The sequence below is a fragment of the Solea senegalensis genome, linkage group LG18, assembly GCF_019176455.1.
Source record: "Solea senegalensis isolate Sse05_10M linkage group LG18, IFAPA_SoseM_1, whole genome shotgun sequence".
In the NCBI taxonomy this organism is placed as follows: domain Eukaryota; kingdom Metazoa; phylum Chordata; class Actinopteri; order Pleuronectiformes; family Soleidae; genus Solea; species Solea senegalensis.
In genome coordinates, this window is record NC_058041.1 from 12,063,340 (window position 1) to 12,351,697 (window position 288,358).

The 288,358-nt window shown below is 41.3% G+C and overlaps 6 protein-coding genes and 1 long non-coding RNA gene across 37 annotated transcripts; 5 read left to right on the forward strand and 2 right to left on the reverse strand.

The window, feature by feature from the left end:
• Window positions 1–894: 894 nt before the first annotated feature.
• LOC122759041 (zinc finger MIZ domain-containing protein 1-like) lies at window positions 895–113,532 on the forward strand. Of its 4 annotated transcripts, XM_044013513.1 has the most exons (23): window positions 895–1,027; window positions 34,674–34,773; window positions 75,181–75,300; window positions 81,872–81,985; window positions 84,700–84,805; window positions 102,568–102,703; window positions 103,586–103,700; window positions 104,767–104,984; window positions 105,077–105,278; window positions 105,670–105,945; window positions 106,038–106,220; window positions 106,766–106,843; window positions 106,937–107,105; window positions 107,194–107,335; window positions 107,785–107,995; window positions 108,144–108,249; window positions 108,345–108,505; window positions 108,601–108,668; window positions 108,772–108,840; window positions 108,927–109,159; window positions 109,269–109,426; window positions 110,102–110,359; window positions 110,455–113,532. In XM_044013513.1, the coding sequence occupies exons 3-23, from the start codon at window positions 75,232–75,234 to the stop codon at window positions 110,560–110,562; spliced, it is 3,180 nt and encodes a 1,059-aa protein (XP_043869448.1). In that variant the 5' UTR covers window positions 895–1,027; window positions 34,674–34,773; window positions 75,181–75,231; the 3' UTR covers window positions 110,563–113,532. The 4 variants fall into 4 exon arrangements, with proteins under 4 accessions (XP_043869448.1, XP_043869449.1, XP_043869450.1 ...); XM_044013514.1 differs by lacking the exons at window positions 895–1,027; window positions 34,674–34,773; window positions 75,181–75,300; window positions 81,872–81,985; window positions 84,700–84,805 and adding an exon at window positions 89,682–89,760; XM_044013515.1 differs by lacking the exons at window positions 895–1,027; window positions 34,674–34,773; window positions 75,181–75,300; window positions 81,872–81,985; window positions 84,700–84,805 and adding an exon at window positions 92,399–92,425.
• Window positions 113,533–114,859: 1,327 nt separating this feature from the next.
• Window positions 114,860–118,835, forward strand: LOC122759368 (peptidyl-prolyl cis-trans isomerase A-like). Its single transcript, XM_044014196.1, has 6 exons — window positions 114,860–115,075; window positions 115,262–115,292; window positions 116,579–116,667; window positions 116,736–116,832; window positions 117,538–117,613; window positions 118,609–118,835. The coding sequence occupies exons 1-6, from the start codon at window positions 114,923–114,925 to the stop codon at window positions 118,742–118,744; spliced, it is 582 nt and encodes a 193-aa protein (XP_043870131.1). The 5' UTR covers window positions 114,860–114,922; the 3' UTR covers window positions 118,745–118,835.
• Window positions 118,836–119,593: 758 nt separating this feature from the next.
• Window positions 119,594–132,994, reverse strand: LOC122759367 (zinc finger CCHC domain-containing protein 24-like). The gene is made up of 4 exons (XM_044014195.1): window positions 132,501–132,994; window positions 130,416–130,616; window positions 121,806–121,970; window positions 119,594–120,739 (listed from the first exon to the last, which is right to left on the reverse strand). The coding sequence occupies exons 1-4, from the start codon at window positions 132,711–132,713 to the stop codon at window positions 120,626–120,628; spliced, it is 693 nt and encodes a 230-aa protein (XP_043870130.1). The 5' UTR covers window positions 132,714–132,994; the 3' UTR covers window positions 119,594–120,625.
• A 1,836-nt stretch (window positions 132,995–134,830) lies between these two features.
• anxa11b (annexin A11b) lies at window positions 134,831–143,007 on the forward strand. 2 transcript variants are annotated; one of them, XM_044014095.1, is made up of 15 exons: window positions 134,831–135,098; window positions 136,882–137,239; window positions 137,377–137,414; window positions 137,552–137,695; window positions 137,827–137,914; window positions 138,039–138,133; window positions 138,237–138,350; window positions 138,525–138,615; window positions 139,647–139,726; window positions 139,846–139,902; window positions 139,993–140,086; window positions 140,188–140,283; window positions 141,242–141,300; window positions 141,433–141,555; window positions 141,645–143,007. In XM_044014095.1, exons 2-15 carry the CDS (start codon window positions 136,891–136,893, stop codon window positions 141,702–141,704), a joined length of 1,488 nt encoding a protein of 495 aa, XP_043870030.1. In that variant the 5' UTR covers window positions 134,831–135,098; window positions 136,882–136,890; the 3' UTR covers window positions 141,705–143,007. The 2 variants fall into 2 exon arrangements, with proteins under 2 accessions (XP_043870030.1, XP_043870029.1); XM_044014094.1 differs by having other exon boundaries at window positions 134,832–135,098; window positions 136,882–137,266.
• Window positions 143,008–146,785: 3,778 nt separating this feature from the next.
• LOC122759181 (disks large homolog 5-like) lies at window positions 146,786–172,870 on the forward strand. Of its 2 annotated transcripts, none has more exons than XM_044013825.1 (33): window positions 146,786–147,654; window positions 153,017–153,085; window positions 153,637–153,805; window positions 154,028–154,171; window positions 155,389–155,572; window positions 156,917–157,173; window positions 157,485–157,797; window positions 158,520–158,750; window positions 159,713–159,897; window positions 160,016–160,141; window positions 160,396–160,528; window positions 160,623–160,747; window positions 160,950–161,125; window positions 161,235–161,338; window positions 162,164–162,256; window positions 162,336–163,283; window positions 163,452–163,575; window positions 163,685–163,829; window positions 164,045–164,166; window positions 164,765–164,848; window positions 164,923–165,082; window positions 165,848–166,010; window positions 166,100–166,233; window positions 166,514–166,678; window positions 166,834–167,017; window positions 167,269–167,417; window positions 167,661–167,831; window positions 167,925–168,121; window positions 168,558–168,701; window positions 168,801–168,928; window positions 169,049–169,158; window positions 170,560–170,669; window positions 171,843–172,870. In XM_044013825.1, exons 1-33 carry the CDS (start codon window positions 147,357–147,359, stop codon window positions 171,944–171,946), a joined length of 5,949 nt encoding a protein of 1,982 aa, XP_043869760.1. In that variant the 5' UTR covers window positions 146,786–147,356; the 3' UTR covers window positions 171,947–172,870. The 2 variants fall into 2 exon arrangements, with proteins under 2 accessions (XP_043869760.1, XP_043869761.1); XM_044013826.1 differs by having other exon boundaries at window positions 153,652–153,805.
• A 1,449-nt stretch (window positions 172,871–174,319) lies between these two features.
• LOC122759084 (calcium-activated potassium channel subunit alpha-1) lies at window positions 174,320–262,942 on the forward strand. 25 transcript variants are annotated; one of them, XM_044013605.1, is made up of 32 exons: window positions 174,320–174,753; window positions 192,347–192,490; window positions 217,208–217,269; window positions 221,716–221,809; window positions 221,890–222,001; window positions 226,282–226,357; window positions 227,072–227,147; window positions 227,272–227,442; window positions 228,634–228,725; window positions 231,569–231,679; window positions 231,814–231,919; window positions 232,019–232,101; window positions 232,789–232,858; window positions 233,076–233,231; window positions 233,454–233,563; window positions 234,197–234,265; window positions 234,735–234,821; window positions 235,601–235,677; window positions 237,052–237,216; window positions 239,645–239,677; window positions 243,039–243,132; window positions 248,553–248,676; window positions 249,036–249,260; window positions 250,231–250,423; window positions 251,268–251,381; window positions 251,615–251,707; window positions 252,677–252,807; window positions 253,630–253,824; window positions 256,006–256,124; window positions 256,248–256,469; window positions 257,247–257,248; window positions 260,085–262,414. In XM_044013605.1, exons 1-32 carry the CDS (start codon window positions 174,520–174,522, stop codon window positions 260,234–260,236), a joined length of 3,792 nt encoding a protein of 1,263 aa, XP_043869540.1. In that variant the 5' UTR covers window positions 174,320–174,519; the 3' UTR covers window positions 260,237–262,414. The 25 variants fall into 25 exon arrangements, with proteins under 25 accessions (XP_043869540.1, XP_043869562.1, XP_043869541.1 ...); XM_044013627.1 differs by lacking the exon at window positions 257,247–257,248 and adding an exon at window positions 259,020–259,048; XM_044013606.1 differs by lacking the exon at window positions 228,634–228,725 and adding an exon at window positions 228,811–228,902.
• On the reverse strand, window positions 179,850–187,442 carry LOC122759087. 2 transcript variants are annotated; one of them, XR_006358229.1, is made up of 11 exons: window positions 187,322–187,442; window positions 181,880–185,990; window positions 181,727–181,799; window positions 181,583–181,649; window positions 181,458–181,508; window positions 181,314–181,383; window positions 181,183–181,241; window positions 181,039–181,108; window positions 180,902–180,966; window positions 180,763–180,821; window positions 179,850–180,680 (listed from the first exon to the last, which is right to left on the reverse strand). It is a non-coding gene; the product is annotated as an uncharacterized LOC122759087 (long non-coding RNA). The 2 variants fall into 2 exon arrangements; XR_006358230.1 differs by lacking the exon at window positions 181,458–181,508.
• Window positions 262,943–288,358: the final 25,416 nt, after the last annotated feature.

Here is a 288,358-nt window from a genome sequence, read left to right on the forward strand (position 1 = left end):
ACAAATGGCACGTGTGCGTCAGTAAGCACGCGATTGTGCGTGCGTGTGTTGCTCTTTAGGTATTTTAAGCAGCTTGTTGTGTTTTATGATAATACATTGACATGTTGCACACATTTAGACTGATGTAAATGTTTTGAATCAGGATTCATGATGACTGAATCATGAATTTATGATTAGTATGTACTATATGAAACCTATATCAAGACATCCATATCAAAATTACTTTGTTTTATGCAATTATAATGTAATTACCAATATATACATTAATGTGTTACAAAAATAAAATAATCATAATTTATATTTAAAAATTGTAGTGATGTATTAATACTACTGTTATTGTTGTTTTTTATTGTTGTTTACCACATGTACCCTACAGCTATGATATCATTATAACAGTGTGGTCATATAAATATTATGTTGTTCATGCTATTATGGTGGAATTATTTTTGAATTCATTATTTTTTAATGTATATATCATTTATTATGATTGTTATTTGATAGTGTTGTTGTTTGTGCCAGTGCCAAGCCTATTAATTAGTAATACATTTCGTTTTAAATGCCAATAAACAAGATAAGCAAGCATGGTTATTATGTTAATTAGTCCAAATCAATATTAGTTATATATGAAGGTAAGTACCCAGCATGCTCAGCTTCAATTGTAGCGTGTAAAACTACTCGTCAATGATGTTAACTCCCCCGAATAAACCAGGATTATGCCACAGCAGACCCAGTGGAGCAGATGGCCGCGGAGCTGAGCTCCTGCTCTGCCCCCCCCTCCCCACCCCCCTCGCTGCTTCTCCTGTGCGTAAAATCCGCGACGCGTTTTGTGAGCAGCCACCGTTCATGGGTCCCTTTGGTAATAGAATAGCCAATGTAATTTGACACTTCAACTTACTGCGCTCTCTCCGAGTCTATTCAGTTACTCACCCACTGACGTTGAGCCTGTTCTCAGTGGCTCAACGAGGAGGTAGATATTTAAAAAACAAGAGGCGAAAATTACCGAGGACTTTCTCTGCTTCAGAACCCGGTGAGTGGCTGCAAACTTAAACACGCTGCTTGTTTCCCCAGTGTGGCGCTGCGAGCCTCTTGTTTGGGGTGAAACGCTTTTTTTTGTTTCCACTTTGGCTCAGATTGTTTCTCAACAATAGAGTGAGCACTTGGAGTGGCACCGGGGCGCACGGCGGAGGCATGTAATAAACAAACAAACACACGGCGGCGGTGGTTTATTTACGAGCACGCTGTCGTGCGCTGTCGGGATCGAACCGGCGGACTGTTAAGCAGGTTGTGCATTTCGTTAGTAACAGATGCCGCGTTGATCTCCACAGCGCTGGAGCTGGGATGCCTCGCTGGAGCAGCCTGTGCGCGTTTTGCTGTGCAGAATGAATCGCGCCGCTGCGCGTGTCTCCTCTATGTGCGTCTGTGTGTGTGCGCGTGTGTGCTGTTGCTTTATACCTTTGGCTTGGGATGTGCACATGGTGCTGTCCAGTGTGGATGGAAGGCTGCAGAGGAGCTGCACAACTACTGTGAACAAGGCATAGACAGCAGCCACTGCAGCGCGCCGTTTACTCACGAATGTCGTGTTAAATGTTTATTACGGAACTTGACGAACAGAAGCACATGTGCAGGTTCATGTGGCATTAAATATGAATGCGTAAGCGACACAGTCTGGAGTGATAATGTGTGCTCTGCTGTTGTAGGTCATTACTGCTTTGGTTTAAGGTTGAACAAGTTGACTCCCCCAGATTCCTGCTGTCTGAATATGGAACCAGTTGGGACCGAAAGGGCGCTCTAATATTGAACTGGGCTCCTTTTTTTCTTGCTGTACATCTGTTCCAGGAAGCAGGAATTGTGGCCAAGTGGAAAAAGTAAGCTCTACTGCCTGATCTGCTTCCTAACCATTGTCACGGAAAAGAGACATGAGAGAGAACAGGGGGAGTGTGTTTTCTCCGATGTGCACAAAAATCCCTGTTAGCATGTAGCAGGGCAAACAATGTGCAGATGTCTCTTGTCTGTTTCTGGTGAGATGTCCAGGAGAGCTCTTCCTGTTTTTGTTATGTTGCTGAAAAAAAGTTAATTCTCCGCATGTCTGCTTTTTGACACGGCAGCATCTGAATGTGTCCCGCACAGCTGCGGTGACTGTTTGGACCCAGCCGCTGAGGGTGATACACATTTGTGTGATGATAGAAGTTACTGAGCAGGTCCGGATGCTTGTTTACGTTTCGATAATCCACAGGTTCTCCTCACCCTGAACCGAAAGGGCTCTCAAACCTCCGGATGCCACCTTTAATCACATCGGGTGGAATTCTCAGATCCCTGCATGGGAACTGTTTGGATCACAAGTGCTTGATTGCATGTGTGATTAAAAGCCGATTTAGGTCAATTTGTGTGAGGAAACGTGGAAACCCTCCAGTGTCTTCACAGATGAGGGTGGTGTCAGACAGAGGAGGAGGTTTTTCTGTCCACCATCCCCTTCCTCCCTCCCTCCTGGTCACCCCATCTCTAAAGGGGCCCCAGGTTGGGCTCCTGAATAACCATGGGGCAGACCCCACCAGGCTGACCTTCCTCTATTCAAGCTGAGGATGTTGAAACACCAGCCGTCAAACAAAAGACACATTGAAACAGAGATCTGCAACCCAGCACGTGTGTCTGGGCGCTGAAGTAGATCATTTATTAACTCTCAGTTTCCTACTGACCAGTGAAAAGAATCAGCACATAGTGAGGCAGAATAAAACTGCAAAAGGACATTCAGCTGCTTCTGCCTCAGATTAGGGAGCAAAACCTCAAAATAAACACAGCAATTAAAGGCAGAAATTACAAAAAGAAATGTAATTACATGTCTTTTAGATGGGCTTTTCTTGGCTGGACTGCAGGCAGCCTCAGGTCTGTGTGGAAGCACTGTGGATTGACAATGGCAACATGTTTTTAATGCAGGGTGGGAGTTTGTTTTTTGCTCTCCACCCACCTGACGAGGTACGGGTAACGGCAGAAGCTGGAAATGGCTGTGCCACATGGGAAATTATTCAGCTCTCAGATCAGAGAGGACACACAAGAGGCCTCATTACCTCCAGCAGCACTGTCGGCCAGTCTGAGAGGAGACCCAGAGCTGCTGTGTCTCAGCCGGCCACACCGGACTGAACTCCAACACACGCCGCATCTCATCCTCCTTTTGTCTGGGAATATTCCGGAGACACTCTCAAATTGAGCGTCAATCATAGCTTGACTGTGCTGTTTAATAGGACTAATACACTTGTCCCATTAAAAAAAGCATTAAGCATGTAGTGAGTCCACCTCTGCTATGCTAGCTTGTTAGAATAAGCCATTTTTTTGGTTTATGTCACAGGGACATCCCAAGTCCTCCAACCATCTCCATGAATTTTAAAACTCCAGTGTGTAATTTTGTCGCCAAAACACCAGACACAGCCCTCATCTCAGGTGAGTCTTCAGAGCTCTGTGAAAAGAACGGCTCCTTGCCCCCAGACTCCGACCATTGTCTTCCACTGTTTCCCCGCCGCTACACTCTCCTAGCGTATCTGTCACGCTTCACCTTTCCTCAATTAGTCATGAAACGTGGCAATCTGTGTCGCCACAGACACAGAAAACACAACATAGCGGTACACCGAGAAACACAGAGCCGGTCGTGTGGAGCTGATAGGAACGTGACACTGGTTTGAATGGAACAGACGTTTGTTTCTATTGAAAAGTTCAAAGTATGGAGTCCTTTGAGCTCAGTCTCTTCTTCGGTCCAAAAATGTACCCGGCTGGTCTTTGCCATGTTGTCTTTTCCAGTGTTCTGGCTTCTTATTATTTCTGGGTTAAAGCCCAAGGGTGGGAACTGTGGAACATACACAGCCTAGGCCAGTTTAGTCAGATTTGAACATCTTCATGCAACGGCTTTATGTGGGTGTGTTAGTCCTAAGTAGAGGAATTCACTTCAGTAAAAATTTCAGTCTAATGATTTTTTGTTCTGACGTCATGTGAACCTCCTGACAAGAGGAACGTGAATTGTCCTTTAACACCCTATATTAAGAGATAAATACCGGTTCACTATCCCATTCTCAAAGGACTGTGGCCTGCTCCTCCTTTTATCAGTGAAGTGTGCTTAAGTAGCTGGCAAACAGGGCCGTACCGTGGTGTCTAAAATGTCATAATGTCATTGATTCGACATGGGAATTCCAGTTGCTGCGGCGGGCACCTCCCACGTACCGCGCGCGCACTCTCTCTCAGGCTCCCTAACAGGAAAAGGTGAGCGAGTGAGCGACCAACTGCTCTTCCTCCGTGGTCAGAGCCTGTGGGAGGTTTGTAGGTTTCACTCAAGGTCCTCTCTGTGTTGTCTTTGCTTGACAGATAAACTGCTGGGATGAATCACCACACTGGTATGGCTATTTTCAGTGGGGAAGGGGAGCGCGGGGCAGGCACTGAAGCCATAGTGTATCGCTGTCGTCGTGGCAGCTTAATTGTGTTGCCAACCAGGACTTCATTTTTCATTAATCCAACTATTGTGACACTCGAACAAATAGCACATTGTGCGTGTTTATTTTGATTCTGCTGCACCTCTGGCAGTGAGACTGTCTGTGGAGAAGAAGTTGTGCTTAAATGAAACCTAACAGCATTTACTGAGGCAGTTTACGCAATTTTTCACTCCACCCAGGGCTTAGTGATAAAACAGAAACACTCACAATATTTTCCTTCAACAGCAATAAAAGTTCATATTGTAATATCATCATGATCTCATGTGCACACTTTGTGACAAAACACACGTAATTGCTTTGAATGTTTCACTAATATTTGTTGTGGTTTCAAACCACAGTTAACTGGTGAAAAAAGAAAAATCTATTTTAGTTATCTGACATTTATTTCGATAGTTTTTATTGATTGATTCTAAAATGAGATTTTTGACGAGTTTGACCAGATCACACAGCTTACTTCTCTCCACCACGTTAAAGGAGTTTCTTTAATGCCATTGTTGTAGATACAGATTTAACATTATGTGAGTGATCTGACAATTGCATTGTTACAAGATAAACCACTCTTGTCTTGTGATCCCCACAACAGAACCAGAAAATCATTTATTCATCACTTGTGCTGTCTCCAATTGTTCAGTCGTACCTCAATTGACAGATTTTATGAAAATAAATTCAACAATTGAGTTTATGTGATCATCCTAGTTTCAGAGGTTTGGTTCTTTCACAGTTTCAGACACAGTCCACTTGGCTCAGGTGGGAGGATGTTAGTCATTATTAAGCAATAACTCTGAAATAATTTTGTAGTTTCATGGAAATCAAATCATCTGATTATACTGAAAATACTTGTGGATTAAATTAATAGTCTACTACTGCCCAAAATATAAAGATTAGTTTTGTCAATCAATCAATAATTCCTCTCATACTTCACCACTTTTCTGATAACACACCTGTATTAAACCTTAAATGTCACATTTTTATATTGTGGTATTTGTAAAGTTTTCAGTACTAGATCCAAATACTCCCCTCTGCAGTTATCACAACAAAATACGCGTGCATGTGTTATTCCACATTCCTCATGTGTGTGTTTGTGGGGATTTGTGACGCTCCACCTCGGTGACACAGAGCTGCAGTAACGTGGCCCGGCTCTGGCCCACGGAGAAGGTTTTCTGGAGAAAAGTGTTCAGACTGTACCTATCCGCTTGACTGTTGACTGTTAATATGAAACTTCTATTTTCAAAACACAGCTAAGGGAAAGGGAATCTCTGTGTGTGTGTGTGTGTGTGTGTGAGTGTGTTTGAGTGTGAGTGAGTTTGCTTTTGTGCAGGAGGGAGATACAGAGCACAGTGAGGGATGGGAGAGGTGCTGGGAGGAACGCCAGACCACACATCATTTAATCATTTTAGAGGGTGCAACCACTTTGTGCATTTTATTTTTTTGGTTGCTTGGTGCTAAAAGGAGTTGTTGGTGTAGAAGCTGTGCTGTAGAGAGAGTTTGACAAGAGGGAAGACGGGGCTGACAGTTTGATGGAGAAAAGAGAAATTGCCCTTATTTTGGGGTTTTAAATTTGTCAAATTGTAGATAAATTTCAGTTTAATGACCAGAATGTGATAATAAAAGTCAGATCTCTGTTGGGGCCGTGCAGCTTGCGAAATGTGTTGAGAAATCTGAAGCAATAACATTTTCAGACCACTTAAAAGTTGAGTGCGTGTGGAAGGAAGGCCATTGTGCATATTAGCATTGGATTTGAACGTGTCCTTTTGGCTTAATCCCACTGTTGACTCGCCTGCTAAGTACTGAGTGTGTTATTTTTGCTCTTTTTAGGGAGCCCCTCTCTGCATAATCTCACTTAATCTAATCCATCCCCCTTTATAATAGACTGGGAATGGTGTGACTTTATAGGAAAAGCTTTAGAAGGAGATCCATACTAAACAGAGCGGTGTGCTGTTTGCTTCCACCAGCCCCTCTGGCGAAGCTCTTGTGAAAATGCAAGTGACCTCTGCGCCCCTTGTTAGTCTGAACAATAGGCTCGGCCTCCTGTTACAGCTGCAGCCGCACTGGAGGGGAAGTTAGGCGGAACACAAAATACACATTTTGTGTTTAATAGGCCTAAATACTATACGTCTGGATTATTCCCATGGCTGCTTGGCACACACATGGAGTTTGCGCTTAAGTAAGATTTAAGTGATTAACTGAATCACAAAACATCTGCCCCTTCATTTTTCCTTGATTGATTATAAATTGACTAATGGTTGCAGCCTTGCTGCATGTGCTCAAAGTGACCTGAGAATACATAGATTTCATGTATAAGAAAAACAAATGCCACTTCCAGTTTCTGCATTTTATTTCTTATAATTTTATTATATTGCCTGGTGAATGACCTTCGATCACACGGCATTGTTATGGACTGGACAATTAGTAAATAATGAAGATACCAGTTATTTGCAGCTGTGATTTGTTAAAGTTTAATCTTCCAAAACTTTAAAAGTTAAAGATGCAAATTACTGTCCTATATGATGGATATCATTAGAGCTTCTTCAGCTCCCAGCAATCGCAGGCTCATGCATGTTGAATGTTACATGCTGTGAAAAACATATGCAGATGATGTCACAGCACCGCACTGCAGTGTTAAGTGTAAATGAAAGGCTCTGGATCATGAATAACATCTGGCTCCTCCAAAGTCGTGGCGTCGATAAATTAAACCACCAGGTCCGACCCAGGAATCCTGAAGTGTTGTCAAATTGGGCCCGCGCGAGCCCGGCGCCGCATGGCATGACAGATTTCTCTCTTAAATTTCAGCGTAGACAACATAAGCTCGCAGCTGCTCTCAAAAAAAATTGGAAAGCGTCTCAAGAGGTGTCAATGTCACCATCAAACAAGAAAGGGCACTGAAAAGACTGCGGAGCGGCTCTGCCGGAGTGTCACATTATCTAATGTGTATGTGTACATATATAAATATGCACATCTGGTGAGCAATGAGCAAGGGGTGGAGTTACCTTCAACCATTGGGGGTCTGTGTCTCATTGTTCTCTGACAGGGAAAATGAACTGGGATTTACTAATACAGAGGGAACATCCTCTTGCTCTCACTGAAAAGGTCTGAGGGTAATCTCTCTCTTTCCCTTCATAGACTTGCCTCTTCACCCTCACTCTCCCCTCCCCCTCGGTAACATAATAAATGTCTGACGTTGCTATCAAACATCTCCAACACGTTTCATTTGTTTTCACGTTCCTCCCGTGTTGAGTTTTCACGCGTGAGAAGCAGTTCAAAATGTGTAAAATACAAAAGCGATTGCAAGACAACAGCGGAGGGTCTCTCCATCGCTCCATCAGCCGGACTCTTTGAAACCACTTTCTGCAAATCATTACTCGCCGTGTTTATGGCTGTGTTGGAGTGAAACTTTGTGAACTCGTAATTACCACATGGGAAGTCGTGAAAAGGACGTTTTTAACTCGCCGCTTGTTGGAAACTTAACAGGTTAACAGGTTGTGAATGTCGTGGGGGAGTGTTTTCGTTCGGGCGGGGCGATACGGCCAAAAACTTGGTCACTGCATAAAATGTTTTGAAACTAGTCGTTGTCGATAATTATCATGATACAAAAACCACCCGTTGCAAAATCTTGAGGAAAAACATTTGTCCCCTTTAAGACGGATTGGTACATTTTGGAACTTAAAACACTGTTAGATATTGTTTTGCATCGTCTTTTTGGCAAAGACCACAGTGTCCCAGAGAACACTCACTGTTGGGAGTTTATCCTCATGGGCTTTGATGTGAGCAATGGTTGCTCTGATTTAAAATAGCTTTTCATTCATGGCATCCATACATAGTATTTGGAAAGTTGGGGAAACACCAATAACACTAATAAAAATCTGCTTTGTCAGGGCTCTGTGTATAGTTTGGTCACATCAGCATCAGCAGAAAAAAAAAAAACCCTTTCATCACACTGTGGTTCTGTTTTCTTGCTGGTTTGAGTCACTACAGGGAGAGAACCTGCTGCTTTTCTCTGTTTTATGTCACTGATGATTCAATAGCTCTGACTTTTAGTCCATTTATTCCATAAACAAATACATAAGCCTCTTGAAGATGTTACTCTGGGTCTCTGAACCAATTAGTGGAGTCCAGATATCACTGTATAATGACTCGTGCATGGAAGCACCTGGTAATACTTTGAAGCAGTGGGCGGAGTTCAAACTTTGTTGTCAGTAAATGACTAGAGAAGAACAACTACATTGATTCATCCCAGAGGAACCTGTAGGATGACTACAAATGGTTACTCACACTTTAAAGCAGTACTTCTCCAATAATGCTGTATTGACTCATTTCTCAGTGACGTTTAAACAGTTTATAGATTACTTCACACACTTTTTTTTTTTTTTTATCTCTTTTTGGATCAAATAACGTTTCTTTTTTTTCTTTGAGCAGGATGCCTGTTGTAACCGATGATGACTCGCAGACAGCAGTGACACCACGCCCACTGCCTGCGTGTCAGCTTACACTGTTCCCTCACTCTAACACGGTGTCTGTGTGCGGGCGGTTACCCAGGTGCAAGGCATGCATCATAGACCCGAGCTGATACACTGATGTGACAGCTGTGGGAAGTGCAAGGGGAGCGCGAGAGGCGTCTCGGCGCTGAACGTGGTGGAATACATTAACCCTCAAATCCTTGCGTCAGTCCACTCACTCACTGTAACTTTAAATGTCTTTGTTTATTTACGGCGACGTCTGACCCATTCACTCGCTCCAATTTAGCAGCAAAGTCCAAACAAGGACCGAGCACAAATATTAGTCACAACAAAAACAAATGGATAAATGTATGAATAAATTAAATCAAACGTACAGGTTAATTAAAATAAATAAAAGCTATCAGAGGTCTTTTCAGGGAATAATGTATTCACATTTGTTACAAACACTCAAGGCTTGTTTTTGTTTTGTTGCACTTGAGCAATTTATTATCATTTTCATGCAAACATGACTGACTTACGGATACAATATTTCTTTTTTTCTTAATCCTTCATAAAAACTTGAAAAGTAAGTGTTTATCACAATATATTAATAAGGTGGGATCACTGTAACTCCCTTTGGATAAATAAATTAAACCCAGGTTTTACCTTATGATGCTCACATTTAGTCACTTCAGTGTCAGGATTATAAGTGAAGCCTGTAGTTGTAACTGCGTGAAGCTAACGTGCAGATTTGCCACAAAGTAGTGGACACATTTTCCCGACTGAAATATAAATGTGCAGCTCACAGGTGGAGCTCACTGCTGACTGTGCATTTCTGTCGTCAGCACACTGAAGTACTTCCTGTTTACCCAAAAGCAAGATGAGAAGAATAATTGAGCGTATGCATTACAAATGGAAATAGGAGACACAGAATCAAAAGACACGAAAAGGATCCAATAAAAATCACAATGCACTGTGTACGTCTGAAGCAAATTTACAATTCCGTACAAGTATTGTGTCAGATTATCCCCTGGAACATGTGTAATGTAATCCACCTGTCAAATAAGGTCAGTTCTGAGGAGCTCTGAACATAATCACACTGTCTCTGACGTTCTGGAGGCAAAGAGAGTAAAGTGTAATAGTATAACACGGCCAAGTGTTAAGGGGATTAATAGGTTGGCAGTGGCGACTGTTCATCAGAGTGACTTGAGGAATCAGGACATGAAATGGGTGTTTGTGTATCCACACAGCATGTAAGTGACCAAAAATATGGCCTGTAGCCACGTGTGCCGCTGTCCCAGCGCTGACTTTAAATAACTCCTCTGTAAACACATCCTGTTTCCTTAGTTCCCCCATTTTTCAAATTGGCGGCTTTGAAAAATGGAACCGTTACCTTTGCAGCGAGAAAGAATCCTTTCACACGCTCACGGCAATCAAAGATATCCGAACAAATACCGCCGCTGATGACGCTTATTAATTAGGCAGCGTTGTCTGGATGTAAACACAGAGAGAAAGGGAGAGAAAGAGAGGGAGAGACGCATGTACAGACACACTTCACACTCCTATTTATAGATGCATCTTACATAAGCTCTTTTCAGACAACAGGGTGTGCTCATTTTGTCAGTATCAAACAGAGGAAAACCGTAAATGAGCAGATTATTTTAATACACACACGCACGCACACTGTATATCGCACCCCTACTCCGTCTTGGCACGCTGCGGCCCAACAGCTCAGAAAAACGTCGACATGGCGGACGCTATTTTTGACCATCTGCTCTAAAAAGCAGGGCATGTTTGAGTCACGGACGCTGTGATGTGAGGCTGTGCCCGCGATGTGCCTGGCGTGTGGAGAGGGAACGAAGGGGGGCGAAATGGCTCACCCGAGGGCCTAGCATCCTTCGTGTCACTGAGGACGTGCACAGTGTGCGGCTGGTTTCACTAATGTGTGTTACATTAGCGTGATGGCTGATGGGGGGGGGGGATAGGTGGGGGTTGGTCCTCCATGTCTTGGACGGAGAACAAGAGCGAAGATATCCTTGTGCTTGACTCATCGTGTAAACATCATCGTCAGAGATGAAATAGTCCGAAATGTCTCAACAAACATCTCCATCCACCTCCGTGTCCTCTTTCTCCCTCAAGTGTGTGCGTGTGCGCACGCATGTGTGTGTGTGTGCGTGTTATTTGTGAGGTAGGAATGTGAAATCTAATCTGAGCTGGCTGGAGGGAGGTGACGGGGGAGCACAGTGAGTTTTCTTAAGAAGAATTTCCCCTATGATGCCACTTCTCGCAGTTTATGACTCTGTTTGGGACGGAGGGAGCTTCTCGCCACAACTCAACTTCATTAAACTAAATCGCTCATGTTTCCACAACCTTTCTGTTGAGAAAATCTACCGGGGCTTGATCACCTCATTTTGACCCAATTCTGATAAGACTTGTTTTTAAGTATTATCTTACATCCATGTTAGAGTGAAATTTTACAACATTTCAGCCTTTTGTCAACAGTTTCACAATCATTTTAAAATTCACATAATCTGCCATTATTCTCTTAATCAAGCGATTAATCATCCATCCATTATGTACCACTTGCGCCTGGCGCCAAATCCAGCTGACATAGGGCGACAGGTGGGGGACAGGTCGCCGGAACAATTGATCATTTAATCCATAAATCGTCAGTATATAGTACAAGTTCCATAGTTTGGTTGTTTTATTTCTGTTTCTGGGTCACATTTGAGTTTATTTATCTCACTGAGGTCAAGAAAAACATAATTTTTTCTCTCTATTTGTCTCACGTTTTGCATCCATTCATCCAAGCTCTTGTTTTATTGGACCAGCCGAGAGGCCAGTAACACATTTGCTCTGTGAATTTTCCATATTTTTTCTACTTTTTTGGACACTTTTCACTCTTTCTGAACTGTTGAAGCAATGATTAAAACGATGCTGATTATTTTGGCCCTTAAAGCAGAGCATCCTCAAGATACGACCGTCAGCTACGGCTGTTATCCTAGAGAATCACCCTGTTGTTTCACTTAACCTGCATTTGTAGAGGTCAAACAACATTTCTCCTTTCGGAAACCATGTCATGCTTCACTGCAAGTGAAATCGAGGATCGTGTTTTGTGGCTTTTTTTGAAAAAGAAAAATAAAAGAAATAAATCAGCTGATTTTGAGGAGCAAATTAAAAAGCAAATGACACAAGGCTGCGTTTAGTGCATTGTCTGTGTGTCACCGACAGACACTTCCTTTAGGGGAGGGGAGGTGGAGAGGATCATGTGAGCCGTAATTATATTTATGTAGGGTCCCATTCAATCTGTCACAGTAAATTTTGCCTGACTTGTCATACTGCAAATCTTTATCGCGGATTAAATGCTGGTTATGAACTCAAATGGCCGGGGAAGGACTCCTTTCATGTCCTCGTGAACACAGCATTTGTTTGTTTCCTGACAAGCAGGTTGTGATGATATTAGCCTTACAGTGTTATCCTGGATGTTTTCAATACATTTTAATTGGGATGCGAATGGGTAAATGTCACCGGCATTTGCTTTGAAGAAAACCCTTTTTCAAAAGAGCGGGCAGCCTTCCAAGAGTGGAAGAATGCCCGTGAAAGCCTTCATGTTTCAACAGCCACGCTCCCCCTTTTGTTTTCTTGCTCGCCCGGGATCAAAGATGGTGATGAGCGGCAATGGAAAGTTTGACTGTTCATAGCAAGTGGCTTCTTTCAAACTGGTGCAGCTGGAGAGGGAAGAATAACAATCCTTTTGATTCATCTCAATCAGCTGCTCAGTGCTGAAACAGGAGAGACTTGTGGTGATGAAAGCGTAATCGATTGCTTCTCATACACTTGTCTTCCCAAGCTCACATGGTGACTGACTGCACACTTGCTCGTCGCACTGCTCGGCTGCTGACACAATGTTGCCCACAAAATGTTCTAATTATTCGCTCCGTCCCTGATTTGTTAGTGAGCAGCACAGATTCTCGCTCCCGAATCTGAAAACATTAGTTCAGAGTGAATGAACTAATGGCTCTTCCACTGCTCTGTGACAACAATCCCCATTGTTTGACTTCATTTTACTCTCCCCTCATGAATGTTCTGCTGCTAAATCAACATAATGCAGTGAGTTGTCATGCACGCGTTCCACCACCTCGAGCACAAAGACTGCAGTGCACAGCAACGCTCAGGTCTGAGCAGTTGCTTCATTTGTTTACAGAATCACTTGTTTGGAGAAGCCCTGAATGTTGCATCCCAGAATTTGTGTGCGAATCACATCCAGCCAAACAAAGCCTCAAACATTTCCCTAATGTTTACTGCAGCAAAATCACATTTCAGCCTCATTTATGCTCCTGTCTATACCTGCAGACATAATTCCACCCTTAATCTTTTATAGACGCCATAACTTGCTATATATCTTATGGATTACAGCTTGCCATGAGCTCTAAGAGGGGAAAGTGTGAGTTATATTGTCTCCCTGCTTTTGCAGCTCATGACGTCAGGTGACTCAGTTTGTTTACGCCGTCATGGTGGCATATATGAACAAGCCCAGTGCTCTTTAAATCCACAGAGATTGAGCAATATATCGCGGAACCTGAAAGACTGAACATGTCTGACCCTTATAATTCCCCAGAGGGGTTTTCGTTATTATGGAAAAAGCCAGAGTGGACAATATTCCAGACGGTATTTAGACATCTTCAGCTTTCTAATAAACTTTTCCGACAAGGGAAACATGCTCATAGTGCTCGGCTGCTTTGGAATCCTGGGGCACAACAGCTATCCACCATCTTGAATTTTTATGACAAGTTGCATGTCTTTGGCAGCTACCAAAGCTCTATAGGAAGTGTTTTGCATAATAAATAGCAAAGACAAGTGAAAAATGAAGTGAGCAAAAACACTCACACATAAATGGCCAGTGTATGTCATGTTAATATACTTAACTCACTCACTGTGGGTCTGGAGTTCTAGGAATAAATGAGGATAAAAGCCAAGGAGACAAAGCTCGTGTTGGTGCAGTAAGATATCGTAGAAAAGTAGTCTACACTTTGTTGAACTCCCAAAGCCTCTTTCTTTCTTTTTCTTTTTTTTTTTTCTGTCAGTTAAAATTAAAAAAAAAAGTTTCTCACTTTCTCTGACGCTCAGAGAAGGCGTGAGAGAAAAAAAAAAAGGAAACTGCTTCACGGGTGAAAGCCCTCAAACATGAATATTTAATGGTTGCATTTTAACCAGAGTCATAAAATCCAAGAGGATATGAGTGAAAAGGGAGCAGTGAGGAGTGTGCAAAGTAGGCTACATTGTTTCTTCAGAGTCTGAGCCCGTTTCCTAAAAGTCGTGTAACTCTTCTTCCGGCTACACAATGAATCAAATATGCTTATTGTGTGTGTGGATCATTTAATGCCCGGGCCAATGTTTGGCAACGTGTTGCAGCCTGTTTTTTTTTTTTGCAGACTAAGCAGCTTGTTCTACAGCGAGATGAAGAAATCTGGGACCTTACGGGGATAAATTGAAAATGTTTCAAGTTGACACTTCCTCAATGTTTTCAGGACAGGAATTTGATTCATTTAATCCGTTTGGCCAGTTGACCAGTTTCAGTGACTACATCTATTCAATACACATACATTTGCAGCTTAACAGAATTTGAGGAGAGGAAAAAAACAAAACAATATCTGGATATTTGATATGCAACCTCCTCTACTTCTTTTTCTAGCCCTGTCCTGCATTTTTAAAATTCTGTTCAGCCCTCCGCAGACTTGCAGACAGACAGTGAGGTGATTGTTAAGTTTGATGAAGCTGTGTGTTTGTGCGTGGCCGAGTTATTTTCCTGTATGTAAGCATTACTTTGCCATGGTAATCGTTTGTCATCCAATATTGAATCAAGTTAAATGGACTCATAAATTGCAATCACTTAACTCAGCCCAACTGTTATACTTAATGCTGCTTTGTGGAAAAGGTCAGCTGGCAGTGGATCAGATTCCAGCTGCACAGATGATTCTGACACGAGTGTTTTTTAAAAGCAAAAACTAAACTAAGCCTGCGCAGCGGCTTCTGTTTATGTTTTCCTACCTTAGATATGCCTAATGCTGTGTTTAAAGTGTGTGCGGTTTGCAGGTCGCAGATAAACCACAGTGGATGCCCTTAAGGGAAACACAATAAAAGGCTCTCCCCACTGAAAGGTCCAAAGTGCAGTTGTCCACTCTGCGCAGCAACAATGGAGCGGTTGTGCAAACGGAGTCATCCGCGGCGCTGGCACGACTGGCACACCAGCTTATCAGGAGTCAGGGTGCACTGAGCAGGGGGAGGCGGAGGCAGGGGAGGTGTACGAGGAGGTCAGTGTGTGTTTGTGTTTGGTAGAACATAACCTCTCAGTTCATTTGTGAGTTAGGCTGCACACACACACACACACACACACAGAGAGCTGGGTCGTTATAAAATCAATGATCCCATATTTATTTACAACACTATCCATACTGTGTTAATATAAAAATAAAGTGTGAAGGCACAAAACAAAAGAGAATAAGGGGGGAAAAAAAACATAACAATATTCATCTGTTTACTACATGATAACAGTCTTCTTTGTGTCTCTCTTTGAACTCATTTACACGTTCGGCTTTGCTTTGACTTGTCACCCAGGCCCATTCCATATGGTTTCACACTGCATGCTGAAATACAGTTTCCCATGCAGCGCGAACACACTGTCTTTTAAAGACCACATTTCAATTCAATTGAATTGTAACCACATCAAACCCAGTCAAAGCAAGACACCAAAAAAAAAACAACTTTCCTTCAAACACTCTTTGACGACTGGAGCTCAGCCAAAATCAATACTGCAATAATGAAGCGTTAACTTCATTAACTTGTATTGCACCATGACATCACAACACAATCCTATTGAATGCTAGTAAAAAAGCTGCAGCTAACACATTTGCATTATTGATTAATATTCTGATTATGTAATCAATCAGTTTGTCTGCAAAACACAACACAGGACAGTGAATAAATGCCCATCACCATTATTCAGGAAACAGATGAAAACAGAATCCATTTAACGCGTTAGTATCATGAGACACTTGGACCCAAATGCACGAGACAGGACGAATGGTTCAAGAGACTTTATTTTCCTCTTGAGAAGGCAGGCAAAAACAACATCACTGCTTTACAGAAGGAAAAACTAAACTAAGATAGGAGAAAACAAAATCACTTCTTTACAGAAGGACAACGCTAAAGTAGACTATGCTAGGAGAAAACAAAATCACTTCTTTACAGAAGGACAACGCTAAACTAGACTATGCTAGATGAAAATAAAATCACTTCTTTACAGAAGGACAACTCTAAACTAGACTATGCTCGATGAAAATAAAATCACTTCTTTACAGAAGGACAACGCTAAACTAGACTATGCTAGGAGAAAACAAAATCACTTCTTTACAGAAGGACAAAAGACTACGATGAAAATAAAAACAGGACAGCTAAACTAGACTATGCTAGATGAAAATAAAATCACTTCTTTACAGAAGGACAAGCTAAACTAGACTATAGATGAAAATAAAATCCTTCTTTACAGAAGGACAGCTAAACTAGACTATGCTAGGAGAAAACAAAATCACTTCTTTACAGAAGGACAGCTAAAGTAGACTATGCTAGGAGAAAATCACTTCTTTACAGAAGGACAACTAAACTAAACTATGCTAGATGAAAACAAAATCACTTCTTTACAGAAGGACAACGCTAAACTAGACTATGCTAGGAGAAAACAAAATCACTTCTTTACAGAAGGACAACGCTAAACTAGACTATGCTAGGAGAAAACAAAATCACTTAACTAAACTAGACTATGGAGAAAACAAAATCACTTCTTTACAGAAGGACAGCACTAAACTAAACTATGCAAGGAGAAAACAAAATCACTTCTTTACAGAAGGACAGCACTAAACTAAACTATGCTAGGAGAAAACAAAATCACTTCTTTACAGAAGGACAGCGCTAAACTAAACTATGCTAAGAGAAAACAAAATAAAAAACAAACAAGACTTGACGCTTGCGCTAAGGTGAAACCAACTTGGCACCTAGAAGTATAAACGACGCTCTTGCACATGACAAAGAAACTGGGGACTCTACATAGGGAAGAGGGAATCAAGGGCAGGTGCGAGTGATTACTAAAGGATCACCAGGTGAGGTGCATGAGGGAATTAGGGGAGATGTGTCAAAACAACTGAGGAAACTACACGACAGGAAGACACAACATTTACCAAAATAAAAGGGGAAGTGAAAATCAAACCCACAACAAAAGTGACATGAACTTAACGTGACTTTAAACCTAAACTAACAAAACAACTGAACTAAACGAGACAAAAAAACACTAATAGAGCTGACGCTTCTTGACAGACACTTTTTAAGTTGGATGTGATCAAGAAGCAATAAAAGATCAGCTGGATTAATCTTCCATGAACATTTACTGTACATGATGTTAAATCTTAGTTCAACAGTTATTGTTGAACTACGAGCGCTCAACACATTATGAAGAGTTTGGTACATCGGTAGAATAATACTGAGGAGTAGAGGTGATGTGATTAGTTGATGAATTGACAGAAAAAAGATCAGTGTGTACTTTTGTAATCGATTTATCGCGAAAGCGCAAACTAAAGAGACCAAATGTTGTTTAAGCTTTTCATCTAAGAGGATTATCCGCTCTCTTTTTTTTTTAGTCTCATAGGGGAGTAAATTGAATCTCTTTGGATTTTGGAAGTATTGCACTTTGAAAATGTCTCACTGGGATAAAGGAACTGTGACAGTCTCATTTTGTACATTCAATACTATCAATACAAAGTGGTTGTTAGTCGGAGCAGGAACTGAACAATGAACGCTTTTCAGATCTAAATCGTAATTTCAGACAATACAAACAGCTGATCGCAGAGGCTGATTGCAGAGGCTGCAGTTAAACCATTCTGTTTTTGATTGTTCTGTGTTATGTGCCACGTAGTTAATACTGTATGTATCGCATGTCTTCATGTATAACTTGAATAATATTAAGATGAAGCTCAACTTAAAAAGTCATTACACCATTTTAATCACACGATATGTCCACAAATAATTGTATTGAGTCATTTTACCAATATGGTTCAGCCCTAGTTCTTGTTAAGTGTCATGTTATAAAGTCTCTGCTTCACATTTGCATGAATGGACAATGGATAAATCAGCCAAGTACATGGTCTGTGCTCTGCTACATCGTCCAGAAGTGTCAACTTGACAGGTCCCAGCCATGAAGTGACACTCACAATGTATTTTTTTTTTCTCACCTCACCTGGAATAGTACTGAGCAGATGTGATACGGCTTTAACTGGTGGTTAAGCATGAAGTGTCAATATTTACATTACTTTTGCCTATCAGAGTAATACATTTACTCCTCTCCGCTGTTTTGGTGTGAAAACGGAGACTGTGAAAACTAAGCGCGTGTCTCTTTCTTGGTCGTGACTCTGATTTTAAGCAGCACAGTTTGTCAGTGGCAGATATATATGTGTGTGTGTGCATTTTATCCCTCAGATGTGTTGCAGGAATGCGTTGTGTGCTCAGAGAGTTTAAGCACTTGCAAGCTAGTGTGTAGTGCTTTCACAACATTTCCTTTGGGACACAACACTCGGGGGTGTGTGTGTGTGTGTATGTGTGTGTGTGTGGGGGAAGGGGAAGTCTCAAGGTGCCTGTGTTAGGCTTTAGATGTGACTCAGGGTTGGTAAATATTTAGAGAGCAAACATTTTGATACCAGCAGGGATTATAGATGAGGGAAACATGTTTTTCTAAGAATGTAAATGTCAGCATATTGCAAGGCGTAATGCTGCAATTTTTACTTTATCCCCAGTCTCCAAAAATACTACGCCAGTTTAGCAACAAATCCCACGGAGGAAATTACATTGTTTTTCCGAGTCCGGCTAATTTTTAATACAGCTCGCCCCCCCCAAAAACTCATTCTCTTTGTTGCAAAGCTGTCCAATTCATCAGAGGGGATGGTTGCCGCCCACAAACAACCAACATATTTGTTCTGCTGCTTCACCTTGTTGGCTTTGTAGAGGGAAGGTGCCAAAGGTGGATGTTGAACACGTCGAGTGCTATCTGCCTCATTTACTTGGTCACTGAATATTCATGTGCCTTGATACTGTGTCAGCCTTCAGTGAGCCGTGCAGAGAACGAAAACCGGCAACAGCAGCAGCCTCTGGAGTCGCCAAACAAGCTTGACCCCGTCCACGTGGAGCTGCTTCCGTTCCCTGCGTTTTTCCCAGAGATCCTCTTTCATGTCACATTTACATCACTTTTCAAATGAAGTTGTGTTTTGTTTTTTTTTCAGTTGTTTCCGGGTTCCAATTTTTGTTGCTTTGCTCTCTCAAGTGCTCTATGGATGAGTCAGTGGGAGCCACCTGAGAAGAAGAGAAGGGAGGATGAGCAGGAGGAGGAGGGAGAGAAGTGGGTATAACCCCTTGTACTGCAGTCATGCCCATTTACTCCCCCTGACACCTCCAGGGATGCGCTCTGACCTTTGTGGGGATCTCGCTCCCTCTTTACTCGCACTCATGCGTTTCCTCTCTCCTCAGAGGTAAAAAAAAAGCACATTCCTTGTGCTGTGCAGAAGCTTTCGGGAGGCCCCCCATCCCAGCTCTGGCCTTGTCTAGACTGTGGCTGTTTGGCAGCGCCGCTACATTGTGGTGTGGGGTCAGATTCACTTAGCATGGCAGCAGAGATTGCAGTGGTTGTCTCATTAAATATATGTTTCCTGTGTTAACATGAAGAGCTTGTGCTCTCTGTTGTTCGGTGCCTCAGATGAAAGGCCTCCCTCTGCAGGCTGTGCTCTCTCTCAGAGCTTGAAACTGTCAACATGGTTAATGCTGGAGATGAATAATTTGCAGGCTGTTGAAACGAGATTTGAGCAGTCGCGGAGGAGGAAGAAGATTTCGGATCCTTCAAGCAAAGCACACAAAACCACAATGTGTAAATAACCCAATACAAGGCCTGTATTGGAATATGGAACGTTACGTGGTTACAGTTGTGAAATGTAACCCATTTCATCAAGTACAACTTGAAGGTCCTTGTATTTATTTTACTGGAGTAGTATTTATTTTTGCCTATACCTACAAAAGATAAGGTATTCTGAAGCTGAGTAGCACTTTTGTCCAAGAACATTTTACAAAACTATACTTGATTTGATTCAGAGTAAGGGGTGCATATAGTATATGCACTAACCCTTATATATGTATATATATATATATATATATATATATATATATATATATATATATATATATATATGTATATATGTATACATATATATATATATATATATATATATATATATATATATAACAAGTCGCTTAATCAATCATTTTATGGACAAGAAAGGTAAAATAGTTCCAGGTTGGCAACTATGAGGACTTGTTGCATTTCCTTTGCAATTATCTAAACTATTGTTTCTCAGTCCTGATCCTTTCCAGTTTATTAGAATCAGGAAACATCTAAACCATGCAGGGCTGTGGGTCCCCAGGACCAGGATTGAGAAACCCTAATCTAAACAATTCAAATTGAAAGTTTCCTCAATAGTTGGGTGAAACAGTCACTGTAAAGGTGCCGTCGTGTAATTTCATGTTAATTAGTTGCAAACTACAACCGCAGCAGTAAAATGCTGTGTGCACACAGATGAATGAGTAATGATATCATTTCATTTCTGCATTTACTTTTGGAAATGTAGGTCAAATGCAGTTGCGGGGGTTGGCCAAAAAATCTTTTTATTATGATCACAATTTTCAGGTCCGCGGATATCAAGGAATATCAATCTAGTCTATTTGTTGACATGCTGATGAATGGAAATGCACTCTTTTTGTCTCCACCTCATCAGCCAGCCACCAACTTTCCAGGAAGTTGTCCTGATGATGAATTACTGATCTGTGATGCATTAAACAAATGCTCTGTAAGCCTGTAAGATGGCCCTATAGAGAATTAGATTGTTTTCACTAAGTAGAGTAAGTTTATGACTATATTTATACTCACTTGCTTTTAATCTTTGGCTTTGCGAGAGAAAGAGCGGAAAGAGGAAATCGGGAGTGCAGCCTCTAAATCCTGATACATGAGACCTTGGCTGCAACAGAGGGAATTTCATCTCCTGTCATCTCGCTGTTGATTAGTATTGATTGGTCGGGCTGAATTGGCCTCTTGAATGGAAGTTACATCAAATAATCCCTCATTCTCGTTTCCTGAACCCATCGCGAGGTGAGGAGAACGACTGCATCAGTGGCTGTCTGCGAGCCGAAACATTTCCTGTGGGTGCCAGAAAAAAGAGGTTTTTAGCCTCAGTGCGTTACCTCTTAATGAGACTGGGAGAAAGTTGACCTACTGAATAATTGTGACAAACATAGCCGAGGGGGCGCTGAGTGTTGCCCTGCCCCCTTCTCTCTGTGGTGGTTCGAAAAGACACTCTCTGCACCTGTGGTTTGTATCCAGTCTTTTCACAGACAAACACGGTGACACGGTCTGCTGTCGATGCTGGCTGGCTCTCGATGGGGACAGCTTCAGTGTAATGGAAAAGTTCCATTGCAGTGAACACTTGCACGCACAAAGTAATTGGAGATTGCTGGCAAAGAACTCTGCACGATATGCTTTGAATTTGAAGGCAGACCAGAAAGTTTGATTATGTTTGCTGTTAACCAAGTGCCTATCGCACTCAAGCAAGACGGGATCCTGCTCATGCAGGGCGCGAGGTGGGAAAGTCTGTTTTAATCTGTTTTACTGAAACGATTGCTTGGAAAATATTTGAATCAGATCCCATCTTTCGTTTCCTCTGTTGAGGTGTTTTCATAATACAAGGACACGCACAGGAGTCTGCACAAATAGGCTCTGGCATGCTATTATTGATTTATGAGACCTGAGTGTGGTGTGTACAATGATTGACAGGTCGCGGATTGCTCGGGATCCTGCACGTTAGCGCAGCATTGCTGCTCATTTTGAGAGCAGGTGTTGGGGGCTCATGTTCGCCTCATTTGATAAAGGAAAGACTTAAGATCGCCGCCTCTTCAGCCACTTCTTGTCTGATTTGACACCGGAGGATCGGAGCATGTTCAGTGGAAAGCTGATAAATGATTGATAAGGGAAGCAAAGCTGCTTCAAGTCCTGCTCAGAGGACATGAATAATGAAGGACACTTTGAGCTCTTCAGTGACATATGGAAGACAAGAGATTTCAACACATCCTGGATTTAGCACTTTCGTTTTGCTGTTTTCTTGTATTTTGCTTTCCTACTTTTTCTACGACTTGTATTTTTTAATCACTCGCAAGACTATATTTTTTCTTTTTTATAAACAGCTATGTTTAAAAGTTAGTGTACTAAATCGACTTAATGGATGGTTTCAAGAGTTCATCCCAATACTCTGGTTAATTGGCCAGAACTGGCAGATTTATAACATTCCCAAATGTTTCAAAAAATGTGTTGCTTTTCATTAAATATGTGATTTATATTGGGTCAAGTTAGCTTCAGATGTGGCTGACACAGCCTGGCCATCTTGATTACTGTTGGAGAGAGTCAAACTACGTAGCTGCCTCCCTCTGTTTGCATGTCTTTGTGCTTCACTAAGCTAACTGGCTTTTTGCAGTCCCTCCATATTTTATAGAAAGAGTGTGCTATTACTTGAATTTATATGTGCACTCTGACAAATCAGTGTATTTTCCACAAGGCTAAATAACTGCTGTAAATCTGCTGAGGAAATTATGCTTTTATTTTCTCAAACATCTTTTTTTTTTATACTGAGAACCATCAATGAAAGTCACATGTCGTACTAAATACTATAATTTGAGCTTGAAACACTAAAACGACATCAGTAACCCATTTAAGAGCGGCTCATATCTCGCGTTTTCAGCAGTATCTCACAAAGCTGTGCCTGTGGTGATGCTCAGAGTTCTCCTGTTCACTTCAGAGTTATGAGTGCTAGAGGTGCCATGACACATAAAAGATGCTGGGAGAGGGAAAAGGAAGACGAGGAGATGCTTTTTGGCAGCGCTGTTGCTCTGTGAAGCTGCTGCTCCTGTCTGCAGCGTAGATCCTGCCGCTCTGTGTGTGTCTGTCAGGCTCCATGTCATCCTGCCATTGTTCAGGCTAGAAATCAGCACAGTCTCCCATTGTTCTACGCTCAGATCTGCAGCTGCAGCCTGTTCTGCCCAGTATCTCTGCACTTTGTCATGTCCGTAAAACAGTGTCATCGCTCAGCGAAGATAAGGGGCCGCTGCCACGAGTTCCAGTTTCTTCTTCTACTGTGTCTTTGTGGCTTGGAAGCTGCATCAACATCAAATCCTTCACACTTGCCATAATTATTGAACACTTTTCATCTTTATATTCTTGAAGTGCCTCTGTGGCATGAAGATTTTCCAGAGCTGGGTTCACGAGTGTCTTCCCTTTCCACCGTAAGCCCTAACCGGCTCTTGACAGTAAAGGAAGACATGCCTCAAAGTGGATCAAAGTAATTCCTCCCTCCCCCAGGTCTAAATGGAGGAACATGTTGACATGGTCTCAGTCATTTTGTGGGGGAGTGCAGTGGCTGAGGATTCCTCTGGATCACGGGAAAGCATTGTGGCTGAAATGGCTTCCTTTTTACACCGCTTTCATGTCGCTTTGTGTGAAGGTTCACTGAGGATCTGTGCTGTGGTGGTGTTCATGTAGCCCTACCTCTCACACTCTCACTTTCCCGCTCCGTCTCTTAAGCCCAGCAAGGTTGCGCGTCCCATTCTGAGACAGGCTGTGCACAATGTAACGTTTAGTTCGGCGAGAGAAATCATTTTTCCTCACCTTCAGCATTCATGCGAAACACCGCACACTTTCTTGACCGTGGCGGCATTCACTGAAGCCATGAAACTCACATTTGTTGTTTAAAAGCACACTAGACACATTAGGCGTTCAAGGCTGTGGAGGAAAGTGTGAGTTTCTCCACATACAGTGTTATGTGACCGACAGCCAGAGCGAGAAAATGAAACCCATAAGATTCCTTGTAGAAGCCTTGGCGATTTACAGCTTGTTAGAACATCTTGTCTTGATAGGAGGTCAAACAGACAGGCCGGCGAACAGTATTGAACTGGGAAGACACATCACTGATAACTCTCACGGAACGTTTCACGTTAAGAAACACAGAGCTCAAAGTTCCACTGTGTGACTGCGTGAGGCGAGCTGCGTGCTTTCTCCCTTGGAAAATGAAACTCATATTCTGCGCTTTAGTCCAGCAAATCGTTGATTTATCAGCCGTTCATTGTTTACATTTTGTGTCGCTGTTTTCAGACATGCAATGAATTCCAGACATTTTCCAGAAATCGTAACAAGGGGGCTGTATGAGAGAGAGAGCGAATGTCTGCAAATGCTGCTCCGGAACTTTTCCTGCCAGCCCCCCAGTCAAATTTCCGGAAAAGGTGGGAACGAGCACCATGTGATTAAACAGGAGAAACATCTGCTGTCCTGCTGTTGGGAGAATGACCCAATCTTCTGCTGCAGTCTTGATGTATGATTTGGGAAAATGTCTGGATTTTCTGGGCTTCACTTGTAGGATCATTAATGAGAATAACATGTTGTCTAGTGTGTAATATTTGCCTTGTGTGTTTATTTTGGGCCTTTGCATGCTTACAAGGCGCGATCAAGTGAAGGAGCATTTAGATCTTCACTTGACTGAACTGTTAATTTGCCCCTGATTGACGCTGAGTGTGAGAACATAAGGCTCTATAATGGGCTGGCCGTCAGACATTTTTTTTTTCTTCATCCAGCGTTGCCTTCACGATGACACATGAATAGACTGCAGAGGAGAATCACCTGCCTGTGGTGAGACCTGGGAAGCAGAGCCCATCTTCTCTCAAGGCAAGGTTGTCACCGGAGCTATTAAGACTAATAGCAGTCACCCGTGATAAGCGCTGTTAGCTGAATTCATGACCCGCGTGGCCACAGCGGCAAGATCATTTCCACTTGTGTGTTTTTCTGCTGATACGTTTAATTTTTTATCCTGTCTGGTGCTTCGACACAAGAGGGAACCCAAAAGAGTGCCAGAATAGAGAGCAGGAGACAGAAAGGGAGTGATGGAGCTAGGGGTGAAATATTGATTGGGACGATTCTGTGTGAAAGCTCTGCAACCACTGAGGTACATTTATATTCTCTCTTATGACAGGAATATAAAGTTGATTGCACAAGGCTCGGATCCATCCTCTCACGTCGCTGATGCTGTTTATCAAGGCCAGGTTTTTGGCTTTATTTGTCTTGTCTTGTTGATATTTCTTTTAGAGCTCCAGTGCAATGGAGTGTCGAGTTGGTGAGAGCACAAAGTGTCATCCAGTGCAAAGATGTTTCCATGCACGGTGAAGCTGAACTAAAGTTGTAGTTGGACGACATTATTAAATCCTCATACTGTCCATTAAATGACTTGCTTCTTCCATTGTTTTCTGGTCGAGTGGGAACCGTGGAGCCTGCGCTGAATGCCCGAAGGCTAGTTGTGTACAATTCAATGTACAGTATAGGCCAGTGGTTCACAAATGTTTTGTACCAAGTACCACCTGAGAAAACATTGAGCTCTTGAAGTATCACCATTATCACCAACGCTAAAATGCTGTGGTGTAAATGGGCCGAGCAAAGTCAGCCACAGACTTTTTACAGGAGGCAGATTTATTCCCAAATAAGATCATTTGCTCTCTCAGACACTCGTATAGCAGAATTAGATTAAGATGAAGCCAGAGATATAAGGTGACTTGTCTCCATAAGGTGTATTTCTGAATTTTCCTCCATGTACCACTAAAGGAAGCTGGCGTACCACCAATGGTACACATGCAATAGTCATTTGACTTCCAGCCGCATTATTATGCTGTGTTAGTCTTACTTCAAGAAATTAGATTGATAATTTCAGTTGGAATAATATGTATACATGTGTTGTAAAGTCGGATTTTTTTCAGACTAACACAACAATGTACTTTTTCCAAGTTAACATACTGAGTGTCTAACAGGACTGGAACTACTTTGAACTATAGAAATATACCATATAGTTTTCCCCTTTTTACCTTTAGGGTCTATTTAATACGTCTGGGAGCCACTTGAACTAAATCAATCACAACAAATGTCACCAGCCATTACAGAGAGTGACACGCACCTTCTGGGCCTCAGTTAAACGCTAAGTGCTAAAGTAACAACAACAGACTCTTAAGAATTCACTTCTACTGTCAGTGAGGTGCGCGCCACCTCTCCGCTGCTTTTCAAGTTCCCCGTTTGTGACCGCAGAGCTAATTAAGCCCTGTGTTTGAAAACTCCGAGCAGAGCAGCGACACCAGGGAAAGCTGAGAGGATTCGGAATGAGCAAGCGTGCGCGCGGGATCTGAAGCCGATCGTGAAGGACTTTGCAGCGCACCAGTCTCACAGAGTGGCACTCAGACAGGTGCGTGCAACAAATGACTGATTGTTGCAGCTCGCTGTACAGCAGGGACCATCAACAATGTCGGCTGCAGACACTGTTTGGGTTTACGGCTATTCTGTTGCTTTATTTTACCGTGAAGTCTATGGCATCTGTTTGATTTATGCTGCTTAATACTGCCACATAAAGTCTATATACACCCACTCTGGTGTAATTATCAATTAATGCAAATTGCCTTACTGGATTTGACAGTATTATTAGATTCTGGTGTCATTCTTTCCATGACACATATGCATTAAATCACCAATGCAAATAGGCCTAGTAACCTCATAACGTACTTAAATTGAACAGTCATTATTGTCAGTAAAAAGGCAGGGTAATGTTTAACATTTTGATTGATTCATTTTGTAGTGAAACTGAATGTCGCTCCACTGAAATATTCAAGGCATGACATGGCACAACAATAGTAGCTGAGGCAAAAATTCGGAACATTTCACCAAGCACTAAACCATAAATAAAAGGTTGTTTCAGGAAATACAGTTCCACTGAAACAGAAGAGAGACAGCAGTAGTTTAGTTTTATTTATTTGTGTTGTCTACTTGTGTATGTTTCTGTCTCTTCTGAGGCAGGTGGCCTCAGAGGGTTATGGAACCTTCATTGAACACAACCTTGACGGGGTGTTAATAAGAAATCAGCCTCTACTCTCCAACCATACCTTCGAGTAGAAACCGGCCAGATATTCTTTGAGCATGAGCACTCCTTGCTCCCTCCTGTCGGCCACCACATGGCCGGCGTTGGCCGATTTCCTGGAGATCACTAGAGGATGCCGTCGGTGCACTTGTGCTCCACTTTCTGCCTCTCACTCTCTGTGCGGTGAGTGGCCCGTTTAATGCATTGTAATGGTTGACCATTATTTACGCTGGGGATAAACAAAGAGAAGCGAGGAATTGATGGAGTAATCCACTCTCGCAGTCATTAGGCATTGAGATGGAGGAGCTGCTTTGGTGCAGCCTCCTCCTTGTGCCTCTCGAGTCGAGCAGCTAATGGAAATGGGACTCATTAAGACACCTTATACTCTGGTGCACCCAAGATCATGAGCAATTGCTAATTGATTGTCGTTAGCACTCTTGCAATGAGACGCTCTGCCTATTTTCTCATTTGTTATGAACGCCTTTGTTTTCTCTCCTCTCCGCATCTCCTTCACTTCATTATTGATGTTACTGTTCTTCTTTCTCTTCTGCTTCAAGAGTCTTTTTTCCAACCGAGTCAGTCTAGCGCTTTTATACGCGGTTACCTGCAGCAGCCACGATCCTGCGGAATCCCACACGGGTGTCAGATTTCTAGTGGTTCCTATTACTGCGAGGAAACAAACAATGTCTTCATAGAAAAAAAAAAAAAATGTGATTTCATAATGATTGCATGTGCACGGAGCACACATGCCATAGGCTAGTGCAAAAGGGCGGATGTAGGAAATGTGCTTCAGCCAGCATGGTCATGGTTGAATAGCAGGCAGAGGCAGGTCTCCCTGTGATGCTTGGCTTATTGGCTCTGGAAATTCCTTCCTCTTTCCTTTGGAACCAGCAGATTGTGTTCATCTCAGCCTTTAATCATTTCCCCCCCACCTCCCAGTAGTACTGTGCTTTCTTTCCCCTCCTTGGATTCCTCTGTGTATTTGTCCGCTCCCCCTCTTTCTTCCCTCTCATTGCTTCTTTTTTTCATTATTACGAGGAAAGGAGGAGAAAAAAAGATGAGGGAGGGAGATGAAGAAAGGGGATGAAAATGCAAATACGGGTCTGTAGTTCTTTCTCGTGACAGATCAAGCCTCATTACACCCCCACATCTTCTCTGCAATTGGCTGGAAGGTCTGCCCTCTGTTTCTCTGTCTTTCTTGTCTCTCTATGAAGTCCTTCACCTTCAGTAAACCCTCCTCTGTTCCCCAGGCCGGTGTAATGGTGAGAAGAGCCAGGTGACCAGAGAGGAATCTGTAGCTGTGGGGCAGGTGATTTGCTTTGCAGATGAAGCCGCACATAGTACAGGAGCATCATTTTTATGTCTCTGGTCAGATGGTGCAGCATGTCTTTGCTTTTTTTGCTCTGCCGGCAGCTTGCACCTCAGTCTCTCTCTCTCTCTCCCTCTCTCCATCTCTCTCTACCACCCGCTTGCTCTGATAGGGAAAGACTAGAAACAAAGGAAGAAAAATACAGCCGCCCTCCTGGGCTGCGCTCACTTTTGAAATGAGATATGCTGTAAAGAAAATGAGAGTGGGAGAACAAATAATATTGAAGCCATTAATTCATGTAAGACACACAGAAGCACCAGTTCATTGTTTTCAACTACAGAAGACGATGAAATCCAGCTTCATTCAATATTCACAGTTTTGGCCATCACGCCCGTCTAATAGTGCTAATAATGAGCAAACTCTCTCACTCGTTAGCGTTTCAATATTGGGGCGATGGAACAATCATTTGAGCAAATTCCATCAGGAGCATTCTTGACTGAGTCACATCAGCCTCCTCCTGAAAGCATATTAGCTCACCAGTTAGCTCATCGCGCCTCCAGCACTGCATACTTTGTGAGGTCTTCATTTTGCAATCATTTTTTAAGACTGAAGAGTTTTTCACTGCCAAGACTACTAAACCAAAGCCTATGTCATGAAAGACCTTTAAATCAACCCTTTGAACTGTTTGAGTTTTTTTTTTGGGGGGGATCACTGTATTCTCTTGTCCCACTTGTTTAGGCTACTCCACAACACAAACAACCGATGCTACAGGGCAAACATGGTTGGGAAGTAATGCTCAGCAGGAAGTAAATTACCTGCATTTGCATAAATAAGACACATAATTGGTGGTTGCTGTGATGCAGATCTGGTGGCGCACAGTTGCTACACTGTTTTGCACCAATGTGCATTAGCCTGTGTGTGTGTCTGTGATGCTCCATATAATTACAGCAGTGGTGTTATTTAACTAGGCACCAGCAGTTGGGTTAATCAGTATAGAGTGAAGATTAGGGAGCTAACACAAATGGTGTCTCATGCTCCCTCTTATGTATCATGCGAAAATCCATTATCTCTAAAAACCTGTAATCATCACTACAGCATTTTATTCACCACTCCATGTTTATGGCTTTGGTCCACAACATGAGTCCAGCCCATGTAATCACTCCACATGGAAGTCCTGTGGGACCAGTTGCCTGTATGCTGGGAGGAAGCTCAGTCCCTTCTCTGTTAACCTGGATCTGAGTGTCAGTGAGCGCAGGTATATATTCAAACATATACACAGGTATAATAACCTTACTGTTGTATAAATGTAGATTAGTGTAATATTAGCTCTGTATTGCTCTGTCAAAACATTTGATTTTAGTTGGGTTACATTAAAAATTAGAGCTGCAACACACAATTTGGATTATTCTGTCACTAATCAACTGATTAGTTAATGACCCAATTAATTGAAATCCTGATCAGTCTGATTTGTCAACAAACCGAAGATATTCAGTTGACTTTTCATGAGGAGTAAAAATATGAAGCTGGAATCAGAGAATGAAAAACACACACAAACTGAATAATCGATTAGAAAAATAATTGTTGACTGATTAAGTAGTTGATTACTAATCAATCACTAGATGTATTGCTGTAGCCCTGATTAAAATGCAGACAATGAGTTACACTAAACTACTATTTCAGCATAATTCCAATGACACATTTACATCATCTTTACGCTGACATTTACAGTCACTGAATCATAGAATAAACTATTGTGAACTTAAGCAAACTATTCCACGCCCAAAACATGCCATTGTAAGACTGATGAGTTATCAACCTTTTAAAATTGTCATTTAATTATCACAAAATAACCCAATTAAAGTCAGTGAACGTTGCAGAAAGTTTATCCCCTCAATTAATTTAGCGTACAATGACATTAATAGTGTTTATTGTAACGCAGACGCAGTGGATGAATGTGGCGTGTTTCTCTCTGAGATGAAAACCTTCCGCTGAAAATCATCACCACGTCCTTCATCCTCTATTCCAGCGTTCCTCCTTTGACATCAAGTGTCTTTGTCGGGGCGTCTTTTGAAAAGCAGAGATGTGGATCTTGTATGTCTTGAGCATATCAACAACAGGAAGCAGCCTGGAGGAGGAGTTGTGATTTCTGTGCCAAGGTAACGCCAAGTGGAAGTGGAGCACTACCGAGGGAGGTGAATGGGAGGTCAAAAGTTTCTGCGCTGGTATTTACCAAGAACATAATGGTGTGATTAAAACTTTCTTTTCACACAGTTCTCTGTATTGCCCTGTGATGATCAAAAAAGTTGTGCGGTGAGAAGAAAGAGAAAGCTCTCAAAGATGTTTTTTGGAGGTCACTTGAAGTATCATCTTGTTATCAGAGATTTCGCTCGGCATTACATGTTTACTTTCCCGAGTTATTCATATATCACCTCCTTTTTCTCACGGTGGCAAAAAAAAAAAAAAGATTCCTCTGTAGTTCCTTTCCGGTTCCATTTGTACACATGATTCACGCTCATGTGCTTTCTATATTTACCAGTTAAAATGCAAATGTGGCCCACTGGGAATAATAGCCACTCAGTGCTGGCTGGGTGCATGAACAGCCTGTGGTTCTCAAGAGCTTTTCCTAACAGCATTGAGAGCAGAGCGAGATTTCTCCCCAGGTGCCTCTCTACCGACATTGTCCAGGCTTGGCAGGTGGCATCCACCTCTCATTACCCATATGGCTGCAGCCATGGAGGCAGTAAAGGCCAATACTGAGTGGAGGAATGACTCTGACCAGCTCGAGTGACAGTGGAGATTTTAAGCTGCTTTCACCATGCATGGCATCCAGGAATCAGGACATAATATGTGAAAGCTAATGGTAAAGATCTTTGTTTTCTAGCCAGTGAATGACTTGAGAAGGTGGTGTCCAGACATTCCATGGTGAGGAGCATCGTGGAACATAGCTCCCATCCCTTGTTCTGTCAGTATGAGCCTTTGAGTTGGGGAAGGTGCTACAGAGTTCCCTTGGCAACCAAAAATGTACCCCAAAAAAATCATTAAGTCCAAGTGCAAAGTGACCACCAAGCTTTTAATCCACAGCTGCAGTCATTTTGAATGTAATTGATTGTCTTTTACAGTTCTCTCTTATTTTAAAATATTCTTTTATGATTTTATGCTAAAATGATGCTCTATTCTATTCTAACCCCAAACGCAAATATCACTTCAAAAAGCAGCAACAGCATTTTAACTGAACCCTGTTGTGCAGTGGATGTTTCCTCTTTATGAGAGCAGGATATTTTGCTCCACATTTGGAGCATGATGTTTTTGAAATGGCTGTTTATGGTCAGGTGGTAAATGTTTTATTAACAGCTTAGCGGTTTAAAAGATACAAAGAAAGGAGAGTGTACCGGGCTGATATAAACAGCTATCGTGTTGTACATGAAAAAAGTAGTGCCGCTGTGCTACTTGCCCCCTGTGCTGCATGTGTGAAGGGGCATCTCCTGAATGAACTCCAGACAATGTCCACACCTGATTCTGTGGACAGCGTCCAGAGTTCTTATGTGAGAACAGCTCACGAGGATCCAATTAAACCTGAAAGTGGCTCTTTGAAGGAACAATAACAATGATAAATGCACCTCTATGGTCCGGTTACAAAAAAAAAAAAAAGCAGCGAGAAATGTTTTATTGTGTTGGCCTGTTTTGACACAACCGACGCCATGATCCCGTTTCTTGCAGCATCAAGAGGTTTAAGATCTCACCTTGTGCTTTTTATTTATTTACTTTGCCTTTGAGAAGCCTGGTGTCATCTTGAAAATATTCTGATGACTTGGCTCCATGCAACATCAAACACACTCTGCATGAGCTCTGAGCTGGCTTTAGATGTAGTGACGCGCTGCCAAAAGCACAAATAGTGTGTGTGTGTGAGTTGCACACATGATTAGAGCAGATGTGCGATATAGTGTCGTATTTATAGTGTATAATTTGTGGATAGTTGATCAGATTTGCCAAATGGTTTACACGATTAAGCTACTCAATTGAAAATGTGTCTGTAAATTGATTAATAATAATAATAACAACAACAATAATAATAAAGATATATCATTAAATGAACTTGTTCATGTGGCCACAAATGTCACAATGAAGATTTTCAAACCAGTCACTGTCGATAATAATCCCGTTAAATGTCACAAACGGACTTATTTTTGCTGCCGATTGAAGAAACTAACTGCGCTTTCAAAGACAACGAACACCTGTTAAACAGAGAAACATTTCACAAACCTGAGTGATAATATGTGCTATGTCAACATCATGTCAATCTATATTGAACCTTTGCCACACTGCTCTTGAAGATAATTACATTTTGACAGTTTTAGTTATTTATTTCCAAATGTTGCTGAAATGTTTAGTGGTTTCTTTAAATGTGATTGTCTTAGAGGCGATTGTGCGGTAACATGAAACACTGCAATTGTGTCTTGTTCGTCTGTCAGGTGGTAATTCAGAGGAAAAAAAAAACACTCATTAAATTTGATAAAAGAAGTCTGTATTTCTGATTTGCCCTTTTCCAGCAGTTTATCAATTACTGCTCGTGGTCTCATGCTGCCAGTCAGTCTTAGTGTGGATGCTTGAGCCTCCTACTCACCGCACTGCAGAGCCGTGTTATTGTACTTAAACAAATCAATTCTGTTGCAGTTGAGCTTTTTTTCCCCCTCCATCCCCCGTCATTATGAACTGTTTGCAGTGCAGAGCACATTGATTTTTCACAGCCCTGGAAAAGCTGTTGATGAATAGGACAGAGGTATCTGGGGAGAATCTGGCTTTACAAAAAAAGGAGGCACCCAGCGTCAACCCCTCCTCCTCCTCCTCCACCTCCTTGTTCTCCTCCTCCTCTCTACCAACTCATTGAGCCCCCAGCTCTCCTTCACTTTCTCTTTTCAGCGAGCGGCACTTCCAAGAGGGGAGAAACGCGGCCTGAAAAATCTTCCAGTGATAAAAAAAAAAGGAGGATTAAATAAAAGTGCAAGGCACAAGGGACTGCTTTCTCCTGCTGAATGTGAAAATTCACCTTGTGGTGATACTGTTTTCTACACGTGAAGCGTTAGACTTAAAAAGATGGGCTCAGGAGTGATGGAAGGAGAAGAGGAATTGCTATAATCATGCTGTGTCACTGAGCAGATGCCTGACACTTTCAGATATTGACTTAAACGTAGCCGAGATGAGGGAGGAGAGGTTATTTCATATTTACACCTACAACACATACATCACCCCGAGGACATTTTTATTCGGTCCTTTTCTTCTAGCATCACGTTCAAGCTCCTTGAAATGACATAATTAATTATTTGAGGACGCGGGGGAAAAGAGAGATTGCCGCTTGCTTTCTGTTTGGCTCTGTGGAAATGTAGTGTCACACCCTTTGAACAAAAGAGACCGTAAAAGGCAAAATGTGTTCCAAAAAATGGGATCAAACATTAAAGGTCAGCAGTTTGTTTACGTGTCTTTACCTACTACATAATTAATGATAATTATACATAATACTTAAATGATTACCTTAACCTAAACCCTTGCCACTTCTAAATGTGACTTTCCTTTGATTATGTCATTCACTGTTGTAAATGTACATATTCAAAGGCTTTTTTCTTGTTTGTTAGTTAACCTGCCCTTGCTTTAGTTAGCTGGGGCAAATGTTATTCATGGAAAGGATAACACACATGGCAGATTCCACTCTTATGTTCTTAAGCTCGTAATTATGCTCATAATTACAATGATTGATTAATAAAGGGGAACATTAGAGTCTTGCAAACTTAGATAAGACCCGAGTTTGAACTGGGAGATAAATCACATTCCTCTTTATTTCCAATCGTGATGTGTACACGTCCTTGCTGTATTCTCGGCAGGATTATTGGTCTCACCTGGCTTGTTTTACGTAACACTGACTCTCACCTCCTGAACCGCGGTGGACATTTTATCAGGGTTTGAATGTAAGTGGACAGATGCACAAGCCCTGGCAGCCTGGCTAAGTGCTAAACTACAGTGAAGGCCTCTCTTAATAGGCTTATCTGTCAATCGGGAGTGAATTGTGAACGCGCCATGACAGTGAACTTTCTCTGTGGGGGATGTTTACGATGCCGTTCCGATCATGTGAAGTATTGGCTGCTCTTTTGATTCGTCCTTCATGGGCCAGAGAGCGTGAAGGAGCTTATCCGTGAAGAGAAAGAGTGTTTCACAGATACAGCAAGGCGCAGATGGAAGCCACACAGTGCCCAAAGCAACGTTATTGAGTGGGGCCATCGTTTTTTTTTTCCTTAGCGGGGGGGTGGGTTTGGGTTGGCGTTATGCAAAGGTAATAATTTCATGTGTGGAGATTGGTTGAAAATGCAGCAGTGATTGATGTGCTTTCTTTTTCTCCCCTGATTTTCCTCAGGGACTGAAGACGTGAGGCGCTGGGGTGTTTCTCCTCCTGGTGTATGAATGGGTGGGGGGGGTCTTTCGTGGTGAAGAATCACGGATCACAGTCAACAAAGGTGAGTTCATTTTTTTCCCTTTTAAATAAATAAATATATATATATATATATATATATATATATATATATATATATATATATATATATACATATTACATATATATATACATATATATCTGTATGGTGAAACCTACAGAGCTCAGCAGATATTGGTGGCAAATGTGTTTTTTTTTATACAATTTTGAGGATGCCCTCAAGTGGATATTATTGCTGCAGTTGGAACTTGCAAGTCTGATGTGCTCACTCAGCAGCCAGAATATGAGTGGCAGGCTAGCAGCTAGAAGTCATTGTGGTGTTAGTGAATTTAGCGAATGGCATTGATTACATTTGTCCCAATCAACCTTTTCATAAAGTCGTGACGCTCCCTTTTGGCCGCTCGCAGATGTACAGACATGGTTAAACAGTTATTTGCGACCTAACTGGGATTTGAGGGAGTGGCCAGAGTGGAGAACAGGATCAGCCCATTTGGAGCTCCAGAAGTAAATCCCCCCCCATTCATTTTCTCCTTTAAGAAAAAGAGATTTAAGCCTGAAACCAGGACGACCAGCTACAAGATTAATCATGATCATGACACAATTACACATCCCATAAACCATTGTGACTGATCCTTTAATTCCAACTCAACTGCACTTAAATATCCCAGCAGTCACACTCGTGGCCTACAGTGGTCCATGTCGCTGTGCCTTGGTCGTCTGTGTGAGAAAGAGAAATCAAAGCTGCCGAGTAGCAGAGACGTTGCAAAGTTTTTTTCACGTTTAAATCAGAGTTAATATTATAAAACATGTGCCTTCCAGAGGAGCATATTGTTTTATTTGTGGCGAGTAAACCTTTGATGATTACCATATTAGAGACGATAATTAAGATCTTGTTGCAGGAAGGAATTCTGGGATTCTTACTACACTGTTGAGCCCTGCAAATGTTCTGTCTGTGTTGTGACAACACGCTGATGGAAACAATATTGTTTAGCTTGTTGTGTAAATCTGAGATCAGGAATGACTAATTTGTGTGCAAATTGTAAATAATGGGAGACGACAAATTAACTCTGTGCACATATTCCTTTTTTATTTTTTAATGCCACAGACTTTGCAGCAGGGTACGTAGCTTTGTGGAGTATGAAGGGACTAATTAGCTGAGCTGTTGGTTTGCCTGAAACATCTCTGGATGTTATGATACAGCTGGAATCAAATAAGGCTGTGTTATTGGATACAGCCTCCCCTCGCCACTACAGTGATTTAAACACCACGACTTTGTTTGCACGGACATGCTCCGCACTCCACTGTGCTCAAGTGTCTTTGGTAAACATGTGATGGCAGCAGTTTGTGTGCAGCCGGGGTCGTCTCACCTCGTAGAGCATGTTGATTTCATCAGGAGCTCCCTGTGGGGGCCCTGAGTAACTAATTGCTGAGATGTTGTGTCTGTAAATTCTTCTTTTCATGTCCATATGCAGTGAGGCACATGTGTACAGAAGGCCAGGGCTATTGTCAATGCAATATGTAGCTCAGTGTATGTTCTACGACAAAAGAGAATGATGTTGTCCACTGTATTATACAATACGGCCATGGCTTCATGGATTAGGAATTGGGACAGCCAGCATCCCCCCCCCACACACACACACGCACTGAATAGATAAGAGTGGTTAATCTTGATTAGAGCAGTGTGAATGCTGAGGAATACAGCGCCCTGACAAACATCTGCCTGCCGCACAGCTGAGTGGGATAAACCAAAGTGATTATTGTGGAAATGTCATGCGAGGTAGACAGCGAGAGTGAGCGAAAGGAAGGGGATACGACATGAACGGGGACATGACACGAGAGCTTCACAGTCAGTTCTCCCCCTCTCCCGCTGTCGACGACAGATCTTTTCCCTCTCGCTGTCGATGTAAGGTTGTCTTTGTGGAGGAGAAATAAAGCTGGGGCGTGATGGAAAGGCTGCAGTCAAAGGAAATCGCAGAGAACCGTTGCCGCTGAGGCTGATAGCCACATATGTCACAGAATGAAATGTTCATGGGGCTGCAGCTATTTTCTCGCTGTATTGATTAGGCCTGGTTTCATCTGTACAATGTCAGAAAATATTAAAGAAAAACTGCCCACCATTGATTTGTACAATAAGGGGGAAGATGAGCCCAGTGAGATATAACTTCAACAATCCAAACTGTTGTCTGGGTTTGTTTGTCAGTTAAGTGATGAATTCATTGACGAGTGCTGTTTATTTCTTCGGATTTGTGTGTGAAAGTTGGGGTTCCGTGTGATGTGTTAAGACATTTTCATAAAATAAAATAAAAAAAGGGAGGTGGAAAAACTGGCACATTGAAAAGGCAAAATGAGGACAATAGAAACAGACACGGCAAATAAAGAGGGAGTTAAAAAACAAATCATGTGACGTCCCCTCTCCTTCTGCATTTCTCTACATTGGAAAAATATCAAAAACAGCCAGGAAGAGGAGGAATATGTGGACTGATGAAGAAACCACAACAGTCGTCCATCGCCATGATAATGAAGTGAAGCAACAGCAAAATACAACCGTATATCAACAGCTTTTGGCGCTCAGTATTAAAGTTATTCCTTCTGTGGAGACACAGACTGTAATGCTGCCCACTGCTTGTTGCTTATCTTGGTAACTAACCCCCAATATTAGTTTTACAGCATTTGATGGACACAGATAAATGTTTTACTGCATCTTGAACCATTTGGTTAAAATTTGCAATACATTTTAAAGCTAAAGCTTTCATGAATAATTGCTTTCCTCTGTGAAATGTGAAGGCTGCAGACATTCTGTTAACCTTGCTAAAGAAAAAGGGGAGGTGGGGGGGGGGAGGGGTTGTGCAGGGAAAAAAAAAATCCCCTTCCTGTCAGTGGTCTCTCTTTCTCTCTGTTCTTGTGAGATCTGGAACTGATAAGTGTGAGGCCTCTGGTAACTGAACAGGAAGGATAGAGGGCCTGGCTCGGCACACATGTCCACCTCCCCTGTGCAGGCAAACAAAGAGAGCGGCGCCTGCCACTTAACTCCAGGTTTCGCAGCATTCAATCCTATCAGAGGGATTATTATTATTAATTACAAGAGTGAACTCTTATCTACATGAAGGTATTTCTGTCGGAAAATAATTACGGGGCCGTTTTCATGAAACGGATCGCCGCTAAATTCTGTTCGCAGCCTCACACCCGAGCACAATCACAACACACTCGTTCAACCCGCCAGTGAAGAGTCAAGTGGAAGTGCTTTATTGAACAAGTACATGGCAGCGCAGTGACAGTTTATCATTCAACCCAAACACCTAGAGGTCTGAATGACAAGGTGTTCAACTGATAAGTATGATTAGTGTCTGTCCATGAGTGTTTCCTCAAGCAGGTGCTCATAGGAAAAACACAACAAGCAAATAGGCTGAAAGAGCTGTGTGTATATAAGAAGTGAGTTGAGCTAATCATACCATTGTAACAATAAGTTGTCAGGAACTATTGAGCTTGCAAACCTTACATACTGAGTGCAGGACTTTAAATAGAAATCAGACTTTTTTTAGTCACTAAAGTTAGGGGAAGATAAAAAAGCCTGGAAAGGAAAACATCTTTAATCTTTTTTAATGTTAACCTTTTAGGGGACAAACACCATGTTTTGTTTGGAATGAAGACTGTAAGTGCAGGAGAAAATAGGAAAACAACTCTGTGCACTCGCAAACCCATCCATCAATGGATGGACGAAGCCAAAAAAATATATGCTGTATATACTTAAAATGTGCTTTCCTCAGAGAATGCCTTACATTAGTTCACGTAATTTATGTTTCATTTTTGGCATTTGCATTCGTGATTTTATTGTCACGGCTGCGCTCGGGTCACCTCGTGCAGATGCTTAACCTTGCGTTTCGTTGCCATTTTATAATTTGCCACGGCGTTTTATTCCTTTACATAACTGGCCAAATTTACGTCATGTGAATTACAACATGATATCAGGATGTGTCCAGTGTCATGGGGTCGTTCTTTATGTTATCCACAGTCTTTTGTTGCAGTTATAGTACGAGTTATCTTGAAAATTCTCACTTCATCTGACCCGGTCAACTTCAGTCCCTGGGAGTGTGCAATAACATTCTTTGAAATACAAGAATTCACTTAACTGGATAACAATTACACAACCCTCTGGAATGAATAGAACAACACATATTGATGGTATCTCAGTGAGGGAGAAGTTTGAAGCTTTTGTGTCAGCATGACTATTGGCTCAAAGGTCCACCAGTGATGTGCATCAGATGAGTTTAAAGATGATTTTTCTTGTAACCTACTTGGTGAGTAACTGGGCATGACATGAAAAAACTTGACCCAGGGTTGCCTACTCAAAACCTCCCCATCTATGATCTTATCTTCTCCCCAGCGGGGAACACTTATGAGGATTTTTCCATCTGATCCCAAGTTGTTTTTGTCACCATATCTTTAACTCTGAACCAGCTTTGGGAATCTCTACCAAATCTCATCCAGAGCTGAGCCTGTGGTGGAGATTTTCGGAGGTGGTATTCTTCCCTTGAAAAAGTGCAAGATAACGTTCCAGGGTAACAGCTGAATTATCAGTCCATTAGTCACCGAAGAGAGAAAGAGGTGCATGACCATTGCATCCATCAAGAAAATACCTCTTTTTTTTTGCTGATAGCTTTCTTTAACTGATGCTTTGGAATCTTGTAAGTCTCTCCCACTGATGTAGGAGGTGCAGGGTTGGGGTCAGGGAGCTCTCTGCTGCTGCTGATGATCCAGTCGCCTGTCCCAGGAACAGAGCAGCACAACAAAGAGGCAGAACTCAGTGTACTGGACTAAAAATAGACATGGCGTCATCCTCACCTTCCCGTAGACAGATACAAATGGAGATGCACGCGCTCGCGCTTGTGCGCACACCCCAAGTCAGTGCAGGCGCACGTCTTCCGGAGCAATCACAACCGCTGGTCATAGTTGGCAACACGCCACAACTTGTTTGATTGACAGGGTGACTGCGGTGGTACAAAGTGTCCGCGTGTTCAGGACAGATGTTCTCCACAGCCCACTCTGAGGGTCTGTGTTGACATACAGCAGTGATTAAGCGTCAAGATTAACTTCTCCCCACTGTCCTGTGACCCTGGTGAATCCCCACTGCCCCACTCGCTGGAGTAAAGGCCCCAGTGTGTTTAAAAACTCAGATGAATTATTTTCACTTGGCAGAAAGTGTACAATCGCTTTATTGTTTTCTTAGTAGTTTTTTTTCACCCCAGAATGTTACTTATATCATGTGCTGGGTCAGCTTTATTGAGGCTGCTATTTTGGACCACTATGTTTTCACAAAATCCCACAATAGATAACCAAATATCTTTTGATTTTTGATGCTAACAGAAGGCATAGTAGGTTCCACAAGATCACAACGTTGATTTTCACAGAGTACAGTACCTTTAAATCCATTTTTGACCTCCGTCAATGTGTTTAATCTGCAATTCACATGGGTTTTTTACTGGCTTTGGCTCCAATAGGCAATAGTGCGTTCATCTTTGGCCGTTAGCTTAGCCATTAGCCATTAATGGGAACCCTACTTTTTACCATTTGGGACGGCTCTGACTCTGATTCAATTTTATGTCACTTTAATAACACTTTTAAATAGTTCATTCAACACTGACTTTGAATGAAGGGGTAAAAGTTACCAATGACATACATATCAGTGACAATAACATGGTTCCGATCTATTTGCGATGTTTCAATACAAGCATGTGCAGAAGAACGTTTTTATATCTTGTTTTGTTGGCACTCTTCTTCTCAAATAGAGACACTGTCAGGAAAATGAAGAGAATAAATGGAGGAGTATTTGCGTTCTTTGTTTCCTTTAGAAAAAGTTAAGCTGATATCCATTTGTCATTCCATCCGCGTGTAACTTGTCAATTTCCTGTTCATGATGAATAGGCTGAATAAGCTACGCTTCACAAGCCCACATATTAATTAATGGCGTGGAGTAATATGTCTTAAGAAGACTTGGCAGGAAGATGCTGTTGGCTTTTGAATTGTTTATACCTCAATGCTGCTTCGTAAGGTTTGCTCACATCTTTTTACTGCATTTGTCTTTGACAGTGAAAGCACACACTGTGGTCTCATTTAGTTTCTACATTGTTGCTGTAAAAGATAACGAAAACCGAGCGTGCTTGACTCGTCCCCCCGCGCAGCCTCGGCTTAACGTTCTATTTGTAATATGTCTTTATATTAAGCTAATGAAATGACAATTGTGGCGCGGTGCTGCAGGGCATTGAATTAGCACATCAGCTGATCTGACTGCCATTCAAGTAGCACAGTATGAAGATATATTTACAGCTGGAGATGAACATGAGCCCAGAAACTACACCCTGTAGATCATCAAGCTTCAGCTTCCTGTTGAACACTTGAACGAAATTAGTTCTTTGGAAGGAAACAAGTTGGTGTATTCCCCAATATCTGAAAATACTCTTTTTAAAATAAGCTCCATGTGAACAGTTTTAAGTACATTTTACACAATTAAGTAAAGAAGGTATTTCAGTATTTACTGCACTTTGTCACAGTGACAAACTGTGAAATGGATAATTAGTTCCTATAGTTGTTTGAAAGGGTTGGATATAAAATTCAGAGAATAGTACAAATCCACCTCCTCGAGCTGTGTTGCGTGAGTGAAAGGTATAGACTGAAGCCAGATTTCGCAGAAGGCCCAGGAATTTGTGGCCGACAGGCTGATAGTCATCAATTTCAGACTTGTTTGGCAATTTTGGGGATCAAAGGCGATGATTAGGATGGTGATACTGATGCTAATCCCACCGAAGGGGATGATTGAGTCATCAGGGCAAAACAGCTGTCTTATGTGCAGCCCCCCCTCCCCACACACACACACCACCACACCCCCCCACACTAATGGCTGATGATGACGGTAGCAGAGTGTAAGTGAGTGCAATTGACAGCGGAGTTTGTGCTTCCTAGGGGAGGAGGGAGAAAGGATGAATCCAAGCGGAGGGAAACAGGCAGCAGGGTGGCCATGAAACATTCATGCACCTGGGGACTCTTAGCATAAGGAGAGCAAGCTGAGCCAGTAATGAAGTAAAGAGCAGAGGACTTTTAATGGCCGTGTTTGTCCTTTTATGAGATTAACTTTAGTCTGGCTTCTTATATAAATTGCCTTAAAAGCCTAATTGCACACAGTGATTTAGTGATAAATTGTACTCACAAAAAGGGCACTGCCTGCTGCAGAGCCTTGTGCAAAATATTATTTACATTTGGAATACTGTAATTGTGGTTAGCTACACGATAATTGGTACCACAGCTGTGCTTCTGGTTATAGCTCGGAGCAGGGGCAGAAGAAGATGAGTTATTCCCAGCCCTCTGCCACTCGGCCTCGGACAACGGTGCGCCAAATGTGGACATCCCATCCCCGTCGAACAGTTGCTCCTCTCTAAACTCACCCAGCTCATGCCGCTCCAAACTCACGTAACGACGGAAAAAGGCGAGAAGGGAGCAGTGGAATGGCAAGACGAAGAGGAGAAGTTGGGAGACGTAATATTTAGACAGCTGCACGTGTAATGTTGTGTATCTCTGTCAGTGGAAGGGGGGCGAGTAGACGTGTGGCGTTATTTCGGTGCCCTCAGCTAGGCCTCAGACAAACTCCTGCTGCAGTATTGATGTCATTGCACCCTCCTGACAGCAGGCTGTAAATCACGCAGCACAGTCATCTATAGATTCACAAACACCTGCCACCTCTGCTCCTCACTATACCGTCGTAGTATTTTATCTGTCTGAGCTAAATAAACTGAAGGGAACTTGTTTAAACATGTTTAGAAGTTAATCTGCCCTGAGTGTCTGTGTCATGGTGAGACGCACTACAGTAAAGGCGGTTGTGTGAGACAGCTGGTCACATGTCTGTGCTCCCCGTGCCTTGAGGTGGTGGATGGCAGCTGACTGCACTGATTCACTGGGAATATGAGTTGTGTGCTGTATGCCTCACAATGGTTTGACTCATAGGGAGCAGACATCAAGCTTGCTCAGTGTCCATCTCTCAGCCCTTTTACTGGAACCTTGACTCTTCTTTCATTGCCTCTGTGTTCTGAATCAGCCAGTGTGCTTTTCTTATGACCATGTATGTTTCTGCATTGTTCCGTTCTTTTAGTTCACAGGGAATGGTCACTTTCTTTCTACTGCTAACTCACACTGCTGTCACAGGATGAATGTGGGCTGTGAGTCACTCTCTTGCAGTGACTTTTCACCTGACATGTACCCACATCATCATTCCTTATTGTTTCCTACCTCACGAGTCTTCTGATCATCCCTCTCTGGCTTGTAGAACTACAACTATGTCACTGAGACCAGTCTATGGTTTTAGAGCAATGAGTCCTGGTCCATGAAAATCCATGCCTGAATGTTTTTAACAGATTTCCTCCACGATAAAAAAAAAAAACAATGGAAAGTTGATAGCAACACAGTTCACCATTGCCATGGTTGTGTGACTCTGTACTTTACAGCTCCTGAGGTTTTTTCTTTTAAAAAAAAAAAAAAGAAGAAAAAAGCTCACAGAAATGCTGATGCGTCGCAGCCTCCAGCACAGTCTGAGAATCGAATCTGAGCAATGCAACTAAAATTAGACCTAACGCCGAAGATGATGACACGTACGGGCCACGAAAATATTCCCTACGATGGGGTGCCGTGGGTTAAGAGAATCCGGGAGCGACAGCTGTGCAGTCGGCGTCCAAATTTAGCGCCTGCCGTTTGCCAAATGTGGGTAAAAATATGTTGGCAAATAAAATAAATGAGGTCAATTGCCATTGGTGGATCCTACAATGCTAGAAACTCTCATCACTCCAGGGCATACCAGAGCACTCCTTTAACCCCCCCATACACACACACACACACACATGCAGTCACATTGGCCCGAAGGCAAGTGTCATGATCTATAGGCAGCACCAATATCACCAGTTAAAATGCATTTGCCCTTTTTTGTACATAATGGGTTTTTTGGCCAAAATGTGAAAGGTCTGTAAAAAGGATTTAAAGCTCCATATCAGAAATGTCCACTTTAGACGATGTTACACTGAACTGCAAGAAGATCAAACCAGATATAATACATGGCTGTTTGTTCTTACCCTGCATCCTACCGCAACTGTTTAGCCATTTAACCATGAGTCTATTTATCACCAGTGAGTTACCGCTTGTCTTGTGCTCCAATAAACCGTTTTTCCTTGGCAGCCGCATGCAGAGGCAGGGCATTAAATCTCTACCTGCGGTCACTCTTGCTCCCCGTCACATAATAACATGTGCAACACCCGCACAGTAGCCACTAATTGCCGCTGGATATTAGAGCAAGGTCTCTCAAGACGCTGACCTTGCTTCAGCCAATCATAACAGAGCATGTTACCGGGTTGCGCTCCGATCAGAAGAGTCCCTGCAGCACCAATAGGAGGAATTAATTATTCAGACCGGCTGCTCCTACCGTTTGCAGGACACCATATAATGGCAGTTATAATGCACAAAGGTCCAGCCACACAGGCTGCTGCCTGCCAGGTACCAACACAAAGAGACAGAAGGGTGTGACAGCATCCTTTGTTTCCAGATTCCTTAACACATCCTTGCGCCGACCTTGTTTCCCATTCTGTGCAAACCGGATCATTTTGTTTCAAAGGGACTGCGCATAAAGCCGCAGTAATGACATTTGATTAAATATTTATTTCATGAGGAAGCGGAGAGGTAAGAGATTAGAGCTTTCGCTCAAAATATTTACGTGTGCGCCACAACTGTTTAGCTTCTACAGTTGAGGGAAAAGGCCAGGTTTTATAGTGATCAGTGTTTGGGGGGGTTTTCCACTGACCTTTTACGAGACGGGAGAGCACTCCTGTGAATTGTAAATGTTTTTATGCAAGTTTAAAAAATGGGAAAGTGTACTAGATTTTTTTCTTTCTCCGGTGTCCTCGTCATCCTTCATGTTTGTCATGGATGAGAGCTGTAACGCAATCGTCATTCAGCCAACATAAAAGTAAAGTTGATGTTGATGTTTGATGCCATTCAGGCCCACTCTCACTGCAGTGCATTAGTCGAGTTAAAAATATGGTTGTTGGATCTAAGCTAAAAAAAAATGGTGTCACTTTAAAGGTCAATTTTTGGTAAATATGTTTCAAACTAAAGTATTTGCTCATAACGAACAGCGTAAATATAGATTGTACAAATAGTATATGCCATAAAAAGAAAACTTGGTGCACTGATGAAATGATATAAAAGGAGTGTAGCAAGGTTGCTGTGCAGCCCTCACAGCTTTTGTGTGTATTTCTGCTCTAAATAGTGCTGAGCAACAGCAAGGTTACTGACTACCGTTGCATCTGCATTATGCTAATGTAATGAGAGCAGGAAGTCAGCGGAGGAGCGTCGCACTCGATGGCTACGGGGACACAAACACAAGAGTCATCATGCAAATAAGCAGACTGGCTGATAACTCAAAAGTTTAACAAGAGATAAGCAGCCAAACTGGACCACACCTCCAGTGGCAGGCCACGTTCAGATGTCCACTCCTGCTTTGATATTTCGCTCTAACCAAATGCTCTTATCGCGGCCCCCAAGCAAACATGCAAACAATCTGGCCTGTGTGTTTCCAGTCACATGGGTCCGATGTGCTGGAGAGTCAGCGTGTCTGTCCTGGTATTTCCTGAGGCTTCGTAAACATACTGTACATATACACTCTCTCTCTCTCTCTCTCTCTCTCTCTCGCCGGAGCACACACACATGCACACACTGGAGGTTTGATCAAGGTTTTCTAATTAAGCGGTAAATGTTATGTGAAATAATTCATCTCTTTCTCTTTTGACTTGTTTTTCATAATAAGACTAACTGCATTCTGACTGAAAGAAGTGTGACGTTATTTCTCCTATTGCTTTTTTTTATTCTTCTCATACTGTATTTACAACCAACTGTAGTCTTCTTATGCATTTAGATCACAGAAAATTCTATTTTTTGCAACTACCGTCTCAGTCACTGAGGCCATCAATGCATGTTTTTGGGGATTGAATATTGTTATTGTGGTTATTGTGCTGGACGACTACTACTGTGCTTTCAATCACCTTCTAATTTTAACAGTTGGAGTGTGTGTGTGTGTGTGTGTGTGTGTGTTTGTCCTGGTGGGGGCTATCTAATGCTGAGTGTGGAATGTGGGAATGAATGATTTAATGTGTCTTTTTTTCACCTCACGTGGCTTTAAGTGAATTCTTCTGCTTGTTGTAGCTTGCTGTTGTCGTCTAAAGAGGGTGTTACTAGTGTATATATACGCATGCAGTGGATGTAAATTATTTGGATCTCAAGCTGTCACGTCGGAAGAAAATAAAGTGATGAGCTGTCAGCCCACATTTCAACCTCCAGATGAGTTAAGTGCTGTCAGCATCTCTTGCCACTAATCTCCCCTTTTACCCATTTAGTTGCCATCAAACTCAATTTCATGGTGTTGATACAGAATCTGAAAATTCAATAGCTGAACATGTATGCTGGGATTATAATTTTGAGTCTCTGTGGGAGATGTAGGTCAGCCAAAAGACTCCATTTCCTCAAATATTGTAATCCCCATTTGTTCTGCTTTTTCACCAGAAACACAGCTTTGAGGTCTTTGTCGGGCTACAAAGCCCAGAGCAGGACAGTCGCTCTTCATGCTGTTGTCTTGCTTCCAGATGATTCCTGGAACACTTAGGTTGTTTATATATAAATATATATATATATATATATATACATATAATTTAAAGGCGCAATTTGTAAGAAATGTATGACATTGAGATCAGGATATGTTGTTATCAGAGATTAAGAAAACAGATTAAATTGAATGATACCAAACCTAAAAAGTCTCACTACCCCTCTGAAGAATGTCTTGACCAGTGGAGATGTGTTGAAATGAAGTTGAAGAAGTTGTCAGTGCGCCTACTTTTCTTTCCGGAAGCCAAACAAATGCTGTCTCTCCTGCACTTTGTTGGTTAATGTTTTCACGGTCTGTTATTGTTGCCTCATCCTCTCCTCTCATTATGTGATAATGATTTGCCGCTGCTTTAAAAGCAGACACAGTTTCACTTTCAATCGCTGCCTGTTGCTGACACACTGCATTTTTCTAATTAAAATGATTTCATAAAAGAAAAAAGAAAAAAGTACAGGGAAACACGCACTCAGCATCTCGCGGTACTTCCTCTCCCAACTTGAACTTTCGTTTTGACCACTCTGCTCCACTGCGTGCAGTGAATGAACCAAAGCAGGTCATGTTTATGGTTGAACTGTGGAACGGGGTCAGCAGGATGTGCCGGTTTAACCTTGCTGGAGACCTACGAAGCCCAGAGAAAGGAAGTCATTCATTTGGTCTGCAGTGATAAAGCCAGGCCAGGCTGAATAGTCAACACTGTTTGCCATGTCGTTGGCAAAACACTGATATCACCATCACTTTTTCCACACATTCAGGGTATTAGCAGTTTTTTTATGGACTGGAGGAACCATTTGTGAAGCCATGCATGAACGTGAAAAATGGATTTAGTTTATAAACCATATCACTCTAATGACTTTTTTGCCCTGATTCAGTGACAAAACCTGTTGTCTGTAGCCAAAAGGGAAAAGGATGAGGATTAATCTGCGAGCTGCGTGTTCATATGCTTTCACTGTCTGGGCCAAACCTGATTTTAAATGACACAAGACAAGGTTGTCCATTGTGAAAAACAACATTTTCCCCTAAAAGCCATACTGCCGAATCAATGCTCCCCACCGAAACAGAGATGGATGATAGCAGGACTGCTTCAAAATATGTAGCAGCCCCAGGCTTCTTCTTGATGCCTCAGCAGTCCAAGGTGCATGCCAATTATAAGGATGTTTTTTATTCCGCTCACATAATTCATCCGTTGTCTGTCATATCATTGCGATAAGTGACATGAAATTTTTAAGTTTTTAATGGTCTGGGTCATGCACTTACACATATTTTCACGCTTAAGCTCTGGTAGATATTCAGATATAGCTTTGGTTTCATTTGCCCGCATTTGGGAGATACGCGGTCTGCCTCCCAACTCAGTTTAACGTGGAGGTGACTCAACAGCAAGACATCTTTCCAGAAACAATGTCAGGGTTACTCAGGATCATTTGCAGACCTCACTGTCAACACCTATCAGGACTGTTTCTTCTGTACAAAGAAGATCCAATGAAAACAGTTTAGAGTGAGGTTTGTGGCTGCAGAACTTTCCAAACATTTATCAAAGCCAGGGAAAAAAGAACCAACATTTCTGCATGGCTGTTAAAGGATAAATTTCCATTATTTCTAGAGCCTGTCAGAAAACAATATCCACATGGCAATTTGAATATTTTTTCTATTCAAAAACAAAATAGCCTTAAAAAGCTATTCCAGCCCTTTAAAGCTACATTAAATGTAATTTTGTTAAACATGGATCTATAATTATAATAATAATAAACGTTATTTAAATGTTACAATAGAACAGTCCAATCAAGCCGAATCAGATATCTCACCAGGGTCACAGTGGCATTGTGGGTAATGATGGCACCAGGTAGTAAGTGGACGGAGAAAGAAAAAATGGAGTAAAAACCACAATCCTTCTTATTTCAAACAGCCCTTTGTGAGTCAAACAATATGGTTGAAATACTAAATGGATGGAGTGCGCTCTTTTAAGTTCAGCCCAATGTAACGCGAGGCTTCAGTAATCTGAGCAAAAACAAGACGCGGTGTCTTCCAGCGTTGCAGTGCAGTTTTTAGTGTCGTACAAAATTCACTCTTTGTTTTACTGTTCTTCTGTTGTTGCTCAGCACCAGAGTTTCCCCTGAGGAAACACACAGGGAGGGACACTCTATAAAGAGATGGTAATTTTGGAAGATGTTTGATTCATCAACTGTGGTGAAGCCTCACATCAGCTTGGAGACAAAAAAGGATTGCAAACGCTTTCCCCCAATGAATATATAGTTATTTATATCCATCAAAAACAATATATTCACCGGAAACAATTAATAATCAGTAATGAATGAAAACAAAAGTCTAAGAAAATATATGATATGTCTGCAAACATTGAGACTAATGTTATATATTTTGTGGACTAGCGTACAGAGAATACAGAGAAATATGTTTGTATTCACGGTTCGAGACCATTTCATTTCTGTCGCTTTGTAATGAGATCACTCCATACACCGTCGCTGCTATAACACACTGGGGAATTGTCAAACTGTGGACGGAATTGTATATTACTAGTTTGCTTTTGATTTCAACTACTCTGCCATTGGCTGTGCATTCGTTCTCAAAGCTCTCCTGTGCAAATGCTTCCTATGTTACTAGTGCTACTTCCTGACATTGTCAATTTTGGTCTTTATTTTTGTCATTAAGCCATTAAGGTGTTTTTGACTGGCGTAGTGGTTTGCATGTTCTCCCTCTGTGTGCATGGGTTTTCTCCCAGTTCTCCCCCACTTCCTCCCACTGTCCAAAAACATGCAATATGGGGATTAGGTAAATTGGACACTCTAAATTGACCATAGGTGTGAGTGGTTGTTTTTCTCTATGTGGCCCTGTGATGGACTGGCGATCTGTCCAGGGTGTGACCCCGACTATCGCCCTATTTCAAATGAATGGATTTTTGTCATTCAAAGTCATACTGTGTGTTTAAATATACAGTATATACATTTTTTGTCATTAATGAGGAGATGAGGGCACATGTACTCCTGTACATGGCCTCTATCCATTAAATCATGTCCACAGGTCCATCTGTGTCATCAGTCATGACACAGCACATTTAGCCTCCGTGTCCTCTCTGTCTCATCTGTATCGTTTGTTCTCAGGAGTCACAAAACATCTCATTTAGAAAAATCACAGTCAGAGGATTGAGCTGGGATGAAGTCGAGGAGTCTCCCTCCATCTGTATGAATGACTGCATGGCACATGGAGCCACTCGAGGGGGTAGTAGAGGCGAGTTGGTAGGGGAGCAGGAGAGGTGGCGGTGGGTTGTTTCTGTAAATAGCCCACCCTGCATTAAGGAGCGGCACGCCGGGCTGCTCTCTGTGCAGGCCTGACCTCACTAACCAAGCTGCCGCTCACATTTCCTCACAGCGAGGGAGGCTGTGGAAGCTGGTGCCGACTGTTTCTCCACTTTATCCAGGTCAGATCTGATCCACTCTGCCTAGTAAAGCACTGCCGTTTGTGACCCTGGTGCCCCCTCGCTGCCAGCCAGTGTCAAAATAACACAAGCAGCTCCATGGAGGGCCTCCGCTGCTCTGCCTGCTGTTAGGAAATCCTGCTGCCCTCATTTGGGTTTCTAAGTATCTACACTCGGTTGAATTTTCAGATCAAAACAAAGTCTCCATTTTTCTTCCTCCACATTAAGCTGTTAAATGAGAGTTTGCCTCGCAGCCTATGTGCAGTAGATACTCTATATGTGTGTGTGCTTGAAAGTAGGTCATTGATTTGGAACTTGGACACTGATTATGTGCTGGCCTAGAAATGGGCTATAATCGGTGTCTCTCATACCAAAACAGCTTTTCATAAGTGGCAGTCATTTCAAGGTCATGACAACAGTTGTGTCTCATTGCTACACATATACACAGACTGTATTCTTAGTCTCTTAGTTCTTAGTTTCAACAGATTGCTGTCTCCAGAATCTGTTCAATCTTGTGAGATTGCTCATATCAAGATACATTACCCCCAGAAAGAAAGGGAAACAACAAGGCCCTGAATATCATGTTCATCGCTCTTTATAGGCACTAGAATGTGCCAAATCTGCAGGCATGCCCTGTTCTGTCCCTGATGAGGGTTTGATGATGTGCTCATCTGATGCCATTTCAACCAATAATGTAAATATTCCTGCTCTTTGAACAAGCCAAGACGTGAATTAATCTGTCTCTGACATAAGGTATCCAGCTCCTGGAACAGATTTACAAAGGAAAAGAATTTTTCTTCATGACCACGTTGGAGGGAATGTTGCACACGAAGCTGGGATTTAACTGTCAACTAGCATCATCACAACTCCCTCACCCTGTTTCTCCTCATAGCTTGAAGCGAGCACTGTATTAGTTTCTGCAGTGGATTTTCCTGAAACACCCTCAGGATGAAGCTTTGATATTGTTTTTTAAATCATAGCTGGCTAAAGGTTCAGCTCTGCTTACAGTTTGAGCTGATATTCAGTTTAAAGAACCTGATGTGTTCGCTGAATGCTGTTTGTGGTGGGTCAAGAGAACATGTTTGTGTACTTCCTGTCCTCTTCCTTAATCTCGGTGAGTCAAGAATAAACACTGGATGCATGTTGGCACACGGCAGATCTTGTTCTTGTGTTGTTGCCCAGTTAAGTCAGCGTTTTAATAACATGCACTTTTGCACATTGTCTCCAGTTTGCGTTAGAGCAACGTTGCAAATGCGCATCCTCGCCCTCCATGCGTCGCACTCGAAACGTCCTCATGTTCGCTGCCTGTTAAATGAGCCCTCGCCATGTTTGCGTTTCTTTAGAGGCAGCGACCAACAAGCAGGCACAGACACAGTCCTACCCAAAAATGACATCAGCCACAACAGCTGCAGGCTGTGGCACTGGGGAAGAGAAGAGGGAGAGAAAGAGGAGGAAAAAAGAGAAAAGGAGAGAGAGCGAGAGAGAGAGAGAGAGAGAGAGGGAGGAGAACAATTGACCAGAAGCGACACTGGAAAGAGAGGTGACCTGATTGCTCAGCTGGCCAAGAGCACGGGAAGGAAGCAGCAGGAAAGGCTGGTTCCCTCAGTCTGGCCCAGCTAGCTGCTGCTCCTGGTGGGTCCCACTGTGGCCTTCCTCTTCCCCTCTTCGCCCTCCTCCCCCCATGCCCTCATACCGCCCTCCTTCCCGCACTGCTGCTTGTCACGGCTCACTACATCGGAACAAAATGATCAGCTCTCACCTCCTCATGAACACGGGTCATCATGGTAGTCATGCAAGGCCCGGGCCTTTTGTATTAGATAGGGATCACTGATATGTGGGAGGAGCTGCTGCTGCAGGAAGCTGGAGAAGTCAATATTGTTTTGCTTGATATGGAAGATACATGTAAATTTGTATTACCTAATCTATCATCGATAATCAATTTTCGCGGCACTATTCATTTCGCCCCACTGCTTTCGAGGAATTATTAGTTGCATCTGTTTTTGAATGATTCCTCTCCTCACAAGGAAGTGCGTCAAGTACCTCTTTCGCTGTTCCTGCAGCTCATAGTGTAATTAATTCTAATCGCAATCATCGTAATAGCTTTTCAGATCAAATACCCAGGAGCAGTCCTAACAAAATAATCCATTCCTCTGAAAAACAAACACCCAATCTCTCTCTCTCTCTCTCCCTCCCTCTCTCTCCCTCCCTCTCTCTCTCTCCCTCCTTCTGTATTTGGCTTTGGCTTGGAGAGAAGAGCAGTCAGTTGGATAGAGAAGAGGGAGGGGACATCAGAAAACAGAAGGACCTGCACATTTGCATACCTTTTTAGCATGTGGCTGGGGGAGCCTTTATTAAATCCACTCCCCCCCTCCGCCCTGTGGGCTGAGCCCAACCATGTGGGAGGAGGGGCACGAGGGAGGGAGGGAGAGAGAGAAGACGTGGTCTCATCTTGAAAACGGGAGACACTATCTGAACCAGAAGACAAACAATGTCTCCAGACCTGAGAACAAGGTGGCCGTAACGCCAGAGTGGGTTTTTTGGTCGTTTATTCTTTGTAGCACATCCAGGAACAAATATTAATCTGACAAACAAAGTCTGTAATTAATGATCAATTAAGAAGTAAGTCTCCTTGTGAAAATCCTCAGAATTTGCCTATTGGTTCTTCTTAAATCTTAGTTAATTGAATGTTTTTGTGTTTAAGTGAAGGCACCTCTTACCTCTATTACTCTTATCCTATTACACCTGCAGTGTTTATAATGAATTCAGCAGTTTACTGATGTGAAAGAAATATCCCTCTCATGTTCATGCCCCGAAATTGGCTTTGTTTCCTTCTTTAAAAAAAAAAAAAAGATTTCTAGGTAACAAAACACTGTGTGTCTGTGTGTGCGTGCGTACCTACTCACGTATCTCAGGTGAAGGGGTCCAAAAAAGCTGTACGTATCGGTTGGAGCAAGCTGAGGCAGCTTGTGGTCATGCTGAACTTGGGCGGAGGCTGAGATAATGAACCAGTGCGGTGAAATGAAACGTCTCTCTGCCAGAGATTGATGAGTTAGCCACTTAGCTCGCTAAAGGAGTCGTTCTGCTGTATAAACAAGCCAGCAACACCAAGGGAACAAAATTACAGGTTTTTCATAAGCAATCATTACTAATAGCTGTCTGCCTCTTGCCTTTTGATTTGTGATGTGCACAGAAAAACAGGTATATTAACCTCTGGCAGGTGTAGATAGATGTAGTGATTACATGCACTTGGAGTTATTGGACACTATTTTGTGTCCAGTAAGATACAATCATTGAATTCCTATCGATAATTACATAATTCCGACAACTTCACTGTCCAAATGACATTTACAATCTAGCTGTAACCACACATCCATCTTAAAAACACAATGCTCCAACTCTTTGAACCTTTGTTGAGTCAAGCACTTATGCCATATTGATTGGTTAGAGATCACATCTGATTTCACCTTTATCTAATGTCTGATACAGTACTGGCTCATCCCTAAGAGCCATGAGTACCAGTGAAATTTGGTGTGGTTAGACTTAAATATCTTTCACTGCTGTCCCCCTTATCAACTCAGTGGAGACATAATAATGTTAGGTCACTGCTTGAACGACGCAACTCATAACTTAGCACTTTCATTTAAAACCGGGAGTGAAAGCGGGTCAGTGGAAAAGGGGGCTTTATTTCCATAGTTTTATGGGCATGAAGCAGAGACTATGTAGAAAGCAGTAGCAAACTATGTTATGGCATTTCAAGACATGGTCTTGGTCCAAACCACAATTATCTAATAAACATTGGTAAAAACAATACTGCTCAATGACTGCTGTTCCGTGATTTGTTCTCCAAGACAAGTTTGATGTCATTGAGGGGACACATGAGCATCGGTGGAAGAAGCATGCAGCACAACACTTGTGGTAACTCCAAAAAAAAAAAAAGAAATACCCTCACTCTGCTGTTTTTGTAAGCCCCACCTTAGCATTTGGCACACCCAAGGCAAGGGGGATGGGAGAAGGAGTATGAAGTGAAAAAATATCACAGATGTTAGTCTGCATGAACTCTTTCCCCTTTGCAGCCTTCCTGCTCAATTTGGCCCCTTTAGCCTCCATTTTTTTCCCCTTGCTTTCGCCCCATAAAAGACAAATAACTTCTTCCAGCTTAATTTCAGTGGCAGCATGCAGGGGTCTGCCAGTCCACAGAATCTAAGTAGAAAGTGTGCAGATTCTGGAACCCACTCTGCTCAGTGTGTCCTAATTTTAAGAGGATTTTCTAATGTTAACTTGCTTAATGTTTGCGTGTGCTTGAGAAAGCCTTTTGTACCACACGCTGCAGGGTCCGTTGTCTGCTAAACGAGTGCAATGGAAACAACGGGGTCACAGTTACAACATATACGGCCACAGTCTACAGTGTGGGTTGTGACTGCGGCAGGGGTCACAGTTGTGTGACATGCCAAAACCAGTCTGGTGGTGGTGGCGGCGGCGGTGTTGCCGTCACTCATCCGACCACTCAGGAGGTCAACTCGTGAGTGCCTTCCACAGGATAATCTTCCTCATGTTTGATTTCGGTGAAAACGAGGAAAGCCATCTTAACCTCATCATATAGTATAGTCCAGAACGCGGCTTGTTGCGGCGCTCTGGACCGATAAAAGGGCAGGAAGTGGCAGCGTGTCGTTGATTATTTGGCCTTTTCTCTATTTCCCTGGGGACATGTTGCTGCTTCAAGCCTGACAGAGCCTCGGCCATAAACAGGAGGTGCTTTTGATTTATTCCTGATGTGTGGACAGCAGCCATGTCTCGGGGGTCCACAGCAATTTATCCAGAGGATATTAAATGACCTAATGACCATATTATTTGCACAGAACTAACCTGAAGAAATCCATGTTTAAAAGGTGATAAGATGCATCAGTCTGTGTTTGCTTGTTTGAAATGCTCAAAGGCAGTTTAAGTTGCTCTATCTATCTATATACACGTTTATTGTAAAGACAGTAGGCGGTCTTATGATCACAGACAAGCTATTAGGCTGTTTGATTTCACCTTCAGGATGTAATAGAGGTCTAAGGAGCATCATAGTAAAAAACTGAGCTGCATTGATGCTGGCCTCTCTCGGCTTCTTCCCCCAACAGGAACTGGCTAATTTCCTGAACTTGATATACCATTTGGTCGACACAGAGGGAAACATCTGAGAGAGAGGATCTCAGAGAATTCTCCACTTTAAAACGCTTAATGAGTGTTCAAATCTTTGGGTCAACGCTTTTTAACATTTTACAGGTGGCGCGGGGTTTTTTTTCTCGTTGACTTTGGAGGCACCTTAAAGGGAAAAGTGAGCAGTCAGGAAATGAAATTTTTGTAAGGCAAAAGAGGAGTTGTTTTTTCTTCATTTTCTCAGATTCCCCACATGCTCGGTTGTTGCTATTCACAGATTTCCTCTGTCTGCTCTCACAGATCCAGAACTCTAGATCAATTGTGCAGCCGTCCATGTGTAGTTTTCAGTGAGTGCCCAAAGAAATATCATGTTTATCCTGACTTGGTTTTGACCTGATAGAAAGTGACTATATCTGGTTCTCCAGCAAAGGTCTGTGTCAAAGGTCACAACCTCAGCCCGAGGTCATCTTTTTGGTTGACAGTCTGATCTACTTTTTTTCCTCCTCCTCTCGGATGATCCTGCAAATTGGCTAACACATATAGCTTCCTCCATTGATTTAGACAAACCATTGACCACAGTGTGATCTGCCCGCACAGATCCCTCCAACAACCACGCGGCTTTCATCATCCATGTCTGCGATGCCGTTTCTTTAAACAGATCTCGACGCTTTTGTTTTGCTTTCAAACAGCCAGCAGTGCTGGTGCAATAAAAAAAAGGGAATAATTTCCAGACAAAGCACTTGTCTGCCTCTGCACAGCTCAAGCATTAAACTTGTGCAGAGTATTACTTGAGCCTATTGATCGCAGTCCTCTGCCATCGAGAGGGCAGCGTGCAAAATCAATGCGTTATTTTCTCCTAGGCTAGCTTCCTTTATGCTTGTTTTTTAAGCCAGTGAAAATGAGAGGAAAACAAGTGAAAAACCATTTACTCCTACCATATTGCATCTTTGCCATCGACTTTAGAGACCCTTTTTGGGAAATTCCTCTGTTTTGAACTCCTGATTGTCATCACATTCTCCGGCATGAATCCACCTCTTTATTGTGGCAGGGGTTTGATGTCATGCTGCTTTATGAAGTGGCTGTAAACTGTGAGGTCACTTTATCATTCCAGTGAATACGCACTCTTATTTCTCCTAAATGTATTTATTCATGACACTAAATCATACTTTCTCACCACAGTTCCTCAAATATGGATACAAACACCAACTTATTTTGACATACGGTGCAACATATTGACCTTCCCTGTGTACACATAAGTGCAGACCGCGTTGGACGCGAAGTCCAAGAGAGGACAGAGAAATACAAAAAAAGGGGTCAGGGAACAGGAACATGGCTGGTGACAGGCTGCCTGCATGTGGGGTGGTTTCACTAACGAGGAGCCATTGTGCCCTCGGTGAAGGTTAACTCTCTGATTCAGGGAGGCAGGAAGTGTTAGCTGCCTCCCTTGCACTTTTCCCATCCGTGGCCTCTGCCAAGCCTCAGCAGAACAATCCAGGCCCTGTGACTGAGAGGGAGGGAGGGACCAGAGGGAGAGTCAAAGATGGGGGGGGTTAAAAAAGATTAGAGAGGTCCAATTCTGGAGGGTAACATCAGGCTCCTACGTTATGCAAGTGTTCCTTTTTTGTTTGCCTCACCGGGGCTTTGATACAGATTGCATGGAGCATGATGGCAATGCAAAACACTCACTCTGTCCCCTCTTCACCAAAGCAGCCTCCATTTAAGGTAACTCAGACATATTTTCCTGCAATTGAAGCTGAAAAGTGGCCAGCTGTAGCCAGGTTCTGGCAAGTTTAAGCTCTGCACTCACACTCACACACACACACACGCACACACGATGAAATGGATATCACAAAATGCACTTAGAGACAAACTCCCACACAGAAAATAGATATCTCAAAATGCACACACACACACACACATCTAAACACACACTGAGAAAATAGATAGCTCAGATTATTTGTGCACACACACACACACACACACACACACACACACACAAGTCACAGCACCTCATATGGAATCAACATTTGCATCTTTGTTAAATTATCCAGGAAACTGTTTGTGGTGCTTTGATAACACAGGTGTTTATATGGTAATGGCTTCTGGAGGCTGGATAAGAATGAAACAATAAAGCCATTAGGGTGTTACAAGAAGAAATGAAACCAGGCTCCTTCACACACCGCGCGACTCATCACACACGCACGCACCCACACACACTGGCTGAAACCCTACACACAAATTCATTAAAAAAAGCCTTTGTCAGCTGTGTTAATGACCCTTGATGTGTGTGAACCTGTGCCAAGCTGTCCATGGAAGGGCAATTTATCTCCACTAGTGTTGTGGCTTTATAGAGGATTAAAGGTTTGAATGGAAGAGAAAAAAAATAGCAAATTCATATGAAGGTGGCCTGTTTGTGTCTTTGAAACTCTTAAAATTGTTTTTCCTTTTGATATTATGCTTTGTTTTTATTTCCTCTGTCAGCATTTCATATCCTCTTGAACTGTCAGGCTCTCACTCTGCTCTAAAGTCCTACAAGATGCCATTTATGCGCTGCTAAGTAGTTTCCAACACATTAGCTGATGAACAAACAGCTAATAAGCATGTTTGTTTTCTTCCTCCAGGAGTTAACGGAGAGCAAAGATGAGCTAAAAGAGAGAAAGACAGAGAGAGAATACTTCATATAAATGCAAATGTCGCTCCATCGATTTATGAATTACCAAGGTTTGTCAAGTCAGACATCAAACACATCACAGTGGTTGTGTCAGTGTTTATTTTCTTCTAGAAAGGACGACCTGTTTCATGGTTTGATGTTCCTACATTCAGAACTTTATACGGCCCTTCCTGCCCAAAGACCTTTGCGTGTCCGGCAGGTCGCGAAAGACAACAAACTAACGTTGGCCGAGGCGCTCGGTCGGGTCACAGCAGGTCAAATCTCCTGATGTGACACAGTGACCATCTGGGAAGACCTACATGTTGTGTATCCTGATCCCAGCTTTACTGCGAGTCTTAAGTACTCATTATAAACTCTGATATCTTTTGCACGAAACCGCGCGAAGACGACACACGCCGCTGTCCGTCACTGGTCGCTCTGGACAAAATGGACATCAGGTTTCCCTTCATTTCAAATGGAAGAAAAAGATGTATTTTGTGTGAGTGAGGAACAGTAAAGGGTTGCAGACCTGCAGGGTGTGAACAAAGATGTCTGTCCACAAATGTGCCCTCTCTCATCTGATCCCAACACATCTCTCCTACAAAGGAAGGGCTGTGCACAGCGTGCAGATGCTGCTAGGCTGCCTGTGTTGGTAAATAATGAATAGGTCACACCTGGTGGTCTCTTAGAGGCTCGCTGCAGCCACCATCCCTCTCCGGTGGTGGGGGTTTGTGAATACAGTAAAGTATGTGTGCGGTGCAACATGAAATGAAAATTCTCCTGCAGTCTTCGTTTTTGTTGTTTTCTTAAACCTTGAGCTGCAGTGTCCTCGTGTGTCTCCATTTCCAATAAGAAGCATTAGCTGAGCATCTGTGTTGGATGTGAAGACGCCTCGATCGGCGCCTCCACAGGGCGACAAATGGCTGATTGACTTGTCAGTAAATGTGTCCAACAAGCCAGTGTCCGTCATGAGGATGGATGATTCCTTGTTTTTTGTTTGTTTTGTTTTTTTTTAAAGCCAATTGAACATTGTTATTTGTGATCGTTTTAAAGGATCATAAGACTCGCACAAGATTCTCTCAAACGATGCAATGCATCATGAGTTGTGCCAGCAGCTGCCTCCCTCATGTCATGAGCACTTTTCTCATTAAAAATACATGACGCTCATTGAGATAAAGTGTAGCAGTCGTATGAGTTTTCCGTGCAAACTTGTCGCACTGCTTCACAGTCGGCAGGAAATGTGCTTCGGTCTGTTTTCTACATCACACTCTGCATTTCAGGAGAGCCTGTGGTTACACCTGAGGATTCATTCCAGCATAAATCTGTCCGTTACAATTCATTGATTTAGATTTAGTCTTTAAGGAGAATCAACGTGAGCGGCACTCAAATATTTTGATTTTCCTCACTTTTAAGCAGACGTGAATGGTCAAAAATGGACGCCGTTAAAATGGGTTTGCGGTAACGCCGTTAATAACTTAACGTTCAACTGACAGCACTAGTTTAAAAGTTTAAAACGGAATTTTGATGGTGTATTGTAATTAAATAAATAATTAAAACCATTCAAATATTCAGTATTGCTCCCATTGTCTGCCACGAGTGCTTTCTCCAAAGAAGGAGAAGATTTTAAAGCGATAAATGAAACTTTCAAAAGCATTTGACATTTTCACCAATGAAACAAATGAAAAAAATGGTCTAAATCTGATTCACTGTCAAGTATCCTTCCCGCTGACACCGCTGCCTCTGAAATCCACAAAGCACAAACCTTGATTTCGTTCCTTTTTTTTGAAGAGGTAGTTTATTTATTCAGAAGGAAAATCTTCCAGAGGTGCCAGATATGACTGGTTCAGCCCTGCTTATCAGCGGCGCGGGCCGTGTGTGGCGGAGATAGCGTGCGGCGAGTGCGTCACAGAGAGCCGGTGATTGGAGCCGGATTCAGGAGTCAAACAGTGTTTTATCTCTTGTATATCAATCATGGTGCACTGCGGCCCTCATGCACACAAGAACCAGAACTCTCCATGTTGTTTGTTGTGGCAACAAAACCTGTTCTGAGGTTACCGTCGCGTTGTCAAGGAAAGTGGTAGAACACAGTCCCCAGACTGTAGATGTGCAAAGCTGCACAACGATTCTACAATAAGAATCACAGGAATTCTATTGACAGCAGCTTCTCCAGTCAATATTCTTTACAGGGCTTTGTATGAACACGGACAGCGCGCGTGGCAACAAGCAGCACTCCATGAAATGCACTTCACTCTGCAAGATAAACTCTTGTCATCAAGGAATTAGAGTAACTATCTGCTTTATGTGCTGTCCTTGCAAGTGGGCAGCACCGCAAATCAAAAGAATGTTTACTGGGCTGCAGGAGGAAAGAATTGCAAGTGAAGAACAACACCATGATTTGTAAAAGTCTTGAATTAATTTTGGCCTGGAAAGCGAGTTTACCCTATAAACAGTGGAAAGGAGACTCTGAGTGTGTGTTTGTGTGGGGTGGGCATCGCTCCTCTGATCACCATTCAGTGCATAATACACGGTTGATTTGATTTAGTACGACTCAAAAGCATTTCGGAGACATCCATTTTCTCGATTCGTAATGCCATAAGTGCTTCAGACAAATAACTTGGACTTACAGGAAACAGTCAGTCAGATGCAAGTCTCCTGACCACAGGGAGTGAGTCTCAGTTAAAAATCCATGTTTTATGGCATATTTAGACTGATGCGGGGGTTTTGCATGTCACTGAATTTATATCTTGTACTTTATAACCGATTAGTGATTTGTGTCAGTTAACTTTAACAGCTGTGGCGTGCGGCGTGCACACGCCGGCACACACACACACACACGCTCACAGATTTACAAACCTACGCTGCCGTTGAGATATTTATGAATATGAAGAGAATATTTCACAGTTTATCACAACTTTATTGTGCTGTGCAACAGCGAGATGAAGTACCCAAACGTACTCCTATGATATTGCCTTTGCTAAATGGATAAATGCCGGTTTTCCCTCTTGCTCCCACTGTCTGCCATGTTTTCACAAAGAGGGCAAAGTGCTGGCTGCACACACACACACACAGAGTGACGTCAGTGTGTCAGTGCCTAATCCAACCTAAACCCTGAACTATCACGTCACTATGAAATATGCCATGGTTACAGAGCGGTGTGATGGTCAAAATAATACAAAATAAGATTCAAGATATTTGAGGTAAAAAGGTCCAAAACACCCATAGGCCAAATAAAATCAATCAAGTATTTTTTGTTTTTTTTATTGGCCTGACTATTACTTTCTGTTTTGCTTTGTGTGATCTTGATTCTAAATTCTTTGCCTGAGGCATTTCTTTATTTTTTTCTGATGTCTCTCCCTCCAGCACGCAGGCCCACTGAGGCCGGGAAGAAAAAGAACTTTCCCAACTTTAGTTGTTGAACAAAATATTGAATCGCGAACGTCGATATTGACTGATGTCCCACCAGACCAATTGAATCTGTGATTCAGCTCATACAGTGCATCCAGCAGCTGGAATCATGTCATTAAGCTCCCTTAATGAAACAGTCAGGATGGACTCTCCGTATCTTCTTGCACTAAAGAAAAGCTCATCTAAATGGAAAACACATTGTCTTCATTATTTGCAAGCGTTGAATGAAGGCAGTTGTCATGGTTACAGCCATCGGAGGCTGAAGGCTGGGTTGAGGCCAGAGGGGCTACAGGAACAAAGTGGCTTCTAATGGTGAGATTGTACAAACGGCTCACTGAGAAAGTTATACAGTAGATCACTGGCATTTCCATGTTGGCTAACAGTGTCGCAGTGCAACAAATGATCACATCATACCCACTTGTCAGCGCTGACGCTGCTTAATGAAACAAGATAAATCTCAGCAAATTATGTGCTGTTCCTAGAACACAGTCTGAATATCATGCTGAATATCCCTAGAAATGCATCTCTTAACGGCGACACCGTGTTGTTTTTCAATGCATCGGCTTCTAAAGAGCCAAGCGGAAACTTCCAGTGTACTCCAATCAAAATGCAGATTGTCTACACAGCATGGCGTCCACCCAGGAGGATTACAGCTGAATACTAAGCAGGAGAACGCTCGGCGTTTTCTGACTGCTGTTTATGCTTTGGAGACAGAAAGACAGTTGCAAAATGGGGGAGCGAGTGAGGAAAGGCAGCGCTTAATTCATTTTCCTGTCTGAATGTAGGTTAAATTACCTTTAAATCCCACACAGGATTGCACATTGCAGGTAAATGAGTCACTTGGCAGCTGATAAGTGGCAGCAAACACACGCTGTGAATCAGGGACAAGGTGCTTTTTTTTTTTCTTTCGCAGAGAGAAAGAAACGCGCCGCTAATAACAGGAAGTGGCTGTGTGGGACCTCTCTGCTCCCCGATTCATGTCAGATAATAATTGGTTTACCCAATACAACGCTCTGTGTTTGGACGGTGATGGAGCTGCGGTCAAACAAATTACCAGAGAGCTGACCTTTGGTAGCAGAGTGTTGACCCCAGCCAGGGAGGCTGCCTGACAGCAACACCAACACCCCTCAGTACCACAAAGAGCTGTTATTGCCAGAGGATCTGATACAAGCACATATAGATGTAGAGGTTTGGTTAATACCTATAATATGTTCGTAAAATACACATTTTTTATGACATCATGGTGTCACACTTTCCAAAATAATTGAAGTCACTTTCGTGTAATTAGAAATGATATGGAAATGACTTTATAAAGACCTGCAATTTACTGCCCTTTTAAAGGTGTGTCCAGTGTGTAACATTTATGGATAAACTGCCCACAAGTATGTTAGGGTGAGTGTATAAAGAGAAACAAATGCATCATTTTTAATAATTGGATGATTAATAAGTAATAATTGGCAAATGCTGATTAAAATGGAAAATATCAGCTCGACTTTGTAGTTATTATTTTTTACATGATTCAATGTTCAAACATTTCATAAACACACATGTCCATCACCTGGATTTTAAGGCTTTTTTTGCCCCTTTAAATATATCCAGATATTCATGCTGAGTAATTTGTAGCCTGTCAGACCAAACCCAGGGAAATGAAATTCACATAAGTCTTGGTAACAAAGTTAATTAACATGTGAACTCTGCCACTGTGACGTCTGGTTTATGACAGCAGGACACAAGATGCTGCTCATTGAGATTTAGTGAGGAAATAAAAAAGTGGACATCACAAAGTCAAAGGTTCTGTTTCGATGGTGCCTTCAAACTCACTTCTGAAAATACATCAAGGCTCTGCAGGCTAGTGAGCAACTCACGACGTCTTTCTTTTTGTGCGAGGTTTGATCAATTCTTTACTCGCAGGTTGTTCAACCTTTTGAAAAAGGCTGTTTTTGTTGCCGTCTGCCTTAAAGTCCCCATTTCACGTCTCTCTATATGAGAAGAGACGGGTTTGTCCTTCCTGGGCTCAGACATTTGTTCATTCACATGTTGAAGGAGACCCCGGGCTTTTGAGGGCCCACTTTGACATCTTCAATATCTATTTTTCTGCAGATCAAGACTAGATATGCGACTAATTTGAATGTAAATCCGAGGGAACTGTCCGCAGACACTATTCAATATTATAACACAATTTGTATGTTAAAAAGGCGGCCCCTGTTGTTTGGACGGTGTCTCAGAGTGCGAGTGTTAGTTTGTGTCTGTGTGCGTATTGACCAGTGGAGGATGTGTCGCTGACGAGGCAGCCTCTCCGCCATTGTGTCGGGGAGGGGAGCCTGCTTGCTTTCAATCCATTATTGACTAATCTCATTAGCCGAGGATCCTAACGCTGAATGAGCCACAGAAACTGACTTTTTTTTTTCCCCCCGCCGTTCAATGAGATGCACCAATCACGTGCACGCACATAAACACATTCACATGCAAATGCACATATTGAAGCTCTTTGCCACACAGAGTCACTTGTAATTATAGACAGCAGTTTTCAAAGTTGTTCTTTTTTTCTTTTTTTTTATTGGCCTTAATGAATCATTTTAATTAAGTGACTGCCTGTCTGCGCTTCCCACAGATGACGATTAGCTGATTACATGTGCAGCACTTTCTCCTCTTGTCCTGGGCACTTGTGCATGTGCAAACACACGCATGTATACGGTATATACACACAGCTTTTGTCCGATGGCGGCGTGCATTGGGCCACGGTCTTTGACAGCGTGTTTGATCTGCCGCTTGTGCATCGTGTTCACCTGTGCGTCTACGAAAACAACTGCTTTGCATATCAGCTCCCCTCCTAACAGCGTGACGTTTGCAGTCATGGAAAAGGAGATGCAAAGTGTCAATTTGATTTGCATGGAAACCTCAGTAATAGTCGGCAGGGGTCAGACGGGAGTGCAGCTCGGACTTCTACACAGTTTTTTGTGTGCGTGTGTGTGCGTGTGTGTGTATGTGCATTTGTTGGTGGCCAGGTGACTGAAGCTGCACACCTCTGCAGTATCACCGAGCAGAGAGTGAGCAAACCACTGCAGAGAGAGATTCATGACCCAGCCAGCCTGTAATTGCTGATGGTTCAGCACTTTTCCGGTGCTGAAATGGGAGGATACAGAATTTTCCCGCTTTTTTTCACTTCTTGCAGATACACATAGCCTCCTTCTTTGTGATCCAGTGTCTCCCTCTCTCCCCAGTTTCTTGCTGCCTATCACACCTCACTCTCTATATACTGTATTTTTGTCTCCTGCTGTGTGTGTGTGTGTGTGTGTGTGTGTTTTTTTGGGGGGCATACACTTCTTGAAATGCTCCTGCAGGCACCATTGTTTATGTTTACCTGTCAAGCTACCTCACCTTCCCTGATGGATGATGTGGAGCTGTGTTGTTTGCCGACAGCTAGAAGTGGTTCGTAGCTAAATTTCATCCATGAACATACAAGATAAGAATATTTTACTCTGGCACTGAAGTGATGAATCAACAGAGTGACTCGTCTTCTGTGGTTTGGAGTTTAGCTCAAAAGTATACAGTGTATACGGTGCACGGTATACTTGAAAATAACCACTTATTTTGTAAAACAAATGATTTTATACAACGTATTCACAAAATAGTGGGGCTGATATTTGCACAATAAGTTGATTGGTAAGTTACTGCTTCTGTCCCAGGACTCAGTATAATTTTCACGCTATTTTTTAGCCCTCGTTCACGTCACATAAAATCCCATTTACTGCTCTAAAAACGCGACTTTCATCAGTCTGTGTATACGTTTCCATACACAGTCGCTATGCCATTCAATTGGACTACAGCGCTTGTCCTTGTATGCAAGCACAAGTGGGGAGTTGATTTATTGAATGCAGTGTGTCCACCTCTGCTACGCTTGGTGGCGATACGCCTCCTTTCAGCTTGTTAGTTTTAGTTGGTTTCGGGTTTAGCAGGCAGCTAGTTGTTTGGAGTTCTCTTTCCACCTTGAACTTTGAATTATTCAATTCTTGAAGCTGACAGAGCATGAAATCAGTCTCCCTGTCAGTCCAAAACATTTGTCGGCCTAAATTTCACCATGTTTTCGTCACTATTGTCGTATTCCTTTGTGTACCGCCTTCTTCTGTTAATATTAACTCGTTTATTTGTTTGTCCAACTTTGACAAATTGTTCCTTTCCGCTTTTAGTCGGACTAACAGAATAAGTTGGTTCTTTCTAATACCATGCAAACACACTGACTGAGACTAACTCCCCGCTCTTTGCTTTGCTTTTATTAATTCACTTTCTCTTGTGCCAAAGCGAGTTCACAGGAGGGTCACACACACACACACACACACACACACACAAACACAAGGATGGGTGAAAATAGCAGCGTGTATCTCTGTGAGAAATGATTCAGGAGACCTCCGCAATGCGAGGGAAAGATGTGCACAAAAAAATATTGACTAAACGCCGTCCGCGTTTGATTGAGGACTCTGCTAAGTCGTCTCCCCCGGAGAATCTCCTCTTCCTCCCCAGACGCGTTGGCATTTTTCACAGCCACACATGAGATGAGAGCCTTCCCGATCCATTTACACAAAGGCAATCAAAACATGGCAGCCTACAATCTCTGGCAAATTAGAGTGCAAGTGGCGTGCTGTGGAGCTGAGCAGTGGCTGAGGAGGGGAGGTGGAGGTCTGTCTGTTGCATGGGATTCATCACATGCCTGTGTGTCTCCCCCCCTTCACATTGTGTGGAAGATTTGTGACACAGATTTACGGCAGCCTGTGCTGCCTAACCTCTAAATCAGCCCCCTCCCTCCCACATTACAGACCCCCGCCCCTCCTCTACATGCAGACACACTTCGACACAGTGCACTGTGCCTGGTCATTGAGGGGGTTTTAAGGATGGCGGCGGTGGCATATGGGAAGAAGGGGGGAGGGCAAAAAGGCAGAAGCGCTGCAGTCAAAAGCCGCCTCTCTGCAGATCAAGCGTCCGCGTGTCTGGTAATGTGTTGTCATTGACCAATTAGGAAATCCAGATCAAACAGGCACAAGGCAGTGGCCCCGCGCTGCCCCTTACTGCCCCTCTCTGAACACTCCGCTCTTTTTAATTGAGCACATTTGTGGAGCAAGAGGCTTCTCCCTGGAGGGACTGATGGCTGCAGATACGAGCAAGCTGTTAACACAGGATCAGTCCACTCAGTAAGGTTATCAGAAGAAGAATCTGCTGATATGAAGAAAGTATATCTTTAGGAGTCACCCCAGTGAAAGGATCGCAGTGCAGGTCTGTCGCAAAGTTGCTATGTCCAGAGTTAAAAAATAAATGTCCATCATTCATCATGATCAATAGAAATATAGTTAAAGGGACGTCAGACAGCTAAATCAAGTTTAATATTAGCTAATACACAACATATGTTGGTAATATCAGATCAAACCATTGTGAATTTAAGATTGGCTTATTTATGATTTATGAATTATTCTTTATTTGTAATAGAACCGCTGCCTTTTATTGACTTACATAAAACTTACATACTCTTGAATTATTATATTAAATTCACGTAGGAAGCATTTCATACAGACTTTACTGTAGTGCCGTACATCATTATGAAGCACTATACAAACATAATCAAACAAAAAATGTCAGTATTCAGAAAATAAGCAAAATATAAATTTAATGTTAACTAGTTCCACTTTATTTTCAGTAATCAGTGAATTAATTAATATATACTGATGAAAAGATATTGACCACAATGATAAGTTACAGCTCAGACAGTGGAGAAGTGTTGCTGGGGTCATCGTGAGGTCTGGCAGTTTGATGGTGTTACTTCACCGGGCGTCTTTGGTGAAACAGAGAAAGCTCATGTTGCTGCTGTCCATCAGTGTCTGGGCAGGTTGAGCTCATGCACTATTTAAAGTCCATCGCCCTCACTCTCTCCACCCATTCACTCAAAGTCACAAAAAAGTCAAAGGTCACTGGCACAATGGAGACGAGTAGGACATTCATCCCCCCCACGCCAAACACACACACACACACACACACAAGTCAAGAAACACACACAACCACCCCAAACGTATCACCACCGCCCGCACACTGAACACACTCACAGGCCAACAAACACACAAACATGCACACCCTCATGTTCTGCTCTTGGCCTTCTTTGAATTCCTTTCCATGTATCTTGCAGCTCGCCTGTCACTCCTCCCCTCAGTGCTATCAGTCTCTCTCTCTCACTCTCTCTCTCCCTCTCCCAGACCTCATAATGGCTCCTCCTGGGTAGCTGCTGCTGCTGCGTCTGCGGCTCCTGCTATTTCAAAGTTTTAGCTGGCCGGATTAAGCGCGGTATGTGGAAAATGAACAGCCACTCAGAGGAGGGACACATGAGCTGAATGCATAATAAACCTGGAGACTGGCACTGGGGGTGGGTGCAAAAAAGGGAAACGGGGGGAAGGAAAAAACCCTCACTCACAAGTTGTCTAAAGCTCTTTCGGCACCTACACGGCAACAATATCACTCACCCAAATGGAAATAAAATGCTTCTTCAACTTTTGAACTTTTTTCTCTGTGCAAACAATCAAAGGCACTTCTCAGGTCCAGTGTTTCAGAGGGCGGGGGGTGGCGGTGGCGGCTTTCTTTGTCAGATATTCACTCCATATTGCAACAGTAGCTGCAGGTTTACACTCCAGATAGATGGTTTCATCATTATCATCATCATCATCACCTGAAATCCTGAGAGGGGAATGGGGAGCTTGGCAGTGAGCGACGAGACTGATGGAGCACCATAGGCAGGCAGACAGTGCAGGGCTCACTGTGACTGAGGACCCTCCATGCATAGTCTACTGTCCTTGTCCCAGTATACAATTACTGAGAGGCAGTCACTTTATTGAAAGAAGTGTCTCCACCACACTAGGTGGCGATAAATGCCCTTTCGGCTTGTTATGAACAGGCGTTTTTCCCAGTTGATGTCAGAGACAACAACAACAACTTCAGTTCTTAGCACGTCAAGCATCTTTCTGTGTCTTTCTACCATTTATTAACATCAAAATATTGACTTTATTATAAGCAGACAAAGCATAAACTTAGACTATCATGTTTACATGCATTTCAAAAGTCTTATGTTAGTAGGAATAAAAGCACAATTCACTTTTTTCGCCCATGTCATGTTAAGGCACTGACTGTAGCTCCATGCAGCGCTGCGTTCGCTCGGGCTCCTCGTGTGGCTCATCTGTGCTGCCTCCAGCACCTCTCGGGAATTGACCACCCCCAACGCAGACCCTTCACCCCCTCCTCTCCTGCTGTTCGTGTAAAGAGTGGAAGGAAATTAAAAGAGTGGAGCTGTTTGGAGGAGATGGTAGAGGGCAAACAAGAGAAGGAGAAACCACTGTGATGCTCCTTGTGATTGTGTGTGGCATGGACCATCTCCTCTCCCTCTCTCTCTCTCTCTCTGCTTGCCCCAGGAGCCAGGCAAGTTGGAGGGTGTGTGGGGGGCTTTGCACTGAAGAGAGACTGGCCCCAATCTCCCTTTGTCCTTCTTTTTTGTGTTGCAGTCGGCAATCGGCCCCTGAGACTTGGTGAAACGTTACACTTGGTTAGAGAGGAGATATTGCTTAGGCCCCTCTATGATCCTAGACCCTCTGTTTTCTTCTTTTTACTGTTGGGGTGGGGGGGGTGTATACAGCAGCCTCTGCCACCACCACCACCACCACCAGCATGCTCCCTTTGCTTTTCTAATCACGCTGCAGATGTGCCTGATGGCTGAACAATCTCTGTGTACTGAACGTGGGGCTCCCGTAGGAATCCAGGAGGCTTGCTTATGTGAGCTGTCATGAAAAAAAAAGTGAGAGGGCAGAAAGGGAAGGGAAGGAGAGAGAGGGAGGGAGGGAGGGCGAGAATATGTGTCTGTGTGTGTGTGTGAGAGAGAGGAGGGAGTTGGAGGGAGAATGGGAGATGGAGAAAGACAGAGGGGAACAGGGAGAGATCAGTGAACAGCGACCAACACAGCAGGGCTCCGTGGATTGAGAGTGTGTGTGTGTGTCTGTGTGCGTGTCTGTGTGCGTGTCTGTGTGCGTGTATGTCACCACTGCAAGCCCGCCCTCTCTCACGGTTGCTGCTGGAGCTGCAGACCTAACCACTTTAAATAAAAGAAATCCATTCCCAAGCTTGTTAAGGAGCCATGTGGGGAGGTGTGAGTGTGTATGTGTGTGTGTGTGTGTGTGTGTGTTTGTGTGCGCACTTGAGTGGCAGTGTGTCCATATGTGTGTGCAGCAGAGAAATGGGGGGAAGGGAGGAGGAGGAAGAGGAGGAGGGCTGAGGGGAGGGGAGGTAGAGCAGGGAGGTGGGACAGGCAGGAGGCAGCTCATATTATCCTCTGTGCCAGCTCTGGATGGAGCCTGCCGGGGATTACGGCACATTCTGTAAAGCAACAATGGAAGCGGTGCTGAATCGTACACATTTCCATCCTCTCGGCTTTCTCCTCTGTCGAACAAACACAGCTTTGTCCTCGCTGCCTGTCTGGCCACTTACCAGGCAGAGAACCAGGCAGACACCTGGAGTCCTAGAGCTGCCCTCTCCAAACTAAATACCCCTCCCCTCTGCGCGAGAAAACGGCATCTCCACAATGCTGAGATAATTAAAAGGGAGCTTTCACGCCGGCCTCGGCCGACAGTCGGAAGAAAACAAGACATACACTATCTTGGAATCAAAGCTCATTAAAATCATGAGGGTAAAGAGATGCTTCCTCCCCTCTCCTCCTCCTCCTCCCCCCTCCCCCCTCCCTGCCTCCCTCATCTTTATCGCCCCTAAGCAAGTGCTGCAAACAGCCGAGGCCTAGTCAATAATGGCTACAGATTAGTCTTTTATTGCCTAATTCACCTACAATAGATGACACGTGGGGACACGATCACCTTGAGCAGCACGTCTTGATGCGTCCGCACGAGGTGTGAGAGAGAGCGCGCGATGCTGATTTTTCTGCTCGAGCCACCTTGTTCCATTTTAATAGTGTCAGCAATACTTACAGCTTTCGATTAGTGAGGCGTGTGTGCGTGTTTGTGTGTGTGTGTGTGTGTTTCACACAGCTCTGTAGAGGTGTAGCACACTGCCTGTAGTGTTGTTGTAAAGCACATTACGAGTGACTGAGGGTGTTTGTTATGGTATCATGACGGCGGGCCAGCACTCAAGGGAAGGTGAGAAGATCTGTGTGTACATATGTGTGTGTGTGTGTGTGGTCCACACGGTAGCCAGCACAGCTTGCTGTCTTTCACTTCCTGCAGCGTCCAACTTTCCCCTGCTTGTGTGCATCGATGAATACTTCCCAAAGAGTCCGTCTCGAGGCGAAAATCCTTATTCGGTGTTACATTCATGCAGATGTTTGATTTACGCTTCAATTATTCAAACTGCCTTTGACTCATTGGTGTTTAATCTTCACTGAGTTTGACACATTTATCTGCTACTGTGGAAAGTTTATTTCCTAGAATCGTATTTCAACACGAGCGTGATTTCCATGAATTGACATGGAGGGGGGAAAAAATTGTTGATATTTAATAAGAAAGTTGTAATTGACCTTTTTGCTAAGTTAGGTGTCAGGATGTGATGTTTTACATTTGCAGATAACACCATCATCATCATCATCATCACACCTTTCAATAAGAATAAACACTGTATTCTCTGAACATGGCAAGACAGAGGAGCCAGATTTTTCACATAACTTCACTTTAGCCAAATGTGCAAACTGTGCTGCACCCCAGAGTAGCCTGACTGTTTTGGTTCACAAGCCATTTATATGAATAAATTAAATCTGTTTACCTCTTCCCTGCACCTTGACAGCTCAGCTGAGAGACTGTGTAAAGAGGCGAGGGTTCATGATCCATTTGCTCTGCTGTGATGGTGGGATAAAGCTAATCATTGTCTACTCTTCTCCCCCTCTGACGTTTTTTATCCTGCCGTGCAGAGGCAGACAACTCGTCTACATTACATTAGTGGGCTGGAAGCTCTCTTTGAAGATGCTGGGCTGGCTTTTGGGTGTCTGAAATAATGTTTCTACTCCAAACTGTGCAACTGTGACAGTTCAAGAAGCAGCCCCTCTCACTTATTGGAGATAATGTTCTTTACTCGACATTATTTAGCATCACCATCTTCCCCTCCCAGCGGTGGCACGGTTTTGTCATCTAATTAAGTCTTCAGCCCTTTTCCAAGGTACACTTACGTAACATGAACACGTAATGAGACAAACATGGACCCTGCCTGTAGGGAGATGGTCCTCTCCTCTGCGGGGTGCCACGTGGAAACAAAGCCTTTAAAGTGGCGGTACAAGGAGGAAGAAAAACATTGTTTTACCCTAGAGGTGGGCTGATAGCACTGTGAAAAGCCCATTTGAGGAGGTAGGCCTCATCTGTCACTGGGCAATGGAGGAGGCAGCCATGCAGAAGCCCCCTGATTATAAAGAGATAATTTCATCCAATCCTCCGGTGGTGCTCCATCGCCTTGCCGCCATACTCCACTGCCTTTCATATTTGTTCCCAGCCTGCATCTCCTCACCCGTTTCGTTTTATTACAGCTCCCACTCAATACATATATTTTAGCTCCCCCTTGAATAGGGAAGGAAAGCAGGTCTCCCTCCTCCTCCTCTCCCACCTCCAACCCCCCCCCATGTGTCTTTTGTTGTGCTGGAATCCACAGCTCTCAACTTGTTGTGTAACGCCTGCCATGCAATTTGCAGCAAATTAAGCTCAAGCAACACGTGTATCGACACAGATTTACACACACACACACACACACACTTAGAGGCAGGATTTTGGGGCTATCTAATCAAAGCAGATAAGTTCACATAAGGTAATGGTGCAGAGAAAACAATAAATGATAACATCTATATGATTATTTAAGAAAAAAAGAAAAGAGCAAGCAAATAGAGGCAGCCTCATGATTGCATCTGTTGTCATATCTCCACAGCATTGTGGGTTTAATCTTTCATTTGGCTCGTGTTAGTCATTAAAGCTATAACAAAGGACGAGTGTTTAATTCGAACAAGTGAATATCAAGTAAAATTAAATTACTCCCCAGCTCTGTCATGTCATACTTAAAATCATCTTTTTATGGTGTAGACATGTGGAGGTCAGACATATTGCTGTTAACAGGGAGAAGCAGAGGAGGTGAATGGCAGCAAAGCCTCCTTCTTCTCCCCCCCTTATTTTAACTCACTGCTGGAGGTAAGAGAAATGACACGGAGAGAGAAAACTGGAGGGGTGAGAGAGAGCAGAGAGCAGAGGGAAGGGCAGGAGGGAGGAGAGACGGAGAGAGCAGGTCGACTCGCTCATCAATAACCACAAGGTCAGACAGGCAGTGCCGGGCTGAGTGGGCCCTGTTAGGAAGCAGCAGCTGAGGATTTGTAGAGCTTGTAAAGGCTTAAAGCAACACCGCTCCGCCTCCTTTATGCCACTAGCCAGAGCTTTGAAGGGCCAGGGAGACACCTGCTGGTGACTGAGGAGCACAATGGTACAGGGCCACCCACTATAATGGATCTGCTCAGTCTCAGCTGGTCCAGAGAGGAGTATTACAGCAGCAACCTTCAGAGGGACATATGAAAAGTCAATGACATGATCAATATGGGATATTAATGTGTTGCATAAGGCCTTTTCTGTTTTTGATTAATGCTACTAATATTTAGAAGGGTGTATATAACTTCAGTGGACTACTTATATGGGTAAGTTTATTTTGTTGCGTTTCTGTAGCCTTTTATTTGTACTCCAGACCAAGACAAGGGCCTTGAAATACAGTCCACCTTGTGCCGCCATGTTTCTGCGACAGCACACGCGTCGCATTTTGAAGCAGAAGCCGCGTACGAACAAAGAGCAGCGGCGTTCTGCAGTTTCCCCCGATGCACTTTGGGGTGAAAACAACGGGTGTGTGAGACAATAAGCGGTCTCATCAATAGATGCCAATTAATATTACACACTGGACCTTTAAATGAGAAATTGTAATAAAAAAAATGATTTTTAAGTGTGCAACTAATTTGTCTTAACATTGTGACTTATCAACACAAATCAATATGTTTTGTGCGCTAAAAGAATTAAAAACAGGATCCTTCAACGTCTTCCTTTTTTAATGAGCTTTCTAATTTATGGAGAGGAATGCACTAGTGTGCCCTTCTCTCCTCTTGAGCAACGGCATGAGCAGCTCCAATAGGTAGCATAAAAGCTCTTTAGCTGTCTAGTGGAGTAGATTACTTGCCCTGCCGTTAAATCCAGCTAGAGACCCCTAAGTGAGTATTATCAGTGTGGTACAGCATGCTGCTTCCTCTCCCTCTCCCTCTCTCTCTCGCTCTCATGTTCTTCTTCTCCTCCTTCTCTCCCGTCTCTCACCGGTACTTTGTGCAGTGAAATTTCTCAATGTGCAAAAGATGGCGTGGGGTTGGGAGGGTTCCAAGTGATGGAAGGTGGTAGTGGGGGGGGGGCGGTGTGTGTTTGAGAATGAGAGAGGATACGCTGCAGGAAGAAATGCCCCTGCAGTAGCGCAAAGGAAAGATTGAGACAGGATGAGGTAGAGAGGGAGCGTGGCGGGGAGGAGGAGGAGGCGGCGGGTTGCAGATGGAGGGGTGCGTTTCAAACCGCTGCTCATATATATGCCTATTAATTCACTCACCCCTCCATTTGAAGCGGCAGGTCACCGTGAGTTATAGCCAACTGATATTTATTCGACGTTGAACGCAACATTAAATCAGACCCTGGCGGGCAGAATTAATAACCTTTAATGTAGCTTGTAATACTTTTTAACTTGCGATGATGTTATGTAGCATGTCACACCACAGCCCCATTGTTTGGCTTTCCGTGAAAAATTATTCCTCTGGAAAAAACCAAGAGAGAAAGAGGTTTTCCATGAGCTGCGGCTCCAAAATCAATAGTGCGCTGTAAGGGGTTTTGTTCGAGGAACTCTCATGTAGCTGGAGAGCGGTGGGGGTGGGGAGGTGGTGGTGGTGGTGGGGGTAAAATGTAGAGCATGTCTGGGCCCAGGGTACAGATAATTGTTAACCAAAGATTACATAACGGCCAAGTAATGTAAACAGCAAATCACATGCCAAGTTAATGTTCTCACAGGCCGGGATGGGAATTTTCATGTAGTTTTCCGAGGTAAAGCAGAAGACGCACTGAGTCACTGCGTTTCCACTCACAGTCAGTGAGTGGAGCTACATTTGCAGCTACAGTTGCAGCTCGACTACACCGTTTAATTAGACCACCGTCTTTGTCTCAGTGTACAAACATTAGCGGGGAATCGATTGATTGAATTAAGTGTGTCTGCCTCCAATAGGCTTCTTCCACCTTGTTAGTATAAAGTGTTTACTGGTTGACCTGTTAGGTCAGCATGACAACAACTTTAGCTGTCAGCACCATCGTGTGCCTTCCTATTGTACATTAACTCTGAAACATTGAATACTTTGAGCCGACAGAGCCTAAAGTCAGTCTTCTGTGTGAATAGTCTGTATTTCTATACCGCTTTTCCTGTTCTGATGTTCAATTTTGCCATTTTGCAGGAACATGCAGCACACTTTCTATCACACACCTTTTATACCCATTCACACGCTGTCAGCACAGCTGTCAGGGTTAAGTGTCTCACCCAAGGCCACATGTAGACTAGCCGAGCTGGGAATCAAACCCACAACCTTCCAGTTAAAAGACTACACTGAGCCACCATCGCAACCGCACTGACTTCATCTACTATTTCCAGGTCAAAGAGCGCCTCGCTCAGCTCGTGTCCGTCTCAACATAAACATGCAGTAGTAATTCAACGTTCAATCGCTTCTGGATGTGTCGTTTTTTTGTGTTATTTGTGTGTCTGTGTGTCCATCTCTGGTCATTTATACCTTAAGGTGTTTTCAACGTGGTCAGCCATCTCCTCTGAGCTGTCCAGTGTGAAGGAGTGGAGTGCGGCAGTGTTCAGGGCTTGTTAAGAGTGTCACACGAGCTGAGAGAAATGTCACCCTTCGAGCTCTCTGAGGTGCTTGTCACCTGGCAAATCAATATCTCCCTGCTCAGCTCACAGCACTGCACTACACACACACACACACACACACACATGTAGTAGACAATACCCTGGTGATGATGGCAGTGGCAGCTTCCCTGGGATGACAAGCGGCGAGCATTAACACGTGTCTGTGTTTCTGTTGCAGAGCGCTCCAGTTTAATGGCTGGCAGGTAGAGGCCAAAGAGGGACAATCATCATGAACTCGATTCCGTCGATGGACAGACACATACAGCAGACCAATGACCGTCTGCTGTGTATCAAACAGGTGAGAGCTCTCAATGATGCCTTATATGTGTCACACAGTATAGGAGATACGGTGTCTAGAGAAGGAAAGAGTACATATATGCAAGGGTCGTTAAAATGCGAGTACGTAATGTGACTTTCAAATATAATCAAATGTATGCATCTTTAAACATTGTTAAATTAGATTTTCATAGCAACATTGTGACTGAAAACACAAAAAAGACCCCATGAAAAATGTCAGAAGTGAATTCTGCCACACAAAAAAACGGCCCCCGCACTGCTGCTGTATACACACAAACGCTCCCTCATGCAGGTCTAACAGTGTTGCTGGACAGCAGCATCCACTATACAAATACTGCTGCATCGTTTGTGTTCACAAAGACCAAACAGAGGCCGAATGATAGCATCAATAACAAAAGTAACACCAAAATTACTCTCTGCAGCTTTAAGTACACATTTTCCACTCACATGTCTTAGGGGGAAATTGTTCTCTATTACACAGACCTGATGTCTGTTGTTTAACGACCTCGTAAATAAGATAAATGGAAATCTAAATATGTAAAATGCAACTTCTCTGGATCTCTAATACTGTCGCTAGAGAGTAACTGCATGATGCAAGGTCGTGGTTTTTACTGCAAAAGCAGGATGATGCATTAGGTCGACTAACCCGCAGCAACAACACACTATTAAGTTACATTTTTGTGTTTCATGTTTATGGTGTTTGTTTATTTACATTATTTTATAGTTACTGCCCTCATTTGAACGTGATCTAAATGTTTTTTTTTTATATAAACATCCTATGATTTTTTAAAAACTTATTTTTAAATTTCACAGAGTACAATTTGATGTTGGAATGTCATTTATCTGCCTTTTATGAGAGTTTATTCAATATTGCATGTTAGCTTGATGTGATTATTTATTGACACTGGCTTAATGTCTGTTTAAGTACAGACCCAGCGCTGCTTGATGTGTTCTTGTTTTCTTATTTTTGGTTTGGTTTGGATGGGTTTTCCTGATTTTTCTGTTCATGATTTCACTCTGTATTTCCTAAAAGTAGTATATGAATAAACAAACTATAGTATCACTAAAAGCAAGTTAAAAAGATGTTCAGTCAACCATGGGATGCATTGTTAGGTAAGAATAGTTTACTGTACAATGTTGATGCTTGGTGTCAAATGCATAAATAACAAGAGAGATGGAGAACGTACAAGTGGATGCTGAGGTGGAGGTGAAGCCTTTGAAATGCTGCATGTGCAGCTGTCAGGTGATCATTTTAGCAGCAGGCCTGATTGCAAAGGTGTGTGTGTGTGAACAGAGGCGAGCACAGGCAGAGTAAACTGCCATGGTGCATTGTCACAAGTATCCATTTGACTGCAGCTTTACTGCTTTAATCCATGTTATTTCATGGAGACTTCTTCTCAATAGACTGTATATATACCCATGACTGTGCACATTGGATGATTCTGTGTGTCAGACACACTGGTGTCTCTGCATATGTGCCACACAGAAGCTTTTATTTTCCTCTGACTGGGAGTATAATTTACAAAATTGACATTACGTGCCAGTTAGGAAGAACCTGGGGAAACAGTTTCCTGACATTATAAATCAAGTGAGAAGTGGGAGCTCATTTTACCACAGACTTCCATTCAAACTTTTCAACCTGTGGCTAACTGTTACTTATTTAAAAAAAATAGTACAACTATGCAGTTTATGCATTTTCCCCCTCTGAAGGTTTGTTTTGTATTTTTAAAATTTTAATCAATCAGTAATTGGCATAATAGATGTGACATTTTCACTTATGTAATTAGAATAATTAGTTTTCTTCTTTTTTTAAAGAAAGGTGAAAGAGAGTAACACTGTTTCCCCTGCATTGTACACACACATGTACACACACGCACAATCACGGCCTGAATGCGTCCGTGTCTTCCTGTTTGACTAATCTGTTGGGTGCTATTATCAGGTCTATGGTGTGACTCAGGTTTCTGACTGGGGTCAAAGAGCGGAGGCTCCCCCTCCCCTCCCCGTTCATTCATCACCCTTCTTTCTCCCACCACCACCACCGCTGACTCCCACTGAGTCCTTTTGTTCTCCCCTCGCCACCATTTACTGCAGGACCAATCTCTGGCGGAATTAAACAGACATAGTTGCGTAACCCCGGGCTACAGGGCTCGCTGCCTTTGATCTCCCCTTTTAACTGACGGCCCTTTTTGTTTCTGGGCGCCGCGCTGTGGACACCTTCTAAAAAAGTACATCTCATGGCCTTAGGGAAAGTGTATGAGGCTTGCACTCCACACACACACAAGTGTGGACATGGCAAATTGTTTTACCTTGGGCCGGGAGTTCCCAGCTATTACTGAAAGGAGGAGACAAGGTGAAGCACACAGAGAGAGGACGAGTGTTTAGGGAGCAAACAGAGTGTGAAGAGACGTACTCTGATATTCTTAATGATGTAATATGGAGCAAGGTAAACACTCACTGTCTTTACTCCTTCATGGATATTAAATATTCAATATCACCTCCTTCAATTACATGGGAGTTGAAGGAGATTAAATGATCACACTCTGTGAACAGAAACGCTGTATCATGATTTGTATGCTTCGTTTTTGGGCCGTGTCAAGCAAAACAGACTTCACAGAGGGAGCGTTGTGCGCATACACCAGCAGCGCAGATGTGGGCGGAGATAAGACGTGTTTATTCTACCACATGATTGGGTTTTCGAGGGGGAGAACTCAATTATGAAGCTTTTGTTGCTGTCCGCTATGCTCCTTAGTCAGCATCGTATGACGTTCAGGAAGGGGAACACAAAAGTTTAAACAATCCAAATGTCGCAGGGTTAAATGAATTAACCCCACAAGGCAAAAAATTTAAACAAACACATTTCAGTGTTAGCAGCCGGGGCAGCAGCACATGGGTAAACATGGCAATTAGAGGGATCCATGGCATACAAGGAGGCCTCCAGTCCATCTAATAAATAGTTAAGCACCGGGTCATTTCAAACCAACCAGTAAGAGCCAGCACCCTGCTAATAGAGGCAGCTTTGTGCCACAGACAATCGGGGTTTGGAAGACCCGCATAATAAATACCATTTATGTCCTGCCAATTAGACGAGCAGTGAGCCCTTTCAGCTGGCCGTCTATTCTCCTCCCCACACACAAAGATGATCATCAGGGGAGATCAGAACAATTAACTCACTATCTCCTTCCCCCTGCTCCCCATTGTCCAATATCCAAGCCATTAAAATAATTAAGAAAATATTGTAAACCAATCCAGCTGTTTGCTTTAATTGAAAATGTGCACATGCTGAAATTTGGCATCTCAAAGGCAGCGCAGACATGGAGCGGGAATATAAATGAAGGCTCCTCCATTGTGTTGTTGTTTTCCAGGAGATGTGACATGTCTCTCTGAACACTCTCAGTCAGTGCAGCGGACAGGGGAACAAATTGATTTTGTTGCTCAAATGATAAATTGCTGCTTAGCATGATGATAAAGCGGAGGAAATTGGAATCCCTCGCCTTGATTGAATCACAGGTTGAAAGTTTGAATCAGAAATCATTACGGTGTCATTTTTAAATCACCCTATTGTTGTAAAATCGCAGTGGCCTGATTTGGAAACATTAAGTTCCAAGAATGTCCTCATGAGACATTAAAAGACTGTCATTTACACTATAAAGCACTGATTTTGGTGCGGTAGACATATGACATAAGATCTAAGACTGACTTATTATTTCTTTTAGATGCAGCTTATGAAATAATTGAAGTCTTTGTGCTGAAGTAGTTAGCTGATTAGTCAATTATCGTCAGTCAAAATGCTCTCAAAGACCGTTTGGATAATGTATTAATCATTTTAGTCGTTTCTGAGGAAAATGTCAAACAAAAGTGTCTGAAATGTGAGGATTTGTTGCTCTTTGTAAATTGAATATCATGAGTTTTAACCCTTACATGACACTCCTTTTACAGTATATCAATATGTGAAGGACAGTTCATCTGTTGATCGGCAATAGAATCTTTCTCTATTCATACATACTGCTGGTGCTTGTTTTACTTCCATCCAACGTGTGAAAGTGCTGCTAAATACCTTCAGGAAAGAGATACTGCATCTGTAACTTAAAAAAGAAAAGAAAGTCAAACTGCAAAATAAATATGTTCACTTGTTTAACCTCCAAACAAACGAATATGTTTAGAAAGTGATACAAAAAGACAGAGTTATCTGATTTCACCCCAGCACATAGTTCCTCAGTGGCAGTTTGTTTTCCTCTCTCATCTCAGAATTGCACCGTAGTGAACACTTTGGGGAAGATGGGTTTTGTGATACTGCTGGTGTCTGTTTCAGAGACAGTATTTTTATTTTTTTTACTCTCAGTGTGTGGGGAAGCCACGCCGCTGTCAGACTCTCCACACACACAGTGATACATACAGGGCTGTGGTGGAAACGATGGAAAACTTCCTCAATGTCTGATTGTCAATTCTCCCAAATAAGGCACCCCACTCTGTACTGCTGCACCGGCTGTGCAGCTGTTTTTGTCTTCCTCTGTGCTCTTTCCTGGGTTAATTGTCTCCATTAATATGTTTTCATTGCTCTGGGGCGTCAGTGAATGTAGAACAAAAACAGCAGCAAAACCAAGCGCCGGGTCTCTGAATGCGAAGCGAGTCTCTGCCAGATTGTGCAGCACACTGTCACGTTCGCTTTAGCTGCAGATGTGCAGATCAAGTTGTTTCCAGACACGGCAACAGAAGAAGGTTGTATCTGATGAAAGCCGCATTCTCAGGACACTGAAACTCTTGTGTGTCTTTGTTTCTGCTGAACTGGGCTGAGTTTTAACTGGGGTGTAAATGTTGGATGATCGTCCTCACCCATGGGATGAGAGTAAAGGGGGAGTGAGCAGTGAGGGTTCTTTTGGCCATTAGTTTAGGTTTGATTGGTGGGTTTTGGCCAGAGAGGGGGGGGTAACATCTGTGGTATGACAGTGCCAAGCTCTCCCTGTCACAGCCACACTGGTGGGACCAATTGTTCTGAGTGCAAAGAACAGTAATCACTTCAAGCACAAGTGGTGGTGGTGTTTTTCCCCCCCTCCGCTCTTAATATTCTCCCTCATTCCCCTCGTTTTCCTCCCTCGTTCCATTCTTGGTGCGCTGACGCTGTGTGTTGTCTTGCTTCCAGACTCGTCTAAGTTTAGCATCTGTGGATGTGTGCGCTTCTTTTACGCCAGTAGACGTGACACCCTCAGAAGCCTCACCACGTCTGATCCAAGTCTCCTCTAACAAAGACATGATGAGCAAGTGGGGAACAGTCTCGGACAGAGCATAAAACAAACAAGACTGGTTTCATCCGGCCCTTGTCAAACACCAGCTTTGGAAATTGATATGAAGGCAGCCTCACCAAATCCTGACCTCTGCTGCCCCCTAAAGTGCAAACAAGAAATTGGCACTGATGTCGTCTCCTCTTCTCCTTTTTTTTTCAGTCCCTCACACTGAAATCAAAGCGCACACATGTTAAGATGGCAGCCGTTCACTTTAAACTGACAAACCTCTCTATTTACCTATGATGTCGTGGAGTGGGAGGCCATTTGTGTCTGGTTTATACAAGTGCACTACAAAAAGGCTTGTGTGCATAATCTCTCTGAAGGCAAACAGATTACAGCCGAGTGGAGGTGCTGCGTGTGCTCCTGCATGAATGCGAGTCACATCAGGGTTTGAAAGCTTTTAGAGAAGATCGGTGACCAGCAGCGAGTCCGATGTTTGCGACGCAGAGAGCTCGATTTTTCCAGTTTCCTGTGCGGCTCCACAAGTAAGGTGGACAAAAGGGTTAGTGAGTGGGCTGCTGGCTGCAGTTTGGGAGTGAATGCCATAAAGGGGTGCCTGTAGGTCAAGGAGTCTGTTGTCAGATAAAGTCACAGCACAGCTCTGGGCCGGCTGGTGCAATAAGGGCTTCCTCTGCTATTCATGCAGCCACAGAAGGAGATTTATTTCACTCGGTGGCAAACCTGGGGAGAGTGAGCTGGAGGCATGTGTCTAATGGGGACATACTCCTTCAGCCCAGAGCAATAATACTTATGAATCTAGAGCAAAAGTAATTTAAACTGTGATAAGGCAAATTTGCACAAATGTAGTCCGTCTTAAACCTGCTGCACATGCTGTACTCCTCTTTAAATATTCATCATTTCCTTTTGGTACCAATTAATTTCCATCCCTATCAACTTGTTCCACTTTTTATCTGGAGAAAAAAAAAGCAAAAGAGAGAGAGGCTGCAAAACTAAGCTGGCAGTCAAACCTCAGCCATCACAGAGTTTGGCCCAACATCATTTGAATGTACTTCATCAAGTTTTAATATTCAGAAGGTTAAGGCCAGTTCTCATTCAACAAAGGAAATAAATGTTTCAGGAGGTTTTATGCTATAGACAGTATATATTCCAATATACGGTAGAGCATTGGTTTGGTTGAATATCTGGCCACTGTCTTATCATTCTGTGTTACTTTTACCCCAAATAAATAAATAAATGGTTAACTTTCTATATGTATCCCAAAAATATCGCTGCTCTGTTTTCTTGTGACCTCCGAATGTTCTTGGACTCATGTTCCTTTTGTTTCCCTTCCAGCACTTACAAAATCCAGCAAATTTTCAAACGGCAGCGACCGAGCTGCTGGACTGGTGCGGCGACCCCCGAGCCTTCCAGCGTCCCTTTGAGCAAAGCCTGATGGGATGCCTAACGGTAAGTTGCCTCGCTGCAGACTCGCGCTCAAAGGTTCAAGGACAAGGAGAGGGCCGCTGAAACAACAACAACAACAACTGCTGCCGCGGCTCTTTCTGTGATTTCCTCAGAGACACAAGAGAACTAATGTTTAGCAGCCTGATCTTCACCGAGGTCACTGGGAAATAAAAAAAAAGAAGCATTTCACCCGTTAGAAACTACTGAGACTTAGTCACCTCTCAGAGACTTCAGTTACAGTTTGTGCTGCGGCTCATGAAATCGGCACAGTGGAACTTGAAAAGGACAAGCACAATAACGTCCTCAAACCACAAAGCAATCAGTGCTTAAAAGTTTCAAAGCCCTTAATTCTCCCGCTGAAACGTCTGGGGGCCTCTTGGTTAATTGAATAAGTTGTATCCCGTGACATTGGGGGGGGGAAATACTTGACTGTGTTTGAGATGTATACTGCAAAACATAAACGCTGCAAAACACAGCTGTGTGTTAGGTTTTTTTTTATCTATTTCTTTTATTTTTATTAGATCAAACTAATTTTATACAGGTTTCTTTAAAGGGTATTTCTCAAATTGATGCCACTCTGTCAATTCAAATTGACGGTGGAGCCGACTGGAGGAATTATTCTCCATTCCAACTTTGAGCTAAGACACAGTTAGTAGACGACAGTCAGCAGAATATGGTCGGATTGCAGACGTGTCACTCGCCTGTCACTTGTCTCCTTGCAGGAGCTGTTCTTAACATGTTCATTTATACGTTGCCTCCAGCAGTAGATAACAGACATGTACTAGTATAGTTCCTGTTGGCTGCGGTTTGCAACCTCATCGAGTGAGCGCGGCTCCACCAGACGAGGGAACGCCTGACATTTGTACTCGAATAAGTCAGTGGAACCCGCAGCAACACATCGCTCCAGTGATTGTTTGTGCTACTGCTTTAATGTGTGGCAGCAGACGACTTTTTCTCCGCTCGGCCAATTCAATTGGATTCCTGCCGTGAAAATCTTCTTTTTTTTCCCCTTCCTTTGTGTACGGTTTGTGCAGCTGTTAGTCTGCAGAGAGGAAGAGGAGGAGGAGAGAAGAGAAAGTACAGAGAATCTGATTGTAGTGTTGGCGGAATCACTCGGCCTCAGCCTGCACGTAATGTATCTCGGTGTTGCCTCAGCGTTGGCATTTATGATATCAACTTTCTCTCTGCACAACGGAATGGCTGCAAGCAAAAAGGAGGCGAATCAGTTCAATCATAGTGTTGTGTCGTGTTGTTGTAGGATAATTACATACAAGATGGATAAATGGTGTCACTTTGCATTAAATGTTTTAACACATTTAAAGATCAATGGTTTTGATTTATGTAAATTAAATATTTAATTGATAAATACAGAAAGTTTGTTTTTTATTGTCGTTATCGTCATGATTTGCACACGCCTTTTCACCCCAGTTTAAAAAATGCCCAGGTGTATATTCTCGATTATTTCAGTGTGAAAGAGGCTATAGAAGCCCGAAATAGAGTATATTCTCTTTTTAAGAAACACAAGGTACCCTGAGGTCACGCATTTATAGCAATGACTAAGGCAGAAAGAAATGAACTCTTCAGTAACTGCACTTTAAAGCCTTGCCGTGCACATTGCGACGATTGGACCGGTCAAATAAATAAGACGTTGAATGTAAAGGCACATGTTTGCCTCCGCTGGCTGTGTACAATTTAAGTCCTGGAATTAGAACTGCTTGTTGTAAATTCTTGCACTGGAATTACCATTTAGCAAAACGTCCCTTCCGAGTTTAGATTCTAATTAGACAGCCTATCCTCGTATATCTTCTTCTTAATGGGGAATTCCTATAAATAAAGGCCAGATATACACACAGTGTTTTGGTGTCACGTCGAGACTATACTTACAGGAGATAATGACATGGTGCAGGCAGCAGTGTTCAGCTGTACTACCTTGGGGCTTGTCTTGAACTTCGGAGTGTGACAGCAGGACCGTGGCTATGAAAAGCCAGGCAGGGAGTAGAATCTGTCTGGAGTGAGGCCCGTCGCTCTGCGCAGGCACCCGAATGTCCCGGAGGTCGAAAAGCTACGAGCAGGTTCTCTTTGAGGTGATAATAGTGATGGTAAATCAAAGCAGCGTGTGATTTACATTGCCTCTTATGGCGTGTGGATGTTTCCTCTCAGCGGGCAGCGATGCTTTAGAGGCCGCAGTTTCCCTCTCATCTCGCTGTCCACTGACTCATATGGAACTGATAAACTTGTAACCACTTGATCCTTGAAGTATGAACAGATCGAGACTGTAGAATTTAGAAAAATGTGGAGACGCATTTTCACTCTACTGAGTCCTGACTAGGTTCTAGAAATGATATAATACTGTAAATTTGAAGCAAGTAAGCACTTGTGACTGCTATCGTGGAACTGTCATTTTTGTGACCTCATTCATTCTGATAATGAAGATAACCGAGTTAATAAAAAAAAACTAGAGAAGGTTTGTTGTTATTAGTTTGTAATATAATGAACTTAAGCTGCAAATCCTTGAAGTACCATTTGTTGTAGTAATGTGTTGACCTCTTGTCTTTATTATTGGCCTATTCTCTATGAAGTCTTTCACTATAAGACAATATGTGTTGTCAGACTCAAAGACTGTGTCATTTTTATATATATACGTATATATATATATATATACATATATATCCATCAGGCCACTGACACTGAATGATATGCTTTGTCACTGTGTTCAGGTGGTCAGTCGCGTAGCAGCACAGCAGGGTTACGACTTGGACCTTGGCTATCGGCTCCTGGCTGTGTGCGCCGCCAACAGGGACAAGTTCACTCCAAAATCAGCAGGTAAGACCAGAGTTTTCTCTGCCGACATTCTCAGGCCATCTGGCCACGCCGCTCTGTCCGGGGGCTCAGAGTTTCTGTCGTCATTCTGGCAGCTTACGGATTACAGCTAAACTCCGAGTGTGCCACAAATGGTCACTCGCATGTAAGAATCTGCATCTTTACATTTCAACTCGATTATCAGTTTCCTTACAAAGATGTTCCCTCCAAATCATTATCACTCTCCGAATGACAGAACAACCCAACCATCACTGTTTCTCTTGATTTCCAAGAAAGCATTTCAAAGCACAACAACTTATTCTTTTCAAACCTTAGCGAACATTAAACATTACCCTGTAATATCGACATAAACTTTCACCTCATGTCACGTCCCACGTTCAAAACGAGACCTATGAGTTCCTGTTTTCATGCATCTGCATCATCAGCACACTGATGGATTATCGGAGGGGCAGATTTAGGCTGCTGAGTGTTGTTATGAAGCTTGGAAGTAAAGGCACAGCGGGAATGAAGATGTAAAGGCTGTCAGCAGTTTGGGAGATACGAGGAGTATTTTTGAGCTGTTGTTTTATTCTTTTTGATTGGTGGTTTCCACCTGTCTTGGGTTATGAAGGAAAGTGTTGTTGCGCAATGGATCCTGTGTGCTTGGCCTCTCTCTGCTGAGGCGACTAGGACATGAAAGTTCCAGCCACATGTTGTTTGAATTTTCACCCGCGTTTGCCGTCTCTGATTTACGGAGCTTTTCCGGTTTTATATACGTGGTGATATGAGGCTTCAAATCATGCCGTGTCATTCTTGTGTCAGCCAAGGCAGAGGAATCGCTCTGTGCCGGCAATTAGCTTACGACGCCAAATGTTCTAATTCTACTTAATCCTAAATCAAATCTGAGGCCCTACTTTATGGGCTTAGATAAGATTGCCAATTGATTCTGTGTCTGAATAATTTCCTGTTAACAGTAGTCATTTGGAAAGCGGCAAGCACTCGAGTCTAGGCAGCATCCCAAAGTGCATTTCATGGACAATTATGTACCTGCGAATGCATAAATATTATTAGAGCAGCTCCCAGAAGCTACAGCGTGTGAAGGCTTAAGTTGGAGAGATTGTTAAGATGAGAGAAAGCCGTCTTTGGCAGCCAAGGGACGGCTCTGAATCGGCACATCCACGGGCCCCAGGGGCGTGACCCACTCCCCGATAACACGCCCCGAGTCACATGATGGGGGGGCCAGTGCGGTTGCAGCAGGTCAGCCGTCCAGCACTGGAAAGAACAAACATGGAGATACTAGGTAGTAGATTGGGTCCGTGTGTATGGTAGAGGTGGATTTAATGTCATGCAGAAGCATCTGCGTAACTCTTTTTAAAATTACATTTGCGGCACAAAGGGCTTTTTTCGTTGTTGTGAGTCGAGAATAAAAATGATAAAAGATTGCCGCCTCCTTTTTTTTTCTTTTATTTGTTTTCATATTTGTTCCTTATCTGTGCTAACAAAGGGGCTTGTGTGGCTCAAACCCTCGGGGGCCACACAAGTGTCCAGAGAGCATTTGAAGCCAAATCTCAGCTCTATTAAACGACAGGTCCCACTCTTGTAATCTACGCTGAGCATCTAGGTTTAAAGGGGAGGGGAAACGGGGAAAAGGAGGAGGCTCTGGTAGTCAAAAGAATCAGATTTACACTTACATTTCTGCTAAATCATCTAATTCCTTCCCTGAACATGGAGGAAATTGTGCTGAGGGCAGGACAGAGCTGAATCCAGCACGAGCAAATCAATGTTTGCAGTCAACTTACAGCTGAAACAGGTCGTAGCTTTGACGAATTGATTCATCGCGGAACGCCTCCAACAGTTAAAGGTGTTAGTTAGTTCATTTAGTGCGGTCAGAAAACAGCTTATAAGTGCAAAAGCCCAATGAGATAGACCTTGATCCGACTGGTAGCGCTAATATATATCTATCGCGGAGGAAAACGTCATCATTACCTCCTATTGATTTTGTCCAACAACATATGTATGTATCTGAATTTCAGCAGAGTGAGCGGTTTAAAGGTTTGCTCTGCTAATAATGTTTGCAGCGGACTGGGAATGGAAAACTCCTCACACGGTGGATCGTACCACTGATCTCTTTAATTGATTTACTCTGGGGTTTGGCCAGTTGTAGCCCTTTTGCCTTTTTGTAAGCGGCCCTCACCGCTCAGGCGGACCTGGGGGAGGGGAGTCTGTCTGCCAGTGCTGACCTCTTTGTGAATGAGATTAGCCTGCTCTATTAATCTGCGATTACTTGGGACTGTCTCACCTCAGGGCAAAACCACGCACGTAGAGCTGCGGGCACATCAAAGTGACGCGATCACTCGTCCCGGTGTGGATAAACTCATCAGCCCCACTCCACTGTCTACATCATAGGGTGCATTACAAGCCTGTTAGGCCCATTTCACCAGCGTCACACCCCTCCTGCACCAGTGTAACGGTTCACTCTGGTTCTAGAGCGTTGACAAACATGCTTAATCGCCATTTGTTTGTAATTCCTAGAGGGTCAGGGCTGCCCTTTCCCAAATGTCTGCGCTTCAACAAGCTCTCGGAATTCCTCGGCTCTATAGAGTGAAAGGAAGCAATGTACAAGGGGGGGGTGGGCAGGGGGGGGTGTTCACTCTCTCATGCAACAAATGCCTGGTAAAATAGCTATTCAACACATAATTAGTTGGGCTTCAGTTCTCACTCTGTCAGCCTGGGTTGTCTCCACACATGCAGAACTGCTTTCAGGTTTGATCAGTACACTCCGAGGGTTGCATTTAACAGTTTCAGCTCGAGGAAAAAAAACTATTTAAGCAGCAGATGTTGTATTGTTTTGTTGTGTTTAGTTGTTTTGACAGCGGGAGCTTTATTAGATTTCTCGGGTTTTGCCACTCGTTAAAAGTATGAAGAAGCGCACGCCCGCATAGGAAGGAGAGAAGCTGTTTGTTTGAAGTCCAGTGACCACCTGCTTTAAACGGTAGAAATCCTCTGTATTGATCCATTTACATATGTTGTGTCAGGTTCATTTTCATTTTAGTTTTAAGGAGGGTGGTAAAGGTTAAGAGGCTGTTGCTCAAGTTTGCTGTTGAACTCTTGTCGACACGAGTCCACACATTTCACGACATGCTCCTTTTAAACGATGCAGCAGCTTTTATCGAGCCTTACAGTGAAGTGGGGTCGGACATGTTGCCGCTGAGCTGTGGAGACGTCTGTGATTCCACAGAGATCTCACACACACACACACACACACGCACACACGCACACAGATCTGCAGGGCTGTAATTTCTCCTCCCAGTGTTCTCCACACCAAAATGTTTTGTCTCTCCTCTTGGTGTTCTTCAACATGTACTTAAGCTGCGGCTTTTCCTAAATAGAGAATAACACAGACTCTGAAAACATTGTTGGTGGCCTGAACCTTGTGTGACTGTCAGCAGTTGTTGGTAGGGCTGTTATATTTTTATTCAAAGTTTGATATCATTTTGAAAGCGGGGTGTAAAGCTCACGTCCGAGTTGTAATGACCCGTTTGAAGGTTTTTGACAACCTTAGGATCCAGCAGAGGTTTCCTACTGTAGAGATCCTGTTCGAGGACTTTGGCAAAGGCACCCGCAGCAGCGACAACAGCGACAGAAATTAAACATTATTACATTTTAGTTAAAAGCTGTCAAAGCTTCCTCCTTTCAGCAGCGATTCCCCATTCAGGGAGTGTTATTCCATCATACTCTACTGAGTGTTATGAATACTGGCAGCACGGTTAATAAAATAACAATTATTCAAAGTGTTGATTAATGACATTTTTGAGTGTCCATGGTAGAACAGCTTCACATTGTCCACTGTGGACACTGTGTCTGTTTGACACAGCACATAATCACTGCTCGTGACGTGGTCCACGTCAGCCATGATAGATGTGTTAACCTGCAGTCGGGTTGCGGCGCTGTAAGTCAGCCACCGTGCACCGGGCTGATAGTAAATACCAGGGGAGCAATCGCAGACAGGAGCGAGCAGAGATAAGAGCTGCTCAGCTCGTCCGTCCTTCCTCCTCAAGTAGCGCCAATTATTATGTCCATAGAAGCGGGAGGTCTCTTTAATTTACACTGCATGTAGCCAAAAATTGCACGTTTGTACTGTATATTAAAATCAATTTCCACTTGACCCAATGCCTCTAATTAAATGCTCATTGTTGTATTTCAACCACAGGTAAGTGGCGCTAATTTAACACCTGAATTGACTCGCTGCTGGTGAGAGCAAGTGTTTTTATTTGCAGATGACAATAGATGCTCCAGACTGCCTCAGGTGGTGTGTCTGCCCACAGTTTACATGTTTTATAGCTGTGTAATTATTTATCCAAAAGCTCACTCAGGCTTGTGTGTGCTAATAGACAAATGTGGTCTAATTGGCCCCTCCCTCTGCCAGTCCAAAAAACCCCTGTTCATCAAGAAGCCACAGTCTCCCTCCCGCTCCCTCCTCCCCCTCATCCTCCACACAGCCCTTAATTACAACGAGTAGTTTGATGGAATAAGTATGGGCACGGGCAAGATTTGAGGGCTGAAATTACCGCTCCACGTTTCCACCTGAGCTGCGGCGACCGTCAGTTTTCTGCAGGACTTGTGCTGCATCTCATGCTTGAAAATGAATTGATTGAGGCTTCTCTTTTACTCGCCGCTCTGGACCCAGGCCAAGATACAGGCTGTCTAGCACATTAGGCACCACCCCCCTTTGCAAGTTTGAAATGTGAGCTGCCTGCATTTTTCTCCCCTACACCCCTCCTCTTCTCTCCTCTTCTCTTCTCTCTCCTCTCCTCTCCACCCTCCTCCTCCTCCCCCACCCATCCCTCCCCTCCTTTCCCTCTCTCCCTTCTGGCGAAGTGGCTGTGGCTGCTTCTGTGTAATGTGTGTATTGGGAGAGCAAGCAATGGATCACTAGACAGAAAAAGAAGATACATCAATAACAGCTGCATACATCCGAGGTGAGGAGATAAGCATTTGGCTCTCTCTCTCTCTCTCTCCCTCTTTCTGTCCTCTCACCCACACTCTCTCTCTCTCTCTCCTCTCCCCCCTCCCCCCCTCTCTTGTCTTTAACCCTTTACTCCTGCAGAAACCGGCTCCCACTATTGGCTAAATTATTTGTGACTCTGCTGCGTACCTTTTTCTCCTTCTTTGACCACAAATGTGTGTCCTCCTTTTTTTATCCTCATGGCTGCTGGCGCTGTATGAAGTTTCCCCCTTTCTCTCTTTTTTTTTCTCTCTGTTTTCCCCTCTTATTGTCTCTGGGGTATTTGTTGCTTGAGTGCAAAGGAGCCGGTGGCAAGTACAGCAGGAGCCCATTAGCAATGACTCCATCTGTGATTGGTTTTGCCTGCGAAACAGAGAGAGCAGTCATGAATAATTGATGTGTATTGTGCAGTCAGTCACTGGACACGCAGGGAGAGAGGAGAGGAAAAAACGGTGAGAAGCTGCTGCCCTGAGACACTGAGGGAAACAACGGGGGGGAGGGTGAGAGGGAGGGAAGGGAAAGGAAGAATGTTAGAGAGAGGAGAGAGAGGTGGGAGGGATAGAGAGACGCACAGAAAGAGAGCGAGAGAGCTTTAAAATAGCTGCTGGCTTCAGTAGTGCAAAGATTACGGCTGCCCTGTATCGCCTTTGTTCTACTGTTGCAGATTTATGCTCCAAAGTGTTTCTAGACACAAGTCACCTCCTGTTTTTTTCTCCCCCTGTGAAGTGAAGAGTGAGCAATAAGCAGCAGCATTGCTGGAGTCAGTGTGGTTGAAATGCGGGTGGCATTTTAGACATTGGCGGGGGAGCTGTGCCACTGTGAGTATTAGGACAGAGCTGTGAAGCTGTTAGCTGTCACACGGAGGAAACATGAGTTAAAGAAGATTGTTTTTGCAGGGGGGGGGTGTATCCTATAACAAGAGAGGAAAGTGGATCTGCTGCTGCTGCTACTGCTGCTGCTGCTGCTGCTGCTGAGGTGAACCTCACATTATTCCTTCCCTGTAGAGAGGGCAGACAGACAGAGGGTTGATTCCTGCACTGGTAGGTGCAGACGGGTGTCTTGCCATGTCTTAGACTAACGGAATGGGGTTTGACAGTGTACGACGAGTGCCTCACACTGGCTCTGTGTGATGGAGTTGCAACAGCTGACTGCTGCATTTGACCCACTTACAGCTCACACAGAAGGGGTCAAAATGGCCTTGATTATCTCTGTGAGTCGTGCTGACCTACTTGAGGCGGCGTTTTCCGTGAGACTCTTGACAGTTTATCACACCCACTCCCCCCGGTGCCAGACGACACAGCCAGCCAGGCTCGCTGCAGACGGGCACAGATTCCCCGCTATGTAGCAATTCACAGATTTCAGTGATTCTTGTGGTCTTTAAACACGAGTCACAGATGTACATTTGACTGCATTAACAAGCATTTGTTCTGTTGCTGTGCCACCACCAAAAGTCTTAAGTGTAAAATACTTGGCTGACTTTTGCAGCAGTTGGATTCCATTAATAATCCAGACTTAAAGCGAAACAGATCCATCCAAATATCCACAAATATCCATCAGTGTATTTGCAACATTAAATAATAAGCACCCAAGCAGACATTGTTAGATCATACTACTGACAGACCTATGACAGAGATGTGCATTATGCTTTTTTTTGGTAGTCATTGTATTTGCATTCTCTTCTCTGAGAAAGATTTTGTTGAGCTTCTCTTTTCTGTTTTGTTTTGTCCTTGATATCAACTCTTAAATGAAAAGATCAGCAATCTTGTGACAAACTACAGAACATGTATGTGGCTTTAAGATGAGAACATAAAGCCAACTGTAACACAACATGCTGTGTACACTTCCTGTTATGATTATCAAATCAAATCCAAAGTAGGAGTTTGATATTTGACACAGAACCCTTTTTTCCCAAAAATGACAATGTGATTTTCTGTATATTTGGATAATCTGCACTGGAATGCCTTGTGTATCTATAGGTGGACAGTTCTCCTCACATCAAAGTTGGACACAAGCGCCTCTTGTTTCAGTAAATGTAACAAACGGCAGCTCAGAAAGCCCTTTGCATTACCTTGTGTTGTTCATATATATGCTGTGGTCGTGCAGGAACATCTCCTCCTGTAATTGATAAGCAGGACAGCAAAGGTGCATGAAGTCTCATCAGTAGAATATTTTACAGGCCTAATGACCACGAGCCACAAACACATATTTTCTGTACCTGCACAGAATAATGTTTGTGTGCACATCATTATCCTTAATGCAATGATCCAACCCAGGCTATTTCTCACACAAATAGCTGCATATCCATTTAAGGAAAATGGAATTAAGAAGGGAATCCTACTGTCACTATAAATAATTACATATTATTATTATAATTTTAACCAATTGTCATATCGTACTGCAGTGTATTCATTATTTTGGCCATTCAACTATGTTTATTCGTTATCTTCATAGTACTTTTCTTTTTGCATTCAGTCGATCACCTCATCTGTGTGTGTTTGAACAAACGGAGCGACTCCTCCGTCCCAACATCTGTTGCCATTCACTCAGTATCTTAGTAGAAATGTTTGCAACGTCCAGTAAAATGTAAAATTTGAACCCTACAGAAACCAGCTGCTGCAGGAGGTGTCAGTCTGACTCAGGTACTTGCTGTGTGTTGAAGTGCTGTACAGGAAACTCATGTAACACTGGCTGAATCCAAGCAACCATTCTCCATCACAGTCCTCAAACTATGTCGACATACTGTACGTGGAATGACATCCGCTGTGCTTTTGTTCGGTCATTTAGGGGGAGGAGAGAAAAAGAAAACCAAGGTCTTCATGGCTGCTGCTGTATTTGTCTGTTTGAGTGTTACAGTGCGGAGCATGTCGCACACGTTCTATCATCCTGCCTGCGGTCATCATTCACACCCATGTTCTTGGGCTGTTCGTCGAAAGGCTTTATAAATCTCAGTTGTTTTTTTTTTACCTCATTCCCCACCCCCCACCCACCATCCCCTCCCTTCCCCTTGCCCCCACCACCACCACCACCCCCCTTCTGTGGAACAGCAGTTAGTTGTGAGCTGTGAACAAAGCTTACATCAGAGTGCAAATAAAGTGGTGAAACTTTAATGATCACTGTGAGGAAACTGGGACAACAAGCATAATTGAGAGCGGAGCAAACTGGTTATCTGCAGTAAACATGTGCACAAAAGTATCACTTTTGGTACTGAAGCCATTTTCTATAACAAAATATGAGCATGTGCTTATGGTTCTGTATGTTTCAATGTGATTGCAATAGTGCATAATGAAGGATTTATGTGATCAGATAAATACTATAATAAGTTTTTCTATTTCTGATGTCCAATCCAGTGAATTCGGGCTCTGGCATCAGCTCACCCCTAATCGATAAATAGAATTTAATGCATTTCACGCCACTTTATTGATTTCGACAACTTACAGCAGCTCAAGTCAAGATAAGAAAGCATTTTCCAAATGACACCAATACATCATAACACAGTGAAATTATGCTAAATAAATTTTTTGTTTTGTTTTGTTCTGAACAAACACATCCTCAAAGAGCCCAATAAAGTTTCAGTTTCATTCTTTTGATTTGGCCTAAGAATGCTACCATTTAAAGCCTGATCTGTTGCACATATGGATGACTTTAATGAGTGTAGAGGGGTGCCAGGACCCGACCCAGGCTCTGTTTCTACTGTACTTCTGAAGGGAGGCTTTGACGCCAGGCCCACTGTGAAAAGGTCACAGGTGAATCAGCCACCAACGTATGCCGCCGTGACACTACCGGCCCTGCTCAGCACCCTGAGGTGGGCACAGGCCCGGGCACATCTGCTCTGTGACTAATTAGTATCATTGTAGACACAAGCTTAAGGCTGGGCCTTCATTGATATCAGCCTGTTGCCCTGAGAAACAGTCTGGCTCCCATAATCCGCTGCTTTGCAGGGATGTCTCCTCTGATAATCTGGTAGCAGAATGGTCCGGGTGCAGTCGTTCATTAATTTAATCTCAGCGGAGAGTTTTGCCATGAGTTATCTTCTTTCATTTTTCCATTATTTTACATTAACATAAAAAGAAATGTGATTCTTAAAGGGTCATTCCAGTATTTTTGCCGTACATGAGGGCGTTTTCAAATGCAAGGTGTTCAAGTGTTTTAAAGTCCCGTCACAGTAGCGAGGGACGATTCACACGTTCCACTTCTGCAGAGGCCCACTTGGTCCGTGTGTTGTGAATGTCATCGTCTGACATAAGCGAGCAGCCCAGATGTTGTGAGCGCACACACACACCGTGCTCGCCGACGACAATTTGTTGTACAACATTTTTCCGGTCCAGTTGATGGCGAACTCTTCTTTTTTTAATCGAAGAAGACATCAGGGATGAAGATAGAAACCATGGACGCTTGCTATGCACTGTACTGTTTACTATAATCTCCCATCTGTCGTGGCTACTTTACATTACATTATACATTATACTGTATTTTCCCCTTAATTGAAAAGGCAAAACCTTATTGCACTTTACCAGGATGGATTGTGAGCTTGAGTATGTAGGCGTGGAGCGCGAGTCTGACGTGGACCCTCATTTGTAGTGTGAATGAAACTGTGGCAACATCAGCAGAAATGCATAGTAAACCTCTCCAGATATGAAATGAGAGTTGATAATCATGTTAATAACATGTACAAGCTGCTCGTTTACTTTCATCAAGTATGAAAATAAAGGGAAATGATTGAGTGTCTGACACAAAATACGTAAGATAAAAATCTAAATTAAAACACAGCTGGCTGTGGTGTTAAATCAGATTTAAAAAAACAAAATCTTGCCAGATTCTTTGCCAGATTGCAGCTCCTGAATTAAGACGTAAAGGTGTAGGTTTGGGTGGAGTTTTGCTCTCAATCAGCTTATAAAGGAGAGTAACAGAGAGAAACAGATTGAAGATTAAGCAGTCGTCTGGGGGAGATGTTTGCCTCTATTTCACAAGGAATTAATTCACACCAGGGGGTGAACTTCTATAGATTTCCACCCCTGTGCTTTACAGGGACTCCTGTTTTTCATAAAGACATGTATTATATGTGCCAAGAGAGATTATCCTTTAAAGTACTGGCCTGCTTTGGATAAGGTTGGTTTCTCTGTAATCATGGCCAAGAAATGACAGTCGGAGTGATTCGATATGACAAAACCATCCGAAGATTGTGGCATAAATTGTGTCTCATTCCAGTTGGTATTTATTTAGTGCCAAGTGGTTTTACTCAAAGATGTAAAGGATTATCTCTACCTCCAATCTGGGAACACGTTTCATTTAAGGATAAGTGCCTTAGCTCTGACATTTTTTACACAGAAATCCTGCAAGTTTGTCGTGCATATTTGTACAAATTAACATCAAAGTGGCGAGCTGGATATTTTAATATTGTGACAGTAGAAGTGGGAGGTTTAGAGGAATTAGGGAAAGCTTTTGCCATCTTTCGGCAATATGGTGTTTAGAGGTTTTTGGTTTTGCGACAAAGAAATGCAAGATGTCATAAAAGCAACCCAGAAACACCAAATCCGTCGCATTTTCTTGACCTCCTTGTGCCGCCTGCTTCCACAAGGCCACATATGCTTGTGGTCTCAGTAAAACCTATTTGGCGCAGGTCCATCCGTCCCTGTCCCCCCCCTCCCCCTTCTCCTTGTTGGACGGACATGGCACGACATTGTGGCCATGTGGCCAGCAGGAGGCTGTGTTTAAGCTGAGGCAGCTCTGAAATGGGCCATAAAACCTAGCCAGTAAGTCTGGCTCCCCATGAGGCAATGGGCCTAAGTACTCATTGACAAGACTCCAACATCACTGACTTCCCAGAGAGAGAGAGAGCAGCAGAGGAAATAATGCAAGCAGCAGAGAAAGATGAGGTGCAGACAGGAGGCAGCTGTCTGGCCTAAACACACACGCTGTTTCATAGTTGTTAGTGCTAATGCTTTCAATCCACACCATGTAGTTGCTAAATACTCATTTGTATGCTTGTTTGTTTTTTTTATATTTCCGCTAAAGATGCGTTTACCAGCAAATATTTATTATTACTTTGACCTTTATTTAACGAGAAGGCCCTCATTGAGATGAGGATCGGGCCCAGCACCGTCAAAAACACAACAATCACATAAGATATCATAATGTTCCAAAAATAATAAACCATAAAACACAGAACGATAAGATCTCATGTACCAAATGAAAGTCAGTGCCTTTTTAAACGTAGAGCACCTAAGAAGTGATCGGATCTGTAAGGGACCACAGTGGAAGTGTGTCAGATGTGATGCTCCATGGCAACCGTGCTATTCACATGTTGCCACTTCACACATCTTTCCCACTCTCATCAGCTTTGTGGAAACATCACTCACCCTGAAATATGGCCCGAAATGGCTCTGCCAACATTAAATTATCAGCCGCTCACCTAATGAAGTCACTTTTCAGCCTAATTTCGCAACACCCAGCTCACGGTCGCCTCCATGCCGAGGTGTTAGAGTGTTAAGAGGGTGACCGACAAGTTTAAAAAATGTGTACCATGTGTTTAAGGCCGCACACCTGTGACTTCCACCTCATTATCTCCTGATGGGTGAACAAGTATAAAGATGGACTGGCAGCAGGTCTGTCACCTGTTATACCTGCGCTCTTTTTTTAGGGGGTGATGGCGTGATGGACAAGTCGCTTTGGTTTCGTTCTCCAAAAACTGACCTCAGTGAATAATATGTGGCATCTGTGTGCAGACTAAGAAAGGTCTGATGGCTGCCAGGTGGGCATCCATGTGGAGAGTGTGGCTGAGCGCCGCGAGGCAGAGCAGGAGATGATTTACATGGCGTTTATTCACATGCATGCTAGTTTGGCACCAGATGAGCTTTTTTATTTTTATTTTCCAAAGCAACCAGTCGTTCATATAGCTTTTATAATATATCATGAGGTAAATTCCTGTTTTGTGTAGTTCTGGGAGACCATTAGAAGTGATGAATTCTTTGGCTGAATCTAAATGTGGCTGTTTAACATGGCCTCTTAGGTGCTTTCAGTTACCAGGGATACTAGGGCTCCAAGACTCTCTCTTATTTTAATTGACTTTGGCCTGCAGGAGGCTTGTGTCCATTCAAACCTTTCTGGCCAGAGAAATGGGGGGGGGGGATGAATAGAAAGTGAATAGCCGCCCCCCCTCAGTAACCAGCGAGTGGAAGCCCACTAGAGACGTTCTTGTTAGTTTGCTCATGGTCTTTGTTCTCCTTTCAGCCCTTCAGGCTAAATGTCTTCAAACAAGCAGCTCAGGGGTCGTGATTCTTTTTGACAGGTTAACAGCAAAAGTTGAGCGCGGTTGTTACAGTTCATGTGGGAATATAAGTGACAAAGTGCCGCCAACAGTGCGAGTGTGATGCGATGACAGGACGTGTACTGTACGTTTGCGCCGGCGCTAGTGACCGAGTCATGTGGGACGGCGCCAGGTGGAACGCCACGGTTGACAAGGGAGCAGGTGTCCATTAGATACAGAGCAAGGAGGGAGTAAAGGGGAAGGCGGGGTGGGGTGGGGGGGGGTTTCATGAGAGTTCTTGGCATCTGCTTTACCTGCTGCTTCCCTACAATGCCACGCCAGAAAATGGAAAGAAAGAGACAGAGAGGGAGGAAATGAAAAGACACCCTTTTTTTTATATGGTAGCCGTTCGTGTCATGTTTTAACGGTTATTCTTTCTCACCACAGGTTGTTCTCACATGTACCTACTCACCGTCTATCATAATTATGTCTGTTTTAAAGGGGTGAGCTCACACACGTTAGAGAAAAACACGTTGATTTCCGCCTCTACTACACTATAATAGAGTTGAGTGGGATTTAATTTATTGTCGTCAAAGTGTGGAAGATTATCCGTCTGGAAACAGCGTCTGAGTTGCTGTGCGTCATGCTGTCAGTTTTTATAGTGACGATCCCACTTTTTGTATGATGGATTTATGGTTGACATACGGGAATAATAAAAGTCACAGAGTAGATACCTAAAGCATCTGTGTTGTTGATTTATCACCCTCACAATAGTGGACTGATCTATCATCAGGTACATCCTTTCAGTTGGGCTCGTTGGTGATACAAGAGTAACTGTGGGAAAGTCTGCCTTGTTTCATGGTATGGTATGGAACATTTGCAGCGCGGATGATGATATACTCGGTGTGTCATTGAAATTAATAGCCCAAACTCACCAGTCACAGCTCTTACAGTCCCCACGTTGTGTATGCATACTCGCTGCTATATACTTTTATTACTAAGCAGGTGCACTCCACTACAGCTGTTACGTTTCACTCTTGGAATTTGGAAATGCAACATTAAAATTAGGAGGAGGGAGAAGTCAGTGCAAGCATTTATTTTTTTATATGTATATATATATATATATATACATACACATATATATGTATACATATATATAAAATAAACTTTTTCAATCCAGGCCAAAATCGCAAACAATAGAAGTGTCTTCACTTTAAAATCTCAGAATTTAACCCAGTGAAATGACAAGACAGAGCAGAAAATGCATTTGTTTACTCCTAAAGAAAAAAGGTGAACATGATCAAATGGCTAATCACAACAACTTAGAAAACTATCAAAGTTATTATGAGTCGAATGACACGACTCCTGCTGCAAGTCCGCTGTCAGCCTCTACAGATCCAACATTAAAACAACGGTGCAGCTGCAGAATGTGTTCACATGGTGCAGAAATCCCCTCAACACACAACTATCCAATTGTTAGTTATTTCAAGGTCCGCCTCCCACTTTAAAGTGCAAAATGTGCAAAATAAATATTCTAAGGCTGTGAAAACCAAACGGAATTTGCGTTTCAAATAAAGGAACCATTCATATTCATTACTATTATTATCATTATTGTTTATATTCAGTATCTGCCTAATAGCCCTCAAGGGTGTATTATAGAATCATGTGGACCAGCACAAATAAAATCCTATCCCAGTGTATCAGAGAACAGGCAGAAATCCTTGTGGCAGATACTGTATGTGAAATGATTACAGGTACTTGAGAAAATGTGTTATTTATCATTAAGGTTGACTGGCCCTTATATTTAGAGGTCTTATTACTTCAGAGAAGCAAAATAATGAGCACAGGTTATATGTGCGCCTCCTGTCTGTGTGTGTGTGTGTGTGTGCAGTGGGGGGGAGCATTATCATCAGGAAGAGCATTGAACAACTGTCAGAGATGCAGTCCATGTCATTTGTCATGTTCCCCTCTGGGCTGTATGACAGAGGGTGAAGCTGGAAGCTGCAGGCCCGGCCACTGAACCACCCATCTAGTCCCAGCAGATGCACTCCCCGCCCTCCGCCATGGCTGACCATCAGGCTGTGCAGCTGAGCACCAGAATATCAATATGGCTGAGGCTCTTCCGGGCCCCTGGGACAATCTACAAGGCAAACAGAGAAGGCTCCTCTCCTCATGGAAGACGGAGGCCAATCGCCGCCAGGGAGATGCTCTGTAGCAACAAAAAATGGCACTTTGATTCACTCCCGTGGAGTCGTCGTGATTTGGATGGCGTTACACCTGAGACAATTATTTCCAGATTTGGCTGGAAGAGGGGAAGAGAAACAGTCATTTTTATGTGTTTATCATTCCCACTGTCCTGGGAGACACTCGGGGGAGACTCTGAGGAGTTGTGGGGCGGCTGTTCCTCCTGCTGTCATATGAAACCTGAAGTTTATCTGCTGAGTCAATGACAGAGTGCCACTCCATTCAAACAGGCTGGAGCTCAGCGGAGGTGGTAATTTTGTGTGGCGATGATAAGCCCCGTTTTCAAATGGCGGGGAAGAATAATTCCAGCGCTCGGTGCTTCCTCTCTCCTCGTTCCCTCCTTCGCTCAGATATATGTTGTCATTTCTCCGCTCGGCTCGACACTGTTGTTATTTTTGTCCCGCGGCTGTTGATGTCGGCCTCAGCGTGAGACAAGCGTATCGCCCTCCTCAGCCAGACGGCCTCTCGGTGCCGCAGTTAGGAGATAAATTGCAGAGACATGTTTATCAACATAGAAGAAGTGTAAGTTACCCCTTGTTTGAAAAGAATAATGGGAACTAATTGAGCTGTAACATGCTGGCTGGTGGCCAAGCACTTGAATTGAAAACTCTCAACATCAGGAGGGGGTCCAGGGAGGGGGAGGGGCCTGATAGAACGCGACAAGACGTTCCAATGTTGATGTGAAATTCATAAACCCATTAGTGCTTTGCTTGGATCCCGTTATATTTAATTAAAACTAACCTATGGGTGTGTGCATCCACATGCAACTGTGGTGTTTGTCAGAGAGAGGAGAACTGGAGAGGCCTTTTCTGTCAACCAAAAAGCACAGCCGTGGTGAAGTCAGATCAATCCTCTGGAGGAACAGCATGGCCTGTCTCCTGGCACCTGCTTGCCAAGGAGAGGAGAGGAGGAGAGGAGGGGAGGGGAAGCAAGAGAGAGAGAGAAAAGAGAGGGAGCATGAGCGGGTGGGAAAGGAGGAAAAACCCAGCTGCCTCTGTGCCTGAGCCCCATGCTGCTTTTAAAGGAGTGGGAGAGGGAGAGGAGAGGGAGAGAGAGAGGAGAGGAGAGGAGAGGAGAGGATAGGATAGGAGAGGAGACGGCTGGTACCATCTGTACATGTCTTTTGTATTCCAGCCCTCATCTTTACACAGAGCATGGCTGGTGTGCTCAGTGTTCAAATGAAAAGAGAGGAGGTGCCTTTTGGGGTGCGATGCTCTGAGAGGAGAAGGTGTGTGTTTGTGTACTGATGCAGAAATTCTGTTTTGTCCTCGGAAAATGTGGCACACTGGGAGGACAGTCCTGTTTGTGTTACCTCTGCGTGTGTGTGTGTGTGTGTGTGTCAGTGGGCTGCTGCTCTGTTTGCAAGCACTTATCTGATGTGTGGTCAAATCTCTGGGTTGCCATGTTTGTGATGGGAGTCATAAGCTTTTGTTTGTTCCTTCCTCCCATCGGCCCCATTAGCCTGATGTGTCTTCTCTCACTGACTCACTCAACCTTTCTCTCTCCCTCTCTCCCTCTCTCTCTCCCCCTCTCTGTGTAATGTGTGTGGTGGCAGGTCGTCCGTACATGTGGCAGCAGGGTGGGTGAATTTGCTTACGAGGACAGCCTGCACTGTCTCCTGTCATATTGACGTGGCTTCTTCTTTTTTTCCCCCCCTTCTCTTTTTTTGGCGCACAAACTGCAGCTGAAATCACCGAGTGCTCTGTTTCACCCGCCCCTCCTCTCCCCTCCCCTCCCCTCCCCTCCCTCGTCGCTCCTCACTCAACCTAGAAGTGCTGTGAATCATGAGAGGAGGTGGCTGCCCTGCTCTTTGATTGAATCCACATTCCCTTCCTCCTGTGACACCGCAGAGAGAGAGAGAGAGGATAGAAGGAGGCAGAGGAAGTGAGACGGAGAGGAAAAGTCTTTTGTAGTTGGCATGGTACAAAAACATACACTGCAGATGAAAAGCACATGATTCGATCAAATGCACTCTGTGGTAGCTACCTAAGTGTGAGGTAGGTAGGAAGGTGGGAAGAAGGGAAGGGCTGTGGATCATCTGCAGGCCCAGAGTGAACCCTAGTGGCCAAGAACAGCAGTGACTCGCTGGACTGAAGCTGATCTGTTATGATGCTGCACAAATGTGCCTCCTCTTGTTTGATCCTGTGACAGAGATCATATTTTTAATCAAAAATAAGCTTCTTATTTTAGATCCTGTCTATACTTTGACATCTACGTGTGTGTTAAATGAATGGTGAGCAGAACACATTTTACAGGGTTTGTTTTGTATTTTTTTTACAGTTCCTCAAATAAGTATAAGCAGTTCCATTAATGGAATATACACTGTATATTAAACCATATAGAGATTAGATTTAGAGGACTGGATAGCTTTAAATTAGCCTCAAAAGACATAGAAACACTAGCAGATAACTTTTCAAAGAAGTCGCTCAAAGGACTACTGCATTTTCTCTTCATTTATCTTTTTTTGATTCATTGATACCATCAAAAATTTGCATGTACTTTTTCAATAACTAAATAAATAAATAGTGGAAGAGAAACATAATCTCTGTGATACTGTTGCGCTTCTGAATATGTGTATAATGTAGTTTGTTATGTTGAAGACACAAACGAGTCCCATCATAAGCAGAATTATTTCATATGTGTAAAATAGTAATAATCAAACTAGCAAGGTGGAAAAATGTTCATTTTAGAAGCTAAAATGCTCTGAATAAGAAATAAATCTAACTGAGGGTCTTAACTTTTTCAAATGTCTTATGAAATGTCTGAATGACTTGAGAAAAATATGCAATATTGATATCGCAATTTGATTTTCGCTATTTTTTCCAAGACAAGCTTCAGCTTCAAGCATGTTCCAATGCTATAATGTGAAATAATGACATTATTTCCAACGTGTACAATACATATCCCGGTATATGATTTATTTTTTATGTAAACACTCGATAAAAGAACTAATAAACTGCAGCCTTTACGATTTGCTTATTGATTGGCGTTAAATTACTCAGCACCAGGTTGTTTCATGTGTACATTTGAGGTCTGACATTGTACACACTGTTTGTTTTAGAGGTACCTCAGTCAACACACACTAAAAAACTGCACACGGTTGTCTCTTTTCAATCAGGTCATTCCAGTTTTGCTCAGAAGCCTCTGTTCCTAAGTTGTTGTTTCATCTCCCTGCTGCTTTCACACAGTCCATTTTTGCAGTGTTTGCAGTGGACGCCTGTTACCTCTGCAGTCATTTCACTCCAGAGCCTCAACAGCACTGATACACTCTATTTTTTTTCCCTCCTCTTCCAGCTCTACTGTCCTCGTGGTGTGAGGAACTGGGACGCCTCCTCCTCCTCCGTCACCAGAAGAACAGGCAGAACGAGCCTCCGGGAAAAGTGCCCATGCAGCCCCCCATGAGCTCCATGAAGCCCGGCCTCTCACACGGGTCAGTGTTCACACTGCTGCACTTTTTGGCATGTGTGCGTTGTGTGTTTGTGTGTGTTGGAAGTGTGAACAGACAGACAGACAGACAGGCCGGGCCCTCGGGGAAAGCCCTTCTTGTCCACGTGAAGAGCAGCGCTCCTTATGGATCAGTGACCAGAGAAACTGCTTAAGCAGTCAGTGAGGAGCGACAGTACTTCCCACACTTCCAGTAGATGTAGTTAGTAAACAATGACCCACAATTCTAAATACATAACTAAAAATCCATCTATTCAATCAAGTCAAAAACAACCAAATGTTTAAATAAACACAAATCATACATAGATTAAACATCCACAACTTCAGATTATGTAGACCAGGAGTGTTAAACCTACAGCCCAGAGGGTCCAATCCGGCCCACAGGATGAATTTGTAGAAAATTTATGTGAAATACTTTATTTTTCAGTTCCAGATACCTGTGACTAAATATGTTATGCATTTGTAGAACCACTGTGATCTCTACGTTGTAATGCACACATGTAAATGGTAAAGTGAGGCACAATATTGTTGAAATTGCACTTATTTTTTCAAGAAATTTCAGGTTGTTCATATTATGTATTTGGAGTTCTTGTTGTTTATTGGTTAATGATGCCATTATTTTAGTGGTACGGCCCTGTATGTGGCCCCTGAACTAAAATGAGTTTGACACCCCTGATGTAGACAATGCCCAAATTTCCTTGCTTCATCTCTTGTGCTTTTACAATCTTCCTCATAAATGCTTTGTTTTCCCACATCACTTCCCATCTGCAGTCATGCTTACAATGACTAATCAAATACTGGACGTGTGCCGTGTCATGGGAGACATTCTGTTTTGCCTTCATGTCGTGTTCCTGTGTGTTCCCTGCAGAGATGGGTCCTTTCCCTACGACTCAGTTCCCTGGCAACAGAACGCCAATCAGCCTCCAGGTTCGTTGTCTGTGGTGACCACAGTGTGGGGCGTTACCAACACGTCTCAGAGCCAGGTAAGCTAGCGCGTCTCTGAGTGGACTGCGTTAAATAAAAAATCATATTTCTTTAGTTTTTTTAAAAAAAATGTTGCTGCCAAAGGCTTGTCATCAGGAGGTGGTTTTCATTTTTCTCCAGGACATGTAAGTGTTACGTAATGGAAAACTGATGTAACTCTAAACTAATGCATACAATGTTAGGTGTGGCTTCTTCTAAATGTTGTTGTGGTGTAATGTGTATATCCATAACTCCTTTGTGTGCTGCAAAGTTTTCTGTGGTACTAGTTTTGAGACCAGCACTTTAAATGTTTCCATACAAAATCTGCTTTTTGTGCCACATACTGTTTAGCTTATGGAGTTGAAAGGAAAAAGTTAAATATAACTGAACATGTGCCACATATTGTGAGTTGAAGGAACACATTTCAACAATGTCATATGCCTGAAATGTATGTTATTCCTTGGCAGCAGTGACGGTTATTCTGCTTTGAATCTGGATAAATGTGTTCACTGTTAGTTCCACTGGTGAGAAGTTAAAAGATGCATTCATTTGACTTCTTTTGGACGTGGCGGTGATCAGTGTGTCCGTCTGTTCTAAACATCTGAATTATAACAAGTTTGTTCCTGGAGCAGAATTAAAATCCTTATGGAATATTTTCAACAAATATTACAGCAATGTTCATAATGTAGTGATGTGGTACCTGTTCAAACTTTTAAGTCACATTTAAGAATTCAAGGCAACACAAAAACACAATTCCCTGCATCTTTCTGGGTGTTAAAACTTTAGATCAACCAAAACACTTTGTCCCCTTATTAGTCTTCATCAGGGTCTGAGAAACATCTAATCAAATGGAATTACACACCAGACACAAGAGGCATCCGGTTTCCCAGTTGTCGTCTGGTACTCAGCCCATAGAGGGCGCTAAGATACAAACTCCTCCTGTATGTCATTCAGCCAATTTGGGATTCCGTATTTGCCAAATGGCAAATGTCACCGCTTCATTCCTTTCACGTTCCCTGGCCATCAAGGGAATGACTCTCGTTCTCCACACTGATGCCTCTCTCTATATATATCTGTGTCCATCAGGTATTGGGGAATCCTATGGTAAACAACAATAATCCCATGAATCCTGGCGGAAACCCAATGGGCTCGGGTATGTCCGGCAACAATCCAGGGATGAACTCACCACAGTTCCCTGGGCCTCAGCAGCAGTTCCCCAGCAAAGGCAACTCCAACCAGGGCTACATGCAGCAGGGCATGTATGGACGACCCAACTACCCCGGAGGAGGGGGCTTTGGTGGAAGGTAAGTGGACAGTGTATGATTGTTGGTTCTTGCAATCATTGAGATAAATCCTGAGAAGTTCATTTCTAAAAAGCGGTTTCTTGCTATCACAGCTACCCAGGAGGGCCCAACGCAGGACCTGGTGGAATGGGCATCCCTCCGCACTCTCGTCCTCCTTCAGACTTCACCCAGCCGGCTGCTGCGGCTGCCGCCGCCGCGGTTGCAGCAGCCGCCGCCACTGCAACTGCCACTGCAACGGCAACTGTAGCTGCCCTGCAGGAAACCCAGAACAAGGACATGAACCAATACGGACCGGTAGGTCATGAAACGCATTAGTGATGTCACCTTTGTGTGCATTTGTCATCGCACATTAGTTAGAAGTCTGTTTGCTCCTTCCAGTTCTTTCCTTTTATTAACAGTGGATTTAGGCTTATTATTGAACATTGTTCATACTGAAAAATTATCTCAAATGAGTTCAAATTGAGCCAAAATGTACACCAGTTATTAATAATAAAGAATAAATAATTAAAGCTGCAATGCATAACTTGTGGTGATTCAGGCCTGACTTAGGGAGCATTTGTGGGTTCCTTTAAACAATAGAATTCACTCCTGAAACGTTTCTTTGACACTGAAATCCACCGCGTTAGCACCTGTTTCACTTTACTAGTGCAATGTTGACGTTGCATGCAAACATTTTGTCTTCCAGATGAGTTCCTCTTTCCAGATGGGACCAAACCAAGCGTACAACAGCCAGTTCATGAACCAGCCAGGTCCCCGTGGTCCACCATCCCTCCCTGGAAACATGAGCACAGGCATGAATGCGTCCAACATGAGTGGGCCCCCTATGGGAATGAACCAGCCCAGGGGCCAAGGCATGGGGCCTTTTGGGGCCCATGGTCAAAGGATGCCCCAGCAAGGCTATGCAGGACCTCGACCTCAGAGCATGGGTATGCAGGGCATGAAGAGACCGTACCCTGGGGAGGTGAGTGAATATGAGTTCCACATTTTCACTTGAAAGACATGCATCCTTATCCTGCTGTATGCTGAATATGCATTTCACTTCTGCATGTGCAGCCAAACTATGGTGGTCAGCAGTATGGACCAAACAACCAGTTCCCTAACCAGCAGGGGCAGTACCCCACACCCAACGCCTCCAGGCCGCTCCCATCCCCAAACTACCCTGGGCAGAGGATGCCAGGACAGCAGCTACAGGGCCAGTACCCACCACCCAGCGGTGCCATGGGCCAGTACTATAAGGTGCATAGATTTTCCTTCTAATGTTCAGGTCTAATTGCAGAGTGTTATGTTTAGGTGAATTGTGTCATAATCTCACCAGTCAAAGACTCCTTTAATACCAGATTTCATTGCATTTTAATTAGAAGGAATTCATGCAGGTTTTTCTCTGACATTAGTGACTTTAGTAGGGATGCAAGACCTGGGTGAAAACACTAATTTCTTCGTCGTCTGCTCAATTCTTTGACAGTGACGCAAACTCTGGCATCATCTCTGAATGTTAGCATAGCCATTAGCCCCATTTTTATTGAACCTTACTTCATCTAATTAGGACCTTAAAATCATTCACTCACTGTTGAGTTCGGATGAGGCACGGACGTTAATGATATAACATTGTGACGACTGTAATAAGTCCCAGTTCACGCACGAATGGTGCAAGCGTAAAAAGAAAACACTGACAATGTACACATATACATCTGCTAATTTCCTTAAAGAGGCTTAATATGCTGCCATTTTGTTTGATTTGGAGGAGGGAATAATCTCGGTAATATTGTTTCATGAAATTGCAGCAGGAGCCACCTTTTAATGGACAAACAAACAACTTCTCTGGAAGTGGATATCAGTACAACCAGGCTAATATGAATGGGGTAAGTCCATTTTTGTAGCACGTGTGTTTCACACTGTCTCGCACTTGACTTGTGTCAAAGTATGATGTATTAATGAATTGTTTTCCTTTACAGCCACCCAGACCAGTGGGGAACTATCCACACTCTCCAGTGCCAGGCAACCCCACCCCTCCAATGACTCCAGGAAGTAACATCCCTCCATACCTGTCGCCAAACCAGGATGTGAAGCCGCCCTTCCCTCCTGACATCAAACCAAATATGACCGCTCTCCCGCCGCCCCCAGGTCAGTAACTTTTAAACTTCTGTGGAGGAATGTGTGATTTTGAAATGCGTGATTGCCTCACTGGTGTTTCTTTTTCCCGCCCAAATAGCCAACCACAACGAGGAGCTCCGCCTGACGTTCCCTGTACGAGATGGTGTCGTCTTAGAGCCTTTTAGACTAGAGCATAACCTGGCTGTCAGCAACCACGTCTTCCACCTACGGCCCTCTGTACACCAGACACTCATGTGGAGGTAAGACATGACTCAATGCAGGCTGTATTTTTAGATAGTCTTACCAGATATCCTAATGTAAATAAAATACTTTTTCCCTCTTTCAGTAACCTCCATGTAAACGCTTTTGCAGTCTTCCTTTTGCAGTTCTAGGTCTCGTAAATTACTTTACAACAGCCGATGTTAAATATCGTAAACACCAGCTGTGAGTAAAATCAACACGAGTGGTTTCATTGGGGATTTCTCTTCATTTTTTAACAATCGTAGTGATTGTAAAATAGATTTTTTCTGGAGAGAAAGAGAGTTTAAGCCAGTTTGTCGTATGCTGAGCATATGAACAGACCATATTAAATATGGCAGCTCGAGTTATTTGTAAAAACAGTTTGCAGCTCTTTTCCCTTACAGAGCTCTAAACACACTTTATTCATTTGTTTTTTTCTTCTTTTCTTTTCTTTTCTTTTTCTTCCCAGATCGGACCTGGAGCTACAGTTTAAGTGCTATCATCACGAAGACCGCCAGATGAACACCAACTGGCCGGCATCGGTCCAAGTCAGCGTCAACGCCACGCCGCTCACCATCGAGAGGGGCGACAACAAGACCTCCCACAAACCCCTGCACTTGAAACACGTATGCCAGCCGGGAAGGAACACAATCCAGATCACAGTCACTGCCTGCTGCTGTGTGAGTACAAAAATCTCAAAAAATAAAGAGGTATATAAATCCTGACACAAAAAATAGCTGTACATATGGCGAAACATTAATAAAAGCATTACACTTGTGCAACTGAGGAGAATGCTTGTTTAAGTGACGGCAATATTTGTCCCCACAGTCGCACTTGTTCGTGCTGCAGCTGGTCCACAGGCCCTCAGTTCGCTCTGTCCTTCAAGGCTTACTGAAGAAGAGGCTTCTGCCTGCAGAGCACTGCATCACCAAAGGTATTCAAGAAAAAAACAACAACAAAGTCACCCTCTGCACCCTTCATGTTCCTGATCACGCTCACACGCCGTTATTCTGTCCCTCTGCTTTAAAGTGAAGAGGAACTTCAGCAGCGTAGCAGCATCGTCGGGCAACACCACGCTCAACGGAGAGGACGGCGTGGAGCAGACGGCCATCAAGGTTTCCCTCAAATGTCCCATCACCTTCCGACGAATACAGCTTCCGGCGAGAGGTCACGACTGTAAACACGTTCAGGTACGCGACACGGGGACCAACAAAAACACACTGGGAGTCAGGAATATGATGCATTCAGGGAATAACAGACTCTCTCTTTTATGTCTTTCTTGCAGTGCTTTGATTTGGAATCATATTTACAACTCAACTGTGAGCGGGGGACATGGCGATGTCCTGTATGCAAGTAAGTACATCCAGTTTAGAAACCTCGCAGTATTTGCCCTGTTTAAAGTGGTTCACCGTAATCTCTCGCAGTGCTTTAAGCCCTCTCTCTCTTCTCTCATTAGTAAAACAGCATTGTTAGAAGGACTTGAAGTGGACCAGTACATGTGGGGAATCTTGAACGCCATCCAAAAGTAAGTCCACGCACGATAAAACACATTTGCAACGCAGATACCATTCCTCGTGTCTGAAACATTTGCTTCCTTCTCTATGTCACCAGCTCGGAATTTGAGGAAGTGACCATTGACCCGACATGTAGTTGGCGGCCTGTTGCTATCAAATCTGACATCCACATCAAGGAGGATCCAGACGGACCACTGGCGAAGAGGTTTAAGACTATGAGTCCCAGCCAGATGATCATGCCAAATGTGATGGAGATGATAGCTCAGCTCGGCCCTGGACCCTCGCCGTACCCGTCTCAACAAGGGAGCAACAGCGAATACAGCAGCCAAGGTAACCAGGCAGTCACTGCACAAAACCTCTCCAGCAAGCTTACAAATAATCTCATTAATTGTGACACGTATACTCATTTATTGATTGATTGATTGATTTTGTTTGCTAGGCAACAGTTACCACGGGAACTTTGATTTCCCTCACGGCACCCCTGGTGGTACATCCATGAATGACTTCATGCACGGCCCCCAACTGTCTCATCCGCCTGACATGCCCAACAGCATGATGACGCAAGACAAGCCACTCTCACACAATATGCCTGACTCAGTAAGTTCTATATATATATTTTTTTACTTTTATTTGACTTTTACAACCTTGTAATAGTTCATATCATCTTATTTGCAATGCAATTTCCACCTTGGTAAAGACTTCATGGTCGCAAGTTCAACTCCACCCCTGGCAGGTTGTACTCAATTCCCTTGTAAGTCGCTTTGGATAAAAGTGTCTGCTAAATGACATGTAATGTAATGTAATATAGTAATAGCTTGGTAATTACAATCACTTGCTTGGATTTAATTTAATTTAATTTAATTTAATTTAATTTAATTTAATTTAATTTAATTTAATTTAATTTAATTTAATATTAGCAATTACCATATTATTTAGTTGTAATTGATCCTCCATTATGTTACCAGAAAAAAAATGATTACCACTCAGGGTTAGGGTTATAATACTTATAATACAGCTAAGCTTAACCCTTTTTTGTGATGTTACAACTGTTTAACCCTAGAAAAAAAATAATGAAGTTATCATAATTATTAGGGATGGAGCGATACCACTTTTTGTGTCCGATACAACACTGATATCACAAACTTCTATCTAACGAGTATCTACAGTGATTTGAATCAGTATCGGACCGATACTGACTGATACCGATTCCCATCTCTAATACTTGTTAGAGCAATAAATAACAAAACTGAATGTGTCCCTCTCACTGTGCAGATACCTCACTCTGCCAGCAACGACCCGTCACATGGTCCACTGCAGCAGAGCTTACATGCGTCTCCACACCCTGGGAGCCAATCAGGGCAGCAGCTGCACCACGGCGGGCATCCGCAGCCCTCGCGACAACCTCCACCTCCTCAGCAACAGCAGCAACAGCAACCCGGCCCCAACAGCCATCCCCATGGCGACCTCACCTTTAACCCCTCCAGTTTGGACAGCCAAGCTGGTTCGGACATGCCCGAGCCATCTTTAGACGTGAGTCCTAACATACAGCTGATATTATTTTAAAAGCAGATCTTTATCATTCTCCGTTTACTGAACAAGAATCGTGTCGCTCTTCTTCTTCACAGCTTCTACCAGAACTCGCAAACCCAGATGAGCTGCTGTCGTACCTGGACCCCCCCGACCTCCCCAGCAATAGCAACGATGACCTTCTGTCACTCTTCGAAAACAACTGAGGCGATTCAGACACACACACAAACTTTTTCTGACTGCCTGCAGTTTCCCTGAGAACCCGGAGCGGTCGCTCAGTACTTGATAAACACAAAGATGCACTCCCTTTCTCTTCTTCCTCTTGTACAGTTTTCATTCGCCAGCGCAGATTGACTGAAAGAGGTTCAAACTCAAACACACAGTGGGAAGCTCACCCCGCGGCGATACCTTTGAACTGTGCAGCTATACTCAGTTGATTTTTTTAATGCCACACACATGTGTATGTGTGCACATTAGAAACACATTGTAGCATTTTCTTTTTTTATTATTATATTTTGTTTCCTTTTGAGAAGAAAAAGGAATTAAGTGTAAACAAAATTTAAAACAAAAAAAAACAAAAAAAAAGAAGAAGAAAAAAAAAAATACTTGCGCTATCTGGCCAGTGTGCGTTATGTCCATATTGTTATTCCAATCTGAGAGGCCACAGCTTCCTGGTGTCACAGCTCCATTCCCCCGACTGGTCTGGTTAGTCGCAATGTTTTGTCCACCACACAACATCTAAAAAGCACAAGAGATTTAGGCAATGCAAAAAAAAAAACAAACAAACAAAAAATATACATCAGTGTGTACAAATGAAAATCAGTTAGATCCGTGTATATCTGTCCTTGTCAAAAAAGTTTTATAAAAACAACTTTTGCTCTTCTGGCAAAGAGTTTTGAGAGTGATCGGCTTCCACTTTGTCTACAATTGTGATACATACATATTTTTGTCAAAAAGAGATCCAACCCTGCTTTTCACTCGTGTAAGGGTTAACAACTGGAATGGAGAAGATTTTGGCCTCACTAAAAACAAACAAACAAAAAAGGTTTATATTAGATAACAAGAAGAGCATATGTGTGCTTCTACATATTGTATAGTGATCATCCTCCTGTACAGCGGAGTGATTTGGATGGAAATGAAAAGATTAGGCTCCTTCTGACCATTTACTGCTTCCTGCTCTAACTCCTTCTGTGCCCCTTTGCTCTGCATGAGCCCCATTGTTACTCGGGTCAGCAATTTTTGCAAAGTTGCATCTCTTTCCCTGTTAAATGATGTGCTGTTTCAGTAGTCTACAGAAGTGCATGTGTGCCAAGCCCTTGTCTAGTGCTGTTCCAAGTGGTTTTAAAAAAAAGAAAAAAAGAGAGATATAGTGTGTTTTTTCTCAGTTTGCTGTTTCCACAGCGTTTCCTTTGTTTGTTTGTTCTTGATTTCTGTCAGATTTAGTATGATTTATTTAACACTAACACTGAAGGGATAATGCCGACATCAGCGATACATTTATCATGTGTTTGCCAGATATACGGTATTATATATTTTTGTTGTTTTTCTATTATTTTTTTTTTTTTGTCGCTGCATAATTAAAAACTATCCACAAATTATTTGGGAAACTACGCAACATCACCAAAGTTAGAGAGATGAGAATGGAGATGTTTGTGTTGATTGGTCCTGCGTTAGACTGTGTGTGTGCGTGTGTGTGTGTGTGTGAGAGAGAGTGTGAGGTAATATTGATTTCAAAGATATAGGAGAGGACAAATACAGTTTATCCATCACTGCTGTTCAAGAAGTGTTTTTTTTTTAAGCAGTATTGGTGCCAACATTTAGCCACGTTTGTTTTCATTTTCACTTTTTGAGAAGAGTGCTGTTCAGTATGCAAATGTATTATTTTTGAAGAAAATGCTATTGTACTGTAAATATCATTGTGAATATTTTTGTATCATCTTGGTAATATTTGTCCTTTGATCATTAGTCGTCCAAACGTAACCACATTTGCTCCAGAACTCCCATCTGACCACTGACTCTGTTTGTAACCAGCGTACGGCGGCTGCCTCGCCACCTGTCCAAACATCTCATAAGCTATTTCCTGCAAGTCATCGTGCTTTCTCGTCACTTTCCTCCCGGTGTACTCTGTCTTGCACTTGTCCAGTATACACAGTTTTCCCATCTTCCATGTGGTCTCCTGTCGAGGTGGATCGTGTCGCATCATTTCATGTTTCAGACCTTAAGCTCAGTTTGAAGCAATATTTTTCTTCCATGCTCAGATGTGTTTGAATCAAAAAAAAGAAAAAGGAAAGAAAAAGGTCACTGTCGTGTACTCATGAATATATGTTCACATTTTTTATCAGTGAAACCAAACAGTGATTTAAACAGTGGTTTAAAAAGATGTGGTATCAACTGGCTTTCAGTATATTTAGTGAGCTATGTGAATATCATAATTGTTGCTAATTGTCAATACGCAGTGGTATTTTAAAGATATATCACCACCATATTTTAAAGAAAATCATCATATTGTTTATATTTTATAGAAAAATGAGACCATTTACATTTTTTATCCCATTTTGTTTTGGTAAATTATTTTGTACTGCTTTTCTTATGAATCTGTAAGGCTAGAAATCCAATTTCTTTCAATTTGCAGCATTTGACTGATTTAACCACCCCCTGATTTGTGTCAGCGTTATTTTAAATGCCTTTTACGAAATATGATTTGTTCCACTTCAGCACACTGACGTTTCCCATGCAGACATCACGTTTTGAAAGCAATTCACTGTTTAAAAAACAACAACAAAAAACAAACAACTATCCAAATTGAAATGTTTAATCCATCCCACTGAATCCACGATGCTTTATTTTGGTCTTACTTTGAAGTGAGCCACTTCAGTGTATTAGGCAGCACCCCGAATCTGTAGTTGCACAATCATGATACAGGGCCATTTTTCCCGGGGGATGTTGTTTTAAAAATAAATGAATAAGTTCAAAAACAAACAAAAAATACAGAGAGGAAGGGCACGTCTGTCACTCTGGCCTGGAAAAAGGATGCTGAGGGCAAGGCTAGGTCAAACGTCCCAAGAATGCCTGTATATATGTAAATGACTGTAGAGACATGTGAACAGAAATGTATTCATTTTCCCTGGGAATGTGCATTGTTTCTTCAGAATAATAAAAAGCTTGCAACCCCTCTACTGGAAGTGGCTGAATATGGAAAATGAAACTTGTTAGTTAGTGTCTGTGGGTATCTTGGCATTTTGCCTCCCCGTAATATACTTTCACCTATTTTTTTTCCAAGGGGAACTGAGACAGCTATGTAATATTTAGCCTAAGTGTTCTCGTCTATCACTTGCATACTCTTGAGATGCTAAAGCTTAAAAAGAAAAGAAACCCAACAACATCAAGGTTATGGAGAAAATCACTTTGTGGGGTAGGAGAGAGGAGGCAGGAGAGAGGGAGGGACGAGTCCAGAAGATTGTAAACAAATCCATAGTTTGTACGATTTTTGATATCATGAACAGCTGCAGAAATGATCTACAATCTGAATCATGCAATGTGGCCATTGTCTCTATGTTTGTACATTGTATGTACAATCATTTCATATTCTAAACTGGTCAGAAAATAAAAGGAACTAATTGTGATTTTTAGTCTTGCAGAACTGTATGTAGTTAGATGATGTGACAACCTAATATTTATCTAATAAATATGTATTCAGATGATACCTGCACGTCACTGTGGTCTTTTCTTTTGTGAAATGGCGACATAGGCAAGGACGAGGTGTAAATGATGGGTTATCAACCCTCACTCACGTTTTTGTGAGTGAGGGTTTTTTGAAGTAGGGTTGGAATTAAGCATAAATAGAGTATTTCATGTGCCGAGAAGCAGCCAGAGACAGCTCAGTAAAACATGTCCTGTCAGCTTAAGTTAATTCAATTTTAAGAGTATGTTTGCTGCTTAATCTCACTTTAACACAGCATTTTCCGGCAAAAATTGAAGATTATATTATTTTGTAAACAGCTCACTCCTTGCACCAAAGTCCATAGAGGAAATTGTCAATTTTAAATCACAGAAATCCACAGAATTCTTGACTCTCGATCCACTGCTGCATTTATCAGCATGTTCAGTTGTGTTATAAGTGTTAGGTTTAGGGTTGTGACATGGTTTACCATCATTAGAGGATGCACATGGATTTGTTGTGTCCTAATATTCTGATCATACTCCTGTTGTAAAGGTCCAGGGCATGTGGAGTACTTGATTTACCCACAAGATGGCAGCATAATCCACAATAGGAAATCATTGAGGTTGAATGGATGTTATATGGATTAGATTATGCAGACAAAGTATTTATTTACAGCCAACTTTTAAATTGTGGTTTTTTTTCTATAATATTTTTTTTGTTCATCATGTGTTCTTTGTAAAGAATGAAAGCAGAACACAAAGGAAAAAAAAACGTTTTCTGCTACTGTGTGTAAACGTAATCGCGCGATACTTTAAAATAACGCGTTTCCGGGTTCTGCTATTGCACATGTAAGTGTAATTTCCACGTCCTTGCGGTCTCGTCTTGCGTGAAGGAACGTTTGAGTTATGTTGCTTTTGTCGAATAGAATCAAGTTGTGTTCGCTGGCGTTTACCGCCGTGCGTCTGTGCAGCAGCGGCGTCGCAGCTGCCAACAACAACCCGACCGTTTACTTTGACATTGCTGCAGATAACGAGCCTCTCGGCAGAGTAACCTTTGAGGTAAGAGCGGTCAAAATCATTAAAAAACAAAATCATAATAGAACACAGGACTTTAGTGCTGCCTACCTGTCGATGCTTGTGTGAAAATGGCGCAGTTTCATTTTAATTAACGTTTTCCTGAGAACCACCTGCTCACACACACACACACACACTTATGACCCTGGACATTTCATGTTTCTGTTGCAGCTCAACGCTGACGTTGTGCCTAAAACGGCAGGTAAGACATTATTTGTGAATTTTGTTGTGTACATTATTTGTGTATGTGTACTCAAATACAATCACTCAAATTGTACTCTGAGTAAAAGTTACTTTCACTTTTAATAGCTGTAGTTGGGGGTCTCCTGTGTTGTGGTAAATGAACACGTAATTAATATCAAACTGTTATCAAGTTTATTACAGTGTAATAACAAAGTAGAACATACGTTATAACGTAATTATAGTGTAGACCATCTCATAATATGTACAAACAATACAGCCATGGTTGACCATCCTTTTCCCCCTTTATCAATAGTCAGAATGTACAAATTAAAACAGAGCAAGGTCACAATTACTGTGTCTTCTATGTTATTCTGCGTATCATGATTTTTCTCAGGAATGGATTCGATTTAAAATGTAGTAAAGTTCAAACAAACTAATACTTAAGCAAATGTTCAATTATAGATTTTAAGAACTACTCACAAGCACAAGTAAAACTTGTTTGTCAGAGCCACAGGCTGATCCAAGGAATGTTGACTTTTAGTTATTATGCTGGAGACAGACTGGACAAGACTAAACAAGACTTTACTGCAGAGTAATAAATGTCTCTACTAATTCTTTGTAGTTAGGCAGTTTCTTTGCAAAGCTTTGGTAAAGATTTACTTTCTTGGCAATGCAACAAGTTCCAGAAAAAAACAGTATATATTTTGGTTTGTGGACCAAAGAAACATTTTCTTTACACTCATGGATCAGTATTGTTAATTGGGAAACTGAATGAAAGTGATATTAATATATATTAATATCCCACAAACAGTGGAACTATTCAGCTCTAGTGGCACAGGAAACACTGATAAGGAAGAGAGCAGGGAGGAGTTCTCCAGAATTTATCAATGTATTCCGTCCCACAAACCATTGTTATTATGTCAAACATCAGTCACGTCATGACCAGGTTCTACAGCTGAATTTGATGTCATAATACTTGTGGTATAAAACAAAAACACAATACATGTTGTTGTAGTATTAGTGATGGTATTTATGGACACCGGAGCAACGATTCCATAACAATATATCTTACATCAATTGCAATATTACAAACATAAAATATACATCACACTTTGAGACACAACACAACACAATTGCCTCAGATTTGTGAAACATTTCTCTTTTACAAGTGTTTAAAACCACAATTAACTAATTCATTCGTCTAATTAAAACAAGGAAAAATGAATTTTCTGCATTTTGGTGAATGTTGTTCACTGCCTTGTGTACAGATTTAAGGAGGACCTAACACTAACTCTTGTTTCATAGAAAACTTCCGGGCGTTGTGCACAGGGGAACTTGGTTTCGGTTACAAGGGATCAGTTTTCCACAGAGTGATTCCTCAGTTCATGTGCCAGGTAGGTAGGCCTCGCTCTTTCTCTTTTTGTGTCCTTTATGATCGTTACAGTGTGATCTGTGTTTTCAGGGTGGTGATTTCACAAACCACAATGGGACTGGAGGGAAGTCTATCTACGGATGGAAGTTTCCCGATGAGAACTTCAAACTGAAGCACACTGGACCTGGTAAATGTGTCTGATGTATATCCCACTGTTTCTGTGAACACTGCCAGTAGCGATGGAGGAGAACGCAGTGCTGTCTGGTTTATTTATTCCGCAGTTTCCACTGGTCAAAGATATTTAAGGATAAGATGAATTTTCAGAGGTCATTTTCCAGATGTGGAGAGTCTGGGTATTTGATCATTCATCTAAGATGGTCTGTGGGTTATGATGGAATGTTTAGGGCCAAACTGTCTCCTCTTGTGATGCTGCAGGGACTTAAATATATGCGGTGTTTGTGTTACAGTCATGAAAGGAGGTGCTAGTTCAGTTGTTTGTAACCAGGGCTTGAAAATACTTGAGTGTACTGAGAGTACTGAGTCCAAGTACTGAGTACTGAGTCCAAAAAACAAAAAGTCAGAGGACAAGGCAGGAATGCATATTATTGGCATGTAACACTAATTGCAATATTAAATTCTGAAAATTATAATTTAATTCATTTCATTTTTACATGTTTTCAATTGTTTCACCACCAGGTGGCAGTATTGTGTACAAAAATGCAAAATAAGACTCAGGAATGTTGGTTGGTTCCCTAAATTGGCCAAATGTTTTAATTAATGTGCTATTTAATATAAGTCATTAATCCTTGCACCATAATGACTTATTTGCACGGTTTGATTTAAAATATGTTGTATTTTGTTTTAGACTGAGTGTGAATTTGTTGCTTTGTAGGAATCCTGTCCATGGCCAACGCTGGAGCAAACACCAATGGATCCCAGTTCTTTATCTGCACTGCTAAAACAGAATGGTATGTACTGATAAAGTGCAATCGGGTTATTTCTGTCCAAGTGTGTTGAAGAATCAATATTTAGCTTTCAGTTAGAGATGTTGACTTTGTCCATTGTGAGCTATTTAAAATGGTGTCCTCTGTAGACCTCCTCTTATATGAATATAAAAGGCTTATTCTCATTTACTTTTGAATATATATATATTACATGGGAGGCCCATGTTGCTCAGTCTCTTAAGGTACAAATCATAAATGCTGTGTTTTCTTTCTTAAATATGAAGTTGACTCGGGATTTATAGGGACAGTGAGCTGCAGGACTTTTAACTGTGAGCAGGAAAAGTAGCTTGGCTGTGGTGGTGACAGTGAACATCTCAGAGACTGCTAACATTTAAAATGTGAGCTTTGAGTTTCAAACCACATGGAAAAAAAAAAAAGGTAATTGCTACCCTGATGCCGTTTTCATATATTTTAGGTTGAGTAACAGGGATCTGAAGAGAAAAGCACTTAAATCCACCACCAGAGGCTATACACGTATCAGCATGTAACCTTGGCATGTCACCGACTCTTCAGACTCTCAGACATTATGAAGGAAATAGTCATGATTATTGTATAAGTAATTCAATTAAAAATAGTAAAGTGTCCCATTTGCAGTTGAATAGCTTTGGTACAAGACCAAACCTTACAAATCTGCTGCTGCATCTACGCTGCTTGTTATTTTAGATGCTTTCCCCCCCCTAAAATATGGGTTTAGTCATGTCCAGTTATTGTTAAAATGTTTGAAAGGGTGTTTTTGTTTTTTATGCCTGCAGAGAATTATACTCCTGTATTGAATTTGTATGTTTTGGCATCAGCGCTCGATGTGATCAGATTTAATAAATGGTCTAAAATAGTACAACAATGGTAGAAAATAGTGGCATCACAGAACAAACAGCCACAAGTCAAACCGCTGTCGGGGGCATCGCGGATCATCTCACTGTATGAGGCAGTGATAACAAACTTTGTCTTTCTCCATTCAGGCTGGATGGCAGACATGTTGTCTTTGGCAGCGTGAAGGAGGGAATAGACGTGGTCAAGAAAGTGGAGTCTTTTGGTTCACGGTCTGGGCGAACCTCCAAGAGGATCACTATCACAGACTGTGGAGAGCTGAAGTAGACTTCGATGAGCAGTGGACACGGTCCTCGTCTCATCTCCTGCTGTACTTTCAATACCTCTCACTCCTGACAATAAAACATCTGGCTCAGTTGCTCAGTCAACTAATGCACTTATTCTCTAAAATGTGAACTTGCCACAGGACTGCAGGGTCCTGTGGCATTTAAGAGACAACTGTTTTTTTTTTTTGGGTTAGTAATGGGCAGTAATTAAAAAAATAAATGAGTTTTTTCTTAAAAACGCAAACATCTTTGTTTCATTAGCCTGACACAATGCTCATGAAATACAGGCGTGTCCTTTTACTTCAGATCAATGTTTTTGCTCTCTCATTTTTTTTTATAACCCACCTCCTCCTGGTTTTCTCATCAGCTTCAGTTGACCCATGATCTTATTCTACTTGTGTATTTACTCTACCGACGTCCGTATAGAAAAATGGAGCTCTGCAATGTCCGATCTAACGGCTGCCACGCGGGGAAGCATCCTGTAGGCAGTGCCAGTGGTGGTACACAAGAAAGTGACGCTGAATCTGATAAGAAAACCAGATGTTTGAAAATATAAAGACTGATACAAACTTGTTTTTTCTCTGTTAGAAACATGTCACATCTGGATAAGTTAAAGCAGAAGGGGGAAAGTTTCTCCAGCTCCCAAACATACAGACAAACTAGAAACATACTTCTGCAAACACTTTAACTCCATGATTGCAAGTTGTACCCCACACCCATCCCAAAATATTGTATGGAAATAGTTGAAGTCTGAATAAAAGATGTTAACAACATTGCCCCTTTGGTGAAAGAAATAAAAAATACATTGTGGAGATTTTTTTTTTTAAAAAGATACAAACATGGTGCATGACAAGTTTAAATGCATTTTAATACAAAAACATTTGAAGAGCTCCATCTCATGGAGAACTCAAACTAAGGCACAACTGGTGTCTCATGCATCGTAAAGCGCGTACATTACAATGTAACAGACACATGGAAAAACCTTCTGGAGCAACATGCACACGCTCCCTTCCACTAACTACTTCCCGATCTTTGGTTCACACTGATATTTTTTGTCTCACGTTACATACGAGACGTCACAACCTATGACCCATTTAACCAAAAAAGAAAACAAAAACACTTTGCTGAGTTTCTCCTGACACTGCGTGCCAAAATAAAGTGTGCTGTAACTCATTTTGTTGGGAAATAAAAACACCTTTACCATATTGCATTGTTGAACAACATAGATATAATTCACTTTTTGTTGTAGGCACGTATATAAAGAATAAATGTTAGTTGGCTAATATGTTCCTTCATGAAGTATAATTAAAAAAAAAGACAATTAATTCACAAATTATGTACCCTCCAGTACTGATAATACAAACAATAATGCAGATACACATCAACACTGCATACCCTTCTTAGTAAAGACTTGTTGCATATTTTATACAGAACACATTTAAGTTATTTCTGGAATATACAAACGTGTAAAAAGAATCGTCATCTGGAAACTTCACTCTTAAACTTCACTCCCACAGACGCTGAGTGGAAGTTTTCTTTTTTAATTCACAGTTGGTAAGATTCTTTGTTCATAGTTACGACTTCAATGTTCACATAATGTCTGAGCTCCACGCACACACGCACACACACACACACACGCACGCACACACACACAAACGCAAAGCACTCGTCTCCACTGAGAGATGCGATCGCAAATATCCAGGCCAACGAGCCTCTAAGACCGAGAGTCACAGTGTCAGAGTATTTCAATTAAGTAAACCGTTAGATACATTATGATATAATAAACTATACTGCCATGTATATATATACATATGTATGTATTTTAGTTATTAAAATATAAATGTCCCTTTTTGCTGAAAGGCGGAAGTCAAGCAGGAGTGGGTTATTGCACACGGCGGCAGTAGTAGCCAAGGACTTTGCATTTTTCACACAGGTGCTGTGGATGTTCTTTACTCTGGTCAGACACATCCAAGCCGTCCGGTTTCTCCAGAGGTCGCTGGAGCAAATGAAGAAGAGAGAGTTTACAGCTCCACAAGTACACACAAATGACCTATGATGTACGCTGAAACAATACGTCGATTACTAAATTCATCGACAGCTATTTTGATAATCGATAACTTCTTTTTTTTCTCAAACAAGACATGTGATCATCATTTGCACTGATCGACATTTTTTAAGGTTTTCCGATATTTTATGGACCAAACGATTAATTGATCATGAAAATAATCGTTAGTTGCAGCTCTAATATTAACATTCACATTTAAGCATTTAGCAGCCACTTGTATCCAAACACAACTTACAAAAGAGGAATAAGCTACAAAGAAGTAGTCTTGGAAAGAAATCCACTAAAGAGGAACAGTGGACTGACAGAGCGGTGAGGGTGCAGCAGTTCCTTTTAATGTTCCGTATTCATATAGTGCTTTTCTAATGTCGATGACCACTCAAAGCTCTTTACACTACAGTTTTTCCATTCACTCCTATTCACACAGCACAGTCTATATGAGACACTTCGCAGTTGTTGCAGTACACATGTATAAGAACGTTCTGATTCGCTGTGTAAATTAAGTGACATCTGAACATAAACGAGGAGTAAGTGTGTTCAGAACAAACACAAAGACAATTTCAAGAGATAAAAAGTGTGGAGTTAGTTAAGTAAACAGCTGAAAGAAGACACGGAGAGACTGTCACTATGTTAAGAATATGTAGGCACCGGAGCTGCAACTAATGATTACTTGCATAATTGATCAATCATGCAATTCAATTCTTTTGGAGTATTTGTTTGGTCCATATAATCAGAACCAGTCAGAAAATGTGGACAAATGTTGACTGGTGTTTCCCCAAACCTCGAAATGATGATGTTCTCAGATGTCTTGTTTTGTCCGCAAACCAAAAATGTCTCTCTTTTATTGATTTCTTTGTCAAACGGAGCAAAGAAACCAGAAAAACATTCACATTTAAGAAGCTTAAGAAGCAGAAAGCTTGTTTTAATTATCAAAATATATATATATATATATACGTATAATAATACAAGTATGATATCTAATGAGTCTGTGTATTATTACCTGCTTATGGGGGTAAACATTGATGTGGCACTTGATGCACTCTTGCCCCATGTTGGCCCAGGAGTTCCCGCTCATCCACTTCCTCTTACATTTGGGGCATTTGTATTCACCGAAACACCTCTTCTTTCCCTGGTAAGGAGTCAGGCCTTCACCTTTGGGTCGAGCCTGAAGAGAAATGCAGTCCTTTCACATTTATTATACACATTAAACATTGAGTTTGCTCATGTACGATCCCCTGTGTGTGAGTTTACAAAGCCAGTTATGAACCTGAATGTGCCTTTAACGTTGTACGAGAGTGTGAGAAGGTCGAGGCTGAGGGAGTGTAGGTGTGAACCCAACGCCGTGTACGAGCACATGACTGTGATTGGTCAAGGAGAAATGGGAGGAAGATGTTTGGCTTCAAACATGTGGCTTTTGTTTGATCTCAGGTTGGATTTCCTGAGTTGTTTTTATTTCAATTACATGTGTAATGGTGAGTGCTGTCAGGAAAAGGAAAACACCTCAGAGAAAATAAGTTCCAGTCCGAGTCTGTCAGCCGGCCCACTTCATTTACTAAACGCTGAAAAATGACACGTTTCCCAGTTCCTCGGCAGCTCCACACATACACCTTTAACTGGACACAAAGTGACCTGCTTGGTTTCTTTGGAGAGGAGCCAATGAAAAGCTCTGCACGCCTGCAGGAACGGGAAGTGATAGCGAAAGCTTTGTTGGTGGTCAGGAGACATGATTTGTTTTAATAGGAGAAAAATAAACAATCATTTAATCCCGAGACAAAACATGCTAAACAAACTCAAAAGACAGATAATTGTTTTGATGTTTCACATTTACAGTCCTGCCTGAGTCAGCCACACCTTCTTTTTTTTATCCAAACTTATCTATCGATTTAGAACAAATATGACATGTTAATGCTTTAATGGTTTATTCCGAGGAAGTTGGAATAAACTGTAATTTATCAGTGTAATTTATTTGTTGGACAGAAAAAGGAGAAAGGGAGAAAAGGAGTCTCAGCTTTCCCATTAAAAATGAACTCAATCCCTCCAGCTGGGTTCCCAAGGGACCGTAAAGGAGGCCCCAGCCCGTGTAGGGACCAATGGTAGAGGCCTCCCTGCTATAGGACAAATACCTCAGGCTCTCAGTCATCCCTCCCAGCTGGCCCCAACCCACCAATCAGGACTCCAAGATCTGAGCAGGGAGGAAATAAAACCCAGATGAACTCTGCACTTGTATAACATGACAAAACCCAAAAACCCATCACAAAGAAATCATCTCGACAAGACTGGTTTAAATTAAAAAGCACCTCAGCGGACAAAAAAGAAGAAGAAGAAAAGTAGGGCAAGTCAAAATTAAGATGGAGTCCACACACACCATGCTGAGGAACTCGCATCCAATCTTGTTTTGATTTGACAGCAGAAACCTATGTCAGGTTCAGAACTTCCCAACGGATCATTCTGTTCATTTCCAGGGCTGCATCTGGTCTAAAAAAAATAAAAAAACATGCTGAAAGTTACCACAGCCAAGTCTCTAACTGTTAAGGCCACTGAGAAGGCCTGTGTTTGCCTCGCTGAGCCACAGTGAGGCACTGTGGGAGGTCACTTTTGATGGCAGCCCTCTGTCTTAAGCCCCCACAGGGAGAGCAGACGTGGAGAGCATCATCTTCCTGAGGGAGGAAACAACTTCACTCTGCAGAGCAAGCAAAACAAACTCTACCTACAGTCTGGAGCTCACGGGGCAGCAAAGGGCACGGCACACACCGGTGTTTCCACTGGTCCCATCAGAGATATGACACTGGCGGTCGACATGGACATCACACTGTTGACCTGACTATGACTGGAGACCCGTACGTCGGCAGCGTGAATATCTGTCACTGTTGGTCTTTGTTTGGTTGGTCTTTAACTTTTACAAAAAATCTTAACTAAAGAGTGCTCAAAACAACGCTTAAGAAAAGATACGAGATCGGCAATTTCATTATGATATAATGAAGGTGAGACCACAGAAACCATATGTACCACACAACAATCAACGACACTACTGCTAATACCTGTACACACACCTTTAGTTTAAAATAATAATTCAGTGGATATCACATAACCATGACCTTCTTCTCGTGAAAGTTGATCAATGATATTGCCCATAGCACCATGGTTCTCAAACTGTGGTATGTGTACCACCAGTGGTACGAGAGCTTCCTCTGATGGAGAAAAATCAGAAATACGGTTCTATGAATACATAATAACAAAAAAGAATCTTAATTTAATTTCACTATACCACTGAGTGTGAAGTATATGTGAGGAAGAGGAGGGGGGGAATAAATCTGCCTCCTGTGAAGAGTCTGCAGCTGACTTTGCTCGGCCTATTTACACCACTGTATTTGAACGTTGTTGATAATGGTGTTACTTTGAGAGCTCAGTATTTTCTCAGCTGGTACTTGGTATGAAAAAGTTTGAGAACCACTCAATTGATGCAACAATTCTGCATTTGAAAAGAAAAACAGAGGAGTCATGTACAAGTGGCTATTATAGGGCTGCAACTATACAACTGTAATGCATCCATTCATATGTCACTTATTTTCCCAATTAATGAATTAGTTGTTTGACAAAAATAGAGTTTCAATTTGTTTTTAGCAACATTGTACAGAAACTACAATTGCAAGTACACTAAACAAGAGTACTTTGAGTAAAGTGGACAATGGGGCGAATCAATGTTTTTTCTTGAACACATTTCTATGATGAATAAGTCATTTTCTTTCAATTCTCCTTCCTACTTCAGCAACGTCTCAATCATCATTCGGCCTTGGCAAAGTTATGCACTCTGCAAAGTAGCCATTCTAGTTTTTAATCTGTCCAATTGTTGTTCAGACATTCTATTCCAAACCACAAATTTGAACCTCATGTTGTATCGGCATTCCGAGGGAGAGTCGAGCAATCACAAGTCCTTAGAGAACATTTCACCGAGACCATGAATGTCACTTCTACATTTCATGACAATCCGTTCAAGTAACTGATGAGATAATTCAGTCTGGACCAAACCTGCGGAGCAGCTCAGAGCAGCTAATAGACCAACGCTGCCAACTCTTGATAGACATTCCTCACGCCTAAAACCATGAAGAGAGACTTTTCAGTTTTTGATTCCTGATATTTGATTGATCTTTGCAGCCTGAAACCATGTGTGAGAAATGGTTTAACTTGTCCCAACGAAAACCCATACTTTAAACTTCAAACCAGCCCCTGAGTGTACTGGGCCAATGCGAAGCCAAATTCTAAGGTCGCAGCAGATAAGCCATGGCCCAGATCCTTGTAGCCTGGTGAGAGAGGCCCAGAAGGTTGGCTGCCTCCTTCTGCCATCATCTGGAATCCATCAGGATAAACAATGGACTTCTCCAAATCTCCTCCTTCTCCTTTCTCCCTCCCTCATTCACTCACACACACACACATCCATACCCCCATGAGACATTCATCCTGGAAATCACAGCAACACCAAGCCTATTGGATAGCATGTGGTCAATTACTCCACACTGACAAACCCACAGTGCTCTCATCTCTTTGCTGCGACTAATCTGTATCAGACCCCCGCAGTATCGGGGGAGAAGCCCAGCTGTAACCAAAGCAAAATAACACATTAATGCCTACAGACGGCACTGCAACAGGTCGGTGAAGACTCCTGTTACGACTTTAGTGTTACTCGCCATTATCTTGTGAAATCAATTATCTCAGCAGGGTTTAAAAATGCAAACAGATGACTCTCCATTTTCCTTAAAAATGACAAGTATATACATATATATATATGTATTACTGTAGCCTGAGGGAGATGATATGAAAAGATTAACTGCTGAGAAATATCCAACTTTTGTATTCAGTTTTTTCTGTGTCCTTATCTGAAGGAGTTATTTAAAAGTCCAAGAACAGCATCAGTGTACAGTTACTTGCTGTCTATGAGACAGTGGAAAAGAACTGCACCAGCATGCCATTGTTTTGTTCTCTCAGTGTGCCATTGGTGCTGAACTCAGCATTCCTGTGTATCCTTGCACAAAGCTTCTCAACCAACTTTACCACATTGATAATAAGCACAAACCCCAGAGCTGTGATTCAAGGAAACAAGATATAAGACGCTCCCTGGCCAGTGGCAGCAAACTGATGTCCTGTGTTACACAATGGTGCTTCCTTTTCTCCAGAAACCGTCAGGGCCAAATGCTCCACTTGTAGAAACATCCACATATCAAATAATTCCTTTAGCAGCATGAGGCAGTAATCCCTCCACGCAGACTATCTGTAAATCTGGCACATCTGAAATATTGAATGGATTAACTCTCCTTTCCAGAAAATAAATGTGATTATGCGCAAACAACTGGAGGCCAAAGCACAGATGACGGGTTTTCTGTTTGACTACCGCCGTTCAGATTATATATATATATATATATGTGTATGTATTATATATAGGCAGAATTATGGACACACACATTTGCATCATACATCTCATCTCCCACCATTTATTTCACATACAGTGCTGCTCTCACAGGGGGGAACACTTACCAACACACCACTGAGTCAAACTGAGCTCCAGTCCTGGCTGTGGTTTGAGCTGATGACATATACAGCTGTAAACTGGCTTTACATTTCACAACCAGTGAATGACAGGCGCAGGCGGAGTGCCAGGCTAACGCAAAAGGCAACAGAAAGACACAGCTGCTGAGCCACAATCCTTTAAATCCTGTGTGGGGAGTAAACTCTGAGATGGTGGGTTGGTCTGTGGAAGTGATTTCCAGGTTCCCAGGAGGTCGCTAACAAGCCAAATGTGAATTTAATCGTATTATTTCGGTAATCGCCGCGGTCGGGGCTGGGTTTACACCAATCAATTCACCTGAATGAATGATGAAAGTGATTATTTTCATAAACCTGCTCAGTGGCGATATCTAGCCTTAGTGCGGAAATAATTGAATCATTTGCTTCACATATCTGTGGCGAACCAACCTAAAATGATGGAGTGTGAAGTGGCAATCAAACACTGATTTACTGCATCATTCAATGAATGTGCCATCTGACATGATACAAGTGAGAGTGGAAATGAGATGATTGTGGTCCATAAAGACTGGGAGTGTCTGGATTCTGGTGGGAGCTAATTCTGTTTTTTATCGCTCACTTATTTTGAACCTAACTTAATCCCAAACCCTAACTAGCAGTGACTTAATCTGACCCTCACCACTCCCAAATTGATGAGAAAGTGAGTGGTAGTTGACAGGAACCGAAAACTCAGTGTACAGGGCTTCATATAATCCCCTCCTCATCCGAACAAGTCAACCCCCCCCACATTCCAGGGTTTCCTCTATCTCGCTCTTGCTCATCCTCCTCAGCAGATGATCTCGCCAAAAGCAACAGACAGCAAACTGAGGACAGATAAGACATTTATCAGCAGTGAAAACAAGAAGACCAAAGCCACAGTAATCTCACGGTGGTGTTGCTTGAGATTCACCAGTTACATATTTGGCTGTGAACTGTGTCGCTCCACCTGGACGGAAGCACGCCGCCTGGTTCTAAACCAACACTGATAACATTATCAGCATTTGGACTGATATATCAGCCTATTGTAAAAGATCTATAATCAGTAAAAACTTTGAAGAAAAGCGTCACTCTTGTAATAAAACGGAAATGTTCCTCCCTGACTTTTTTATGTTATTCACTCATCTTAGTCTTTTCAAGAACAGTCCTATTTCCATAAATGTTGGGCTATTGCTTTAAAAATCTATTTAACCTACAACAGGGATTTCACCAAATCTCAGTCATTTACAAATAAGGATTAAAAAATAAACTATGACAAGTACTGATTCTAGTGGAATTTATCATTTTTAAATAAATCTTAGATGAGAAGTTCAATATACAAGATTAATGGATACATATTAGGCTATTAGGCTACTACCAGCACAAACTCAGACTAATCACAACAGTACAGTAGTTAGGCTGTGTCTCAGACCAGGTTTACTTTAGTAATAATAGACAAAAAAATAATGGGATTAAACGCTGCTTAGAATCTAATCACAAATATCTTTGCTTCAGCCTTCAAAGACCAAATATAAGAAAGGAATTCCCCCTAAAAGCCCTGCAACTCTCAGAAGTTCCACTGTCCAGATGACTTTTCAAAGCAGACCATGTTTATTCAAACGTGACTAAATTCTAACTATGCAGCCATACGCCCATTTCCTGTGCTTTCCAATATTTCCAAAACCATGTTTTGGATGGAGACTTGTCGGCAGCTGCTCACTGGCCCTTTAAATGAATATCTGCTAATATCTGATAAGCGCCTCTTCTCAAACAGGCAGACTGACTGAGACGGACTTGGCTGCAGTCAAGCAGAGCCGGGTGAACAATGCAGCCCGACTTCTTGACCTCTGGATCCACGGCCCCTCTGGAGAAACAATGCTCTCCTTATTTAGTCTAGGCCCTTCCCACCATACACCCAATTACTGTAAACACACTGTCACTTGTGCATTCTCTTTTAAGCAATCAGCTACTTAACTGGCAAGGAAATAAAATGATGTTATGATGAGTTAACAGATGAAAGGTGTTAAACTAACGCTAACATGTTTTGGTAAAACGGCAGAAATTCCAAGCTCCAGAGAAAGATTCAGCTCTTCCTAACTTGAGGCCCTTTGTCATGACAACAGCGCCGTAATCATTGCTCCGTGTCTAAAATATGAACAACACATGTTCAATCTGACATCATCTTTCTAAAAGCACAGCGAGAGCAGCACAGAGCCAGACAGCAGAAATGGTTTCCAGGTTTTTAAGCATTATAAGGGGCGTGGCTGCAAAGCTGAAATGTAAATATCATGGCGTAACCCTTTGACATATTCACCCCCTGGGGAAGCAAGTAACACAACTCTCCACAACGCTGTCAACAGGGGTGTTTACCACAGGTATGCCGGGCACAGCAGGGTAAGTCATACACCTCGAAGTAGGAATGCAACCCAAATGTGTGCACTGATAATTTGCAATTTTTATTGTTTCACATCACCTACGGCCTCAACTCAGGAGCAATGTGTGTCTCAAGGAGCAGACCTTTAGAGCTGACATGGGCCCCATTCCACTCAAAAAGAGGGGGCCGTTGAAGGGCCCCACACACCCACTTCCTGTGTGCTTCTTCTCTCATCTTCCTGAGCCGGGACTGGGACGGATAGACCAATCGTTTGCAAATATATGAAAATGTAAAGACTTTTAAGCTCCCTCCGATTGATTTCCTCTGCATTCCTCATTTTACTCCACTAACTGTAGCTCAGCTGCATCACTCTGCTCTGGGTTGGCAGTAATAGAGGCGATGAAATGCTTTGGGAAACATGGTTATTTGCTTTCTCAAGGATTTATATTCCAATGAATGAGATAGCTGGAGCCAGCAGCTGGTAAACGTAGCTTAGCTTAGCACAAAGAGTGGAAACAGCCAGTCTGGAAAAGTCTCCGACCAACTCTTATGAAATATTAATATAATATTAAATGTCATGTTGATGTCGTCAACCTGTTTAATTAAAACACCATCTCTGGCAAATCACTTTCAATAACTACAATACATACAGGAAGTGCTGGGGGCAGTAGACTCATTTCACCCATTGTATACACCATCTCCTGTCTCGGACGTAAAGCTAATGCTAATGCCCAAAAAGTATGCATGTTCACCGAAATCCGTGTGTAACGATTTCTCATTTTTATGCTAAGCTATGCTAATCGTCTGTGGGTTCCAACGACACATTTACCATGCAAGTTATCAATCTTCAAATCTAACTTTTCAGCAAGAAATAAGAACATCTTGAAGCCAATTAATTGATCTCTCACACCTGCACGTGCTTTAGATTTTAGCCGCTATGAAACTTTGCTTTTCCTTCACATTCATAGAAACTTCTGGCACAAATGCACAAAGATTGGTGCGTTTGTAAAGTTTAAATGAGGGAGCAATCAATCCGTCGTATTATCTATGTAACTATCAGAGCAAGCTGCAGCTGACAAGCAATCATCTTTATTCATGGCAAAACCAACTCCTTACACTATAGGTTTCTACTTCTTTCTATGTTGCGTCTTGTCTATGTTACACCCTGTCAATTAGTCATTTGGTTATTTCCATTACACCTAACAAATGTCAGGCATTTCCCTCTGAACATGATCAATGGGAAAGCACAGCTGCACATGAGGCAATGGTAATACTTCTTTCGTGTTTGGAGTAGAGGTCGTGCCTGGTTCCCCAGGAAAACCTATCATCTTTCATTAAGGCCAGCTCTGAGATCCAATCTGGCATCTGCTGCTCATTACCAACCTGAAGTGTGGTACATCTACCTCAGATACATGCTGAGGAATCTATTTCATTCAGGAAAAAAAGAAATAGAAACATAATATTCTAACGTATTGTACAGTTTCGCTATGATTACATACAAAAAAAAAAAGAAAGCGGTGAATATGTGCCAGAAACTGCGATGAAGCATGTGAATTTGATCCAGAATTTAGATCAAATTATTACCTTATGGATATCTCTCTATGTTGCATTTGACAATGAGCTGAGATGCTTGAAACACACATGTGCAGCTCTTTCAGCTGCCTTCTTGCACCTGACTGAGGCTACATCATCCCTGATGGGGCTCACCTGAGGGCAGTCTTTGATGTAGTGGCCTTTGTTGAAGCAAAGGTGGCACAGGTAGTTGGGTGGGGGCCTTTTGCTGTGTTTGCGTGTCTCGGGGGACAGGGAGAGGTCTGAGAAATGGTCCGCCAGAGAACTCAGGCCGTCCACGATATTGTTGATGGACCCGTAGGGCGAGGAGCTCTTGTAGAAATTGTTGTTTAAGGCCTGCGAGAGAAGAACACTACATGATAAAAGGGAATATACAGATAACTTTACAAAACTACAGCAGGACAACATCGGACTGTTAATCTTCTTTATTTGTTTTATTAACCTGCTGATGTAAATCCAGCCTTGACTGATTATATAGCCACAAGTGTTGACATTTGCAACATGACTTTCATTTATCAGAGACCAAATAACCTTTAAACTTCAGTCTAAAACCTAAAGAATTTAATGGGCTAGTGTGTAACATTTAGAGGGGTTTATCGGAAGGAATTCAATATAATAACCCATTAGTACTACTAATAAGTCCTGTATTTGTTTTAAAATCAAAATAATTTGGTTCTTATCATTTTTGTGTATGTCTTTAGGCAAGGGCCTTGCTTTATGAAGGTGGCCATCTTGCACGGCCATGTTTCAACAGTTGTTTTAAAGTGGAAGCCTATTGCACAAAAGAAGAATAAAAACATTAATTCTGGTATGTGAAGGCCACCATAGTTCCCTGAGGCTCATGGGAAATGAGAGGAGTTTGTGAGCGACAGCCCGTCTCACCATTAGATGTCAGCAATTCTTACACAATGAACATTTCAATTAATAATGTGAACTAAAGTGAAAGCAGGATATTCTGATGTTGAAGTAAATAAAAAAAAAGCGGACTACAGATTATCAGATGTGTTGATTCATATTACATTTATCTATAAACCGATTAATACACTTATCTTTATCATGCTACACAATAGTATCTCTCATTTCATAAAGACAAAGATGAACATTGTTGCGCCTCTACAGTGAGAAGAAAGAGTATTTCAGGCAGCTTGTCAGTCCATCTCCCTGATTGATTCTCCTGTTTATCTCTCTGACACTGGCCGACTTTATTTCATTTCTGCAGATGCGCTGCCTTTAGCACATTTACTCTGTGAGCCAGTGGCGTCCACTTCCTCGTCAGAACAAAATGCCTTTGTCGTGCATTATTCCGACCGGTCCTATTGGCACAACACAATCAGCATCATTGTGTCCCTGGAGGAGACGGGTGCTATGGCACCGCAGGGCAAACATGAAGAACAGCCTGCAGACACTGGCTGTTTACTCTGAAGGCATCACAGAAACAGGATCGTGATCAGTGTGCACGTTCCTCATGAGTCCTCTGCATATCTGTGGCATGGGTGCAGATCATGGCTGCGACTATTGTTTTATATTTGAACAAGCTCTTTAATTGTGAATATGAATGTTTTCTGGTTTCTTTGCTCATTGTAAAAGTAAACGGTTTGTTGGCAAAAACATTTATGAATATTGACATTTTAGAAACATGGTTTATGCTTTTTTTTGTCCTTATTTTGTGACATTTTATGGACCAAACTAATCAGTGAATTGATAAAATAATTTACATATTAATTGATGTGAATACTTGTTAGAATAGAACAGATTAAGTATAGCCTATTATCTGAATTGTTCAACAACACACATGTTCACTTCTCTTCTAAAAATGAGTAATAACTAAATTAAGCAACACAAGTCCCCACTGAGGAGAAGCAGAGGCCAGTCAGGGTGAAGCCTCACATTTTTAAAACCTTGTGAGAGGCTTTTCCCAACCTGCCATTCCTCCAGCAGCTGCACACTCTGACACCAGAAAACACACTCGAGCACTATACACCATGACACAAAACACATATTCATATGCTACCCACTCCACCACAGTGCGACCCAATGCTGGGCAGGCATGCAGGTGAGGTTTGCTGTATGGGCTACAGAAATAACCCCGAGTGAAATGTGTGGTGTGATATTTGTGGACAGCCAAGAGAGAGTGAGATAAAGTAAGACATGCAGTAGATAAAAGATGAATTAATGGATGAAGGGTTCAACAAAGCATGAATGGCGTTAAAAGAGTCACACCTCGCTCCTCAGCTGGAAGAAGTTGTTGAGATAGTTGGAGCTCAGATCAGCGGCGCTGCGCTTGGAGTTGTTCATGTCCTGCAGGAAAGTGTCCGACTCGGCTTTGAACGCATCGAAGGCGCTGCTCTGGCTGTCTTGCAGAGACATGTAAACCCAGTTGAGCAGCTGTGCAGGTTGGTACACGGCGGCACCAGTCTCTATAGCGGACATCATGCTGTTGCTGGTGGTGGAGGACGGCGCCTCTTCGCTCAGCACCGTCAGAACCGCCGGGTTTTTTGGATCAGCCAAGTCTTTTCTGTCATCCCCACTGTCCTGTCCTGTCCCGGCTGGTTGGGTGTGATCCCCGCGTTCACCTGAGGGAGTCCTGTGGGACCCCAATAACGGGACTTCAGTCTGTCAGGGAGGGAGCAGTGGAAAAGGCTGAACGTGAATACCAGTTGGAGCTTGGAGCTGCGCTCCGGACAGGACTGTGGGGGTGTGCGTCACAGCGGATAGGAGGACCAATGGGCTTGTGTCTCTCTAACCTTTTCTTTATGTTCACATGTCTCTATCTGCTAGGGACCATCACTAACTAACTAAACCCGAGTGAGTGTTTGAATGGACTATGTAACCACAAAATAACTTTGGTAGAATTTGAAGTCATTTTTTATAACATTACTAAGGTAAAAGTTATATAAAGTATATGACATTTACTGTACTTAAGTATCAAAAGTAATTTTCTGATATACAATGTACTTAGGCCACACGGTGATATAGTGGTTAGCACTCTCGCCTTGCAGCGAGAAGACCCGGATTCGAGCCCCGGTTGGAACAAGGGCCTTTCTGCATGGAGTTTGCATGTTCTCCCCGTGTGTGCGTGGGTTCTCTCCGGGTTCTCCGGCTTCCTCCCACAGTCCAAAAACATGCAATGTGGGGATAGGTAAATTGAACACTCTAAATTGACTCTAAATTGGGTGAGTGTGAGAGTGAATGGTTGTTTGTCTCTATCTGTGTGTGGCCCTGCGATGGACTGGCGAACTGTCCAGGGTGTACCCCGCCTATCGCCCGATGTAGCTGAGATTGGCACAGCACCCCCCGCGACCCTCTGGTTGAGGATAAAGCGGTAGATGATGACTGACTGACTGACAATGTACTTAAGATTTAGAAGTAAAAGTATTAAAAAGTGGAGGATTAAGGATTGAGCCATGGTTGTTCAGTGGTTGGGCGAGCTTTGGAAGGTTGTGGGTTCAATTCCAGGCCCTGCTGGTCTATGTGTCCTTGAGCAAGACTTAAAGGGACACTTCACCAAAAAGTATAGTTATTTTTTTTACTAATTTTACTAATTTTTTTTTTACTGAGATAAATGTGTCATGTGATCATGAAACAGTGGCTCTGAGACACATGTCCCATTCCCAAAACAACAGAGGAAGTCATGATTGAAATAAGATAAAATTGACTATTAGTCTACGTCAAAGTCACTTCCTTCAATGAAAATAAAAGCCCTACACTGCTCTTCACTGGGTTTCTGTAAGTGAAAACAATTGTAATGAAATAAAACAAACGTGAAATAAACAAACACAGCAGTACAGATACGTGATTTTTGTACTTCCTTACTGTACAACACTGGAATGGAGACATTACACAGACTGTGCTTCATTTAGGCATATTTGAGAAAACACTGAACTGAAAAGAAAAAAATAATTTAAATTTTATAGGCTTTGTAGCCTATTGTTATTGTGACTGTTGTAGCAATTAATATCAACACTGTAGTGGGACAATGTATGTGTGTTTGTTTGTTTTAATAAACCTCAACATGTTTTTTTTGGTTTGTGTTGCTTCCCTCATTGCACTTATCATTTGTTATACAACGCAAGTAAATAAATAAAGGCTAATTGATAGCCCACAATTGACATGTACTTATAGGCCTATGGTCTGTAATACATATCTTGACCACAAGTAATGTGCTGCCATCTAGTGTTGTGTAATGGTACTGATGGAAGTGGTGTTTTTCAGAAATACAGCCATTCTTTCATTTTTTAAATTTTAGGTATGATATGCTGTAAATATCAATATTTACTATCTGATGGGATGATACAAGCTTTTGAAAATCATTATTTATGAGATTAGAAAAACATGTCTGGCAAAAGTGATTTGTAAAACAGAAATAAAAAATTACATATTTAAGTTTAAACTAACTCAAACTATAATACACTTTGTGGTGCCACATATATATATATATATATATATATATATATATACATACATATGTAGATAATTCACCACAGGGGTCAGTGTCGGTCTATTTAGCCCATTCCAATAATAATGTGTGCGTGAGGTCTTTACATTGTGCTATTTGTGTATGAAACAACTGGCGAGTCTCTTCCACACTTACATAACCATGTAAACTAATGAGACACGTTTTCCAGTGCTCCCCTCAGGGACAATGAGACATCCCAGCACTCTTGAGCTGAGTCAACATCGGCCTCTGACGGTGGACATTTAACTGAACCGAGCAAAGGTTACGATAGTAGGGCGGAAAAAAACAGCGAGGTCCCACCCACTTCCAGCCTGCTTCAACTCTAATCGGCTCTTCCTGGAACTAACTCCGTCTCCCCTAAGGTAAGTTGCGGAAATATTTGTCGATTTGTCCATAAATGTTGGCGCAATGTGAATTGCTACATGAGACATGCTGCTACGCATTTAATGAATATTCTTCTGTGGTTAGGACAGTCGCTTAGCTTAATTAAACAGACACACCCGCTGTAGAGCAGTTTAACGGTGTCCGAAGAACAGCAACAGACGCTGTGCTTCCTGCTGTTGAAACACTTACTAGTATGATTACTTTTACCTTTATCTATCCAAAATGTTTTTAATTTCTTCCGCTGCGTTTTAGACAAAATTCGCTGTAACATAACTGTTATTAGCTCCAAAGCTAGTTTGCGATAAACCTAGGCCTGTGATGCTCGTACTGTATTTTTCTGTGATGCGTTCCAGGACTTATTGGAAAATCGTAAACTTCCAAGCAGGACGTGTACATGTGAACATATTTCACGATGCATCGTGTCATAGTGTCATGTTTAAAAAAAGTACAAGTTGAATTAAACACCATCAACTCTGGGTGTGTGGTTTGTGTTGCGAAACCAATAAGCATGTGACCGCCATTATTCCTAGCTCATCATACTTGAGTCATTCTTATGGCCAAACACGTAACAGCTGTTTATTACGAAAATATAAAGTTGTTATACATTCATGTTTTCAAAAGTGACATAGGCTTGGTTGACCAATTTAGATTCTCACCCGTTCTCATTCCATGTTTGGGTCGATGACGTGTGAGTTAAATCCCGGGATTTCCGATATAACATTAAACGCCTCACTGTTACTCCCAAGGGTCCAAAGGAGAAAGGTGGAAACAAGCAACAGGGGAGAGATGCCCTTCAAGAAGTCACATTTAACCCACATCGAATAATTTAGTGCATCTCTTAATTAATTACAATTAAATCAAATCAAATCAAAATTAAAGTCTTAGGGTCTAAATAAGTATTTTTTAACAGCTGAATCATCTCTTTGTATTACTGCTTCATAAACTGTCATCAGGCACCTATTGTTTTTCCTTAAGATGTCAAATTGTACATTGAATGCCCTTAAGGCCTGGGCCTCTGTTTGTTTGTAAACAAACACATATGCATATTGTGGCCTGGTGTGTAGCTGCAAAGATTGAAGGACACCTGAATGACAGTGGGACAGTTGTGTATTAGTTATTACTGAAAAGACAGGGTTTTCTGAAACAGTTTTTGTCAAATCAGGCTTGACTGTTAATAGGAGGGCACCATATGGGTGAGGGTTTGTGTTCATGTTAGGCCTGAAAATTCCAATCTAATAATAGATGATTGTTGAACTGTTGATTGATTACAGATCCTGATGCAGTGGGATCTGCATGATATTTTTGCACATATTGGATGACATGTTTTCATATTTATTAGGTTGCTGGAACATTGTTGAAGTGAATGAAAAATCACAAAATTTCAAAACTGTTAGTAGCATATAAAAGCCAGTAATGTTTGCATGACATTAAGAAGCCTGTTTTGCATGTTCCAGTTTGTGTTACATCTGAATAACTATGGTGATAAGGCAAACTCGACAAAGGGAGCTGTTAATGTGTGACTGCAACAGTCATTGTCTGTTTGCAGTCTGGATTAATGACATACACATGGTTAGACAGCATAGTCACACAAGTTGTGATTATGTTTTACCATCAACAGTAAACAGTAGCCCTGTAGTTCATAGGCCACCGAAAAGCAATAATTCAGGAACAGGGGCATTTTAAGAGTTTGTGGCCCTCAGATAATAATATCTCCAGTAGAAAGTCAAGTGAGTAACATCCACAACTTCATGTCACCCACAGGTTCTGAAGATGAGTTACCCAGGATACCCACCACAGTCAGGTGGCTACCCACAACAACCAGGTGGCTACCCACAACAACCGGGTGGCTACCCACAACAACCGGGTGGCTACCCACAACAGCCGGGTGGATACCCACAACAGCCGGGTGGATACCCACAACAGCCGGGTGGATACCCACAACAACCGGGTGGATACCCACCCCAAGCAGGAGGTTACCCACACCAAGCAGGGGGCTACCCACCAGCAGCAGGTGGATACCCACCAGCAGCAGGAGGATACCCTCCACAGGCAGGTGGCTACCCTGCCTCTGCTGGAGGCTTCCCTCCTCAGGCAGGAGGATACCAACAGCCTTCAGCAGGTGGCTATCCTTCCATGCCTCCAGCAGGTGAAGTTACAAGATGTTAATGTAGTCCTGGCGATTTATCAACAAATTATCCAAGAAAATGTAGAGTGTCATATGTCATTTTGAGTGTCACATCAATGTTTTTCTTGCAGGTGGAGGCTGGGGTGCAGCACCGGGCGGTTATGGCGCGGTACATAATTTCTTATCTCATTCATGTCATTAATAACATAAATCATCTTAACTACACCAGCTGCCCTTCTCGAACCTATTGTGCTTTACATGAAGCTTGTGACCATGTACGTAGCACTCACACACCTTTGTTTGCAGCCAGGAGGAGCTCAGCAGGGTTACCCAGGAGGCCCCGCACCAAACCAACCCATGCCAAATTACCCAGGTGCCCCTGGTGCTCAACCCTCCAATCCTGGATATGGAGGTGGAGTTCCATCTAACCCTAAGGCACCTGCCATTTCTGTAAGTTGAATTTGTTTTTATTCTATGACTTCTATCTATGTATTATGTTATATATATATATAATCCAATTCAGCTAAAAACGCCTTTGTCACTGTGAGACGTTTTAATTTCTTATGTCTGTTATTGTATAGAAAGGATACAGGGGTTCTATTAAAGACTTTCCAGGGGCTGATCCATTAAGGGATGTTGAAGTTCTTCGAAAGGCTATGAAGGGTTTTGGTAAGTAAGTTTATCCGAGTATATAAAACCCATCTTATGTATTGTCATTTGAGATTCACAAGTGGAATATTGTTATACAATTATACAAATTGATAGTTTTAAAAAAAAACTCCCTCTTGAACAGGCACTGATGAAAACGCCATTATTGAACTTCTGGGAAGTCGCACCAACAAACAGAGGGTCCCAATGGTGGCTGCCTACAAAACTACTTATGGAAAGGTGTGTTTTCTTTGTATTTATTTTGTTGAACCTCATTTTGCTTTGTTTAAGTGGCCCCTTTGTGACTTTTGTTATGTTTTTGTTATGTTTTTTTCCCAATCAGGATTTGATGCATGATCTGAAGTCTGAGCTCACTGGAAACTTTGAGAAACTGGTTCTTGCCATGATGAAGAGCCATGCGCAATTTGATGCTTCTGAACTCAGAGAAGCCATTAAGGTTGGTCTTGTCATGTGAGACATTTTGTCTGCAGATGCTCCAGCTGTGTTATGTTTCCAGGCCAAACCACACTGTGTGGTAGGAAAAAAAAAGGAGCCAGAAAGCTCATGACCATTTTAACCCTTAATTTAATTTTTTTTTTTAATGTTTTTTTCTACGTTTCTGTTTATACAGGGAGCAGGAACCGATGAAGCATGTCTGATTGAGATTCTGTCATCACGCTCCAATGCAGAGATTCATGAAATCAACAAAATCTACAAAGCTGGTAAGGTTTTTGTGAATTGGGTTTGGAAACCACCTGCTCCCTGGCTGCTACATGACTAATACCATAACTAACAAGACTAATGTTAAATGTGAAAGTAATCTTCAAATGTATGTTCTTAAGTGGTTGAGATCTCACATATTTTGTTTTAGTTTTGCCTCGGTGTTCCTCTCTCCAGCACCTTGACACTTAACTGGACTATGAACCGTGTAGATTTTGGTGGCCAAAAGTCACTGTTTCCTCACAAGACATGGCATTGGCCGAACCTCAAGAATTCCACCTGAATGTTTTAAAGGATTAAGTTGTGACATTTAAAATTCAAAAGGTCAAAGCTATTTACTTTGGTATATTGAAAAATAACTTAATGTACAATTTGTGGTTCTTTCAATCAAAGTTGATTTGATTTGAGTTTGGTAAATTATCTACACTATATACCCCTTACTCACTAATGGAAAAAAAATAAAAACAGTATGCACACGATAGTTCATTATAATGCTATCCTATATTAAAATACACTTTTATTGTAAGATAACTACTACAGGTTTACAGTACGTCTTGATAAAGAGTCTTAGCCAGGTTGTCTCAGGTTGTCTCCAGATTACACACCAAAGGGAAATGTTTCATCAATATTTACATACATGAAAAAGACATTAAACAGATGTCTTTTCTTCTCCTCGACTGATCTATTGTCCAGTGTCAACCATGTGTATGAATTCGGCCGAATACATACAGGAGTCATGAGAAGACATGGATGTAAAGAGGCATAGCAGAGAACTATAAAGTGTAGTTTAGCCATGCAAATGTTGTAGCTTGTAGCTTGAGTCGTTAAGATAATGAGACACACAGGCTGTTGCTTATGTCAAGTTTCAAAACTGTATTTTGCAGCATCTGAAAACAAAAAAAACAGTTATTCTATTAGAAAACCTAGAAACAAATTTGACAGCATCCCACGGCATATTTTGAATAGCAAGGATGAACAAATATTTATTTATATTCTGAGTGTATCTATCTAAATAGACGCACCCTCTTTCCAGAGTATGGGAAGACCCTGGAGGACTCCATCAGCAGCGACACCTCTGGTCACTTCCGCAGACTCCTGGTCTCTCTCTGTCAGGTGACTGCTGCTCTTCGCTCGTTCTACGCCGCCACAAATTGCTGACTGGTCTGTGGGAAACACTGGATTTTAACTGACACCAACTTTCATGTAACTGCTGTGTGTCTTATTCCTTATAGGGAAACCGTGATGAAAGACCTACTGTCGACATCTCCTTGGCCAAACAGGATGCTCAGGTACTGGTGGTTCAGCGTTGTAATATTCTTGTTGGTAATTAGCAAAGCTGATGACATCACTCTGTTCATGTGCGCTTGTGTGTGCAACAGAAACTTCACGCTGCAGGAGAAAACAAGGTGGGAACTGATGAGTCTCAGTTCAATGCCATCCTGTGTGCTCGCAGTAAGCCTCACCTTCAAGCAGGTGTGTTATTTCTCCTCATAATGAAACAGCCGTGTGGCAGATGTTTGACACATTGTTTTTAAAAATATTATGATTATAACTATCTCGCATTTCTCCATTAGTCTTCCACGAGTACCAGCAAATGTGTGGGAGAGAGCTTGAGAAGAGTATCTGCAGAGAAATGTCTGGCAATGTGGAGGATGGCATGGTAGCCGTGGGTATGTTCTTTTGAATTTAAATCACTTATCAAGATGTTTGTGTTGCGAAACTTTCCAGCCAGGACTTAAAGTATCTTGCTGATGTAAACAGACTGCTGTTTTTCCCCAAATAGCCTTTCATTTAAGGGCAATGATATATTGGAAAACTCAAAATAAGTCAGTATAAAAATAGAAACATGTTCTTTAAAGCTCTTTAAAATACTCACATTTTCAAGTCACGGCTCAAATGAGCACAGACGGAATTACTTGATTTTTCGTGATTGCACGCTTAATATTATTGCATTTATTCTCTTTCAAGGGTTTGTGTCCCCTAGGAGGGACCTGTATGCAGAGTAGGTGTAGTAGTTTAGTCACCAGGAGCACCTGCTCTCTGTGAACTGCCCTGTGATTGGTCAAACTCTCCCGTATTCTCTAAAGATCAGTGCTCCCATGACACTTTTGTCGTGAGGTTGTAAACAGAGCCCAGGTGAGGTGCAGAAGTGCATTTCTCTTTCAGATAACTTGATTTTACATAATGCCGAAATGTATTATGGAATTATAACTAATAGTTTGTGAAAGTAGTTTGGTCTATCATAACATAAATTCTGGACTTCATCCAAATGTGTTAATCCGGTGTAAATCAGAGAGAAATTGATTTAATCAAAGTAAAAACAAAATTTCTTTAGCATGAGCAATAACGTCCAACAAAATATTGAAGTATGAATAGTTATTGGGCTCCATTTATTTAGAATGTAATGTTAATAATAATACATTTTATTTAAAGGCGTCTTTCATGACATTCACGGTCACATTATGGCGTGTTTCCACCGGCTTGCCTCACCTTGGAAAGTTTTGTTTACCAGTGGTGTCAGCTTTAAAACTCTCTTGTCTTTTTCCTGTATCATTGGCAGCGTTGGTCTGATCTTGCAGATTCATACAAGACTTTTGAGATTTGTTTTCATCTGCTCCTGTTTTCCAGTGAAATGCATCAAGAACACTCCTGCTTACTTTGCCGGGAGACTCCACAAGGCCATGCACGTAAGTCTGCTTTATTGCTTCTTATCACAAAACCAGTCGTTTCCTCTGATGCTCTGACGTTACTGTGGAGGCACAGAGGAAATGATTCCACTGCTGCAGTCATTGTCATGACATATTGTGATGCTCCGACAGGGCGCAGGGACCAAGGACAGAACCCTCATCCGTGTCATGGTGTCCCGCTCTGAGATTGACATGCTGGACATCAGACAGGAGTATATGAAGAAATATGGAAAGTCCCTCTATGCTCATATCTCAGTAAGTCTAACCCTTCATGTTTCCACTTATGCATGATATGATTTATGCATTGCATACATGTATATAGCATATATCTTTTTTTTTTCCAGGATGATACCTCTGGAGATTACAAGAAGCTGCTGTTGAAGCTGTGCGGAGGCAACGACTAAAAAGAAGAAGCTAACCACTCCTGAGGACACTATGTATATGTCCACAGTCAAACAACATTAGAGGATCTTATTATCACCTCTGATGCATGCATGTAATGTTAGTTATCCTGTAACAACGGCAAATCAATATTAGTTTTATATTCCCTATAATGATATGATAGCTTTGTTTTGCGAAGGGTATGATTGCCAAATAGTAAATCTATAGATATATATATGAAGATTTTTAAAGACACGGTAGATGGCTTTATCTATAATAGAGAAGAGTTTGAGGTCTGAAGCAAAAAAGATGGTCTCAGAATATTTCACTTTTAATTCAAAAAGTAGTCGTAGTTACGCACAATGATGGTTCTAACGATGTAGTCCAACAAACTGCTGCCCAGTGCAGTTTGTAATTATCGTTAAAGGCTGGATGAATAGAGTCTCACAAAATAATGATGCAAAGCAGGGCAAGTGACTGAGTTGTCTAAAAACATAAAATACACCTACAAAGTATCATTTTTACACAGTTATATCAGATATGTCAGTGTTGCTGAGGCTAAGCATAGTAAAAGAAGCTTTTATCACATGAAATATAAGTGAATGCTTTACTAACTGTCAACAGTTAATTTCATGAACATAACATAATTTTTCTTGAACATAATATCTGCACAAGGCCTCTCCTTGATCCTTAAAGCATCAAAGTTAACTAATCAGACTTACTCCTGCTTGAATGTCTATGCAAATTAGCTTTCCGCTTTATATTATTCATGTCAGCTTAACAAAGCTCTTCTGTTTTGCTTCTGGAATGTAAAACTGACCAGTCACTGTCCAAGATTTACAGACAGAGTTGCCTTTTACTGAATGTGGGAAAGTCAAAGCCCACAGACAGTTCAGTCTGTGCCTTTTATCAGGGCTGATTCAGAGACAGTTGTTGTTCTTTAACTGTGTAAGTAGCGCACATATAATCTCACTCGAAATGTTGTAGGAAGCTCATCCTTAGACTTATTTGTATTTTGTTTACATTTTCTATGTGTGTCATCACTGGGTTTGTATGTTATTCTGCCAGTAGAGGGCGCTTTACCCACAGGAAGTGCCATTCTTTGTGTTTTGTGTGAGCTTTGTTTTCTGGCTTGGGCTTTGGCATAGAACTAAATAACTAATTCACTAACTTTAATAGCTTGCAATCATCCTAATGCCATGATAAAAGAAGGATGTTGTTTTACTTTTCTAACATTTTACCTCTTGATAGTCCCAGAGTCTCCAGCGGAGATGGCATGACCAACAGCCATGTCTCATTTCAATAAATAAAAAAACAATTTTTGCATTTCTGGATCATGTGTTTTGCATGGCAAGTTGCCAATGGATTTTTCTCTCACAGCTCACAATGAGCATTTGCATTTTCAAAGAGTCTCACTATCATCACCTTGGCCTGTATTACACACAAACACACCCAGCTCTATCTCCAGAGTAAATTATGTTAAAAAGTGCAAGTAATGTGGCTTACATAAGTGATGTTTGTGTGCTTTGCTGTATAATCTGCAAAGGGGGCGAAAATGCTCAGATTTGCTTCACAGCTGCTGCGATATGGCAGAAAGAGCTTTTCTCAAAGCTATAAATAGTGTCCATATTGAAGATGTGGTTTTCCTGAAGTCTTTGCTCCATTTCTACTCGCTGTCCTCAAAGAGCAGCCTCAGAGGGACTGTGATGGGGAGACTTCTTGTACCCCTTTCCTCTTAGTGCTGTTTCTCAAAGGGGAAAGCTCCTAACAGCTGGAGGACAAAGAGGGATGAATATTTAATGTCGGTATTTGTGTATTTTCTCCCCAGTGGAGATGTGTTTGCAGTTATACTGCTTGAAGTATATAGGTCAAAAGCAAATCTGGCAGGGAGACCTTTCCATACCCCCCACTTTTTACTTTTAGAGACAAAGCAGAACACATCCCTGATCCTGATTTCCAGACAAACTGCTTTAATTATTAACATGTGGTGGGATGCTGCCACCTTTCTGTACTTGAACGCACACAAATACAGGGTTGTGCTGCCTTATGGGAGATGTCAGACACATGCAGACTGCAGTAATGTCAGTCCATATCTGTCCATCAGGTCTGCTGGGAAATGGGAGGTGAAAGATGATTTTGTGGCCCGTACACTTCCCATCACACCCCTGCAGACTTGTTCTACTCCAAATTGACAATTTAATGGACACAAGCTGTACAATTCAAAATTATAGAAATTCTTTTATCTAAATAATGGCATAACCAGTATTCCACTTGTGGTGGATAAATCAGTAGAATATGAGTGAGTGAGTAATGGTATATTTTACCTCTGATTCTTAATTTCAATAATCCAATATTAATACTTATGGATAACATCAAATACTTAAAAACCCATCACATTAAAAGCACTTTTCACAGTCACATAATCTGAATGAGATTCAATTCACTGAATTGCCTCGGACTAGTCAGTGCTTTACCTCAGTTCACATCCCGCAGTTGTCCAATAAGGAATATGCAGTTCAGTGACATTTGGTAGCCAGAGACATAATCCTGCTTTGAACTTCATGAGTGCATATGACCAAATTACAAACCCCTGGATTAGATCGACGACACATAATGAGATGTAGCAGCAGATATCGCTTGCTTGCCTGCAGAGATGCAACATTGCATTGCATAAACTATACTTGTTCTACCTGTTCCTTTTACTCGTGTGTGCAGTCTGTATATGTCCGGTTAAAGAGGTTTGGAAGAAGAGCAGCACAATGCCAGACTTCAAGTCTATAAATCACCACAAAAAAGTCAGGGTTTGAAGATTTGAGGGTGTAACAGCCCACAAATCAATGTAATGTGATATAGTCTTAAAATTTTAAACAATTCTTCAACATTTCAACCAGTTTACTAGTTTAGCAGATTTTCCCTGCAGGGAAAATAAATTAGTGGAGTTGTTGCATAACCACTTACATTGTTAATGCTGTAAATGGTAAGTGGGGAAATGTATAGGCACACTGTGTTCCATACTAAGCTTTAGAGCCAGGCTCCACCTACTTCCAGATGAGAGACACACTCCTCAACACACGACAACCCTTTAATAAAGACTGCTGTCAGCAATTATGGTTAAACAAGCACAAAGTAGATTCCCATATTAAGCATTTAGACAGGCCATCGGTGTGAGACTATAGATTTCAGTGTCTGCTTTTAGATCACTTGTTTCTTCAGGATCTCAGTGTTAGGTGTCGACTGCCTCCTTTGAGATCTGATGGATTATGTGGAGCAGAAGAGAGCGCACAGGGTGGGGCAGATGTGTCGGGGGACGAGCCAGATGAGAAACAGGCAGATATACTGTCTGGAGGTATGCAATCTGTTCTAAAAAGAGATCATTGCTGACATAAAAGCCAAAACAGCTTTCGCCAAAAAAATTATTCTGTAACACTTTTGTACAACATCAAACAGAATTCAAATCAGCCCCAAAACAAAAAAGGATTGATATTTAGTGCTGTGAATCAGTTCACTGGAAGTGTTTTGTGTGTATTTACCAAAAGCAAAAGAAACACTGTATTGCAGGACATATCTATTTTCAATTATAACAATAACAGACATTAAGTATCCCCTATAATATAAACCACTAAAATGGCATTTGTATTCAATACAAGGAGCATATTCTATACATGTTTTACTGAATAAATATACCAATATCAGTATTCTAAAGTGCAACCCACATGCATCACTGTAAATCACAGATACAATTGTATTATTACATTAGCTATAACCACTGGGTCAATAGCATGACAGTTCATCTTAAATTAGTTTAGGTTTAAATTAATCATGGCTTAGTTAAAATTTTTGCTGCTTCTACTCCACAACAGCTCATACATAGGAAATGTATGTCCTTTTTACTCTGCGACATGATTTTGATGTTGTTGATTCATTGTGTATTTACAGATGCATAAATTTTTCATCATAAACATGTTTAGAGTTTACACTTCAGTGTCACTGTGCTCATGTGTGATGCAATTTAAGTGAATAGTCTGCTGCTGCTTTTAAACACTATAAAGTAGTAGAATGAATAAAAAAAGTGTGCTTTCATCTTGTCAAATTCAAACCTACACACGATACAAGAGTGCTAACAGGCAACACTTTGCAATACGGTAGAATAACAACATAGTAAAATAAAAGAAAGGTAATCATTTGTAATTTGAAGGTGATATTATGGCAATAATAATTGCAGTTTCCAATGTGGCAATTACAATACAAAAATCAGCTGATATTACAGTATTATCCTTTTCTACTATACTGTAAAGACTGTGAACATCTGTAGCTTTGTTATATGTTGATAGTAATGGTTATGATCCAACCTGATTTCAATACTGTTCTGATAATGATCCAACTACCATTAGGAGTAATGACCAGACCAGATGACAGTTTCATGACTTTTCCCTTGAGCAACTTTAGAGAGAGAGTGGGAGAGCTGCACAATCATGGGACCTGATGCTTATTTACACACACACACTTCTATATAGTTGTGAGGACATACATCGTTATATTACCTATAATTATGTTACCATGTTATTTCTATAGCAGTGTTCAAGTAATAGGTTATTAACGAGAATTGCTGTCGGCTGCCATCAATGTTTGTGAATCAAAACTAATAATTACCATATTACACAGTAGTTGAAGTTCAACCCCTCTTACATCTCACACATTATTCCCATTGTTATTACCAATCTATTAATGATTACTGTAACTGTCATAATATTACTTCAGTTCCATTATAACATTGTAATAATAATACAAATAATAATGTAATAACAGATTTCATTTATTGTTTTTTTTGCGTAATTTAAAAAAAAAACTTGCCTAATGCACTTGTAAGGTGTATTTTAAGGCTACATTTTTATTTTGAAGTGATTATATTCTGGATAGTACATTCAATTTCTGCCAAAAGACACCGTAAAATGTCACACACTGCACCTTTAAGCAGCAAGTTAACTTTAATCAAAAATGTCGGAGACAGAGCTGTGCACCGAAAAACTTGTTTGGAAATAGTTTTAAAGAACAACAACAACATGTTTCGTAATGAGCATAAAGCAGGGGAGCCAGGTGCGTCTGGGAACAAAGCCCCGCCCACATTTACCTTAAATGTCTATGGCACGGAAGTGTTACTGGCAGAGCTACAGCTGCTGGGACTCGGGGCGACATGGCGGAGTTTGTAGTCCTGCAGAGAAAGCTCCTCAAGAGTTTTTACACTTTTCATGATGTACAGAGAACTTGGTTTTAGGACGTGTGTGCCTTGGACGTGTGTAGTGTTTGCAGAGCCGAGGTGAAAGTGGCAGATACGTCGAGTTTTTTTCTTCTTCGTCTTCTTCTTCTTCTTCTTCTTTCCCGGGAGGAGTACGGAGCAGGAGCTTGGTTGAGGAAAATGTGTTGTCATCTCCGTGCAGTCAACAGCCTTGGGCAACAAATATGGCTACTTCTTGTGTATCCTTCCGTTGTGGTTGAGAACCGTCCTAACTGGGCCGAGCAGCAGTGTTCCGCGGAGTCCCCGCGGCTGTAGTCCGAAGTGAAGTTGACGACCAGGAAGATTAAGACACTGGATTTGTCCCGAAGCTGGTTTGGTTAAAGCTAAGGAGGGTGGTGGAGGAGGAGGTGGGAGGAGGGAGCGACTCGGAGAAGGCACAGAGATGGAGCCCAAGCATAAAGAGTTGCTGGAGAAATGCTACCAGAACTTAGTGGAGTCGATAACAGACGTGGAGCGGGTGGTGGATGTTTTGGTCCACTGCGGGACCCTCAGTCCGTCTGAACGCTACGAGCTGGGACACAGTAGCTCCTCCAACTCCGAGAAAGTGGACCTCCTCCTAAAGAGACTCCTAAGTAAGGACAGAGACCATTTCGCAGAGTTTTGCTCGGCTCTGGAGACGACCCACCCTCACCTGCACTCGGTGCTGCTGAACGGTTCTGGACCAGTGGATCACACGACTGGTGAGAAACAAGCATGTGCTGTAAAGACCGTGGACGTCTATAACTGTGTTATATGTTGATAGTGATGCTTTCCAATCTGATTTCAATACTGTTCTGATAATGATTCAACTACCATTAGTAGTAATGAGCATATGACAGTTTGATGATGGGCACGATTTTTCCCTTGAGCAACTTTAGAGAGAGTGGGAGAGCTGCACAATCATGGGACCTGATGCTTATTTACACACACACGTACACACTCAAACACACACACACACTTCTATAGTTGTGAGGACACACGTAGTTGAATCGATTCCCCAGCCCCTAACACGAACCGACTTGATAACATGCCAGTCCCCAGCCTTTAACCTCACCCTAAAACATTGTCCTAAAGATCGAGTGTGTTACAGTTTGGAAAGTTTACTGGCAGACCCTGGATACTTTACCTATAATTATGTTTGCATTACTGTATGATTAAATAATGAAAATCATTTGGTTGGCAAGGGCCTTACTTTACAGCAGCCACCATCTTGTGCAGATCATGTTCCCAAAGTGGCTCAAATGGACAAAAAAGCCAGGGCACGCATTTCGCGATTTGGAGACCACCGTAGTTCTGTAGCGGGAGATTATTACGCTTATGCAACTTTCTAGTAAGACACTTTAGTTTATTATCACCCTTGGGAAAGGGATGGGCGAGTGGAGGGGTCCTCTGTTTGCTACAATCTGCAGTGTCATCGTTAGATGTCACTAATTCATGCACACTTGGTCTTTAACCTTTGAAAAGCCCCTTTAAATGTGTGAAAGAACCAACAAAAATGGGCCTGAGCTAGAGCTGAAACAATTACTCGATTCATCGATTACAAATTGATTACTAAATGAATCGTCAACTATTTTGATAATCGATGAATCGGTTTGAAGCTTTTCCGTTATTAGAACGAGAATTTCTGATTGTTTTAGCTTCTTAAATGTAAATATTTTCTGGTTTCAAGACATTTGAGAACATCATTTCCAGGTTTGACAAACACTGATCTACATTTTCTAGAGAAAGTAATCGGCAGATTAATTGATTACAGAAATAATCATCAACATTTGTCACAATCAAGATGTCTCTCACACACAGGTTTGCACAGCTGATCGGGACACTGGATTGACTACCATCCATTCAGACAGAATTATCAAAACCCTAACCTTATCCATAACCAAGCAGTGCAGCATAAAGCTAATCTTAACCTAACCACATTTTACATATTAGTGCTAAGCTCCGCCAGTGCCTCAGAAATGAGGTTCTGTCTCATTAGGTCATTAGGAAGGTTTATTCCAGAAGAAATCGTACACACACTCACTCCCTTTACTGTGCTTCTTTCTTTTGCAGTTTCACTAAAAGCATAGCCTGCTGTTGCGTTTTGTGAAAGTATTTAATGGACCTAAAACTGACTCAAACAATCAATGTCGTGGCAAGCAGAGCTGCGTGTATTTGTGAGGGGAGAATCAATAACCCACTGTCAAAGTTAAGTACATGAGGGAAGTGAGTGATGAATTAAATGTGTGTTAATGCACACAGTGCAGCAACTAACTCTGGTTTCCAGAATACTGTGCATTGAGTACAAAGGGGAGAATGAAACATGTTGGTTTCCTTTGTGTCTTGGTACAATATTAACTTGTTTCATCCATTTTTGGTCAGTAAAATGTCATAAAATATTGCAAATGCTCATCACAAATTGATGTTGTCACTGTGGAGCTCCCAAGCTGCAACTACATTATTGTCATTTAAAATCCTCACATGCACAAGGAATTAGTTGCTTGATGAATGACAGAAAATAATGATGATCAGAATTAATGCATGTTTTTCACAGCAAAATCAGAATGAGGGTTTTTTCTTCTGTGACATAAAAATGGTAAGGCAGGTTTTTACACTTCATATTCATTGTTATTAATAATTTTAACTCTTCACAAATTCTATGGCTGGGCCTTTTTGTTTGGCCTTGTGTATTCTACTCGACTGTTTGGTCACATGCAAACAAACTCCTGTTTGTAGATGATACATTGATAAGATGGCTCATATCTCAGTCTTTACTCCTCTCTGGCATGCATTCAGTGTCAAATGAGGTTGAGCTGCTCCTGTGTGCTGACATACTTCCCATCACTCGAAGCAGTCAACCTATACTTTTTCATAGTGTATAAACAGCAGTGGTCATGCTTATACTTTTTTTAAAATGGTCCTTGCTCAGCACCTGTAGTGAATTTTGCTCACAGTCAGCTATCGTGCCACACTCTGAGCTTAATGTAGAGGTGTTAATTATGCATTTATTCTGCCCTCATTATTTATAAGAGACGTGGAAGTGGATGAGTGAGCTCATATCTCTCATCTTTTTTATTTTTCTGCTGCATTTCACAATTGTGCAAGTGGAAAATGGAGCCCGGATATACTTTCTCCTGCAAAATAGATTTGTACATGAACATACACTCGGCTGGTTTTAGCAGTTTGGTGGAGTCTGCAGCTCCTTGTTGGTAGTCAGTCACATGGGACACTTATGGGCTGAGCTGCTTTTTGCTACTGGGCGGACAGGTTCCTCCACTGCACAGCCAAAAGAAGGGCCTTTCCCCACGAAAACAGTAGCTTGTTATAGGCAGTTTTTAAATAATATGCACTGTCAACAGCCTGATCATATTCCTCCCCAGTCACCCAGAATCCCCCAGGGCAATTCATGGATAAATAGAACAGCTTTTGAAATTAAAGAGATGTTAATGAGTGAGGGCTTCCTCAGTTAACCTCAACCATTGAAATCAAAAGTCAACAAGTGAGTTAAGTGAAGCCATTAAAATGATCACAGAGCTATAACACTTTGACTGTGGTGGTCATATTTTGTAATATAGTGTTTTGACTGGTATATGTTTATCACAGAGTGTATACTCACTTTTTTTAAATCAGTAACCATATTATATAGTTGTTTCATTACTGTAGGTTCAGGACTTGACAGTATAGATCTTTTGTTGACTGATAATTTTCTGTTTTAAAGAACAGTTACGTGAAGACAGAGCATATCACAAGGGAGCTTTATGGCTCGTCTGTGCCACTGTAAAATAAGACTGATCTTGATCAGGAGAAGGGTAAAATGCTTAATTTCCACATTTTTCTCAATCTATTTAGCTGAATTTGGCTACCAGGAATATTCCTAACGAGAAATAATAAATAATTAAATAATTTTACTGCTAAAAAATCCATAACTTTAGGATGAACCAAGTAACAGCTAGGCCAAATTGAAATTTGGATGAGGTGACCCTCATGTGGAGGATAAAGTGGTAGAAAATGGATGTAAATTGTTTTGACATTAATGGTACTCTATTGACATTTTCACAGGGGGAAAATACCAACAGGTGAATATGGATGCAAATGTTTTATGGGGACCTATTTGTGAAACTCTTAGAACTTGCATTTTGTGAGTTTACTAAATCCAGACGTCACATTTTACTACAGTATTTAACTGTAGGTTCTGGTTTAAAAAATCTAAATGAATATCACTTCCCCCCTGAGATTATGGAATATATTGTGTTTGCAAAAGTAATCTCTGGTGATATCAGGATGCATTGTTGATGCTGTCCTTCACAATCCTAAAAAACAAAACAATGTTCATCTGCATCTAAGTATACTACAGTTTGCCCTCTTTCTCCATATTGTTCTCATGAAAGTTTTAGCTAAACCTGAAAATGTCTTCAGCGGACTGAGTGGCTCCGACTGTAGCAAAGAAATCAAACTAAATGAGAAACTTGAGTGGTGAGGGTCAGACCACAGCGAGGTTCCAAGTCACATGACTTTCACGGAGCAGAAAAGTGAGTGAGCTATGACACACTGAACCTTGCCCATTGAGACACTCTTTGCTCAAACAGAGTCATGGGAAACTTAAGCTAGAGCGAGAACAAAGAGAGCTTGATCCATGGGATGCCACGGTTCCTGAGGCACATCAGTCTTTTTTCTCTTTCAGTACTTTGCTGGGAAAAAGAGGGGTGAGCCATGTTCACTGGGCTCCTTCCAGTCTTAATCAAACTCATGGTCTCCTTTCGCTGGTGGGAACTCAGCCAACCAGGGATTGATTTAGGGCACTGGGACATGCGTAAATAGAATCGTTTGTCATGCTCCTGCTCTGAATTCAGTGCTAGAGATGGAAGTTGCTGATTTTACCGAACTACAAGCTGCTCATCACACAGTCAAATTAGTGTCTGTTTGTTCAAGATTTGTGTTTCACACGTCAAAGATGATTAAAAGTCCTTTATGTGTGACACACTTGCAGGAAAACTATGTGAAAGCTTGCATTTAATGGGACAGTGTTTAGTCAGGAGAATTCTGACAATTCAACAAATCACCATCATGGTTAATTAAGGGATATGAGGACTTGCTGGGACAACATCAGATTGACAGGATGATGGACCGTCTGTGGGTTTTTTTTTTTCCAGATTAAACCATAATCTACTTTTTAATGTAATGTAATGAATTTACTGATTACTTTATGTAGTTCAAAATGTCCACATCCCAAATTATTCAGTTTTAATTATTTTAAGCAAAGAACCCAAAAAATATTTACATTTAGCAAGCTGAAAAATCAGACAGTCCCAATTATATATAAAAAAAATGCTCAAACCGATTCATCGATTATCAAAATAGTTGTAGATTAATTTAGGAATTGAATAATAATCAATTAAACAGAAGTGTTCTTCACAGTCCCTAAAAGCATTATGAACTTGAGCGATAGTTGAACACTCTTCCTCAGTATTCTGTTGTATAGCAAAGTGTGGTACTTTCTGTAAACTTCTGCAGCAGAGAAAGTGACATTCTGACCGAAACATGATGATGGAACATACACAGAGATGCCACATGGTGGCTTTATTGTTCATAAAGTTCTATAAACAGTCGTGCCTCTCTTCAAAAGATGACTTTCCATTAGTTTTCAACTAACAACTATGTTTTCAACAATACTAAGAGTTGTACTGAGGCTTCCTCTCTGTACAGTTAATTATGGATCACTGTAGGCTATAAAAGATGCTGGGGCTTTCACAGGGGGGACTGTGTGATGTGTTGTCAGAGAAGATAAAAGGAGAAGCTCTGAGGCTTCAGCCTCTTTGGGGCCCTGGCTAGTCAGTATTCAAGCTCCCTGACCAACTAATAATTAGCCTCACTCTGCTGTCAGCCCACAGGCCAGTCATCCCAAGTTGGGGAAAGTCCCACCTTATTATGCCGGCAGCTGGCCTTTTTTCAGCAAAGGCCTCAGAATGTAATCCAAGCTGCAGAGCCTTGATGTAGCATACAATGCTGGAGATAATCGTCCAACTATAATGCAGACATGGTCGAGTACACTCAAAGCTGACTTTAATGTTTTTGTTCTCCATGCAGGGTCCACTTACAGTGTCCTGTCCACTATGCCGTCGGACTCTGAAAGCAGCAGCTCTCTGAGCAGCTTAGGTGAGTGTTGTGCTCGTGGTGGTGGTGGTGTTCAGGTGTAGAAGAACCCCCCCTGAAATAAAACTTTCAAATTTTCTAAGTAGCCAATCACAGTTTGATAAACAAGTCATTGGTTTGTCAGTCATTTGGTCGCTGCCTGTTTAGACTGAGCACATGCAAGTGATTACACAGATGTGAAAAGGATTTAGACCCCCCTCAACACACACACACACACAGTGTAGTCATTTTCTAAAGGGAGAGAGGATTTGACTGGTCCATGCCACTGAAAGAGAAATGTTGATTTGTATCAGGGGTTTCTGTGTGGTATTTTCACAGGAACTGAGGGTAATTATTTATGAAATAAGCTATAAAAAGGTAAGCAATGATTTGAACCAAAGATAATGAAGGTATTTTCTTACTGTAAAATATATATATAAATATCAGAAATCAGTGGGGATACGCAGCCCTAGTTATATACACTTTGATGTAAAAGGCTGAGCTGCACCTCTACCCCTCCACCATATGAGCTTCATGAATGGCACATGCCACAAGTGACATGCTGATTCCCACAGGTACACCTGCTCAAGCCTCCTCCCCGCCGCCCGTCCACATGGACAGCCACGCAGTGAACGAGAAGATGGAGACGGTCCTATTCCAGCTCAGACATGTGACCCGCGAGAGGGATGAACTGCGCAAACGTCTGGCTCTCTCTTCGCCTGGAACCACCTTTGATGACTGCAGGTTCTGTTCTGTTCTGTTCTGAATTCAATAATTATTAACTCCTTAAATACGGGCATTTTGCCTTGTTCAGCTTTTAAAAAACTAAGATAAAACATTGTTTCAAAATGTGCTCAACTGGTAAAATGTACATTTTTAATTATGTCCGTCTGCCCCGGTAATACTCCCAATATCAAAACTTAATTTGATGTCTTTTGTCTCTGTTTTCCTCTTGCTTTAAAACAGACCAAACTCAAAAGCAGGTCATGACTATGAGCGCCTGAAGCTGCAGTGCATGAAGGCGATGGCAGACCTGCAATCCCTGCAGAACCAACATAGCAGCACTTTGAAGAGGTGTGAGGAGGCTGTAAAGAAAGCAGACTTCTACCAGTGAGTGAAAAGCTTACTACAGGGCCTTTTGTAAATGTTTTAAAAGCCGCTATATTTGTGTTGTGTGCATTTGTGCACAGCCTCCGGGGTTTTTTGCTTGGATTCAGTTGACATATTCACAGCAGATTGCAGAGTAGATTTTTTTGTGTGTGTATAGGGATGAAGTCCAAACACAGATGAGTTAAGCCATCAAAAAAAAAAATCCTTGCATCCCTTAATCAATTTCATCTTACTGATTGTTAGTAGTAGCATAAATCCAGAGTCATCTTTTCAGACCAAAAGGTCGTGACTGAAAACTGTATTACTTCTAGTTCATGCAAAAGCATACTCTGCAATCGACATCTGTGCCATGAGGATAATGCTATGAACAGAACATTTGTTGTTCTGTGAAATAAGCTGTGCTGAGTTGACATGAAGGGGAGGCTCGTCCATTTGTCTGATTTAATGATGCCATACTGTCTCCAAAGTGTATGGAACCAACATCTGGTCCAAATGCAAACAGACAGATGAAGGATTATTGCCGTATTAAAGCCTCTCCCTCTGGGCCCTGTTTGCACATCAGACAGTCCCTATTTATTATTATGTCCTGTCTGCCTCTGCACTTGTCCAGTGACACTAAACACCATCCTGTGTGAATGGGAGTTGACGTTCATGGCTGACGTATGAATTGCACTGGATCAATAGGTCGCAGGCACACACAGCACTCAGCCGTCATGGCCACAGTGATTCAGTTTTATAAAAGATAAAACACATTATATCTGCCTAAAATTAAAAAGACCTGGAAAAAATAGGCTATAAGTGTAACTATTGACATGATACAATAACTATTTTACTATGTTAAGATTATTTGAATACATACTAAGCAGCTACTGAGTAAGAGTTCTTTATTGAGCCTTTTATAACCCTTAATGAGTTCAAAGGTTTCTGTGTGGATCGACATGGACTTAAACGGAGCATCTGACACAATTTGCAGAGAACAAAGGAGTGTAAAACCATGTCAATTTGTAGTATTTAACTACTGCTCGACATCGTCAGCAGTGATTTTTAAAAGTATTCACTGGCTCCAGCTTCTGTGATGCAAGACATTGCCTCCATTAACCATTTTATCTTTTATTATTCAGTCGTCAATCATTATGCCTAAATGTGAGACAGCTGATTTTAAGCGGGGGGGGGCTGGCAGTGCCCGCGGTCTGATAGCACTTGTGTTGTCTCCCCAGCACGCTGCACAGCCGCCAGGTGAGCGAGCACGCCCAAATGAAAGACGAGCTGGAGGCAGTGAGACAGGACAATATCCAGCTGGTCAGGGAGCACAACCACGTGAAGCAGGCCTGTGAGGAGCTGAGGAGACTGCACGATGAAGACCAAAGAGAGGTGGCTGATATGAGGATGCTGCACCAGCAGGTATCCAAGAGTTATCCATATAAATGTGACATATATCACTTAAAAAAGAACGCATCTCACACAGTGCCAACTGAATTATTTCAATATCTGTATTTATGTTTGATAAATGAAAATCATAAACAGACGTTTTGTTGTGTGTAGTAGCAACAGTGACCATTCAAACACACACACACATACATATTTAACAGGTACTGCACTATCTGGTCTATAAATACAAGAACCATCTGCCTGTTAATTGCATGACTTTAAAGTTGTCTGGATGAGAAATGCAAGATAAAAGTCACGGGCACTGCACGAGTGGAAGTCAGACGCAAGACACTTGAAGTTATTAATATGAACCATTCAGTCTGGTCTATAATGAATTACACTTGAGTCCTAAACTGGTTTATGTTTCTCTCTGTGATCATTACTTCCAAGAAGACAACTAGACACGATTCAGAAAAATGGGCTTGGACAGATAATGTCTCCATCAATCGAAGCATGCTTTCAAATCAGACAAATGACTTAAACTGTGTTTCTTACCATTACCCCATCTGACATATTGTGTAATCATCATTACATGTTAGCAATACCTCACATAGCCATGGGGAACATCTTTCATGGCGGTTTGGTAACAAGGATTCATGCTTCACTGTCCAGGGTTTGTTTCATCATGAGGTAAACTACAGTGTCACTCAAATACGGAATAAATTGAACTGAGTGATGTCAGTCCAGAGGGAAACTTGAGAGGGACGTGATACACAACAGAGAAGTTTCTCATCTGGATGTTCCTGTGATCAGCACATGTATCAAGAAAATGTAGGAGTAGTTCAGTTAATGAATGTCACATGTCAGCTGTCACACAGTCTGGTTCTGTTAATGTTTGAACCACAGGCAACCTGTACTGTCTTGATTAAAAGCAGACGGAGGCTCCCTGTTTCAGGTGGTTTTGATCCAAATGATAGATTTTACAGCAGAGTTTGGTATCAAACACCATTAGTGTGAAAGTTTTTATAAGCATGTAATCCCCCTTTTCTCATATTTTTATCTGTAGCAAGATTTAAGAGAGTAATTTCTCTGCAAAACACAGTTATTTTGTTTGTGCATTCGAGTAGAGCTCCTCACTGTACAGAATGTGTCTTGCTGCTCTGTCCTGCCACCTCAGCACACAGTGGCATGTCTGCTAACCTTTAATTGATTGCTCATAAACACAACATAAGCTCTTAAGTAAAGACGTCGAGATCTGAGTTTAGTTAAATAAGTCACTTCAAATGTCATTTTGAACATGTTTTCAAATGCCCCACCGAACAAGCCATGTCTCTATGCATCTCATTCAGCAAGTCACTGAGAGTATGTCCTTTCCAGGTGATGAGAGAAGGGTCGTCCGATGTCCTCAACAAGTTGTACGACACAGCTGTCGACAAGTTGGAGGCCACCAAGGGCGACTACGAGGCTCTGAGGAAGCGCTATAACGAGAAAACTGCCAGTCACAATGCAGACCTGAGTCGCCTGGACCAGGCAGAGGAGGAGAATCACCGTCTCCAGAAACAACTGGACATGCTGCTGAAGCAGAGAGATGCAGCCATCCACTATCAGCAGCAGTACTCCTCCTCTATAAGAAGGTAAAGCTGGGAATCATTAAATGTCGGACACATTAAACCAACAGCTCTAGAAGTTGTACAAAGTTTAAGGATTAAAAGCAGCTACAGAAAACTTTGCTACCAAACTCTGTACTCGTGTTCACTGCCAAGGTCAAATCTGTGCAGAACATAAAACATGCTTAATCTAAGGCAGATGAAGCTTTGCACATGAGCACTTGCTTTCACCATTTGAACTTTTCCTCTATTAGCATATTTTCTTTTACCAAACACAAATATCTTCAAGGGGTGAAACTTTAGAGAAAAACACACTGCTTTTTTTCTATCTGGTCCAGGTTTGACAGCACACATCAGGAACTGTCCAAGGCCGCTTCCCAGAACAAGGAGCTGCAGCGGGAGATGGAGCGGCTGCAGTCCGAGGCGACGCGGCTCAAGACCCAGCAGCTCAAGGCGGTGAAGGATTGTGAAAAATACAAGGAGGAACGAGACTCGGTGATCAGCGAGTACCGTTTGATCATGAGCGAGCGAGACCAAGTGATCAAAGAAGTGGACAGACTTCACACTGGGCTGGAGGTGGCAGAAGCCAAGCTGAAGAACACTTCTTCAGAGAGGCGGGTGGCCAACGAGGAGCTGGAGGCTCTCCGACAGGTAACTGCTGGAACAGGTCCACCATGTTACGCTGAGAATGACATTTGTAAAGCACATACAATTCCGGAACATTGCTTTAAAGTTAGTAATGAGTGACCAAGTAAACCCAATGACTGACTGATTGTATCGACTCCAGCTGCTTATGGGTTAGGGCTACTGCTGTCACTATTTGTTTTTAGTAATATACAGACTTTATTGCCTTCAAAATGGCATCAATTCTTCTAGGTACACTTGCACACAGCTTTTGAGAGGGCGAGACCTTGGTGATGTAGTGAAATGACCTTGTGTATGACCGGTGACATGAAACTCTGCCGTAACCTCACAGAGTTTAAAGCCTCCTACACACTTGCTTCTATTAGAGTGTTCTAACCTTTGTATGAAAATGATCATTGGCCCCTGTTGGGTGTAATTGGTTAATCATACACCTGACTATAACCCCTCAAAATCAACTTTGTGATTGTGTACCAATAAGAATCGATGCTGCTTTGAAGGCAAAGGGCGGCCACACCAAATATTGATCTGATTTGGATTTTTCTTCTGTTAGCTCACTTGGCATTTAATTGATATGTGCAAAAGCATTCTTACTTTACAGCGTTTGCTTTATTTGGTGCAGTACTATACCGTATATAGTTTTTATGCGTCACAGTGAAATGTTAAATTTAGAACGATATGTGTATCCACTTTTGATTTATATCCCCCTCTGTTGCTTTGTTTTCGTGAAGGAGTTGGCATCAGCTCTGGTGGACAGGGACCGGGCCATCTGTGAAAAGAATGAGCTGCTGGAGAAATACTGCCACGAGGTAAAGGACAAGGCCGAGGCCCAGAAAGAGCTCAGTCAGGCCTGCAAGGACATCGAGACGGTGCGTGAGGAAAGAGACGTGGCCCGCAAGGAGAGGACAGAGGCCATCATTCAGAGGGACCAGCTGCTGCGAGAGTATTACCAGGCCAGACAGGTAGCCAGACAGATGGGAGATTTGTCATTACAAATGGAGGGATTGATTTATTCCTTTTACAATAATCCTCTCCTCCCATCTCGTATAGTAGTAGTAAATGTTTTTTCAGCAGCTGGCACGTTTCCACACATGGATTCTATTGAGAAATGTGTGATTGTTAGACTAATTGTGATGGAAATCCTGACATGCAGGCATTAGAAAATTAGCAGCAATTACAGTGAAAAGGCTCTTTGACATTGAAGTGTGAGGCGGGGAAGAAAATACTGCTGCATCAGAAATGGATAATTAACCTGAACAATATTGCACTAACGTCTAATGGAATCAATATAGCTACGGAGTTAATTAATGCCGTCACTCACTGAACAGTCTGTGCAGTTTACTAGAGAGATAAATAGAGAACATGTGCTGCAAATATCAAAGTAGACTTTCCATTAGAACGACATTTGACCGTTTCTCCTCAAACTATCTTTACAAAACATTATGGCTCAAATTTGATTCTGGTAAATGTGATGAAAAATATATAACTCCTCTTTAATCTAGTAAAGCCGGGAGATGCAAAGGGAGATGGGAGATGCAAAGGACAGAAATTGATTGGATGTGGAGCTACATATACAAGTGGGAAAATTAAAAACCATCCTGGAAACCAAGTATAAGCAATACATCAATGGATTTGAAGGATTAACACACACACCAAACCAGAAGAGAGTTTATATCTGACAAATTACCACATACAGTGGTCGTAATCTCAAAGAATTACATATAAAGTAATCCACCGGGAATATATGTATTTGATTTGCTAACATGGTGAGTTATTGTTCCAGGTCTTGACAGACAATTGTTTTTGATCATCAAATATGAGAATTCCCTTGTTCATTATAATGTCAATTCAATTGAAAGCATTTTTTTACCCACATACTCCAACACTGACGTTCCTCATCTTACTCATACTTCAACTCCTGCAGAAACAAGACTCTGCCACTATGGACATGGAGCGAGCCAACAAGGAGATAGAGGTGCTGAGGAAACAGTGCGAGGCCATTTCTCAGGAGCTTAAGGAGGCGCTGCAGGAGGCCGAGGTCGCCAAGTGTCGACGTGACTGGGCCTTTCAGGAGAGGGACAAGATCGTGGCAGAGAGGGAGAGCATTCGGTAGAAACTGCTTCCAAATTACAACTGGTTGCTATTTGAATATGCTGCATGTTAATGAAGAGAGTCGGTGACTGAAATAGATTTGTTTACATTCTATGAAAATGTTTTAATCCATCAGCACACTTTGTGACAACCTGAGGCGAGAGAGGGACAGAGCTGTGAGTGATCTGGCAGATGCTCTGAGGAATCTGGATGACATGAGGAAACAGAAGAATGACGCTGTGCGGGAACTCAAAGAACTGAAGTGAGTCATTCCCCCACTGTTTTTCTTTTTCAAACATCTTGTCAGGCTTATGCCATTCTGCACTATATTTAAGTTAAAAATGTAGATTTATTCTCAAAGTTCCCTGTGTGAGGTCATCTGTGATCCTCTTGTTTGGAGGTCTTGGGATTTCTAACCAGAACTTTGGTGACACCCAGTGGAGAAAGTTCAGACTACTGCTAAAGTGATTTGAACGTAACAGCCTTTAATAGTCTCTTGTTTTCTGTTTCCCGTAGAGAAAAGATGGAGGACCAGTTGGAAGAAGAGGCAAGGTTTCGTCAGTTAATGGCTCATAGTTCACATGATTCAGCCATTGACACAGACTCAATGGAGTGGGAGACGGAAGTTGTTGAATTTGAGAAGCACAGAGTAAGAGCCACTCTGATCTCTACATTTCATATTCAGTAAATTGACTCATCTTTGAATAAATTAAATGTACAATGAAACCTGTTCTTTTTGCCAGGACATGGATTTGAAAGCACTTGGGTTTGATATAGCTGAAGGGGTAAATGATCCATATTTACCAGGAGACTGTGGCATATTTGTCAGTAAGGTGGATAAAGGAAGTATTGCTGAAGGAAGATTAAGGTAAAGGTCTCATTGCTTTACTACCTCTGGTAAATCATATTGTTTGGAAAGTGTTTTATTTTTAATCAGTGTTGTTTTAGTTTTCATTCTAGTTCCAACAGTCCCATGTACTTAACCATAGAATATACTCTTTAATTGTATTTATTGTATGAATCTTTATGCGTTTGAGTCTGCAATCATCCACTCTATTCTCTCTGTGCAGGGTTAATGATTGGTTGTTGAAAATTAATGACGTGGACCTGACCAATAAGGACAGGAAGCAGGTGATCAAAGCGGTGCTGAGTGGAGAGGGAGTGATCAACATGGTGGTCCGCAGGAGAAAGTCACTCGGGGGACGCATTGTCACTCCAATCCAGATTAACCTGGCTGGACACAAAGGTCATCTTAAAGTTAAAAAGAATAAAAATCAATGCTGTTAATAAGCAACTAGTGATATCCTAGATGACTTGTGTGTATGATTTCTGATTCCCTCCATCTTGTCTTTCAGATAGTGGCATAGGCCTGGAAAGTGGAGTGTTTGTTGCAACGTTGGCTCCAGGCAGTCCAGCTACACGTGACGGCACTCTCACTGTCGGTGACAGACTTTTAGCTGTGAGTATGATGCCTGAAAATCTAGTTAGGTTTTGACTTTTCAAAATGCTGCAACACTATTGGGCACTGTCATCTAGTGCCCTTTGCTCTCCAGACCTTTCACTTCAAACGAGGCGCTGTACGATGAGTAGCAAGTGCAAGTCTTCGACAATGCAGCCCATTTTAAATTCTGATTATCTTCTGAGGCTCACCCAAAAACCTTAAATCACAACTTTGATCTACATGCAAGACTATAGGATCAAGTTTACGCCGAACAGACATAAATTATTAACTTTAAATCAGACCTCTGCGTATCGAGAGGACAAAACGAAGGGCTCCACATAAATTATTCATCAAGTGTCCATTATCTGCTATCTATTTTTTAATTGGTCATTAATATTATGTTTTCTGAAGCTCAATTACAAAACTAAAATAAGGGCCCACCTGTGGTACCTTCACAGCCGTGGTGGAGAAATCACGACCATGAAGCAATTGCCAGATTGGCAAATGATGTCTTTATTTTTTTTTTAAATCAACTAATGTCTACTTATCTACTGTGTAACATCTACTGTATCACAACCAATCAGCAGATAACACAATTGTTCATTTTATCTGAGAGTAGCTTCTCCACCACTGTGGGGTTAGGGTTAAATCCACAGAGGCTGCACTCAGAAAACAAGCCTCTTGTTGTCCTTAATGCACTGTCGAAATGGGACAAGGCCATTTTCTAATTCACATGCAAATTTATTACTCTCTCAAATGATTGTCCATGGTTAACAAGTGAATTTAGGCTGTGCGATTGTCATGCTTTTCAAGCTGTAGTTTGAAATTTGACTTTCTCGACAGATCAATGGAATTGCTCTTGATAACAAGTCACTCACTGAATGCGAGTCTCTGCTGAGAAACTGCCGCGATTCTCTGAGCATCTCCCTCATGAAGGTGAATTTCTTATAACAACAATTTATTTGCTGTATTCTTGAATTTCTTTTAATATTTATATACCTCTCTTTCTCAACAGTTCCTCCCACAGAGCTGCTCTGGTCAGAGTTTATTGGAAAGTTTGAAAGACACGGAGAAGGTCTCTCGGCTTCAGACGTGTGAGGTTCACGCAAGGAACTGCAGGAACTCCAAGCACAACTGTTCCACACAAATTGACACATGCAACTGTGACCTGGGCTGCAGAGGAAAGGACACAGGTGACTCTCAAGACAGCAGCAGCAGCAGTACCCATTCTCACCACAAGGCCTTTTCCAACAACTCTCTGCACTCCCGCTCCCTTTCCACGTCGCACGCCCCCTCAGAACCCCACCCAGACTTCTGCTACAGGAGGCAGGAGATTCACCACCGTCCCCTCACCTTCACCCCTGCGGTCCCTGACTGCAGCTCGTCTCAGATGGCTAGGGACCAAGGACAGAACTCACCAGGCAAGCCAGGCGGAGGCACGTGGCCCAAAGTGATAGCGGGCGCTTCGATTCCTGAATATGCACAACTTTCCATTTACAAAAAACCCAAACAGAGGAAGTCCATCTTTGACGTGACTGCTTTCAGGAGACCCGAGCCGTCCCCAAAACTGGACTACATGTCCGTTTCCCAGTTACCTAAGCACTCGCCTCAGAGCTCAATATCCGAGTCCGCTCAGACTCCTCCCACCCCACCTGCCAGAAGTGACTCGTTCAGGTACAAACATCGGCATCAGAACAGCTCTGCCTCGGACTCTACTATCACCACCGGCACTCCCCCCGCGTCCCCTGCTCAAGCTACAGGCCCGCAGGATAAGGAAGAGACAGGGAACCACTTCTATTACAGCGACGCACCTCCAACAGAAACTAAGAGCACAGCCAAGAAACCTGCAGAGGACGAGAAAAGTCGGCACAGAATAGAGGGCCAGGAAAAGAGGAGGTATCGACCAAAATCAGCTCCGGCACTGCGGAGAAATGTGACTCCATTGCACATTCCTGTCCCTATGGTAAATGAGACATTGATATCGTATTAACCTTTTTGATAAATGCAAGTCCTAAGTCACATACTCTAGTCCTAGTCTAGTCTTTTTCACTAAATGTTTTCTGAACAGGAAGTGTAATTGTCAGTGGACAAATGGTCAGTTGCAGCGTTTGACTCTGATTGTCTTTTGCAGGTACAAAGTTTCTCTAATGATGAGTACTCCCCAGAGCCAGTGGACCTGTTGCGCTTCTCTCCTATGAGAACTAATCGGTACAGTGTGCCCTTTGCACCTCCCAGCTACAGCAGCATTGGAGCACGTAGGTCCTCGCATCAAGTGAACCAATGAATCAAGACGTTGATGATATTCATGTTTCATTTATGTTTGACATCTATAGAAATGCTAACATCTTGTCTTTTTTTTTCCAGACTCGGCACAGAGAGGTTTAGCCCCATGTCCGGCTGTGACGGCTGTGATGAGGAACCCAGTCTACACCGCCTGGAGCCATGAGATCCAGAACAATAACTCTCCTCCAGCTCCAAGTTCAGGAGTTCACCAGCATCCACACACAAGGTGGAAATCAAATATTATGTTACTAGTTTCTTAAATGAAAAGTACTAAATGTTCAGTTTCATACAAGTGTATATTGAATATCTTTGAATTAAATATTAAACAAAAATATTTACTGTGCCCTAAATCTCATGGGAAGGTGCACCAAGTTGTATCTCGCTCCGAGTTGAATAATTGACCATTCAGTGACTTAGTGAGACCTTCACCTCTATTTTTAGCCCCCAGCATCAATGTCGCCTCAGCCTGGACCTCAGCCACAAGCGTGCTGGAGAATCGACTGACATAAAGTGCAGCCAGCCGTCTCACAACACCAACTCCCTGCCTTCCAGTGCAAGACTGGGTACGTATGGAATTTTAAGTTTCTCATAATCATTCACATCATATTCTATCCCACTATGGTGCTTTTTCTCTTGAATAATATGTTTATCCAAATGTCCTGGTTACTTATGATGACCTAAAAACATTGTACGGTGTAGTGGGATATTATTTTGAGAATATATTGCCGTTGAAATGTTGCTATCAACATGTCACGCATGAGGGATTTCCACAGTTTTGTCATGTTACAGTTGCCTCATGAGTTCATATACAATCTGTTGCCTCAGCATCAGTTGTGGCTGACTTCCAATCTTCCAGTTTGAAATAATGAAATGTATATTTAAAAATACCCAAGTTTACGAGGATTTGCTGGGGCTACATTAACCAAGCCATCGTCCAAATGTTTGACAACACAGTTGTGTGTGGAAACAAGATATGTGCGATACTGTGTATCACACAGCAGAGGACGCATATTTAATGAGTGTTTAGACTCGTCCAGCAACGTGATCTCTCTGACTGAGCTCAGGTGATGACGGGGACTAATTAACATTTACGCTGAGGTAATTAATCAGCGCAGCTCACACAATATCAAGTGAAACTGACCCTGTGTTGACTTTCTTTAGGCTCCTTGAGCACTCTACAGTTTAGGGCAGAACGGATAAAGATCCCTCCTACACGTTATCCTCGCTCCACTGGATCGGACAGAGGTACAGTCAATTTTTGGCAGGTAATGTTGCCGCAGTAAACCGCCATTCTGAACTTATACCCTTCTCACTTCCAGGCTCTCTTACACATTCAGAGTGCAGCAGCCCTACACCTCCAATGTCCCCTGTCAACCTGGAGACAACGTCTTTCACCAGCAGCCCATCACAAAGCTCCATCTCCACCCAGCCCAGGATATCAGTCAGCCCCGCTCTGGTCGGTGACAGGAGGAAAGATGGGTAAGGCCAGCCTCACGTCCCGGTCGTTACACTGCCATCATTCAGCAGAACATGACGGTGTTTTCCACCATTTGTCTGTGCGTCTGTCTGGTTCATTGTGATTAAATGCTTGCAAAGCAGTAAACAAAGCTGTGAGCTTCCATCTCGTACTCACGACTCATCCGTCACGTTGTCCTCATCCCTTTCCTTATTCTGCTGTTCATTATAACCTGAAATCTCTCTCCTCGTTTGGGTGATTGTGTATGATCTCTTTCCTCTCTAATCTTGTTCTCAGATGTGTCTCTTATAACACTTCCTCTGTCAGACTTGGACTGGCGGTAGAGCCCAAGTCCTTCTCTTTAAGAAGCCTGAGGTTTGTCCTGTGCTGTCTGTACCCCACAGTGAATGCACCACCTGAAATGCTGTTGTAGTGCTTCAGTACGACGTGCAATTATAAATGTTACATTCAAGCCTTTATTATCAGCAGTGGTCCAAATTTTGTATGATTGCATGACTGAGTTGGGTCGAATAGCAATTGGCATGCCTCACAGAATTCCCGCGTCTCCTTCAGCCCTTTTTATAGCAGTGCAGCTTTGATTTAAATAATTTGTGAAGTGCAAATCACTGTCCAGGGAGCTGCATTGAATTTTAACACGGAAAAGCAGATAGCAGCACCACCTCCTTTTACAGTTTGTTCTTTGAAAATGCATGATGTATTCGTCGAGTATCGTCATTGTTGCCAACATGTTTGTACAAAATGTCCCTTGTTTCCCCCCCCCCGTGAAGGCCATACCTGGAGGAGCCTCGCAATGTGACCATACAGAAAGGTGCCGAACCATTGGGCATCTCCATCGTGAGTGGAGAAAACGGCGGCGTATTTGTGTCCAAAGTGACTGCAGGCAGTATCGCACACCAGGTTCATTTAACGTATGGAGATCAGCTCCTCGAGGTACAGCAGCCACAACGATTCCACTAAATGCATCTACCTGTGGTTTATCATTTGTCCATGTTTTCTAATGAATCAAATGCTGTTTCCAGTTTAATGGAATCAACCTTCGCAATGCCAACGAGCAGCAGGCACGACTGGTGATTGGGCAGCAGTGTGACACTGTCACCATTCTGGCTCAGTATAATCCTCACATGTTTCAACTGGGCAACCACTCTCGTTCAGGGTAATGACAGCCTGGAAGAACACGACAATTATTTACACAGACTGAGGTCATGAATTTTACATCATTTAATGAACCATCTGGCAAACAAATCTGGCGATGCAGGACATTATGGAGTTGTTTTTTGTACTGTTTGAGAAAAATGAAAAAAAAAGTTCTGCTGCATACATTTACATACTTTTTGAACACCTCATAAGTGGACTGTGCCACTAAGATCAATCAAAACATTTTTTTAACAATGAGAGAAATCAAACATTTCTGACTTAGCCACTGTTCTTCACAGCTCTCGGATGGAGTCCATTAGCAACCAACCAACACCCCAAACCAGTGGAGCCACCACCCCGGACAATTCCTGTGCCGTGGATACCTTGAGCGAACACGATGAGGGCACCATGACGCCGCCATCCAAACAGACAACTCCCGCCACCAGCCCTCTCAGCTCTTTCAGGTAGAACTCTCAACACTATAGGCAGTATTTGTATTTTCAGCTATATTTGTTATTGATTGAATTTTGAATTTCAACCAGATATGAAAACCCAAGAAAGAGGTTGCCATTTCACTCTCATCACCACCACACTGTCTATCTTTGATGTTTATCCTCAGACTTCCTGGTTCAAGTTTGTGCAGGGCCACAGAGCCTCGGCTGGTGAGGCTGAAGAAGGTCCAAGTGGAGCTGGGAGTGCAGATCTGTGGGGGGAACCTGTATGGCATCTTTGTGGAGAGTCTGGATGACGACAGCCCCGCTAAGTGTCCTGATGGCCTGCTCCCTGGAGACCTGCTACTCGAGGTAACACCCACACACAGTGTTTGTTAGCCAATCACTTTAATCCATGAGGGATGAAAAACATTACTTGGGCAGTAGTTACATGCTCACATCGCTCTAGAAATGTGTTTGAGCAGATTTGTTAGCATCATAAAGACTAAAACTGTGAAGTACAAATTAAGACCTTCAGTGTAATTGTTGGTTTTTACTGAAACCGATGAGTCACTTTGTGTTGGCTGCCAACCTCAACTGTGTAAACGGTGTTTTTTAAACAGTACAATGGCGTCAGCATGAAGAATAAAACTAAAGAGGAGGCTTACTTGGAAATGTTGAAACCAGCTGAAACAATCACCTGCAAGGTCCAGAACTGTGTGGACAACCTCGCTGCGATCAAAGAAACCCCCGGAGATGCATTTTTTATACGGTACCTAAAATATTTACTGCTTTTGCTTTGTTTTTTGTAGCTTTTAGAAAAGCCTGAACCTGAAAACATGAAGTACATAAATCAAGTATCGTCATATTCACAAATCATTTGGCAATGTAAGATTTTCTAAAACTGATTTGTGTGAAAGCGAGAGTGAAGTTATAAGTTGTAAAAGTTTTGATTGTTAATTTGTCTGTATGTCCTTCTCTTTATTTATTTCTCATAATTTATCTCTTGTGTCAGAGCACTTTATGAGAGGGTGGCTGAGTCAGAGCAGGAGCTAAGCTTTAAGAAAGACGACATCCTGTTTGTTGAAGATACGCTGCCTAATGGAAATTTCGGCTACTGGATGGCCTGGCAACTTGATGAGAATGCACATAAGCTAGGACGAGGGCAGATCCCAAGTAAATACATGTAAGTCCAGCCTTTAGTTTTCTTTAACACGTGGAGGTTATTAATGTGAAGGAGCACCACCAGGATGACAGTTGAGTTCATGTGAACGTGCAGGATGGACCAGGAGTTCTGCAGGAGACACAGCATGGCTGATATGAAAGACGATAATGGCGCCAACAAGACAATGTCTGCTGCTGCACGGAGGTCCTTCTTCCGTCGGAGGCTGAAACACAAACGCAGTGGATCCAAGGACGGGAAGGATCTGATGGCTCTGGACGCCATAAGCACAGATTCTTTACCCATTGCTGAGGGTAAGAAATGCAAAGCGAGGAAACTCAGTGGAGGGATATTTCATTTATCGTAGTGTCCTATACTTAAGTTTCTAATGTAAAGTTAGTTATTGAGATTATTCTGTGTCCAGTATGGTGTTGAAATTTTAAAAGAAAACAAGAGAAGGTAATGTGAGTGCTATATTACAGGTTTTGCTAATTTGTCAGAAATTTCATTCTCATACAGTGAAATCCATACCATTAGAAATAAACTAAATCTTAAAATTGTATGATAAACTCCAAATGTGCAGTATTTTCATTACTGTATTTAAGTTTCCCCAACTCACTGTCACAGTGTAAGTACATCAACATGCTCAAGTATGAAAGTTTGGTTATAAAATGCTCAACAGAGACTTTTCCAGGAAATAGAAATTCATATCTCAAGTAGGAATACATTCTTCCTGTGTTTGCTGCTCAGATGGGGGGAACCTGATGTACCAGCGGGTTCAGAAGGTGGAGAGCTCGTTCCCCAGACCCGTGCTGGTCTTGGGACCATTAGTGGAGGCCAGTAAGGACATGTTAGTGAAGGAGGCTCCTTCAAAGTTCTGTCGCTGTCTGCCTGGTGAGTTCAAATAAGTCTGTGATCACAGCCCATTTATACAAGGATGTGAAATCAACCATGAGGAGAAAGCAAATCAATTGATATACATTTTACTTGCAGAGATTATGAAGGCCTCCCAGCAGGCAATAGAGCGAGGAGTAAAGGACTGTGTGTTCATCGACTACAAAAGGAGGAGCGGCCATTTTGATGTGACAACTGTTGCCTCGATAAAGGAAATCACAGAGAAGGTAAATTCATCCGATTGTCAGTCAGCTCTGGATGCTTTTTTGCAAAAAGTACCCAAAAATATTAACTTATTCAAGGTATTTTTTGATGCTTGAACCATTCTCCAATTTCCTCTCTCACAGGACTGTCACTGTTTACTAGACATTGCTCCTCACGCCATCGAGCGTCTTCACAGCGTTCACATCTACCCAATCGTCATATTCATTCGCTACAAAAATGCCAAGCAGATAAAGTGAGTAATCCCATATCTTTTTGACAATATTCATTATGTATGTTTTTTTTGTTTTTTTATATTTCTTGCCTGACGACATGACGAGCTTGCTGTGTTTTGCTTCTCCTGGTCAGGAAATATGATTCTTAATTACTCCATCAATTGTCTTTGATCAAACATCAAACAGTCAGTCAGGAAATTGATGTACAGATTTCTTGCTGCTTTCATAATCACATTCATCCTGCAGACACAACCAAAGCTAATTGATGAGCCTGATTTGATCAGTGTCATTTGCTCAGAAAACACAGCCGCCGCCGCCTCCTCCTCCTCATGCTTTTCCAAAGATTTCTCTGCCATTTATTTTGAAGACTGAATCTGCTGAAGGTACTTTTATAAACACAAACAAACAAGGACATTCTCTCTCCGCCACATACACACGGACTAACCCCACTCCCACAAGTGGTGCAGCAGGAAAACATGATGGAGATTGATTCTCGCTAAGCCTCTGCTGTCATCAGCTGAGTGCCAGCTGTCCAGGGAGAGCTTGCAGGGTCTGTGGCTCCGTTTCATGGAGTGGGTGGTTAAACCAATCTGTGCCCCCGTCCACAGTGGCTGCCACAAACACACCTCCCACTGCCTGCCTGCTGCAGTGAGACAGAAGCTCGAGCTTTTTCATGGGTTTTTTTGTCCTCTGGGAGACACGAGCACACCAATCCTGACCAAGACTGTGTGCCGCGAGATGGGAGTAGATGAAGAGTGAGGGGCTCAACGCTGTGGAGAGACGCAGCGAGCTGGAAAGATTTATAGAGCAGAGATTTTTCACTGCTGTGTGTAGGGGCTGGGCAATAATCAATAGCATGTGTGGTGATCTGATTTTCCATCAATATCAATATAACAAAGTTTATGCATTTATGGAAACACTGAAATGTCTCAGTTAAGTATGGGTTTAAAATTAATTGCATTGATAATTATCAATAGATTACATAACATTTGTATATGATGACTTTATATCAGTTTGTTTTAGTCAGTTTTAATACATCTTGGGTGTTTTGTTCTAAAAATAATTCATTCTGATATAGTTTTCCTTAATGGAATTTATGCACAATGAGTTTTTATTATAAATATTAATCACTAACTGTTGCACTGTTTATACAGTCCACATGAAAACCATTGGTTCAGACCATATTGACAAGTTAAGATAAACAAGGTGTGAAGGTGTTGTGATGTGATTAGAATCAAACATTTGTCACGAGATAATAAAGTAAATAGAGTTGTTGTCAGTAGAGCAAACAGCTTTAATGAAACACAGGGAGATCATAACTGTGTTATGAAAATGTTTGGGGGCAATTTCATTACTGATATTATTGTGCCGTGTGTAAGATGTTGTCGGATGCTAATGCGTGTTTGATGTTTTCTCATCAGGGAGCAGAAGGATCCTCTGTATCTGCGGGATAAACTCTCACAGAAACATTCCAAGGAGCAGTTTGAGGCGGCACAGAGAATAGAGCAGGAGTTCTGCCGCTTCTTCACAGGTTAGTGGAAGTAACTCAGTTTGATCTGTGATGTTCAAACGCTGGTGTAGATACAGCGATTACTTGGAGGTAGTAAGAGTGGTGAATAATTCCAGTATCATTCCAGTCATTAACACCAACGTGGGAATAAAAGTACTTTGTTAACTAGGTGTGATGTAAAATTATCCGTTCACCAAATCACATTGGTAGTAACTGAAACAAAAGGATTCCATTCTCCTCAACTACACTAGGAGGTAGACAAAATATTGGTAACAATTATGCATTTAGATTTTCATTACTAATGATCACAAGGGGAACTTTTTCCATTGTACAGTTCTGTCACTACTCTGCTTCTTAGTATCAGTCACAACATTTTCTTGTACAACTTCATAGTACATCCTCGGCATGGGCGGGGTCATCATCGCAAGGCTGCCGTGATGTTTTATAGGCCACACAAACAAGAACTGCCGCTCATTACAATCAAAAGATAGAAAAGTTAAATATCGAGCATCCCTGGAAAACACAGACACGCAAAAAAACATCAAACAAAGCCACTTGAAAGAACTCATTGTACTAAATGTCATCTTCATTTAAAGAGTGGGAGCCTGTAGCAGTGCTGGGTTTTTGGGACAGAGCAGCATCTCTGTGGTCTGTAATAGATCAGAGTTTATGTTCTGGTATCTGGAGCAAGGAGCTGTCTGAGACACCAGGCTGTCCAGCTGATTTACGAGGCCGTAAAAGAGGTCAGTTATAGGGATGGGCTTTTCGAGATGAATACGCAGCATCACAGATCTATTTGTAACACAGAGGTAAGTGGACAAGTCCTGCACCAAGCCCTAATGATGTCATTTCTAATTATCAGCACCAATAAATCTGCGCCTTGGTGTCAGATGGTTTATCCAACTGCACAATCTCGTGTTGTCCAAAACACCAAACATGTAAATCTAAAGAAATTGATTTTTGGTAGTAATTTTTCCAGATAATTGACAAGGAATATGTTAAAGATGGTCTCTGATTCCGCTGCACAACACCAGATCATGCAGTTCTAAAGAAACAGTGCTCCTTTAAACAAGCAAGTAACCGATGATCTTCATTTAACAACACGACAGTAGTTTGACCTCTGGTTAACTTGTGTATGAATAATTTAGCCATTATTAACACTGTAAATATCCCCCACCCCTCACTGCGTTACAGGCGTTGTCCAAGGAGGCAGCGTTGCCTACATTTGCACTCAGATCATGACCGTCGTGGAGCAGGAGCAGAGCAAAGTACTGTGGATTCCAGATGGCGCGCCGTAGAAATTTCACTTTTATGGTTTACTATGGGACACACAGTGAATCGGTACATCCTACAGACATCACAGCCAACGCCAATATCTCTTCTCATACACCAATATCAGCACTGATGATGATGATGATGATGTAATATTCCCACTACAATAGTGATGTACTGTACTACAGATAGATTTGTTTACACTAGCATTTAATACTTGAATGTTTGACTTCCCCTTGTATCTAGTAGCACTCCTTTAATCCCATGTTTTCCCATGAATATTTTGGACCACAGAAATCTGCATGGATGCAAACTGAAGATGTTATTCTTGATATGAAGATAGACTGGAGCACTATGTTCCCCTCTCTATATTTATATGTATTCTCTTGCCATTTAATTTATCTAATCAAATCAAAGATGTTGGTTATAAGCTTTTATTACACACGTGTAGTTGTCTAGTTAACAGGAAGGAGGTTCTTTTCCAAGAATGTTCTTATTTATAGAGGAGAAATTGGGGCAAATTTGCTTCCTTCAGTCTGTTCTATTTTCTTGTCTGATGCGACCACTTTTTTTTTTTCCACTGTTGACATCATTTCAGTACTAGAACCGATATTGTGCCAAGCTAAAATTATGTTTAACCTCTTTATTCTTTGTAATTAACACAACTGCCATAATGAATCATTCGACATGAACGTCAGTTTGTTCAGTTCGTCTGTTTTTTTTTGCAAATACTGTTCCAATTCATCATTCATTTTGTTTTATTTTTTTAAGAAGGGATGTTTTATTTCTGGGTCACAGTCAGCTATCACCACATTCACATGCACCCCTTTGATCGTTGTCAACATTTCATCTTCAAGCTGGATGGAAACACTGTTGGGTCATGTTTTCTCCTAATGAAGGTTAATATTTCTACAAAATATTAAAAAAGAACACCAGTGCAGTTAATGGAATGCATGTTGTCTGTGTTTTGTTTTCCTCTTGAACTTTTACTGTACTGCTGCTATAAAAACAAAGGTTTTAATAATCACCTTCGACAAGGAGGTTCATATTTTTGTCAGTTTGTCTTCAATTCAAAAAAGTTAACGGTTTATGATGACATTTTCTGGCCCAAGGGAGCAAACTATAGGATTTTGGCGCTTTTGAGTAACAATTACTCTTTTAATAGATTGCTAAATTAATCATGAACTACTTTGATAATCGATAATTAAAACAAGATTTGATTGTTTCAGTTTTTTTAAAAGGGAATCATTTTGGTTTGTGGACAAAAGACATTCGAGAACATCATCTTTCCAGGTTTGACAAACACCGATCGACATTTTATGGACCAAGCAATTACTCGATGAATCGAGAAAATAATCGTTAGTTGCGGCTCAACTTGAGAAACTTTCTAAAGTCAATGTCACAAGTCAGACCTGAAAAATGATGCACCGTTTGTCCACCAGGTGGAGTAAACCACCACAGTAAAAGGTGAGAATTTGTTTTCACACCGTTTTCCCACGGCTGTTTATTATAATAGAAAAACACTCCTGCTCATGGACTAGTGGATATTTGGCATTTCTTGGGGTCAGATGAGAACTTCTGGTGATTTACATCACTAAGAGCTCAAGTTAGTACGTGGGTGATCATTTGTTTTATATGAATCTTTCATCCAGTCATGATAATGTCAATCAGGTGCCCACAAAGCTGTAAAATCATCAACAAATTGAAAAAATAATACCAAATCCATGTCAATACAATAAATACCCATGTTAAATGATTAAAAAGCCGTTGTTTTGATATGAATATGTCGTCAGTGGTTTTTAAAATCATGTTTGGGTGTTAGACGGATGTGACCACAAAGTTAGGGTCATCAAACATTAATGGAGCGGTCACTATAAATAACCGAACATCCAGATAAGCATCGACGTCTGCCATCGGTGGCTCCTCCCCTCCGCTACCTGTAAATCTGCGATGCCATCTTCCAGCGAGGGGATTGTGACGGGCGGCTGCTGGAGCCGAGCCAGCGGCGATCGGGCGTCAGAGACCCGCTATTCATAACCCGAGACACCGTCACCGTTTGTTTGTTTTTTAACGACGTCTGCTCCTCAAAAGGAAAACCGAGCGCATGCGACTTTTGACGCGAGCGGCGCATTCAACAGTGCGCGGTGTGGAGCTGCCAGCGGCGAACCTCCTGAAAGCTGGGAGTGAAGGAGTGATCCATTCATCCACTCATCGATCGACTTCTCACTATAATAACACTTGCACTTTGATCCACGCGGGACTGTCCGTGGAATCGTGAGTTTTTGAGAAGTTCGGTGTGAAATTTGTTATTATTTTTGATTTTTACGCGCAGATAAAAACGCGCAGCCATGAAGGCGCATCGCGAGACACGCGACTGAATCCGCGTTTAAGAGTTTTAATACATATATTATTATTGCTTTTGTTTTGTCCATTCATCCTGAGCGTCCTCCCCGCGTGAAGGCAGATGAGTGGAGGGTGGTTCACTCAACATGGCTGAGCTGCTGTGGCATGAGGAGGCGCTGGCTGGACCTCCCCACAGCGCCTGACTCCCAATAGAGTCGATTGTTTGTTTAGGCTGGGAGGTGATTAGAAGTTGATAATGCCTAAGAACAGGGAGAGATTCAACTCAGACCCGTCCATCCACATATCCAAGATGAACGTGATCATCCCGTTTTCACCTGATGTGCCCTGTGACAGTAACGGCCAGCGGATGTGGTGGGCTTTCCTCGCCTCATCCATGGTCACTTTCTTCGGGGGTCTCTTCATCATCCTCCTGTGGAGGACCCTCAGGTATCTGTGGACCGTGTGCTGCCACTGTCGCGCCAAAAAGAAGGTATGTCACCAGGCCACTGCTTCATCTATTGACGTGTGGATCACATACTTTTGTTGTTGTTCTATAGAATAACTTGTCCTGTGAGTTTGATGTAAATAGACTTGTAGTTAAATCTGTGCTGAGGCTCCATTCACAGAGAACACTGTGTGTGACTGAGTCCTAATTAAACAATGTGCCACTCTTGGCTTCGTATCATATACAGTAACAATGAGATACCTTTGTACTACAACGGCCCACATACTGGTGAAGGTGTGTTGGGTTTATAGTTTTACTACCTTTCTCTTTTGCCATTATATTGCTTGGGGATGCTCCAGGTTCAATGATAGTGGTGTGTGTATGTGTGTTCACTGCCTCCATCAGTGCTGCTGAAAGCAGAATACACGAAAAACAAAAGTGAAATCCCTCAATCCAGTGTTTCAAAATGTGTTTGTATAGTTTGGGTGATCCATTGCTCCCTACAAACATGCTGAGTTTAACTACTTTCTAATTTAATGTTGGTCCAATGAAAAACAATGTGTAGTGTGGATTAATGAAACAAACTAATGCAGAATTTTATCTTACCGACAACACAGTAGCTAAAAGAGTATGATTGTTGTTTTTTTGGCAAAGTGTTTCTGTACCTGTTGGAAGGGAGAAATTCTACTTTTGAGTATTATGTTTTATTTAAAAAACTAATCGCAATATTATACTGCTTTTTTAAATTGGCAAACAACCTGAAGGCATCTCTGTGCTCCATCTTGTTAAATGCTGTAAACTCTGAACTGTAGTTATGTCAGGAATCAAATTGCGATAAATGAAAAATAATTAAAAAAAAAAAATCACAATTCCATATTTTACTTTAATCCTTCAGTCCTAGCATAGCTTTCCATAATACATGTTCTCATCTCCTCAAAGTCAGGACACACAGATCCTGCCACTGCCAGCTGCTGCTTCAAGTGTGAGACTCTGTTCTCTCACCACTGGTGTGTATTTAAGTGTCTGTGTGGAGGTTAACACTCGAGTCCCAGTGTAATCCCGAGAAATTATTTTCTTAACATTTAAGGCTCGCTGCCACTAGATTTTCTGCTTTATAATTGTTATGACACCGTCTGCCCGAGGCCGTCTGCTGTCCATCTTTACGGAACAATACAAAGGTCTCAATTATAGAGCTCCGTTTCCCCCTCCCCATTTAAACAAAATGTAGTTTAGAAATGTAAAACAACAACAGGAGGAGTGTAGTGATGGAGGTTCCAGAGACGCATGTATGCGCATTCATCTCTCAGACAGGTGTGATGGTAGTGGAGAAATGGCACAGGCTTCGTGCAGGGTGGTGTTGACCTTTTAAAAAAAAGGGAGACACCTGTATCATCTCCACGCTTTGGTCTGCTCCCGTTTACAATTAGGGCTGCGGCTAATGAGTTCATCCTTCAGCTGTAAATCTTCTCATGCACTAATCACCTGCTCTTTAAAACGTCTATAAATAATGGCTATAAATAGTGATAAAATGTCAAGTTCCCAGGCCAGTGCAATGTATTCAAGCTGCTTTTTTCAGCCACGTCTGATTATGATCACGCTGTAAGAATATAAAGTTTTTCTTGACACCTGACTGTAGATGAAATAATCACCAGAAAACGCTGTTCACAAGAGAGCAGTCAGATTTGGTTTGCCAGGTGAAGCTGGTGAGCTCCACCAACCTGTTGTGCTACTCTGTGGGAGTTGACCAGGGACGTGTCATCCTTTCACTTCCAATCTGCCTTCTGCTCTCCGCACTTTGATTTTGTACTTCCTGTTGCCCCCCCCACCCCACCTTTCTCTCTTCATCTTAAGAATCCACCTTTCTTTAAAAATATCAGAAATGCAGTGTCAGGCACACTCGCTATGTACCAGTATGAATCAGTACTTTTGTTGCTAAGCAACTGGCAAGCACAGGATTTCATTATAAGAGTAAATCTCCCTGTGTTATGCAGTTGTCTCGGATGTGTGAGGTTGTGCTGGAGAAACATCACCCCCCCCATCACACCCCCCAGTCTGTGCATGTCATTAACAGCCCAAACATGGAGCTTTCAGTGCATTGTTCAGAGATGATAATCTGTTTCCTCCTGTGATTTTCAGTTTGTTTTTCCCCTCAGTGTGGGGCGTTCACTGGCCTGCTCTGTTCTGACAGCTCTCGTGTGTGAGGCCGAGCCTCCATCACTGTGCCTCTGCCTTCCTACTCTGATGGTAATCGATGAAACTCTGAGCTTGTGAGGTTCTGATAAATGACAGCTATTATCTGTCATTTAGAGGAAGACAGAAATTGTTAGAGGTTAAGGTTGTTTTTTTTTTATTGATATTATTCTGCCTCTGGTCGACATGTGCAGAAAGGATGTGACATGTGTACGCTGCATCCTTCACCTGAGAACTGCAATACAACCAGGTTTCTTTTTAAATGATGGTGCTTTTCCATTACATAGCTCTAGCAGTACTCGACTCGGTTTGGTACTACACGCAAACAAGTGTTTTCAGTGCAACTGAATCATTAGAATCAGTTCATCAACACAATGAGTTCAGTACTTCCTGCATGACCAGAGCAGACTTCATCTGACAGTCACTAAATTATAATACGGCTGAACGGGTTGCGACTCGGCTTACGATTGCCGGCTTTCGGCAGTGCCGTCGTTAAATACAGACTCCTCTGTTAGAGATTTTAGAAATGTTCCTGCTGGATGTAGGAGCTGAACACACTTTAAGGATTTTTCAAGTCTATTTTTTACTCATCTACAGTTTGGCATTGTTCGCTTTGATTCATGTGTTGGACGCTCACGAGTCTTCTAGTGATGACACTAGACAATCAGTGTTTGGCAGCTTAACGTCACATTTAAATCAGCAGGTACAAAGAAAAAAAAAAAAGGAGTAGAATCGAGTCGAGCCAGAACTGTATAAAGAAAAAGCGTCTTTAGTAAACTTTTTGTGGCCACTGTGTTTTCAGTGATACTCAACCTGTTTGCAACTGTCTCACTTTACTAGCGCAATCTTCCTGTCTTGACAGACCTATGTGTAGTGCAGGAATGTCGCCAGGTGACACAAAACCGAAACACCACTATACTAAGGAACAGGTTCACCAGTCTAATAATGTAAAAATAAGTTTTATTCTTACTGGCATCTACAAAAGGTGACTCATGCACACCCAGAGAGCCTTGTGCATCTTCTGTCAGTGACTCAGTGTTGGGATATGTCAGGTTCATGGAGATACAGGTGGGGGGTGATGGGAAGGGGTCAGGGTGTGACTTGTGGATTCAGGGCGAGTGTTACTCTGATTCTTGTCAGTGATCTATGAAGTAATTAAGTAAGTAAAGTAAGAGTCAGAAATGCTGAGTGGGACTTTTGTACACACACACACACACACACACACACACACAGAATGCCAATAAGTTAAGCAGAGAGAATATTAATGTGGTGCAGCCCCCATTATTATATCAGTGTTTTAAATCATTAAATACAACAGCCTCATGACTTATTTGGTAGCTCACAGTAAACACATTATACATAAAACCTTGCATTTGTGGAGATATTTGTACAGTGCAAACAGAAAGTGTGTTCAGAGTGTCGAAAGCAGCTTGGTACAAAGTACAATACTGCTTCAAATGACCCTTGAAACAGAATATCACGGAAACATTCCGATATTTATAAACTAATATGCAGGTCACACACACAACTCAAACAAAAAACAAACAGCTACTAGTTTAACCTACTTGTGTACATTATAGCTGAACATAACTTAATACCAGAGGTAATGGTTTTACTCTGTATTCATCTTGGATGTGGAAGTCACTTTGTGCTTAATCTTGCAAAGTGCTGCACAAACAAATTATATTCCTTTTAATATTCACTTAATTGGCTGTTGCGAGTGTTAGCGGCTCGTGTTACACAGTATAAGCAGCATGCTAAAGCCTGGCTGTCACTGCACCATCTGTGATCCCACAGGTCCCAGATGAACACTAATGTTGAACACGGACACTGCCAGAGCCTGCTGCGTTCCATCAGTCTGAAAGACTAAACATGCACTTCATGCTGGTGTGAGACACTTTAATGCAGTGTCTACAGTATATATACACTGCATGTTCTGTCTTAATTACTGATCATAGTTGGACTGCAATTCCCACTGATTTGAAACACTTCAATTATATATATGAGCCATTTTTAAACAGCAGAGTCAACACATGCCACTGACTTGTGAAACATCCAGGTCCAATCTTTACCATTTACACTTTTACATACTGTAGATATTTATCAAATAATCTTTCATGCATTAAGTGATTACATGGCAGAGGCTCTTCACAAAGCTGAGGGGTTTGATCAGTTATGCGACTGATATTTCAGGAAATGATGTAAATTATAATACTCATGAGCCACATGTTCTATTCTAGTTTAACGTCCTCCGTCTTTGAGAAATGACCACGGTAGGTCAGAGGACTAAGAGTGTAGCGTTGATCGATGACCCGTACTGTCGGGAGAACTCGATTTAGGCGAGTGTGAAACCTAAATTTGGAGACTTATCGATCAAAGTGACAGTGAGGAAATGTGCTGCTTTGACTTTAATGACTACTTAGACTTTGCTGGTGTCGGCTCCTGATAAATCATTTACCATGTACATTTTAACCTCATTAAAAAGCTGCTTAAAGTTTGCCATTACATTGTGCACTTTCTACCAGAAGGACCTGATCTACGGGTTACATTTTGAAGAAAAATATTCTTAAAAATGATTCCGTGCTCAGTAACTGAACGTACATGTCCACATTAGTCAAGAACCAAATATATCTGAATAGAATCACAGGTTTTTAGGTAGATTTTTTTGATTTGGTGTCGAACTGCTAGTTTATTCCAGGTCAGTTAAATTAATCCTGTGATGTAGGCTCTCAAATTAAATTTGAGAAATCCAGGAACCATCGTTTTAATTACCATTCAATGTTGAAGACCCGAGATCCAATGCACACTAAATATATTTAATTTAGGGATGAAAGTCTTTGCACCCTAGTCATTGGAGCAATCTTTGCACGCAACATGTTACATTCCAGCTGCCTTCAATCTCATTTAATGTTAACCAAATTAAAATAATCACAAGCACCAAAGTTGCAATATTAGTTCAAATGTAAATTTTAATTTGACAAAATGAATTGATGCAAGTACAGTATATGAATGACAGGAAAACAAGGTTGTACGTATGGGTGACAAGACAATTCATTTTGACAATTACATTTGAAATAAGACCCAGTTTTGCCCAAAGGCTTCAGACTCTGGTCTACAAAAAGACATTTAGCTTTACATGATTAATATTTAACAAGTGGGTAATACCACGTTGAGCTGATTCACAAAGCTAGAAGGATCCTTTTCTAGTTTTGGAAACTGCACGACCATGGTTCACCAGTCAGTCAGGATAAAATGGTCAGGTTTCCTTCACACAGAGAGAAGAAGGGAAGGAGAAAAGTCTCCTTGAGTCGACTCGGTTAACCTTGTTCTCTGTAGTGTTAAGGAGGCCCAGCTCATTAAATCCTGAATGATTCTACATTAAGAAAAATGAAAATGTTGATTCTAAAAGAACATGCACAGGGATTTTAACATCTCCTGCACGTTTCCTTAAACATTAAATACAAATTGTTTCGTAAACATGCCATTTAATTATCGCAGAAAATAAATTAAAGTTTAAGTCTAAATTAAAATTTAGACTTAAACATTGATGAGTCTGTTGAAGCAATTGGGCAAAAAAGGATAAAGCATCAAGCCCTTTGCGCTATAGGTTGTAGCTTTTTGTTTATCGTTGACATAAAAAGGTCTCTGGTTTTCAGGGGTACAGTTCATGGAAAACTCAGGACAGGGTGTTGACCATATCTTGTAGTTTGGGCACAGCCATTTGAAGGTGAGGATTTTAGGACAGGGTGAAGCAAGGGCTTGGTCAGCTTGAGTCATGAACGCTGAAGGTAAAAGGAAAAATAATCCTAAGTATAAAGCACGCAAGGAATAAAAACAAGCTTCATAATATATGAAAGGACATACCTGAGGAAATCCAGTGGCAACAAAACGTCATGGGTTTGGTCCGGCTTGGGTCAGGGATCCTAGAGGTAAAAGGAAAAGTAATGTTGAGTTTAAAGTATGCAAGAAATAATACAAGTTTATAATATATGAAAGGACATACTTGAAGACATCCTGTAGAAACATAACATCATGGGCTTGGGTCCAGTTTGTTTCAGATCATGACTACTAAAAATAAAAATAATCTTAAGTATAAAGTATGCAAGGAATAATACAAGTTCATAATATTAAGGGACATACTTGAAGACATCCTGTAGAAACATAACATCATGGGCTTGGGTCCAGTTCAGTCAGGCTTGGGTCATGGATCCTTAAGGTAAAAGTAATGTTGAGTTTAATGTATGCAAGAAATAATATAAGTTCATAATATATGGAAGGACATACTTGGAGACATCCTGTGGCAAAGCAGCATCGTGGGTTTGGTCCAGTTTAGGTCATGGATCCTAAAAGTAAAAGTCATGTTAAGTTTTAAGTATGCAAGGAATAATACACATTCATAATATGAAAGGACATACTTGAAGACATCCTGTAGAAACATAACATCATGGGCTTGGGTCCAGTTCAGTCAGGCTTGGGTCATGGATCCTTAAGGTAAAAGTAATGTTGAGTTTAATGTATGCAAGAAATAATACAAGTTCATAATATATGGAAGGACATACTTGGAGGCATCGTGGGTTTGGTCCAGTTTGGTAGAGCTTAGGTCATGCATCCTAAAAGTAAAAGTCATGTTAAGTTTTAAGTATGCAAGGAATAATACACATTCATAATATATGAAAGGACATACTTGAAGACATCCTGTAGAAACATAACATGGGCTTGGGTCCAGTTCGGTCCGTCTTGGGTCATGGATCCTTAAGGTAAAAGTAATCTTAAGTATAAAGTATGCTAGGAATAAAACCAGTAGTTCATAATATATGAAAGGACGTACCTGAAGACATCCTGTAGAAACGTAACCTCATGGGCTTGGGTCCAGTTCCGTCCAGCTCCGTCCAGCTTGGGTCCTAAAGGTAAACAGAGAAGTAATGTCAAGTTTTAAGTATGCAAGGAATAAAACAAGTTCATAAAATATGAAAGGACATACCTGAAGACATCCCGTGGCAAAGCATCATCATGGGTTTGGTCCGGTTTGGTCCAGCTTGGCTCGTAATCTTCGTCTCGGCTCTCCAGGTTGCAGCCTCCGGTCCATGGTGTCCTACGTCCATCTCCCTGGTGGCACAGGATAAGGAACCAACTGCTGCCTCCCATCACCGTTGGGCTTGTGTGTTCAGCACCTATTCATCCAAAAAGTACAATTAGATATTTCTTTTGCACTCCTTTGTGGTATATCAAATATTAAGTAGCTCACCTGTTCCAAGTTTGAGGGCCAATCTTACCACAGCAGCCTGGGTCTGGATCCACAGCCTGGGCTCCATCTCTCCTCCTGCCTACCCTGTTCCTACACTGCCATGTCTATAAAAACGCCAAGTTCTACAAGTGGAAACAATACAATCTTTGGATTTATGCTACTACTTTTTTATACTGATTGGGATAAGGGATTAAGTTATGCAGAGGCTCTTTGTAGATTAATTTAAGAAGTATTAGTATGCATTATGAATCCTAAAGCAAAGATTGTTATCACATTAAATTCTGCAAAACAGCTAATCATTGTGCTGCAAAGTCATTTTAATTTGGAAGCTATACTGATAATACTGGAGGAAAAGCCCTCGGGCCCAGTATGCCCTGAATGTCCCTTTACATTTTTCACCCATGTGTTTGTCTGCGTACCACCTTAAGTTTTCCCTTACTGTTGCCTGGTAATTTTTAATTGTAAGGTGTGCGTCACCCATCAGTTCCCCAAAATCCTAGACTCTCCTAGAATCCTAAACTATTGATACAATTCTCAGCTGGTTATAAAAAACCCAGCACTTAAACTGCCCTCACTTTAGTCCCTCACTGCTCCAACCCTTTGACCACTACTTGACTAAATGAATCCCATTTGTTGTCCTGTGTGTCATTCCCCCTTTATGCTGCCTTTCACTCACTGCTGCTGCTGGCTAAAGGGAGCAGTTTCCTAATCCAGCATGACTTCACGTCTTCAGTAAGATGTGTCATTATACCACACACGAAGCATCCAACTTGAAATGCTCTATATTAAAACATGTTTATCAGTTACTTAGTTTGGGGACAAAAAAACAAAGCATGCAGGAGCAGATTCACAAAACTAGATGGATCCTTGTCTAGTTTTGGAAACTGAACCATCATGGCTGACGCAAGAACCAGTAAGGGTTTCATGATTAGATTTCCTTCACACAGAGAGAAGAAGGGTAAGGAGAAAAGTCTCCTTAGAGTCGACTCAGTTGACCTTGTTCTCTGCAGTGTTAAGGAGGCCCAGCTCATTAAATCCTTACTGATATCTAAAGAGAAAAATATGCAAAAAAAAAAAACAAACAAAAAAAACAAGCTTCAGACCTTTGGAGGAGCTTAAACTCTCACATACCAAGTCAGTCTGTAACTAGACTAAAGGTGACATACTGTCAAATTAAATTACTTCTAATGAGACATGTTAAAGATTTAGACCGGTTGTACAACCGAGTCCTAATACAGAACTTCTAGTGAGACGTGTTAAAGATTTAGACAAATTAGGACTAAGCATTTCAAGTTGTCTGCTTTGTGTATGTATGACGACACATCTTACCTCAGACATGAAGTCACGCTCGATCAGGAAACTGCTCTCTTTCGCCAACAGCAGCGAGTGATGAAAAACTGCATAAAAAGAAAATAAAAACAGGGAACAACGCTAGATTAGCAACAAGGTGAGCTACTCAATCTGTCAGAAATCAGATTAACGTGTAAAGATAATGGACAATTAACAAACCGCTCCATTTTCTGGGTCCAGGGACACATGGGTGTTAACATGGAAACAAAAAGACAGCATTAGTCTACAGGTCATCCAGGTGACAAAGTTAAACAAAGTTACAATTAATGAATGCAGCTATTCAATTAATATTACAGCTGCATGCTAAAGGCCACCAGGTTCTGTCCTACATCTACTTCAAGATGATGTCTCTGAAATTCAGCCCACAGTATAATGTTAATACGTCAAGTTTGTCAAAAGCAGGAAACTAAAAATTACATTGTAAAATCTGGTAAATGACACCTCAAGATTCATGATCATGAGGGCCCAACAATAAATGGATTGAAAATTAATTGTTATTAGTCCATTAATCTATTATATATGAATTAAAAGGTATATATCTATGGTAACCTATATTATGTTGCCATTGTCTCTGCCAAATGTGCTTCCTCTCAGAGAGTCAACGCGCCTCTATGCTAGTTTGAACAATTCCAGTCATTCCTGAAACTGTCCAAAATATTCCTACATCACTGATGCTGCGATATCAGTGACACTACCATAAACGAATGACACGTATTTTACAGGGGTGGGTTAAATTCCCCTGCTGGGAGGCCTCCCAACATAAAACGCAAAAATAAAAAAACCTCATCGGAGGCAGAAATGATCTGAATCTCCAGTTGGAAGTGGTTTTGGCAAAGACAGGCAAGCCAGGAATGGCAATTTAACCTTTAAAAATATATATTTTAAACCACAATTTAGGCAATTACACAAACAATTGTGGTCAATGCAAAATTTTTTACATCATGCATTTTTTTTTTCCATTTATTAAAGCTAGTGATTTACATAAACATTTGAATATCTAAGTGGGCATAACAGCCCACCATGTGACAAAGTTCTATTCCATATTTGTATGAATGTGCCCACTCAACTTAAACAATACTGACTGTAAACACAGTATCCATGGGCTGAATAACACTTTATAAGCTAAAACATTTAACACTAATTGATCAAGTACAATAAAAGCTGCAAAAAACAGCCGAGTACAAATAAATTTAACTCTTAAATTGACTAATGTGGAAAATTATTTCTATTTTGCACAAACAGATAAACTTATAATTTTAAGAGTTAGATAAGATCAACTAAATCCATTTTAATATATATATATAAAAAAGGGACAGTTTCCTCCAGCAAATCATTAAAGCCTCTAACGTTATTTAAACCCCTGACTTTCTTCTCAGGCTGCATTTGTGACCCTGACTTCAATTTCCTAGAGAGAAAGGGTTAGACAGAAAAATGCAAAGACAGTATCACCTGTAAGTGAAGGATAACTGATTTACCTGAGAAGCTAGCTATACCACAGACTGAGATAGTGATTAAATAGTGCTATAGAACTGTAAAGCAAGGCTAGATTAAAGGGGAGATTACACTACACTGAATTAAAGAGTGATACTTCACAAATAGACCATTGAACTTAACTTAGGTCCTATATGTATTTGTGAATTGAAATCAATTACCTTGCTGTGGATTTAACTGCCAGCTTTCATGTTAGGTGCTGCTTAATATTATAACAATTTCTGTTTGCTCCAATAAAGCCTCTTTGAAATCAAATTGCACTTTATTGGACCAAGACAAGAAATGCATTCACACAAGAGAACCATCAGAGAGGGGGAAAATAAAATGCCTAGAGTTTGGATTTTAGACCGACGAATGAACGCAAGTTGAGACCGTCACGGTGAAAAAATGCCGACGTGAAAATTAATGCAATCGTTTTGAAATTAGACAGCTGTGTTGGACAAAATTGTTATCTTGGTTGGAGGAGCTGAAATAGAAATGTAAAACCATAACCCATAAAAGTGTTTTTGAAGATCCACCATGAATGACCTTTGTTTAGTAATACACCAGGAAATAAAGAAATGCTGAATTCATGTTGACATGACCACAGATTGACGGGTCATCAGGGAAACTGTTTTGACCTGAGTTTTGTAAAGACTGCCGAGGTGAGTGTAGGAGCAGACTGAGGTTTTGTTTTTGGTGCATTTGAAGTTTTAAAACTTGTAGTTTTGTTTTGCCCTTTGCTCTGTTTTAAGTTTAAACCCCTGTTGATTTAATGAAAGACACTCCAAAAATAAAACGTAATGTTATGTAGACACACCTGAAATGAAAAGGCAGTAGGGGCACGGCGGCCAAGGAAAGCGCGAAGTGAGGGCACGGCGGCCCAGGAAAGCTGGGAGTGACGGCACGGCGGCCCAAAAAAGCGCGGTGAGGGCACGGCGGCCCAGGAAAGACCAAAGTGAGGGCACGGCGGCCACCCAGGATAAAAAACTTTGACCTTACTGTTTGACGCTTCAAAACGATAGATCTGAAAGACACAAAAAAAAAAGTTTGGTCAGTCTCAAGCCCCAGATGTAAAAAAAACTAAAAATACAGGACGACATGTGTTCATGTCCTGGTATACAATAAACTTGACTGATTGACTGCATAAGCTCAATGTGGTTTGTAAAAAGAAATAAAATCTAATTTCTAATGAACCATTTCAGAAACAAGGATGTTTCAAAAGTGCAGAAATATACAAGTTTTGTTTAAATATATAATGTTAATTTTACGCTCAGCTGTGTTTCTTGCTTCGGAGAAAATTAAGCCAAACAAAAAAACTAAGTTGGAAAAAAATGGAATTGATGGTGATATTTTAAGAGTTTTCTAGTCATTTAAACACCACTTTGCTTCCCTCCATTTCTCGTGACAAATCACATCCCGTCTACATGAATGAAACGTCACCTTATGACTTGTACTATGAACCTATGAAAAATGTGTAGGTGGATGATAAATGGTGATTAAGGCAAAGAGGGGTAATGACTTGGGTTGATTAACATGAGTAAGGCTTTCTTGGAGTAGGAGCATTGACATAGGTGTGTTTTTGGCACGCTCTCAGTGGCAGCAAGACTGAAATATTGCCCTGACTTCTGCCCTCCAAGCTAGAGTTGATGGACAAACTTTAGCCAGCAACTTAGCAACTTTAAGTACGACTATTTTATCACCTGCTCTGTGAAAGCTTTGGTTGATGAGGCACAAATTAGTCAATGCACAGCAGATGATTAGCAGCAGCAGTTAAGAAAAACACTAAATTATCCGAGTTGATGGGAACAGTTTTATGCTACTTAAACACCAGTAATCAGATGTAGATACAACATTGTACCACAGTGTGATGGTAATTTACTTAACTATTTTGCAGATTTCATACTGCTGTAATTAAAAAACAGCCAACACATTTGCTTTTAATCTTTATTTATAGGGTTAGGGTTTAGCAGAGAACTCCATGAACATTCAATTAAACATGGAAACATTGAAAACATGTTGTGAAATAAATTTTCATAACACAGATTTGGTTTCAATCTTGATTTATATTTTAACAGTTTTGAGCAGCAAAAAGTTAAATAAAATCTTTTAAGTCTTTCAGGTAAAATAATGGTATACATTTTAAAAAACTATTTCATATTAAATTCATGTATCTCAAATATTTAATTCCATATTAGCCTCTATATTTTAGATAAAGTGCCATTTACATGCCATGAGGACAGTTCGTTTTTTATTTTTTTTTAAAGCAAATTTTTTGTTTGTTTCGTATTTACAAACCAGCATTTGTAACATGTTTGTCTGTGGCAGGGAGTTAATTGTCTCGTTAAGCTCACTCACAGTTCTCAGATAAGTCTCAGGTCTTTGTTGAGTCCGGATGAGCTCGACCACATCTGATGTCTGTGATTTAAAAAGAAAACGAATTAAAGACAAACTGAATAAATTATATTGCCGAATACATTTAAATACACAGGTTTTTCCTTTGCTGAACTTCAGGAACGTAAACATGTTATGAAATGCATTTACGAAATACATAAAAATTTACGAAATACATAAAAATTTACCCTTCTTGTTGAATCTTGATTGTGGACCAGGTCGATACGCCGTCTTTACCGTGGAAATCCGTGCTAACAGTTAAAACACTTGAGTGTTATGTTAATGGCGACTTTGGTGCGCCTGACGTCACGCGTCGCATTTGCGCCACGCGCCACTTTTAAAAACCAAAAGCTTCCTTTTGCCAGACACGTTTGCTGACGGAAGTCAAGTGTAAACGCTGCTAAGGTTCGTGTTTGCGGCTCGTCTTCGCTTCTGTGGCTGAAGGACGCTCTGATTCTGAAGATGTTCCGAAGGCACCGAACTAACGTGGTGTCTGAAGAGCAGCGTGATGAGAAGGGGCTGCGCGTGCACACCTGATATGCACTTTGTCATCAGCTGATTGCGGGCACCTGCGCGTTTATCCGTGAGGCCACGCCCCCACGTCGCGACACACGACAGCTGTGGAAGGTAAGTCGCTAATGCTAGTTAGCCTTAGCTAGTGGGGCTAATGTAACGTTGTTCTCTCTATTATGAGTGAACAGTTTGCTAAAGTCACCTTAAATAAAAAGATAAAACATACCCATTTAGTTAGTGTTTGTAATTTTGTCTTCAAGTATAAACGTAGTCGTGATCCAACACATACTAGCAATGATTATGATAATCATGATGTTTTTTAATATTCCAACTGAGACTGAGTGAAGATAGATTCAAAACTGTACACCAGTCAAATGCACAACTGAAGGTAATTACATAAAAAAAGAAAAATAAGTTAGAGCAGATTGTGTCAGTTAAAGACTGTACATGTGTAAACAAATATGAAAGGAAAGTTGTATCATCACTGCGTGAGCTAAATGAGATGTTTATTTAATTCTCTTTAACCTAAAGTGCTAGTAAATGCAGGGAAAAAAGACATTTCACTCTCAGCTGGTTTCTGTTTGTGTATTGCAGGTGGTTTTATGAGATTCAGATCAAGCTGCACTGCTGCACACATCCTGCTCTGTGTGGCTGGCAACAGGAAGGCGTGCAACCATTTAGAAATGAAATGGCATTTGCATTACTTAAGTAGCTGGCATTAAGTTTGATAACTATCTTAAGATAATATTTAATACCATCAAACACCAACCAAAGGACAGAGTGATGAGCTGCCACAACCAGTAACCAACGCTGATTTAAACCCAGGCTCTCTTCCACCAGTCTGTGCCATGATGAACCACTTGTGGACTCCATCGTCAGTATAGTGCGAGATCGCAGTAGCATCCCACATTATTATCCGCCTCCTGCTGTCAAGAAAAACTGCATCTGAGTTCACCTGCTGTGACTTTGTCAACTAAGCAATGCGATGTCAAAATGCAGCACCTCAGTGTCCGGACGACTTGGAGGTTTGGGGAGGTCAGCCATGTTAGAAATGTAACAGCAGCAGAAAACCTGGCACAGAGGAACACAGGAAACAGCATGTGTGATGTGAAGAGGAGGCTTGGACAGAAGCCGTGAAGAACCGTACGACTCAGAGTGCTTGTTTATATTTGCTGCTGACTTTTATCAAGTGACATCTGAGATTATTTATGAGTTTCTTGCTCTGAAACTTTTAAAGCTCATATCTATCTATCTATCTATCTATCTATCTATCTATCTATCTATCTATCTATCATCACATTAAATTATGTTCTTTCAACCTTAAAAAGGACTTTTAACTGTGCCTGATGTCTATTTACATGTATGTTACATGTGTGCATTTGAAGAGATAGATTAAAACAATTATATTTAAAATAGACTTATACATATAAGTATAGACTATATATTGTTGATGTGTCAAATGAGGGAAGAAATTAGTTGTTTAAATGTCAAAAAGCTGCTTTCCATTTTCTCACTGAAGGTGTCTTTCTGAATGTGACCTTAAGATGAAGTATACTGTCTGAGCCTTTTTAAAAAGTAATTGGACTGAGGCATGTGATGATTCACAACTACTTAATCTTTAAACTCTGCCTTTATCGGCCTGAAAAATGCCGTCTTTTTTGATCCGTTCATTAAAGTGTTGAGGGATAACAGCACGAGGCCAATTAAGGCCGTTTAATGGCTATCACTTCACTCAGCACAGCCTGCGTTCGCTTTTGAGAAGGTGCAGTGTCACATGAATATACCAGGTCAAACGTTTCACTGAGACAAAGTGATAAGACAGAGCACTTCATAGGAATCGTGACATTTATTCCAAGGGCTTTGGGTAATAAAACAAAGAAGAAGGCAAATTTATGTTTCACAAATTTAATCAGCGAGGAAATTCAAAGTGCTTTAAATATAGTAAACAAAGAGGAACACAGTTTTCCCACATTTAATACATTTTAGAGTGAGCATAGCATACATGAAAATTAATTATCAATACTATAATATTTCTCTTTTATCACAAAGTTAATAAGTAAAGCCCTGCAATCAGCAACATTGTTTTTTATATCGCTCTCTTGAAACACAGTCTTATCGCAGGGATTCAAAAGTGATGTAACTTTGGAAAATCTCAGTGTTTCTGTTCACGATGAACAATACCTACTTGTCGGGGATAGTATCTGCACACATTCCAGCGACACTGATTGCAATTCACCACTGAATAATGGAAACCATGTTGTCAGTCTGAGAACAGTTCACCTGGTCCCTCTTGTTCCAGTTCTAACGTGCAGTTTCACAGTTACCTCCATTGCTGTTACTCGTTGTCTGCTCCAGCTACAAAGTGAAGTCGACACGTCATTATTCTGTTATCAGATTAGTGCTGCAGGGCTGTGGGAACATGGAACAAGGCCTGCTGGTGGTCTGCTCGCCTCCGATTAATGACTCTGAACATGATTTAATTGCATTGCGCAGCCAGCAGTCTAGTAATAATGATGACATTCAGAGTATATGGGATGGAAAAAGATGTTTTTCTGTACAGACAAATGTAAGATGAGTAATTATATCTAAAGTAATGGACTGTGGAGTTTTCTCTCCAATCTATGTCTGAGGAAACTTTTTAAAATCACTGTGGTGGACTAAATGATGGATGTTATTGTGTTAAATGGAAAACAGTTAGTATAAAAGCAAAATTTATTGCCATTTGAGCTCAATAACAATTTTGTATTTTCATACTTTCTAAAGAAGATATTTGTAACTTCAGAGATGCTCATGTTAAATTGTCATTTTATTAAAGCACTGTTTCCTTTTTAATGTTTTTGTGCATTACTGCAAACATTGCTTTACGTTCAAGTACATTTTGGACTGCAACATTAAAATATGTTAACAAATTGATCCAAACACTGAATACAGTGGTTTATTTTTGGTTTTACACACACTACTCTTTGCTTTGGTCTTTTTGTGGAATTTATTTTGGACAACAAAACAACAATGTCTTATGTTTCCCACCTTCCAGACGGTTTGCAAACAGATGCTGTTGCTGTGTGATGTAGAATCGACCGTGTTCATTCATACATTATTCCAAGTGCTAAAAATCTGTCCACCAAGATATATGGCGGCGTGACAGTTGCATAGTTGCATACCGGGAGTTCTTTCAGAGCCGGCTGCTGCTGTAGAACAAAACAAACCGAAGCCTTGACGTTTGACACTATTAGGGAGTGTTATCGGGTAAAGAGTCCAAGTCATGTTTTCCTGAAAGCTGTGAGCGTTTTTTTTTATTTTTTGGCAAACATCTGCATCATGTCTTGATTTCCTGCTCTCTGAATCATGCCAGTCCCAGCACACAGACAGACAGACAGACAGACAGGCAGGCAGGCAGGCAGGCAGGCAGACAGGAACACAGGCAGCCCACTCATGCACTCACTCACTCAGGCAAGCAGAAACACCAGGAGCTCAGTGGCTGCCATGGATACAGTCCTGGAGTCTCTGCTGCTCTCACTCTGCTCTGTATGTTTACTGTGTGCATGTGTGCATGGGTGCGTGTGTGTGTGTGTGTGTGTGCGTGGGTTTGTTTTGAAAGCCTTGAGACTGGTCACTATATTAGGAATGAAAAGCATGAAAGAGGCGAAGCATACCTTACATGCACTGTGCACACCACACTCAGGCTGTGATCATTTATTTATATTGTAGAAATGTCATCATTGTATGAGTTGACAGAAGTCTTGTTTGTGTAAATGAGGTCTAAATGTTGTCCCAGTTAATCCATTAAAACACTAAATGCTGTGATTGCTGCCAGTGACCATAAAGGATTTGTTTGTCTGAAAAAAACAAACAAACAAACTAGATTTACCTTAAAAATGTCATGATAAATGACATCATTTACATATCATATGATGGTCAGTAGAGATTAGATTTTATCTCTTGCTCAAGTAAGTTGAGTTTATGTTGACTTTGACCTTGACATTTGTCAGTAATCTGAAGACACTATTATTTTGTCCACACACAGACGGAGGTGAAAACATCAGTCTGTTGTGCCTGCACTCAGGGTGGTTGATTTGGGAATTTGTTGATGTTGAACTTTTGCTTAGCACAGCTGTCAACAACAGATCCTACATCAAATGCTGCACTTAATCTAAACAAAGTTAAGGTCACGCTCTTTTGTTTACCAATCAATATTTTTCTTTTCCTCTAAATGAAATCATGATATACTGTGGACTGTGAAAAGGGCAGCCTGTCAGCGCTCTGCAGCATTTTAACACTACTTATTTATTTATTTATTTATTATATAGGGTTACAGCTTGCAGCTTCCTGTTAGGGGTCGACTGATTGATTTATTGATTGATAGGCTGTTGTATTCCAAGTATAAAAGTATTTTAGTTCCACGTGGAAAGAGTGTCTTAAAGTATCATTTCCTGTTCCCTGGTCAATCATTAATGTCTGCTTCACTGTCTGCTTTAGGAGGTCCATCGGATCACCACAGGCGATGGCGTCAAACGCACTGATAAGGACGACGTGGCGGCCAGCGAGGTGGGCTGGATGACCTCAGTCAAAGACTGGGCCGGAGTCATGATATCCGCTCAGACGCTGACAGGAAGAGTCCTGGTGAGTTCACACTCAGTCATCATCCTTCATTTACTCTTTGATTGGCGTCTCGAGCGACTTAGGTCCACATGTACCAGGCCACACGTTAAGACACGAGTGAGATGAAGCGTGACAGATGTTCATGATCATTCCTCATGATCTGCTTGACAGCTTGGAATTCCCTCATGGGGCAACCTTATGGAAAATACTTAATATTACAGAGCAAGCCCGAAACATTAGGATAAAACAGGCATATTTACTCAGTCTCTGCTGTCTGAACATAGATATACTCTTTTCTAGTGTTTATCTGGTTAGCTTATCCCTAGACAGACATTGGAACAAAGGAAGAGATTTTCATAGTGTATTAAGGTCACATTTCCCTTAATGCTACAGCAGAGTGAAACAGATCCAGAAAGGGGGCTGGGGGGGGGTTGGGGGCTGCACAATTTACCAATTGCTTTGGATGTGGTTGCCATGGCATCTGGTGTGTCTGTTGACACAGTGATCCCATGACAAGTTGGGCTACGCCTAGATTACCAGGCTGAAGTGACTGTGTGGACATCGTCAATTTCCCGATCTGTGTCACTTGACTTCAGCATGTGGCGCTAGAGCAGAGACATACTGACGTGTGGCTATGTGACATGATTGACAATGGTCGTATCAGAACCCATGTGACTTCTTGCTGATGTCACTGACCTGCAACATGTGTGCACACCAAAAGCAAACAGCAAGGGTGGGGAGTTCCGTTCCTGGGAACTAAACACACATATTTTCTGTTAGTCTGTTAGATACTGTTAGTCTTATCTTATCTTATCATATCTTATGTTATGTTATGTTATCTTATCTTATTTCCTGCTTTAATATCAAAGAGTCTCAAGTCTTGTCAATAATGCATGTGTGTTGTTTGAGAGGACAGTCACAGGTGTTGTAGATGTTAGATCTGAATCAGATTTGAACAGTCTTTTTATTGTACAACAGGATAAAGAGAATGTATGAAGTATTCTAGTTAGGTCCATCATTTGTTGTAACTTGTCCTGACCAGTGGTTGGACATCTGAGCTTACATATGTGTAAAATTCTTCTTATTACTGAATGAGACAGCTGATTAATTCAGCATCAAGACATTCAGAGTTCGACATCTCACTACAAACTGTTCTGCATCTACTTCATCTGCAGCTGCCATTAACAGTGAGTATAAGGATATTGTTCTTGCTTTGTGTAGTGAATGATTTGCTGTCATTTTGAGATGACATGTGTAGCTACACGCTGCTACGAGGAGATGACGTAGAATAAAACACTTAAGCTCCCAGTCTGGGCTAAAAACAGCACTTTTCTTTTATCTCCCTCTAAATGTCCTCTGATGATAACTCTGATGACTCAGGCAGAAGTCACTTTTTCCCCCCGGCGAGCTTTATTAGTTTGTCCTGAGTGCAGACACTAGTGTCTGGTTAATGGTGACGGCGACATATTGCTAACAGAAGCGTGACGTCATCCTGTGTTTCCTTGTTTTTCAGTTTGTGCCATGAATGCTCAAATCAACTCATTAGAGTGTGTGTGCGTGCTCAAGTGCTATGCCTCTGATGGCCTGACACACAACTGTTTAGTGAGTGCTCGTCTGTAACCGTGGCAACTGCAGCTTACCTAGACATGGCAGATGTGTGTGTGTGTGTTTAGGAGACACATTAAAGCCTATTTTCAAGCCAGATGAGAGGGAATTTTACTGTAAGAGCTTGTGTTGGCTTAAATTAAAGCGTGGGTGTGTGTGTTTTCACATGTGTGATAAGAAATATGTGTATTTGTTAACTCTTTAGGACCTCGTCAGGACCAGGAGTCCTCATGGTGACCAAAACCTGTCCATTGAGGCATTTCTGAGAAAATGGTTAGAATCAGGACTAAGATTTGAATTGTGGTTAAATTAAAGTTAGGGTTAGACATTAACTGGTTATGGTTAGGGATAAGGCTTTGTTAAGGTTGTCCAAATAAGTCAATTAGAGTCATTTGTGTGTGTGTGTGTTTTACGCATCGACAAGTCTGCGTTTATAATTTTGCAGGCTTTTTGGATATTCTGGATATTTTTAATGCTCCAGCAGCTCTCACTAAAAGCCAGCAAAGGGTGGATCGACCACATTTGACCTTAGGTCTTTTTGTCCAGAGCTTGAAATTCCAGCCCTTTACCACGGTGCAGCACATCCTCTCATTAACTTGAACAAATTCAATCTTCTTAAATTGTTCCGTAGAATGAGATGAAGTCAAGGACAGAATACGCCCTAAACCTTCAACCCAATAGAGACACGGATTATGCAAAAATTAGGCTCTGCTGTACTTTTACAAAGTCAATAACTTTACTGTTGAGGACATTAGTTGCATTTGAACATATGTGTAGTTAGCTTTTAAACCTAGAAACACTACAACCACAGAGCAGCCACACTGCCTGCACGAGATGAACATCAAGTGAAACGCTCTAACCTTTCTTTTCCTTGTTCCTTAAAACAGTGTAAGTGTTATTTTAAACAAGCTTTTGAAGTGTATGAGAAGACAAGGCTAATTCTCACTTGATTTAAAGAACCACTGAACAATATCCTCAGGAGTTTGGTCTGGATTTTGTAAATTATTGTCAAAGCAGGGCATTCTTATTTTGATGAATTATTTTTAAGTCAATGTCATGATTTATATTCATTTCATAAGCCATGACAAAAATTACACACAATGTTGTTTTGAATATTATAACATTCCATGATAAAAATAATAATAAATGTGTTAGAAGTTGGCTTCTCCTTCTTCTTTGGGATCAAGTGCAGTGATGTGTACGGCCCCAAGCAACAAGAGTGAAGCATCCTTGTCCAGCAGTCAGTCTGACGTCTATATGCATACAGTATGTCTGTGACAGCTGGTGTAACACACTAACATGCTGGTGTTCCTCTCGTACAGTAAGATCCACCCTCAGCTCCACCCTCTCGTACAAATACGGTCTCTTCTTGTTTAAAAAAAGAAAATCAACTAGGTGTTTGCCAAACTGTAAACCTTCGAAACGGCAGCTCATAAATGAATGAAATGTACGTGTCTATAACTGGTATCAACCTCGCCAACTGCAGCACGACACACTTCACACAGTGACCCGAGCGGCACACTGAGCTGAATGTTTACCTCTGGTGGTAGATGTTGAGTGACAAACAGGTGCAGGCGTCTCTGTGGAAGACCCAGAGGCTCGATGTGCATCTGCCTCACCGGCCTCACATCACAGCAGATTGTAAAAGATCAAACCTTGCCTTTAGGGCTATTTGATTAGCAGGGAGGATACTCCCGGGTGACCTTTCAGTCTGTGAAGGTTTATCTGCCTCAGATTAGTGCTCGGCTCTTCATGCACTCAAATAAAACAGAAATGACGAGGCTTTGTGTTTACTTTTTTGGAGTCCAGGTCAGCGGCAACGCTCCGTGTAAGAAGATGTTATCTTCGCAGATTGAGGGAAGGATCCCATCTGTCGGTTTATGCGTTATTGCATTGCCCCCTCCCCCTAACTCACCTGCGCCTCGCACACATCCACCCCCACAGTTGATCAAATATGTCACCGTGTTAGTTTTGCTGCATCAAAACAAACAGAGCTCGCTGAACAGGTGGCCTCAGCTTGTACCTTTGCCAAAAAACCTGGCAGGTCTCCTGTAATGACGATCACCTGTTCCCTGGTCAGTTGCATGTAATACTCCAGAACCTGGAAGTCAGACGGTGTGTGTCAGAGCTTACACCTGAGGTTAGAGCATTCTGGGAGAAAATGAGATGTCTGTTAAATGAGGGGGTCCTGCTGAGTGACATTTCCTCAGTTATGTGTGTGTGTGTGTGTGTGTGTGTGTGTGTGTGTGTGTGTGGGGGTGCTATTATTCTGGCCATGGAGATGTTTTCTATTAATGGAAGCACAGAACTGCCCTTTGGCATGAATCAGTTTGCATTCCTACTCCCAACTGCAGTCATAGGTGGGAGAGCATCAGTGGTTATGTGGCTGTTTTCCTCTCAATGATTCTCTTGCCTGTGTGTCCAAACCTTTTCAACAAAAAGTCCTGATTCTTTTTTTCAATCCCCAGCACAAGCAGGACGTGTCTGCTTCCATGATTACATGTTAGCTTACGTGATGACATGTCATGTTCTTGAAGGGGTGTCCCATTTCGTAGGGCTCCATTTTAAGCATCACCCTTTGCGACACAATTTCAAATAGCAAGAGATGGTGAGTAGTGATGAAAATGAGAAATGGGATTGGGCCATACACAAATGTCAAAAGTCAAACGTTTTGTAAGGGATGTATTTGGTACTTGGTACTGTATTTGGATATTATTGACATGTCACACTAGTAAGTACACAAGTGTATAAGGTGAAACTCTTACCTGGAGGTGTACAGACAGGTGGTGTCACGTGATGACGTCCATGAAGCAGCAGAATCAAACTTTGACTTTGTTGCATTGTATTCTTGTCGACATCCAGAGTGTTTTAGCACTGCAACAAAGTGTGTTGTTGGATTTTATTGGAGAAGATGAAAAGATTATTTTCTCAAAACTATCCAGGTGCTTTTTCTACCTGTACCCAAACCACAGCTTCATTTGGCTTAACTAATTTCCCTGTTTATGTCGAAACACTATTATGTCGATATGCATCTCTATAGATGTAAACAAGTCATGCAATTTTGTTCCAGGAAATGCTGTATGTTCACCTGTATGGTTAATGTATAGACAATCTTCTGAGGGAAAAATCTTTTTTTATACTTCCTGTTCACACTTGCACTCGACAAAGAAAACTCGATCAGATCTCAAGTTTTTTTGGTATAACAGTGTCAGGCATGGCTACACTTAACATTTCTTTTTCTGACACATCAAACTCACTAACTAATAGCTATTGACTCAGTATGCAAAAAGGAGAACACGTAACCATAGTTACCATACCATGTGTCACTTGTCTTTATCTTCATACGTGATATGACTGTGTGTCAACTCCATGGAACCCAATGGAATAGTTTTTTTTTTGGTGTGATATTAGGGATGGAGAGGGCAAGGAGGAAGCTTATATGATGGAACATTCGACCTGCGTATCCACGGGTGAGACAGAGCGCAAATGAATTCACTTCATCAGCAGCTGTCAAACAAAAAGTGCTGCAGAGTCATCTTGGATTACCAGGGTCAACAGAGTCATCTTCTCTATTTACCGCTGCCGTCAAGATTTGATGTCACCTGGGAGCAGCTGCAGAGGGAAAAAGATGCTCTGAACAAAATTATAGGTGGGCCAGAAGGGCATTCTCATCAGGTGGACAAACTCACCTCCTCCTCCTCCTCCTCCTCCTCCTCCTCAGCATGACATGAAAATGCTTTTTGCCTGATGAGAGTTTTAAAAAAAGCAAAAGAGAGAGGGTAAACAATTTAGTGCGAACACGCTCTCTTATGCAGCAGCAGAAAATGACGAAAGCGCCATTCACACCTGACACTCGTCACTTGCATGACTGACGGTTGTGCTCATGTCGTGCTGCTGCAGTACATTCTTACTTTTTCCCCTGTATTCAGACTGAAAGCCTTCAGACAGGTTGTTACTCTGTGTGACCTTTTCCTGACATTCCCAGTTGACTCTTGGCTTCGGATTCGGACGTCGCTGTTGTTGTTGTTGTGTGTAACCGATAGTCCACCAATGCTCCTGTGGCCTTGTGGTACAGACAGGGAGGGTGTTCGCCACCTGTGGATTCTAGTGGCAGCGTGATCGTGTGTGACTTTCACCGCACCCTGTGCAAGAGAATGAACAATGTGGCAGTTTCACTCGGCTCTCTGCCCGCCTAAGTCTGCCGCTATTTTCGGGTGACAGCAGCTGCCAGGCCTGTTTTGTCAGGACACTCCAGCGGCGAACAATGCCTGAGACTGTGTGAAGTGAGCTACTAATAGTATGACTGACGACTTATAGTATTTAATAATTCAGGGTACTGGGAGTAAATGGCATTCAAGATGAAAAGAAAGAAAATTGATGAATAAGTTGGTGAATATGGTAAAAACTGCTAAACATGTGCTGATGTGGGGAACACGGTGTCTCTCAGAGCAGCAGCTGTGGCCAATTTGTCAGGAAATCCTTTTTCTTATCGCATACTATCGGAAGAACCAAGTTAATTTTACATTTAAAACAAAAATGGGAGTAGCTATAATTGTGCAGAAATCATAAAAACGAGCGAACTTTGACATATTTCCAAATTTCAAAAATTAAATCCGATTTAACAAAATAAATAAATGTACTACTTTTTGCTCAGGGGTGAAAATGAAAACAATTTATTTTTCATCATTTATTTTTCTATAGGTTGTGCTGAAAAAAAGGATAGAAGTCACTCTATATTGCACATTCTTATAGCCTCTGTTTTTTTTAAACTTTTTTTTTTCTAAATGCTCTGTGTTCTAATGCAGCAGGAAACTTACCTGTAGGCTGATGGTAGCAGATATATAATATCTACATAGATAATATTTGAGTATGAACATACTTAAAAACCAGAAGACTTCTGTTACATATCATGTCGAGCTGTGTTCTTACATCAGCCAAAAACATTTCCAGCACTTTTTAAATCCATAGAAATCAGCATTTCTATGCAAGGTCACCCGACTGACGTCTGTTCGCGACGTCACCTCACTCTTTACCGCTCTCTGCTATTGTGAAATGGCCATGAAGGATTCATAGAACTGAGACTGACTAAACAACAACAACAACACACAGCGTGTACACACACACACTCAGCTCTCTGACATACTCACTCCTGTTCATTACACAGATCAGGTTGCATGACGTCCGATTACCTCTGCGCCTCTGTGTCTGCACATACATGACAGCGATGTCTTCAGGGACAAAGCCCATGAAACATCCGAGAGACGGCGGAAACATTCAGTACTACCACTTAGCCTGTGTGTTGTTTTTTTGCATTTAATTGTGTGTATTTGTCACTACAAACTCAATATTGTGCGTTATATTTGGACTTCGCTTGGTGTCTGAGAGCCTGCAGGCTCTATAGATTCATATCATGATTCATATTTGCGCCTGAGTGTCTTTCCGTTTGTCTCGCCCCGTGTCTGCACATCCTCGCGCTGTGCTCGTGGGGCTGAATCCTTGCAGCAGTTATCCAATGACAGTTATGGTCGACCAGCACTGTTTTGGCACAAGCAAACAGTGTAGTATAATTAGTTTGTGAATTTGCAATCGTGTTCACATGGAAACCAAAGATGAAGAGGGTGGAGACAATATTCTAATTATCTTCAAAAGCTAATTCATATGAAGAAATTGTCCGTCCCCAGTTCTGCTCTCCAGATTCGACTGAAAGCCGTACAATGTGGCAATTATTGGAAATCGAGCTCACTGAGTCTTGAAAAGTCACAAGAGGGTTAACTGAAAGCAAATTAAAAATGAAATAAGAGACAGTATAACACAATATAACACACACACACAAGTCATTAAATACAATTCATATTCAGTGTGAAGCGTAACTTGTGCTCCGGCTGGTGAAAGCCTCCATGAGGTTTTCAAACTCATTCGTTCCTTGGTTCTTACAGGAAATGCAGACATGAAGGAGGTGTAAATGTGGGAACTATTTTTACTCAGGCACTTTGCAACACACAGACTTTTCCTCTGCAAACTGAGTTTAGTTCATTTACACGGCAATTTCGAAGAAAAACAAACAAACCACTATTTGGAGGTTAATAGAATAGGAAACGAATTTGGTCCTCGCTCTGTGAGCTAAAATGCAATTATATTGTACCCACCTGCAGAAAATAAATGTAATCGTGCGCATTAATATCTCAGAACCGTTCGCCACGACAGGTCCATGTCGACGTTCCTGCCTCTCAGTTCCCCTCTCATGCATCATACGTCGCCTCAAAGCTTAAAAATACATGCGACTGCCATTGTGCTCATCTTCCCACATGCAGAGCATGAGTTACATTTTAATACGCAGTAGGAATTTCCATTTCCATTGTGGGCACAGAGCAAAGTTTCAATCTCTCGCTTTTCTCTCTCAGCAGCGAGAATAAAAACCCTCCTCTCGAAAGTAGCTGCCAGAGAAGTGAGTCATAACATTTAACTTCAAACTCTTCTTTTTCTCACATAAAGACATTGGAGAACTTTTTTCATCTCCGTTTCCTTTTGTATGTTGTTGCTTTCCACAGTGAGAGGCAAATGAATTACAAACTCATTTCTGCTGAGAGACAGAGAGAGAGAACCAGTGAGAGTTTAGGGGAATACTAAGCTCTTAACACTTCACTGTGAGAGTGGTTGGGCTGCTTCCTGCAGGGCTTAAATCGTGGCTAAGCCATTATGGGATTTGGGCTTCTACACTGCATATTTTGATTATGGGTATTTTAATATGTGTATAATGGTGCGGTGTGTACTAGAATACGTCTATTTTTAGTGAAGCAGAACATGCTGTTTTGGTCAAATGAAAGTCTGTTTTTATTTGACTCAATCTTGTCACAATAGACTTTAAGACACATCGTGACAAAGAGATGCTTCAATTGGCTGGAGCCAAAAAAAAAGGTCCAAGGACAGCAACACTCATAGATCAGATCACTCACTATATACAGTGACCAGTGTCAAACAAACAGAGGATCAGTTTTCAGGCAGTTACAGTGCAACATATACAACATGAAACACAAACTGAGAGCTTGTGTGGAGCTGCCAAGGGTTTATGACAGGATCCAGTGTCAAAGGAGCTTCTCCTCCATTATTTTTTTAAGCATCTGTTCAATATGGATGATAGACAGAAGATGAAAGCATGTGATCATTGTTTTAACCTTTACTGGTTAACCACACTCCACTTAACAAAGATTACACCGCAATTCTATTTAGACGTCAGGCGTATTTAAAGTAGCAGAGTAATAAATCCAAATGGCACGGACATAAACGATAGTACCCGTAACTTAATATTTTATTGTACAAACGCGAGAAGCAATCACTGCCAACGAGCGACTTCTGCAACTCCAAATACAGTAAGACATCTGCATCTCCTCTCTTCCTGAGCTAATGACTCCAGCTGTCTGTGCTTTGAACGGTGTCTTGTCCACACTGCATTTTACAGATCTTTCCATAGACGTTCAATAGGATTAAGATCAGGATAAATTCAGAATAATCCAGTGTTTTTATTTCCCAACAGTCTGGTGGATATTAACTAAGCAAACACTGCTAAGCAGAAGGCGTGTTTATGTCCTTAAAAACTGAAGGATATTCGCATTTGTTTGTCAAGACATATGTTTTTGAAAATGTGCCGTTGGTGGTTTTTCAGTGACAGCTGTGGCAGAGGAAAAACTGGTATAAAATCTGCCGAATACAAACATACAGTGAATTTGAACAGAAGGAAGGAGACGAGAGAGAAAATAAGATAACCATGCCATAAAAACACTTAAATGACAGCAGTAAAGGGAGTGGCAGCAAATATTACATAAGCCAAACAGAACCGCCTGTTATTTTTCACATCATTTTATTTGCCTGTATACAACAGTGGCATAAATCAATTATTCTATAACTATTCTATTACTAACTCGCAAGTAACACCAATGTAGAAGAAGATATAGGTTATTATTTTATCTTTTGGGATTAGCTGATTGGAAATCTCGTTCCTCATACAGCCTTCACTTGCAGTTACAAAGCTGTAATTCAGTCACCAACTCCATTTTGTGCCGCATTACTTTACACACGCACACCCAACATGTTTCCAAAGTGCAGCGGCGTCGTGTTAATCAGCTGCACTTTTATGCAAATCGGATGAATTGTAATTTGGCTCATTTCCATGGAAAGTAAACACTGCGCCACTATGACAACTTGCAGTAAAGCAAATGTTTGAAGGACGAGTTTGAATAGAAAACAGAGAGTCACCTGCTGGTTATATGGAATAATGAAGTGAAGTGACTCAGTCAGTGGCCTTGTTTGTGAATGTGTGCTGTATCATTTTTTTAGGCTGTTTCGTGACTCCACACATATTGTACAAGAATGGCTGAACAAAACTAACAATAAGTACATTGTTAGGTCAAGTTAATTTTACTATCAGATTATGCAAAAGGGTCAGTCGGGTTTTAAATATACGCCTTTAATTACTTTTAACCAATTTTTCTCAGGTTTGTCGTAATTCTTCATGTGAAAAAACACAACTTGGCAAAAAATTATCTTATGACAAAAGTAAAATTTGGCCCCACTGAATATAATGTTTGTTTTATGCATTGCATTTGCTGCTGTCGCTACTGCTCCAGATTAACTCTGTGTCTGGCAAAGTACATGAACGACACGCTGGAATTAAATGTATTGACTCTAGTACAGATTAAACAGAGAGAAAGACACATGAGAGAAAATTAGATTAACTAATAGTCTCGAAACATTGATGTGACAGCAGCAAGTCAAACAGAGCATCATTTTATATATGTTAACTATACCGTAATAAATCAATATTTATGCAAGAAATTTCTGCGAGCTTCAATATGACGACAGCAGTCAATAATACAATGGATAAGTTATAAATTTTAATTTTATTTTACATGAATATTATATATTTTTCAGCTGGGATTAGCTGATTGGAAAGTATGTTCCAGTAAATTCCAAGTTGAGCTGCTAAGTTCACACTTTCCCTTTTGCCCCATTACTTTCCAATGTCTCAAAGCACCAGAGTCGCAGTCTTTATTAGTTGTAATTCCACGCAAATAAGACGAACTGGAACGGCAACTCGGCTCATTTCTAAATTTCTTACATCTAAATTTTGAGCAAACGCCACCTTATCATGAAAACTTGGCATGGAGCAAATATGTGAAGGTTATTTTTTAACAGAGCATCACGATCAGATTGTATAGAATAACAATGTGAGTGTGACTCAGTGGCCTCGTTCATGAATGTACCTGTAATTTTTCATGCTGTTGAAGTCGATGCTTAGGTTTGACACACATGCAGATCTGAGAGAACATGCTCTTATTTACACAAAGACGGGAGCAGCGTGGAGGATTACTCACCGCAGGTTTAACATTTTTTTTGTGTAAACAGTGAAAAGGTGATGCAGTGTTGTGGTGAAACGGTTCATTTACACTCATCAGGCCTCAGCAGCAAAGCTCGGTGACTCACTCTGCTCTCATTACTTTGTTACACTTTTCTTTCCTTCCTCTGCTCCCATTGTCCTGTGGAAAGAAATCAATCTGCTTATTTTACTTAGCTGATGAGCAAAGCTCTTAAGAAACATCTAAGCCCATTTTTTCCTTTTTGTTATTCCCAGTGGGAACCTGCGCTAGCCTTTTACTCCACACTGTGTTTTGTGCAGTTCACTGAACTGCACAGATTAGAGCTCAGTGTTTTGATGCAGGGATACAGAGCAAAGCAGGAAGTGCGAGTCTCTATAGACACCCCGCAGACACGCCCCCAGAAAAACCTGAGTTTACTGTATTTTGATGACATTTCCTCTGTGGTCTTCACTGTATAAGGGAACAGTGCACATTTTCAATATTCAAAATTGTTCAATATGACACATCCTTTCTATCTCAGAATGAAAAAATAATCATTTTGTCATTGTCATTTGGAAAAAGTTATCCATCCACACTCATCTAAAATGAGTACAGCTGTACTTACGCCGGGCCTGTACGTCGCAGACCTTGAGCATGTGCGCTGTGTACAAACCTTTTTTGATTTTTTTTTACCTTAATTCGAGTAAGTATACATTACAACGCATACATTACAGGGCGACTAAGCAAAGAATATAAAAGTGAAGCAAATAAACCTCTAGATAGATCTCTAAACACAAGAGGAGAATGACGGCAATGATGAAGATAACGAGGCAAGGCTGTAGATGCGATAAAATAACGTTTGCGGATTCACCAAGACTCGTTTTCTTGTGCCTCTCTAGGCTGGATACCTGTAGAGAGTGTCATTTTATTACACAGTGCAGGTCATTATGTTAAACAATGCTGTTTGTTCACTCCCTGACCCAGTTTCAGGTTTGTCAGTTTCACCTCAGTCACCAGAGAGACACAATCAGTTCATCAGTTCATAGTCCATTTATATTGATGCAGTATAAAAACATCTTTTACTTTCATAACTGATTTGCATACGTTTTTTTTGTTGCCTATTGCAACCAACTGAATGTTGAAGTGTACAGTATATGATAAACTATGACATAAAAGCATGAAAAGCCCTCCTCATAGTCAGTGTTGGATTTGTCCATTCATTCAAAATCTAATTTCATGTTACAGCAGAGTAAGTAGAGCTTCGCTTCCCTCACATTCCATGACAACAGACACATCTGTGCAGTCTGACTCGCTAACATATAATGGTGTTCTCGCAAACAGACTTGACGTCAAGAGAAAACCCAGGAGACTCATCAGGGACGCAATTTAATGTCAGGTGTAAACAGTCACATTTAGTTTGTTTTATAGGTGTATGGGTTTTTACAAGAATTGTTGTTGTGTGTAAATAGTCCACGCCGGTAATTACGTTTGGGTTGTCGCCCAGTGACTGCACACAACAGAACAGCCAAATTATATTTGCATGTTTTATTTTTGTGCTGTAGGCAAAGTAAGTTTGTCACACAAAAGAGTCGTATGAAGTTGGTTGGTACAACACAGCGTCCATTGTTTTGCTCGTCTTTCCTTTCCCTTAAATGTCAGGTTCAAGTGGAGTTGGGTGATGGGTGACATTTTTATTTATTTACTTTATTTCACTTTTTTGGAAGAGCTCTAACTTCAACAGTAAAGTCTCTCTCAGACATTCATTTTCATGAATCACTCAACCACCTGTTCATTTTGCCGCTGGATTCCCTGCAGATACAAATGCATCCACCTTCAGAAATGATGACGTTAGCACTGAATAGCAGGTCTATCCCTCTGGAAATACTGTAATGCTGGTGTGATCCCTGTGAGACAGAGAAATCCTTTAAACCCACTGGTCTAACTCCCCAAGTATAAAAGTTGCAGGCAAAATATTCAGAGATACACAGAAGGAGCCTGAATATTACATATGGATTCACTCAGATCCTCCTGACACAGACACACACATACAAACACACAGTATGACAACAGATACACCTGTACGGTCTCTGATTTGTTAATACAAAAATCATATTTTGATTTTGCTCATTAGGTTTGGCTTTTGGTTTTCATGGGATTTGGGGTGCCGGTGATATAAAAAATAATCTGGCAGAGAAAAAACCCACTTAAACCCACTGGTCTTACTCCCGAGTGTAAAAGTTGCAGGCAAAATATTCATAAAAATACAGACGCAGCCTGAATATTACATCCAGGCTCTCTCCAGATGGTCGTGTGAGGGTTTCCAGGGACTGCAATTTTTTACTATTCTGTTCATACGTGTGCATGTGTTGTACTCCATTATCTCACCCCCATGAACAGTGTCGCCGATGTATAATTCAGTGCTGAATTCATTAAGTTATCATGGATCCCTGGGCTGCTCATGTTTATAATATTAAAATATATACTCATGAACCAGTGGAACAGCCTCATCTTCTTATTCTTATTTTAACACCAGGCTTTTTTCCCCTCACTTTCAAAATGTCATCTTTGTTCTGAGGTCTGGGTGTGGTCCAAGATGAAACACACGCCCTGACAATTATTCAACTGCAAGATGACACACAGTGCGTGCAATTACAGCAAGGTGACAAGATTAGCACATAGTGTTAACGTTTGTCATTAAGTTGCCATTAGTACATTTTTTTGGTCTTTGTTTGAGGTTTGTGGTGACGGTGATTTGTTTCTCCATCGAAAGCAAACTGACACTACACTATCATTTATGTATTCTGATAATGAACACAGCCATTCATGTGCTCACATCTCTGATAAACCTGTCCACGGGGTGGACAGAGAACTGTGACACACGAGCAATGTCAGCTCCGTGTCCCTCCAATTTCCCTCGGTGGTGAATCACTTTCAGACTGTCGGAGCAGTTTGGGCACAGGTTCCTTATATAAGACTGTCAATAATGAGATAAACATTGTATAAGATCATCATCCCTTCCCGTTTTTATAATCTGACTGTTATCTTGTCTGATGATGATTAATTTCACACTTTACCCAAAGCCTGCACTTTAAGCCACTCTGGAGTCGCACATGAATTAACAAATTGACACGCTGATAATAACTGTGTCTGATGAGTTTAAATCCCACTCAAACTTTGCAGCTGAGGAACACAAGTCCAGTTATTTAATTCACCGAGTGTCCAGACCTGCAACTTTCCTGTGGCATCCGTGGATGAAAACACCTGACCAGACAAACAAAGGTTCCTACACGTATACAAATGACTGCTAATGCTAATGCCTTGTCTAAGATTTAGGTTGTCAAATAGCATTCATGTATTGCATCACTGTCTCGGCAACAGTTGTCTCGCTGTTACAAGGAAACAACGTAGAGTATGTGCTAGTGATTTGCACCTCAATAACAGTCACAGAATCAGAGACACAAAACTCACAGAAAAATATATTTAAAGTTCCATTTTAACTTGGCTGTCCAGGTTGATAGAGCCCGATAGTGGAAAACATGTTAATGATGTTAATAATGAGAGTGTTGTCGGCTACAAACCAACACAATTAAGCTCTGTGAGGCTGAGAGCAACTGCAAAGTAAAGCATCGCTGTGTATTTTGCCTCCAAACACAAGAAAGGCTGTCATTCTTATACATTTGAAAGCCTCTGCTTGTAAAAGTGAAACGCATGTTCTGGTCTGTCTGTCTGTCTGTCTGTCCAGCAGCTGCAGACACATGGCAGCGTCTGTAAATCAAGGCCCTTGCCTCAAGCACATACAAAAAAGGCTGATTCTAACGCTTATTGTAAGAACTTATGCACGTATTCAAACACATTCAGTTTCACACTGGAACTATTACACAACGCTTTCCATATACAACAGGTAACATAGCGTCACGGCCACATCCACTTTTAATATCCCACGGTGCTGCTGTTACCATGGTTACACCACAGCTCCTTTACTGTGACAGTGCATAACAGCCATTGCAGCTTTAAGACTGTGCTGCTCACACAGACACATTACGAAGGGGCCCATTTACAATATGTTCATCTTCACAATAATTCTGAGTGACAATCACCTCAGATGTAACAAAACACACTACACAGTGTGTTACCACATACGACAGTGTGCACTCACTGCTTGCCGATGCTTCAAACTCAACTCAAGTTCCAGCTCCAGACACTTTTCCTTTCTGTCTGTGACCTTGTCATCAGAACACGGCGGAGCACCTTTCCAGTGCTGCTGTGATTTGGACTGTTAAATCATATTTCCTCATTCTCACACACACACGCACACACACACACACAATGGGAAGGTTATATTAAGATCACTCTATTGCTTGAGGAGGATGCCAGGCTTCAGGAGAACCATCCAACACCCCCATTAGTATGCGTGTTGTGTTCCTGCCTGTCGCCCACAGTGCGCAGCACACGCAGACACAGCCATCGAGTACATGTCAAGGCTGAACAGGGATGCAGCCCGATCTGTCATTTTATTTTAAACATCACATTTGCATTCACAACTAATGCCTGTGTGTGCTCGTGTAATTGAGCAACTGATTTAGTTTGTTTGTCTGTGAACAGGTAAGTGCAAACACACTTGGATTTCACTGTTGTCATCACATATTAGACCAGTCAACAAGTCTTATCTTGTGTTTTCAACACTTGTTACTCTGTAACCCTGTTGTTCTTTTGAGACAATGATGTCATTATTATGTATAGTGAATACACCTGCAGTATATAGCACTCTATATATGTATAGTGTGTATAAATCCAAAGATGAATTCTTTGCTGTTGGTACATTTGTGACTCATCTAACCAGATGATGTTTTCTTATGCAATGGAGATATCACGGCCAGAGAAAACATGTCACACCTATTAATATTCTTTCTACCAACAGAAAAGAAAACGTTCCCGTATCTCATGAGCTGGAACTTGTCACTTCACAATCTGGGATGTTTGTACTAGGCTTACAAAACGTTTACTTAAGGTTAGTTCGGTTTGGCAATTACTTCAAGGTACCAGGAGGAAACCAATGGTGGGAAGCAGGAGAGAACATTCATCCGAATGAAATGAATGAATATTAATTAAAAGCCATTTGCTCACTTAAGAATCGAGCAGAAGTCAGCCGTAGCTCAGCTGTCACTCTCGTCCATCGACTCTAACTTCCGTTTTCACACGTCCTCATTCTTTCTTCTCTTACTCTCACAATTGTACCATTGTATTCTCTAGTACATTTAATTAAATTGCTGGAGGTCAAACTTTTAATTCTCATACTTAAGGTAATTTATGGCTCTTGATTGATTGGTATGCATGTGTGAGGGTGTGCACACTGTCAGCTGGTATGAGACTTAGATAAACGTTGCACTGTATGACACTGTGTTCAACTTTAGGAGGTCCCAGTTGAACAACTTACTCAATTGTCCAACATTGTCCAACAGGTTAGATAAAACTATGTAATATATACAGTTTAATAATCACATGCATGCATTTATCCCAAATTTCTATATTTACAGTTAAAGTATAAAACTGAAGGATGTTTCAGTGAGACATTTACTGAGGTGATTTACTTCTTTTAGCTCCTTATTCATGATCCTGATTCCTTTTTACTTCTTTCCTTCCTCTTCCTTCCCATTTTACACCTTTACAGTGTAGTGCTGTAATGTAACAAAGTATAAATACTTTGTTATTACACTTAAGTACACAATTCACATATCTACACTTTATTTATTTTTCTAGCAACTTTTAATTTTCCTCGAACTATCTTTGTTACTTGTTACTACCAAATAAAATCAGAAGAATAAGTTGGTAATGGTCTGTATTTATATAGAGCTTTTCTAGTCTTGATGAGCAGCTTTACACTACAGTTTTGCCATTCACACACATACAGACTAGCAGAGCCAGGGATTTGACCCACAACCTTCCAGTCGAAAGACAACGCGCCCTACCACTGAGCCACCATGGCTCATTCCTTACACCCCGCTTTTAATACTTTTAAAACTTCTAAAACTTAAGTATATTTTATATCAGAAAATTACATTTGATACTTAAGTACAGTAAATGTCATATACTTTACCTAAAAGTAATATTATAAAAAGTGACTTTTTATAATATAAAAATGTATCTCACCAGTAAATAAAAAAATGTTCTGGTACTTTTGAGATACTTCCATCCATCGACTTCATGGCAAAATGTCAATCAGAATGAACACTTTACTGATTGTCAATCATCAACCCAAACGGGGCAGTTTAAACTGGATTATCATGTAGCCCGACGTGTGGCCTGCCAAATGCAATGTGCACTGTGAATGCTCCAAATAGAGAGTTGAGCCATCCGAAGGTCATCAGGAGGTCAGTGGGTATCATAATTCATCAAGGCATCCGTTAGGCGGCCAGTCCCCCCAAACAGCCAGACAATAATAACAATAGCTTGAGATTGTGGAGCTGAAGTTGCCACACGTGCCACAGATGCCCTCTCAGTCACAAAGGACCTGATGTTGGACAGTAATAACACTGTAAATGCTTCACATGTTCATCCACGGTCCATGTGTTTGTCACCGCTCTTGCAAATATGCTGATTTACTTCGAAGTTATCATCCGGTCAATAGTAACAAAGTTGAGTTAATGAAGGCAGCAATTGTGATGTGAGAGACTGCTACTATTCTGTTACAAAGACATTTACAGTCGCTCTAAATCTATTGGAGGAATATGGACAGCAACTCAAAATGGATTCAATTTCAACTACACAAAAAAAAAACAAAGAAATTGGAGTGTTGATTTCTTCCTAAAGCTTTTGTTGTTTTCAATTTTAAAACGTGACAAAAAACCTTCGATTGATTCAAACTGAGGAACTGTTAAGCCAAGTATCACAGTCCAATTCCTTTTGAAAGACTTGTTATGTGTGAAGGAAATTTCAGCAAAGGTTGTTGGAATAAAGTATTCAAACAGATGTTCTGAGTTGGGTATTTATTGAAGCTTCACGACAGCGGTGATACAGAGAGAACAACAAGATGCAGCCTCTGCGTGAGCGGAGTGAGGAGTCTGCAAAAGCATAGCTCCATGCATCTTTCATCACAAGAAACGAAACACCTGTTCTTTTATTGTGGTTTAAGCAATGAGCCGCAGCAGGTTGTGTTTGTGACGTATTTACTTCATAAAACCATGCATGTAAAACAGCTTTTTTTTTTGCGGAACACATACATTCCTGAGTTAGATAGAGCGCATTGACGTAAGAGGAAATGAATGGGGGGCTGAGAAAAACTAGAACAACTATTTACACTGGAGATTCCAGGTCTAAGTCAGGAGAATCATCATCATCAAAATAGTCAGGCAGAGGGAAAAGGTCTTGTGTGTCGTCCTCACGGTCGTTTGTCAACCACTTTCAGGAAAACCGCGCGACAGCATGGAATACAACATGGAATTATAACAGCACGTCTACTGCAAGATGTGTTTGAACTGTCTGAAGTAGCGGAGAGTTGACTGTGGATGGCAGAAAAACCAGATACTGTATAGTTAGTGATTCTTTGAGTGTTGAAATGCACATAATTGAGTCCCAAATACAACCATTTCGTCGTTGCAACAGTTCCCAAAATAGGAATCGAAACAACCATTTCCTTGTTTGTGTCGAGAAGATGGTATTCGGGCGGAACAGAGCCCATGTCTCCTGCGGCCATTAGAGAGGCTACTAAACCTTCTCCTTCAGCCGATCATGGATGGCGTTTGTATGGTGACCATATTTTAGTACTAGCCGCTGAACGTGAGATGTCCTCTGCTCCCAGAGGGCGGATGTGAAGGCCTTACTCGCTGACATTATTCCTCGTTGGGGAACTCCAGAAAGATTGTCCTCAGACAATGGCTCCCACTTTGCAAACAAAGTCAAAAGTGAGCGAGGACTGAGACATCAGAAAACATTGCAGTTACCACGTACATAAGTCACAAGTAATAACTTTGTACATTGTACAGGGTTCATAAGGTTACAAAGAGGACAGAGTGCATAAGTAATAACTTTGATATAACATATGTCATGAAGAGGAAAACTTGTGCTGCAAAGGTCAGTAATTGCACCGCTCAGCTTCAGAGTGACATCATTCTCTTTTGTGCACATCTGTTTTTGGTGTGTGTGTGTGTGTGTGGCATTTGAGGACAGACAGATGGGCTGACTGGAATTCACTAGGACAGTCCTTAGGTCATTTTATTTTGCAAAGCAGCACAATGTACTTGGGTAATCTGCGCAGAGCCAGACAGTGACCCATGAGGAGCATTGGGTCGGGGACTCAGTGCTCCACTGAACCGTATATGCTGCACACAAAGACAAAGACATGGTCAGTTGACGGCCCACTCGCATCCCTGGAATCCCACCATTGACAACTTTGATCCCACCGATCACATGGCTTCGAGGGAATATGGAACTAACTGACCCCAGATTCTTCTGAATCCTGTTTTTAGATACAGCAGCAGCTCAGAGTGACACAACGACCAACTGCAGACATGTTTGTGTCCTAACTGAATATCAACGAGCTGAACTGCTGTAGCAGCACTGTGATTTTGACTCAGATGATGATCTGAATTATACCATTATCTTTTACAAAAAGTGTATTTTCTTAATAGAATGCTTTGTGCCAATATTCGGTAAAACATCCTTCTTCCCCTTGTGTTATTTAAAAAAAATACTCTACATCGATGCAAACCTTACAAACCCACAACCTTCAAGTTGAAAGACGACTCGCTCTATCACCTTTAACGACAAAAAACACTGAAAATATCAAATTCCATTTTTTCCTGCAAGTTATTGCTATTGTGATTAAATGTGTGAGTTCACACCAGTCAGGTCATTTGATTGGACAAGGGGCATTCCACTAGTTCTTGGACATTTAACTATTGTACCACTCTGCTTCATAAAAATGTGTTCATAAAAATCATGATTACACTAACTGTCAGTCACTAGCTTAACACTACATTTTGAGGAACTACAGTATGCCAAAAAGATTGACATTTCTCCAGAGATAATGTTTGAGATTCAAATGGACAAATTGTTCCAAGAGTGAGGAAATTAACTTTTCTCTGTAGCATCTCGTGAAAAATACATGAGAAAAATTCCACCGTCTATCTGTAGCCCAGGAGAGAGCAAACTGTGATGGACAGCTTCTGGTAAACCACAGTTCTCTGAGGAGTAAACCAGCTGTTCCTAACTGTTCCTAACCAGGACGTGCACACACATCTACACCAACCACAGCCCGAGAGCCACGGCCATACAGAGAGTGAGGGAGATCGTGGAGGAGCACAATGAATTACTATGTGTCGTAAACACAAAAAAATACAGTCTAAACAAAAATGAGTAGAGCAGGAAGGGAATGGAACAACATTCTGTCAGATCAAAATGTTCATTTGCCAGATTCAAACAACTAAAGTGGCTCTCAACACCTTTTTTTCCCCTCTGGTTTCACAACACGTGCAGTACGTTCAAATAAATGGACATGAATCACAGTATCAGGTCATGACCCAGAGTGTAAAGTAAACTAGTGCGCACAAATACACAAAATGTTTCTGTTGCTAGGCAACAGTCAAGTTGGTCCAGTTGTGGAACTACTTGTGTTGGTGGAGCCAAATAACCGATTAAAGAAAACCTGTTGTAGCTTCTAATTGCCAAACTGTTGTATAAAAGTTATATCATACTCAAGGTCATACTCGAGTACTGAATTTCAAATTGTGTGACTCGATATGAACAGAAAACTGGAACAAAATGATGCCACTAGCTTGCTTTTGCCTGGTTCGTGTCGGGCCCCCGGGGTGAATTTTACCTCTGGCCCCCAAAGTCTCTTGAAACACTCCTGCGTGTTCACGCTGGTCAGTGGTGAGTCATAGTTAAGTGGAGCTGCATGAGTGGGCTCGCTGATGTTTGCACGTTGACTTTTAAATGCTTGAGACCTGTGCACTCTGCAGGGCAGTCACATACTGTGCATCAGAGACAGGAACGTTGGCGATAGTACGTCTGGTTGTTCCTTTTTCTTTAAACTTAATGAATTTTCAAAGATTCACGGTTGAGTTGGAGATTTCAGAGGAAGCAACTGTGTTTTCAGATTTAGTGTTAGAGCTGTGGATTGAGAACAATAATGGAACAAACGTGACGCTGGTTCTTCTTTGACCAGAGCCACATCACTATATATATCATCTATGGGGAATTTATTGCAGCTGAAAAACAATTTTTCCCCTTTAAGCCTGAAATAGCTCACACATGTACACATACATGATCAACAGCAGACTGATTTTCTCCTCTCGGGACACAATGATGCTGACTGTGTTGTGCCAGTAGGACCCGTTCTGTGCCAACAGACACCACTTCAGGAGGAAACGGCAGCACATCTGCGGAAATAAAATGAAGTTGGCTACTGTCAGGGAGACAAAGAGGAAGATCAATCAGGGCAGACAGATGGATGTGCCAGATGGACATGAAGAACACCACTCTCCTTTGTCTGTGAAATGAGAGATACTGTTGTTCACTTGTTCACTACTTGTCTTGTTGATACTTGATTGCAGACTTCCTCTGACAGAGAAGAATGTGTTTTCTATCTGAGACAGTTTCACTGTTGTTTTCTCTTTGATGCAGTTTGATGTAAAACAAAACAAAAACATTTTCAAATCACTTGGTTTTTATGTCAGACAGACTTACATGTATGTCATGTCAGGGATGTTTCAAGGGACTTAAGGGAAGCTAAACCAAAGCGACCACGGGTGTCCGACATCTAACCAAACCACCCCCCTCCTCACCAAGTCACTGACTGACATACCTGCTATTGTTAGCACTGGAAAATAAATGTTATTTTGCAAGGCTTTAAGCCACAATCAAAGAAATCACTTGGATTGAAGAGTTAATTCCTGGTTTTAGGCAGCAAATTAGTGGCATGGGGCCTCTTCAGTTGGTTTTTACTACGGTGTTGTTGCAATCTCCTAAATCCAAGGTGGTTTTCACTAAATTGTTGACTCTGGTTGTGGTCACTCATCTCTGTGAGTCTGAGCTCACTGTGTCTGTCGCCACCAACTATCAAAGCGGTAAAGGTGGCTCAAGATCCAGACATGATGCATCATCATTATCCTGTGACTGATGATGAGCACTGGCCCCTTCGGCCCCCAACCCGGGTCATGGCTACAGCCACTTTGATGTGTGTTTTTATTTACTGCCACCACTGCGTCTTCCTCCGTTGGTGGCATTTGCATTTCGAGGGCTGCACCAATGATGTTGTCCAGTGTCTAAACAAGGACGGTCAGAGAGGCATAAAGAGATTTCTTGCCTTTCAAAGGGGGAGGGTCGATTAAAAATTCATGCGAGTGCTTTTTGTCATTACAGAGCCATCATCAGTGGTTGCAGGTTGACAATGCAATTTCACATCATGGAAATGAATTGGGTTGAGCTCATTCATTATGGATTCCCTTTGGTTTCTTGTTCAGAATGGCCATTGTGTCGTTTCTAAATAGATGAAAGCCAGGTGGGGTCGCAGGTACCGCGGTGGTGTACATCATGATGTCAAACATTTGTTCTGCCGTCTGCCAGAGAACTCTCATATCTTCATATCTGCGACCCTCCTGCTTTAGCTTTTATCCCCATTAGCGTTGGCTAGAAAAAGAGAAAATTAGGACACACGTCCATCTTTGTGTCATCTTCACCTGCTTTATCCTCCACATGACGGTTGCCGGGCTGCTAGTGCCAATCCCGGCTGACATAAAGCTAAAAGGCAGTGGTGACACCCTGGACAGGTCAGGACACACATTGTGTAACAGTATTAAAGAGTTGCTGAGCTGCTGACACAACAATAACAGTTTTGCCCCCCAAATAGAACTGTACTGTTCTGTACACTGTATTGATTCTGATGTGTTGATGCAAACGTGCATGCAAATATTCATGACAGTGTTTCTTTTGTTGTTGTTATATTTAAACCTCCGACTTGTTGTTGGCAGCAGGCTTTGGGCCATTTGATTCTCTCCTACTCCTCTCACTAGAGGATGTTTATGGTGTCTGCCTATCATATTATTTGTACTATAGGTTTAATATGTACCCAAATATTTAAATGCACTTATGTAAGTCGCTTTGGATAAAAGCGTCTGCTAAATGACATGTAATGTAATGTAATATATCGCCTCGCTAATGATATCCCAATATATTACAATAGATGGTATCATCTACCCTGTATTGGAATATATAAATTGTGTATATGAACGGTGTGAACTTGTGGCTCAGGCTCAGGTGACCTACTGTTGAAAGTGTGCTGTATTTAGATAAAAGATTATGTCCTGTACTCTCTATTTTATTTACCTTTTCTGCTTTGACAAGCACAGTGTGACAGCACTCACTTCTAAAGTGTGTGACTGTGTGACAGTAGCGTGAGGTCAGGTGACAACACCGCTTGTTTTCCTGTGTGCTACGTTGACTGAAATGACATGAGAGGGGTCACCTGACGCTCTTGTTTCTCCTCCAAATATCTGGAGCGAGCGGATTTGACTATTTGTATTTACACTTGAGTCTGATTTGCTGTGGCATTAGCTGTTGTGATTAAGTTTCACCTGAGCTCGATCAGTATCAGAGCCAGTGTCACTTGAAGACTCTTGTCCGGTGACACCCCCTGTCCCGCCCCCCCCACCCCACCTCCCGGATCTCATCTTTATTACCCTGCCTTTGCTGAAAGTCTCTCAGTTTACTCCAGGGTTCAGTTTGTGTGCGTTCGCCCAGCTGCTGCTGCTGCTGCTGCTGCTGCAGGCTGCACCCTTCTGTGTTTATGTCTGTGACAGCATTCTGTCACCTCACCCACTCCTCCACTGACAACTTACATGACGGTGTGTTTATTTAGATTATACAGTCACTGATGAGTGAGTTTGTTATGCTTGTTATGCGCCAATGACACCAGAACAAATTCCTTGTATGTGCAAATCGTACTTGGCAATAAAGCTCTTCTGATTCTGATTGTGACACTGCCGTTATAACAAATGCTATAACAAGGTCATATCAAGGGCTGTTGCTATTGCTCATTAATACACATTAAACATCAGCTAATACCATAGACTGTGTATAAAAAGAGTCTAACAGTTGCATAGCCATCACTGGGAGACTCTGCTTGTTGCCAAAAGAACTTCATTTGAAAGGAAGTCTATGGGAAAATGAGCCTTTATCAGTTATAATGTTAGTAAACGTTTTCCTGAGGGGTTAATTGTCTCAATCACTAGTTTTGGGTGTTCTTCAATAGAACATGATGTCAAAGCATGGCGCATATGAGTGGACACCAGTGTGATTGACAGCTGGTATTGTCTAAACACCTCTGAAACGCTCTGGTCAAATCACAATTCTGGATGTTTCAAAACAGGAGTTCAGATTCTTATGGGACACGACTGTTTGCCATTTGGTGAATCCCCAATTTTAAAACTCATCACTGTTGTTATCAGATTACCTTTTGATATCGGAGGATAGTTTATGCTTTTAGTGACTCCCCGTGGCTGGGGTTAAAAGTCGTAAATTCATTTTCTTTGAATTGACTAAGGGTCATCATGATGTCTTAAATCTGTGTTTTATTTTTCATTGTCATCATGCTTCCCAATACGTCTTTAGAATTCTTACTTGCAATTTAATCATAATCAGTCATATGAGGACTGGTATTGATCCATTTGTTGTTGTTTTTTGTATTCTGTAAATCTCCCTGTAACTTAGTTTTCATCTGTCTCTGAGGAATTAGCTGTTGCTGTCACGGTCTTGCTCTGAAATTGATTTTCTTTCTTTCTTTCTACAGGTGGTTCTCGTATTTGCTCTCAGCATCGGAGCCCTTGTAATATACTTCATAGATTCATCTGAGTAAGTAATCCCTTTAAATAACTAAATAGTAAAAATGTCATATTTCACAACTGATCCTAGTATGGCTCATAGTTAATCCTGTGTTTATCCTGTTCCTCTGCAGAACAGCCGAAATGATGAATGTGTTTAATCATTTCTCAAAGTTCAGTGTCTTGTGTGATCTACTCTTTAAAAAAAAAAAAAAAATGGCTGTGGTGCTTTTAACACTTGCAACACAGGAACCTCACCTGAGTAAACCACATCTGGTCCGAAGACTGAAGGATGAGAAGGAGAAATTTAAGAGAAAGGTCAACAAATGAGGTGCAGCTTTGGGTTCATCTGAAATCTTGCCGTTGTCTGAGTCCTTCAGGTTTTGTCCTTACGGCAGCTTTATTAAAATCTAAAGCAAATATGATCTTAATCCAGTCTAAATCACTTAGATGTTGCCTCAGCTCTAAAGATTATAGCAGTGCATTTAAAAATGACATATGCAGCCACTTATGATTCCAACTGCACAGTGTCATAAATCTTTGTATAAATCTGTGTCCACATTCTGCAAAAGAGCCAATAACACTGAGTAGTCTATGGTACATGCTGGCTGTTTTTTTCCCCCCTAATCCCCTTCCAGGTAAACTGCTCTAGGATTAACTCGCCAATGAAATTTGTCTAATCTCGGTGATGAAAGGATCAGAATTTCAAACAGGCAGGAGTTCCTGTTCACAACAATCACCATCGCTCATCAAATTAGAAGCAGCGGAAGACCCTTTCGCTCCATGTGCAACAGTATTCTGATACTGCAGTGTGGTGTGACGGTGTTTGGACAGGATGTGCCACTGAGAGGCAGAGCAGAAAGAAACACACTCGGATAAAAAGCTTTTCTCAAGCCCAGAGGGAGAGATGTTTAGGCAGAGATGAGAAAATGGGCTATAAACGAGTGTAATGTTGTTCACGGTCCTGGAGGTAAACATCCAGTTTTGTTTTTTTTCATAGGACCACAAACGGCTGAGGGCATGGCTTGCGAGCATGATCTCATTTCATTATCTGGACAAGCTTAGCTCGAGTTACAGCCTCACCAGTGCCATCTGTGGCCTCCTGTTCTCATCACAGCGACCGTCAAACCTTTCTCTTTAACCTCTTTGCACCTAAGAAAGGGAGTCGTTAAGTAAACACAGAGGGATTGATGCGGCAGCACCTGCTCTCGCTGTCTTTCAAATGCATACTTTTAAACGTCTTTATCCCAGTTTTCACTCAGGCCTTTCTATTATGTTTTTGCCCAGTACATGAAGCCAGAGAGAGTAGCCAGTTAACTACGCTCAGAGCGACCTCCTAAGTGGCAACAGACTGTAAAAGATACAGCCCTTCCTGTAATTAGTCCTGAGGGGCTGCTGCGGCTGCTGGACAGGCTGACCTGGCAGAGACACATCCACTCGTAGAGAGGACCTCCATCTGCAAGCTGCACAGTGAGGAAGTAACCGGTTATAGGTCCACGGGGATTTTTACTTTGTAAAGTCTGCGTCTATGTAGTTCATCAGTGTTAACACAGTGCGTGTGTCCAGAGTCACAGATACATAAAGCTCATCTATTTGGTCAGACTTCATTATATTTCTTAATCAGATATTTATTATCGTGTCATTTTCTGATTTATGGAACAGAACTTAAACTTGCAATAACTCATTTGCGACAGTCATGTCTTGTCAATCTGCAGAATTAATTTTTTTAGGGTTTGTCACTTTAGAGCAACCACTGTTATGACGTACTATTTCAAAGCAACACGTTCTTAAAAAAGGGAAACAACAGTTTACAGAAAAACTGTTGTTTTTCCTATTTGAAAATCCTTTTTGAAATATCCTCACTGACGCACACAAACAGAACCTCCTTGGCCGAGCCAATAATTCAAAGTAACATCAGGAACTTGTATCAAAAAGCTATGAATGAGTTAACTGTCCGTTCACCCTCAGTGTCTTCAGCGTTGGTTCAGGGAGAGCCAGAGCCGCTGTAGATGGGGGAGGATTTGTGATCCATAACAGGCTCAGATATTTTCCAAACCAGACCTAGTGGAACTTAATTATTTAGTACTGCAGGTCTGCCGCTGTGCTATATGGTCCGTCACCCTGCTATGACAGGGATTTGCCAAGCGGATGCGTCATTACCATGAATGAAGTCAGAACTATTCAACATGCAACCACCAGGAAGACTGGTCAGGTTTTTCTATTCTTCATCATTATTTGTTTCTAACACTGAGAAACAAACACGCAACTTGCCAAAGATTTGAGATGCAACACCAGGAAAAGCTCAAAGCAGCTTCACATCAATGGAAACATGAGACATGAGTGCATTTGTATTATCAGATCACCTTTAAACAAAAACAAAGCGCCCTATTAAAAATATAACTTTGATCTTTTGAAAAGATAAAGATTCCTTTATTGTTGCTGTACGCGTGCACCAGACAGTGAAACTGGGGGCAGAGCTTTCGTTTCAGCAGACGTAGTTTCTTGCGTACATTCACTCAAGCATTCATTGAACGGAATAGAAATAGTAGAATATACTGTAAAATATAGATGTACACAAAATACTCTGTCACCTATGTAAAAGAAAAGTACTATTGCTGTAGAGAAAATTAAATAAATAAATATAAAAGGATACAACCACACAAATACAGTTTAGATCACAGTCACAGCTTGGATATTGCACTTGTTGGCACTAAAAGTAAGACAATGTCCCTTCATTAATGTAGTAAATAAATGAATACATGAATACCGTCTTATTTGGTTCAGCACAAACCCTTCGATAGATATCTAATCATGTCAGTTGAAGAAATCATACGACGACCAGGATAAATTCATGACATACAGCAAAGGGGCATTTAGGGGCAACTCCAGAGTCTGGAGCATTTTCTTGATTTGTGGACATAAAACGTAAGAAGTGTCTTTTAGTTTCTGCTTTGCTGCTGAGGATTTACTGCAATACTGTGTTGACTGGGGTTAGGATGTGTCCATCATCATGTGACCATCATCACTGACCTCTTCGTCACCGACCGGAAAAGCAAACAAGGCTCACTGATGTGCATCCAAATAATCCCCGAGGTATTTTAATGTCACCTCTTGATCTTCGTGAGGACAGAGTTTTATCAAAGGGAGTTTATAGGATTTTTTTCTTCTTCTGTCTTTGACATAACAAAAGCAATTTGATTTAATCCGAGTGGCATCACAGGGGAGAGAGACTGTGACTGTGACTGTGGCTGCAGGGGAAGCTCATGGATAAAAAAAAAAACTACAAACATGCCGCAGAAGATTCAAAATGCTCATCTCTCACGAATGGAGCAGCGTCTGTGCTCCCTCATCAAATATCACACGTCAATAACCTATTTTTCTTTTCATATTGACGTTTACGCAGGTAAAATGAAACAGTTATTGACAGGAACAAACTGTCAGCATATTCATGTACGACGAAGGTTTTCATGGAATTCACTGCTGCCAAAGTACTTAAAGGTCCGATATGTAACATTAAGAGGGTTAGTTGGCATAAATAAAAAATACTACGCATAAGAATGTTTTTACAAGTGTTTATTCGCATTAAAGTGAAAACTGTTTGCTTCCATAGCTTCAGAATAAACCAGTGCCACCCAAAACTGGCTTCATCTTCCATTTGTTTCAGCACTAATATAATTAACAAGCCACTGTTTCCATCGTTGAATATTGCTGTTCTACTGCTCTATATACTTTATTCATGCAAATCTGGACACTAACAAAACTAACAGTTTCTCTCAAGCCTCTTGTTTTGAATGTACAGTATAACCTGTGTCTAGATTATTTTATGCATTAATTTCCCTGGACATGAATTGCACTAAACAACCATACTAACCCTATACTATTCACATTTACTTGGTTAATTATTTCTCTTTATTTGAATTCTTACTGCCAGATACAAGCTTTTTTGAGGGTGAGACTTCACTACATTGTTAGTACTTGCTTTGGCTGCCTGATTTTTTCATAAAAAGAAGACATGAAACCCCTCTGCATGCACTTAACCCTTAAACTACTGCCTTGGCTCTGCATTTCCATCATGTTTGAGTTAATATTTCACTGAAATGTTGTCTATTAGGTGGGAAATGCAGGCGTGAGAAGAAAACGGGTGACATTTTCCATCCTATACTTTATATTCCACAGACAGTTTTGCAGTTATTTAAGGGTTAAACAAGCATTGACAAGTTATTGCTTGTATGACAATGAACTGCATGTCCTTTCTCAACAGAAAACCATTGGAAAATATCACGTATTGCACTCTTTTCAACACTTAAGTTCCTCCTCTTTTGTGTATCCAAAAAAATGCACTTTTCGGCTTTATTTGTGATGAAAAATTACATTTATTGTATATATATATATATATATACACACATATAGATTTTTTGAGTGATTTTACTGTCTTCTTTAGAAGTTCACATAGTTTGTGTCTGTCTCTTTCTAACAGTCCCATCGAGTCCTGTCAGAACTTCTACAAAGACTTCACGCTGCAGATTGACATGGCGTTCAATGTGTTTTTCCTGCTCTACTTCGGCCTCCGCGTAAGTTGAAGTGAAGTCGTTGGTCGATCTTTGCATGTGAACGTCTGCGAATCTCATCGTCCACTTTGAATCGTCCGCAGTTCATTGCTGCCAATGATAAGCTGTGGTTCTGGCTGGAGGTGAACTCAGTGGTGGACTTCTTCACCGTCCCTCCAGTGTTTGTGTCGGTGTATCTGAACAGGAGCTGGCTGGGTAAGGACGCTCACATTTACGTCACTCACACATGCTCATGAACTGTACAAGAGCTGTACAGTACAGTGGAGGGTTTAAGCCCGTATTTCCCAGTGGCCTATGGCGCCACCTGGTGGATTTGCCGTGTGTTACTGTTGTTACTGTTGCCTACCAGTGGAGCAGGAATTCAATTATGCTCTAATTGAAAAACACACAGATGGATAAAAACAAAAAAAAGGCAGTAGGCTTTGTTGGGAGCCTGAACACGAAGTAAATCTACTACATGTGTGAAGATCATCAGTCAGAAAGTTCTGTGAGCAATTAGAGGATTAAAGGCCATGCCCTTTTTTTTATTGTTGTTGTATTTTTATTGTTGTTAAACTTTATTACTGAATTTATCTTATCTGTGCAACAAAGCTGCTGCAGTAGCCTCTAACGGAAAATAACAGCCTCTACTTCCATTATATCATCTTAATCAGTGCAGTTGCATAATGTGCCTGAGTTTTTTTTCTCTGGGCTGATGCAGTTTGACATTTAGTGTCAAAATCTGAGGAGGTGGTTGATGCTGACGCCATCTAGTGGACATAAGAGAGTGTGTCGTTGGAGACGATATAATGTGGACGAGTGTGTGTGTATGAAGAGAATGTCACTGTTTGTTGCATCTTCAGCCATTATACTGTAATGTGGGAAGCAGTTGGGCTATCTTCTATCTCCAGTGGTGACATGAAAAGTGCAATAAGTCATTAATTAAGATTTTTGGGAAGATTATTTCCATCTTAGTAGACAAAGGTTTGTACCTGGGTTCTGTCTGGTCATTTTAAATGCAAAATGTCAAAGTATGCCGCCTATTGCTTTGCCTCATTTGATTCCTTTGAATACAGAATGTATAAATTACTATATAAGTTATACCATGATGGCTTTTTATAATAAAATCTTTATTGGCTCAATTCCATTTAGTTACTTAAGTTCCAGCTTCTCAATATAAATGGCTCTTGTTGGCTCACTGTCACACTGTCACATTGTATCACTGTTTTTTTTTTTTTTGATGAAATTTATAGATTAAAAGCGCTGTTTTTGTCCAGTCAGAATATTGTGGTTACAGGAAAAAAAAAAATCTATTCATGCTGTTGTTTCCTTATTTTCTACAGTAAACACAAGTGGAGCATTTTATCTATCAAACATAATCTCAACCCAAACAACAAGAGGAGTTGGGTTTTAGTGAAACTGTGGTTAAACAGGTGATGAGGTCATAACCAGCTGAGCTTCCTGGACTCATAGCTGTCAACATCTCTCCCATGATCCACACACTCACTAACTGGCGCACAACAAGCTTGCAGGTGTGAACATGACGCACAGAAACACACCGCAGCTGCTAATAAACACAAGAGCATTTTTTCTTTATAATACCTGAATTCAGAAGCTCAAAAGAAAAGTAATCCCGGTAAATATTACAAGGTAAATCAGTCATTTCTTTTCTTCATGAGATAATAATGTGTTTGTGGTGAGCACATGAGCTTTTTTCCTCCCTAGTTAAACAGAAAGCAGCTTTTATTATTATGATGTTGACTGTAATGTCACTGAAAAGTAAATGCTCTGAAATAAACAGCTCTGAATTGAAATCAGGTGTCAGCTGGTATGAGGTCGTTTGACGGAGACTGAGACATTTGTTATTGTGCATGTTATTATTAGAGCAGCGACAGTGGCCTTTTTCGATTGTCCATTCTGTGTTACTGTAGACACACGGACGTGCAACATGACAATGCTCCAGATGTAGATATGAGAGGCTCAATCGAAGCTAACATTTATCTTAGCCTCATATATAGTATTATTGTATAACTACTGGAAACATTGGGAGCTGTACAGTAAAACAACATATGAATGTTGTGTGAATCAAAACTAAGTTGATTTTCAACATTTTTCTCTATTTGATAGAAATGCCAAAATGATGTCCTTAAAATGTCCTTAAATTCCAAATAGTTGTATACAATGTAATTTCGAATAGAACCACTTCACGAAATAAGCACGTAAATCTCTCAGTGTTTTTTGTGGGAATGATTTAGAATACAGACAGGATTTTTGCTGACGACAGAAGTGGCACATATTTCAGGCTTTAATTCACGTGTCAGATTGAATAGATTGTGCAGACTTGGGTCTCAGTCAGCTGCTGCTGCTGCTGCTGCTGCTGCTGTTGCTGCTGCTGCTGCTGCTGCTGCTGCTGCTGCTGTGTTTTTTCCTCTTTGTGGTGACATTTTCCGTGCTGCAGATTTGGCTTTAGTGTCGACGACAATAGCAGTTGTTACATCAGCTGTGATTCATTTAAGGATTATTGCAGAATTGCTCAAGCCACAGAAAAACACAATGTCTGCCAAAGCTTCAGCTTCATGTTTTTATTTATGCTGATCTCTCACAGAACTTTGTTTCCGGCTATAAATATGAGACAAAGATACACAATGTTCTCGTCTGAGATAAGAGAGTGAAATTTGGTTTGTCAGGAGCAGCTGCAGTGTTTGAGGGATGAGATGTGGGTTACATTGTGAAGCCAGCTGATGGACACACTCACTGTCTGGCCTATTCCTTTCCCTGGATGAATCCTAAAGAAGCTTACACTCTAATATCCTGATGGGAAAAGGGTTTGCTTTAAGCTCAGTGAGCGCGCCAGATCGCCACGAGGATGCCACAAAGGTCTGAGGTAAATCGGACGAAAGACCTTCATCAAAAAAAGCGACATTTTCACCATTTATACCATGAGAGCACCTGATTATTATTTCTCTCTTTACTTTTACTTATCTTTTATGTGAAATGAGGCAAGGTGGATACCGAATGGCAAAGAAGGCGATGTGAAGCAGATTTTGGACTTAACTTTGGACACAAGTCATTTATCAGACATGATTCCTACAAAGATGTTAGTGTACAGGGGGCCCGATGGTGGCACACGCTCCGAGACAATAACGAACACGAGAAGGCGAAAGAAGTCGACGGGGGAGCTGTTTCAGAAGGGCTACAGGGTCAGGATGGGCCACGGGCAGGTCACCGACAAAGACGACCAGGACAGTGTCTGCTACAGCTTGGGTGCATGCTTCCATGTAATCTCCTACTGGGGTAAGATCTACAGGACGTCGGAGCGGAGGAAATCTCATCTGAGGCTCAACGCTGGCACGTCCAGAACTCTCTGGACCTGAATGTGTCAGTTGGAGCAGGTTCAGGTTGAGGATTTTCACAGTATTATGCTCCCAGTCTGGCAAAACGCTCACTTTAGAATGAAAAATGATGAGGCACACCACTGTCCACACTGTTGTTGTTGTTGTTGTTGTTTTCACCCAAACATGTACATGTTTCTAGCTGAGTGAGTGCCTGTGATATTTGATTTGTGTCATTTGGCGCTGGCACAAATCTACTCATGCAGGGAAGTTCATGTGCCAGATTAATGCGTGTGGAAATGGATTTGACTTGATGGCTCACTCTTGGCCGAGGTGGCTGTTTATGGTTTATGTTGCAGTGACACTGCAGCGGATACAGCTTTTTTCACAACATGAGCCGGACTATGAATCATTTGGCTTTTAAACTCAGCGAAGAGAACTTTTTTTTTTTTTTGTTACTGCACTGCACCTACATGATGAAACATAAACAAGAAGAAATGAATTATGTGGCTTCAGCCGAGGCTTTTGTAGCCGTCGATTTATGTGTGGACTTTCTGGGGCTTTTTTGGACACAAACAGCCGTAAACAATGGCAGTAAATATACACAGCTTCAAAGATAGGATAGCACAGTCAGACAATAGTGGCGTATAGGAGCTAAGGCGTGTGTTGACAGTGCAGGTTTTTATTGGATATAACGCCGTCCTTGAAGTCTTGGCAACATTATTTTTCTTCTCATAAATGCCCTCAAATTTCAGATTTGACGTCATGTCTGTTTACTCATTCAATTTGGCATGACAGCGTCCACCTGTCTTTACTCTAATCCAGGTTGTTATCCCTTCCACATTCAGCTGGAATGAAAACACCTCTCAGGTGGAAGCTGGCGCTTTGTGAATCTCCCGAGTTACACAGAATGATGAGTTGATGAAGAGAGATCTGCAGTTGTACAGCTTGATTCATTTTTCTGTTGATTTGTTGATACACTGCATGTTGATTAAGCTTTTGCTTTGATCAGTGAATCCACTGAGGCTGATAAACATGAATGATGGTATTAAATCTATGTCGTATCTGTAAAGACACAGTGGAATGCTATTGATCTGGTCTGAATCTTTTATTATTCATCATGTGAGGTCATTTCTTTGTGGTCTTCTGTTTTTCCCCTCACAGGCTTGAGATTTTTAAGGGCCTTAAGGTTGATACAGTTCTCAGAGATTTTACAATTTTTGAACATACTAAAGACAAGGTAAGTGCGTGGATAGTTTGTCTCACTTTTTGTCAGTGTGTGTGCGAGACTGTAATGTTTGTGAAAACGTGTGAAATGGTGCACATGCTGTGACTCGCTCTGTTTAAACGTAAACATGCCACGGGTTTACTGTACTTTTAAGGGGGAAGATTAATATTTAAAACCAAAATCGATCACATCGTGGGCACTTAAAAATAAAGTGCTAACATTTTGCATTTTTGGACTTGCAGGAATATGTCTATATATACTGCACCCTGCAGAACAGAAGTGCTTTGTCTCCTCACCACATAGAATTCAATCTTTTTTGCACAGATGTTGTGTCAGGAAGAGCTTATAGTGCAACAAAATGCTTAGAATAGAATAATCTCCTCACTCATTCATGCAGATGGAAGTTAAAGGTAGAGGTCATGAAAATAGAGGCCATGCAGGGAATATTGCACTTCAATATTCTCGTGTTTTTATGTCAGGTGAGAAATGTAATTATACAAGTAGATGTGATATAAATATACAGCCTGTGTTAATACAAACAAGCAATAAAAGCAAAGTTTTTTAAGTCTCTGTCCAAAAGTCACTGAAACTGCTGCATCTCCTTTGATTGTTTAGTGTTGCTGCGTGTTACTGAGTATATCAGAATGATTTTGACTCATTTTCTGCTGTAGAACCCCGGATTTTCATTAATAATGACATGTTTTGTCTGTCTTTTTCTTAAACTAGCAACTCGATCAAGCTGGTGAACCTGTGTTCAATCTTCATAAGCACATGGCTGACTGCAGCAGGCTTCATTCATTTGGTAAGTTAATGTCATCCAATGAAGTAGCTGTTCATTTTCAGGATGCTGCTTTTATTAATGTCAATTAATTATTTTTAAATCGGTTTGTTTTCATGGTTGTATGAAATCTCTAACTCTGCTCCAGGTGGAAAACTCAGGGGATCCTTGGGAAAACTTCCAAAATTCCCAGGCCCTTTCCTACTGGGAATGTGTCTACTTACTCATGGTTACGATGTCCACCGTTGGCTATGGAGACGTTTATGCGAAAACCACCCTGGGTCGCCTGTTTATGGTCTTCTTCATCCTTGGTGGTTTGGTAAAAATACATCTCATTACTCATATTATCGCTGCTTAAAAATCCTCCCTGCAGTCAATCATCACACTGCACCGGGTGTTAATTATTCACTGGGACGCTGTCAACTCAGGATGGTCTTCATCTGTTCTTTATAGTGGGGTGTCTTTTTCTGTTTTGTTTTGTTTTCCATGTCATGTATGAGTTGTTTCTATCTATGCAGCATTTATTTGGGTATAATGCTGAATAATTGTATTTCATTTTGATTTGTGCATCTGTTATTAACTATGAAGTACTGCGGTTTCAGGTGGTTCCACTCTCCTGCCTCCCCTCCCTCCCTCTTTACAACAAACACAATGACACCGGGTGATTTATTACAGCCCGGCTTTATGGATTTCGCAACATTACCATATCTCTTCCTGCACAAATATCGAAAGCCGCACATTTTTATAGGATAATAAGCTGATTGTAGGGGGGGAGGAAATAGAAAACATCCTTTAGGGGATTTAAAGATCTGATGAAGTCTGTAGCCAGAGGTCACACTGTGATCTGGATGATGAAGCAATATTGACTGTAGGATTAAACTGCACTGACATATTTTAATTATGGAAAAGAGCTGAGTATTAAAATGATAGTTCAGCCAAAATCAAGTCCTATATCTCTGTGGTAAGACATCATATCAGTCACAATCTTTTGTCTATTTCACAGTGAATGTAATTCTAATTTTCCCACCAAAGTGTGGCCTCATGAATCAAAGTCCTCACACTGACAGTGAGGAATTGTCGTGCAGAAGTGTAGAGACATGAAGTGAATGTTTGCTGTCTATTTAACGGTGCTTTCTAAATCACACTGACATGTGTTTGTTGGGCGAAACATGGCACATAAGGCTTTTTCTTGATTTTCTTTATTTCCTGTCACAGATCAACATACCACTCATCCGCTGTTATTTTTCCTCCTTTTTTCTTCTTTTCGTCCAGTATCCGTAAATATTGGCCTTTTTTTTCATTCTCACACTTTATCTTTATGCTTGGAATGGAACTGTAAAATAACTCTTTTTTTTTCTTTCTCCTTTTTCCTGTTAATAAAATATTAATATTACTCCTGCACATAACAGTAGCATTTCACTGTTAGACGTCTTAAAAGCTAAAATTAGAGGACCTGCTCTTCTCTGCCTATTTTTTTAGTCTCTTCTCCTGTCTTCTATCTTCTCCTTAGGCCATGTTTGCAAGCTACGTCCCTGAAATCATAGAATTAATAGGAAACCGCAAGAAATACGGTGGTTCCTATAGTGCGGTTAATGGGAGAAAGTAAGTATTCAAGGAGGCTCTGCTGCCTCCACTGCAGTAGAACCTTCTCTGCATGCCCTTTTCTTTTTCTTTTTCATGCATGTAGGCCATGTTTGCTCGCTACGTGCCAGAAATTGCTGCTCTCATCCTTAATCGGAAGAAATATGGAGGGAGTTATAACTCGACCAGGGGCAGAAAGTAAGTCAAACAAACTAAAAAAAACAAAAAACTTTGAATGGTGTGGTTTGGTGTGACTCGAGTGGCCCTCTCATAAAGAGGAGACTTAATATTTGCTAAAACATTTGAAATGTAATGACCTCAATCAGCACTTAAGTCACACTGTGACTGAAGAACTTGGCCATGATAAATGTTAAGTTCCTGCTGCTTCCATTATGTGTGTGCGCAAGGTGTCGCTGCTCATCAATGTTCGCCTTTTACACTGCAAAAATATCTCCATCTCAGTTATTTTTGTCTGTGAGCCGAGTCCTGAAAGTCCTGTTTTTGTAAAACAAGTGAAAAAATCACTTACTGCACTTAGTGTCGGAAATTACAGAGAAACGATTTTTCGAAAAACTTGTGTCAGATTTTTTCACTTGTTTAAAAATAGACAAAAGTGACTTGACAAGAGTCTGTGCTATGATATTATTGCCATTTTTTTAAAGATGGTACATGTTGGTTTTTCTCACCGTGATATTGACAATGATTATCTTTAAAATGATTAAAATACTCTTTAGTGACAATATTGTCACTAAAGATGACTGAACAGCACCCTCTGTGGCAACAATTGACACATACACAATAACAAATGATCTGCCTTGAGCTTTGAGTTACAACAGTAGTTCATGTGTCTAACGTCATATAAAATAAACTAAAACCCACTGTGAGAAAATCCTTCATGTGTTGTGGTGGTGGTGGTCTGTACTCATCTGTGTGGGGGGAATGTCAATCAAGTATTTGCACTCATGAATTCACAGATTTTTGCATCACAAAAACTGCAGAAATAACATCCAAATAAAGCTCATCTGTAACTGAACATAAACTGTACCATACTACTGTGTGGATGTGACGGCATCTCTGATTTAAACAAATTAACGCCATGATAAATCAAAGTTGAATCACTTTGTGTGCATGTTTTTCAATAATAATTTCAATCCAAACTAGAGTAGTTCATTCATGATTTAAAAAAAAACATATTAATAATAATTTGATTGAATTACATTATTTAAACCTAGAGCCTTCTCTACAGCAATAAAAACATAGTCATTTATTAATAATCCTTCATTCAACTCAAGTTTCAGTGATGAAAAATGACCCATACATCTAGGCCTGTATATCATTGCTTGCTTATTATTGATTTCCTTTTATATTTATTGATTTATTTATTTATTTTGTCTCTGCTATGCTTGTCTCTCTCTTTTTTCTTCCATGCTCTGCTTTTAAACCGTCTTGGCCTTTGTCTTCAGTCTGACCTACACCCTTAGAACAGAAATTACAGTTAAAATTAGTTTGACCCTTTGGTAAATACACTATTGCACTCTCTTTAATGTGTTTGTATGTTAAATATAAAGCTAGAGCATGAGGGCAGTTAGTTTAGTTTAGTTTTGTTTAGCATGTGACTAATTAAGCTCCTAACTTAATACATTCCTATTTGTTGTGCTTTGATTGTGACAAAAAGTAACTAACAAACAATCTGTACATTAATTGGTGATAATTTAATTTGGGTGTATTTTTCTGGAACGTAAACTGATTACTGCTGTTGAGCATCCTATGGCCTAGTGGAAAGGGAACTTGGCTTGTAACCGGAGGGTTGCCGGTTCATATGCCTGACAGGTCAGGGGCTGAGTGCCTTTGAGCAAGGTAGGGTTGTATCAGAAAGGATATATGCGGATCACTGAAAAGCAGGCGATCCACTGTGGTGACCCCGACATGAAGTGATGAGATAACGACCTCCTTGCTCCAGCTCCATATCTAACGTACAGACATGAAAACTGTAAATACCAACATGTCAAACTATTCTCTTAATATTCCGATTCCGATTCTGGATGCCTCCAAACAAAAACGATGGCTTACTGTATTGTAGCATGCTTTTGTAGTTTTAACATCTGTTTTCACATTATACAGACGTGTCAGCATCATTATCATTACTATTTCCTTCCATCTCTTTAATATCTTAATATACCTTCCTCTTACTGTCTTTACTTGTTGTTATACCATCACAACTGTTGTAACGACATTCTCGTTTTCTGTGTTTTTTTTCTCTGCAAATTAGAGCAACAGGTGGCGCAAAAATAACAATGACTCTGATGCACTGATTGTAGATTAAAGCCATGAAGAAACACTGCCGTACAATGAGACCTCCAGCTGTGCTTCTTTCCACGTAGCAGTTCGTCCTGGCGAAATGTTTACCCGAGTAAACGCCTGAAACAAGTTTTGAAATCTTGACAAATAAAAATAGAATGCATAAAAGACATTTAAGTCAATGTAAATGATGTGGGAGTGGCGATGCACTGAGTGCTGCTTTCATAATCTCCATCTAAGTCAACTCTGATCCTTTCTAATCTGACAGTGAAATCCACGGTGCCCTCTGACCTCGTCAGTCAGGGACATCAAACGTCCCTCCTGTAACGTAGTTTGACTCATTTATCCCACACAGATTTCAGCTCAGTCACCTGAACACAACACCACTGAATACTTTCCACTCCCATTACATCCATCTCATCTCAGATCTACCTTTTGATTTTAGGACACAGATCAAGATGAAACATTACATTTTGTGTGTGTGTGTGTGTGTGTTTTTGTGACTGACTTTTATTTCCACTACATTTTTTGTTTGTTTCGTTATTGTTCTGCACCTTGTTTTCTAGGCACATCGTTGTCTGTGGTCATATAACACTTGAGAGTGTGTCCAACTTTCTGAAAGACTTCCTACACAAGGACAGGGATGATGTCAATGTAGAAATTGTTTTTCTCCATAAGTAAGTACAGAAGATTTATTTTATTTTTTTTTTATTGGTTTGTTTGTGAAGATAAAACAATCACATGCTTGCCAGATTAGAAACGTTATTCTGCCTCAGATTAAGGACTATCTGGATTTTCTTTTCTCTCTCAGTATTTCCCCTAATCTTGAGCTGGAAGCCTTGTTCAAACGCCATTTCACCCAAGTTGAGTTTTACCAAGGGTCTGTTCTTAATCCACATGACCTGGCCAGAGTCAAGGTAACTTGTGCTGTTTCGCTGTAAACACAACACTGCTGTTCAGTGTCTGACGCTGATTTGGATCATTTAGTTTGTTTCTCTGTGTGATTTTGTCTTCAGATTGAATCTGCCGATGCCTGTTTGATCTTAGCCAACAAATATTGTGCTGACCCTGACGCTGAGGATGCAAGCAACATCATGAGGTAAATCACAGGGACCCTCTCCGGGATTTGTCTTTCAAATATGACAAATATGTTGCATTTGAACAACTGAAATCTGCATGATGATGGTGATTATTATGTGAGAGTAGAAGCCCTCTCAGAAAACTCTATAAGCCAGTGTTAGCCTGTTGTCATGAGGTGAAAACAGCTAAGGAGTTTGAAAATGGGGACAGGAAGGAAAGAGAAGAAGTAAAGGGTGATTAAATCTAGAGGAAGGCAACTGGGATTAAACCAAGCAAAAGTGATGGCTGATGGGACAGTACTGTATATGTCAAATTATACACCAGAAAATGTCAGTGTTACCTCTTTAAAAATCACTTTGAACCTCTGACAGGTATTTGTATGTCCAGAGACTTAATAGGTTTAAATTAATTATATAAAGTGTTACCAAAGTCCAGTGTTTGAACTTAAGAGTGTAAGTGGGCATGTCAGAGCTCTTTTTTTTACTGCAAGCACACAAACAAACTCCTGGTTGTTTACTTTCCTTTTTGGTGGAAAACGATCAAAAGCCAACAGAGAGTTTTAATAAACTTTTTCCCGACATGAAACAATCCTACAATCCTAGTGTAAATAGCACAATTTGAACATGCTTATTTGAGTTTTTATGTTATAAATGAGAAAGAAGATAAACTGACAAGTTTGTTGTATCCCTTTTTTTTCCTGCATCAGGGTTATATCGATCAAGAATTACCACCCAAAGATCAGAATCATCACACAGATGTTGCAGTACCACAATAAGGTTAGTAGATTCCACCTCCATCCACAAAGACCATTAATTACATGCTTGTTATTGACACATAAGGATATTTCTAATAAGGTTAGGTTAACCTAAAAAGCTGAAATATGTTTTCTAAGACTTGTTGTTTGTCCATCTTGGTTTTTAACTATTAAGAACCACATAACATATAATACTGTCTACATTCAAGTTTTTGTGTGTTTTTTTTCCCTACCTTCAGGCCCACCTTTTGAACATCCCAAGCTGGAACTGGAAGGAGGGAGACGATGCCATTTGCCTTGCAGAGCTGAAACTTGGCTTCATCGCCCAGAGCTGCCTGGCTCAGGGCCTCTCCACCATGCTGGCCAACCTTTTCTCCATGAGGTCTTTCATCAAGGTAGACCCAGCTCAGACTCACCCATCTGTGAAGACTGGACAAAGTTAAAAATTGAATATGGTTATTAAAGTAGTCTGAAAGGATGATGGTTCTCCCAGATGAGCGTCTGGTGAATGCTGGATATATAAATAACTCAACTTTCGGGCACAATTTTTGTTTGCGTTTGGCATTTTTGTAACGACACAAGCTCATCTGTGTTTTATTATCCCATCTTTGTCATAGATTGAAGAGGACACATGGCAGAAGTATTACCTCGAAGGAGTAGCTAACGAGATGTACACCGAGTACCTGTCGAGTGCCTTTGTGGGCTTGTCCTTCCCTGTCATCTGCGAGTACGTACATTGAAACATCGAGTGGTTTAAAGCCAAACATATGCACAGTGTTTTTGTGTTTGCCTTGGTTTCCTCACCAATTTAAGCTCTGTGGTCTTTTTATTATGTTTAAAGAGTCAGAACTAAACACTTTAACCCTTAAGTCATAGTGTGTAGATTTAGCAACATCTAGTGGTGAAGATGCATGTCACAGTTGAATAAGTGAACCTATGGCGTCCTTCAGTTATCATTAACACCGAATATGTGTTTAGTTTGTCAATTAAAAGCATGGAGATCCAACATGGAAGCCTATGGAGAGAAGAACTGCTTCTGATGTAAAAATAAAGGCCCATCAGAATATTAATAATCATTTTTATAGTTATTATAATGATCTCTGAAGGCCTTTAAAGGAAAATGTCAAGCTGTTCCTTTAATTATATGCACACCAAGTGTAGTCGTAAGAAAGAATGAAAGACTGTACATTTTAAAACCCATTGATTCAATAAGTTAATTATTATAATAACACGTTTCAACTAGTGAGTTCCTTGTAAAAGAGTTGAAGCCTATTTACAACAGTGCACCACAGGAAACACGAGTGCTTAGTCTGGATCATTTGAATCAAAGTCTAATTATATCTGTGTGCTCTTTCCACAGACTCTGCTATGTGAAGCTAAAACTGCTGCTCATAGCTATAGAGTACAAGTCTGATCAAAGAGAAAGCAGGTACGTGCGTGTGCTCACGGTGGATCACTGGGATTTGTTCAGATTAGATGCACAATCTTAAACACACAGGTGTGTTTGCTGTCGGGGGTTTGCCTTCGGTGAGGGGCGTATTTTTAATCGGGCCCTCTGTTTGACTGCAAACACACAGCCCTTTAGAAAATGTGTTTAATTAGTGTCTAAATTGGTTTGTTAACAAACATTTCCAGGCGTTGAGATAAATGATTGGAGGAGGTGGTAGTTAGCGACATGAAACACAGCTGAAGCTCCGTTTTAGTGGTGTCTTTAATGCACTGATGCTCATTTTACACCAGTTGAAGTGTCACTGATATCAGCTTTCATCAGCTTAATTTAATAAACAGAAGTCATTGGCAGACACTAACACTGCCTGTGATGCGTGCAAAGCGTTGCATTTGCAGTCTGTGTGATATAACTTTCCACGCCAACCTCTTTGGTCTATAAATCTTAACAGCACCTTGATAAATCCTGGGAACCATGTGAAAATGCAGGAGGGAACCTTGGGCTTCTTCATTGCCAGCGACGCCAAAGAAGTAAAGAGGTAATGCTGTGTTTCTATTCAGACAGAAGCCGTGTTTGAAAACGCATCACATCATACGTGATCTAAAAGTGACCATATTCCTTTGACAGAGGTAGAACAGAAGGAAATGATAACTTCATAACAACGTGACCAATCTCTAGTTGATCGGTTTAATAATTCCTTCTAAATATTTGACTTTGTGATATTTGTGCAACAATATCTGATGTTATATAGTAATAATTAATATTGAGGTAAATTCAGAAGTTGCAGTATAGACCCTGGCGATGGCTAGAGTAGAGTAGAGAATCAATAATTTAAATTTATTCAAAGGATAACTCCGAGAGAACAACACTTACACAAACATACAGAAAACAGCTTTCCTAAGTCTTGCTAATCCACCACCAACCAGTTCACCAAATAATGTATAATATAATTTCGTACACACAACCCTGATCGTTGTGATCGATGTGAACGTATGCATCTACACACACTGTGCTTTTTTAGATGCATTAGACAACAGAGAGTAGTATATATATAAAAAATCAATCATATTCTTTCTGTAAGTAATCCAAATGTAATTATCCAGATAAAATGGATATATTACATAGTATTTCTTTGTAAACATCTGTTATAGTGAAGCAAAGTGGAACTCATATAAAGTGTTTTGCAAAAATACATTGCATTTAATGAACTTTGAGTAAAAAGGTATATATTATATGAGCAGAATGTAAACTTAGTCCTGGAATTAAGTACATAAATGAAGGTTCTTCTTAAATGGGATGCCTGTCTTTGTTTCCTAGGGCGTTGTTTTACTGTAAATCCTGCCACGACGACATAACTGATCCCAAAAGAATAAAGAAATGTGGATGCAAGAAATGTAAGTGACACCTTATCACTCTTTGTGAACTCTGCTTTTGGGATTTGGATGAAATGATATTCTTTGTCGTTTTTGTAGTCTACTTCTAACTGACACAACCAGTAGAGAATCTAAAGAATAGAATATTATATTTTTCTTCCCATCGTGCAAACATACACAGGAACAAGAAGTATTTTAAGACCACACGTGACTGCAGTCTAAATATGCATTGTGTCTCTGTGGCTTGTGTGTTTGTTTGTTTGCCATGTGTTCTGTTTCATTGATGATGTTGTGACATTAACAGGCATTCAGAGACTGTTAACACCCTCAGGTACCTGGCTGGATCGTGTGTTTGTAGACCTTAAAACACATCATGTCCTTCTTAATGTTTTTTCACATGGATTTCCTATCATTTGGTTTTTTCCTTAACCCTTTACAGGTAATAATTGTCATTTATATTTATGCATTCTTTTCCTGCTGCTTGGAAATTTGGCACACTTTTCTTAAAAAAAAAAAAAAAAAATTAAAAATCACTATATAGTGATATATTGTGAGTAATGTGGATTTGTCTCCCTCTTGAAACACAGCCTGCTCCCCTTGACTGAATGCACTCTAAATGTTGCATGTACAATGGTTGATTCTGCCTGGTTCCCTGGTTTTTATGTGCACGTCGTTTTCAATGTTAGGACAACAATTGTGCATAAATTACCTGGATTAAATTTTGCTGACTGGAATCAGTAATACTGCAGATCACCACCAGGTGTCCCCACCGTCCTCTGACAAAAACAGCATCCTGCAAGAAGAGCATAACAGGAAAGTCATCACATCTGATATCAGGGCTGTTTTGGAAAATTTGCTGTCAAAGGACTTCATAGTCTCATAGAAAGCGTTTCTATTTTTTTTTTTTTTTAAACCAATACCTTTAAAAAGAATCATGGTTAAATCATATGAATATGTTAGAATCAGAGAACCAGTGCAGATAAGAGTCGTGGTGTAAAAACAACCCAGTCATAAGCGTTGATGGTGATGTTAAGGTGAGGTCGAGTGGTGAAGTCAATAGAGAACACATGAGGACTACTATGCTGGATAAAAACTTATCATCTGCCTCCCACCCCAACTCACGGTAAAATGTTCTACCCCCTTAAGCCTCATGACCTTGGGACCCCGTGATATTTCCCACACATGTCCCAGAAATGACCCCGAACAAAAAAGTGGAAAAATAATTCCTGAATTCCTGATCTGACATTTGCACACTGTCAAGACGTAGTTGATCTAGTGCATCCCAGCTGTGGCCTTCCTCTGTGCCCTGTCTTGCCTTTAGTTCACTCTTCCTCCAGAATGACCCTCTACATTAACCTACTGTTCCTCTCCTCTTGTCTGAACCTGTGACTGTAGCCAAGACTCCCGTCTACAAGAAAATACGACTGGCATGTTGTTTTGATTGCGGCCGCTCAGAGCGAGGCTGCTCTTGCATGCCACTTAATGTGCGTGGTAACATGGACTCCTCTCAACATGACATCCCACTCTCTGTTACTGAATGCACAACCACATTACACGCCCGTAAGTTGTTACCATTGACATGCAGTCTTCAGTGTTTGTATCATGCACTGCGTTTACCGTGCAGTGTCTCTGGCTTGTGTGCTGCCTGGCTCTTGTGTCATCACTGTCGTGGGTACAGATTTAGCTTCAGTGTTGGAGCGTTATTATCAGCTGATGTTCTTTGTCCTGTGCTGCTGCTGCTGCTGCCGCTGACCTGGCGCTGTTGTGTCGCATGCTGGTTCACTGTTTTGCTGCTGCTTTGTCAGAGAATGTGAATTCAAACTGACCTCTACTTCAATTTGGGATAACAACAATTTTGCAGAGTGTGATAATGAACTCTCCCCTCTACCATGGCGCGCTTCTGCTTCTGCTGATCTCACCAACATAATCACAAGCAATTAAACCTGAAAAAAAAAAAAATGCTGTTGTGTGTCCTGCCACAATTCTCTCTCAATCTTGGAAATCCTGGTGGAGGGTTCTGGGTTTGTTTTGTACTAATAATGTCACTAGAGAGGGTACTTTCATCCTTTCAAGAAAAACTCCAGTAACTACGACTAATAAAATGTTTAATGGCTGTTCTTTTTAGAGATGGGTGAACATATGTGTGAATAGACAATTATTTGAGAAGTCTTAAGAGCACCTGAGGGGACTCTCTGAATGTAGTTGCACATATTGTGGTTAATGTACTGGTTTTATTAAATTAAGACCAAAAGGTTGAGCAACCATGGGCTAAAGTCTCAAAAAAAAAAAAAACAGTTCCGTGCATAACCCAGTTTCACATTTACCGCCATAGGCAAAGCTCATGGTGATATTTTCAAGCTCTGAGAGCTTTTTATTACAATGCTGAATCATATTGGAATTGACTGAATTGTGCTGAACTGAATTGAGCTGTAGAGGAAATTTCAATTCAAGTGTGATTGCCCTTTAAAGCCAGAGGCCACGTGAAGTTGCACTGATCTATCGCAGGAGGCATGAAGAATGTGTCCGAGTTCACACAGCGTTAATACAATTTGCTGGAAACATTGTAGTCTGTCACAGAGTTTTAGCGAATGTCTCTTGATCAAAGACCATGTTTGTGTATAGCTGAACATCTCTGGGCGTTTTCCACTCCTCGACATGTCTTCTAGGGTTGTGTGCTGTGAGCACCGCCTGGCTAGCTAAGCTGGAGCAGAGCTCTGGAGCTGCTGTCGACACAGTGCGGGAGGTGCACAGAGCGAGGCCTTATACGGCCTGACATGGAAATTATGTTTGCATTTTCATTTTTGGAGTGCTACCGGTTGTCATGAAACTCAGCGTGACAGTTCCTAACCACCAGGCAGCCGAGTGCCCCCACCCCTCTCCTCCTCTCTCGTTGTGGGACAGATGCTAGCCTGTTAGTCCTGTGACTCTGTTCGCGCCCTCCGATTGCAGGCGACAGATGCCAGGACCAGCAAGGTCCCTGTTTGAACATTGCTGTCACTGTCCTGCCTTAAGCTCATTGCATGACCTTTATTGTAAGCAAGGGGCTGAAATAAAGTCCTAATGAGCATGTGTGGTACTCGTGGCTCCAAAAAAAGTGACTCACAAAGTTCCATGCATCTGTGCAGGCAGAGAAATGGAATAGAAAACAGCTTTTGGGAAAGAGGAGAAAAAATACAGTCAGCGCCATAGACTCAAGAATAAAACATACAGAAGTCTTGTTCCACACATTTACCCTGACTTATATTGTTAATGCAGGTCGACCCAGTGAGCGGTGGATTTCAAAATACATCCATGGGATAAAACCGGGCTAAATTTGGTTTAAATTTTTTAGATATCAAGGTTAAACAGTATTTCATGACATAAAATCTCAGTGTGGGCTGTAACGACCTGCACCACTCTGAAATAACACATCACTTAAATGTAACCTTGATTCAGCAGAACTGGATAATCAGGGTGGTCAATCAACTAGTCAATTAAAAAAAAATTAAAAAAATCTCATTTTAAAGCAGAGATATCAATCATTCCTTTTTTGAGTGTTTCATATAAAAGTAGGTCACCATTCAAAATTGTTCAAACTATTAATTATGCATGAACTATGTATTATAACTAACCAGATATAAATAAAGAAGAATCAGATCCATCCTTGATTAAAAGAATATTCATTTGCTGCCCTAAACCTTGATGTAAAACAAAAACTTAAACCAAATTTACCAACAACAACAAATCAAATGCTTGATTTAATTCCTCTGATGTGACTTTTCATGACACACACTGAGCCACTGTTTAAGTTCACGAAACACATGTGACTAACTGAGCCCTTTTTGTTTCTCATTACATCCATGCTGTGTTCAAGGCTTACCTGTTTGTTTTTTTAAGTGCCTTTTAAAAAAAACAACTTCCCCAGCCTTCAGTCCCCGTTTGTCTGATTTATTTTCATGACGACCTGTTCTTCCCTGTAACCTCTCGTCTGTCTCTGCATTCTTCTCAGCTAAAAATAGCTATAATGGATATATCAAGTCAAGTAAGTTTTGATTTCCTGTTCTCTCGTTTTGCCACTTGTTTCTAACCATTTCCACCTCCATCACAGTGTGAGTTGTCTCTAATCTGCTGTGTGTCACGGTTTGCTGCCCATAGCTCAGTCCAGTACATCATCATCCATCTTATGCAAAGCATGAGGAGACAGTTTCTGTGTGGGGGTTTGGTTGCTACGGCAGTCAGGTACAGCTCAGCAGTAGATGGTGCTACTGCTTCACTGTTGAATCAACTCAGTGTACATTTTAAGTCTGTCCGTACAGTGAATACACCTATAGATGCTTTAGAGCAGATTTATTTTTAAAGAGCAGGGGGGGCAAAAAACACACAGATTAAGACACAAGTGTTTTGAGAGGTAGTCTGATATTTTTGCGACGCTCGTCCAGCCGTTGTTGGAGGAGTGTGAACCTTGTGGGCCTTCCGCTTCATCCGCTGTTACAAGACTTGTGATAAACAGGAAATATGCCACAATGGTATTGTCCTGGAGAACTGCTGTGCATGTTTGACACGAGGCAGATGAACAGTGGAGGTCTGCAGCAGGAAGTATAATCTGCTCGACAGCTGACTGTTGAAATAATCATCTCAATCCTCCAGTTTTAGCTCCCAGTCATTTTATTTCTTGGAGTAAAAGGACCAGGTTCCTCTGCTTCCTTCTGTTTGTTTCAGGGTCTTATCTTCACCAGATAAAAACCACTGCAAATGTAAGCTTTCGTATTCCAAAATAATGAATTTAGTCCTCCGTCATTAGACATAAACTGCAGCTCGTGTTTGTTAACGCACATTGTCAGCTCCTTGTTCTTATGGCATAACAAATGCTGGAACACCTGAAAGCATATTTATTAATTCATGTTTATTATAAATAACCAAGCAAATCTGAAACTTCATTGGTGGCTATGCCAAGTGGTTAAGTGGTGTTTAATAAAAATGAGATTTTTTAATAATTCAGCTATTAGCATTCTTGTGCCAGAAAGAATTATCCCCCAAAACCAGTGATTGTGGTTTAATTATGATAAGAGTCACAAGATGTTTTATTAACATACACACTGTAGGTCCTAGTGAAGTCAGTTTAAATTAAATCCTGTCTTGTGGTTAAGGTTAAGAATTAAAGAGCCACTTCACGCAAATGACAATGCAAGCATTTACTAACGTCCCCCTTGTGGTGTCTATACAGCCTGTTTCTTTGTCTCTGAGATTTCTGCCTGCACTCAAAACAGTCTGTGCTGCATCAAAATAAGACTTAAAAAGAATAAACAGCATCATTGTTTTGTTCCTTTTCTTTCTACAAAAGAAGTAAATACATTTTGTATTGTATTGTACTAAGATGCAAGTAATTACTGCAATTCTATAATCCCTTAATTAAATATTTTAAATGTTCTTCAGGTTTAAACAATCAGAAGCAGAAGTACACAAGATAAATAACTACTAATTTGGTGCCTTACACTAAATGAACAATTGTAATATCAGTGGCCACTAGAATGTGATTCATGGAGCTGCCTTTATGTCCATGCTTTAGAACATTCTTTGATTTTTTATAAATAAGTTAAATAAACAGTGATTTCATATTTTGATTGTATTTTTAGATGTACTATACGCCTTTGGGCAGTCCCTCTATAGATAATCGACTAAATGGGACTATTTCCTTCACTAGAATGTTTCAGTGTTGTGAACAAAAATGACATTTAATTCACCCACGTCATAGTCAGAAGGAGGGAGAAATGAGATTTTAAAACATTGGCACATAAAACCAATAAAACATAGCTGTTGACATTGCTAGATACCACTAGGGATTTGTGATTTGGACGTAATGAGCCATTTCAAATGGAAATAACCCATTAACTTGACTTGTACAGCTGCTGATTATGACTCCTCTTCATTTAGCAGTAAACGATGGCCCCTTAATCCCGTTATCAACTTCCCAATACGAGTCAGCTAAACTGAACTGCAACTCAGACAAGGTCAGTAGGGGGCCTCGTAGCGGAGTGTCTACCGTGACGGTCCCGTTGGTAAACAATCGCAAGGGAAGCCTGCTGCCCCCCGCTGTGCCCTCTACTCTGAGACTGAGCTTCCTGTGCTCCAGAGACCTGGGTCAGGTGGGCCGGCGACCAATGGTGGCAGAAGAGGCCAGGCGGCTCCAGCGGGCACGGAGCCTGCCAGTGAAATACAGCTACCGCCCCAGTCACGCCACACTTGGTCACAGTAAGGACGAGCTCAAACCCCCCTGCTCCCTCCCCCGCCGCCGTGTTTGGCAGGCCTGTGCTCAACAACAGCACAACCAAAGCATGTGCTTGCCAGGCTGGAGTGGTTGCATGTGTAGCATTCCTTACTAATGACCCAGTGTGTGCAGCTGTCAGCTGTGAAACATTAAATATTGAATAGGACGAGCAAGCTGTGAAGGGCCAGTGTGTTGGAGCTCTCCACTGGAACCCGAACCCCCCCACACACACACACACACACACACACTTCAACATCTTCCATTACGGTGTCACTCTTAGACATGTTAGCGGTGCTTTAAGTTGTGTGTTCTTCTGAAGAGGAGCATGATCTGAGTTTCAGAAATGGAAAAGAAAAAAGTGTATTTTTCATGACCTGTAACAAGCCATTCCCAGTGTAAATGATGGCTGTTAAAAGGTGATTAGTGCTTGTGTTTATTTTACCATCGAGGGCCACAGAGCAGATTTGTTTGCCTCCACTCTTGATATTAGCTTGTGAAAATATTAACTTGATTACTTCACTCATTGAAGTAGACATTAAGACAGTGACCAAGGGGCATCTCAGCTGTACATCAATCACTGTGGCACAAAGACCGACCTGAGCCAATGAGCCAATGATGTCAGTCCTGAGATGACGACACACCAGCAGTCCGATTCAGCTTTAGCACAAAGTATTTATGATGTTCACAGGTTACTGTGTTAATTAAATGGATTTGTGAGCGATTAGCATGGCCAAACAGTCTAAAGAGACTTGTTCTAACGGGATTTTAAAAGTTGGAGGCACTCGTGGTTCGATATTAACTGAATCAGGATGTGGATTTGCAGGGATGTCTCTGGTTCGCAGATTTTGACTTTAGCATGATGATTAATGATGGCACAGTTGCATGATTACGTCTCTACACACACAACGAAGCAAATGACGCATCTTGTAGTCATCATGCAATCATTTTGTGTTACACATGGTTTCAAATGTGTTGTCCACACCATCTTGTTCACCCAACCTCACTTCCTGTCTTTGAATTCACTAAGCTTAAATGGTGCTGTGCTGTTCTTGCCGTTACTGATGTGCGAGTTGTTTTTGTGGTGTGTGTGTGTGTCCTCTGACAATTCCCTCCCTCACACCGATGCATTTTGTTGCAGTTGAAGAGGACCAACAGTCGACTCTGTCGCCCAAAAAAAAGCAACGTAACGGAGGCATGAGGATCTCTCCAAACTCCTCACCTAAGATAATGAGGTAGGAGATCACTGATGAGACTGAGTCTGCTGTGTCTCACTGTGTTTATGTATAATATACATGTATTTGTTTTTATCTTTGAATTGATTGAATCTGATAAAGTTTATTTGCTGGAAATTAGTTCCTTTGAGAGCAACACACGACACAATACTGGCATATTATCACCTCGTTAAACAAGGGATAAAGACATTAAATTAATTCAGTGAAAGATTGGGATAGGTGTTGATTGTTGTTGTTATTACTTAACGGATAAGAGGCATTGTTTGGCCCAGTGGGAAGTGGGGGTCACAGAGTGTGACAACATGTTAGTTTGAGTTTGTGCAGGTATACATAAAAACATTTAAATAAAATGGTTTTCATAGGTTTTCTTTGTATAAGGCTTATATCTGTAATTTAGGCTGAATCTTTCCTTTACAGAGGCTGCAATATTGTGTTGCCGTGTTTCTACAGCAGCCCGAGACGCCAGATTTCTTTGTGGCATGATATGGAAGTGTGAAAGGGAGATAGCTGGATTTGAATTATCCTGATTTATGAGTAAAATAAATTAAAACACAGAAACTCCTTAGCAGCTAAATTGGACTCTGTGTTTACCATTTGATTGCTATCATTGCATATAACTACAGTGGTTTGTAGTTGTTGTAAAATACTGAAAAACAGGTTGATAAGAGCAGTGAAGATGAGCCAAAGCAGTTATGTGCCATAAAACCAAAGCAATGAGTTCAAAGACAGTAAAAATGCTGCATAGATTTGAGGGTAACTGCAGAGTGTGACACTGGTGATAACTCTCTGTGGGCTCATTATTACAAGCAACACCTTTCACACTGTGTATAATCACTGATCCCCTGATGATATCAAGATACAGATTAGTGTAATACTGAGGACCCTTTTCTAAAAGATGTGTGCTTTTATTAAAACAAAAAACAAAACAAAAGGAGAACTGATTTTTGATTGCTCCTAAATATTTATATCAGTCCCAAAAGTCTACTATCAGCTCTACTGTATATAAGAATATGTTTATATTAAAAAAAAAAAAGCTGTGCACTTGTGTTCATGAAACAGACTTGCAGAAGGGCTCTACAGTGCCACAAGGTTTTCATGTGACACCAGCAGACTGCAGCTCTTAAACAGGCCTGGCACTAATGACAGCCAGGCAGTCGGAGAGGCTCTAAAGGATAGATAGCCCAAGGCTATTCATCTATTGTCGGATCCCACTGAGCTCTTTTCAGCACGTAAGGCCACAGATGATATGTATTATCGCAATGAAAGGTGAATTCAAATGCTACCTTGCTTTTATCTTGTCCTGTAAAATTAAACGTGCACTTATTGATTTTGACTGGAGATAACAATGCTACTCAACAAGAGGCCATTAGAGGGATGATAATTGTAATAGTCACTGTCATAAAGGAAGGCAGGCTACAGGGGAGTCTTGCACCCTGACATGTAGCCTAAACCCTACAGATGATGTGATGGTCCCATTGGTAAGTTCACGATATACAATTTTTGACACAAATAGATCTATTTATTCAGCAGCCACTTGTTTTGATATTATATGTATCTTAAAGTTTCTGGTGTGGTCGTATGCTGCTGTAGCCCATCAGCTTCAAGGTTTGATGATGTTTAGAGATGGTCTTCTGCAAACCTTAGTTGTAACAAGTAGTTATTTGAGTTACCGTTACTTATGTTGTCATATAGAACCATTGTTGATCTACAACAAGGTGTTGTAGATCAACATTTCCTAACCACTGTCACTTAAGTCTACTTTCTTCATCATTCTGATGCTCAGTTTGAAGTTCAGCAGGTCATATTGACTATATCTATGAGCCTGAAGGACGTTGCTGCCCTGTGATTGGCTGATTAGATATTGACATTAACAAGCAATTTAACAGGTTCACCTAAAGAAGTGGCACATACATTGCAGATCAACAATGCACAATAGCTATAAAAATGACATTGTTATTTGTAAAAAGAGTGTTCATGTGCATCATTTAGCATTTTCTTTTGATCTATGGCCTCTGTTTTTTTTTTCAGGTGGGCGTTTTCCCCGTGTTTGAATTAGTTCAAAGTAGTGTCGAAGTTGAATGGCTCCGGGTGATTTCCAAACACGTGGGAATTAATAACCAGGCTTTTGCAATGCTATAGCCATCAGCTAAATATCAAGCCGTCAAACCAATCCATCTACTCGCCATGCTAATTTAGGAAACAGTACAGGTGGATGTGTTGTTCCGCGCAGTGTATCTGCTGCCTACACGTTTGGAGAGGGATTCGCTGCTGTAGCCTAAGGGATACTTCATTGCAACAAGCAGAGAAAAAAAACATCTGGGTGTATACTATATCAAATGTGTTTTTACAGGACCTGCGGCTTCAAGGCCTTTGTAAATAAGTAATGATCAACAGATTGGCTGTGGGTTTTGAAGATCAAGTCTTTGTCAGTTTGCATGAGGGGATGTATTTTCAGGCTTTGCCTTCTTGCATTACAGCAAACCAATGCAGTGATGCTGAAATAGAAAATCCACATAATATGCATGCCTAACGTTGACTTTATGTCTCTATAAACTGTCATTAGGCTCCTCCACAAGACACCTGGCCTTATGTTTTGCGGTCATGATGTGTCGTTTAGTGACTAAAGCAGTGGAATTATGGTGCTGATTATTTTGAATGCTTAGAAGTGCGCTTACCGAAATGACACTCAGAGACACCTCTGATCTGCGTGATGGAACGAACCGCACAAAAGAAGAAAGCCGTGGAAGCGGAACTGTCTGCTGTTTTTTTCAGATGCCTCAGCAAACTTAACACTTCCTGTCTGAAACTCAACAAATGACAACCTCAGTGAAATTAACACCATTTCCATAGGCTCCTTGATGGGCCATAAGACACATCTAATTGTGGGATGTCACAACACGTTTGGTCACATCGGACCGCACTGTGACATACACGTCATGTCTGCTCCGGCACTGCCAAGGCAAATGGCAGTGCAGGATAGTGACAGGCCGTCATTGCTGACAGTGAGCGATAGCTATCCTGGCAGAGCTCTGCCTCACCAGTCATCTCCTCAAGGACAAACTGAAGTGACAGCGGCTCCACTGAGTGACTGGTGAAACATTTGACTTCTGATGAAATATTTAGCCGAGGTGTAAAACTACTAAATGCTTTCAGTCTTATAAGAACATGTATTTCCGACTCAAGTTAAGGCTGATGGTATAGAATACAGCCGGCGTTATGGAAGATGACTGTCCTTAATCAAGAGGACATCAAACATTTGCTACATGGATTTTTCATTGATTTGTTTGTGTAATCATTCAAATAATCCATAGTGAAAATGATTTAGTGATTTCAGTGTGTTTTCAGTGAGTTGACCATTTTAACCAGTTTATTGGCACACGCAATGTCCTTTCAAATTAAAATTGCTTTGGCAGGCTTGAGTCTGAGTGGTCAAAACTGGCAGAGAAGACATTTCACTCTCCAACTATACTTCTCTTCTTGAGAGTACATCCAGGTCTTGCCTCAGGGTATATGAGCCCAAAGGCGGGCTTTTTTGGCTTCAGTCTCTTGGAGCCTGAGGGATGGTAGTTTCAGCTGACACCTTCATGCATACTTAACGTGTTACTTAAGGTAGCATTCTTTTAAAGTACACACATGGGCTAAGGAGATGCTCTTCTTATAGGGAGTCGACTCGAAGCGTTTAAAAGGTTTAAGACAGAGACAGAAGGCTGCTGTCTGTGTTTTTCAGGAGACAATATCTTCAGCTGTGATCTCAATCTGACAAAGTTGATTTAGTGCAAGGGGAATTGTGTTGGGCAGCACATGGCTCTGTAGAGCCCTTTGTAGCTGGTTTTGTTTGACCGCGTTGGCTGGTTGTAGCGATTTGGACTTTTTAATGCTCCTCTTTTGTCTGAGTGAGTTTCTCTTCAAAGTTAAAAAGACATGCAGGGGAGGCAATCCAGAATGCCTAAAAAGTATATATATAGTATAAGTATAATAAATGAAAATGAATGCCTAATGAACACACAAACATTCCCAACAATATCTTTGAATACAGCCATTTTGGTGGGTCTCTTGGTTGACTGTATGCGTCTTCAAATGATGCCTCTGTCACTGAGCATACAAGCCCTGAACATTGAGAGACAGACGAGACGGGGAATGAACTGAATAAGAATAGAACCGCAGGACGTATATGCTGTAAAAGTGCACTGAACTATTATTTTAAATGAAAAGCTTCATTTAAATAATAATAATAAAAATAAATGGAAGGAAAAATGACTTCGCCATGGCAGACATTTGTAAATGTCATAGTCGGTAAAGCGCAGGTGTTAGTGACGATGTTAATGATGGCTCTGGTCTGTTCAGTGACACACATTCATTCATGTCATTATTTACACTGGTGACTTTCCTGCTGTCAAAATGGCTGCTGTAAAAAAGGCTATACGAAAAAAGATTAGCATCTGTTGCTATTACGAACAGAACCTGCATTGTGTCTGTTAGGAGGCAGGAATACATGATTTAATTTCTACAATTATTTTGCTTCTTTGTTTGTTTGTTTTTTGCAAATGAATCGGCTTATTTTATTGTAGTGCTTTTATTTTGGTGATTCAGGTTAGTTGGAGAGTGTTAACTGACCATGTGAATCTGAGAGAGAATGGTTGTTTGTCTCTGTACGTTGTGACCCGTCTGTCACTGAAAATAACGTTAAAGCATACGTGCAGCTACGCATGGATGCAGCAATATGGTTTTATATTTTCATTTATATGTCTAAGGAGTCTGTCAAAAGACTCCATTATGCTGACCTGAACAAGCATGATACCACCGCAGGTTCTCATGTCTGAGACCACTTTAATGGTCAGTGTTGGCTGCGCTCAGTGAAATTAGACTGTGTCGTTCTGATGCTCTGATAAAAAATTAATACCCTTCACTTTAGAAAGCAAATATGATTGGGCAAATTGCTGAAATATTTAAAGTCTGGTCTGTTAAAGCTTTTACAGTGCAGCACACTGAAGTCGAAAGCTGTATGCAATAAGGGGGCGTAATTGCATCTCCGTGCTCATGCCAGTCAGCGCAGTGTGTTGCTGCCATCTCCTTCTGCCTGGCTGCCACTGCTGATGTCACTCTGCTTGATGACATGGCAGTGTTGTTGACATTTCTGCAGATGGCCTTTGACAGGAATGAGTTTGAGAGGAAATGGGGGGGAAAAAACTTTCTTTTTTTTGTTTGTAGAAGCCTAACATTTGACTTATTATTAATGATTTTTTTTTTTATTAATTTAATTAAAAATGTTGTTTTTCCTTATTGATTGGTATTTAAATATGTTTTGCCACACGATTCACCTGATAATTTTGTATTTTTTCCCCCCAAATGAGGCTGTATAAAACTCCTTTTTCCTGTTTGATGATCTTTTATTCCCTCCCTCTTATCTTTTGTTTGATTAGACATGATCCACTCCTCATCCCAGGGAATGAGCAGATCGAGAGCATGGACGAGAATGTAAAGAAATACGACTCCACTGGGATGTTTCATTGGTGCCCGTCCAAAGACATCGAGAAGGTCATCTTGGTGCGTCCCGCTTCTTTTACACGCTACACGTCATTTTTCCTTGACACTATTCCGCCCGGTGACAGATGCGTCACGTCACAAAGCACCATCAGAGGTTGACAGGGCACTTAAACACTCTAATGGGGTGTTTGACTTGTCATTTGGTATATGGGGGACCTATACATTGAGCATTTCTTGTACTAATGCATATGCCATTATTCAGATTACTTTCATCATCTACTGCAGTCATAAACTGCATAATATATATTTTACTAGGTGAGCAGGCGAGTAAAAGAGGAGAAAGCATTAACATTTGTTTTAACAACCGTATCTATCAATTTTTTATCCTTTGTCCTCTGTTCTCTCTCTCTCTCTCTCAGACCCGCAGCGAGGCAGCCATGACTGTCCTAAGCGGTCATGTGGTCGTGTGCATTTTTGGAGACGTGAAATCGGCACTGATCGGACTCCGAAACTTTGTGATGCCCCTGAGAGCGAGCAACTTTCACTACCATGAGCTGAAGCACATCGTGTTCGTCGGCTCCCTCGAGTACCTGAAGCGAGAGTGGGAGACGCTTCACAACTTCCCAAAAGTTTCTATTCTGCCAGTGAGTGAAGCAAAAGCAGCAACAAACAAACAAAATGAACAACATTACCATGTGTCGTTTGCATCGTCATCTTAAGTTTAAACGATGAAAAGCACCGTGTGGAGATCAGAGAAATAATGTGGAGTCAGTAGCTCTTACTACAATGTGATAAAGACAAGCAATCATTTCATTCAGAGCACACAATCTGTCCATCACTAACTGACCCATGTGTTGCTGCATGACCACAGCTTTGTCACGACTTTTCATAACAAGCTTCTCTGGCTTGTTGTGAATATTCTCAGTCCAGACGATGAACTCCAGAGTTTTGGGGGCGGGATATGTTGTTGCTTTTTGTCAAAATGTGTCCTCCTATTATGAGCGCCCTCGCTTTAGTTAAAACAATTATCAGATATGTAACAGTGGTGATGGAGTCTTTGCTGTGGCAGCTCCTGAGCAGCAGACCGTCCTTCCACCCTCGACCAATTTAAAAAGCTCCTGCAGACTTATCTCTTCTCACTGGCTTCCAATGCTGGTTGAGCAAGATACCACTTTTTTTTATTGTATATGCATAGATGATTTTAAATCTACTTATTTCATTGTTTTCTCCTTTTAATGTTTGTATTATCTACGCATATATGCATGTTGTTTTTATATCTGTTGTCAGTACAGCACTTTGGTCAGCTGAGGTTGTTATCAAATCGTTGTTACTTACTTACAAGATGTGAAACCCTTTGTGCTTTTTGTGTTTAACTATCCACCACCACAACCACTCAATTTAACTTTTGTTCAGTGAAAAAATATCGCACCTCTGGAAACTTCTTAAGTGTCCTTAAGAACATAGTTGACAAAGCAAACAAATGTCAAGTTCTTCTATTTTGGAGGAAATAGCAAATAGAACAGAATGAAAACTGCAATTTAAGTTTCATCAAGCTACATTTTTTAGTATAATCGTTTGACATTACAAATTCCCTCTCTCGCTTTTCTCTCAAAGGGCACACCACTGAGTCGGGCAGATCTGAGGGCTGTCAACATCAACCTCTGCGACATGTGTGTCATCCTGTCAGCCAATCAGAACAATATTGACGATGCATCACTGCAGGACAAAGAATGCATCTTGGCGTCACTCAACATCAAATCCATGCAGTTTGACGACAGCATCGGGCTCTTGCAGGCTAATTCCCAAGGTAAGGAGTGCCCTATCATAGTTCACTGCACTGCCTGTGAGGGACAGGTTGCTGGCACACAGAATATCCCTCACTGGGTGCTGCCTGGCCTGATGTCAGTGCATTTGACAGTAAACCCTACTGACTATTCCTCAGGTTACTATAACAACTGCTTTTTTCACAAACCTAATTGGTGGCAACAAGCACAGTATCGGCACAGCAGCCTCACCTGCCTATACATGTGCACAATATTTATAAACAATGTAATATTACAGCTTTCATACAAGCTGCTAAAACAGTCAGTCAGTATGTGATGGCCTTCAATAATGGTCCTTCGTTGGAATTGAGAAAAATGCTTTTAGAAACCTTTGACCTCAGGGGATACCCTGCCAATTTCATTATTCCTCTAATACATGTATGACCTCGCATTTGCCTTAGTCAGCAGTTAGTGATGGATGTCAAAACATGTATAATACATACGGCATCATTGATTTAATGTGCTTACTTGTCAGTCTGAGGAAAGCAAGGACTGTCAAGTCAATCCAAATTCAATCTTGCGTCAGTTATTTTCTATTTCATGGCCCCTTACTGTACATGCTTTTCTTTGTGCATGTGTGTAAAAGGTTTCCGTCTCTGTGCACACACAGTGGAGGGAAACAAAATGAGCAGTATGTCACATCCATTATATATGGACTAATATTGGACCTCGTCAGGAGTACGGTAACATCGCACTCAGCAACTTAATGCTGTGGCTGGGAGTGGATGAAATAGCCACAGTGCTGATATGCCTGTTTGAAGCATGTGATGAAGTATTGAATATTGCATTAACAGATGTGTTCGCTGTGTTGTGTGTGTGTTCGTTCAGGCTTCACACCACCAGGCATGGACCGATCTTCTCCAGAAAACAGCCCAGTCCATGGATTAGTAAGGCAAACCTCTGTCACAACAGGAGCAAATATCCCCATCATAACAGAGCTAGGTACGCTTGCCAGTGTTATTTGTCAGATGATTGATGTGCTTACTTTACTGCTGCATGTAGATTTCAGTCAAGTAGTTGTAAACGGATCTGAAAACACAATTTCTGCAATTATAGCCTGTCAACACTTGATTAACTGTACTAAAAGTTGAGTGTTTTTTTTTTTTTGTTTTTTTTTTCTCCTTGGTCCCTTGTTGACATGCTCCAGTAACTGTTTTTCCTCAATACTTGTCTAGCACCATTAGCAAAGCCGGGCAAAAAACTGCCTGTGATTTCATTCAGTCAGGATAAAAGCAGTGGGACCAGCATACAAATGATAACTGAGCTGGGTAAGAAGTGCTCTACTCTGTCCTGTACTGCAGTGTTGTAACTGCTGCTGCCTCCACATCAGCTTTCTTTTGATTTCTCTCGCTGCACAAGAGGCTCCGTCCATTCCCACAGCATCACTTTGAGCACATTTTACCCTTGGTTCTGGTTGAAATTGCCTGTCTTGTTTTGGCCCCCTTATCTTAAAGCAAAATTGTTCCCTTTTATTTTTCTAAGAATTACAAGGCCTTTGATCCCTCAGAAGTCCTCTTGGCAGTTTTCATAGCATCTTCTGTCGGATCATATTCCTTGGCCCTTCTTTCATCTCAGCCCTGTCGATATGACTGACATTTATTCCTGTCCTCACAGAAGGAGCAGTCCTCAAACTAAATTTTACATCATTACTTTCTTCCAGCTACTGCATATGTTTTTGTGCTCCCATGCATCTTCAAAGAAGGTTCTGGGGCAATGAGATGCTTTCATTTGTTTTGACATGCAAGCTCAAGTAATTGGAAGTCCTGTCTTGGATTTACAAGACAAACAATGGCTTATTGGTTTTACTGATACTGAACTCAGGAGGACTCAGAATCAAGGCCTGGGGCTTTAACAGTGTGCATGGTGTCAAGATTGTGCATGAATCGCCTGGATATGGAGTGTAGCAAGGAGAACTTGTCCACAAGGCCAAACAAGATTATCAGGTTTTTTTTGCAGTCAATTAAAATAAAATAAAATGGAATTTTGTCCAAATTCAGAACTAAGAAAGACATTTCTAATACAGTCCATATCTGCAGCTACTGACTGTTGTGCACAACCACTGTTCTTCTGTGTCCTCTTCCTCACATCAATCAAGTATTTGCCTGATGTGTGCTTGAATACACAATCCATTATTTTCCAACTCATAAACAAACCAAAGACATCTGGGTTTTGTGTGAACAAAACAATCAAAAGAAAAGAAGTTAAATTACTAATGAATTTCGTGTTTGCGCCCATAGTGAATGACTCAAACGTTCAGTTCTTGGACCAAGATGACGACGACGACCCAGACACGGAGTTATACCTCACTCAACCTTTTGCCTGTGGGACAGCCTTTGCTGTCAGTGTCCTGGATTCCTTAATGAGCGCTGTAAGTCACAGTTTAGCTTACTGATGAGTCCGGAGATATAAAATGATAATGATGGTGGGTTATGTGACGTACCATATATGTCTAATCTGAAATATGCAAAGTGTGCCTGTGCTTTGATATGACAGAGAGATGAATAACTCTAGCCCCCCCCAACCCCCCCACCGCAAAAAATGTAGGTGCACTCTGCTCCCATTAAAACAATAGATGACAGGACTGGAACTTGTTCTAGGTATGATGGCTTCATTTGTCTGCCTTTCAGTTTGACTGAGGCTAGAACAAAGCTGCCTTCGAGTGCGCTCTCGTGTAGACAAAGGTAATGCTACCTAATGGACAGCCCTCATCCATCATCTTAGTCAATAGTGCTGTCAGCAGCCGAGGGAGATGTCACTGTGCTGGACAAGCGGGGGGGGGGAGACTGCAGTGCAAAGGAAAGGGCAGACACTTGCCCTTGTTGAAATTAACAAAGCAATAACAGGTTCACATCTAAAAAAGATAAACACTGAGCAAAGTGCTTTTTCAAGCTGCAAATCTAATTTGTAAAGCTGATTTTTTTTTGTTTTAAATCTGCTACTTAGCTGTAAGAAATGCCTGGACAGCACAAATGTGTTCATGGACTTCCTATACATCACTCTTGATGGGAGTGAAAGTAACCTGCAGTAATTGGATTCTCCTGTCTTCTCACTCGGTGTACGGAACAATGTGATGTGACAGAGAAGACTTAGATAGCACCACTCGGGCTGGCTGGCACTTTGAGAAGGTTCAGTTGTGATTTTCGTGGCATTTGCTTAAGGATTCTCACCTCCTCTGCCTTTATTTCTTCAGACATACTTCAATGATAATATCCTCACCTTGATCCGGACGCTGGTAACAGGCGGGGCGACCCCAGAGCTGGAGGGGCTGCTGGCAGAGGAGAATGCACTCCGAGGTGGCTACAGCACACCGCAGACCTTGGCTAACAGGGACAGGTGTCGCGTGGCACAGCTGGCCTTGTACGACGGGCCCTTTGCTGACCTGGGGGTAAGTGACTGGTCTTGTCACCCAACGGGTTAAGGACATATCGGTCTGCTTGTAGTGTGGGAGTTGACTTTAGTGAAAGGACTTGGACAAACAGGGATGGCTGTGATTCAGCATTAAAAGATATTCAGAATGTTAAAGTACATTTAGTGAAAAAACTAGCAATATTTCACTTAGCATTCACACATACGTCACTTAGTCTGTCCTTATGCTTAGTAAAAACAATGTTTTGAAAAGAATAAAGTGATGAAATGAGCTGAATTCCTGCTTTTTCTACAATCTTTTAAACTGGCATGGACAAAATGCCTGGTACAGCATGTAGAAGGAGTTTGTGGTCATATTATTGCCTGCCTCTTATCTCTCAGGTATCTCCAGTCTAAGGTTGTTTTCACACCTAATAGTCTGCCAGACTCGGTGCGATTGTGGGTTACAACATTCAGCCGGTCTGCGTTTGCTTTCACAGCACACTTCAGTGAAACTAAAGTGAATAATGTATAATAACGTATTCCCCTCCTCACCTGAGGCCGCACTGCATCAAGAATTACTGAAGGAGAAGACAAACAATGAACAAGAAAACTCACTCATCTATTGGTTAATGCAGGACAACTTCTGTTTCTGTCACATAAGAGCAAAACCTGGAGCTGCATCAAATCCTATCAGTCTTGGGTATTTTATTTTGTTTTATGCAAACATACTACACATAATCGCTGCAACAATGGCTTCAGCCATTTCTGCCAGCTATCGTTTTGCATGTGCTTCTGTTTTGGTTGTGTTTACCCACAATGCCCTGCATTGTAGTCCACTTCCTGCATTTGGTTCACAAAGACCTTTGTTTTTAGGCAGACCAGAGTTCACTTCTTTGGTGTGCATCAGAGTTTCCGTTGCACATTCACACCTCCCCAAACGAAACGGACTTTCCAAGCAAACGAACTAGGATTCGATTGGGATTGAAGGGCTGGTGTGAATGCACCTTAATACTAAATTGATAATTTATTATTGTTTAAAAAAAGTCTACATTGTGCTGTTTGGTATCATAGAAGAAGAGAAATGTTTGCCAAGCACGGCCAAGGAAAAGGATGTAGGACCACTGAAGTTTCTGTGACCACAGCTGCTAATAATATTAAGAAGTCTGGGGGCTTAGGGACTTATAGTCAACCTCCCACGCTGTAACCTCAAAAGAAAAAAATAACTCTAGATTGAACATTAAAAGATGATGGAAAAAGAACCGAGGAAAACTTCAAAACAGATAGAAACTGACCACCAAGATCATTCACACCACATGTTCACATGGTATCTGAATTTAAGAGGGCCAAATTGAAGAAGACCCAGGAAAATACCACTAAGTGAAAAATGAAAAAAGCTAGACTGGAGTTTGCCAAAAATGAATGTAGACAAGCCGCAATGCTTCAAGAAGAGTTTTCTGTTGACAGATGAAACATATTTAGAGCTTTTTCATAAGCCACATCGGCTCTAAGTTACCCTAACCCTTATAGGAAAGATAATCATCTACACATTAAAACACAGAAGAGGCACAGTCATTTATGTTATAGTGGTGCAGCTGGCACAGGGTGTCTTCAATCTGCACTGGGCACGATTATCAGTGAAGTGTTTGGAGAGAGCTTCACCTAAAAGCACCATCTGAAGTGGCCTGTTACAGATCCTGCGTTCAATCCTTTAAAACTCACAATTAGGCGGCACCACATCACAACCTGTACGAACTGGAGCAGTTCTCTGAAGACTTGATTGTTTCAAAACAGTGTGCTACAAAATATTATCCCAATCTTCACTCCTCTCTGGCATGTTATTCTCAGGCGTGCACGTTATTGTATTCAGTAAAGAGACAGCTAAAAGGGGAAAAATTAGCATAACTAGTTATCTCACAGTTTGTAGCCAATTATCTCAGTCACTTACAGGAAAATTACTTCACCAAAGCCTGAGACGGATTTGTTTCAACTTTAGTGCACATTTTAACAACGTAACCCTGGTGTTTTTGAGCTTCTAGGGTTGTCTTAAGAATTCCTGCAATATATATCTCATTTAAAAGATGGACAGTGATCAGTTCATGACCCATTTTTAACATGGAAGGCATTTATTTCAATCCATTATTATCGCTTATTATGATTTGTTTTAATTTGGTCAAATACTGACTGTGTACTGCATTGTTGTTTTGTTACATTCTTGCAGGACGGTGGTTGTTATGGCGACCTGTTCTGTAAAGCCCTGAAAACATACAACATGCTGTGCTTTGGCATCTATCGGCTACGAGACGCACATTTAAACGCGCAGAGCCAATGCACCAAACGGTGAGTACAGTTCTAATGTGTCCTGGAAATGCACAGTATGTGCTTCAAACTGGAATCCACAAACACGACACTACCAACACTATGTTTAGACCTGGCTGACCATCTGCTCCTTCGCTCCTCTAGGTATGTCATAACCAATCCGCCATATGCATTTGAGCTGGTGCCCTCGGACCTGATATTCTGCCTGATGCAGTTTGACCACAACGCAGGCCAGTCTCGAACCAGCCTCTCCCACTCGTCCCACTCGTCCCATTCCTCCAGCAAAAAGAGCTCCTCTGTCCACTCGATCACAACCACCAACCGCAGCAACCGCACCAAAAGCAGGGACTCACGAGACAAACAAAAGTATGTGCCCCTCTAAAGCTCTGACTTTCTATGTTTGTGAGCAGTGCCTGTCTACAGTGTTGTCCTGCGCATCCTCTTTGCAGGATCCAGGCAGACTGTAACATGTCTGGCTGGTTTATGTGTGTATGTTCGTTTGAATGTGGCTGGTTGTGTCTCTTTTATGTCTTTGTTTGCATTCAAAAATGTCCCATTGCAAAGGGGTGGAATGATAACATAAGCACCCACAGAGGGCTCCTGTCTTTTTTGGGGCTTCTACACACTGAGGTTTCTCTCATTGTTTCTTTTACTGTGGTTGTGAACTGTCTGTTATTGTAATTTTTTTTTGAACGTCATGCCGATAATTACAGTTAACTTTGTCAGGGTTGTGACCATTATATAATTCCATTATTTTTGAAGTATTGGGGTAATGTTTGTCATGATAAAACTGATTTTTTTTCTTACCATTTAACTGTTGGACTGGATTTTCACAGGTTTTTAAATCATCTTCAGTTACAGACTCATTGCTTTGTTTCTAGTAAACCATGAGGGAAATACATGTGAAAGCAAAGGTAGTGTGGTTTCTGTTTCAATCCTTGTTTCATTGAATTTACCAAATATTTACATGCGCTGTCTCCGGCATCATTAACATTAACTTCCCTATAGTGCTCTTACCTGTACACACAGGGGCAACTCCAACAAGTAATTCAAAACCTGATTCTTGCCACCTTGGTTAAAAGGTGAAGGAAGGGCTCTAAACGAATAATTAACAATTTTTTTATGTACATGATATGGACTAAGAAGTCTCCTCGGAGAAGAAACTGCCATGTCAAACCTTTTTTTTTATTACTTTTGCCCCGGAAAAACGAGTTAAAACTGAACCTTAACTGTACTCAAACTGCACTTTAATTGACATGTCTTAAATCATATTATGTCATGTCATTGAAATACTGATTATGTCCACATAATGCTGCATTTTGTCCATCAAAATTGAACTATGAATTACAACAAAATCTTTGGAAACAGAAAATGTAACACTTATAAATAAAAACCCCATCACCATGATGATGATGATGACGATGATTTTGTCTCCACATGAGAATATCACAATATTATTTTATATTTTGAAGTCGTTTGAGCTAAATTACTGTTGTTTTTTTATATATATTCGGTGGAATAGTGGCCCAGTCTACATGTGCTCAAGTTCATGGGGTAATACAGGAAAACAGTCACATCATCTGCAAAAAAGCAGAGATTCAGTTCATGAGTCAACCCAACTGGATAGTTTCGCACTTGACGGCGACAGCTATAGATTTTCTCCATGAGAGGGAAAAAGACGCCTGAATCTTCTGAGTCACCACATCCTGAGAAGCCTCCTTCAGCATGTCGACACTGTCACTTGTATTCTACTGCGAGTTACTGCATTGCAGTGGGCACCAAACGACACTCTGGAAACAGCTATGAGGAGCTGGGTTCACGATGGACGTTTTGGACACGGCCTCACTCCTATATCTGGATCAAGTAGTCGACGATTAACCTCTGTGCTCCTCTCTTCAACTGATTGAACTGGAATCTGAAGTTCAGCTCAGCTCAGCACAGAAGTCCAACAAGTAAGGCTCTGCAGGTTTAGGTGCCAGTTATACCTAATCTAAATCACTGAAGCCAAAAAAATGTAGTGCCTTATGAAGGAGCCAGATTTGAATGACAGGAAATGACAAACGTTTGTTTGTTGTACAGGTACAAATTCATCAAGAACAACCTGACCTCTCATCTTTGAAGAATAACGTCTAGTGAAAGCATTTTCTTCATCATCTTGGAACACCGCATGTTAAAAATGGTTGCCAGTGTCTCGGCATGATGAATTTAAATCACCATAACTGGTTACATTGTACATGAAACATGTTAATAATAGTTAAACGATTTCCCACCATTGTGTGCCTCTCTTACAAATACATCAACAGCCTTTATCATAAACCCAGTAGGAGGATTTTTGCAGGACTGGCAGAGGTACGCACATGTGTTTTCTAATATCGTAGTGGATCTTCGAAAAAAAATATTCCCACTCAAATATTCTTTGTTTGTCAAAAAAAAATCAAAAACATGCATGGGTATGCTACATTTGCACAGCTGCTGAGTGAACACCACAGGCTTCCTGTGGTTAGTAATCTGTGCTAAAAACATGCAGTTTCTACAGAAATGCTTTTGAGGTATGTTTGACATTGACGTTGCTGAGCCCTCTCGTTTGTGCTGATATTTAATTGATGCATTGAGCTGCATGTTATTCATTGGGTTCTAAATGACACATGAAACTGTGTTGGTAACAGGCATGGATACAGTATGGTTGCTTGTGATATGCTGCAGTCATGTAATAGCATCTTCTGTCATTTCCTAACCTGGTCCATATTCTGTTTTTCCTTTACTTTTGGTTGAGATGTTTGGTCACTGGTCACAACCTACAGTTTAACAAACTCCACACCATCTGTTTTTATGCCTCCGTCTGTTACTAATGGTCATAATAAGCTTTCTCTTATTTACAGTAGCTTGCATTTAGTGTACTACTTTCTGTTCCCAAAGTGCAACAAGGATGAATAGAGTGGGCCAAGGTATGGTAGTGAATCATTATGCATGATGTTAAATAATGCAGTCAAACGTCCCTCGCTGATATGTTTTCAAACGATTGCATTGGGAGCGCATGGTTATGACCTGTGCAGTCCATCTCACTGTAGGTTCAACTGTGAATGTAACTGAATGGTTTGATTCTACTTAACAATTCATGTTGGATGTTTTAGTATTGGGTTATACAGTACAGTGCAAAAGTCGTAGGCCAGCATTAGATTTGTTATTATTATATGGTATATTGTAATTATTTATATAAATATTATAATTATCACTTCACTGGAACACATCTAGAAAATAGAGGAAATCTTGTATGCATTTTAAAAATGAAACACAAAAACAGCTTCTCTTTAACAATAGCAGGATCCTGGCTCTCTTAAACCTGGAGTAGAACCCAAATGAATGTGACTGGTAAAACGTGTGTTTGCACTTGCTAATATCAGACCAACGATCAGTCACAGGATTTGACAGGCAAAACAACAGAGCTGGTAGCGCCCTGAGACTTTTACACAGTACTGTATGCAACATCGCACTACAGTCTTCCGTCGCGTTTATGAAAATGCATGACGAGTGGATGAATCATGGCAATATTGCACACCAGACTTATCGATTTTCTTCTGAATGAAGCCTGAAGACTAAAGCGTCACCGTGAAGATAGAAGTAACTAATAGTAACCTCTGATTTTGTACGACGGAGTATGAAAACTAGATTTTAAGGGGGGACCTTGCATGTCTGCTGCCCCAACAAAATGGCATGCGTCAGTGCTATCAATGAAAACCACTGTGATGTGTGTCAATAAAGAGGTAAAAATGGGAGCAATGGGACATTCAGTGGAACTTAAACCGTCAATAAAACTCGGCGTATTTCTTTTGAAATAGACAATGTCCTCCCAATGTTTTGTGTGCACTCGAAAAACACACAAACATAAACTGGTGACATTGTGAAATTGTAACAGGACGCCCATGTAGCATTTTGTCTGATGTCCCTCCTCTTTGTCTCTATATGATTTTGGCTCCTTCTCAGAAAAGACATGGTTTACAGATGAGCCAGAGAATACCCACCTGAGGACCATACAGATCAAGCCAGTGAATACTCTCGCCGTCAGCCAAGTCAGTCAGTACAAATCCACAAGCAGCTTGATTCCACCCATCGCAGAAGCCGAGGACGAGTGCTGAGCTCGGGACCCACGCTGACACCTGGATGCCTGGACCCTCTGAGGACTTCTCATGTAGGTGTCAGACTGGGATTCAGGATCTCTTCTCGACTGGAAACATAAAGGATCGGGTTAACATTCGATGAGACAAACACAAGACTGATTTCCTCATTCACCTATGTTGCAAAGTTACGGTACAATCATATATACATACAATCATAGACGAGCATCACAATCCCTCAACCTTTAGTTTTCTCTGCTATTTTTCGATTGACCAGACCCCAAGAGATTTTTTTTTGTCTATTCTGGGGAATGATGGTCACTCAAAAGAGACATGTAAAAAAAAAGAAAAAAGGCTACAACTACTACAGTTATTATTGGATCAAATGTCGTAAAAGTTGCCTTTTTATCTGTCGATGACCAACTATTACAACTACTGCATTCACTTTACCCAGTGTTGCAGAATTATTCTGTACAGTATGTCAAACGGAGTATTTTACATTCAGCTGCAAACCCACCACAATGGCATTTTTAGTGACTGGCGCTCAGCGATTACTTTGCCATTTGGAGCTAATTCACAACATTTGTGACGGTTATGATGGCCTGTGTCCATGTGTATATGGCATTTGGCTCCAGCCTTATCGTTATCATTTATATTTGTCTTATCTTTGCCTTTCTGAGTAATTTGTTTGGAAATGTTTTCATGTCACTGTTTGGTTGCAATGTCCAAAATCCCAGAAAGCTTACAGAGAAAAGCTTTTACATATTTGCAGAGCTGCCCAGTTTTCTTTCCTTGGTAATAGCCAAACATGATAGAGCTGTTTTGTTCACACCATTACAACATAGCCAGAAATTCTACTCCTTTTTTTCATTTTGTCAAGAAATCATAGACAGCCAGGCCAAATATTATTTTAAGTGTGTAATTGAGCTGAATGTGAAAGCCACATATCGCATGCAGTGGGCATCTTTAATTCCTCCTTTGGCTGTAAGCACTGCCTGACACAGGATTGTCTTGGAGTGCACATTAAGTGCACGTACTGTACGTACTCCATGACCAATCTAAATGCCATAACGAGAAATGTTTGTGCTTTTTATACATGCATAAAAAAAACAGCTCTATCATACAACAAAAAATCATGTTTTTTTTGGCTTCCAGTTTGTATATGTAGTAATAGATTGTGTGCTGTTGGTAAATCCATGTTGGCCATCAATTACAGATCTGATGTATCCATAAGACAATGAAGGTAAAGAAGCGTCAATCATTTGTTTGGGTTTGTTTCGACACACCAGGTCAGAATACGGCGTGAACAATGGTTAATAATCATGTTTTATATGAATAATAGAACATAGTTATATTCGCACTGTTGTCACTTTTGTCCGGAATCAATGAAGTGGAAGTAAATGAATGAAAATGCATACAAGCAATCCATAACATCCTGAACTTAAACAAGGATGTGTCTCAATCTAACCAAGGGTTCATAGTGAATGTAGAAAGAGAGAGGTTGTGACATCTTTACTGGCAGAAGAGAGCATCCTTCCATCCTTCCTTCTATCCTTCCCTTGCTCAGTGTCAGTGATGTGCCAGGCAGTGCTGAAGCCATCGGAGGACTCCACAAGACCCACTGTTGCGAAAAGAGGCTTCAAGTTTAACTGGATTTAAGCTATTTTTTTTGTTTTGCTGTTTTGTTTATACTCTCCTCTTTGTTTTCCATCATCACCACTCAGAGACCATTGCACAGAAACAGTCTTTCATTTCCTGGAGATGAAAAGAGTACGATGAAATAAAAAGTCTTAAAACTGTTTTTTCTTTTTTAAATGATCCACCACCAATAGCAGATCCTGATAGCAAATACATTTATGTTTTCTTTAAAGAAATCTCTAAAGCTTCATGTAAAAGTTTTATTTCTAGTGTGTTCTAGTTTGTTTGACTGATTCTGTTGATTCTGTTGTTTGCCACTTCCTGTGGGGCTGAGGGATGTTCAGCATCACAGTCTAGTTTGTAATATTTTGTGATTTGTTGATTTTTTTTTAGCACGTTTACTTGTGGATACAAAGACCGTGCTAAGCTGATATTTCTGACTATGTCATAATTACCCAATAATAAATACAGTTTATTGTCTTGTACAAATAGATTTGTACATAAATTGTACATGATTTCATTTTGTATTTTCACAAATTAAAGCTAATGTATTGTGTTCTACAGGACATCGTCTTTAATTTTCTCAGATTTTTTTTTTTTAGGAGGTGCCGCTGAACGGACACACGGCAGCCTCGAGGCCAAATTTGACACATTTGTCTATCAAAGAGAGAGACGCGCAACGTCTTGATGTGTGATGATGACGGACGACACAAACAGACAGATCATGTGATACGAGACACCTCATTGCACCCTTGGGATAATGGCTGATAAAAACACTCTCCACACTCTCACCTTGGGGATGGAGAGGGCCCCATCACGTTGCTTGTTAACGATTTTTACACACCACGGCTCTGTGGGAGACTGTCAGCATGCCAATAATATTTATAGTCTAACACCTCACAGAGAGGCTGCTGATTTCCCTGATCCTCCTGCCAGCTGCAGTGTCACCTCGTCTTGATAAACAAACACGTGAAGCTCCCACACCGAGAGATACACTGTGATTACAGCTGTATTCATTTAATGTATGTATGCTATTTCATTATGATAGACGTTATCTCAAGAATAAAGCTGGGACATTTTGCAAAGGGATGATTATGTCTGAAAATATGCCATGATTCAACTAAAAGTATTTTTATTCATTCAGGGTTTTTTTTTGTATTACTCTTGTATTCATGGTATTTTACGTATAGTAAAGAGCACATTAGGAGTTAATTTGGAACACTTGGAAAAAAAAGCTACAAATTAGCCCCAGATAATATGGTGGCTAGATTAGTTAGATGAAATGAAATGAATGAGTTAAATTACTCTTTTATAGATTATTATTATTGATAATAATAATAATAATAATAATAATAATAATAATAATAATAATAACAATAACAATAACAATAACAATAACAATAAGAATAATAAGAATAATAGGCATTTTTTTTCCTGTGGAACTTAATAGAGTTATGAGAATAAATATGAACTCTTGTTGAAACATTTGCACTAAGGAACAGCATTCTTTCCATTTACATGTAAAAATGTCCCCCAAGTGCTTCACGTATAAAAATCCATAATCCACCTTTAAAGACAGCTCTTGTCCAGCTGCACAGACGTGGCTGATGATCATAGTTTCCATGACAATGCAGCACTCCAAGTGCATCAATGGCGGCCTGGATAAACAGTGATCCTTTACCAAAACAAGGGGGGTCATTACGGCAGCTTGTCAAATCAATGTTGAGTGTGTCCTGGCTGATTAAGGCGTCCCCTCTCAGTCCTGACACAGTGTCAATACTGGCTGGCCTGTGGCGGCACACTCCCATGATTGGACTGAAATGCCTATCAGTCAGGCAGCTGAGCTGGACTAATGATTCCCTGTGCTGCCTATTAGAGGGACATGACAATTTAATCCTGTGGGCCAGGCAAGGAAAAAGTGACCTTGGTGCTTTATATTGAGGCTGAGGTAAATTGACAAGAGCAGATAAATCTTTACCCAGGGCTATTAACAGAATTAAAGAACAACAACAAAAGCAAAGGTCCTCCCTTTTTGTTATGTTTGTCCTGCTTTCCTAAATCCTATTATATAAAATTATCATACAAAAACAAACAATTATCATTTAAAGCCTCTGTCTATTTGTTTCAAAGTCGCTTTCCATCAATGCTGGGAAAAACAAGTCAAACAAAAGCCATATGTTCATTTCTTCTATACATTATTTTTGAATATTGAAAGTGGATACTGCTTGAAGCTCAAGGTTTTTCAGATGTTCAAAGCCATTCTCTCATGGCCCCAGGGCAAGGTATATTGCCTTGGACATCTATCTTAAGGCTATGAGAACATTGTCTACATGGTTGGAAAAAGGCCATGTGTTTACACAGATGTTTCAAGCTTTTAGCACACAGATCTTCCTGTACGGAGCCACAACACCATCTTCTGTGCCAAGGGCCATATACATTTTGCATTAGTTTACCCTTTGATACAGAAATAAAACAGGGCAAGGGGGCTTGTCGACTTGCACGCTGAGTTAAAAGCAAAGTAATGATTCTCGGCGCTGCCACTTGAATATTTTTGTCTGAATCTGATTTAAATTGACAAAAACTTTTATTTTTATTTTTATTTTCTTACCCTATAGCTTCATTTCAAGAAGAAATATATAAAACATTGTGAACCACACACACACACTGTGCCTCTCCACATTTCTACCTGGGAATAAATGGCAAAGGATGACAATTTGAGCCCCGTTGCAAGGATAGATCACCAGCACTGGGAGGCAATTTGCCTGTGAGGCTCAGTTGCCGCAGTGACCCTTTAGGATCCCTGTAAAGGTCAACAATTCTTTTCTTTTGTTTCACTCCATGCATGCATAAAACAAAGCTCTTGGCTATTTTCATGTTTGATGTGGGAAATACCAGTCGTCAAAAACTAGAGAACTATAAAACCAGTGTGTATATTTTAATGGTAAATACAAACACTATTACAGGCCGTCTAGTGCACAGTTTTGCAGTCTAAAGCTTAAATTAAATTGATTTAGCATCAAAAATCAAATTGCCCCCGTTTTTTGTTGAGCTTAATGAGGAGTTTGCACATTCAAATCACCTTCTCGCTCGCTTCTGTGCAAAGAAATTAGCAGTAACAAACAGCGAACAGATGGCACTATCCCATGACATCACTCCTCGGCACAAGTTGTAAACATGATTTACAGTTTGCGAGATATTATTTACTGTGATTCACGTTTCTGTCAGCACCACACTGGAGGTTAATAGAAATGCCAGCAAGCTCACTGATTTACTTAGTAAAATTTTCATCCCAAGGTTCAGGTTCAGAAGATTGGAGTCGGAGAGAGTTACAGGATTCATGCATTATGCAGAGGAAGCTGACATGACCTTCAGCCATCACAGTCTTCTCTATATATCATTCTGGGCTTGACCCTCCCAAGGCCAGAAGGAGCATTTGATATATTTAACCACTACTGCCATTAAATTACTCACATTCTTTATGAGCTGTTGCCATTTTTTACAGCAAGCAACATGGAGGCAATATAACTTTGATTAAAAGTGGTTTTACACTTTGTATTTGCTTTTTACCGCGGGTGATGCTTCAGCAATAAGGAAGACATTCATAAGTCAAAAGCAAACTAAATCAACAAATAAATCTCCGGCGTGGCCCTTCCGATTTTTATGCCTCACATTATGACTTTGCCATATGTCGGCCATATGTAGAAATAAAGAGGAAAATCTGCTCCTGGTGTTTGATACTGTGCACATCATAAAGTGATAGGAAATAAAGTGTTGTTTTAGAGTGTGAGGTCCATTTTAATATAATTGGCTTTAGAATTATTTATGACATTAATTGCCACATTATCGACTAGCTGTCAGCTCCCTGGGCCTGCAGTCCATTCTTCTTCACAAAGAGCACCAGCTCAGCCTAAAGGAGACTGACAAGCTAATTATACCATCCTCCCTCTCAATGATAAATGTCACTAATGTGAATCTGGCCCCAGAAATAAGACTCCTTTTAGTCACCTTAACCGCGAGTCTTCCTCTCCAGCCAGGATCTTTAGATAAGGACACTTGCCTCTGTTTCTTTTCCTCCTACATCATCATCCCAAAGAATGTGCTGTTCGTGAATAACTACGTCGAACAACAACAAACACATTTCGTCTCTTAAGGTGCTCTGACACGTCATAGAAACCACTCCACATACTCTTGTCTATCTTAATATAATGTGGTAAAATGGTATTGTCGGACAATTTCCCGTCACTCTTCCCAATTTTTTCCAGATGCCTTCCCTTTTTAATGAGGCCGTTTTACATATTCCGTTTTCGCTTCCTGACAACAATGAGAGCTGACACATACCAAACTTTGTATGTCCCAGAGCCATCTTCAATGGCTGGGACACTGTCAGCTCCACCTACATCAGCGGCAGTGCTTCAATGGTAGTACGACACGTGTCAGAAACTTTTAAATGTCTGCTCTTTTCAGCACAGTGCTTCTACAGCCCAAAGACGGGTATGTGTCCAAATGCATGTATAAATACCCAACACCCGCTTGTGCTTTATTCTGAAGCTCAGTTGAGAAATTGTGTTCCTGACACATAAGCTATTTTTTCTTTTTATTTTATGACATAATTACTGTACAGCTCAATCGGGCAGCTTTTGACAAAAAAATGACAGGAAAAGGAAAAGCCACCTCTGGTGATTGCACATGCCCAGTGCAGCCAGACACAAACCTGAACTCCGACCTTCTTTGATCAGCAGTTTTGGCAAGGCAATCCATCATGGTGCTCTTACTGTCAGAGAAGGTGCCTGGCTGCAGCTGTGTGTCACTGGCTAAGAGGGGCTGCTTAAAGGCAATCATGTCAACCTCCACACGACTGTTCAGACTTCCAGATTGAAGGAGGACTTGACAGGGGCAGAAGAGTCAGCTGAAGACACTGCAGGGCTGTGTCTGATTGCTCTGTGGCCATCAAATGATGGCTGATTTTATCCACTGTGAACAACCAACTGAATAAACTCAAAAAAAAATTGGCCTGTCCCTTTACGCTAAACTATAGCTTTTGTCTTATTTTCCTTTTACAGTATAAGTATTATGTAAAATATGTACAACAGCAACCAGCAAAAAAAAAAAGTGGCAAAGTGACACCATCACATGATGATAGGGGACTGTAAAAACATTATACAGATGAAATATCTACCAACCACATGAATAAGAGAGAGAGAGAGAGAGAGAGAGAGGAATAGGGTCAGCTGACTCTGGCATGTCTGTCTTTAATTCCCTCTCTCAGCATCTATCAGGTAACACGTCTTCACTGCAGATTCTCATTTTGCTTCTTTGGGATGTTTTTCAGAGGGGTAGTGAGGCTTTTTAGGTTTGGTAACGTTTGAAAATTGTGTGCCATAGCTGGAGTTTGCTGTGTTGCTACCAACCTGTGGTTGAAGCACCGTGACCTGCTTTACTGAGTGGGTAAACAGACCAACACACCAAACTAAAGTATAAACACATTTTGTAGCGTGCGATGCCAGTATTTTAAATGAACACGTCTCCTTAATCTCTGATGACATACACGATCATGGTTATTTTATGACTGGGTATAATACATTTCTTACACATATCCACTTTAATGTGGTACCACTTGCACAGATTGAGAACAGAGTATTTTGTTTTTAGCTGAAAACCAGCGTGATCTTGCTGAACACAAAAAACACCACAAACCACAAATCCAGAGAGAATAAAATACATTTATAAGCTCTGGATTTCTTTTTTTTTTACAGGACTGCATTTTTGCCAAGGGCATGGAATGATATGCATGGATTTTGCTGATATATACATTATAGATTTTTGGGTGAAAGGCTGGATTCTTATGAGGAGGTCTCATCTTAAAAATATAACACTTGTCAGATTGTATTGGAGTGCGAAGCTACATCCTGGCGTAAATAAAGCGAGTGGTGAGTGATATTCCAGTTCTACTGCCAATGATTTCCTGACAGGAAAGCAGATAGTGAATTCCCATCACTTTAACACAGGCAGCGAGTGCATTAACGGCAAACATGAGCCTGACTTTCAAACAAAGGCGCTGAGTGACGGTTTGCTGACTGCAGCTCACAGTGCGCTATAACATGATGTGAAAGGACATTGTCAGGAGCTGAGGAGAGGAGCCCACATTGTACATAGTGACAGAAAACAGAGATGAGGACAGAGATACTGGTGCCATATTAGTGGCCAGCATATTCAAACACCATCCTTGAGTCTAAGCAAACTTGACATCATCTCTAGTGGCTTCAAAGTGTTCATTCCCCCTCCTCCTCCTGTCTGCAGCCAGCTTTCCTCTCTGATGTGTCTCCAGACTCTGTCTTATGTAGAGAGTTACCAGCAGGCCTATTCTGTCAGGACAAGGGGATAGGGGTGCTGCGGCCTGCGGATACCCTCAGTCAATCTACATTTGATCACCGCGGTGGGAAGTGTGCTCATTTTTTCCGATATCTGAGCTACTTGAGGTGATCCAAACACTGAAGTGTGAGGAGCTGTCACCTTGCATAAAGCTCCGCGCCACTGGAAGATGTATGGCTCCTGATATGCTAAGAGGAGGGTGGGGGGTGGAGATCTCTCCATCCTGATAGGCTGCGAGGACACCGGGGACCCCTATAAGAGGAATGTATTCCACTCTGTCTGCCTGGGGACAAGAGGTCGGCTGGGAAGGAGGCAACTCATCACCAGGCCCCCTGCAGTCCGATGACAGATATATGCTGTTACTGAGCCAAACATGGGGGAGATATATTAATGCCACATGAAAATATCAACAAGAGGCCAAGCAGAAAGAAGCACCCACAATCAATACATGATTGCTTTTACAGAAAGTTTTAAAAAGAGCGCATGTCAAAAACTGAAACTCGTGGAACGGTGGTGTATGTTTTATAGTGTCGCGTTTTCACCAGCAGGTGTTTTGTAAGCCTGCCCACTGGCAGTGGTGGGCACTGCTGTTTGCACTCTACAGGCCATTAACAGTTCACCCCACCTTATCCAGCAGGGCAGCAGCTGGGGAGAAAGAAGCCGCAACACCAGAGGTACAGGATCTCACAGGCACAAAGAAGAAAAAAAAAACATGGCTAGAGGCAGGGAGGCTGGAGTACACTTCGAGCAAAGTTGGCAGCTGTGAGGCTGTGTGTGTGATAAAGTGCAGCTCTCCGTAAATACACTCAGGGGCTCCCTGCACAGCTGGCGACTGTAGGTTACAGTTCTGAAAGATGGAGCGCAGGAAAGGCATAGTGGGAGGACGAGACGTATAAGGGAAGTGCAGAGCCGGCAACTACACATCATCTGTCTGAGGCGCATGAGAGGAGGATCAGGGCCACATTCATGAGAACCGGTAAGATGAAGAACAGGATAATAAAATGCTATTACATCAGTGTAAAAGAGGAAAAAGAAACACTTGTCTGACATTCCTGAGTGTCTACAGGCAACTGAAGTCACCTTAGCCTCAAGCTATGGAAGCAACTTTATACTTATTATGTCTACAGTATGACAACAAACAAGAAAAAGCACTAAAAGCCACAAAAATCGAATAATTTCTTCAATGTAATGAGCTACATCCCCAAAAAATGTTGTAGAAATCAATACATAAAGTTGTGCATTGGGCATTTTTTTGCATGTTAATATCTTAAAATTCTAATAAAAAGCTGGGTTATGTAACATGACATAAAGTCATATGCAGGTTGTGTATGGCTGTCAAAGGATATATTATCCATTACCTCATGGAAGAACTGAACACGCCATGTCAATGTGTCAGGAAGGGGAAATCACAGAGAAAGTAGCGAATGCTTTTATACTGCAATGAGCTTTTAGCCTTTCAGGGTCATTATTGTGTCAAGGGATGAAACTGTGAAATGACACATAGCTCACTGCTATATGGGCTCTATGGCTGAGTTTAAAGTGTGTCAAATGTGACAATGTGATCATCTTATCCTCTTTACAAGATGACATTTTATTTCTCCAAAATAGACCTAAAAAACACCACAATTGGCAATATTTAATGATTAAAAAAGGGGAAATATCAGTTACATCATCAAAGTAGACATTACTAAGGCATGAAATACTTAAATAAATGTTACTATGGCGTCATTATTCATGTGTAGTACGTGTTTCTGGAGAGATTACCAAAAGCAGCTAATATGAAAGGACTGGAGTATTAGTTTAGAAGATGAATCTTTCATTTCCACTATTGTTTTTGCTGACATCCTCCTGTTCCCAAAGGAAACATGGAAGCACAGCTGATAAAGTTATGCAGATGTTTATTTTTCACTTGCAGTGATTTAGCATGACTGCGCTTGTCAACATAATTTAGAAGAGGCTACAGTCTGCATTCTGTTTGTTGTGACCAAATGAGCTCAGCGCCTGCACGCTTTCAACTTCAGAGTTATTGATTAAAGTTTTAAATGGTTGCCATATTACCCCGGGACTTCTGGGAGATTAATCTGCGTCAGCATTCATCTGTAATTCATTAGCCATTTAGACAGCTCTACCACAAGGACTCTGTCTTAAGAATAAAAGCCATTTTTCACACACGCAGCAGAAGCATGAAGGCAAGCTAGATACTACTAATAGCAACACACAATATTTTGAGCTGTAAATGTATTCACCGCCACAATGGAAGGGCTTATTTTGACTTAAAGATTGGTAATAATGTGAGAAAGGATACAGTTTAATCTTCATTCCTGCAAATGTTAGCAGTTTATCTAAATATTACATGTAATGTATTTTTAGATTACTTTTCCAATGAACTTCTTGCAGCAGCAAACAGATGTTGTATATGACATGCCCAGCAACAGTCATCACGATCTAGCTCTCCATGGCTAGTAATGGTAGGGAAAGTGAAACAACTGGGAGATTAATTATAAATAAAAAAAACGTTATTTCTCGGGAAGTGGGGGGAAGAGTCTTTGATAACCATAGCAACATGATAGAAAACTAAAATGAGGCAGGAACCATTCATATTCTGTTCAAGAACACTCATTTAAAATAGAAAATACCTCTTTGAAATATCATTGTCTATGTAAAACGTCTGTCTTTATCAACCAGAATATCATTTTAATACCATTTACTATTAGGCCAAATTAGGCTGAATGTATCAGGAAGAGCATCCAAGTTCAATGGCGTCAGAGCAGGGTAATATAGGCAGCAAAAAATATTGTTGTTTAATTCTGTCTAAAATATCAGAGGCTTTAATGGCTGTTGTGGAAGCCTATTCAACAAAAAGAAAGCTGGTGGCTCTATGTTATTTTCCATGATGGGGGAAGAGGCATTTGAATAATGCACTGTGCAAAGTTAAAAGCATCAGCTCAAAAAATGTCACGACTTGATTTGTTAAAAAAAAGAAAAATAATAATAATTACCATCTATTTTGACGTAAGAGCAAATAAAAAATAAAACGACTGTGAACATGAAAACTGAGCTGGCTCTGTATGAAGGCAAGTTGTGTCCTAAGGCTTTGGGTCAGCAGTCAATTAAATTATCACACTAAACTGAAAGACTTTTAAAATCCCCTTACTGAATAATGGTTGTCAGACGCTGTATCCTCCCTGATGTTCTGGGGGGAAAAAAGGTTGCAGCAATGGGATTAGGGCTTGATCCTCAGCTACTGCTGTGCCCAGTCTAAAATGACTATCCTCTTATCTCAAGGCAACAGAGCTACATTATGTTATGTACCGACTTCGTCAAGATAGAATGGATGTCACTAAAATTAATTTAATCTTCCTTAAATTAGCCCCTGACTATGATCTCTCCCAGTCAGAATTTATGTTCTCCAGAATTCAATTTCCTCCGCAGTGTGATATGCTTTTATCAGTTGGCAACTGTTCGGTGGCCCTCCAATAATGAGAGCTGTCACGGAGAGCAGAAGCACGTAGTGGTTGATGGCGACCATCTTGTGACCACTGGAACTGTCGTGCACATCTAGGCTTTAAAACTCAGACTTTATACGACGACTCGTGATGAGGGAACAGTCTTTTCTGGGATCTTTTTAATCCAAATGTTATTCATTAGACCACGGGTGTGTATCAGTGCTTGATACATGAAAATGAAAGGTGCATTGGATGCATTATAACACATGGTTGATGAATTAACAACTGTTCCATTATTAGAAATATCATTTGAAGTCATTTAGAAAGTCACAAAACTAACAGGCTTCAACCACAGTGGTGCTAAATGTTTACATCGGCATAAACATGCGTAGATACCTACAGGTATAATGTTCACCACTATTCTGCTACCATGCTAAAATGTGCTTATCGACACCGCGCCATAGACGCAGTTTTGTAACTGCAAAACAAAGCCCCCGAGATTCATCGTGATGACAATTTCTGCAAACAGAAATTCACAGACTGCAGCCTGAAATCATGCATCTATTGGATGACGACGGTGGGAGGTTTCCCAGGGTCAGAACACAGTCTGCAGAGCAGAGGAATGTCCATCACATCCAAGCAAGGGGTGGCACCTGGCTTCAGCATGCGGGACACTCGCCCACTCACCTGCTGTGAATTATCCTGAGCTTTTCCTGTTATGACCTTTGCGGACATCTGCGTTCTCACAAGAAGCCTCTGTGGACAGTTGCACGAACATGTCTGGATATGGTTGCATGTCTGAAAACAACTCTTGTCACAATTAAAATTGGACCCGTATGGTTGGATAATAAGTGAAGGGATCATCATAACTGCAGTTCATGAACAGGTGTCATGACATTCTAAACCACAATGTCAATCTGCTGATAGCAAAAGAGTTTAAGTTAGGTGATCTATCAATCTATCAAATAATTGTTGAGGTATTTTTGTGAAATAAGCAAACTGAAGATATCACATTTGTTTTTATTTCTTGTTTATTTTGTGCTAAATTGGGGAAAAAGTATGATAAAGTGATAAAGAATCAGATGCTGTATTTCTACTTTAAAATGATCAATATAAGGTTTCTTAAGACAAAATCCAATGCTGGAAAAAACTGACTAATGTCTGACAATAAGGCTAAAGAAACACTTATGTATATTGAAGCTACGTCTGCCATGATATCCTTTCACCTGAGATGTTAGGTGCACCACCCAGCTGTCTGCTCACCATTATTACTTTCATCTAGTCTCAGGTCTTGATGTTTAATAAGCTGGTACCTGAGGGTCCTGCCTTCGTCTCTGAACTCTGATTTGATGTGGCAATAAGACAGAAAACAGGGAAGACGGGGGGACAGAAATAAAAGAACAAGGGATCAAAATAACTGTGCCTGGCTGGCTGAGTAGAGTGGGGCCTATCAACACCAATAACCGTTAGCTGCGTACACGTGTGTCACGGCGAGACAAGTGTCATATCACTCAGCCTACTGCTTCATTTGACTGGAACACATCAATCACTCAGGGAAATCCACACAGACGTGGAGAGATGGGCCTCACCTCTGGCTCCCTCATTACATTGCGTCAGTGTTAGTGAAACCTCAGCCTGTCAGGAATTTACCATCATCTTAACCCAAAAAAAGAACCCCCCTTGTCCAGTGGCTTCTTCCAACCGCAGTGTGATAACACAACAGTGTGATACCACAACAGTGTGATAACACGACAGTGTGACAACACAACAGCGTGACAACACAACAGTGTGATAACACAACAGCGTGATAACACAACAGCGTGATGCAACAGTGAACGGGAATCTTACAGCTAATGCAAAGATGTCAATTTAAGACACACATCTGCATGGCTGCACAGCTATTGAGTCATTACAGTGACATTAAAAAGTCAGTGACACTTTGCATTCCAGTTTACTAACGATGGTTATTAGATAGAAACTACCATAGGTGATTATAGGTAACACGTCCCTGCTTAAAATGTCATATGAAGAGAATTCCCTTGTGGGCTGATGAATTTCTTCTTGTAATATGATTATTACCAAACATTTTCATGTGAAGGTATTACACTGATGGTCGTAATACTCATTACTAACTTCATGTTATGTTCAGAATAACAGTATTAGTGCAACATCATCTCCTTATTACCATTTTTAAAACATAATCTTAAAACCCATTTTTATTCTTTGGCCTTTGACCCAGTATGAGACAGTGATTTCTACCCATTTTTATTGTTTTTATTGTGTTGTTCTTATTGTTTAAATGGCTTTATTGTTTAAATTATTTTTTGTTTTAAGGTCTTCTAGGTCTTATGTTTCTATATTTTATTTATCTCTGATGTACGGCACTTTGTTTCAGTTGTTTTGTTTTTAAAGTGCTTTATAAATGAGGTTTGACATTAAATTATAAATAAGATGGATTACCATTTCCTTATATGAAGCTCATACCATACTATTTCTGTGTTATTGAACAGACTGCAATGTAAAGTGTGCAATATTCACCCAATGTCCTTTAAAACTGGAGTACCTTAAATACAAACAAATGTCTGTTAGAATAAAACACAAAGATGTTTTAGAAGTGAGTTCCACCGCTTAAAAAAACTTAGTCGTTCCACAGTTGGACAGGTTAAACACTTCTTGTCTCCTCCCGCCCCTGGGACGCCAATCTATACATACAAATGCTCCTTCAGTCAGGTCTGATAGTATTGCTTGACAGAGGCCAAAATAAATACCAAAAGTTACACACTGCAGCTTCAAGACACAATCCGATAAATTCTAGCCAACTGACAAACGGATGGACCAACTATTCCGCACCAAATGTCACACGCATGACTACGGACACCCCAAAAAATGAATATGGCACTGCAATATGTTCAACCTCTATGTGCAGAGTGAAAATGAGAAAATGTTCCTCAGTGGCTTTAATGAAGAATTAAAGGCTTATTAACAAAGGCCTCCCTTGTAAGCTGGGCTCTCTCCCTGGCCACCACCATGCTGCACCCAGCTGTGTATACAACTCCGACAGGTAGAATAATAACGGTTATACATCACTGCACCTGAGAGCCCGATCATCTAAATCTTCCCAGACTCCATTACTTTATTGACACGCAATCTTAAGAAGGAGAGAAATATTGCACATGTAAGGTCACTTGGTTATGAAGACATATTATCATATTATCTGCATGAGGGTTGTAGGGCTCAGGCCTGACAAAGCTAATTATAATTGGACATGATACAGAGCTCAGAGCATATTACGTGCTTGGCTGCATGACAAAGTCACAGCTGAGATATGAGAAGAGAGAGGAGCAGAACGTGAGCTGAAACTCAATGTGAAGAGGGTGAAGCTGTACAATAACAGCAGTGCGCTCTTTGATGGTAATTTATGGATACATCCACTATAAGCACCGAGCAAAACCTGTTCCTATTTGATCACACGGCACAAGATGGAAAGAGCCAGTTGTTCAAACACAAATTTCTTATGCACCCTGACTTGAAACAGCTCTAATACTCAAATGTCACATTTTGTTAGTGACAACACAAGTGGCCCTGTGGCTTCTTATCTCCCCGCCCAAGGTTATTTCAGTATCACCAGACACAAACAACTGTTTCTGTTTTTCCTCTTTAATGACTAAACCCTTTTGTTGCCTCCTTCAAAGCAGCCATTTACCTCCAGACAATGATGGACTATTCAGGCTCAAACTCAAATCAGGCACTGAAAAATCAAATCAACCGTGCAGAGTAGCAAGCAAAAAACAAGTCAAGTGATAGTGTACATCTGTACTGATGTAGTTTCCTGTCCACTGGCTTTATAATCTCATCGTATGGGGTCAAGCTCACGGCAACATTAGCAGACCCAGAGGTCAGATGCTAACCGGAGTTTCATAGTGCCAGGAAAAAAAGACACACCTATAAATACAATATTCATTTACTTACTCACATGAAATTCATAGTTCTTAAACCTGCCATTGTTTTTTTTTTTACTGAAATTGCTGAATATTAAAAGAAAATGTTCAAAGTGATGACTATTAAAAGATGTACCAAAATGTGATATGCCATCTAAAAATGCTGCCACTAAATTTTAATTTTAAGGAAACAATGTCATTTGGATTCTAGTTTCAATTAATGTAATGAGGAAATTGTGATAATTCAACCTGAAGAGTGGAATTTTTGTCTCCACCTATTGGTCGTTAGAGTAAGTACACAAAAACAAAGATATAGCCACAGTTTCAATGCAGGAATGAATCAAGAACAGCCATTATAATAGTGACAAAGACTACTCCAAAATACTTTTAGAAATGCTCACCTATTCAAAGGCAGTAATGTGACGTCCATGTCTGCACTCAGTCTCTTCTCCAAGGACAAGGGAAACAGACAAAGTCAAAACAGTGGGAATCTCAAAACCTGGGGAAATAAAAGTACAGCTTTCAGTGTGGCTAAATATCATAAGGGGTTTGCTTAAATACATTGTGCACTGACCAGCAAGATAAAAACATAAAACATTCTTATTATTGTTTTGTTGAAAAGAAAACAGCTCAATTTTTGTCGACAAAAACAACTGTAAACTCTCACTGAGACCAGACGCTACGAAACATCAACTTCAGTTTTTGGATTCAGCTTAATTAGCTCACAGTAACACTATGTGCATTCAGGCCTAATCTGCTGCATGTGTTTCTCCTCAAAAAATAAAAATACCTACGGCACAGTTGTGGTCTAAGTTTTAAAACATGCTCTCTCTTCTTCAGCATGAGATACTCAAAACATCTGGAGGTCCATCTGCCAATAAATCTCCCTGATAAACGATGGTGCTGCAGAAATCCGAGGAAAAATAATGAGTGGTGCAATATCTTGGCACAACTAAAAACATACTTGAAATACAAGACGACATCTCAGATGCGCTGCACTGAGACCACAAATCACAAAGGCTCAGTGGACTAGGAATTTATTTCAAAGCACATCATGTCACACACACATTTGCAACTGTATATCTTTCCAGATACTGGCGAGTGATACTGGAAGTCTGGTAATGCTCATAAGTGGACTAGCTTACATTGCTACAGCACTGCTTATATTTGCATGGTGCGCTGCCAAGTTTATTGTTATTAAACGGCACATTTGTTTCTGTGGAAGCTGTTCTCCCCTGATGAGTGAAATAAGAATGAAAGAAACTAATCTGCGGATCATTTTCCACCCTTGAGAGAAGTCAATAGCCTATTCCTGTAATTTAATCAAGAATAAGGAGGTAATAGCAATCTGCCTTTAAATTACCCACTGTTTAAACTGTGCTATTTGAGCATCACAACATTTCTTTCAGCAATTAAATTCAATTAACAACTATTATGCCTCAGTGTTCCTATTCAAAAGCCCTCCACAACTGCTTGTTCCAGCTTTGTCATCTGGTTTAGAAACTCGCCACGACAGGCCATTTTTCATGATTTCTCTCACACTGGAAAAACACCAGTGTTTTAATTGAGAGGCCTAAATGTCCAGATGCTTACCTTTTTTTTTTAAAATGATTACTGATGGGAAACCACAAGTAAAGCAGCCAAACATCGATGAAGGCAAGCAGGTCGCTAAGTGAAAATACTCCTGTGTGTGGTGAAAATTGACGTTAAAGGCTCTTTGAAGCTGAGGCTGCACTGTTTGTGCCATTACAGGACCGCTGCTTCTCTAACTGTGCACAGTTATCTTGATACTGCTAAAATACTTCAGTCCTTTAACCTATCCTAAAATACACTCTTCTTTACGCTGCTTGTTAGGTGAAAAGAGTGCACCTACAGCACTGGATAAACATAAAGTTAACGTTTTTTATTTCATAAAAAGCAGTGAGGAGAGGGTCAGAGGAGGGTCAGGAAACAGATGAGTATCTGTCTGTGTGTGTGCTGCTATGTGAGGACAATCCAACAGGTGGCATGAGACTCCTGCCCTGCTCCTACTCTTCTTCTTCAGTAGTAAAGGAGACACAGCTGCAGGGGGACTCCTTTGTTGGATTTCTATTTTTCCAGAACTGGAGCAGAATGTAATGTTCACAATCTGATGTTAATAATGTGACATTGTCATAATTATGACATTTTCACATCTACAAAAGTGATTCAAGTTAGTGCAGTGTCGTTTTTAGTAACTGTGTGAGAGAAGCTAATTCATTTTCTCCTTCAAAATGTCCTTGTCGTCTTTATGTGTCCACATTAACGCCGTGAATGTTAAATGAATGTTAACGATATTGGCCTCTGAAGAATGTCAACAATTTTCTGGCTACTTATTTCAATATCCTCTTTGAACAAGGCTTTTCATTTCCTTAGGTACGCTGTTAAAAGGCAGCTTCAGCCTGCCCTGACTAATTTCCTCTCAGGCTCACAGATCACAGGCCTTTCCCACCCAGTGCTCCCTTTGCTCCCACAAAGACCCTCGTAATCCTGCTGCTTGTCCACAATTAATCTTCCCAGTTGCCACATTATTAACACAACCACCCATGGGCAGAGGATGCAAATGTAAAGCCGAGAACAGGCCTTTCTCTGTACACCCCACCCCACCCGACCCCATCCCACCCCTACACACACACACAGCTGTGGCAGCAGTGTCCATCACTCGGGGGAGTTTAAACTGCTGCAGCATCAAGGGCTCCCCCGCCTGTCTGCTGATCAAACAACATGACCCCTCCACCCCCACCCCAACCTGCACCACACAGGAGTTAGTTTTCTTTTTCATCCACCCATCTTTGCCTGACTGTCTTTGTAATCTTGGTGCAAAATCAAGAATTTGACAACACCATTGTTGTGGATGTTGGTCAGTGTAATGTGTCTGATTGAAACAAATATCAATTATGTGATCATCATTTTTACTTTAACATGTGGCCAGGGAAGACTTTCAAAATAACAAAGTGTTGAACTGTTGTCTTTGGATATCACCTCTGTCACTTTTGGTATTTTTTCTGGATTATTCCGGATTAAGTGAAATAATCATGTATTACAATCAGTTGCAGTCTTGTTATTGCTTTTCTGTGTGTGGAGTGAAACATAAAACGATGAGAAATCAAAGTCAGGATACTTCACCAAAGAGAGAAAGCTAACATGTTTCAGTTGACGTGTCAAAACAAACTGCTTTTCAAAAGGTGTATGATGTCATAAATGCAGCCTAAGTATTATAACACAGTATAAAGGCTTGTATTTTTTTGGTGCTGCAGTGGTATCACGTAATTACGTGGGAGATAAAAAAGACAAACAATGTCCTACTTTTGTTTGTCTCATTGTGTTCGAGACGTGTGTGATCACTGTAGCCATCTCTACCACAGTGAACTGCACCAGTCAAGTCTTTGCCGTTAGCATTTACTCCGCAAATCGTAGCCTTGATCAAAGCTAGTGCTGTGAGAATAGCTTGACACCACTTTAAAAGAATATGAAATAATGTCCCAATCCAGTGACTCTCAAAGAGTAGAGGAGAGAATGGGAGAGCAAAAGAGCCGAATGTGTGGAGGCTTTTTGAGAAGTTGGTCACTCTATTGCCTTCAGTGTCACTTAACATGAAAGTAATGCCAGTTCTATGGAGATCCAAGCTGTTCCCCAGTGGTTGAAATGCTATTGTGCGTCAGACAAAGGCTATGGTTTCATAGCACCCCCTTGTTTGCATGCATGACCAGCACTTTCAAATAAGGCCTTTAGATCTAAATCTCAAGCTCCAGTCTGCACAGAAGGCAGCAGGCAGCTTTGTTAGTGGTGAGAAATTACTGGGGATGTCCAAACTGAAAATGAGGCGTTCACATCTCCAAATAAGAGCTTTGATTATGCTGAGGTCTACAACGAAGCCCTGCTGTGAAGACAGTCCCGCTGAGCTGCGGCGGGTTGTTTACCAAAGTGTTGTACTGAAATATACAAGACTGTCTTCTGCGTCTGCTGTATGTTTGAAGATTAAGATGTGAATCACAGATTATAGATTTAGTAAAACAAACGTTGCACTGAGCCAGAGGTGCAGTCTCTGCAGAGTCACTCCCCTGGCGGGTGGATCAAGTGGCAAACTTAAACAAATGTCGTTGAACGATGAAAAATTCTGAAAATATTTCCCGATTTTTGCAAATCTGACATTGTATGACTGTCTAAAAATGCACTTGTGATAAACCTGCAACAATCACCGCTTACTGTACATATTCACAATAGATCACATCATAAGCAGGGGCTTGTGTTTGTCACACTGACAAACACAAAGATTCATCATCCATCGTTTATTGGCTTAAAAATAGATTTCAATTGTCCTTTTCTCATATTTTGCTCCGCCCTAAACTTGCCCATCACCAGACAGCAAGTGGACACATGGAAAAAGAGCCAGGCATTTCCCTCAGTTGGTGGAGTTAAAAAAATAAATGACCCACATCAAGTGTCTTATATACATCAATAACTACAGATTTAGAATATTTAACTCAGAGACTTAAAATCTTCAAGTTTTTGTGTATGCTTTGGCCTCTGCCATCTTAATAATGTGTCTATTATCTATTGTCCTGTGGTCTACACAAGCACATTCTTAAGGCTGCACATAATACATACATACATGTACTCGGTTTGCGAGATAAAAACTTCTGCAAATGGCATCAACCTATGGCACTCACGGACGTTTGGCCACAGTAAATAAAAGAAAGCGGCAAAGAAGCATAATGATGTAATAGCAAGTAACAAAAACAACAACCAAAGCAAGGCAGGCAATGAAAAAGAATGCTAACTTGCAAATGTGAATGTAAACTATATTTGATGAAAAAAAAAGGGATCTTTGAATGTGGAAATCCATTCAACATGTTCCTTGCTGAGAAGCTCATGATGTAAACTGGAGTTTATCTCCAGGAAGACTCTGTAAGGTACCTTGAGCTAAGAAACAACACAACCTCACGTTCCTCTTCACAGTTGTCAGAGCATTTACTTTCAGCGCCACCCGACAAGTCTTTCCAGTGTTTTGCTTTCTTCACATCACAATAAAAAGATGTATTTCTCCCGTTTCTGCATTTCATGCGTGGAGCATATCTTCACATTTCAGTGAAATTCCGGGGGACAGGCTGAACTCGCTGTCAGCAATCAAAGTTATTATCAGAGTGAATGAAGAAACCATTTCTCCTCAGCAAGCTGAATTCTCACAGTGATACATCAAAGCCTTGGATTTGGGGAAAGGTCATTTGTCAGTAAAGTATGTGATGGTATTTTAAACTCGGGAGGGAGATCCAAGGAGCAGGAGGAGACAAAGTGAATGATAAACTGCCTGTTGACCTGAACCACAAATTAGCATTCCGAGGCAAGAATGATGCAGAGGCATGTTTTGTACGGACATGTGTAGGACTTGTTAACTCTGATTAATAAGCTAGTAGCAGGGGCACTGGTGCAGTAAGTGGTCTGAGTCAATAAGTATCTATGTCTGGCATGTATCAGAGCCTCAGTCTAACAGGCCCTCTGAATCATTCAGGATTTTCCCCCAACAGTCCTCCAAGTCACGTCACTGAGTATCCAAACTACAGTTCAAAGAGCACAAGAAAAACTGCAAGAAAAAAGATTCTGTTGAAATTATTAACGGGATTAAGTCATGTCTGTTGTCAGAGTGATGACAACAACAGTCTTACATGTCTTTTTATGTCACTGGATCACACTGATAAGCGTTGACAGAATTTTGTACACAGCGTTACTGCTCCCAAAGGCTATTTTGATTTCTGGAAGTGGAATTTTATTCATTGTTTGTTTAGTTTGCTCATGAGAGGTCTGGGATCTAATTGACCCTAAAAGTTCAAACGGAATGGAAAACTGTAATTGATTCAGGGAAAAAAATATTTCCATATAAGTGTAAACAGGTCTCATGTTTAGGTCACAGTACAAACATGAGGAAACTGGTTTGGTTCTTTTTGGTCCCTTCAGAGAATATCCTGGGGCTTCACCTCACTCAGACACTTCTTTCACACACGTGGAGTGGGCTGTCTGAGAAATAACACAAAGAACAAGCACTTCTGCAGCTGCCCGATTCCCAAGTGAGAGCAACGGGAAAACGGGAAGGGTGAGTCAGAGCTCGCTGGAGACGAGCAGCGAGGAGGTAGGCCAAGGAGATGTCAAGCCTTGCTTTACAAAAAGACTTACACACAGTGGGAGACCTTGGTTGTGTTCAATTGGGGTCTTTGTGAGTACATGTGAAGGTAATCTGGAAACTATTGATAATGGAACTCAGAACACTAGTAAACACAAAGCGTTTAAGCTGAAGTGATGAACAATGATTTACATTCAGGCATAACTAGAGCGAGTTCAATGTGTGCTCAGATGTGTAAGCAAAATGGGATTCAAGTATCGTCTTTGCTCTGGTGAATTTATCTGATAAAAATGAAAAAAAGAAGCATCACATCTCAACCCGTTAAAATCACAGACTCAAATGTATTTTTGAAAGGGGAAGGAGCTCAAATTGGTAAAATAATTCAAGTACCTTGGTGTTATTCTTGACTCCTGTTATTTTTGACTTTCAAAAATCCTACTAAAAAGATGTCTAAATCATCAAATCAACAAATGCAATCCACTCAACTTCAGACAAATTAGGCCATCACTGACAATAAATGTGGCAAGAATGTTTTTGCATACTATGATTTTGTCTCATATTGGATACTGTTTTACTAATTGGTCTCTCACTGTCGTAACCACACTCAAACACAAAGGATCATTACACAGAATGGCACAAAATCTCATATCATCACTGTCATATCCTTGAAAAATACAACTTCCTGAGTTAGGAACATTTTAAAATCTTTAAATATGTCTGCACCATGTATAAAATAATTCATGGACTTGCACAACCACCACTGTCAGGAGACTGTGAGGTGCTAGAGACGCACCACCTTTGGACAAGATGTCATTTCAGTCAGGGGCCGTAACATCTGGAATAACATCCCACTTACACTGAGAGCGTACCCTTTGCTGTCATTGTTTTTGTACGCTTTCGTTCTTACTTGTCTTTTACGAATGCAAACTAGCAATCTGCTAACTTCGACCCTTTTACATAATATTTAAGTATTATGTAATATATAGTAAGTATACATAAGTATATACTATATATTATGTAGTATATACTTATGTCCAAGACTGTGCATTGTCCCTTTTTTAACTTTTTAAATAAATAAATATTCCATTTAATGAGAATCCATTTATTGCCTCTGTTTGGTCTTTGTGATCAGAAACAATGTAATATTATTTGTATGCGGCGTTCCTCGTCTAAAAATGGGCTCTGACAAGGAATCAGACCCGACTGAGGGAGTGTTTGTGTGTGTACAGTGTCAAACTACTGAAAGATAGGTTTTTGGAATTCACTTTTCAGTCATGCTCCAACCTGTTTGCAGTCATCGCTCTTTACTAGCACAATGTTGCTGTATCACTTTCTGTGTGCAGAGAGGAAGTATCACCAGTAGACACAAGATCTAAACACCTCTATACTCAGACTTTGTTGCACCGCAACATTATAACAATATATATATGTACAGTATATATATGTATATATATATACATATATGTATATATATGTATGTATATATATATGTATACATATATATATATATATATACACATACATATATGTAGAAGTTACAAACTACAACTTAAAATAGAACTATAGAAAATAGTAGACTGTAATGCAAATCCTCATAGTAAAATAAATAAATATGTGTACCCGTTAAAGTATTGTAGCTAACATATTCTGTAGCTCCTGTTCAGTCTGGTACTTGTACTTGTATTGGTACTTGTACTCTGTTGGTACCAAACAGGATGTGATGCAGAGCATGAGCGTGCTCTCAAAGCCCTGCCTCCGTGGTCATCAAGAGAAGCCATCAAGGCATCACGCTGGCCTTGGAAGAGTCAGACGTCAGTTTTCCAAATGTCAGCTGGTGAAAATCACATTAAGATGGCTTGTCAGCCCTCACCCTATGATCCGCCAATATGTATGTCTCACCTCACACGAGAAATCATGAGCAACTCAATTTAATTACAAGTTTAAAAAAGTGTAAACATCCCTCCCGTTCATCCCTTTATGTGTGTAGACAAGGAGACAATGTGTTAAAAGGAAATAAATCTGCCTTGACAGCCACATCAAAGGGTGCAGTGAGGGGTTTACTGCTACTTAAGGAAGAGGAATGCTGTTGCTAAGCATCAGTCCAAAACCTATCAACCCCTTTAAGGACTTTACTAGTTTTGAGAGGGGGGCTGAGCAGGTTACTAGAGGCCATAAACTCCACAGTTACACAATGAGACATTGCACATTCTTAAAAATTAAATATTATAATTTGTGTGTGTTACCACATATTTCTAAATTTCTAAATATTATTATAATTACTCTTAAAAGTCCAATGTGCAATATTTATTAAGGTTTAAGAATAAGTATAGAATAGTTTTGAAATTAAAATTGTTTTCATCGCCTTGGAATAAGTATTTTAAATGTACTTGAGGCAAGGGCTGAGCTTTACAGCGGTCCTCTTGGGCTTCCATGTTTCTACAGCTGCTTATGATGAAAATAAAGAAAAAGAGCTCCACCTACATAAACAAGATACATAAACCAACAAAGAAGGGGGTGAAACAACAAAGATAAAGGGAGAGTGTGTGTGTTTACATCCTCTCAAGCCACTGTAGATCCCTGATGTACTTGGAAAAAGGAGTAGAGAGTGGAGGAGTATTCTGTTTCTGCAGTCTCACCATTAGATGCAACCATTTTTTTATATACTGGACCTTAAAAACAAAAGTAAATATATGAACTTTGTCTGCCTCTTTTATGGAGCACATGTATGTTGATAAATCTGAATATTCTAATCAACAGCATGAACAACATGAGTCAGATCTAGCCACCTAAATTCTATTCCCTCACATTGCCTGGTTTAAACACTAAATCACCTGCAGGGTTTGGGGGCAGTGGGGTGTCACTGTATGGCTGGGTAGCCAGCCTGTTATAATTCTGTCCATCAACCTAATTCATTATTTCAGCAGCTGCAGATTTCTTCTCTGAATTAGGGAAAGTGACACGTTTGAGTTCAGTTCAAAGGAGGAAGCTTTCAAATAGGACTCTGCCAAATGATCTGGAGAAGCACATCATCGGCACCCTGTCAGTCACCAGTGTAACATGAGGTAAACTTTTGGGTCAGTGCAATGGAATTTACTGAAGCACCACAAGTCTCATTTGTAGGAAATAGACGCGATGGGTGACCTCTCACTAACTTGTAATCCACACAGTTTTAGTCATAACAACAGTGGATAAATCTCTTTGAGAGGCTTGAGCTGCCTAAGCATGGCATGGGGCTGCCGGACCAGAAAATCTCCTTTATTTAATCTCATCAATGAGATGAAAGAAAAACTGTGCTGCACATTACAGAGAACAATCATGCATTATTAGCAAAAACTAAAAAGGCCACTCATTCGCAATTAGCACTTTTTCTGACAGCTCAGAAAAACTCTCCGCCACTGCTTTAGAAAAATGTAATCGGTGTTCACAGGAGAAAGTAACAGTTCCTGATAGAATCAAATCTTCAATCACAGAAAATGCAATACATTTCAGCCGTAAGTCTCGCTGACTTTGATGCTGGCAACAGAAAACATATCCTGAGTAATCTTTTTAGTTGAGTCATTGCTGTTAAGATGCAGCAGTAACATGGTGAAACCTGGTAAGTGAAGCCCAGGAAGTAGGAAGAAGAAGCATTAAACCACCAGTGGCCAACTCCACGCATTACAAGAAGAATTCTATGCTCCAGAGCACCATGTTTATGTTTTGCACCCGCAAGTTCAGAGGCGCGACCCTCAACTAGGCTCCTATTGGACGATACCAACTGTCAACTCACACACTGGTGACGACTCATGTGCCGTATTTTATCATCTATTTTCCTCAAAAGTACAGCGTAGTTTACAAAACTGACATTGTGTTCTACTGAGAATTAAAACTAGTGATCATAACCATTAAGTCCTCAGATGACAAATGTCTACTAAGTGGGATATGGACTTATTTTCCCATAGATTTTCATTCAAATTAAGTACTTTTTGCAACTAGGAGAGTGGCCTCCTAGTGGATATTCTATATATTCTCATTTCCTGATTGGCCTCAAAAAAAGACCCAGAAGACTACGTCCTGCACATGCTCAATGGTGCACAATACTTTCCAGTCCAGTTGGTCAAAGAAGATGACAAAGAAGGCAATAACCATGGAAGTTTGCTTCAAAAATAGGTTATGTGGGGAGGTATCTACACCTGTACAACTAACTGCTCATGGAATATAAGGGCATACAAAGGCAGGTAAAATTCTGGTGCAAAGCCACTGGTTACTAGAATGGATTGGGAGATCAAGCATACAAGCGTGGACTGTCATTTTGGTATTAATGGAAGTTCTTTCAAGAGAAAATGCAACTCTCTGCGGACACGGAACGCATAAAGTATAGAGGGGACCTTCGCGACTGACCTCATGATTGACCCCTAGTGGAATGGGTCATGAACCTCACTCCCACCATGTTAGAAAATGAGACAAAAAGCTAAAAATTACATTTCTAATTAGCATTACACAAGCACAGCTGAAGCCGATGGGAATTTTGTTTTGCAGGTATTTGGTCACAGATGCAAGAATATTTACATATAATGAAAAGCTAAAATTTCAAGTGGTATTGTTTATGAATGTTTTATAAATTGCTGCATGGTGTTGCTTATTTAAATCCTTAGAGTGGGAACAGATAAAAGCATTTCCTTTCATTCGTTGCTTATTTACAGCCTCCCTTGTATTGTGGCATTCGGTGAGTGGAAGCTTCTTCCTTCACTGAAACGAGCTTTGATTTCAGGCCTTTTGATCCTCCGCTTTCTTTTGTGCTACACACCTCATCACCATTATTTTCTGCCATAATTGCATGAGAAAGATCTCCCCCTTGATACTGTCTGCATGCCAAATCACAATCGGGGAAAAAAGTGTCGAAAAGTGCCATGTGTGCTGTCTTCTGGGAAGAACTCATACACCTGTGGAAGACAAACAGGGTCTTCAGAGATATGACATATCTATCATCCCAGCACAGGATATGAACTGTTCTGTCATCTTAAGGGTGAAGGGGGCTTTGCATAGTGGAACAGTAGGTGCTGAGAGACATGTGTTGCACATTGTGAACTGTCTGGCAGCTGGCATTCCCAGGTCTACACCCCTCCCCATCACCGTCACTCCACCACCCTGCCCTGTACCCCTTCCAGGCCCCTGTCTCATCTCCTGGCTCTAATCTGCAGACACAGTCCTCTCCTGCGGGCTCATCACCGGGCTGCTGAGTGGAGCTGAACACGATCCTCTGCTCCCCCTCCGGCCTCCTCCATGTCCCTTCACCACCATTGCAATGTCAACACCCACCCTCCACCCTGTCACAAGTGTCAGGTGAGGTTGTCTACTGTCTCCTCCTAACACAGCCGAAGACTTACGGAATCTTTGTCTTTCATTGGTTTCCACAGAGATACTAAACCATTTGTAAATAATTAGAGAAATAAGCTGCAAACAGGGGATGTCTCACAGTGGGGGGAAAGGGTTTAGCTTTTTCAAGTTTGGCTTTAGTTCTTAAAAGAGTTCTTATCACTGAAATAGACACTTTTTGGCTTAAACTTGATGTTATGATGTGTCGATTGCACAGTGTAATGGTGATAGAAAAACACCATCTCTATTTGTATTGGTCCCCTATAAGCCTTGATTCACTATGTTTTTGACAAGGTATTTGTGGAAAAACAACAGTTTGATAAATGGCACAAAGTACTTGAGTTAATCCATATCAAAAACAATAAAGGATATGGTGTCCATTCACTGTGGTTGGGTGACACCAGCTCCACGGCTACATCCATATGTTTACAAATGAGTTTCAAACAAGAATGTTCTGTGTCCAGACAAGACAGACAGAGTAATCTGCACTCGTACTACCACATCTTAGAACGTATGACACATGATCTTTCAGGTACACAGGGCAAAGTGTGCAAATGTCAACAGGAAGCTGACACTTACTGAAAGTAAGTGTTAATGGAGCTTTTCGTTCACAGCTGATAGTAGAATGACAGCGGACATGAAGCAGCCAGGAAGAGAATGTAGCTGTAACTGAATGGAACTGTGTCATCATTCACAAAGGCCCCTGATGCAGCCCATCCAGACGAACATGCAGCCCCATAGTGTTCAAAATAAAATGGAACCACTTCTAAGTTTATGTGGAATGGTTTTTAAATTAAAACAGAAACTGGTTGTGATGTCACTCATAGGAATTCTGAATTTTGAGGCCCCATTTGGCCAACCTGGAAGTTCATAGACATCACATGCAACCAGGCACATAATGGATGACACCTGCTGTCACTCACACTGGTATCCACTCATATGTGTCATGTTTTATTGGGATTTTTCCTTTAAATGGGACCATAATTCTGCTGGAGAAAAGCTGGAACTAAATATTGTCACCATTTCCATAGATTTCCATAGAAGTTCTTTTTTGCAACCGTCCACTTTTTATATACTGTACAGTTTATGCCTGTAACTTACTGGTGCCTTGTGCAAGGGGACATTGTAAGTGGACGTCTAGCACACTGACTATCCTAGATTGTGTAATTTGCATTGCAGTCTCATTTTACGTAGTTATACTTACTTTAATCAAATCTTAAACTGTGGCTTGCTGCTCAACCGCAATAAAAAGAGAAACTATGGC

Coding starts and splice junctions, on each gene's coding strand:
- LOC122759041 (XM_044013513.1), top strand. CDS start 75,232: ATGAACTCGATTCCGTCGATGGACAGACACATACAGCAGACCAATGAC. Junction 107,336..107,784: donor CACCAGACACTCATGTGGAG/GTAAGACATGAC, acceptor TTTTCTTCCCAG/ATCGGACCTGGAGCTACAGT. Junction 107,996..108,143: donor CAGTCACTGCCTGCTGCTGT/GTGAGTACAAAA, acceptor TTGTCCCCACAG/TCGCACTTGTTCGTGCTGCA.
- LOC122759368 (XM_044014196.1), top strand. CDS start 114,923: ATGTTGCTTTTGTCGAATAGAATCAAGTTGTGTTCGCTGGCGTTTACC. Junction 115,293..116,578: donor CGTTGTGCCTAAAACGGCAG/GTAAGACATTAT, acceptor CTTGTTTCATAG/AAAACTTCCGGGCGTTGTGC. Junction 116,833..117,537: donor ACTGAAGCACACTGGACCTG/GTAAATGTGTCT, acceptor GTTGCTTTGTAG/GAATCCTGTCCATGGCCAAC.
- LOC122759367 (XM_044014195.1), bottom strand. CDS start 132,713: ATGATGTCCGCTATAGAGACTGGTGCCGCCGTGTACCAACCTGCACAG. Junction 121,971..130,415: donor ACATCAAAGACTGCCCTCAG/GTGAGCCCCATC, acceptor ATTTCTCTTCAG/GCTCGACCCAAAGGTGAAGG. Junction 120,740..121,805: donor ATGTTTACCCCCATAAGCAG/GTAATAATACAC, acceptor CATTTGCTCCAG/CGACCTCTGGAGAAACCGGA.
- anxa11b (XM_044014094.1), top strand. CDS start 136,891: ATGAGTTACCCAGGATACCCACCACAGTCAGGTGGCTACCCACAACAA. Junction 138,134..138,236: donor ACAAAACTACTTATGGAAAG/GTGTGTTTTCTT, acceptor TTTCCCAATCAG/GATTTGATGCATGATCTGAA. Junction 138,351..138,524: donor AACTCAGAGAAGCCATTAAG/GTTGGTCTTGTC, acceptor CTGTTTATACAG/GGAGCAGGAACCGATGAAGC.
- LOC122759181 (XM_044013825.1), top strand. CDS start 147,357: ATGGAGCCCAAGCATAAAGAGTTGCTGGAGAAATGCTACCAGAACTTA. Junction 160,529..160,622: donor TTGAATTTGAGAAGCACAGA/GTAAGAGCCACT, acceptor TCTTTTTGCCAG/GACATGGATTTGAAAGCACT. Junction 163,576..163,684: donor CTACAGCAGCATTGGAGCAC/GTAGGTCCTCGC, acceptor TTTTTTTTCCAG/ACTCGGCACAGAGAGGTTTA.
- LOC122759084 (XM_044013627.1), top strand. CDS start 174,520: ATGCCTAAGAACAGGGAGAGATTCAACTCAGACCCGTCCATCCACATA. Junction 239,678..243,038: donor TAATGGATATATCAAGTCAA/GTAAGTTTTGAT, acceptor ATTTTGTTGCAG/TTGAAGAGGACCAACAGTCG. Junction 251,708..252,676: donor ACAAATGATAACTGAGCTGG/GTAAGAAGTGCT, acceptor TTGCGCCCATAG/TGAATGACTCAAACGTTCAG.